General features: G+C 37.4%; 4 protein-coding genes across 8 annotated transcripts; 1 reads left to right on the top strand and 3 right to left on the bottom strand.

The window, feature by feature from the left end:
- Nucleotides 1-26,918: 26,918 nt before the first annotated feature.
- On the bottom strand, nt 26,919-159,771 carry ATP7A (ATPase copper transporting alpha). The gene is made up of 23 exons (XM_081043611.1): nt 159,559-159,771; nt 110,469-110,609; nt 95,560-96,049; nt 94,302-95,027; nt 89,755-89,961; nt 85,397-85,560; nt 80,819-80,980; nt 71,739-71,815; nt 71,320-71,545; nt 69,681-69,914; nt 61,605-61,696; nt 60,104-60,231; nt 58,766-58,920; nt 58,419-58,553; nt 56,548-56,742; nt 54,810-54,992; nt 52,895-53,111; nt 42,323-42,469; nt 35,438-35,580; nt 34,012-34,215; nt 33,376-33,493; nt 31,578-31,680; nt 26,919-31,200 (listed from the first exon to the last, which is right to left on the bottom strand). The coding sequence occupies exons 2-23, from the start codon at nt 110,586-110,588 to the stop codon at nt 30,924-30,926; spliced, it is 4,503 nt and encodes a 1,500-aa protein (XP_080899737.1). The 5' UTR covers nt 110,589-110,609; nt 159,559-159,771; the 3' UTR covers nt 26,919-30,923.
- LOC308495426 (peroxiredoxin-1-like) lies at nt 35,965-37,169 on the bottom strand. Its single transcript, XM_081043612.1, has one exon. The coding sequence runs from the start codon at nt 37,156-37,158 to the stop codon at nt 36,559-36,561; it is 600 nt and encodes a 199-aa protein (XP_080899738.1). The 5' UTR covers nt 37,159-37,169; the 3' UTR covers nt 35,965-36,558.
- Nucleotides 159,772-165,876: 6,105 nt separating the features above from the next.
- Nucleotides 165,877-170,591, bottom strand: COX7B (cytochrome c oxidase subunit 7B). Its single transcript, XM_081043412.1, has 3 exons — nt 170,449-170,591; nt 167,348-167,472; nt 165,877-166,078 (listed from the first exon to the last, which is right to left on the bottom strand). The coding sequence occupies exons 1-3, from the start codon at nt 170,489-170,491 to the stop codon at nt 166,001-166,003; spliced, it is 246 nt and encodes an 81-aa protein (XP_080899538.1). The 5' UTR covers nt 170,492-170,591; the 3' UTR covers nt 165,877-166,000.
- A 4,401-nt stretch (nt 170,592-174,992) lies between these two features.
- Nucleotides 174,993-241,616, top strand: MAGT1 (magnesium transporter 1). 5 transcript variants are annotated; one of them, XR_013992987.1, is made up of 11 exons: nt 174,993-175,196; nt 190,843-191,012; nt 193,528-193,645; nt 213,642-213,782; nt 214,401-214,541; nt 215,073-215,162; nt 215,795-215,858; nt 235,641-235,715; nt 238,055-238,145; nt 239,565-239,636; nt 241,170-241,616. XR_013992987.1 is itself a non-coding variant. In XM_081043758.1 (10 exons), the coding sequence occupies exons 1-10, from the start codon at nt 175,095-175,097 to the stop codon at nt 239,578-239,580; spliced, it is 1,008 nt and encodes a 335-aa protein (XP_080899884.1). In that variant the 5' UTR covers nt 174,993-175,094; the 3' UTR covers nt 239,581-241,616. The 5 variants fall into 5 exon arrangements, 1 of the variants encoding a protein (XP_080899884.1); XR_013992988.1 differs by having other exon boundaries at nt 175,054-175,196; nt 239,932-241,616; XR_013992989.1 differs by having other exon boundaries at nt 175,054-175,196; nt 241,045-241,616.
- The last annotated feature ends 2,177 nt before the right edge of the window (nt 241,617-243,793 follow it).

The raw sequence follows: 243,793 nt of genomic DNA on the forward strand, positions 1-243,793 counted from the left end.
AACCTTGTGGGTACAAGGGGGAAGCCTTTCTATACCCAGTGGCAAGGAAACGGCTTTCACAGTCACAGTCTTTCCCCCATAGCCATCAATGCAGATTGCTGGTCCAGGGAATAGTTCTGGGTTCCCATAAACGAGACTGCAGTCTGCGCCAGTGTCAACTAGGGCAAAAACCCTCTGCACATTAGAAGGGGACCAATGTATGGACAGTTCCACATGGGGCCTCTGGTCCCTGCTCGTCCCCTCTAACCGGGTACCTCGGCCCCGCCCCTAATCAAGCTGAATGGAGTCGTCCTCAAGCGGCAGCATAAAGTCCTGGAGGGACATGGGTCGTGCTTTCCCAGACTTCTCCTTTAGGCTTCGGAATTGCTGTTCCGGACGCAACTGTTTCCAAAATTCCAGCAGGAGTGCATTGGGTTGTTGGTCTATTTTCTCCTGATCAACCCCTGCTGCTATGAGATCATGCCACATCTGTGCGCATGTTACTCTCTGAGGCCCGCGACCTTGCCCCTTTACCTTTGGTTTGGGCTTCCAGGTCTCAACTGTGCGGACCTCCTGTCTTAACTTTCTTCTCCTCTGGCTTTCCACATCCCCTAGGGTGGCCATGGATCCGTCGCCCTACATAAGGTGTAAGAATAGCAACCAAGGATCGAAAAGCACTCTCAGGTGCAGTATCCAAAACCAGATCTCTCATGCTGGCTGTAAAAAGCTCATCAACCGGCTCCTGCATGTTAAGGTTAAAAATAGCATTTCTCATACCCATTTCATGAATAATTTGCATGAGTTCTGTATATGAATGCCATTGACTCACAGTGTCTGGCAGTTCGCTAGCCTGTCCCCATACTGTGCGTACCGCAGCAGTGAGTCACTCCATTAGAGAGTGGTTGCCCTGGTCCTGGGTCAACCTATGGCAGTTTGTTGCAGGGATGGATGCACTGTCACAAAGGCTAGCTTTTCCATCTCACCTAGGGAGCAGAGAATGTTGTCTGCTCCATCATTCCATAAACGTAGTAGCCAAGCAGAGACTGGCTCTCCAGGGCACTGTCGGCACCGCCCCCCACCCCAGCTCCTGCAACTCAGTGGGAGTGTAAGGGGTTTAGGTTGTGAACTCAATCACAGCTGGGTTGCCGGCAGCAACGCCCCCAGGGCCCAAAGGTTGCTCACATTTTATCCTTTGCTTCAAGATTGGCCAGGCTTGGGGGTTGGAGCTACATTGTCTCCACTGTGGGTCCCCTCTTCTAACAGGCAGACCGCGTCTCCCATTCCTAGTGTCGCTTCTCATGGGCCTCCCGAAGTTGGGCTCTCACACGCACAAACCGCTCCACCATGCTTTGGTAGGTTTTGGCCAGCACCGTGCGCTGCTTATGAAACTGAGCTTTTATAGGTGTAAACTGCTCCAGTACATTCCTTAGAGTTTCAGCCGACACCATATCCTGCCGACTACACCATGTGTCGTGCGGGGTATCCGGCGGGGCGGCCTGCGGGGTCTCTGTTCCCGCTCCCCACATAAGAACGCAGGACATGGTGAGGCCAAAAAGGAACACCCACAGAGCCATAAGCAGGGGACCGATAGCACTGTATTCTCACAGGCGGGATCCGCCTCTTTGCAATCCACTCTTGCTAGCCCCCATCTTTTTTTTGCTAGCATAGCCACAGCGGTTATATTAGTGGCCAATGGCTTACGGGTTACAGCTGACCGCCAACTAGCCACAGCTGATGGCCATCTGATTACAGTTGATGGCCATTTACTACCCAAGCCAGCACCTTTCTATGTGAGGCCAAGAGCCTGGAAATTGCTTTTTGGGGCTTTGTCCTTACAGGGCCACAAGCGGAGCCCTAGCAGTCCGAGTCCTTCCCTCTCCCGCAGCTGCGGTAGTTCCGGGATCCAGCTAGCTTGGAGCACTGAGCTAGGTCTGTGTCCTGCGTTCTCGTGGCTCCTTCTCCGCACTTCTCCCTTCCCTCCTCCCTTGCTCGCAAGATTCGTCCACCTTTAGGTGAACTCAGTAGTGGGCCTCTTCGTCTTGCCTGTCTGCTGTGCAGGGAATCCTTTGTGGAGTTATTGTTGTTTGATTAGTTGTAAATTCCAGGGGAGCTTTACAGAGGCTCACCTCACACCGCCATTTTGATGACGTCCTCTCATGATCTTTTTTATTAAAAGAAAACCTTCTAGATTGTTTTCCATTAATATTGCATTTAATTATTTTAATATAGTTTATTAGGGCTTCAATGTTTACTTTTTAAAAACCAAATAAAATGATATCATTATAATAAATAATAACATTTAACATCTATTTGTGAGGGGACACTTTTTAGCTACGAGTAATAGAAAACCATCCAGAAGTGGTTTTAAGGGTAGGCAAAGTGTATTATCTCACATGACAAGAAATCCTGAGAGGGGCAGTTCCAAAGTTCATTATCACTAATATCATCAAGGACAGGATAGCTATAGTGGCTCTTGGAATCACATCCTCATTTAATAACATCCAAAAATCTTGTGTCATTTTTTAAGCCCTCTTATTTTTAAAAATTTTACATTTAAAATGAACATACAATAAAATTGACTCTTTTGGTGTACATTTTTATAAGTTTTAATACATGTAAACACAGGTTGTCTTCGAGTGACTAAAGTTTGAAAAAAATCTTGCCTGGTAGGCAGGATATTGGCCTCTGGGACCCTTATTTCTTGGTATTAAGTCTGTGAATATTTTACCTTACATGGCAAAGGGGACTTTGCAGATAAAATTAGGATTTCTAATCAGCTGAATTTAAAATAGAGAGATTATCCTGCATTATCCATGTGTGTGTGGGTCCAATATAATCACATGAGCTCTTAGAAGTGTAAAACTTTCCAGGCTGCAATCATAGAGATGTGACATTAAGAGGCAGGAGAGATCTGAAGTGGGACTGGACCAACCATTTCTGGCTCTGAACATGGAGAAAGGGGAATACGGTGAAAGAGCATAATTGGCACATGAGCCAATTAATGTGGCAGGCCTGTAGAAACTAGAATGGCTGTCAGCTAATAGGCAGCAAGGAACTCGTAACCTCACTCCTACAACCACAAGGAATTGAATTTGGCCAATAATCCAAATGAGCAAGGAAATGGATTCTCCCCTATAGCCTCTAGAATGAAGTGCAGCCCTGCTGACACCTTCAATTTAGCTCAGGGAGATCTGTGTTGGACTTCTGACCTACAGAACTGTGAGATAATAAACTGTGTTGTTTAGACAATGAAATTATGGTGATGTGTTATAGTAGCTATAGAAAGCTTATAAACTTGGCATGAATACTGACCTCATCAAGGCATCTGATAAAGTCTTGCACCAAAGACAGAGAGAGATATAATGGGGTACAGGATAGTGGAGTAAGGTGCACTAACATCTTGTTAAGGTATCTGTTAATGTAGCAGTCTCAGTCTGGAAAAAGGTCTTTAGTGACTTGCTACAAATCATCAACCTCAAGGTCTTCCTTAAATGGACATTTTTTTCAGTGAGTTGTAAGATGCTAAAAGCTTGCTCATCAATTTGCTGATGACACAAGACTGCAATGATAAATACATTGAATGACAAAGTCAAGATTCAAACATAGATATGCTCAAAGTATGCAATTTAATTGAGATAAATTCAAGAGTTTGAAATTTTTCATCCCACAAACTTAATGTGCTAGTCATAGTAGAGAAAGATAGAACTCAGTGTTAGAAAACCACAGGCCCAGGCAGGCCCAGTGGCTCAGGTGGTTGGAGCACCGTGCTCCTAATGCCAAGGTCGCCAGTTCAATTCCCACATGGGCCAGTGAGCTGTGCCCTCTACAGTTAAGGTTGTGAACAATGGCTCTCCCTGGAGCTGGGCTGCTGTGAGCAGCTGGAGGTTGGTGTGAGCTGCCATGGGCTGCTGTGCGCTGCCATGGGCTACCATGTGCTGTCAGGAGCAGCCGGTGGCCAGTGTGAGTGTCCGGTGTCCGGCAAGAGCTGCCGTGATCTGCTGTGAGCAGCCCACCAACGACTGGCAACTGACTGCCTCAGCCGGAGGGGGTGGGGTGGGGAGCGCAAGGCTCATAATACCAGCATGGCTCAGGCAGCTGTTTCCTACACAAATAGACTGAGAAACAACCGCTTGAACCGGAGTGTGCGGGGCGGGGTGGGGGAGGCGGAAGAAGGGGGAGAAAAAAAGAAAATAACAGATCAATTGAATTTCATCAAAATTAAAACAAAACAACAACAACAAAAAAAAAACACTTAAAACAAAAAAGACATCACTTGTGCTAAAGCCCATGACCCAGTTGCACTTTCAAACTTCACCAGGATTGTAAAATCTTAATCAACCAGTCTGGAATTTTCTGGTCAACATCAATGAGGTAATCTTTCATGTGAGCATTTTCCATCTCCCTCCATCCCCAAAGGAAGGAGAGACAATCCACATGATAAAACCCTTTCCTTACCCTTCCCTGGAAAAAAGAATTCCTGGCCTAAAGATAATCCCTTGTCCTAATTCAGTTTTTTTTTCTTTTGCTAGTAGCTCCCTTGCCCCACCCTTCTTCCTATATGAGCCTCCCATTTAGGGCAAGCCTTCAGTGTGCCCTTCTAGTTGCTAGATGAGATGCTGCCTGATTCGTGAATCCCTTAATAAAGCCAATTTGATCTTGAAATTTTCTCAGTTGAATTTTGTTCTTTAACATTAGTCTCTGCCCTCCCATAGGTAGCAGATAATAAAATTATGATAAGTGTTTTAATGTAAGTATAAATAGTGTGTTTAGTTTAAAGGTATCAATTTCAAAAGTCCTGTATTGTAGAAAACTGGCTTAACAACAACCAACATGAAGAATACTTAGAGGCTTTAGTTAATTGGAAACTCAACAGGAGCCAGACAGTTACATAATTGTTCTCAAAAGCTACTGCAAATACTTCCAACCTGTTTGATGTTGGTAAGCCCATAATAGTTTTGGGCGCCACATTATATAATGCACTTCAACTAAATGGGCTTCACAGGAAGCTAGGCAGGATGTTAGAGATTACACCAGTAACATCGTGAGGTGCACACTTGGGAGAGCCAGAGATGCTGGTCTGTACAGGAGACCTGGGGGGGGGCAGGGAGGACACAAAAAGCAGTTTTCAAATGAGCTGACAAGTGGAAGAACTTATGTTAAGGTCTAGAATCAACCACCCCTCAATTGGACAGAGGACACACGCGATAATTCAAGTCACACAGCGAGGTTCATTTCCAGCTAACTGGGGTCCGAGTATCTGCCCGACACAGCGGGTTTCAACAAGGACCCCGAGCACTCAAAGCCAAGGGTTTATATAACATTTTTAAAGCATCCAGTAATTTTCCATAGCTTCAAAGAGTATACATATCATGGGCTTGTACCACATTCTGGGGATTTGACAAGATAAGCTAGCTTGTACCCCACCCAGTCGGCAGTTAACAAGATAAGCTCTTTTCAAACAGGACATCTGGTCCACACCCTGTTAAGGTCATCCAGAAACTGGCTTCCTTTCTTATGCTAACCTACTCTTACAGTAGGTGGTGATTGGCTCAAGGTGTGGCTTGGAGGGGGTTATGCGGAAGTGGGCTGGGGCTTAGGCTGGGGACTTCTCTCTCAACTCAGGCCACCATTTTAGCTCAGTTCCATGTGGCAGGGAACCATTTTAAGGTCAGTTTCCCCATCATTCTCACAAACAACCACCTTCCCTCCCTGACTGCCATTCCAGCTGACTTATAGCCACTGCAAACTGAACACTAGGTGTAGTGGCAACAACCTGCATAAACTGCTCCATCAGTTTCCACAATCGTGTAAGGTCTGACCCTATAGTAAAATCCTTATTCTGTATCACTCAGCAGTTCTACTTCTCTGGATGAACTCTAATTGATACAGATGGAGAAAACACATGAAAAGTTAAATGATGTACGGTGACTCAATGAGTAAAGCCCAAAACAGATGTGGCCCTGCTCAGAGTTTCTATGGGTCTAAGAAAAAACTCAGGATCTGGTGGTAGGAAATATAGCAATAAGGCTGTCGACAAAAAACAAACAAACAAACAAACAAACAAAAACAGCCAGCCTAAGAGAAAGCTTATGAGTTTATTTGAGCCAAATTGACAATTGCTGGGAAGCAAAATCTCAACAGATTGAGAAAATGCTCTGGAAAATGGCAGTTTTGCAATTTATTTTATATATTAGAATCAAAGGAGGAGGGTTATATGAAATCTATTGGTAGGTTAAGGGGGTGGGAGAAAGCAAAGCGAGGAAATCTCTGGAATTGGGTAAAAAGTAAAATGGAGAGACACACACTTCTTTTTCATTGGTGGGTACAAGATAGTTAATAGCATTTTAGGGGCTGCCTGTTGGCTCAGTGGTTAGAGCGCAGTGCTCATAACACCAAAGTCGCCTGTTTGATTCCCACATGGGCCAGTGAGCTGTGCCTTCCACAACTAGATTGAAGAAAAAAAAAAACAATGACGACTTGACCTGGAGCTGAGCTGCGCCCCCCACAAATAGACTGAAAACGACTTGATATGGAGCTGATGGGTCCTGGAAAAAAAACACTGTTCCCCAGTATTCCCCAATAAATTTTTTTTAAAAAAGTAGCATTTTACAGCACATAGAGATGGTAATCAGGGGACAAGCATAACAATGAGGGATTCTGTAGTTTCCTGCTCTAGTGGGTTGTGCGCTGAGAGGATGGGAAAAAGGGATTACTCTGACATTCCAAGGGTATGCTATTTTAGATGCAAAAAGACAACAGATAAGCTCACTTAAAGTAAAAATTGACCTTTGTCAAGGAAGCTACAGGCCAAGGATGTGACTACTGGCCATGACCTGCTTTTAGTTAGGAATTTTTATGTTCAGACCATCCTATGTAGTTAATTTTGGTCTGAGTTTGTAGAGCCTGCCATTCAGGCCTCCCTGAGCTTGTCAGGTTTAGCATGTGACCCCTTTTCGTCCACAATGCTAAAGGATGTGTTCATCTGAGGCTGCTGATTGCCCTTATTCCACAAGGCCTGAGGCCCATTGCCACCCACACGCAGCTCTAGAGCGTGCGTGTACTCATATATCTGTTAAGCACCCTGAGCTCCATAGCAAATTGGGGGCTGTAGCTTTTCAGCTGTAGATCTAGTTTGTAAAAGCTGGAGTTAAGGAAGAAGCTATCTCTTAATCTCCAAAAGAAGACAGAATCCAGGGCTCATTCTGTTAAAGAGGCCATTGGAAAATTTCAGTATTAGTATATAACATTTACACAAGAACATAGATGACTTTTTGTTGTTTTTCTTTTGTCAAATGAAGCCACCTGTAATTCACCACTTAGAGATAACCACAGTAACATGGTGAAGCAGGGCCTGATTGGCACCCCCACAGTAGAGGCCTCTCCGAGTCCACGGCCTCTCCTTTACTTGACCTACCTATAGCTTAACAATAGATCAACTCCTGTGGCTTGAGCTTGGAACGTCCCTTGTTCCACCCAGTTCCCTGTTTTAGAACCTGAAACTTGTGATTAATACCCTTAGGCTTATTGATCACAATCTCTATGGTCTAGCATTCTTTCCAGGCTAATCTCACCATTGTTCCTGGGTTGCTGACTCCACCAGAATATCACCAGGCCAGAGGGAAGGCTCCAGGCTCCACCCCTGGAACCATCACATAGCCTTTAGAGGAATGCCCAGATTTCCCCTTAAATATACCAAACCAGACTGAGAATGTTAAGGCAGTTTTTGGAGGTGCTAACCTGCTACCTTCTCAGACCATAATCATACAATCTGATAATAAATGTTTATTCTATGATCCAACTCCTGTGTCGATCTATTGGCTGAGCGTACCAGGCAGCATGAACCCAGGGTTCGTTTGGACTCCAATTTCAACGGTGCATGCTCTTTCAGTTTTTTCTATTATATATATTTATATGTAAAGCTAAACAGAGATGGTTTTTAACCTATGGCTGAGTGATGGGGGAGAAGAAAATGAGAAGTACCCAATTTTGCTTCCTTTAAATTTAAAAAAAAAATTTATTATTTTTTTGTTATTATTTTTCAAATTAGTTTCAGGTGTACAAAACAATGTAATAGACATTTATCACTTATATCCCTCACCCAATGATAACCCCCCTTTCCCCATCTATTACCCCTCTGACATCACATACAGCCATTACATTTCCACTGTCTCTACCTAATGCTGTACTCCACTTCTTTTAAATATATATATATATATATATATATATATATATACACACACACATATGTATATACATATAGTTAAAATTGTAGTTGACATTCATTATTGTTCAGCTTCAGGTGTACAATGCAGTGATCAGGCATTTACATCATCCCTGATGTGGTCTCTCTAATGGGACAAGTGTCCATTGGATACCCTACAAAATCTTTACAGCATTATTGATTACATTCCCCAAATTGACTTTCATATCTCCATGGCAATCTTGTGGTTACCAATTTTACTTTGTAATCTCCTCACCTTCCCCCTTATCCCCACCCACCCTCCCATCTAGCAACCCTCAGTTTTTCTCTATGTCTCTGAGACTGTTTCTGATTAGTTAATTCATTTATTCTTTTCTTTAGATTCCACATATAAGTAGGATCATATGGTATTTATGTTTCTCTGACTTATTTCACTTAGCACAATATTCTCTAGGTCCATCCATATTGCTGCAAATGGTAAGATTTCATTCTTCCTTATGGCTCCATAGTACTCCATTGTATAAATGTACCAGAGTTCCTTAATCCAGTTGTCTACCAAAGGGCATTTCGGTTGTTTCCATGTCTTGGCTGTTGTGCATGCTTCCTTTAATTTTTTTTAAAAATGAGAATTGTATACAGTTAAGGTATACGACATGATTTAATACACATATACATAGTGAGATAATTATTACAGTCCAGCTAATTAATATATCCTCTCCTTTCCTCATAGTGGGGAAACTGACCTTAAAATGGTTCCCTGCCACGTGGAACTGAGCTAAAATGGGGGCCTGAGCGGGGAGAGAGGTCCCCAGCCTAAGCCCCAGCCCACTTCCCCATAACCCCCTCCAAGCCACACCCCGAGCCAATAATCAGACGACACCCACCTCTTCCCCAACTCAAGGAAGTCCCCAACCCATAAAAACTTGCTCAAAACCTTGCTAGGGGCTCAGTCTTTTGGGAAGTGTCCCGCTGAGCCTGCCAGCATAATAAAGCTGACTCTCCTAACTCTCTGAGTGCCGCTTGGGTTCTTTCTGGTCTTGGATTCTGCTACGTTCACAGTTACCATTTTTGTATGTACTGAGAGCACCTGAAATCCCTCTGAGCAAATTTCCAGTATTCAATAGAATATTAAATACAGTGTGGACAAATTTGAGGTTCTACAGAAAGTAAACCTCAAGGAGTGATCTGATCATAAATTTAGACTAACTAGGCAGGTCATGGTGAGTAGTCACACCTCAGGCATATAAATTCTTTTTTTTTTTTAAACATTTACCCCAGCTCTGTGACTCAGTTATTTGGTGTTGTTTGTGTGTGTGTGTGTGTGGGGGGAGAGATATTGGGGAACAGTGTGTTTCTCCAGGGCCCATCAGCCCCAAGTTGTTGTCCTTCAGTCTAGTTGTGGAGGGCGCAGCTCAGCTCCAAATCCAGTCGCTGTTTTCAATCTTTAGTTGCAGGGGGCACAGCCCACCATCCCATGTGGGAATTGAACCAGCAATTTTGTTGAGAGCTCATGCTCTAACCAACTGAACCATCTGGCCGCCCCATAAATTCTTTAATAAAAGGTTTGTCTTTGCCTTAAGTAAATTCTTTCCATTGTTTCTGTGACAACCTTTGAAATGCCCCCTTTCAGACCCCTCCCTCTAAAGACAATTGCACTCAAGATAGCACATAACTTTGTTAATTAAACTGTAATCAGATCCTCACCTTGCTTTCTCTCTGTTGTGTCTGCTTGCTTGCTGGCCATGAAAGAATTCAGCAGTCAGATAGAAATATAGAAGATTTATTAAAGTAAGAGGAGGGTCAACTTGGCAGAGTCTGCTAGAAACTAATGCAAACTATGGTGTCTGGTCTTTGTTTGGTCTCAAGTTTTATGTTTTCTTGTAGTGAGGGGGGTGGAGGAAGGTACAGTAAAGCTGATTATTGCAACCTTTGCATATGTTATGTAGATTTAAGTTGGAGCCAGGAGAGTGGATCCCATACAGATGCAAAACCTCTCCCAAGTCACTAGGCCAGCACTGGGCCTAAGCAAATAGAAACATTGAAACTGCATAGTAAATGTATAGGAAGCAGAATCTGTAAGAGGCAAAGGAAAGCTTTCAAAAAAATCCCAAGCTAGGGCCGGCCCAGTGGCTCATGCGGTTAGAGAGCACCATGCTCCTAACTGTGAAGGCTGCCGGTTTGATTCCCACATGGGCCAGTGGACTCTGAACCACAAGGTTGCCAGTTCAATTCCTTGACTCCAGCAAGGGATGGTGGGCTGCGCCCCCTGCAACTAAGATTGAACACGACACCTTGATCTGAGCTGCCGCTGAGCTCCCGGATGGCTCAGTTGGCTGGAGCACGGGCTCTCAACCACAAGGTTGCCAGTTAGATTCCTCGACTTCCACAAGGGATGGTGGGCTGTACCCCCTGCAACTAGCAATGGCAACTGGACCTGGAGCTGAGCTGTGCCCTCCACAACTAAGATTGAAAGGACAACAGCTTGACTTGGAAAAAAAGTCCAAGTACACACTGTTCCCCAATAAAGTCCTGTTCCCCTTCCCCAATGAAAGTCCCAAGCTAAATTACACTTACTAATTTGAATTATACCAGATAGCCAAACCTCAAAAATAGAAGATTTAGTGCCACCATTACAATCCCCTGTCTTAACACTCTCACCTTCATGTAATCTTCCTTATGTTCTCTCCTTAAATGCATAAAGGAAACTACACACTGTTATTCTCTGAATAATTTTTCTCAGTCTTTTGAGATCTTGCTTCCAGGCATATCTTCCGTTTGACTCAAGAGCATTTGTATAAAAACTCTACAGGTTTGGACGTTCTTACATTGACACTGGAGAATTTCCCTAAGAAAAACTGGTTAGTATCCAAGATAGGTAGGTACAGATTAAAATTCAGTAGCTCTCTTCTGTGGCCTCGGGAACATGCAGGAGTGAGTGGTTGAAATGAACATAAATCACAGAAGCGTCTGTTAACCTCTTCTTGGGAAGAAAGGGATTTTTGCTCAAACCATGTTCTTATACCTTTCAACTCCACACTATTTGGTAGTAAATGTATCCAAGAGGATGACTTTCTAATAGGCTCTTCTGCATATATTGCTCAGGCTTCCTGCTTGGTGCTCCCATGTCACCATCCGCTGAACACTGCAGGAGCTGCCTGAGAATGACCTGAAGAAACTACGTTACTCTGGCCAGTGTAAGACCCATATGTCTGTCAACCAGGGACTGCTCCCCAACATTACACATCTACTCTTTACTTTGCTAACTCTAGAAAATAGCCCAGGAATTAGTAACTGAACTGAGCAACTGCATTTTTAAAAGAGAGGAACCCATATTAATGTTGCGGCTGCACACTCGCGAGTTGTGAAAGAATTCATGATGCACCTAGAAATACAGAAGACTTATTAAAATAAGAGAAGGGTTGGCTGGGCAGAGTCTGTTGGAAACTACTGCAAACTAATGTGTTGAGTCTTTGTTTCATCTGAAGTTTTATATTTTCTAACCAAGATCATATATATTGCTTTGGCCTGTAGTGGAATTTTCCATTGATTTTGGCTTTGTCCATCAGAGTGGGGGAAGGTGCGGTTAAACTGCTTAGTGAAATATTTATATATGTTATGGAGATTTAAGTTGGAGCCAGGAGTGGATCCCATACAGATGCAAAACCTTTCCCAAGTCACAGGGCCAGCACTGGGCCGAAGTAAATTCCGGGGGTACCAAAAACTGTATTCAAGTGGACACTTTGGTCAACATTGCTCAAGCAGTAGTTTGCTGTAATCAGCAGTGTCTGGGGGCTGATGGTAACCACTTTGAGCACCTCTTGTAGTTGCAGAAGTCAAAACGTGACTCGTATTCATCTTTTGTTATCGGTATATATTGAGTATTACAAATTTAATACAGGTTTCCTTTCTTAAAATGTGTATACTATTTTTGGCACCCTCTCTAGAAACTGGTATGCATAGTAAATGTATAGGAAGAAGAGTCTTTATCGTTTGGTGGAAAGGAGGCAAAGAAAGAAAAGAAAGGTTTCAAAAAGTCCCAAGCTAGGGGCAGCCGGATAGCTCAGTTGGTTAGAGCACGAGCTGTCAACAGGGTTGCTGGTTCGATTCCCACATAGGTCAGTAAGCTGCACCACCTACAACTAGATTCAAGACAACGAGCTGCTGCCAAGCCACCAGCAGATCGGCCAGCTCAGTGGGTTAGAGCGTGAGCTCTCAACAACAAGGTTGCTGGTTCAATTCCCGCATGGGATGGTGGGTTGTGTCCCCTGCAAGTAAAGATTGAAAAGCGGTGACGACTGGACATGGAGCTGAGCTGCGCCCTCCACAACTGGATTGAAGGACAATGACTTGGAGCTGATGGGCCCTGGAGAAACACACTGTTCTCCAATATTTCCCAATAAAACTTTTTTTTAAAAGTCTCAAGCTAAATTACACTTGTTAATTTGAATTATACCAGAGATCCAAATCTCAAAATAGAAGATTTAGGGCACCATTACAATCTCCATCTCTTATCAATTAATCTTATCCCTAAATATGGCAGAATGATGAATTATGTGTTAATTAATGGCAGAATCCTGAAATCTAGGCTCTTAACATAAGATTTATTGCCAAATGCTTAGATGATTTGGTTGATATCATGGAAAATACCAGGAGGTTTCTATTGTTATTCCAATGATTGCCACAGCTAACAAAAACAAGATTAAAACTGCTTTTATCTTTTGTGTACCTGTAACTTTGTTAAATAGAGTTTGATCTCTGAACAATAGAGTAAGTGTAAGAGTAGGTTAGCATAAGAAAGGAAGCCAGTTTCTGGATGACCTTAACAGGGTGTGGACCAGATGTCCTGTTTGAAAAGAGCTTATCTTGTTAACTGCCGACTGGGTGCGGTACAAGCTAGCTTATCTTGTCAAATCCCCAGAATGTGGTACAAGCCCATGATATGTATACTCTTTGAAGCTATGGAAAATTACTGGATGCTTTAAAAATGCTATATAAACCCTTGGCTTTGAGTGCTCGGGGTCCTTGTTGAAACCCGCTGCGTCGGGCAGATACTCGGACCCCAGCTAGCTGGAAATAAACCTCGCTGTGTGACTTGCATTATCGCGTGTGTCCTCTGTCCAATTGAGGGGTGGTCGATTCTAGACCTTAACATTTGGGTGCTCGTCCGGGATCCCCCCACTCTCAAGGGAACAGATGACTCCCGATACCGAGGTTTACATAGGAACTGCGGTAGGAGGTTTGGCCACCTCCAAGAGGAGAGGACTGAAACAGGTCCTCGACCGGAGAGACTGAAACAGGTCTCTGCCCAGTCCCAATTGAGAATTCTCACGGGAAGGAAGGAGTGGTTACGACCCTGGAGGCTCCATTACTGGAAGTTGTGGGAGACGTCCCCGACGAGAAGGTGGCCCAGCGATGTCCGCAGTGGACGCCATTTGGATGGACCCTGTGTAAGGATCCTGAGTGTGGTGTGACTGGTGTGATTGAAATGGCGCCTGTGAATGTGGTGTGGTTGACCGGCGAGTGGGTGTTGAAAAGTCCTGTGCGAAGTTGTGTATTTGCTGGCATTGTGTCTTTCGTCTTTTCTTGGTTTCTCTTTGTGATAATTATGGGACAGGCTCAGGTAACACCTAAGACCCTGCTCCTGAAGCACTTTCCTGAAATCCGCTCGAAGGCTCGTAATTATGCCGTGGAAGTGAAGAAAGGAGCGCGAGCGGATCCTCACTGAGGCCAGAAAGAATGTCCCCGGTGACAACGGGCGGCCAACAACCTTGCTGAACCTGATCGACGAGCACTTTCCCTTGAATAGACCGGATTGGGACTTTGGGAACGCAGAAGGTAGGGAGGGTCTCCGAGTCTACCGCCAGAGTCTTATGGCAGGTCTCCGAGTGGCGGCACGCCGCCCCACCAATTTGGCTAAGGTAAAAGCTGTGATGCAAGGGGAAAATGAAAGCCCGGCCGTGTTTTTAGAACGCCTCTATGATGCTTATAGACAGTACACCCCGTTGGACCCCCTAGCAGAGGAGAATCAGTCAGCCGTAATTATGTCCTTTATAAACCAGGCTGCCCTAGATATTAGGACGAATTTGTATAAGCAGGAGGGACTGGGAGAGATGACCATTCGGGATTTAATGAAAGTAGTGAAGAGAGTCTTTAACACTCGAGAGACTCCCAAAAAAAGAGAGGAAAGACAGAGAGCATCAGAGTAGGGAAAACAGGAGGCAGCAGAAGGAGATGGCCAAGATCTTGCTGGCAGGCGTGCAGGGCACAGCCAGGGTGGGACCGAGTCCAGCCGAACCAGCCTGACCTCAGAGACCGTGGCCCAGACTGGATAGGGGACAGTGTGCAAACTGCAAAGAATATGGACGTTGGAAGAGGGATTGCCCCAAGCGCCAGGGCCAGACCGGGCAGGACGCTTGGGTTCTGCTGGCAGGAATGGACAGTGACTAGGGGGGACGGGACTCGGATCCCCTCCCCGAGTCTTGGGTAACTGTGTATGTGGAGGGGAAGCCAGTAGGATTCATGGTAGACACAGGAGCCCAGTACTCAGTTTTGAACAAGTCTATGGAGCCCTTATCTCAGAAAACCACTCTGGTGCAGGGAGCGACTGGGTCCAAGGCTTATCGGTGGACCAGTAGGCGCCAGGTGGACTTAGGCCGCCACCAAGTAACCCACTCCTTCCTGGTTATCCCTGAGTGCCCTGCCGCCTTGCTGGGGCGCGATCTCCTGACTAAGATCAGGGCCCAGATCCACTTTGAGCCGGATGGCATCAAGGTAATGGATGGCCAGGGACAGCCCCTCCATGTTTTAACCCTGTCTCTTGCGGATGAACATCAACTGTTCACCCTGCAGGACAACTCCTACAACCCTCCCTCTATAGAGTGGCCTCGTGACATGGTTTGTTGGCTTAGAACGTACCCTCAGGTGTGGGCAGAGATAGCGGGTGTGGGTCGGGCGGTCCGCCAAGCACCAGTGGTGGTCGAACTCAAAGCCTCGGCTCAGCCTATCCAGGTCCACCAGTACCCCATGTCCACCGAGGCGCGGAAAGGGATTGCCCCACACATTAACCGCCTACTAGAAGCTGGGATACTGAAACCCTGCCACTCTGCCTGGAACACCCCACTTCTCCCCGTTAAGAAACCAGGGGGGAAAGATTATAGGCCAGTCCAGGACTAGAGGGAAGTGAATAAGAGGGTAGAAGACATCCACCCCACGGCCCCCAACCCTTATACCTTGCTAAGTCACTTACCCCCTTCACACGTTTGGTATACCACCTTAGACCTGAAGGATGCATTTTTTAGCATAGCCCTGGCACCCAGCAGCCAACACATTTTTGCCTTCGAATGGCATGATGGCAATACGGGAACCCCCGGGCAGTTGACCTGGACTAGACTACCGCAAGGCTTCAAAAACTCTCCTACTCTGTTTAATGAAGCCCTGAATCAGGACTTGGACTCGTTCCGCCGGAGCCATGATTCCGTTCCGCTCCTGCAGTATGTAGACGACTCGCTTCTGGCGGCCCCTCCGAAGCCGAGTGCCGACGGGCCACTGGAGACCTCCTCCAGGAGCTGGGGCGGTTGGGCTATCGGGCCAGTGCAAAGAAGGCTCAAATATGCAGGCAAACAGTCACCTACCGGGGATAGAAACTGAAAGGAGGAACCAGATGGCTGACAGAGGCCATGAAAGAGACTATTCTTAGACTTCCGGTCCCGACCTCAGCCCGAGAGGTCCGCAAGTTTTTAGGGACAGCAGGCTACTGCCGGCTGTGGATTCTGGGGTATGCTGAAATAGCAAAGCCTCTGTACGAAGCAACCAAGGATAAGGCCCCCTGGGCCTCGGGGCCAGACCAACAGAAGGCCTTTGACGAACTCAAGGCCGCTCTCTTGAGAGCCCCAGCCCTGGCATTGCCAGACCCCCTGAAGCCCTTCACTCTCTTTGTTGATGAGAGGAGGGGGACAGCACAAGGAGTGCTGATGCAGCGCCTGGGGCCATGGAAACGTCTGGTTGGCTATTTATCCAAGAGGCTAGATCCAGTTGCAGCAGGATGGCCCCCGTGCCTAAGGATCATCGCGGCAGTAGCCCTAATGGTGAAGGATGCAGTTAAACTCACCTTCGGGCAACATCTGAAGGTGGTGACCCCCCCATGCGATCGAGGGGGTCCTGAAGTATCCCCCTGGTAGGTGGATGACCAATGCCCGCCTAACCCATTACCAAGGACTCCTGCTAGATGCACCCCGGATCATCTTTGCCGAACCTACTGCTCAGATGCACCCCGGATCATCTTCGCCAAACCTACTGCTCTGAATCCAGCCACCCTGCTGCTGACCCCGGATCTGGAAGCCCCCCTGCATGACTGCCAGGAGATCATGGCAGAAGTCACCCAGGTGCGCCCCGATCTCCAGGACGCCACCCTTCCTAACAATGAGTTGGTATGGTACACTGATGGAAGCAGCTTCATTATGGATGGGGTGCGGAGGGCGGGCGCGGCGGTGGTAGACCAGAGCGGGAGCATCATTTGGAGTGCCCCGCTTCCCCCGGGGACCTCCTCCCAGAAGGCCAAACTGATTGCGCTGGCGGAGGCACTAGAACAGGCCGAGGGGAGACGAGTGACTGTCTATATCGATAGCCGCTACACTTTCGGCACTGTCCATGTGCACAGCGCTATCTACCAGGAGAGAGGTTTTTTTACAGCAGAAGGAAAAAAATCGCAATCTCCCAGAGGTACAGAGACTGCTGGCGGCCGTGCAAAAACATCGGGCAGTTGCAATTGTCCACGTCCCTGGGCACCAGTCTGCCCGGACCCCGGAGGCTAAAGGAAACCGGTGGGTGGATAAAGCTGCCAAGACAGCAGCAGTAGCTTCATGAGCTTTGGCACTCACCCTGCCCGCACCCAAGCTCCTGCGCCTGCCCCCGCGACCTGACTATACTCTGGAAGACCTGCAGTGGATTCAGAACCACCACTGCCCAGAGCCTGATCAGCATGGGTGGTGTCGGGATGCAGAGGGAAGATTGATACTGCCTAGCTAAACTAGGATTGTTTCTCCTTTCCAACCTGCACCAAGCCACCCACTTAGGAAAAAGGAAGTTGCTGATGATTCTCGAGTCTGCCCGCCTCCGGTTCCCCTGACAAACAGCTCAGATCCAGGAGATTGTGGATCAGTGCGTTGGGTGCCAGGCTATGAAACCCAGTAGGAAGGGACCCCTACCTACAGGTAAAAGGGTACGGGGGAGAGCGCCGGGACGAAGTTTGGAGGTGGATTTTACTGAGGTAAAGCCTGGGAAGTATGGGTATAAGTACTTGCTAGTAATGGTTGACACATTTTCAGGATGGGTGGAAGCCTTCCCCACGAAACAGGAGATGGCCCAGGTTGTTGCTAAGGCATTGTTAGAGGAAATTATTCCCAGATATGGGGTCCCCAAGGTTTTAGGTTCTGATAATGGCCCAGCTTTCATCAGTAAAGTCCTACAGGGACTGGCCCTAGCGACGGGGACCAATTGGAAGTTACATTGTGAATATAATACCCAGAGCTCAGGGCAGGTAGAGAGAATGAATCAGACCCTAAAGGAGACTGTCTAAATTGGCCATCGAGACTGGCGGGGACTGGGTGACACTCTTACCCTATGCCATCTTCCAGGTTCGGAACTCACCATATGTACATGGATTGACACCCTTTGAAATTCTGTATGGGGCACCACCCCCCATTATTGTTTGTACTCTACCAGATCATGACCCCAATGTGGCCCCTAATTATCTGGCCAGTTTGAGGGCCCTGCAGGAGGTCCAGCATGAGATATGGCCCCTAGTGCATTCCCTGTATGAGACCAAGGACACACCAGACCCGGAACATGGCATCGTTCCAGGGGATTGGGTATGGGTGAGGAGACACAGGTCCAGGACCCTGGAAGAAAGGTGGAAAGGTCCTTATATGGTTCTTTTGGTTACTCCCACTGCCTTAAAGGTTGACGGCATCAGGCCTTGGGTCCATCACTGTCACGTGCACCGAGCCAATCCACTGGAGCAGACACAAGCTGGGGAGTGGACCGCGCAGCGACACCCTGATAACCCTCTGAAGCTGCAGCTCTCCCGACCTCGGGGAAGCGCCTCACCCCCTGCCTCACTCAATGATGAAGTGGCTGCTAGCCCTGACTCTGCTCAACATCTGGATAAGGAGCCGCACGGGGACCATAACATTTGGGGGCTCGGAGACCAATGCCCATCGGCCTTATAAACAGACATGGATCCTGACTGATGGAGGGACTGGTGCAACTCTCAGCGAAACCCACGCCTGGCCCCACTGTCCACGTGGTGACCAGACCTATACTTCTGCTTCAGAAATATCAACCCTGAATACAGGTCCATGACACCCAATTTAGCCCATGACTTGGATTATCGCGTGTGTCCTCTGTCCAACTGAGGGATGGTCGATTCTAGACCTTAACAGTCCAAGTGGCTGTGGCTAGTTTGTCTTTCTATCCCTATGTGCTCAGACCAAGGAAATAACAGCAATCATTTAGCACTGTTTTGTGTGTGTGTGTGTGTGTGTGTGTGTGGTGTGTGCTTTGGAAACACTTTTTTCCATTATTACTAAGTCTCACAATTCTGCAAGGTAGGTATTATTACCCTCATTTTGCACTTGAAGAAACTGAGGTTCAGTTACATTAAGTAATTTACCCATGGTCACTGTGGCAAACAGAATAATGGCCCCACAAAGATCCCCAAGTCCTAATATCCAGAACCTGTGAATATGCTACTTTGCATGGCAAAAGGGACTTTGCAGATGTGATTAAGGATCTCAAGATAGCAACATTTATTCTGCGTTATCTGAGTGGACCCAGTATAATCATAGGAGTCAGAAGGGTCAGAGGTAATAGAAAATGTGATGATGGAAACAAGAGATTAAAGTGATATGAGGAATGGGACATGAGCCTAACCTCGACATTAGGAGCATGGCGCTCCAACCACCTGAGCCACTGGGCCAGCCCCATATTTCTTAAACTGCATGAGATCCTATTTATACTAGCAACTTCCCTTAAACTTTGTTCTCAAGAGCCTTGCCTTTCATCCCTCACTTGTAATTTATTTCCACTAGTGGTCACATCTATGAACAAGTACCACAGCTGTTAAGCAAGTAGGGCTGACTGGCTCTAGCCAAATCTGTGAAAGGGACAGCTTGCCTCTCTCGACTCTGAATTTCAGCTGGACCTTCAATACCTTAACCTAGCAAGTATTCCCCAACAGAAAGGTTTTCTGTTTTTTTATTTTGTTTTTGTTTAAAAGGTTTTGAACCCTCACCTGGGATGTTGCTATCACTACACAGCCTTGGCGGTTAGTCAAAACACCAATAGGAAAGGGATACTGCCTAGCTCAGTGAACACCTTGGGGATTTTATGCTATGTTTCCATTTCCAATCCTATATCGTCACCCTGAATAATCCCAAGGATTTGTGGGGAAATGAAAATCAGTTTTTCCTAACAAATAAGTTTAAAACCCCTTCCTTCACTCAAAGAAGTGTTTGCTATGGAATGTATTTTGGGTGAGTTCTTCAAATACACTGTATAGGGCTCCCAAAATGCCAAAAAGCTCCATTTAGCTCATTTGGGGTAGACAACCTATCAAGAATGTATGAGAGATCAAAGATGGTACAGTAGATATATGCTGTGCTGCTTCCTTCCATGAACACATTAAAATTACAACTAAATTATAGAACAATCAACCTGGAGAACTATCTGAAGTCTAGCTGAACAGAAGTTTTACAATTAAGGATATAAAGAAGCCACGTCGAAATGGTAAAAAGGGCAAAGACACAGAAAGGGTCCTATACCTGCATGGGTGGTTCAGAATCAGGAGGGATATCCCAGCCACCTTGGTTCACCCACAACAGTGTCCCCATCCCGGAGTACTGGCACTGGGAAGAGGAGCCCCCACAATTTATGGCTATGAAAAAACAGTAGGGATTCTGACCAACTGGGTGGGAAGAAAGGCAGTGGGAAACCCAGGCATCCTCTTAAAGGGTTCCCACACAGACTCTCACTTTCAGGCACTCACTTTGGGCTCCAGCAGAGGGACAGGACAGTAAGTCGGGGTGTGTCGGAGACATATGGGAGGCAGACTGAAGTGTGTGGCTTCATGACGAGGGCTAGAGGACAGTCAGCATTTTCCCTTTGAGGGGTCTTTTTCCTATACAGCCAGCTGGCGGTTGCCATCTTTCCTGTGTTGAGCCCGCCCCCTATAATTATGGCCAAATCTGAATCTGATTGGTCTGGTGAGCTCCACAGCTCCACCCTGATGGCTCACTGAAACCCCACAACACCCAACTCCCACAGTGTGGGAGAGACTTCCTCTGCCAGCAGCCAGCCCTGCCCACATTGCACTTTCTTTGAAAACTATCAGAGTCCAACAGACCACAGGCAGGCAGTGACTGGCCTCAGTATGCTCTGAGACTTTTGCTGAATAGCTCGAGGCTCAGCACTGGCACCAAACCTGAGCCTACATTAACCTGGTGACAACTATTCCCACTGTAGTGACTCCCTGAGACCCTGCCTCACCCTACTCACATACCACATGAGGCTTTATCAGTGGCTGAACCTTAAGGGAGCTGGCAGGTGGCAGCAGGCCTCAGAGTGTCCTCGCTTTTTGTGGAGCTACCCCAGGCCTGTTATTGGTGGCAGATGTCCTTGGTTCACAGCATGGCCTCTCCCATGTTCCTCCAGGGTTAGCACAGGCAGCAAACAAACATGCAAACAGCCATGAACCGCTTTGTAGCTCCTACCAGGTACTCTCTGGCTGGTCACAGGCAGTGGGTGACCTGGGCCTGCATCAGAGCCCCTCCCAAGAAGTCCCACAACCAACATACTTGGAGGTTGGCTTCAGACCACAGCAGAGCACCACCAAATTAGCCCCACAAGTGGCACACACAAAGGGCGGTCTCAACAGGCACCAGAGCCCGCTGGGGCAAATCCCATGCAGTGGCGTAAGCTGCTCATACAGCAGTCTATAAGCTGTGGATGTGGCCAAACCCCACAGCCAATCAGCCTGAAAATCATTCCCACGAATGTGCCAAGAGCAACCAAGGCTCAACGATAACAGGAGCACACACAATCCATACAAGGGGCTCTCCTGGAGCACACATTGCAGGTGAACTGGGAGACTCTGCCACTGGGTCCCATTGGACTCCTACTACATAAGGCCATGCGGCCAAAACTGAGACACATAGCAGATCTACCTCATACACAGAAAGAAACAGAGAGGCAGCCAAAATGAGGAAACAGAGAAATGTGTCCCAAATGAAAGAACAGGAGAAAACTTCAGAAAAAGAACTAAACAAAATGGAGGCAAGCAACCTACCAGAGACAGAGTTCAAAACAATGGTTATAAGGATGCTTAAGGAACTTAGTGAGTACTTCAACAAAGAGATAGCAAGCATTAAAAAGGACATAGAAACCACACAAAAAAACCAGTCTGAAGTGAAGAATAACTGAAGAATTCACTAGAAGGAATCACCAGCAGACTAGATGAAGCAGAGGATCTAATGAGAGATTTGGAAGACAAGGTAGCAGAAATCACCCAACTGGAACAGCAAAAAAGGAAAAAAGAATCCCCCAAAATGAGAATAGTTTAAGAGACCTCCTGGACAAAATCAAGCATAACAATATTCACATCTTAGGGGTACCAGAAGGAGAAGAGAGAAAGTAAGGGATTGAGAACCTATTTGAAGAAATAATAACTGAAAACTTTCCTAACCTGGTGAAGGAAATAGATATATAAGGCCAGGAAGCACAGAGAGTCCCAAACAAGATGAACCCAAACAGACCAATACCAAGAAAAATAATAATTAAAATGGCAAAGGTTAAAAACAAAGAGAGAATCCTAAAGGCAGCAAGAGAAAGACAGCTAGTAACTTACAAAGGAGCCCCATAAGATTATCAGCTGATTTGTCAACAGAAACTTTGCAGGCCAGAAGGGATTGGCATAAAATATCCAACATGATGAAAAGCAAGGACCTATAACCAAGATTACTCTACCCAGCAAGGCGATCATTTATAATTGAAGGACAGACAAAGAGCTTCCCAGACAAGACAAATCTAAAAAAGTTCATCATCACCAAACCAGTATTACAAGGAATGTTAGACAGAGTTCTTTAAAATGGGAAAAAGATCCCAACAAACAAAAGCCCTGGACCAGATGGCTTTACAGGTGAATTTTTCAAAACATTCAAAAAAGAATTATCGCCTATTCTCCTCAAGCTCTTCCAAAAAATCCAGAAGGAAGGAAGACTCCCAAACACTTTTTACGAAGCCACTATCACCCTGATCCCAAAAGCAGACAAAGACACCACAAAAAAAGAAAACTACAGGCCGATATCTCTAATGAACATAGATGCAAAAATTCTCAACAAAATATTAGCAAACAGAATTCAGCAATACATTAAAAAGATCATACACCATGATCAAGTGGGATTCATCCCTGGTATGCAGGGGTGGTTCAACATCCGCAAATCAATTAATGTGATACACCACATTAACAAAATGAAAAATAAAAATCACATGATCATATCAATAGATGCAGAAAAAGCATTTGATAAAATACAGCAACCTTTTATGATAAAAACCCTCAAGAAAGTGGGAATAGAGGGATCATATCTTAACATAATAAAGGCCATATATGACAAACCCACAGCTAACATCATACTCAATGGGGAAAAGCTAAAACGATTCCCCCTAAGATCAGGAACCAAGACAAGGTTGCCCACTTTCTCCACTTCTATTCAACATAGTGCTGGAAGTTCTAGCCACAGCAATCAGACAAGAGAAAGAAATAAAAGGCATCCAAATTGGTAAGGAGGAAGTAAAATTATCATTATATGCAGATGATATGATACTATATATAGAGAACCCTAAAGACTCCACCAAGAAACTATTAGAACTGATAGATGAATTTAGTAAAGTAGCAGGATATAAAATTAATATTCGGAAATCAGTTACATTTGTATATACCAATGATAAAATAGCAGAAGGAGAAATTAAAAAAAACAATTCCATTTACAATTGCTCCAAAGACTATAAAATATCTGGGAATAAATCTAACCAAAGATGTAAAAGATCTGTACTCAGAAAATTATACAACACTGAAGAAAGAAATGAAAGAAGACATAAATAGATGGAAACACATTCCATGTTCATGGATAGGAAGAATTAATATAGTTAAAATGTCCATACTGCCTAAGGCAATATACATATTCAACGCAATTCCTATCAAACTACCAACGACGTTTTTCACAGAAATAGAACATATAATCCTAAAATTTATATGGGACCATAAAAGACCCCGGATAGCCTCAGCAATCTTGAAAAATAAGAACAAAGTGGGAGGTATAACGATACCTGATTTCAAACTATACTACAAGGCTACAGTAATCAAAACAGCATGGTACTGGCATAAAAATAGACACATAGATCAATGGAACAGAATAGAGAGTCCAGTCGTAAATCCATGCCTATATGCCCATCTAATCTACGACAATGGAAGCAAGAATGTACGACGGGGTAAAGACAGTCTGTTCAATAAGTGGTGTTGGGATACCTGGACAGACACATGCAAGAAAATGAAGCTGGACCACCTCCTTACACCATATACAAAAACAAATTCAAAATGGCTTAAAGACTTAAATGTAAGATCTGAAACCATAAAATATCTAGAAGAAAATATAGGAAGAAACTTCATGGACATTACCCGGAATAAGATTTTCACTGACATATCCCCTCGCGCGAGGGAAGTAAGAGAAAAAATAAACATGTGGGATTACATCAAACTAAAAAGTTTTTTTGACAGCAAAGGAAACCATCAATAAAACAAAGAGGGATCCTACTGAATGGGAAAAGATATTTGCCAATTATATATCTGATAAGGGATTAATATCACAAATCTATAAAAAACTTAATCAACTCAACTCCAAAAAAACAAACAACCCAATTAAAAAATGGGCAGAGGACTTGAGGAGACATTTTTCTAAAAAGGACATACAGAAGGCAAGAAGACATATGAAGAAATGCTCAACCTCACTAACCATCAGAGAAATGCAAATAAAAACCACAATGAGATACTACCTCACTCCAGTCAAAATGGCTATCATCAATAAATCAACAAACAACAAATGCTGGCGCGGATGTGGAGAAAAGGGAACGCTAGTGCACTGTTGGTGGGATTGCAGATTAGTGCAGCCACTATGGAAAACAGTATGGAGGTATCTCAGGAATCTGAAAATGCAACTACCCTATGATCCAGTAATTCCACTCCTAGGCATCTACCCGGAGAAATCCAAAACTCCAATTCAAAAATCTGTATGCACTCCTATGTTTATTGCAGCACTTTACACAATAGCCAAGATATGGAAACAACCGAAATGCCCATCGGTAGATGACTGGATTAAGAAGCTGTGGTACATTTATACAATGGAGTATTACGCAGCCATAAAGAAGAAAGAAATCTTATCATTTGCAGCAACATGGATGGATCTAGAGAACATTATGTTAAGTGAAATAAGTCAGAAAGAGAAAAACAAGTACCATATGATCTCACTTATATGCAGAATCTAAAGAAAAGAATAAGTGAATGAACTAATCAGAAACAGTTTTGGGGACAAAAAGGAAAAAAACGAGAGTTATTAGATGGGCGGGGGTGGAGGTGGGGATAAGGGGAAAGGTGAAGGGATTAGGAAGCAGCTGGTAACCACAAGATGGCCTCAGGGTTTTTGAAAATTAATTTGGGGACCGTATTCAATAATGTTGTAAAGATTTTGTTGGGTATTCGATGGACATGTGTCCTATTTGGGAGACCAACTCAGGGATACTGTGGATGCCTGATCATGGCTCTGTACACCAGAAGCTAAACAATAATGAATGCCAACTATAATTTTATATATATAATGTGATGGCTCGGTACGAGGTCGGAGGGATAGTGGATGGGGGGAGGGGGGTTCACAGTGTGAGGGATATAAATGATGAACGTCTAAGTATTACCTTGTCTTGTACACCTGAAACTAATAAATAAATAAAAAATCCCTGTTGAAGCCAAAAAAATAAATAAATAAAATGGGAAACAGAAAAAAAATGTATCAAAATTATGAATAAAATGGCAATAGCTACATATCTATCAACAATTACTTTCAATGTAAGTGAATTAAATGCTCCATTCAAAAGACATAGGAGGGCTGAATTGATAAGAATGTGCTGCCTTACATATGCTGCCTAGAAGTGACTCACTTCAGGTTGAAAGACACACACAGACGGAAAGTGAAGGGCCGGAAAAAGATGTATCATGAAAATGGAAATGAGAACAAAAAAAGCTGGGGTAGCAAAACTTATACCAGGCAAAATAACTTTAAAACAAGAGACAAAAAACGACCCAGTAATCCTGCTTTTGGGTATTTATCCAAAGAAACCCCAAAATGCTACTTCAAGGGGATGTGTGCATCCATATGTTCATTACAGCATTAGCCAAGATGTGGAGGCAATTTGGGTGTCCATTGATGGAGGAATGGATAAAGAGGAGGTGGTACATATATACAATAGAATATTGTTCGGCCAGGGAAGGGAAGGGGTTCTTGCCATCTGCAGCGTCATGGATGGACCTGGAGGGTATTGTGCTGAGTAGAGTGTAAGACAGAAATAGACAGATGTGATGTGATTTTGCTTATATGTGCAATCTGAAGAACAAAATAAACAAAACAGAAACAAAGTCACAGATACAGAGAACAATTTAATGGTTGCCAGATGGGAGGAGAGCGAGGGTGAGTTAAAAAGGGGAAAGGATTAAAAAGTTCAAATTGGTTGTTACAAAGTACTCAAGGGGACGTAGGGTATAACATAGGGAATATAGTCAACATATTGTAATAACTATGTATGGTGTCAGATGGGTACTAGATTTCTTGGCGTGATAGATGGGAGGGGATTTGGGGACAGGATGAAAAAGGTGAAGAGATTAAGAAGTACATATTGGTAGTTACACAATAATCATGGGGATGTAAAATAAAGCACAGGGAATATAGTCAGTGATATGGTAATAACTATGTATAGTGCCAGGTGCGTACTAGTCAGGGTGATCACTTGTTAAATTATACAAATGTCTAACCACTATGCTGTACACCTGAAATTAATATAATATTGAATATCTACTGTAATTGAAAAATTAAAAAGGTGGGGGAAAGGTGCAGGGGAATAAGTGGTTCAAGTTTCCAGGTGTAAAACAAATAAGTCATGGGGATGTAATATACAGCATAGGGAATATAGTAAATAATATTGTGATAGCTTAGTATGGTGTTAGATGGTTGCTGGACTTATCATGGTGATCACTTCTTTAGATATATAAATGTTGAACAACTATGGTGTACACCTGAAACTAACATAACATTATATGTTAGTCATATTTTTAATAAAAATCTTTAAAAAATAATGTATGAGACTACAAAGGAAAAGAGGACAATTATATTCCTTTTGTTGTTTCTCATCCTCACTAAATGATACAGCAAGTGGAGTAAGAAGGAAAACAGAAATCTTTCCTCCCATTCTTAGTGAATGCATGGGGCTGCCTCTAATCCTCCCCCATCATTAACAATCAGAAACAAAAGAAAACAAAACACACACACACACACACACAACACCAAAACTGAAAACACAGGGTAGTTTGTAACTGCTGATAGAGGAGCTGGATGATTTAACAATAAGATACTGACAAACATTTTTTTTTATGACACTGTAATTATAAAGTTGAAGGCACATCCTTGGCAGATCAAAATATGATCAATTACATGCTTATGGAAAAACAAACTACTGAATATACTGACTATAGTATATGATTATGGCACAAAATCACCCACTGCTGTTTTGGGTAGCAAACAATCAATGCTTACCAACGTTTAAACATTTCTTTAACTGAAAACACATGGTTGAGACACCTGGTTTTGGCTACAAAAGGCATTCATTATTGATGCCATTACAGAAGCTCTTTTAATTGAAGAATAAGAGTTGTTGCTTGTATGCTTTATCTGGTTACTCATACCAGATAAACTTTCAGAGGGAGTACAGAACATTAGTGTAAAAATAGCTGATAATTCGGCATGAATCTATATTTTATATTGGTAAAATAGTATTTTTAAATATAGAAAAGTAAGAACTAAACAAACAAAAATCCAAAGGGAGTGATTCTGGGAATGTTTTTATTTTTATTAAAATAACCAGTAACCAGATGCCTCACCCAAAGAAAATAAAATAGAGTAAAATAAATATTAAGAAAAATAATTTTAAAGCAAGATCCACACGTAATGGGGAAAAAAATCTCTAAGAACATACATTCTTAATTTTAAGCTGTGTACATAAAAGATATGCACGGTTAAATTTTTGGAAATGTCTCGTCTACAGTGCTATTTTAGCATTCTGAACAAAGAATACATCTGAAAAAATAACTTTTAAAAAGTTAAAGCACAATATAAAATTATTTGTTCACAAGGCATTAAATATAACACTCTAAAATGTTGATACTAAACTAGGAAAAATAACATTTCTATTTTCACAAATGACATCCATACTTCATTAGACTACAACACTAAATACTCTAGTTGTGTTTCAACCTTTGAAATTCAGAAGGCATCTTTGGATATTTAAGATAAAAGGTGCCCCATAGTTGAGTCTGAACCTGCACTGGATATCAAAACGTCTTTGTTATCTTCAGACTGAGGGCATGGGTTCTGAGTGAATACAGAATAGTGATAAAGAAACAACAAATAAAGAACTTCAAATACTCAAATATCAAATTCAAATATACAGTAGTCCCCTACTTATCTATGGTTTTGCTTTGCCCTTTCAGTCATCCATGGTCAACCGTGGTCCGAAAATATCACATGGAAAATTCCAGAAACAGACAATTCTTAAGTTTTAAATTGTGTGCCATTCTGGGTATCATGATGTAATCTCCTGCTGTCCTGCTCTGACCCACTCAGGACATGAATCATCCCTTTGGCCAGTGTATCCATGCTATATATGCTTATTAGTCACTTAGTAGCCATCTTGGTTATCAGATTGACTATTGAGGTATCAAAGTGCTTGTTTTCAAGTAACCCTTATTTTACTTAATAATGGCCCCAAAGCACAAGAGTAATGATGCTGACAATTTGGTTATCCCAAAGAGAAACCATTAAGTGCTTCTGTTAAGTGAAAAGGTATGTATGTATAGGGAAAAAACATGGTATTTTTTGGGTTTGGTACTATACGTGGTTTCAGACATCCACTGGGGAACTTGAAATGTATCCCCTGTGGATAAGGGAGGATTACTGCAAATCTACGCTCCTTCAATATGGTAATATGTGTGTTCATAATTGTGTGTGTATTTATGTATGTATATGAATAGACATACACACATACACACACATTTATAAAATTTGTTCTCACTAGTAACTAGTTACTTAAAGCTAGTGTCTAACTGAAAGCAATGTTTTTGATCTCCTCCATATGTCTCCTGTGAATACAGGTGCTTTATGAAGCTAATGGGAGTTCAGAATTGCAAAAGACTTGTGGTAGAGAATTCAAAGATGGCTACAGATATTTAAAGCCGGATTCTTTCTAAACAACATGTTTTCTGTTATGGTAGTAAGGGCTGAAGTTATATCCATGACTTTTCCCAGACTATAGGCTGTTCTTCTCACTATCCTATGACATATGGGTCCCTTGGCATGTGGGGGCCAAAAGGACAACTCAAACACACACATGATAATAAAAGTAGTAACTGGCTACGTTCAAGTGATTCAAAGAGAGAAAGACAGAAAAAGTAAGAGAGAGAGAGAGAGAGAGAGAGGATTCTTTTTTCAAAAGTCTATTATACACCTGTCATATTAGCAGTTTCTTCTAGAAGAAACAAGTTATAGTATGATGGGCCACTGGAATTAAAATAAGAAACAAATATTAACATTCAAACTGGAAGCATGGTATAGGTATTGGTCTAAAAAAGAGCTTAGACATACAAATCATTCACATTTCATTAAAATGGGTTTGCCTTTCTGGATTAATAGCACCTTCATCAAAAGTTTCCATTCTCTCTTTAAAATAGCTGAACTTAAAAATGAGATCTTTTCCAAATCTGAAAAGACAGCATAGAATAACGTTGTAAACTTTTTGTGTGAGTGTGTATGAAAGGATAACAGAGGAAGTAGGACGGGAAGAAACCAATCCTCTACTCCCACCTGATTGTAGACTCTGCCCTATAAAAATGATTTTTAGTATTACTCAAGAAGAGAAAAGAACTAACACTTACTGAATACAAACCCTATGTGCTAGGCATTATGCTAGCAGCTTTACGTATGGCAATGGGAACAAACTATTAGAAATTTCATTTATGAGTTCTCTTCACTTACATGTTCTACATGTGAAATCCATCTTACAATTAACAAGGAAACTTAAATAGTGACACAAGTACCAGATATCTGGCCAGTGTACCTCCCAGGCACACAGAGGGAAATGTCTAAATTTATATGACAATGAGAACAAGCCCCTGAATTTGCCAACCACACTAACTAGCAAATACAAATGTTTTAAACTAGACAAAAGTATTGATTTGGCTGAAACGTATCACAACCTAGGGAAATTCTCATTTCTGTATTACAATTCATTTTATTTTTGGTAAAAGCAGCTTTGTGTAACAGCATTATTTTAAAGTCATTTTGAGAGATTACCTAAAACACTAAAAGACAATTAAAATCTATTAAATTATATATACCAGATAATATCTTATATTTGCTCCAAAAAAGGACAAATGTAGTGAATCCAAGTAATTTTATATAATTGGTATATGTTTAAGATGGTTTCCAAAAAATCTTTGATCTTTGAAAAAATCAATTGTGGAAGAGGCTCAAAATCTTCAGTTTCTGGACTGAGGCTGATAGACAACACTAAGAACAACTTAGAGCTGGACTCGGCAGGAGTGAATAGAAAGCTCATACCAAGCTACGGAGTCCCTGAAGGAAGAATCTGATATACTTTTTATAACAATGGAAACATTGGAGGCAGGTAACCCTATGGACTTTTAAGGTCTTTTGAACTACAAGATAAAGAAAGGAACAAGATATTGGAAAAACTGTCAGTTATTTTTATCAATGAAAAACCACGTATGTCACTCAAAAGAAGATACAAAAGAAAACAAAACTGCAAAGACAAAGATGCAGGGAGAATAAGGGGGGAAGAAAGCCCCTTATAAATAAGGCACTTTTTTTTTAACCATTCGTTTCTACAGTTTTCCTTCGAAAACTAGATGCTTTATACAGTGGTTTGAAAGCCACTGTTCCCCAATCTTGCAGGGATAAGGCCTCAAGAATCTCAAGATCATGCTCTCAAATCTTCAAATTTTTAAATTATCCTTCTCTTGAGTTCTTTCTTTTTTTGTCAAATAAAAAAATCATCTATCACTTTACCAGCTGTTAAGCAATCTTCAATTGTAGGGCTTGTTGGAAACCTCATTGGCCTACTTAATCTATTGCTAGTGAAAACAAAAATACTGGAAATTCATTTTAAATAAAGCTAGGTTCAGAGTTGATGCCCTGAAAAAGGTATTTTTGCCATTAGGCAAATGTAATTCAAATAGAATCCCGAACATAAGAGAGTGAGACCAACGCAAAATCCTTCTGCACTATTTTGAAAAGCTAAGGTGACATCATGAATGCTGTGTCAATGCATAACAACATGAGCTAGCAGCACTCTCCGTGGCTTGTTACAATGCAGTGTCGTCATCTTCCCTGCAGTCTCCCACCAGGAGTGAGTGCTTGTCAGGTTCACTGGTACCAACGCTGTTTAAGGATCGTTTATCAGACAGTAGTGAGTTTATGGAGGCTCTGCTGTAATTGACAATCCGGTCCAGCAAACCTAGTTTAGGAGAATTTCTTGAGGTGTCATCTATTCCAACATGAATGCTGATTTCTGAAGGACTTTTCTGTCCCATCTGGCTTCGAGCAAGTAGTTCGTAATTCTCATAAGTTGGTTTCCTATAACTGGGCACAGGCAAAAGTACACTAATGTGAAATAACCAAACATGAACTAGGTGCTTGTCACATTCAAAAATGAAAAGAGATTTGCCTGGTATGAAATGTACAAAGGTGGCCCCCTGCTAGGAAAGCAGCTCAAAAGGAACTGTTGTGGAGTCACATGATCCGAAATCCTACCTCTCTAAGCCACTGAACTCAATTTTACCCCTCAGTGCTTGTGCTTGCTATGTATAGACTGCATAATGTGATAATTACATAGCTAACACTTATTATTAAGACAGTTGGGCTTATCATTGATTGGTACAAGAATAAATCCTACAAAGACTGACTGTGGATGATAAAAGGAATATAAAATACAAACGTGAGCAAGCCATCATACTTACAGTTTAAGTAAGAGAGAAGAAAGTACTACTGAAACAGATGAAGCGGCCATTGCAGCAGATCCCATCCAGGGCTGCAAAACCAAACCAATGGGCATAAACACTCCTAGGAAACAAGTTTGGATTAGTTACAGCATATAGGATGAAACAGGCCACCAATATGTTCCTAATATGCTTATACAAATAATTTCTTTGTTGGGTATTTATTCAGCAATTTATCCTCCTGTTGGTGGAGATTTATGTGGCTGTCTATTTTCACCGAGTGCTGCTGTGACCATTCCCATGCCTATCTCCCTGGGCACATGTCAGAGAATTACTCTTGGGTACATAGCTAGAGGTGAAGCTGCTGTGTTACATCATGGGCACATCTTCAACTTTAGGTGAAGATTCCTCAGTTGCTCTTCAAAGTGGCTATACCAGATCACAATCCCATCAAGAGGGCATGAGAGTTCATGTTTTACAAACTCATGCGCACTTGGTTTTGACAGACATTTTCATATTTGCTCCTATGATAGGGATGAGACAGACTTATATTTTTAATTTTTATGTATTTATCTTTATTTTCTACTTTTTCTACAGTGATCATATACACACACACACACACACACACACACATATATTTTTTAATCACTTGCTCCGTGAATTAATCTCTCTAGTCTTTGATTAGTCTTTTACTCTTTGTCCTCTCAGCATTTGTGCATTTATCAACAACTTTGTAAATGCTCTCATATCTTTTTTATGTGTTTCTTTGGTTCTCAAACCAGAGAGAACAAGAAGAAAGTGACAACCACTTCTCTTAAGTTATTACTATCGTCTTTCCCCGAAAATAAGACTGGGTCTTATATTAAGATTTGCTCCAAAAGACTAATTAGGGCTTATGTTTAGGGGATGTCATCCTAAAATATCATGCTAGGGCGTATTTTTCCATTACGTCTTATTTTCGGGGAAATAACGGTAACTCCTACCAAGCCCCTAGGCACAGGGGATTATCAGATACTTATTAAACAACTCCAAGTTGCTTTTTTTTTGGTTATACTCCTTCATTCAATATCTTTCTCACATCTTGTCCCCAAACTTTAAAACAAAGAGTCTGTGAGCTACTATAACGTTAAGCGAAGAGCAGAAAATTCTCCATATGCTATAATTACAACTATGTAACAAGACAAAAACTGATGCAGGGTAAAAAATACCAAAAGGAAATATACTAAAACGCTAACAGCAGCTGTGTTTGGGTAGTGAGATTAAAGGTAAATTTGCCCTCTTCAGCAAAAAATAAATGAATAAGCAAATAAATATATATGTGAGTAAGAGTATATAAAGAGATAAAGCAATGTAGCAAAATATTAATTGATGAACACACAATGCAATATACAGATGATGTATTACAGAATTGTACACTTGAAACCTATATAATTTTATTAACCAATATCACCCCAATAACTTTAATAAAGTTTAAAAAATAATAATCGATTTAGTTGAAAGGTACACAGATTTTCATTGCATCCTTTTTTTCCTCGTCCATGCAGGTTTGAGATTTTTTAAAACGTAAAGTTGGAGGAAAATATAAAATAAAATAAACCTATCACAATGCTTATCCATTCTAGACTATAATGAACATTGCTGAAAATTAAAATTGTTGATTTAATATTACCTTGCAGCACACCAGCAGACTACATACAAAAATTGAGCTCAAAACTAATACATAGAAGACTAAAACTTCCAACATAATAGATCCCTAATGACTTCAGAGGAAAAAGCAATACTAGTTAACAATCACATAAAAAAAACAACAATCACATACCAGCAGCTATGGGAATTCCAACCAGATTATAAATCAGAGCGAAGACAAAATTTATCCGAATCCTCTTGACTGTCTTCCTTGATAAGTCAATACTTGCCACTACATCCAGAAGATCATTCTGAGAACAGAAATATTTGTGATATTAATGAGACTCTAACTTACCTAGTAATTTTTACATTGATACTGTGTACATTGAAGCAATGTGTGTACCTTAGGGTAATATGTGAATTAACTACAAATCTCAGATATTTGAGTCAGCCTTGGAAGATGTTTCTCAGGAATTTTTCTCAGGGTTCTGAAAATATTTTTAGAGTTTTATTCTGGTATGGGGATTAAATCCTATTAAAACAACCTCAGTAAATATTTGTTGAAGATAATTTTATTATAAGTATGTTTCCAAATCTTATTATTCACTTTAGAAGCTTGTCACTGGAAGCTTGCTTCACTGGATTGAGAAAGTCCGGAAGTAATTTAATTAGTAAGACTTCTCATTCTCCCACCTCAAATTCTCCCAGTCTCAATGGCTGGTAGCATGGGAATTCAGACAGAATCGTCAAGCTCAGTATATTTTAAGACACTACCCCTGACCATGTAGAGTAGTTTCAGAGTCCTCAGAGTTCAGGCTACAGGACTTACCTTTATCAAAACCACATCGGCCGCTTCAATAGCTACATCTGTGCCTGTGCCAATGGCAATTCCAACATTAGCCATCGCCAGAGCTGGGGAGTCATTGATTCCATCTCCAACCATTGCTACCTGTTTCCCCTCCTCTTGAAGTTGCTTCACCTTAGCAACCTTGTGGGAAGGTAGAACTTCAGCAAACACTTTAGTGATGCCAACCTATGTGAGGAAAAATAAACTCAATTCAAGAAATATTACTGAATACCTGAAATATAATGCAGCAATAATAAGCCATCACTGTCCACCCACCAGATGTCCAAATTTTAAAATACTGATACTATCCAATGATAGTAAGGATCTGGAGAGAAACAAGTTCCTTTCTACACTGTTGGTGAATGTGTAAATTGGTACTGTCTTTTTCGAGGATATTTGGTGGCATCTATCAAAGTGCACACATAATTTGGTTCCGCAACTCCATATCTAACTATATTTGGACAAACTTGTACATATGTAAGAAGAAGTATGTCCAAGGATGCACATTACTGCCCTGTTTGTAACAACAAAGTTTTCAAAACAACCTAAATGCCCATCATTAGAGGAATGGTTAAATAAATTATGATACATCCATACCATGGAATTTCATGCAGCTGTGTAGAAAGGATGAAATAATTTTTTATGTTCAGACATGAACAAAGATCCAAGGCATATATATTGTTATATTAAAAAAAGCAAACTGCTAAACAATGTGTACAAAAATGATCCAATTTATGTTGAAAATATCAAACTATACATTTGTATATGAACATACATGCATATGAAAAAGTGTGTGGGAGGGGGTAGGACTGGACAGGGAACTTGGGAAAATTGAAGGTAACAAACTTTTAAATTTATAACCTTCTGTATTTTACTTGTGTTACTTAATTGAAGAGGGGAGAAGGCATTCCAAAGTAGAAAAGACTAAGTTTTGAAGATAAAGTTTTGAGGATAAGGCAAATGCAGGGGTCAGGGCAGAAAAATGATATGTCAAGTGGTGCATTGGAAGAAGGTTCCATAGTGGTGTTCAGGATGGACTAGACAGGTTGGTGCATGGAGCTACTGCTGTATTTTAGGCCTGAGAGGATGAATCTGGCTTACCCGGCAGCACTGGTGAAAAATACAAGCAACATTTCAAAGGAAGCAGCGACAGAAACTGTTGCATGCTATCACTTAACCATTTCATAAACTAAGCAAATAGCTTTTTACCTATTACAGTAGCAAACAAAGCCCAAAGTCCTTCCTGCAAAGGATGCTAATTCTTTAAGGAACCAGATATAGCTACTCAGTGATAATGAAAATAATAGATAATACAAAGTTTTTAGCATCTGAAGGCAAGAAAGAAAATGTATATGAAGAATTAGAAATCACCACATATTCCACTCCAACACCTAAGTAAACCAATTACCTGAGAAGCAATAGATCTAGCTGTTTTGCTGTTGTCTCCAGTCATCAGAACTACTTCTAAGCCCATAGATTTCAGAATATGGACAGCCAGGTCTGCTTCAGGCTTCACTGTATCAGCAATAGCTATCAAGCTGCACAGTTCATCTAATATAGGAGCACCAGAAAAAAAGAGAGTTTGGAATGTGGTAGAAGTAGAATAACATACTGACTTAAAATTTAAAAAGAAATTCAAAAAGAAATGAATTTTGTGAAGTAAAATTGTTCAGGGCTTGGCTTAAACCAAAACATCTCCAAGCCAACAAACACTTTATGCCACAAACCCCGCAACAAACATCCATATTTAGTTATGAAAATTTTACAGACTGAGGTAGGGTTTACTAATGAAGGTAGGAATAGGAAAACGAAGAGACCTTATTGGATACTAAAAGACTCTTTCTTTACTTAGAGAAGTATTGGCCAACACTTTAGCTAATTTAAACGTAAATTAACTGAAAAACTAATACTTTTTTTTTTCTTTTTTTTAAGATGAAAGGGGTGGATGGAGATAAAACTGGCATTTTATACTGGGGGTAAAAGTCACTGCAAGTCGTTATTTCATTTTTAAAACAAATGATATTTTCTGCTTCCTACTGGACCTAAAAAGGCCATAGTAAGATACCACTTCAATACTTAGCAAGGATTATAAATGTTGACTAATTAATATCACAGCTAGACATTTACTCTAAGAAATGATTTAACAAAACACAACACATAAAAGATGTTTATTGTAGTGCTATTTACAATAATGAAATATTAGGAATAGCTTAAATTTGCAACAGGGGAATGATTAAGTTAATTACAGTGTATAAATTTGATACATTAGGCAGCAATAAAATAAAATTGGAAAATTACATATATTTTTTTCTCAGTTCCAGTTTAATAGAAACTACAAAAGATCAAAAGTGATGCCTCACTACTGTACACATCAATTGGTCTGTCTCATAGCAAAGTTCAGGCCATTTCCTCCACAGGAATAAAGGCCTGTCTATCCCATACCACATCTGGGCTAAATCTAAGGACTGTGTTTTAAGCATGACAGTAGTACAAGAGGTTTTGTCCCATGGCTATCCACTAGCCCAGCACTCATTTCTGCTTAGAGAAATATTCTTTGCTCTTCTGGACATCAGGCTTGATGGTATCACTGCCAGGCTTCCAACCAGCTGGGCACACTTCTCCATGTTTGTCAGTGAACTGGAAGGCCTGAACTAATCTCAGAGTCTCATCCACAGAGCGGCCGACAGGAAGGTCATTTACAGTGATCTGCCAAAGAATACCTTTATCATCAATGATAAAGAGGCCTCTGAACGAGATGCCTTTATCAGCCTTTAAGACCCCATAGTCTTGAGCAATGGTGCGCTTGGGGTCCAACACCAAGGGAATGTTCATGGGTCCCAGTCCTCCTTGTTTCTTGGGTGTATTGATCCATGCCAGGTGACAGAAGTGAGAATCCACAGAGGCACCAATCACTTGGCAGTTGACTTTCTTAAATTCTTCTGCCCTATCACTGAAAGCAATGAGCTCCGTGGGGCACACAAAGGTAAAGTCAAGAGGGTAAAAGAAGAACACAACATATTTTCCTTTGTACTCAGATAGACTGATATCTTTGAACTGACCATCTGGCATAACAGCTGTAGCTTTGAAGAGGGGGGCAGGGTGCCCAATTTTAGCATTTCCTGAAGACATCTTGCTATCAGCAGCTCTAAGGCACCAAAACCAGTCAGGAAGAGGACGCCCGGAAAATTATATTTTCAAAAAGCAAAATAAAACAGTATGTGTACAATTTTTATTCAATTTTAATGAGGTAAAATTTACACACAATAAAATGCTCCCATTTAAGAACAGTACATGTGGGGCCAGCCCGGTGGCTCAGGGGGTTGGAGCTCCGAGCTCCTAACACTAAGGTTGCTGGTTCAATTCCCACATGGGCCAGTGAGCTATACCCTATACAGATAAGGTTGTGACAATAGCTCTCCCTGGAGCTGGTCTGCTGTGAGCAGCTGGAGGTTGGCGGAGGTTGGTATAAGCTGCCATGGGCTGCTGAGAACTGCTGTGGGCTACCATGTGCCGCCGTCAGCATCAAGCAGCCAGTGAGAGCGGCTTACTGACGACTGGCGACTGACTGTCTCAGGCAGGGGGAGCGGAGTGCAAGGCTCATAAAACCAGCATGGGCCAGGGAGCTGTGTCCTACACAACTAGACTGAGATGGCTTGAACCAGAGTTTGGGGGGAGGGGGGCGGAAGACGGGAGAGAAAAAAAAAGGATAGTATATTATGTAAGAGACAGACAACAGTTTAGTGGTTACCAGAGGGTAAGCGAGGAGAGGGTGGTAGAAGAGGGTAAGGCGGTCAAATATATGGTGACGGAAGGAGAACTGACTTCTGGGTGGTGAGCACACAATGTGAGATATATATATATATATATATATATATATATATATATATATATATATATATATGAGGAATTATAATAATGTACAATAGAAACTCATGTAATTTTACTAACCATTGTCACCCCAATAAATTTAGTTTAAAAAAAAGAACAGGACATGTACTAATATTGTAATTCTGTGATTTGAATACACATATCTACCAGAAATGGAATATATGCAAACAGAAGGGTAACAACTCAACAAAAATCCAGAACTGAAATACATACTATAACAAAAGAAGAAACAAAGGGAAATATCATAGAATACCACAACACAGAAATAATACACAACAACAAAAAGTCACAGAAACAATGGAGACACAGTCTTACCAGAAAACTAAAGATAGAATGATAGGAAACCCTCACATATCAATAATCACCTTAAATGTAAATGGACTGAACTCACCAATAAAATGGCACAGAGTAGAAGACTAGATAAAAAACTAAATCGAGGGCCGGCCCGATGGCTCAGATGGTTAGAGCTCCATGCTCCTAACTCCGAAGGCTGCTAGTTCGATTCCAACACAGGCCAGTGGGCTCTCAACCACAAGGTTGCTAGTTCAATTCCTCGAATCCCTCAAGAGATGGTGGGCAGCGCCCCCTACAACTAAGATTGAAAACAGCACCTTGAGCTGTGCTGCCTCTGAGCTCCTGGATGGCTCAGTTGGTCGGAGCACATCCTCTCAACCACAAGGTTGCCGGTTCGACTCCCACAAGGGATGGTGGGCTGCGTTCCCCGCAACAAGCAATGGCAAACTGGACCTGGAGCTGAGTTGCGCCCTCCACAACTAAGACCAAAAGGACAACAACTTGAAGCTGAACAGCACCCTCCACAACTAAGACTGAAAGGACAACAACTTGACTTGGAAAACAGTCCTGGAAGTACACACTATTCACCAATAAAGTCCTATACCCTTAAAAAATTAAATAAATAAATAATGATGTTTCCTTATTGAATTGCACACTCACTAAACAAAAAAACAAACAAACAAGAAAACCTAAACCCAACCATATGCTGTCTCCAAGAGACACATCTCAGCTACAAGGACAAACAAAGACTCAAAGTGAAAGGGTGGAAATTGACATTCCAAGCAAATGGTATCCAGAGAAAATCAGGTGTAGCTATACTGATATCACATGAAACAGACTTCGGAGTGAAAAAGAAAACAAGAGACAAAGATGGACATTTCATAGTGGTAAAGGAGACTATACAACAAGAAGACGTAACAGTCATCAATATTTAAGCCCCCAATCAGGGAGCACCGAAATATAACAAGCAACTACTAACAGAACTAAAGGGAGAAATTGACCAAAACACAATTATACTAGGGGACCTAAATACATGATTGACAGCTATGGATAGATCATCCAAACAGAAAATAAACAAGGAAATAAAAGCCCTAAACGACACATTAGATGAAATGGACATAATTGACATTTATAGAGCATTTCATCCTAAAACATTGGACTATACATTTTTTTCTGGTGTACATGGAACATTCTCAAGGATACACCATATACTGGGACATAAAACTAACCTCAGCAAATTTAGGAAGATTGAAATCATACCAAGCACATTCTCTGATCACAAGGCTTTGAAATTGAATATCAACTGCAAAAAGAAAGCAAGAAAAAACACAAATACATGGACATTAAGCAACATATTTTAAAGAACGACTGGGTCAAAGAAGAAATTAGAGGAGAGATCAAAAGATACATAGAAACAAATGAGAATTAAAATACACCCAGCAAAATTTTTGGGATGCAGCGAAAGCAGTTTTAAGAGGGAAATTTATATCATTACAGGCCTATCTCAAGAAACAAGAAAAATCCCAAATAAATAAACTCACGTTACACCTTAAAGAACTAGAAAAAGAAGAACAAATGAAACCCAAGGTCAGAAGAAGAAAGGAAATAATAAAAGTCAGAGTAGAACTAAATAAAACAGAGAACAAAAAGACAATAGAATAAATTAATTGGAAAAAGAGCTGGTTGTTTGAAAACATTAACAGAATTAACAAACCCTTGGCTAGGATCACTAAGATAAAAAGAGAGAAGACACTAATAAACAAAATCAGAAATGAAAACAGGGAAGTTATCACGGATGCCACAGAAATACAAAGGATCATCAAAGAAAACTATGAAGGACTATATGCCACCAAATTCAGTAACCTAGAAGAAATGTACAAGTTGTTAGAAACATACAGCCTTCCTAGGCTGAACCATAAAGAACTGGAAAATGTAAACAGACCGATCACAAGTAACAAAATTTAATCAGTCATCGAAAACAAAACCAAAAGCAAAAGTCCAGGACCCGATGGCTTCACCAGTGAATTCTACCAAACATTCAAAGAGGATCTAATACTAATCCTCCTCAAACTCTTCCAAAAAACTGAAGACGAGACAGTACCCCCTAACTCATTTTATGAGGCCAACATTGCCCGGTTAACAAAACCTGGTAAGGACAACACAAAAAAAGAGAACTACAGACCAATATTTCTGATGAATACAGATGCAGAAATCCTAAACAAAATTCTTGTAAATCGAATACAACAATGCATTAAAAAGATTATTAATCACAACCAAGTGGGGTTCACCCCAGGGGCACAAGGATGGTTCAACATCCGCAAATCCATCAATGTGATACATCAAATAAACAAAATAAAGGACAAAAGCCACATGATTATATCAATTGATGCAGAAAAAACATCTGACACGATGCAACATCCATTTATGATTAAAACACTTAAGAAAATAGGTATAGAAGGAAAATACCTTAACATAATAAAGGCCATATATGACAAGCCCTAAGCTAATCATATAATTAATGGTGAAAAACTGAAGCCCTTTGATCTGCGTTCAGGAACACGACAGGGCTGTCCCCCTATGACCTCTGCTTTTCAACAGTGTTGGAAGTCCTGGCCAGAGCAATCAGACAAGAGAAGGAAATAAAACGCATGCAAATTGGGAATGAAGAAGTTGTCACTCTTTGCAGATGACATGATGCTATATATAGAAAACCCTAAAGACTCCACCAAAAAGCTATCAGAAACAATCAACAAATACAGTAAAGTTGCCGGCTACGAAAGCAACGTACAAAAGTCCATTAGATTCCTATATACTAACAATAAAAACTCAGAAAAGGAAATGCAAAAAGAAATTCCTTTTTCAATTGCAGCAAAAAGAATAAAATACCTAGGAATAAACTTAACCAAGGATGTAAAAGGCCTATATGCTGAAAACTACAAGACATTTTAAAAAGAAGTTGAAGAAGACACAAATGGAAAGACATTTTCCACGTGCTCATGGATTGGAAGAATCAACATAGTTAAAATGGCCATATTACCCAAAGCCATATACAGATTTAATGCAATCCCCATCAAAATCCCAATGGCATTTTTTTTAAAGAAGTAAAACAAAAAATCATATCTGTTTGGAACCACAAAAGACCCTGCATAGCCAAAGCAATCTTAAGAAAAAAAGAACAATACTGGAGGTATCACACGCCCTGACTTTAGTTTGTAGTACAGGGCTACAATAATCTAAACATCATGGTATTGGTAGAAAAAGCAGAGAACCGTATGATTTCACTGATATGTGGTATGTAAACCAAAAACAACGAAAGAACAAGACAAACAAATGAGAAACAAAAACTCATAGACATAGACAATAGTTTAGTGGTTACCGGAGGGTAAGGAGGGAGGGGGGTGGTAGATGAGGGTAAGGAGGATCAAATATATGGTGATGGAAGGAGAACTGACTCTGGGTGGTGAACACACCATGGGATTTATAGATGATGTAATACAGAATTGTTCACCTGAAATCTATGTAACTTTACTAACAATTGTCACCCCAATAAACTTTAATTTAAAAAAAAGTAAATGGAATATATGCAATTAAAATTGACATTGTGTTAGGATAAGATTATGGATATTATTATACTTTGTTATTATTTAACATTACGTTATTATTAGGTTTATAAAAATCCTTGATTAGCTTTTTAAAAACATAGGCTAGGAAGGAAAATAAAGCCAGGCAAATGCAAGAGAATTCTAAATTAACTGGTAACAATTATGCATTGCTAATTATGTAGAGCTTGTAGACATTCTCTTCTGATTGCTTTTATTTTCTTTCTGAAGTCAGAAACCTAGTCATCCTCTGGCATGAGAATGGGAGAAGAGATCTAGAAGGAATGGGGAATGAATGAACTAGGTAAATGTGGTAGAATTACCAGACGGCACTAAGGGCCCACTTAAAATTAGTAATGCTACGTAATTTACCAAGCTTATACACTGTAATTAACTTTGCATTCAGGCTGTGTTTAAATAACACTCATAGCTTAGAAGACTTTCAAAAATACACATAAAACAATAACTGAGATCATGACATTGAATCATAGTGTACTTATGAAAAACCTTACCATCAATTGCCACCAATACAGCAGTTCGACCTTTATTCTCGTGTTCAGTCATGGAATCATCTACATCATTATTAATGATAAGACCATTTCGAATCATCCACTCCCGGTTACCAATGAGGACTTTGTATTGCTGAGCATTCAGAACATCTGAAAGAAAGTACAGAAATAACATTTAGTGAACTCATTTAACATTTATTACAACCCCATAAGACACATTCTTCCTGTCTAACTTTGCACAGTCACTACACTGTATTTTTAGTAGAACACAACCTACAACAGTGATTTCCATGTTTTCAAAAACCATACTATGTTCTTCCATGCCTCTGGGCCTTTGAATATGTTGCTGCCTCTAACTGGAATGTCTTTAGCTCTCCTCTCAAGACACCAAACTCCATCATATTCTTCAGAAGCCAGTTTAAATGTTACTTTCTTTTTTTAACATAAATTTTATTGGGGAATATTGGGTAACAGCGTGTTTCTCCAGGGCCCATCGGCTCCAAGTCATTGCCCTTCAATCTAGTTGTGGAGGGCTCAGCTCAGCTCCATGTACAGTCGCCGTTTGCATTCTTTAGTTCCACTAGGCGCAGCCCACCATCCCATGCAGGAATTGAACCGGCAACCTTGTTGTTGAGAGCTTGAGCTCTAACCAATTGAGCCTCTGGCAGCTCAGCGGCAGATTGTTGTCTTAAATCTAGTTGTGGAGGGCGAAGCTCACTGGTTGATGTGGTAATCAAACCCGCAACTCTGTTGTTCAGAGCTTGTGCTCTAACCAACTGAGTCACCCGGCTACCCCAAAATGTTACTTTCTTGGTGAAGCTTTCCTTTTGACTTTTCCCTTTGACGTTCCATAGCAATTAAATTAAATTAAAAATTGTTATTGTATATCAGTAGCTGAATGTGATTGATTAAAAACATATAACCATCCTGATGTCTCATTTTAAATGTGTGACCACTAACTTTAAGTAGGCCCCTACTGCTGTCTGGCAAGTCTACCACATTTCCTTGGTCCATTCATTCCCCATTCCTTCTAGATCTCTTCTCCCAGTATCATGCCAGAGGATGACTCTGCTTCCTACCTCAGAAAGAAAATAAAAGCAACCAGAAGAGAACTTCTACAAGCTCTAATCAGATCTAGTCAACTATCTGTGCCTGTGTACACATTAATCTAGCTTCCCTTCTGTTATTAAAAACTGCCCTGCTCCTATTTAAGGGGAACCTCTCCACTTGTATGCCAGCTCCCCTTCCTTCGCTGATTCTAGAACATCTCTCAAACAATTCTCCTCCCATTCCTGTATAATCAAATTTTCTGTCTCTACTGGAGATAGTCCTATCTTAAAATTAAAAAAAGCTCTTGATCTCACTTACCTCTCTACCTACTATCCCATTTTTCTGCTTCTATAAATAGCAAAACTTCTTGCAAGATTTCTATCTATTGGCTCAAATATTTTTAAAATTAATTAATTAATCAATTTTTTAATTAGTTTCAGGTGCACAAGACAAACTAATACTTAGACGTTTTATCATTTATATTCCTCACACTGTGTGGACACCCCTCTGCCCATCCACTAACCCTACGACATTGCACCGAGCCATTACATTTCCACTGTTTCTATTCCTAATGCTGTACTCCACTTCTTGTAAGTATATACATGCATATATGTATATATATATATATATATATATATATATATATATATATATATATATATATATAAAATTGCAGTTGGCACTCATTGTTCAGCTTCAGGTGTACAGTGCAGTGATCAGGCATCTAAATCATCCCTGAGGTGGTCTCCCAAATGGGACACGTGTCCATCAGATACTCTACAAAATCTTTACAACATTATTGATTACGTTCCCCAAATTAATTTTCAAAACCCCACGGCCATCTTGTGGTTACTACCTGTTTTCTAATCCCCTCACCTTCCCCCTTATCCCCACCCCCCCCCCATCTAGCAACCCTCAGTTTTTCCTCTTTGTCTCCAAAACTGTTTCTGATTAGTTCATTCACTTATTCTTTTCTTTTTTTCTTTTTTTTTTAATTTATTAGTTTCAGGTGTACAAGACAAGGTAATACTTAGACGTTCATCATTTATATCCCTCACACTGTGAACCTCCCTCCCCCCATCCACTATCCCTCCGACCTCGTACCGAGCCATCACATTATATATATAAAATTATAGTTGGCATTCACTATTGTTTAGCTTCTGGTGTACAGAGCCATGATCAGGCATCCACAGTATCCCTGAGTTGGTCTCCCAAATAGGACAAATGTCCATCGGATACCCAACAAAATCTTTACATTATTGAATACGGTCCCCAAATTAATTTTCAAAAACCCTGAGGCCATCTTGTGGTTACCAGCTGCTTCCTAATCCCTTCACCTTTCCCCTTATCCCCACCTCCACCCCCGCCCATCTAATAACTCTCGGTTTTTTCCTTTTTGTCCCCAAAACTGTTTCTGATTAGTTCATTCACTTATTCTTTTCTTTAGATTCTGCATATAAGTGAGATCATATGGTACTTGTTTTTCTCTTTCTGACTTATTTCACTTAAAATAATGTTCTCTAGATCCATCCATGTTGTTGCAAATGATAAGATTTCTTTCTTCTTTATGGCTGCGTAATACTCTATTGTATAAATGTACCACACTTTCTTAATCCAGTCATCTACCGATGGGCATTTCGGTTGTTTCCATGTCTTGGCTATTGTGTATAGTGCTGCAATAAACATAGGAGTGCATAAAGATTTTTGAATTGGAGTTTTGGATTTCTCCGGATAGATAACTAGGACTGGAATTACTGGATCATATAACGTAGTTCCATTTTCAGATTTTTGAGATACCTTCATAAAGTTTTCCATAGTGGTTGCACCAATCTGCAATCCCACCAACAGTGCACAAGTGTTCCGTTTTCTCCACATCCGCACCAGCACTTGTTGTTTGTTGATTTATTGATGATAGCCATTTTGATGGGGTGAGGTGCTATCTAATTGTGGTTTTTATTTGCATTTCTCTGATGGTTAGTGAGGTTAAGCATTTCTTCAGATGTCTGTTTGTCATCTGTATGTCCTTTTTAGAAAAATGTGTCTTCATGTACTCTGCCCATTTTTTAATTGGGTTGTTTGTTTTTTGGAGTTGAGTTGAGTGAGTTTTTTATAGATTTGTGATATGAACCCCTTATCAGATATATCATTGGCAAATATCTTTTCCCATTCAGTAGGATCCCTCTTTGTTTTATTGATGGTTTCCTTTGCTGTGAAAAATATTTTTAGTTTCATGTAATCCCACATGTTTATTTTTTCTCTTACTTCCCTCGCATGAGGGGATATATCAGTAAAAATCTTACTCCGGGTAATATCTGTGAAGTTTCTTCCTATATTTTCTTCTAGGTATTTTATGGTTTCAGATCTTACATTTAAGTCTTTAACCCATTTTGAATTTATTTTTGTATATGGTGTAAGAAGGTGGTCCAGCTTCATTATTTTGCATATGTCTATCCAAGTTTCCCAGCACCATTTATTGAATAGACTGTCTTTACCCCACTGTACATTGTTGCTTCCATTGTCATAGATTAAATGGCCATATAGGCATGGATTTATTTCTGGATTCTCTATTCTGTTCCATTGATCTATGTGTCTCTTTTCATGCCAGTACCATGCTGTTTTGATTACTGTAGCCTTGTAGTAGAATTTCATGTCAGGTATCGTTATACCTACCACTTTGTTCTTATTCCTCAAGATTGCTGAGGCTATCCGGGGTCTTTTAGGATTTTAGGATCCTATATAATTTTAGGATTATATGTTCTATTTCTGTGAAAAACGTCATTGGTAGTTTGATAGGCATTACGTTGGACATGTATATTGCCTTAGGCAGTATGGACATTTTAACTATACTAATTCTTCCTATCCATGAACATGGTATGAGTTTCCATCTATTTGTATCTTCTTTCATTTCTTTCTTTAGTGTCTGATAATTTTCTGAGTACAAATCTTTTACTTCTTTGGTTAAATTTAGTCCCAGGTATTTTGGAGCAATTGTAAATGGGATTGCTTTTTAAATTTCTCCTTCTGATGTTTTATTATTGGTATATACAAATGCAACTGATTTCTGAATATTAATTTTGTATCCTCGTACTTTACTAAATTCATCTATCAGCTCTAATAGTTTCTCAGTGGAGTCTTTAGGGTTCTGTATATATAGTATCATGTCATCTGTATATAATGATAATTTTCCTTCCTCCTTACCAATTTGGACGCCTTTCAATTCTTTTTCTTGTCTGATTGCTGTGGCTAGAACTTCCAGCACTATGTTGAATGGAAGTGGAGATAGTGGGCCACCTTGCCTTGTTCCTGATCTTAGGGGGAATGGTTTTAGCTTTTCCCCATTGAGTATGATGTTAGCTGTAGGCTTATCATATATAGTCTTTCTTATGTTGAGATATGATCCCTCTATTCCTACTTTCCTAAGGGTTTTTATCATAAATGGCTGCTGGATTTTATCAAATGCTTTTTCTGCACCTATTGATATGATCATGTGATTTTTATTTTTCATTTTGTTAATGTAGTGTATCACATTAATTGATTTGCGGATGTTGAACCACCCCTGCATACCAGGGATAAATCCCACTTGATCATGGTGTATGATCTTTTTAATATATTGCTGAATTCTGTTTGCTAATATTTTGTTGAGGATTTTTGCAACTATGTTCATTGGAGATATTGGCCTGTAGTTTTCTTTTATTTGTGGTGTCTTTGTCTGATTTTGGGATCAGGCTCATAGTGGCTTCATAAAAAGTGTTTGCGAGTCTTCCCTTCTTGTGGATTTTTTGGAAGAGCTTGAGGAGAATAGGTGATAATTCTTTTTTGTACGTTTTGTAAAATTCACCTCTAAAGCCATCTGGTTCTGGGCTTTTGTTTGTTGGGAGATTGTTGATTACTGATTCAATTTCCCTGGTGGTAATCAGTCTATTCAGGTTTTCTGTTTCTTCTTGAGTTAACCTTGGAAGGTTGTATGCCTCTAGAAAACTGTCCATTTCTTCCAGATTGTCAAATTTGTATGCATTTAGTTGCTCATAGTAATTTCTTAAAATGTTTTGTATTTCTGTGGTGTCTGTTGTCACTTCTCCTCTTTCATTTCTGATTTTATTAATTTGGGTCCTTTCTCTCTCTCATTTTAGTTGCGTCTGGCTAAAGGTTTGTCAATTTTGTTTATCTTCTCTAAGAAAGAACTCTTGGATTCCTTGATCTTTTGTATTGTTTTTTCTGGTTTCTATTTCATTTATTTCTGCTCTGATCTTTATTATCTCCTTAGTTGTGCTCCCTTTGGGCTTATTTTGCTGTTCTTTTTCCAGATCCCTTAAGTATGAAGATAAACTGTTGATTAGTGATGTTTCTTGTTTCTTTCGGTAGGCCTGCAATGCTATGAATTTCCCTGTTAGAACTGCTTTCGCTGCATCCCATAGATTTTGGGTCATTGTGTTTTCATTTTTGTTTGTCTCGAGATATCTTTTGATTTCTTCCTTGATCCCAGCTTGACCCTTTTATTATTTAGTAATAAGTTATTCAGCCTCCATGAATTGGTGTGTCTTCCAGATTTTTTCCTGTAGTTCATTTCTAATTTGATAGCACTGTCATCAGAGAAGACAACTGGTGGGATTTCATTTTTTTAAAATTTATCAAGGCTTGTTTTGTGGCCTAGCATATGGTCTATCTTGAAAAATGTTCCATGTGCGCTTGAGAAAAACATGTATTTTGCTGCATTGGGGTGAAATGCTCTGAAAATATCGATCAAATCCAAGTGGTCCAAAATATCATTTAAGGCTTCCATATTGATTTTCTGTCTGGAAGACCTGTCCCTTGTTGTAAGAGGTGTGTTGAAGTTCCCTACTATGATAGTGTTACTGTTGATATCTGTCTTTATGTCAGTCAGTATCTGTTTTATATATTTAGGTGCTCTTATGTTGGGTGCATAGATGTTTACTAGGGTTATGTCCTCTTGTCAGATCGATCCCTTTATTATTATATAGTGTACATCTTTCTCTTTTAATATGTTCTTCATTTTAAAGTGTATTTTGTCAGATGTAAGTATTGCAACTTCAGCTTTTTTCTCATTTCCATTTGCATGAAATATCTTACTTCAACCCTTCACTTTAAGCCTGTGTGTGTCTTTTGGTCTGAGGTAGTCTCTTGTATACAGCATATAGAAGGGTCTTGCTTTCTTATCCACTCAGCCACCCTATGTCTCTTGATTGGAGCACTTAATCCGTTTACATTTAAAGTGATTACTGATATATATATAGTCATGGCCATCTTTAAATTTGTAGTTAGATTGTTTTCATTTTTTATTTACAAAAGTCCTTTTAGTATTTCTTGCAATGCTGGCTTGGTGGTAATAAATTCCTTTAGCTTATTCTTTTCTGGGAAGCTCTTTATCTCTCCACCAACTTTAAATGATAGTCTTGCTGGATAAAGCAATCTGGGTTGTAGGCCTTTGTTTTCCATTACTTAGAGTATCTCCTGCCACTCCCTCCTGGCCTTCAATGTTTCTGTAGAAAAGTCATTTGATAGTCTTATGGGAGTTCCCTTGTATGTAACCCTCTGTCTTTCTCTTGCTGCTTTTAGGATTCTCTCTTTGTCTTTAAGCTTTGCCATTTTAACTATAATGTGTCTTGGTGGGGACCTGTTTGGGTTTATTCTGGTTGGAACTCTTTGCACTTCCTGGGCTTGTAGGTTGGTTTCCTTCATCAGGTTAGGGAAGTTTTCGGACATTATTACTTCAAATATGTTTTCAATCCCTTGCTTCCTCTCTTCACCTTCTGGTATTCTTATGATGTGCATGTTGTTCCGCTTGATGTTATCCCAGAGGTCTCTAAAACCATCTTCAATGTTTTTTATTCTTTTTTCTTTCTTTATTCTATTTGGGTGATCTCTGCTAACTTGTCTTCTAAGTGGCTGATTCGATCTTCTGCTTCATCTAACCTGCTGGTAATTCCTTCAAGTGAGTTCTTAATTTCGCAATTGTGTTTTTTAGTTCTAACTGGTTGTTCGTTATGATTTCTACATCCTTCTTTATGTCGTCTCTAAACTCGTTAAACATTCTTATCACCAGTGTTCTGAACTCTGTCTCTGATAGGTTGGTTACCTCTGTTTCATTTGGTTCCACTTCTGGAGGTTTCTTCTGTTCTTTTATTTGGGACATGTTTCTTTGTTTCCCCATTCTGGCTGACTCTCTATGCTGTGTTTGCTTTGATATGTTAGGTAGATCCCCTAGAGTTTTTAGTTCTTGCTGGGTTATCTTATGTAATATGTATCCTTTATATTTGACTTGCACTACTTCGTTCTTCTCCTCTGCCTGTGCTCCAAAGGTGACTCTTGTGTTGTGTATATTGTCCTGTTAAAGTTGATCTTTAACTGCTTTTTGCTTGTGAGTAGGTGGGGTTAACTCCTAGGCTGAGAGTAGGTGGGGTTAACTCCTAGGCTGACTAGTTGTGAGACTTGGCTCTGCCCACTGCAGGGTGTTCTGTTGCATGAGGGTTGACCACTTAAATGTGGTTTGGCCTCTATGGGATCTTGTGCCTGTAGAGAATTCCCCTCTGGGTGTGTAACTTGTAGGTCAAACCCGGTAGTACTCTGGTTTGGTCTGGAGTTGGCCTCTGCATATGTTGAATCTTGTGCCTTTTAAGCTGGGCCTTGCAAACTAGAGCTCCTCCAATTTCCACTTACTCACTTCCTAGGGATAATGGAATTATATCCACATGCTCTGGAACTATTACCTTGGGCTCCAGCGAAGGGATGGTGACTCAGGAAGAGTCAGAGACATACGAGGGGCAGACTGAGGTGTGTGGCTTAAAGGGAGGGACTGGAATACAGTCGGCATTTTTCCTGTGTGAGTTCCTTTTCCTATTGGCTCAAATTTTTATCTTCTTGTTCTCTTGTAATTCCACTCCCAAAAAACTTTTGTCTCTACTACTTGAAAGAATTGTTCATACTGTACACCAGTTTACTTTAAAACCTAATGGCAAATTCTCAGTTTACATTTTACTTGCCCTATTAGCAACATTATACACAATTAATCACTCACTCCTTGAAATACTTTCTTTGCTTGGCTTCTAGGACACCATTCTTATGAGTTACTTCCTTGCTTACCCTTTCTTCTCAGTCTTCTTCTCTCATCCTTCCTCATCTCCTTAACCTCTTAATTTGTAGTAATGTATGGCTCGATCCTTAAATCTCCTTTTTCCTATCTACTCTCACTCATTGACAATCTTATCCAGTCTCGTGGTTTTAAATACCATCCATACCAGCACCATCCAACAAAACTTTCTGTGATGATGGAAATATTCTATATCTGCTGTTTAATAAAGTAGCCACTAACAACATGTAGCTATTGAGCACTGAAATGTGGCTAGTATGGCTGAAGGGCTGAATTTTAAATTAAATTTTACTGAATTTAAATTTAAAAAGTCACATGCAACTAGTGGCTACCATATTGAATAGCACAGATCTGTAAGTGGAGCTCCCAACTCTGTATCTCCAACCCAACCTGTTTTCTTGAACTCCAGACTTGTGTAGCCAATTGTCTACTTGATATTTCCATTTAAGTGACATCTCCACTTGAATATCTAAAAGGCACTCAAACTTTACATATCAAAAACCGAACTCCTGATCAGTTTTCTTCAATATTGTCCCACCTGTGGTCTTCCCCATCTTATTTAAATAGTAACCCCACCCTACTAAATTGCTTAGATCACAAACCTTGGCATAATTCTTAACTCTTGTTTCTCCCATACTCCATAGCCAATCAGTGAGAAAATCTGTCAGCCAGCTTCAAGACACACCCAGAATTTGACCACTTCCTGTGACCTCTACTGTTACCATGCTAGTCCAAACAACCATTGTCTTCCACCTGGATTATGGCAATAGTTTACTATCTCATCTCCCTGCTTCTGCCCTTGCCCTCCCCGCAACAGTATGTTTTTACCAGAGCAGCCAGAGTAATACATTTAAAACATTAAGTCAGATTCTGTCACTCCTCTATTCAAAACTCTCCAGAGGCTTCCCATCTCAGGGTAAAAACCAAAGTCCTTCCAACGTCCTTACCTGATCTAGTCTTGTAATACCTTCTCTGATCTCACCTCATATTCTCTTCCCACTCATTTTCTCTGCTCTCCTTGGTGCTCTTCAAACTAGTCAAGCATGCTCCTGGCTCAAATCTCTTGTACTTGACATTTCCCCTGCCTGGAATGCTCTTATCACAGATACTCACCTAACTTTCTCCCTCCCTCTCCTCTGGTGTTTGCTCAAACAGCACCTTCCCAATGAGGCCAACCCTTATCATCCTACATAAAATAAGACCGGCTACTCCCAGCATTCCTTATACCCCTTACCCTTCTTTATTTTTCTCCATAGCACTAACTCCATAAGACATACTATATTTTTAAAATTTATTTGCTCACTGTCTTATGTTCTCCCACTAGGAATTTAAGTTCAATGAGTAGTGACTTTGTCTATTCTGCTCATTGCTGACTTTTTTAGTGTCTTGAACAGTGCTTAATAAAAGATGTCAAATGAACAAAATTGCTATGTGTCAGTGTGCTTGATACTAGAAGTTCATAGAAAAATAATAAAGAAATCGCAGTTTAGTAGAATCAGGCAGGTTAATGTTTTCATGCAGTGTACCTAGTACAATAACTGAGTACCATTATGATTAAAAAAGAAGAGCAAATATATCTGCCTATGTATGCTAGTCAGTGAAGGCTTCACTGAAGAGAGATGTGTGGTGAGTCTTAGAAGATGAAAATAAGTTCATGAGGTAGATGCCATTGTGGGCAAGGACATTATCCAGAGAAAACAGTAAACAAAATAATCTAATAAGCATGAAATGACATGATGTAAGGAGGAACTCTAGGTAGTTCCATATGGATGGGATATAGAATACATGGCATAGGGAGCAGTGGGCCATGGAAAAAGACAGGACGGGTGGTAACAGACAGTCAGGAGAATATCATGGGGAACAGATCTTGAACTAAGTCCAGAGAGATTGGACTTTGTTCTGCAGGGGAGAGAGAGCCAGTTAAGTCGGGATCCTTAACAGAATTCCATGGATGGGTTTTAGGATATATGCAAACCTTCGAAAAAGAAATTTTCTGAGGGATGAGCATAGCTTTCATCACATTCCTCCAAAGGTTCATGATTCCAAATTAGGTTATAAGCCACCATAATAAGAAAGAAAGTTAGTATTAGTAAGAAAGTTACATAATGAGATTGCTTAGGGAACTAGGGGGAAGGCCACAAGATCCTGTGAAGGACATAAAAGATTTGGAGAAGCTGTGATGAGAAATAAAAAGATAGCAGAAAAAAGGTGGAAGGTCAGCTAAGGCTAGACTTATCACCCTATAGAGGAATCAAGGAGCACAGTTGGAAAATGTTCTTGAGAGGCCTATGGTAAAATTGATTTGAGAGAATGAAACCATGATGCTGATTTTTGTTTCTTATATAACAGTTCAGGGTTATAAAGTTAGACATCTGTTAATTACTGTCCCATAATTGGTACTACAAAGAAAATTAGCTTACTTGAGAGCTGAGCATCAATAATCATGGAAGACGAAGTTGATGACTGTTCATTACTTGCATCAATTTGAACCAGAGATGCATTTTTAATATTATTTTCCTCTATCTTCCAGTTATTCTTATGTAGCAAGCCTTCAATATTGGTGACTTTACAGCTAATACCACAGCCAGGCACAACCTGGAAATCTGTGCAGGTTCCCAAGGTTTCAGTGTCCAGCTCCTAACAAATAGAAACAGAAGGATTTCTTCTGCTGTTCTAATAATCCAAGGTCATCATTAGCAAAATCAAGGTTACTGATAGTTAATTATAAATGTTTAGAATAAAACTGTCACTTATCATTGCCCATTTGACAGTGGATTTTAATAAGGATAAAGGAACGGAGCATTGAGTATAGTGTTCAAAGTTACAGGAGAACCTCAGAAACCTTTTAGTCCTACTCTCTAAAATGTATACCAAGCATAGGGAACAAAAACTTGGAAAGTTTATCAATATTCTCTGCCCGTTCCAATAAAGAATTATAAGTTAAATATTTAATTCTATTGCCAAGTCATATTTTCTATTCAGTAGAGGACAAAGAGTAACAAAGAACAGGGCCTTCAGTTACCAGCGTGTCTCTATAGTATAATTCTGTGTCCTTTGTAAGCAAATTAATTCTGGTCCTTTATGTATTTATACTCTCTGATGTTCCATGTGGGTTTAAAGAAGCCAGGTCAGTAATAGTTAATAGGTAAAAAGGAAAGAACAAATAAAGAAATGGTAACATCAATGGTAGAAATTACAACATTTTAACTATAAAATTATGTGAGATAATTTACAAAGGACTTATACAAATCAATGAAAAAAAGATAAAACAATTCTATGGAATATAGGCAAAGGATACAAGCAGACAGGTTACAGGAAAAAAAAACAAACTCAAATGGCCAATACACATATGACAATTTGCTTAACCTTATTCATAATTAAGTAAATGAAAAGCAAATCATCAATCAGTAAACATTTTTCACTTATTAAATTGGAAAAAATAAAGTGGGAAGAATGTGGGGAAATGGGCAGTCATAAGTTCTGGTGAAACTATACACTGGTACAACCTTTCGTGTGGGTCAACACACGACATGTGGGCATTGGTAATAGTCATCAAAATTTAACTGCATGCATCCTTTGATCTAGCCTTTGCATTGGTAGGCTTTTAACATAGAGATAAACTTGCAAAAGCTGACAAGGATGTTAACTGTACATTGTAAGAGCTAAAAAACCATTGTACAATATGGTATAGCTATTAAAAACAATGAGGCAGATCTATATGTCCTGATATGGGGAAAAAATTAATAAAACAAACAAACAAACCAAAAAAACAAGATACCAAAGACTGGTCACTCTGTGACTTTTCTATGTAAAGTTTAAAAGACAATAAATGCATATATTTTGGTATATGCCTTAAAAATGGTTAAGGATGCACACTTGTGAATATACTAAAAATTACTGCATTATATACTTTACAAGGATAAACTATAACATGTGAATTTTATCTCAATTAAGCTATTATTTAAAAAGACAGGCTAACATTTGTTAAACTTTGGAGAGAGGAATTATGGATTAGGGCAGGGAATGAGGCTTTCCTTTTTCCTTATGTAACTCTGAACTATCTGAAATTTTCCTACTACAAATATGCATTACTTCTATCTTAGCCTTTTTCAGTCAACAGGGGTTATCTGTGTAAGATTATAATCAATTTCTGTTTTCATCCTTATACTTTTCTGTATGAAGAATCTAAGACATATAAAACAAAATGAGAAAATAGAAGTCTCTCTAGCCTCATACCAACTATAGACGTAAACCATAGTCAAACAACAGTTTGGATTTGGTCTGATTAATTCCTATAGGAGATGACTACATTAATAAACAAGGGAAAAATTGTACCTGCTTGCAGTATTTGGTTATGGCTGCTCCTAGAGGGTGTTCACTGTTACTTTCAGCAGTTCCTACAACGGCCAGGATCTTATTGCGTGATATTCTGTTACTTTCCACTAGAACCTTTACTTGATTCACTACCGGGGTTCCATGGGTAATGGTTCCAGTCTTATCAAACACCACTACCTTTACCTGTAAGAAAATTAAAATAAAGTGCACCTATATGATTTGGTAATCCTTACTATCACATTTCCAGAAATGAGAGAAAGGTTTATTTTGATAAACATTACTATTTTGTTTCTTAATAATCTGATCTTTGACTTAATTTGACTTAATAAACTGTCTTTGGGAGAACAAAAGGGGAGAATAAAGGAAGAGATACTCTTAATTATACCTAATAGTTCCCCCTTGTAAATGTTCAACTTACTGTGGATATAACAACTAGAACTAACTGTTAAGGGTTGACTGTTAATAGGTAATTAAGAGATGCCTCTAGTGCCTTCAGGGAAAGATAAAGGCTTTCAATACTGACAAATTATAGATCCACAGGGGAAATCGGGGATTAGGCAGATGATTATAAGAGAAAGGTAAGTACGTAATTAAGCTGAACACCAGGTAAGACCTTCTGGGTTGCTTTGACTTTATTGGGTCAAGATGAGAAACCTGGCTTGAGAAGAGACAGCTCGGGGAATCAATAAGGGAAATGCAGCCCAGAAAGGAAAAAGGAAGGGTTTGGAATTAGAGAACACCACCACCTCACAGTAAACTCAGAATACGAATCTTGAAAAATGAATACATAGCTTGAGGAAACAAGACGAAAAGAGACATGACAGCTAAATACAAAAAAAGGCTCTGGACAAGAGGAAAAAATAGCTTATTAAAGATGTTATGGAGACAACTAAGGAAAACGGATAATGGACTATAGATAATAGTACTATATCAATTTCTTGATTTTGGTCTTTGTACTGTGGTTATGTAAGAGAATGTCCTTCTTGGGAAAACAATCTGATATCTGCAGTAAAGGATATAAAGGAGTTCTTTATATCATTCTTGCAACTTCAAGTTTGAAATGAAATTACATCAAAAATTTTTAAAAATACTATAAAAACTAATAGCCTGTATTCATTGGCTAGATGAGGTTCCAAATCTATCCTAAACTGCACTCTGTATTTACTACATGCATCTGTATATAGTTTATATCCTCATAAGAACATACTAGAAGAAATACGATTTCAGTAAAAGTCAAGTAGACTTGATTGAGATTGTTGTGAAAATCCTAATACGAAAGACATCAGGGATGTGATTATATTCTGGAAGTCATAGTTGCAAACTGTCAGCTAGTGGCAGAAAGGCAAAGAACCTGCACTGTAACCACAGTGGTACCTCTTGGTGAATTGCACAAACATGGAATCACACACAAATAGGTTAGAAGCCTGGAAGACTTGGGCAAATACCTCTTCTGTCTGCCTGGCCTAAAGACTTCTCTAGTCCTGCTGGTGTAGGACTCCAGGTTTTCCACATCAGCGTCTGCTCTAAGAGAGTAGGTGGAGTAGCTTTAGAGATCTTAGATAACTAAGGCCAATCTGGAGCAGAACCAAAATAACACCTTTCCTACCTCTGCCCTCACGATAGTGCCAGCAGAGGCTCAGCTTACGGACCATGGGGAAATAATTTAAGACTGTTTCTCAGTAGGGGTGCTACTGCCAGTTTGGATGGAACAATTCTTAGTTCTGGGGGACTGTCTTACCTTATGAGCCATCTCCAATGGCTCACCGCCTTTGATTAGTATGCCATTTTGAGCGCCTACTCCTGTACCCACCATTACAGCAGTTGGAGTGGCCAGCCCCAGGGAACAGGGACATGCAATGCACAGAACTGTGATAGAGGCTTGGAAAGCAAAGCGTATTATTGTTTCTGTTCGGGAGATACTTCTGTTGTAGCCCTTTAGAAGAAAGGTATGAATTTCGGTTATTGATTTAGAGCTGTATAAAACAAAAGGAACAAAGCTTAACCCTGTTTAAATAAAACCTCAATTTTGAAGTCACACATAATCCTACTTAGCTCCCAACATATATGTTTTAGTTACTAGTAAGAAAACTTTTTAATGAATATAAGAAATTGTGACATAACTGGTACACAAGTCACAGTCCTAAAATCAAGATTTCAATTTTACTGATTCAGAGTTACAAACTATGGAGTGAATGTAAGGAACCAGCATTTTTTGCCCCATATTGAGACTATAAGTGTTTTAGAAATTTTTAAGAATAGCTGCAAACATGTGGCCTAATTCTCAACAAAACTGATCCTAAACAAAAAGAATCTGAAAACTGAACTCTGTTTACTGAAACCATAAATCTGATTTTCACACTATTCTATCAAGACCATGGAAAAAAAAATCACCCAACATACAAAGGGATCTTAATCACTTTTCAATAAAATTCTTTTGGATGTAACAATGTGAACTGAGTATATCTGGCAGTACTATAGCTCTTCATGACATTTAATATTTGCTTGTGTGGGTAAATATGACTATTTTATTAGGAGAGATCTCCTAAGACCCCCTGAACTCATGATACACATTCCAAAATACCTTCCAGTAATCCTCTTGTTCAATGTGCACTTAACCAACATGAATCATTTAAAAAAACTTTTTTATATTATATTAATGACCACATCATGGAATAGATACATAGTTGTTATGAGTCCACTTGTTATTTAATTGAAGGGACAAACAGCATGAAACAGTGTACAGAACAGCATTTTTTAAAAATAAAGGAACCAACAAAGTAAGACTTTCTTATTAGTAATGGCTTTACAGTGCTAGGTTCTTACTAAGTTCTCAAATACTTTAAGTGTTCATTTAGGAGTTGTGTATCTATATAGAAACAGAGTTGGAAGGGACTTTAACAGACATCTAAGTTTATGCTGTCATATGTGTATGTTTTTACCTACACTAGTACCAATCCTGCAATTTAAATATTATCACTATATTACAGATGACAAAACTGAAGCTAAAAGATGTTAAGTGACTTAAAGATTGTATCTCTAAAACAAGGTAGAGTCCAGGTCTACTTTACCACCTTATGACACCATACTTTAAAAACTATCATAGAACTAGAAAAACGTAGGCATTAATATTATAATTATAAAGCATTTAATAAATTACAAAGCATTTCTATCACATCATCTTATTTAACTTTCACAAGTTATGCAGGATGGGGTTAAAATTTCACTTTATAGATGAGGAAACTGAAGCTGAGAGAGAATTTAAGTTGACCTAAGATCACACAGATGGTATACAGCAGGGCTGAGATCATGAGGTTTTCCTCAATATATCTACAGTCCTTTGTGAAAGCAAAATCATGCTGGGAATGAGACTAGGTTTAAAATGTAAAAGTTCAGTACTTGCTTTGGGAAAATCACAAGTCATAATGAAAAAAGTCTTTCTAAAAGGAAATATTTTATATTTATAGAAATGCAAATGCTATTCTTATCATCCTCCTACTCCAGTTCCTTAAAGATTCTAGTAATTATTAAGGTTATTTTCCAATTAATTACCTATGCAAAAAATTCACAAACTATTTTACACAGGGTAAAGAATTGTTGCAAGTCACTTACAGGAAAGTAGGTTTCCACAACTTGAAAATTCAGAAATCCAATTATAATCCAAACCAAGAGGGTAACAATGGAAATAATAACAATAAAAGGAACAAAGTAGCCACTGATTTTGTCTGCAAACTGCTGGATAGGAGCCTAGAATTAAAAAAATAATAATATGTACATCAAAGTCTCCTTTTTTGATGATGAAGAGAGTATTTTGGTACTGAGCACAAACAGAACTATTTTAATAAACTCCATATTAAAGCAAATAGAATTAATCAAAGGAAAATATAAAAACTAGATCAAGATTAATACTGAGTAGGATTTAAAGAAAATACTTTGTTTCTCCTAGGGAGTTAAGTTACCTTTGATGTTTGTGCCTCCTCCACAAGTTTGACAATTTGAGAAAGGGTTGTGTCAGCTCCTACGTGGGTAGCACGGATAAGTAGTGACCCATTCTGGTTAATAGAACCAGCAATCACTGGGCTGCCCAATTTCTTAGCCACAGGCATTGCCTCCCCTGTGTAAGGAATGAAGATAGATTTAGGAGCATAAGTAAGTACTACCTTGAAACATACCATTATTTACTAATTGTCAAAAAATATCTAGAAAGGAGATTCTTCATGAAATAGAATCTGGACAAATGGCAGGTGAAAATTCTCTTCCCTCTTACCTTATGTCAGCTATGGGCCAAATACAGGCACACATATCTTAAACTGGAAAAGCCTAATATGCTAGCTCTTGTTGGCAGCTATTTTTGGAGCTCCACCCTAGTCTTAATTTATGGATTCCCAGCCTATTCCCAAGGAGCACTTAGAAATGTGGGAGGGAGTTATTGTTTATAATAACTACCGGTGGGGCACAGGGTGCTTCTACTCCAATTTAGTGGGCCAGGGTCAATGATGCTACTAAATATACTACAATGTATAAGTCCCCCAGAACTAAGAATTGTCCCATCCAAACTGGCAATAGCACCCCTACTGAAAAACAGTCTTAAATCATTTCCCCATGGTCCATAAGCTGAGCCTCTCCTGGCACTATTCTGACGGCTGAGGTAGGAGAGGTGTTATTTTGGTTCTGCTCTAGATTGGCCTTAGTTATGTAAGATCTCTAAAACTACTCCACCTACTCTCTTAGAGCAGACGCTGATGTGGAAAACCTGGAGTCTTACCCCCATCTCTGATGAGAACAGTCCTTAGGGCAGGAATACAAAATAGGTAATTTGGCAAGTAAATTTGCCAAAGTTTATTGGGCTCTACAGTACAATGAGATAATTTCCTATGGTTCTACATTCTAGTAATTAACAATCCTCAGTGAAAACAGCCTTCTCTAGCATAACTAAAACGATAAAGCATATCTGCAGAAATTTATTTAATAGTGTTAAAAAGAACTCATATTTTGGGCCGGCCCAGTGGCTCAGGCGGTTAGAGCTCCATGCTCCTAGCTCCGAAGGCTGCCGGTTCGATTCCCACATGGGCCAGTGGGCTCTCAACACACACATACACACACACACACATACATACACACACACACACACACACAAAGGCAAAAAAAATGTAAAAAAAAAAAAGAACTCATATTCTCTTTCTTCATTATTTACTCATTCCATAGTTTCTACATAAAGCCCTTCACCTTTCATGTCTATTTTTCATAAACACTGAATTCACTTCACTTTTATGTCATGATCCTCTGAAAGAACAAACCTGTGATGAGGGACTCATCTACCATAGAATGTCCTTCAATAACACGACCATCCACTGGCAATTTGCCTCCTGGAACCACTTTAATGATGTCTCCACGTTGTACAAGTTCCACGTCCACTTGTTCTTCACTGGACATGAATTAAAATAAAAATCATTATGACAATATGCTTCTCACCCTGATTTTTTCCATGCAAGCTTTTATTTTTAGTTCATATCAAGCTTATGGTTCCATAGTTGCTACCAATGGAAGCTAGAACTAACATTTAAACTAGGAACTACTGTACAATGTCAGTCCTGTTCACTGTTGGGGAACAGCTCAGTGCCGGGCACAAAGTAGGCACTCTAAATATTTATGGAACAGTCACTGAATGAATAAATGAAAGCTTTAGAAAATAATGTAATGGGTTTTACTTAACTAAACAATTTATTTATTGTGTAAATTTGCCTAAATAATTTTATGAGTATACAAATGAGAAATACAAAAGAATGAAATCTAATCAAGTTTTAACTTTAACTTCCAGTTTACAGGTAATATAGGAGTTATAGAACAAATTAAATGATACCACAAGGAAGCAAAGACAGAAATTCAGACTGTGGGATATTCTATAGGACAACTGATGGGTGTTTCTTTAACAAGTCAGTTGTATGAAGAGGGAGGAGCGGGTAGAAGTAGAGGAAGAAGGAGAGGGAGTAGCTGCTCTAGAGTAAAAGAAACATGAAAAAAAAAGAAACATGAAACGTAATGGCTGTGTGCGATGTCAGAGGGATAGTGGATGAGGGGAGGGGGGTTGTCACTGTGTGAGGGATATAAATGATAAATGTCCAACTATTACATTGCTTTGTGCACATAAAAATAATAAAAAAATAGTCATAGGTATGTAAAGTACAGCATAGAGAATAGTCAGTAATATTGTAATAACAATGCACAGTACCAGATGGGTACTAGACTCATTGGGGTGTTAACTTCATAAAATACATAAATGTATAATCACTAAATTGTACACCTGAAACTAATATAATACTGTATGTCAACTGTAATTGAAAAATACATTTAAAAAAGAGTAAAAAAAAAGAAACATACAGTCAAATGTCATGACACATGGACCTTGCTTAAATTCCATTTCAAACAATGAAACTTAAACATTTTGGAGACAATAGGAGAAATGTGAATATGGACTGTGTATGAGATGATATTAAGGAGTTATTGTTCACTCTGTTAGATGAAATATAGTGTTACATTTATATAAGAATATGTCTTTTTTTTGGAGATGTTACAGAAATATTCAACAATAAAATGATATAACTGGAATTGACTTTAAAATACTACTGCAACAACAGAAAAACAGAAGGTACAGATGAAGTCCAGCAAAATGTGAATCAATGTTAAATCTGGGAAATGGATTATGTGGGTTCATTATACTCGTCTCTCTACTTCTCCATATATTTGATATTTTCATAAGGAGTTAAAAAAGAAAAGGGGAAAGAAGGAAGATATAAATACCTCAAGAGGATATTATCAGAGTCAAGAGTCACAATAGTTGCTTCTGTAGCTTGTAGTGAAATTAGCTTGGCTAGAGCCTCTGATGTTTTGCCCTACAAATTAAAGAAAAAAATTTTTAACAATTTTAAGGGAAAAAAAATCTCAGGGATTTACCTAAGATAAAGATACAATCTTTAACATACAACCAAAAGACAGCTTTAGGAATATTAACTACTTCAAATAAGAACATGTTTCACTTTGAAAATATGAAGTACATAAAATATGAAATGCATTATTAAATATAATTTGTAAATAAATAATGAAAATTAACAAGAAAAACATTAGGAACAGAACAGGTACAAAGGCAAATGACAGGAATAGGCAATTCATTTACAAAGAAATGCACCGTCTTTTGCTGTGTGAAATATGATCCCGTGTATAATGCACACCCAAGTTTTTGGCCAAAACTTAAGGGAAAAAAATACTTGTTTTAATTTTTTAATTCAAATTGTGATTTGTTTACAGTTAGATACTTATTTTTTGTATTACAAGTGAATTTTGGAATTTATTTTTCTTTTTTTGTAAGTTTATTAAGGTGACAATTGTTAGTAAAATTATATAAATTTCAGGTCTACAATTCTGTATTACATCATCTATAAATCCCATTGTGTGTTCACCACCCAGAGTCAGTTCTCCTTCCATCACCATATATTTGATCCCCCTTACCCTCATCACCCACCCCCCACCCCCTTACCCTCCGGTAACCACGAACCTATTGTCTGTGTCTATGAGTTTTTCTTTCTCATTTGTTTGTCTGGTTCTTTTCTTGTTTTTGGTTTATATACCACATATCAGTGAAATCATAGGGTTCTCTGCTTTTTCTGTCTGACTTATTTCGCTTAGCATTATACTCTCAAGATCCATCCATGTTTTCACAATGTTCCTATTTCATCTTTTCTTACCGCCGAATAGTATTACATTATGTATATATACCACAACTTCATTATCCATTCATCTATTGAAGGACATTTTGGTTGTTTCCATGTCTTGGCCACCGTAAATAAAGCTGCAATGAACATTGGAGAACATGTGTCTTTATGTATAAATGTCTTCAGATTTTTTGGGTAGATACCCAGGAGAGGCATTGCTGGGTCATATGGTAATTCTATTCGTTATTTTTTGAGGAACCTCCACACTGCCTTCCATAACGGCTGCACCAATCTGCATTCCCACCAACAGTGTATGAGGGTTCCTTTTCTCCACAACCTCTCCAACACCGGTTACTATTTGTCTTCTTCATGGTAGCCATTCTGACTGGGGTGAGGTGATATCACATTGTGGTTTTAATTTGCATTTCTCTGATGATTAGTGATGTTGAGCATTTTTTCATATGTCTATTTGCCATTTGTATATCCTCTTTGGAGAAATGTCTCTTCAGGTCCTCTGCCCATTTTGAAATTGGGTTGTTTGTTTTTTTGTTGTTCAGTTTTATGAGTTTCTTGTATATTTTGGATATTAGACCTTTATCGGAGGCACTGATTGCAAAAATCTTCTCCCATTCAGTTGGTTGCCTCTTTATTTTGTTGATGGTTTCTTTTGCTGTGCAGAAGCTTTTAAATTTCATATAGTCCCATCCGTTTATTTCAGCTTTTGCTTCCCTTGCCTCTGGAGTCAAATGCATAAAATGCTCTTTGAACCCAAGATCCATAAGTTTAATATCTATGTTTTCTTCTATGCAGTTTATTGTGTCAGGTATTATGCTTAAGTCTTTGATCCATTTTGAATTACTTTTGGTACATGGTGACAGGTAGCAGTGCAGTTTCATTCTTTTGCACGTAGCTATCCAATTCTCCCAGCAGCATTTATTGAAGAGGCTGTGTTTTCTCCATTGTATGTTTTATTGCTACTTTGTCAAAAATTGTCTGTCCATATTTATATGGTTTTATTTCTGGGTTCTCAATTCTATTCCATTGGTCTATGTGTCTGTTTTTCTGCCAATACCATGCTGTTTTGATTACTGTAGCCCTGCAGTACACATTAAACTTAGGGAGTGTGATACCTCCAGAATTGGTGTTTTTCCTTAAGATTGCTTTGGCTATTTGGGGTCTGCTGCGGTTCCAAACAAATCTGATGATTTTTTTGTTCTACTTTAAAAAATGCCATTGGGATTTTGATGAGGATTGCATTAAATCTGTATATTGCTTTGGGTAATATGGCCATTTTAACTATGTTGATTCTTCCAATTCATGAGCACGGAATATCTTTCCATTTGTGTCTTCTTCAACTTTCTTTTTAAAATGTCTTGTAGTTTTCAGCATATAGGCTTTCACATCCTTGGTTATGTTTATTCCTAGGTATTTTATTCTTTTTGCTGCAATTGAAAAAGGAATTTCTTTTTGCATTTCCTTTTCTGAGATTTCATTGTTAGTACATAGGAATCTAATGGACTTTTGTACGTTGCTTTCGTAGCCGGCAACTTTACTGTATTTGTTGATTATTTCTAATAACTTTTTGGTGGAGTCTTTAAGGGTTTTCTATATATAGCATCATGTCATCTGCAAAGAGTGACAATTTATCTTCTTCATTCCCAATTTGGATTCCTTTTATTTCTTTCCCTTGCCTGATGGCTCTGGCAAGGACTTCCAACACTATCCTGAAAAGCAGAGGTGATAGTGGACAGCCCTGTCGTGTTCCTGAATATAGAGCAAAGGACTTCAGGTTTTCACCATTAATTGTGAGATTAGCAGAGGGTTTGTCATATATGGTCTTTAACAGGTATTTTCCTTCTATACCTATTTTATTAAGTGCTTTAATCATAAATGGATGTTGTATCTTATCAAATGCTTTATCTGCATCAATTGATATAATCATATGGTTTTTGTCCTTTATTTTGTTTATGTGATATATCATATTGATAAATTTGTGGATGTTGAACCATCCTTGTGCTCCAGGGATGAACCCCACTTGGTCGAGATGAATAATCTTTTTAATGCATTGTTGTATTCTCTTTACAAGAATTTTGTTTAGGATTTTTACATCTGTATTCAACAGAGATCTTGTCCTTAGTTTTGTTTCTTTTGTGTGTTGTCCTTACCAGGTTTTGGTATCAGGGTAATGTTGGCCTCATAAAACGAGTTAGAGACTACTGTCTCTTCCATTTTTTGGAAGAGTTTGAGCAGGACTGGTATTAGATCCTCTTTGAAGGTTTGCTACAATTCACTAGTGAATCCATCTGGTGCCAGACTTTTGCTTTTGGGAAGGTTCTGGATGACTGATTCAATTTTGTTACTGGTGATCGGTCTGTTTAGATTTTCCAGTTCTTCATGGTTCATCCTAGGAAGGCTACATATTTCTAAGAACATGTCCATTTCTTCTAGGTTATTGAATTTGGTGGCATATAGTCCTTCATAGTATTCCTGGATGATCCTTTGTATTTCTGTGGTGTCCGGGATAACTTCCCCTTTTTCATTTCTGATTTTGTTAATTAGTGTCTTCTCTCTTTTTATCTTAGTGAGTCTAGCCAAGGGATTGTCAATTTTGTAATATTTTCAAAGAACCGGGTCTTTGTCACATTAATTTTTTTCTATTGTATTTTGTTCTCTATTTCATTTAGTTCTGCTCTGATTTTTGTTATTTCCTTTCTTCTGCAGACCTTGGGTTTCATTTGTTCTTTTTAGTTATTTAAGGTATAACGTGAGGTTATTGACTTGAGATTTCTCTTGTTTTTTTAAGATAGGCCTGTAATGATATAAATTTTCCTCTTAAAACTGCTTTCGCTGCATCCCAAAAATTGTGGTAGGATGTATTTTGATTGTCATTTGTTTTAGTGTATCTTTTGATCTCTCCTCTAATTTCTTCCTTGACCCGGTCACTCTTTAAAAGTATGTTGTTTAATCTGCATGTATTTGTGTTCTTTACTGCTTTCTTTTTGTAGATGACATCCAATTTCAAAGCCTTGTGATCAGAGAATATGCTTGGTATAATGTCAATCATCTTAAATATGCTTAGGCTGATTTTATGTCCCAATATATGGTCTATCCTTGAGAATATTCTATGTGCACTACAAAAGAATGTATAATCTGACGTTTTAGGATGAAGTGCTCTATTTATGTCAATTATGTCCATTTCATCTAATGTGTCATTTAGGGCTGCTATTTCGTTATTTATTTTCTGTTTGGATGATCTATCCATAGTTGTCAATGATGTATTTAAGTCCCCTAGTATAACTGTGTTTTGGTCAATTTCTTCCTTTAGTTCTGTTAGCAGTTACTTGGTATATTTCGGTGCTCTGATTGGGGGCATAAATATTGATGACTGTCATGTCTTCTTGTTCTGTAGTCCACCTTACCATTATGAAATGTCCATCTTTGTCTCTTGTTACCTTTTTCACCCTGAAATCTGTTTCATGTGCTATCAATATGGCTACACCTGATTTTCTCCGGATACCATTTGCATGGAGTGTCAATTTCCACCCTTTCACTTTGAGTCTATGCTTGTCGTTGTAGCTGAGAGGTGTCTCTTGGAGACAGCATATGGATTGGTTTAGTTTCTTGATCCAATCTGCTACTCTGTGCCTTATTATTGGTGACTGCAGTTCATTGACATTTAGGTGATTATTGATACGTGAGAATTTCCTGTCATTCAATCTTTAGTTTTCCTGTAAGGCTGTGTCTCCACTGTTTCTTTGCCTTTTTGTTGTTGTCTATTATTTCTGTGTGATGGTATTCTATGATGTTTCCCTCCGTTGCTTCTTTTATTACAGTATACGTTTCAGTCTGGATTTCTTTGAGCGGTTACTCTTCAATTTATGTAAAAGAAAGTTTGATATTTAGAGTATTCCATTTTCTTTAGTACACTTGCTTTCTCCATTCCCATATACCGCTTCCCCTTTTTATGTTTTTGTTGCCACAAATTGTCCCTGTTGATGATGGTCAAATAGCCTCCTTCAGTATTTCTTGCAGTGCAGGTCATGTATTAGAAAATTCCCTCAGCTTCTGTATGTCTGTTTATTCCTCCTTCATATCTAAAGGAGATCTTTGCTGGATATATTATTCTTGGCTCATAATTTCTCTCTTTCAACAGTTTGAATATTCGGTTCCACTCCCTCCTGGCTTGTAGAGTCTGTGCTGAAAAATATTATGATAATCTAATAGGCTTTCCTTTGTAGGTTACCGTCTTTTTTTTCCCTGACTGCCTTGAGGATTCTTCCTTTGTCGTTGATTTTAGACAGCTTCAATACAAGGAGCCTTGGAAAAGGCCTTTTGGGATTGAGGCAATTAGGTGTTCTGTTTGCTTCTTGGATTCGAGGATCCAGTTCTGTCCACAAGTTTGGGACGTTCTCAGTGACAGTTTCTCTATTTCTTCTCCTTCTAGTATGCCCGTCGTTCTTATATTGCTCTTTCTGATGGAGTCAGAAAGTTGTTGTAGAGTTCTTTAATTTCTTTTAAGTCTCAAGTCTCTTTCTTCTTCCATCCATGTCATTTCCAGGTTTCTATCTTCAATGTCATTGATTTTTGCTCCACATGGTCAACTCTACTACCTAAGCTGGATATTTCATTCTTAATTTCTTCTATTGAGTTCTTAATCTCCAGAAATGATATTTAGTTCTTTCTTAAAATTTCAACCTCTTTTGTAAAATGCTCGTGATATTCTGCGATTGTGTTTCTGAGTTCGTTAAACTGCCTTTGTGTGTTTTCTTGCATCTCATTGAGTTTTTTCAGAACTCCAGTCTTGAATTCTCTGTCATTGAAGTCATATTTCCATATCTTTAAGTTCCTTTTCTGGAGACTTTTCACTTTCTTTCTGAGCTGTCTGTTTGCCTTGGTTATTCATGGCCATTACTGATTTATTATTTCTCTTCGTAGACATCTACAGGAGTGGCTTCTGCAACAGGTTGTGATAGGAAGAGGTCTTTCTTTTGTTTTCCGATACTTGTTGGTCGAATGTTTTATTTTCTCTCCGACTGTAGCCTTTTTTTTCTTTCTCACACAGTAGTCCTATATTTTCTCTGCACTATTCCAGCTTCTCACCCAATGGGGGAATTCCCTGGGGGATGGGCTTCTCCTCTGTTAATAGTTCGCCTAGGTCACAGGGCGCAGTGTCCGTGTGGGTATGCAGAGACCTTTTAAGTTCCACAGCTCTTCCTTCACCAGATTCTGAGCCCATATGCTTCAGCATTTCTGTTTATTTCCGCAGGGATCCGGCCAGATAGGTGGTGCCAGGGGCAGGGTGAATTGTGAGAGGTGGCCCATTGCAATGGCAGCAACCACCACCACAACCGGTCCTGCTTCCACAGCTCCCTCCCCTTTGCCGGAACTAGTTGGGCTGTGAATCTGTGTCTGCAGTCCACAGTTCTCAGAACAGCAAATATTCTGTTCTTTTGATCTGACACTGCTACTGTTCTGCTTCGAACACCGGGCAGGTGGTGGTGGGGCGAGCTCTAGGAGGGTAGGGAGGAGGCGGTTAGTTGCAGTGCCTAAGGTTTCCTTTCTCTGCACGGCACTGAGGGCTTAAACCACCGTTTTCAGCCTTCTTCCATCAGTCTTTTCTCCAAGGTCTCTGCCATGAGCAATGGGTTCAGCCGTGTTATATGTTGTACCTTCAGCCCTGTGGGCCATAAACGGAGCCCTAAAAGTCCGAGTTCTTCCCTCTCCCACACCTGCGGTAGTTCTGGGATGCAGCAAGCTCAGAGTACTGAGCTAGGTCTGCGTCTTGCGCCCCTGCGTCTCTGTCTCCACACTTCTCCCTTCCCTCCTCCCCCACTCGTGCGATTGGCCCACCTTTAGGTAAACTCAGTAGTGCGCCTCTTCGTCTTGCCTGTCTGCTGTGCAGGCAGTCCTTTGTGGAGTTATAGTTGTTTCATTTCTTGTAAATTCCAGGCGAGATTTACAGAGGCTCACCTCACGAAGCTATTTTGATCATCATTTATTTTTTAACATATTATGGTAGAAGAAATTTTATGTACCAGTAACAAATTTATGATATGTATGCATCATAGAAGACCAAGAACTCTTTGTAACTGCAAGCTCATTGTTAAGTTCAAGAAAACCAATTATCATATTCCAGGGTATTATTTTTGCATATGGGTATTATTGACTTCTAGAGTTACACTTTTAACTCATAAGCATAAATGAAAGAATAACATTTATATAGATATGGAATTAGCACTACCCATGTATATCGCACATCGTTATTTTTCCCTCACAAATTTGGGCAAAAAAGTGCACATTATATACTGCAAAATATGGTACTACCCCATATATAGAGAAATGTTTACCCTAGCTATTAATGGAAGAAATGCAAACTAATGCAATTCTATGACACCATTTCATGCTACTGACTGAGCAAGAATTTCAGTAGGACAATGCTAATGAAGTTGTAATAAAACTACTTCACTAACATATACTAGCTGGCAAAAATTGTTACAAGTTGTAGCATGAGCCACAGAAATATTTATGACTTTTAAGGATATGTTTTATCCTAAGATATTAATTCAATAGAAATGACTATTAGCCATGAATATATTTAATGCTGGGTTATCCAAAATTAAAAATTGGAAACTATTTAATTGAGAAAACCAGAATCGTTTAGTAAATTACAGCACATTGATTTGAGAGAATAGTATTCAGAAATACCAGATGATTATGTATATCTAGACTGAAAAAATGGAGTAAAAAACTTTAGAGTATGCATATCACTTGTACTCTGTAAGTGGTATGTATGCTGTGTAAAATATAAAGGTATGTAGAACAGGATCAGAAAGTGATTTCCATTATAGCATGAGATTATGGGTGAATATTTTTTCATCATTTTAAATCTTGTGGTCACATCAATTTTTCCATTAATGTGACATAAATAAGTAACTTCTCAAATGACTCACTCTGAAATATGGATATATTGTACTATCTACAGTATTAATTCCATAAACTTGGTAAATCTTCTAAAGTAATATTTAAAATATTGCCAAAAAAATAAATACTTCTTTCAGTAAATGATTAACTACATAAATCAATATATTTTTACAATAATTGGTCTAGAAAATATTACGGTCATTTATCCACCCAAGATTTTCACAAATGTCACCTTTTCTTACTTTACCTTTGCTATATGTTCCAGCCAGCGGCCTAGAGCAATAAATACAAACAGCATGGGAGGCGTGTCAAAGAAAGTAACAGGGTTCACTTTGGCTCTCTCATACATTGCAACTAGAAGAATAACCAAAGAGTAGGCAAATGCAATGGTGGTGGCCAGCACAATCAGTACATCCATATTCGCAGTTTTATGCATCAGTGCTTTGTAGGCCTGAATGTAGAAGTACCAGCCTCCGAAGAACTGTAATATAGAAATAATAATCATTGCTTTATTAAAAATGCTGAAACTTACTTTGGCTTTTATCTAATCCATAAACACTAAGGAGAGATTTTAAGTTTAACCAATAGTTAGTATTTTAGCATATATGTGTGTGCAAGGATTCAAATTGCTATATAAGCCCATGGCAGCTGTCCTCTATGATTAAATAAACAGTCCATAATATAAAATCAAGTGGTTCTTAGAGTTTTCTCTTTCATGCTAGCAAAAACAAGAAACGGAAAAAAACTATGTTATTTTGACAAGGAGTTTTTATATAAAACTCATCTTGCTAAGTGAAATAAGTCAGACTAAAACAAATACCACATAATTTCAATTATTTATGGAATCTAAAAACCAAAATAAACAAGCAAACAAAACAGAAAAACACATAGGTACAAACTGATGGTTGCTAGCTGGGAGGAGGGTTGAGGGGCTGGGTGAAAAAAGTAAAGGGATTAAGAAGTACAAAATGGCAGTTACAAAATAGTCATGGGATGTAAAGTGCTGCATAGGGAATATAGTCAATAATGTAATAACTATGTATGGTGCCAGGTGAGTTCTAAATTTACCAGATGGGGGTAACACTTCATAAGTTATAAAAATGTCCAACTGCTATGCTGTACACCTGACCTGAAACTAATATGATACTGAATGTCAAATGTAATTTAAAAAAATAAAAATTTTAAAAACCCTCATCCCCCATTTCTAAAATTCAACCTAAGTGGTATATCACAAGCTATTGGATCTGTTGCCCGTTTTAGTTGGTAAACATAACTGGAAAGATTATTTTTCATTAGTATAGAGAAACATACTAGGATTAAAAAATATTATTGCTTTTTACAAGGATCAGAAAAAGGAACAGGTTTATTAGATGGAAGTGATCCACAGTAGAAGTTTATCTCAAAAGAAGGGTTGACAATATACAGAAAGTAATGAATTTAGGTGCCAGGGAGAAATAGTAAAAAAAATATATAATGCAATAATTATAATTATTTTACTTTATATAATAAACAAAAATATATTTATAATATATTTAATATAATATAATTAATTTAAAATACTAAACGTTATATATGTATTTAATTTTATTGTTATAATAATTTAAAAAATAACATTACATACAAAGCAGATAACAATACCAAATTCATATCTAAATACAAACTGAACTCTTATTCTCTGCTTTGTCATTAGACAACATCCATAGGGGTTAAGCAGAATTTATTATCTACTATAACTAACCACTCAGTTTAAGATTATTTTTATAAAACATACAGCATAAAATGATTGGACTTCTGGCTAACAGCTACTTTGCACTGAAAATACTTTGCCTGCCACATTTTGGCTATTTTTAATTATTAAAAAATAGACTTGTTAACATTTCACTTGCCTGTACAGGTAAACATAATAAAAAGGATAGCAAATTCATGATGGACAATCCTGGCAGGATCTGGCGCTCCAGGAACATAGAAGAATGAACGTTGATCATTTCTTCTTGACTCATGTTCTGATTATGGTGAAGAGTTGCAAGATGGTGGTCCATGACCATCATATATATCATCAGCCCCATTACAGGAACACAGAAAAGCAAGCTCACAAGGAAGGACCGTTTCCATCTTATGTAGAAAAGAAAAATTATTTTAGTAAGAAACTAATGGTTAAAGAGTCTATGTACTACAGCAAAATACAAGTTGTGACCACGCCACCGTGTGGAACGATGATATTGTAAAACCTGACAAGCTAAGAGGATGTTAAATTTGTAATCAAGAGTCAAAATCTGTTTTTCACTGACACTCCAAAAGTACTTACTGTCTTATTTCTCGTTTATGGTCTAGGTGGCTTGCTGATCGATCCTTCTTGACCAAAGAAGCTTCAAAACCCAAGCTCTAAAGGAAATTCACAAGAGAACAATTATTTCACTGAATGTATAAATACTATGTAGAGACAATCTAAGCCATGGTACTGTCATTAAGAACAATTCAATTACTGAGTGCAAGTAACTCTTGGGAATATAAAGATGAAGATGTGCTTCCTAGATGCAAAAATCCTTAACCAATTATTAGCGAACCATACTCAACAATACAGTAGAAGGATTATACACTGTGATCGAGTGGGATTTATTCATGGAAAGCAAGGATGGTTCTATACCCACAAATCAATCAACATGATTCAACACATCAACAATACCAAGCATAAAAATCATATGATCATATCAATAAATGCAAAAAAAAAGCATTTGAGAAAATTCAACATCCATTTATGATAAAAACCCTCAGCAAAATGGGTATAGAGGAAACATACTTCAATATAATAAAGGCTATATACATATATGACAAACCCACAGCTACAATACTCAATAGTGAAAAGCTGAAAGCTTGTCTTCTAAGATCAGGAAAAAGACAAGGACTCCCACTCTCACCACTTTTATTCAACACAATACTGGAACACCTAGCCACAGCACTCAGACAAGAAAAAGAAATAAAAGGCACCCAAATTGGAAAGGAAGAAGTAAAACTGTCACTATTTGCAGATGACATGATACTATACAACGTATGAAAATTAAGTTCACGAACTTGTTGCAACGATGTTGCTAACCTTTTTTGATATCAGAGGGATTATTCATTATGAATTTGTACCAGCTGGACAAACAGTCCACTAAGTTTACTATGTGGAAGTGCTGAAAACGCTGCTTGAAAAAAATTAGACTACCTGAACTTTTTGCCAACAATTCATGGCTCTTGCATCATGAAAATGCATCAGCTCACACGGCACTGTCTGTAAGGGAGATTTTAGCTAGTACACAAACAACTGTAGTGGAGCACCCTCCCTACTCATCTCATCTGGCCTGCAATGACTTCTTTGTTTACCCAAAGACAAAGGAAATATTGAAAGGAGGACATTTTGATGACATTCAGAACATGAAGGGTAATACGATGACAGCTCTGATGGTCATTCCTGAAAAACAGTTCCAAAACTGCTTTGAAGGATGGATGAGCAGCTGGTATCGGTGTATAGCTTCCGAAGGGGAGTACTTTGAAGGTGACCATAGTGATACTCAGCAATAAGGTATGTAGCACTTTTTCTAGGATGAGTTTGTGAACTTAACTGTCCAACCTCATATGTAGAAATCCCTAAAGACTCCACCAAGAGCTATTAGAACTAATAAAGGAATTCAGTAAAGTTGCAGGATACAAAATTAGAATACAGAAATCTTTTGTGTTTCTACACACTAATGAACCCTCAGAAGGAAAAATTAAGAAAAAATAACACAAACAAAAATTTTCCTCAATGAAACAAACTATTAAACCCATACCCTAAGTAAGACTCATAGAATCAAAGAAAGTAACACACTATATTTTGAAATCTAAAGAAAATGCTGTCATCTAACATCTCTTGGAAGTGTACTACAGTGAAAAAGTAGGCCTGAGCTTTGGAGACTCAAAGATTAGGCTCAAATTCCAGCTATATGTACTACCTACCGTGTTTCCCCGAAAATAAAACCTAACCGGAAAAAAGCCGAAGCATGATTTTTCAGGATGCTTGTAATATAAAATAAGCCCTAATGCATCTTTTAGAGCAAAAATTAATATAAGACCTGTTCTTATTTTTGGAGAAATACGGTAGGGGTTATTTTAATATTATGACCACCCTGAAAAATCATGCTAGGGATTATTTTCCGGTTAGGTCTTATTTTCGAGGAAACACGGTATTTGACTTTGGGCAATTAACTTAACTTCTCTTAACATGAGTTTTCTCACCTCCAAACTGAATACAATACCAATGTTGTAAGAATTAAGAATTGAAGCTTTGTGGTTTTTGAGGGTCATCAAAATGGCGGCGTGAGGTGAGCCTCTGTAAAGCTCCCATGGAATTTACAACTAATCGAACAACAATAAATCCACAAAGGACTCCCTGCACAGCAGACAAGACGAAGAGGCGCACTACTGAATTCACCTAAAGGTGGAAGAATCGCGAGAGCAGGGGAGGGGGGAAGGGAGAAGTGGGGAGACGGAGCAGCGCCGGCACAGGACGCAGACCTAGCTCAGTGCTCCGAGCTCGCTGCATCCCGGAACTACCGCAACTGCGGTAAAGGGAAGAACACGGACTGCTAGGGCTCCACTTAGGGCCCACAGGGCTGAGGGGGCAGCATATAACACGTCTTAACCCAACACTCATGGCAGAGACCTCGGAGAAAAGACTGAGAGAAGAAGGCTGAAAATGGTGATTTAAGCCCTCACTGCCGAGCAGAGAACGGAAGCCTTAGGAACTCAGACTAGCAGCCCCTTCCCTACCCTCTAAAAGCTCCCCGCACCCGCACCTGCCCAGTGCTAGAAGCGGAACAGTAGCAGTGTCAGAACAAAAGAACAGAATATTTGATGTTCTGAGAACTGTGGACCGCAGACACAGATTCACAGCCCAACTAGTTCCAGCAAAGTGGAGAAAGCTGTGAAAGCAGGACCGGCTGTGGTGGTGGTTGCCGCCATTGCTCTGGGCCACCTCTCACTACTCACCCCACACCTGGCCCCACCTATCTGGGCGGATCCCTGCAGGAATAAACTGAACTGCTGAAACATACGGGCTCTGAATCTGGTGCAGAAAAAGCTTTGGAAATTAAAAAATTTCCGCATCTCCACAGGGATGTGGCGCCCTATGACCCAGGCGAACTGTTAACAGAGGAGAAGCCTATTTCCCAGGGAATACCCCCATTGTGTGAGTAGCTGGAATAGTGGCGAGCAAACATAGCACTACTGTGTGAGAGAGGAAAAAAAAGCTGCCATAGGAAAGAAAATAAAACATCCTACCAACAAGTATTGGAAAACAAAAGAAAGACCTCTTCGTATCAACCTGTTGCAGAAGCCACTCCTGAAGATGTCTAGGAAGAGAAACAATAAATCAGTAATGCCCATGAATAACCAAGGCAAAAAGACAGCTCAGAAAAAAAGTGAAAAGACTCCAGAAAATAAACTGAAAGATATGGAAATATGTGACTTAAACGACAGAGAATTCAAGATTGCAGTTCTGAAAAAACTGAACGAGATGCAAGAAAACACAGAAAGGCAGTTTAATGAACTCAGAAACACAATCAAAGAACACCATGAGCATTTTGCAAAAGAGATTGAAATTTTAAAAAAGAACCAAATGGAATTTCTGGAGATTAAGAACTCAATAGAATAAATTAAGAATGAAATAACTAGCTTAGGTAGTAGAGTTGACCAAATGGGGGAAAGAATCAGTGACATCAAAGATAGAATACTGGAAATGACACCGATGGAAGAAGACAGAGACTTGAGACTTAAAAGAAATGAAAGACCTCTACAAGAACTTTCTGACTCTATCAGAAAGAGCAACATAAGAATGACAGGCATACCAGAAGGAGAAGAAAGAGAGAAGGGAACAGAGAATATATTCAAACAAATTGTTGATGAGAACTTCCCAAACTTGTGGACAGAACTGGATCTTTGAATCCAAGAAGCAAATAGATCACCTAATTACCTCAATCCAAACAGGCTTTCTCCAAGGCACATTGTATTGAGGCTGTCTAAAATCAATGACAAAGAAAGAATCCTCAAGGCAACCAGGGAAAAGAAGACGGTAATCTACAAAGGAAAGCCCATTAGATTATCACCAGCTTTTTCAGCAGAAACTCTACAAGCCAGGAGACAGTGGAACCAGACATTCAAACTATTGAAAAAGAGAAATTATGAGCCAAGAATAATATATACAGCAAAGATATCCTTTAGATATGAATGAGGAATAAAGACCTTTCCAGACATACAGAAGATGAGGGAATTTTCTAATACACGACCTGCACTACAAGAAATACTAAAGGAGGCTATTCGTACACCATCAACAAGGACAATTTGTGGCAACATAAAAAGGGGGAGAGTAAAGGCCTGAACCGGAATTTGGGAATGGAGAGAGCAAGTGTACTAAAGAAAATGGAATGCTGTAAACATCAAACTTCCTTTTACATAAACTTAAGGGTAAGCATTCAAAAAAAATCCAGAACTGAAATATATACTGTAATAAAAGAGGAAACAGAGGGAAAAATCATAGAATACCACCACACAGAAATAAGAGACAACATCAAAAAGGCAAAGAAACAATGTACACACAACCTTACCAGAAAACTAAAGATAGAATGACAGGAAATCCTCACATATCAATGATCACCCTAAATGTAAATGGACTGAACTCACCAATAAAAAGGCAGAGAGCAGCAGACTGGATCAAAAAACTAAACCTAACCATATGCTGTCTCCAAGAGACATATCACAGCTACAAGGACAAGCATAGACTCAAAGTGAAAGGGTGGAAATTGACGCTCCAAGCAAATGGTATCCAGAGAAAAGCAGGTGTAGCCATAATGGTATGAGATGAAACAGACTTCAGGGTGGAAAAGATAACAAGAGACAAAGATCGACATTTCACAATGGTAAAGTGGAATACAGAAGAAGAAGATATAACAGTCATCAATATTTATGCCCCCAATCAGGGAGCACCAAAATATACCAAGCAAATACTTACAGAAGTAAAGGGAGAAATTGACCAAAACACAATTATACTAGGGGACTTAATACATCATTGACAGCAATGGGTAGATCACCCAAATAGAAAAAAATAAGGAAATAGCAGCCCTAAATGATACATTAGATGAAATGGACATAATTGACATATATAGAGCACTTCATCCTAAAACATTAGACTACACATTCTTTTCGAGCGTACATGGAACATTCTCAAGGATAGACCATATATAGGGACATAAAACCAGCCACAGCAAATTTAAGAAGATTGAAATCATACCAAGCATATTCTCTGATCACAACGCTTTGATATTGGATATTAACTGCAAAAGAAAGCAGGAAAAAACACAAATACATGGAGATTGAACAACATACTTTTAAAGAAGTACCGGGTCAAAGAAGAAATTAGAGGAGAGATGAAAAGATACATAGAAACAAATGACAATGAAAATACATCCTACCAAAATTTTTGGGATGCAGCAAAAGCTGTTTTAAGAGGGAAATTTATGTCATTACAGGCCTAGCTCTGGAAACAACAAAAATCCCAAATAAGCAACCTCATGTTACACGTTAAAGAACTACAAAAGAAGAACAAATGAAACCGAAGGTCAGCAGAAGAAAGGAAATAACCAAAATCAGAGCAGAACTAAATGAAATATGAACAAAGACAATAAAAAAACTAATGTGACAAAGAGCTGGTTCTTTGAAAAGATTAACAAAATTCACAAACCCCTAGCTAGACTCACTAAGAAAAGAAAAGACACTAATTAACAAAATCAGAAATGAAAACAGGGAAGTTATCACGGACATCACAGAAATACAAAGGATCATCCAAAAATACTATGAAGGACTATAAGTCACCAAATTCAATAACCTAGAAGATATGGACAAGTTCTTAGAAACATACAGCCTTCCAAGGCTGAACCATGAAGAACTGGAAAATCTAAACAGACCGATCACCAGTAACGAAATTGAATCAGTCATCCAAAACCTTCCCAAAAGCAAAAGTCCTGGACCAGATGGCTTCACAAGTGAATTCTACCAAACCTTCAAACAGGATCTAATACCAATCCTGCTCAAACTCTTCCAAAAAACTGAAGAAGAGACAGTACTCCCTGACTCATTTTATGAGGCCAAAATTACCCTCATACCAAAACCTGGTAAGGACAACACAAAAAAAGAAAACTACACACCAGTATCTCTGATGAATACACATGCAAAAATCCTAAACAAAATTCTAGAAAATCGAATACACAATGCATTAAAAAGATTATTCACCACGACCAAGTGGGGTTCATCCCCGGGGCATCATCCTCAAACCATCCCAGGGCACAAGGATGGTTCAACATCCGCAAAGCCATCAATGTGATTCATCACATAAATAATAAAATAAAGGACAAAAGTCATGTGATTGTATCAACTGATGCAGAAAAAGCATTTACAAGATACAACATCCATTTATGATTAAAACACTTAATGAAATAGGTATACAAGGCAAATGCCTTAACATAATAAAGGCCATATATGACAAAACCCTCAGCTAATCTCACAATTAATGGTGAAAAAGTTGAAGCCCTTTGTTCTACATTCAGGAACATTGACAGTGCTGTACCCTATCACCTCTGCTTTTCAACACAGTGTTGGAAGTCCTTGCCAGAGCAATAACGCAAGAGAAAGAAATAAAAGGCACCCAAACTGGGAATGAAGAAGTTAAATTATCACTCTTTGCAGATGACATGATGCTATATATAGAAAACCCTAAAGACTCCACCAAAAAGCTATTAGAAACAATCAACGAATACAGTAAAGTTGCTGGCTACAAAATCAACGTACAAAAGTCCACTGCATTCCTATATACTAACAATGAAATCTCAGAAAAAGAAATACAAAAACAATTCCTTTTGCAATTGGAGCAAAAAGAATAAAATACCTAGGAATAAACTTAACCAAGGATGTGAAGGACCTATATGCTGAAAACTATAAGACATTTTTGAAGGAAATTGAAGAAGACACAAAGAAATGGAAAGACATTCCGTGCTCATGGACAGGAAGAATCAACATAGTTACAATGGGCATATTACCCAAAGCAATACACAGATTTAATGCAATCCCCATCAAAATCCCAATGACATTTTGTAAAGAAATAGAACAAAAAGTCATCAGATTTGTTTGGAACAACTAAAGACCCCGAATAGCCATAGCAATGTTAAGAAAAAAGAACAATACTGGAAGTACCACACTCCCTGACTTTAGCTTGTACTACAGGGCTCCAATAATCAAAACAGCATGGTATTCGCAGAAAAACAGACACACAGAACAATGGAATAGAATTGAGAACCCAGAAATAAAACCCGATAAATATGGACAGATAATTTTTGACAAAGAGGCCAAAAACATACAATGGAGGAAAGACAGCCTCTTCAATAAATGCTGCTGGGAGAATTGGACAGCCACGTGCAAAACAATGAAACTGGACTGCTACCTGTCACCATGTACCAAAATTAATTCAAAATGGATCAAAGATTTAAGCATAAGACCTGACACAATAAACTGCATAGATGAAAACATAGGTACTAAACTTATGGACCTTGGGTTCAAAGAGCATTTTATAAATTTGACTCCAAAGGCAATGGAAGTAAAAGATAAAGTAAACAAATGGGACTATATGAAACTTTAAAGCTTCTGCGCAGCAAAAGAAACCATTGGCAAAATAAAGAGGCAACCAAGTGAATGGGAGAAGATTTTTGCAAACAGTGCCTCCGATAGGGGGCTAATATCCAAAATATACAAGGAACTCATGAAACTCAACAACGAAAAAACACACAACCCAATTGAAAAATGAGCAGAGGACCTGAAGAGACATTTCTCCAAAGAGGACAGACAAATGGCAAATAGACATATGAAAAAATGCTCAACATCACTAATTATCAGAGAAATGCAAATAAAAACCACAATGAGGTATCACCTCACCCCAGTCAGAATGGCTATCATCAACAAGACAAAGAGTAACAAGTGTTGGAGAGGCAGTGGAGAAAAAGAACCCCTCATACACTGTTGGTGGGAATGCAGACTGGTGTAGCCGCTATGGAAGGCAGTCTGGAGGTTCCTCAAAAAATTAAGAATAGAATTACCATATGACCCAGCAATCCCTCTCCTGGGTATCTACCCAAAAAATCTGAAAACATTTATCCATAAAAACACATGTGCTCCAATGTTCATTGCAGCTTTGTTTACGGTGGCCAAGACATGGAAACAACCAAAATGTCCTTCGATAGATGAATGGATAAAGAAGTTGTGGTATATATACACGATGGAATACTATTCTGCAGTAAGAAAAGATGATATAGGAACATTTGTGACAGCGTGGATGGATCTTGAGAGTATAATGCTAAGTGAAATAAGTCAGACAGAAAAAGCAGAGCACCCTATGATTTCACTGATATGCGGTATATAAACCAAGAACAACAAAAGAACAAGACAAACAAATGTGAAACAAAAACTCATAGACACAGACAATAGTTTAGTGGTTACCAGAGTGTAAGGGGGTAGTGGGAGTGGAAGATGAGGGTAAGGCGGATCAAATATATGGTGATGGAAGGAGAACTGACTCTCGGTGGTGAACACACAATGGGATTTATAGATGATGTAACACAGAATTGTACACCTGAAATCTAAGTAATTTTACTAACAAATGTCACTCCAATAAATTAAAAAAAAATAGTTACAGCTTTGTAATCTTGATAACTGATACATGGAAGGTACTCCATAATGCTGGCTTCACAAAAATGTTAATGGTATTATTATCCATATTAATAGGATGTTATCTGAACTATTAATACGCTTTATATCATTAAAACACAAATGCTATAGCACATTGAAACTTTTAATGCACTTCCGCATGTACTACCACTTCAGATTTACTAAAGAATACAGGATGAATTTATCACAAAGAAAGGAGTTTAGTCTTTAAATTTCTTACTTTATCGTAAAAATTCATCATTTGCTTTGACCAAACAAACAATAAAGCATCTCACCGGATGCTTCACTTTCTTAGGGATTGACATGAATCTTACGCATAACAAATTGTATTTTACACCCATTTTCTAAATACTGTGGTTCTACTTTAAGTCTGATCCTGATTAATAATGTAATACTTGTATGTCTTTGCCTAACTCTTCCTGACAAATACTCCCTAAAAGGGCAGACACATTACATTAAATTTTGAGACAGACATTGTCTAGAGTAAACAAAGGGGTCTGATTTTTTTCATTGTCTCTGTCTGTCTGATATAAACCAGAAGCAATTCAAAGGAGTGCTGATTGAATAGGCAAGAACACAGAAATGCAAAGTGTTGGCACTTACTTCAATTATATGGATAATATCTCTGGGGCCAATAATTTCTGGTTCATATTTAATATGTGCTTTGTTGGTTGCCAGGGCCACAGAGCAGTAGAAGATCCCTCTGTGTTTTGTGAGGGTAGATTCTATTTTATGTACACAGGAAGCACACGTCATTCCTCTCACCTGTTAAAGACAAAGGCTTTGTTATTCAGAAATATACCTTTTCCTCCATTAAACATGGGTCATTAAATTAAAACTACACTTCTCTGTGCGATGTCAGAGGGATAGTGGATGGGGGGAGAGGAGTTCACACAGAGTGAGGGATATAAATGATAAACGTCTAAGTATTACTTTGTCTTGTGCACCTGAAACTAATAAAAAAAAAAAACTCTTGTAACATGGGATTAACACACAAGATCTTATTTGCACTATTAATATGCTTTGGATATGACCACTAGAATGCCTTTTTTATATCACATTGAACAAAGATGGGTCAGCTGCAACAGGTTAAACAAAAGAGGATCTCATTAAAAGTATCCCTCTTCCTGTCACTACTCATTGAGAGAGGACTTGACAAATCATTATTTCTTGTATTCAATGCCTTACTTCCCTCTAGACGTTTTTTCATCCTGCTAAAGTACATACAGCCTTTAGTATTACATTTAGTGAAAGTTAGTGGGTGATAAACGTGTTCTATCTTTGTTTAGAAATGTATTTTGCCCTATGTGTTGAGTGAGGTTATAGTTTGGTTGGTATTCAATTCCAAAGTGGAGAGGCAGGACTTCTGGAATGACTGTATGAGAAGTTCATCAAATCCTTTCCCAAAAAAACAATGATAAAACTGGGCAAAAATGTCAATTATCAACCACTGAAAGACTCTGGGAAGTGACCAAAGAGTATACAAATGATGAAACATTTATTCAAGAGTATCTACTATAGAAATGTCAGTTATGGTAGAGTAAGGACCTCTGAAAATTCTCTCCTCCATAAAAGCAATGAGAAAAACAGGCAAAAAATTTTCAGAACCAACTTTTTCAGAAATTTGGAACTTAAAAGCTTGCAGCAATCCAGGAAGTATTTATTCAAGAAAATCAGATGAATCCCAATAAAAGCAGTAAGCTATGTGACATTATAATTTGCCTATTTCCATCCGCTCCCCTCCAGCTCTGTGGTAGCCATGAAGATCAACAGCCCACAATCATGGAAACAGCTTCAGAGAAGCCACCAGAAGGAGCAGAAAAAGGTTGCAGCTCCTTCAAAGCCTCATTCTCAGAGAACTGTTATTATTTGACCTGTCTGAGGGTTATCTGAAATATTCCACTTGCAAAGATGTCTTGCCCTGACTAGAGCTCAGTGAGTGCAAAAAGCTTTTTCTTCCTGGGAGAATTTGTCAATTAGAGGCAATTATTTAACCTATGGCTCTCTGAGCCAATAGATAACAGTTGGGGTAAACAATAAGCTAATCAAAAAGCCTAAAAGAAAAAGCTAGTAAGCAAGCTGTCCATAAAAGCTCCAACATATACCTAGGAATCTAGAAGGCCATGCATATTTATAGCGTTGTGCCCATGTTCAGGGCTGTGTGCATGCTCAGAAGATACCAGAAAAGGCCCTAACCTCTCACCTCAGGCTGACTTTCAGGCTCTGTAGATGCAGGAAGTGAAGGCTAAGGCAAAATTGTCAACTGCTGAGTATTGAAGGCATACTCCAATATACACACAAAGTTCCTCAGCAAAGACTGGGAGACTTATTGGTTTCAGGTATGTGAGAAAATATGTCCAACCATTAGCTGACCACTGAGCTAATGAAGCAGAGACTTCAGTGACCAAACACAACAAAGAATACAGACTTTATGGTATTAATTCAGAAAAATCACTAAACAAACAATAACAATGACAAACGGCAACAACAGCAAACCCTGAGGAGAGGGGACACATCTTATTTCCAGAGTTCCCACATAATAGTTTCAAAAACTTGTGAGACCATGCAATGAAACAAGTATGGTCCATACACAGGAAAAAAGCAATCAACAGAAACTGTCCCTGAGGAAGCCCAGACACTGAACTTACTAGACAAAGATATTATGTCAACTATTTTAAATATATTCAATGAACTAAAAGAAACCATGTCTAAAAAATTAAAAGAAAGCATAAGAACAATGTCTCACCAAATAAAAGATATCAATAAAGAGATAGATATCATTAAAAAGGCCCAGTGGAAAGTCTGGAGTTGAAAAGTAGAAAAAGTGAAATGAAAGCAGTACCTTAGAGGGAAATTCATAGTTATAAATGCCAATATTAAAAAATAATAAAGATCTCAAATAAGTAATCTAACCTTCCACATTAAGACACTAGAAAAAGAACAAACTAAACCTAAAGCAAGTATGAAACAAGTATGGTCCAACAAGTAGAATGAAGGAAATAATAAAGATTAGTGTAAAAAGCAACAAAAGGGAGAACAGAGAAAATCAACAAAACCAAAAGTTGGTTCTTTGAAATGATCAACAAAATTGACAAACTTTTTGTAGATGTCTGACCACTGCGCTGTTCACCTAAAGCTAAATAATACTGAATGTCAACTATAATTAAATGTCTGTGTGTGTGTGTGTGTGTAGTCACAGGATGTGGAGTACAGCATAGGGAATTGTAAATGGAATTGTAATAGCTATATACGATATTAGAGGGGTAGTAGATTGGAGGAGGGGGTTTTTTGTGAGGGGTGTAATGTTTAACTATTACATTGTTTTGTACACCTGAAACTAATAAAAACAATAAATAATAAAAATAATTTACAAATAGAGAAAAAAAAAATCAACAAACTTTTGTCTAGACTAACCAAGGAAAAAAGTAGGAAGACTCAAATGATTAACATCAAGAATGAGGCGTGACTGCTAGCTAATAGGTATGGGGTTTATTTTGGGGGTGATGAAAATGTTTTGAAATTAAATAGTGGTGATAGTTGCAAAACTCTATAGTAAAAACCACTGAATTGTACACTTTAAAAGAGGTAGTTTTATGATGTGTGAATTATATTTCAATAAAGCTATTAATTTTTAAAAGTCTTTAAAAAATAAAAATCTATCCATTCTTTGTAATAGCTGCCACAGTATGGATGCATCATAATTCACCAAGTCCTTAATGACTGACATTTAGTTTTTTTCCCTATCTTTTGCTATTATAAGCAATAATATAATGAACATCTTTGAACGTGCAATTTCATACATATGCAAATATGTCTGTTGGATAAGCTCCTACTTCTGAGGCAAAGGCTATGCACAATTTTACTTTTGATAGATATTCCCAAATTCCCCTGCTGAGATCTTGTATCAATTGACACTGCAAGAGCAATATTTAAGCGATCACAAACACAGTGTTAACAAAATTCTTTTTTTATCTTTACCAATCTGGTAGGTGAAAAATGGCATTTTAGTGGAGTTTAAATTTGCTTTACTCTTATTACAAAATGAGGTTGAACATCTTCTCATATGTTTAAAGTGGTACTGTTTTGGCTTTTCTGAAAACTGTGGGTTCATATACTTTACCATCTTTCCTTTGGGTAGCTGGCTCTTTTCTTATTGATTTATAACAGTTCTTCATATATTAAGAAAATTAACTTTCATCTATGATATAAATTACAATTATTTTACTAGCCTTTTGACTTTATGGTGCTTTTCTCCCAAGAAGAAATTTTATGTACATGAATTTATCAATCTTTTCCTTTTCTGGGTTTTATATGATATTTAGAAAAACCATTCCTACTCTAATATTATTTTTTAAATAATGGATTAGATGCTATCATTGGGGAAAGCTGGGTAGAGGCTACATGGAAATTCTCTGTACTGTTTTTGCAACTTATTTGTGAGTCTAAAATTATTTACACAATGGACTGATAAGACTCATGTACAATAAAACAAATACAGTAAAATGTTAATTGTAGAATCTAGGTGGTGTCTACAAGGGTGTCCACTGTATAATTCTTTTGACTTTTCTGATGTCTGAAATTTTTATAATAAAATATTTTTTTTTAATTATAAATATTTCTTCTAGTAAATTCACGGTTTCATTTTTCACATTAAAATTTTTCAGCTGGAATTTACTTTGTTGCAGGGTTAAATTTTTCATTTTAATTGTTTAAGTTATACAAATAAAATTTGATTTGCTGGGTTGGAGAAAATGATCATTTTAAACCAATATGCTGCATCATTTCTTGGCCTTTTGGCTAAGATCAAGTATAAACCAATATGCTTTACATCTGTTTTCATGACTTCATTTATAAAACTTAAATCTTTAATGCATCTGGAATTTATTCTTTTACATGCTACTAGGTAGGAATCGTATTAAATTTTTAAAAGTTGATTTTTCATTTATTCATTCAAACCTAATTCTTCTTTTTTGATTCTTAATAGAGATATGATGATTATCTTTTACATTCCATGCTTGAAGGCCACCATTAAGTCATATCTTATCCTTCCATTTTCCATTTTCCTTAATTTTCCCTTTATGCCTTATTTTCTCAACCTTTAATTATATTTGGAATTCTTTTCTGAATCCTCATTAAGTTTTCCCTGAAAATTTTATTAATTACACAAAAATTCTTACTTACAACAAGTTCCAAAACACCATCCCCTTCATCAGCATTTTCTATCATAGTGGTTCCAAATCCAAGCTCTCGGATGAATTCAGCTATCATCGGGGGTTGTATAACAGCAGGATTATATCTTACTTCTGCCTTGCCAGCCATCAGAGCCACAAGTACAGAATATATTCCTAGGATAATTAATGAGAAAAACAATTGAGATAATACTCATTATAAAAAGAGTGATGTTATAATAGTTTTGCTATTTTTTCATTTAACTGGGAAAGGATTACAGTGAATCTAGAGAAATTTATTACTTAATTTTTCTATAGTCTGAACACAAACCAAACAAAACTATTTGAAAACGGGCCATTATGTTCTTAAACTTTTTATTATGGAAATTTTCAATTATATATATACAAAAGAGAGAAGAACATAATAAACTTGATGTACTGATCACCCAGTTTAAACAATTATCAATAATACCGGGCTAATCTTGTTTCATTGATATTCCTACCCACTTACTCCCGGCCCTCTACCGTGATTATTACTATTAAAAAAACATTTTTATTGGGGAACACTGTGTTTCTCCAGGGCCCACTAGCTCCAAGTCATTGTCCTTCAATCTAGTTGTGGAGCGCACAGCTCAGCTCCAAGTTCAGTCACCGTTTTCAATCTTTAGTTGCAGGGAGCGCAGCCCACCATCCCATGCGGGAATTGAACCGGCAACCTTATTGTTGAGAGCTCACACTCTAACCAACTGAGTCATCTGGCTGCCCCTCCGGAAACTCAGCAGCAGCTCATTGTCTTCAATCTAGTTGTGGAGGGAGCAGCTCACTGGCCATGTGGGAATTGAACCGACAACCCTGTTGTTCGCGCTCTAACCAACTGAGCCATCTGACCGCCCTACCCTGATTCTTGTGAAGCAAATCCCAGACACATCATTTCATTACGCAAATATTAAAATATGTATGTCTAAAAGATAATGACTCTTGTCTTTTAAAAAAAACATAATATCGTGTTTCCCCGAAAATAAGACCTAGCCGGACCATCAGCTCTAATGAGTCTTTTGGAGCAAAAATTAATAAAAGACCCAGTCTTATATTATATGATAGAAGACCCAGTCTGGGTCTTATATTAATTTTTGCTCCAAAAGACGCATTAGAGCTGATGGTCCGGCTAGGTCTTATTTTTGGGGAAACACGGTACCTAAAATAATTCTTCAATATCATCAACTATCCAGGCAATATTCACATTCCGCAATTGTCTTATAACTGTTTATTACTTTAACAGTTTGTTTGAATTGGAATCCAAATAAGGCCCATGAATTGCAATCAGTTGAGGCCGTATCATGTAAATATAAAGCAGTTTAAAAAACTAATAAGATGTGAGTCCTAGAGAAAGGTACTCATGCACTTAGGAAATCACTGCAGTTGTAGCAAAGAATCCAAGAATGTAACCAACATACACATTATAATATTATCAAATAATAGTAATTTCTTAAAACTCAAGTTTTACTGTCAGGTACACACTAATCTAAAATGCTCTTATTCCTAGAATAAAAAACTGCCAAACAACTTGTTAACAGAACAAAGGAGTTCATTTTATGGCAGTCACACTGTTCTCTGGTGCAAGCTTTTTGTTAATAATCATCCCACTTCTCTAGCTAGCTATTGCTGTTATCGCCAGGAAGAAAATGAATTCCACATAGCAGAAGTAGCATCTCGTTCTAGGAAACTGTGGCATTTGGTAGCTACCTGATAGGGAACAGGGGTCAATAATCCATAGGTCAGCTCTGGGATTTGATAAAAAGAAAAAAAATCAAATATTAATTTACTAATAGTTTTTAATAAGAAATCAAAGAATCTGATGTAATCTAAGTTTTCTACATAAAATGCTTCTCGGGGCTTTGTGGGTACCAAATAATTCAGAGGATTGGTTCAGAGAAAAGTATCAGTAATAAGAGAAACTTTATAAAGAAGGAAAAAAAGTCATTTTGCTTCAGTTGAACATAGTCTACAATCAAACAAAAATAGAAGGAAAACACTGATTTTTTTAAGTTTCAAAAACAGGTTTCACACGAGCTGTGATCAACAAACACGGTGAATGTTCAAATTAAAAATTATTACAGTAAAGGACACATTGCCATGAATTCCTCTCAAAATACCGCCCCTTGCTTCGAATATACTTATCCCATCGTTCCTGCCACTTTCTGAAGCAGTTCTGGAAGTCCTCTTTTGTGAGTGTCTTTAGTTGCGCTCTTGTGGCTGCCTCAATGTCCTGAATCGATTCAAAACGTTTACCTTTCATGGTCATTTTGACTTTGGGGAATAACCAGAAGTCACACAGTATCAGTTCCAGTGCATAAGGTGGATGAGGAAATACCGTAATGTTTCTGTTTGACAGAAATTGCCGTACCAGAAGTGATGTGTGACATGGAGCCTTTCCATTGTGATAAAAAACAAACAAACATGGTGAATGCTGCTACCAAGTGCTATCCAACAGAAAGTCACGGATCTCCAATAAAGGTCGTGGTGTATCAAACCTTAGTAACAGTGTGTGACAAGTTTCAACTTCTTTGGTCCAGTCATTCGGGTGTGAGCTACAGTTGAGAGAAGGTGTGTTTTAAAGTGTGCCGTAAATCATCCTCCATCGTCACAACACTCTGTGTCACACATCGCTTCTGGTAGGGTAATTTCTGTCAAATAAAAACATTATGGTGTGTCCTCATCCACTTTATTCACGGGATCTGGCACCATGCAACTTCTGGCTATTCTCCAAAGTAAAAATGATTCAGGACATCGAGGCAGCCCCAAGTGTCTTTAGTGCAACTAAAGACACTCACAAAAGAGGACTTCCAGAACTGCTTCAGAAAGTGGCAAGAATGATGGGATAAATGTGTTTGAAGGGTTTTAGGGGGATTAATGGCAATGTGCCTTTTACTGTAATATTTTTATTTATTTATACATCTCCGTATCTTTTGATCACAACTCATACTTTTATAAATTATGGATAATTTTTAAAATTCTTACTTCAAACTATAATTAGAACTCTTTCTATTCATTTTAAGAAATATATTGCAGTCTTAACTGTGAGGGGACAAGTGTTATTTAGTTAAAAAAAAAGTGAATGCAGTAGCCTAGCTGGGACAGAATATAGACAAGATAATATTGAACTGGAGATGGCTCTTCACAACACACATTTTGTTATAATAATGTTCTGGCCTTTATATATAAGGCAATTCTACTGGTCACAGGTCTGCATTATTACTACATATTATTTGAGTTGTTTCCCTAATAGTGGGAATAAGCTTATACGAATCTTACACATTTGGCCCTTGTGACTAAGAGCATGTGAACACACAATGCAATATATAGATGATGTATTATAGAACTGTACACTGGAAACCTATATAATTTTAGTAACCAATGTCACTCCAATAAATCTAATTTAAAAATATCAATGTGATGAAAGCCAAACAAACACAAAAACAAGGGGCAGCCGGTTAGCTCAGTTGGTTAGAGTGCAATGTTCATAACACCAATGTTGCGGGTTCGATCCCCACATGGGCCACTATGAACTGTGCCCTCCACAACTAGAATGAAACAACTACTTGAATTAGAGCTGATGGGTCCTGGACAAACAAACTTAAAAAACAAAACAAAAACAGACAAAGAAAACATCTGGGACTTGGGCTACCTAAGTACCAAACCTATGACTTCAGTCTCATTAAACATAATTACATATCTCTATGGTTAATAAATCTGCTATGCCATACTGTGAAGTCTAGTAACATGACTGGAAATTTATAAGCTAAAACATCAGAGTGTGACTGAATAAAAAAATATGCTGTAGAATATCTAAGATTTTATAACCTGAAATTAAAACTTACACACAAAATTAAGTAACTTTCGAACATTTTTACTACAAGCAAAGATCAGTGATCAAACTGTTTGAAGCAAACAATGTAATTCTAAACAAACTTTTTGGTCTCATGCTTTGCCTGGGTATAGTAATTCCGAAACTTACGGATTCTAATAGTTTTTCATATAATTTTATCAGGAAATGTATGTTTCTTAAAATCCAATGCAGCCACAGTCAATAAAGAATGGTAATCTTATGCATTTCCTTCTGCTATTTTCCTACAAATTTCATTGATATTAAAATGTGATCATAAAGCAAACATGATAGGAACTATATCTAAGGGAACAAAACACTACCAAAACCTGGCTGTCAGAAAATCAAGGTTGTCCTGCACATCACTGATAGTCTTTATGAGGCCTTGGTAAGGATCATAAATGTGGTAACAAAGCACATAGGAGAACAAAAAAAGGATAGGGTCGTTAAACTAGAACCTAAAACAACAGGCTTTAAGATCGTCTCACCTTCTTCTCGTCTTAAATTCCGTTCAATGTTTGCTACGCAGGAAGCACAAGTCATACCAGTGACCTGTATGTAACACTTAGATGAAGCCCTTGCCTCCTCCTTCTCGTCAATTGGTGTCATAATTTTAGTATGAAATTCATTAGTTGAGGTCAAAAGTGGCATTTCCGATGAGGGCTGAGCTATTACTACCATTGGTTCATTTGTATCTGGTGGAAAGGAAAAGATTTTTATCATTTGAGGTATTCTCCAGCTGTATCCTTGTCATTTATCACAATCCACTCCTTCAGGCACTGACAATCCATTCCTTTAAACCCAGCATGGACCTAGAGCCCTCAGCAATATTATCTTTACACTTTCTAGGAAGTGACTTCCAATCTCAATGCTGCCTATCCCAGTTCTGAGGAAAATCTGAACTAACTGAATAAACAAAAGCTCTTCCAACCATTATTTCCACCTCAAAACCTAGGCAGAGAGTAGTTTCTTAATGGATAGCTCTTATTTTTATAACAAATTTTTATCATCATGTTAACAATTTACATACTGGCATTAAAACAATTCATGATACAGTAAGTGAAACAAAAAGCAATTTACAAAACAGCATTGCCGTATGATGGTATTTTTTTTTTAATTTGAGTGTATGTCTATATGAAAACATGCATAAGAAAGCCTGAGAGGCTACAAGCCAAAGTGTGAATGGTGGCTACTTCCAGGGAATGCAGTTAGAGCAGGAACAGAATGACAAATGAACAAATTTCCTCTAAAGACACTTCTGTATATTATATTTGAATTTTTAACACTAATATATAGTACTTTTAAAATTGAAATTTTTTGTGGACAGTGGAAGAAGAGGCAAGGAGGAGTAAGTCAGCAGTAATCATTTTGCACAAAGGCGTATTCGGAGAATCTATCCATAGAATGTTTAGGGACTGTGGAACAGTGGGAAAGACCTATCGTCCCAATAGCTCCCTTGCAGTCTCAGAAAATCTGCCATTCTGTTTTAGTTTATCCAGTATTTATTTTACTGCAGTATTAGTCACCTCCCAGGAAGGAACAAATTATTCTCTCTAGCATATCCATACACCTGCAAAAAAAGCTAAAGATTTTCTACTCTTCTGTAGAGACAAGGAGGAAAAGAAGTGATGCGGGAATTTCCACTAACCTATCTAACTTGTTCTTTCTTCCCCTTCAGAAAAAAAAAAAAAAAAAGGAAGAAGATTCAGGTCTATTTGGACAGCCCACAGAAGAAGCCCTACACAGCCAGGTTGGTTTTCAGGATGTTGAAGAAAGGCATTTTTTAATAAACTTTAACAACAGCCTGGCATTTCACTAATTAATAATGATATACACTTCTCTAATCATTATAATAACAGCTCTAAAATTTTAATACACATGCAGTCATCTGGGGGATCTTATTAAAATGCAGATACTGATTCAGTACATGTAGGGTAAGGCCTGAGATTCTACTTTTCCACTGAGCTCCCAGGTAATGGTAGTACTGCCTGTCTGAGTATAGCAAAGGGCACTGAATAGCAAAGAACTAGATTCGCCCAATTCTGAAATTAGTCTCTGCTCTTGAGTGAATCACTTTAGAAACCTATACTTATTCACCCAGATTATGAGAGCATTATTTAAAACATAAAGGTCAAAATTTACCAAAGAGTACCATTATGTTAAAGAACTCAAAAAGCAGGCTCATTTGCCCAAAGGAAATAGCTCTGGCTTTGAAAAACAAAACCACTATTTTAATCTAGCCAAGATCATACTACATTCTTTCATAATTACTATCAAGACTTAATTTTGAACTTGGACAATGAAGAAAAATGTTTACACTGCAAATTACTTTAGGTCTTCTTCCAGAATAAGCTATTTCAGAGGTAACCCAGGATACCATCTGTAATTTTCACATTCTAGAAGTACAGTATTAAATGAAGCCACAGAAGTAGTCCCTTTTGGTTACCTCGACATGATGTCTCAACAAACATCCATAAAAATGTGACCTTTACCCCAGTGAGTATGGCAAGCAAAAGAGCAAAAGTTGCCATCTTCCACAGAGGCAGTGCAGGTGTTAAAATGCCACAATAAATTAAACAGATATAGTTTCTTTAAATGAGTGTTTCTATAGGCTGTAGCAACACTACTTATATCTAAATGAATTCAAAAAGAAGGTAAACTTTCCTGGACTTGAGGCACCAATCAGAAAAGATTTCAAAAATTTCAAGAAAAGAGTTCCAATCTGATCCTCTAAACTGATAGATTCAGTGTCTGAAGTAATGTGAAAAATACATAATTAGAAAATGGCTTAAAGAGATACAATGAGCTAGAGAAAGATGAGGGAGAGGGCAAAGATACAAAGCACTGGCCTATGCTCCCTGAGGGCATGTCCTAGGCCTCTAGGTCTGTGTCAAACTTAAAGCCCACTCTTCAGGCTGAAGCTCAAGGTCAAGCAAACAGGCCTTTTTCCTAGAAGGACTGGGGGGGTGTCAGTCCACTGTTTGAGCAGTGTCCTGGGGGTGGCAGCCTACCAAGAACTACCTCTTGATCCTGTCAAACCCAGGAATGTAAGCCCGCCAGACCACCAGGGCCAGGCCATCAAGGGGCATCCCCTGGGCAGCAACCTGAAAAATTCGGGAACCAGATGCCTGTAAAAGCTCCTTTCTAGACATACAGGCACTCTGGAGTGTAGCAGAGGGAGAATGTGAGAGGGAGAGTGCAAAGATGGTGCCCACCAGCTGAAGCAAGGCAGAGGGGTAGCAATACTTAACAAATAGACTTTACAACAAAGGCTATAACAAGAGACAAACAAGGAAACAATAATACCACTTCTGGGTATTTATCTGAAAAAACCCAAAACGCTACTTCAAGGGGACATATGCATCCATATGGTCACTGTGCCATTATTTACAATAGCCAAGAAGTGGAGGCAGCCTGGGTGACCGTCAATGGGTGAATAGATAAAGAGGAGGTGATACATATATACAATGGAATATTGCTTGGCCGTGGACATGAATAGATTCTTGCCACCTGCAGCAGCATGGATGAACCTGGAGGGTATTGTGCTGAGTGGAGTATGTCAGACAGAGAGAGACAGATGAATGTGATTTTGCTTAAATGTGGGATCTAAAGCACAAAATAAACAACCAAACAAAAGAGAAACAAATTCATAGATACAGAGAACATTTTGATGGTTGCCAGATGGGAGAGGGTTGAGGGGATGGGTGAAAAGGGTAAAGGGATTAAAAAGTACAAATTGGTTGTTATAAAGGAGTCAAGGGGATATAAGGTATAGCATAAGAATTACAGTCAATAATACTGTAATAACTATGTATGGTGTCAGATGCATACTAGACTTGTTCGGGTAATAAATGGGAGGGGTTGGTGAGCAGGGTGAAAAGGGGAAAGGGATTACGAAATACAAATTCGTCGTTTCAGAACATTCATGGGGATGTAAAGCATAGAAAACATAGTCAAAGTTATGGCAATAACTATAGACTAGTCAGGGGAATCACTTCTTAAATTATATAAATGTCTCACCACTATGCTGTGCACCTAAAATTAATGTAAAATAATACTGAATGTCTACCATAATCATTTCAGCATGTGTTTATATAAGTTTTTATGCTTTTCAGTTTTAGTGAGTTTGATAAGAGTATATTGTTATTTGATATCCTTCATTATAATCAGAAGAACAAAGGTTAATGATGACATTGTCTGGAAATTAGTTATTTACAGCAAGAAATTTCATTAAGGCATTCCCAGTTTAATTCAAGACTTTGTTCAATTCCAGTTCAAAACAGCAAGTTTACATAGGCAAATTCTATTGGTTTCAGTTCAAGTTAAGAGCTTTCAGGAAATAGGAAGACTTTGGGCCAGTTCTAGAGTCAGTTTAACTTTGAATGCCTAAATTTAAAATTGCAGTTAAAATTCTATGGCTTATTTCTTTTTAAAATAACATTTGCTTCTCCCCTTATATATACATAACTATATACATACATACATCCTTGTCACAAAATAACTTAAAATACATAGGAAAGCACAATGGAAACAAATATCACCATTATCCTACCACTTGCATGTAACCACTTTTAAATTTTAGTTCATGTGCTACCAAAAATGTTATCCATTCATATATATATATATATATATATATATATATATATATATATATATATGTAAGTAACATACACATGATAGAAATCTTTATACATGTGTTAATAAAATTTTGATGATAATGAATTTACAGCTTTTTATCTTATTTTTTTAATTTAATAAAATATTTCAGACACTCTCCTGTGGCATTAAGTATCTTTAATACCTTAATTTTTATGGCTTTATAACAATTTCATCACATGATGTATCGTGATTTAATGTTTCCAAATTATTATGCAAACATCCCTATACATCTTTGTATATATCACTACCTCCTTAGGACATATTTCCAGAAAGAATTACAGTGCCTATTCTCATTTCCCATGGATAAAAGCCAAAAGAATCAGCAAAATGGAGATAAAAGAACATTACGGGAATCAAAGAAAAAAGTGGTGATTACCTGACAAGGTAGCATCAAATCCCATGTCTTCTATTGCTTCTCTCAAAGTTTCTGGAGAAGTTAGTAGAGGATCATACTCAACAGTTCCATTACTATTTGCAAGGGATACTCGTATGGATTTTACACCTGCCTTTTTTGATATGACACCCTCAATAGACTGCACACAAGAATTACAAGTCATGCCATCGATGTTTATTACGGCTTCTTGAGTCAAAGGCTGGCTAACTATGTTCAAAGGAATCTTTTGAAGAGATGGGCTAGAAGGAGAGTTTGAGGTACTCTCAACTTCATTTGTAATACTAACTCTATATTGCCCTAGTGATATGGCTTCTATTGCTTTTCTCAGGGTTTCTGGAGAGACTGAGCTTGAATTGTACTTTACTATAGCAGATTTATTCTCTAAAGAAACTACCGTGCTGCTTACATATTGGAGTGTAGATAAAGCACTTTCAATATTTGACACACATGATTTACAATGCATGCCATCTATGATAAAAGTGACTGTGGAATCATTGGTATATGATGGACTCCTTTGCTGTGACCCTTCTGAGGATGTGACTGGTGTGTTCTTTAGACGTTCTATATCAATCACTCCCAATTTGAGATACTTAGGCTGTTTTTTGATGAATGCTGGGAAGCCCACAGCTTCAATCTGCTTTTTTATTTCCTCTACTGTGATAAGATGAGGCTGATAAACAATAGTAGCTTCTTGGTTGTCCAGAGAGACTAATTAATAAAAAGAAAAATAATTATTTAATTCAGTTATTCCTGGGCCACTTTAGAAAACATCCTGTACAGTAAATCAATACTACACACAACTGTTTCTCTCTCATCATCGTCATTATCATTTCTGAAAATATTTCTGTTCTTTTCAGAACATCTTAGTGACATAGACTAGAAAAAAGAAAAAGGTGTGTCCACTATATCTACGGTCTCCAGGCTTCTGCATGCCTCAACAGAAAGATAGTAGAGGTAAAGAAGACACCAGGCATGTTGCATTAAAGATCCTGAACTCCATGAATTGTCACCCCAGCTGCCGTCTCTGCTAGTTCAAGACTCATGTGACTTTTAATTATAATCATTAATTGTATTGACATTAATCCTGGGAATACACTGTACCTCAGACTTCATTAAGCAATAAGCATTCTACTACCACACGTTCAAAACCTATGCTTAAGAAGAAAGCAAAAAGTTAAAAGACCCAAACAGAAAACTAAGCCTTACCAAACAATCAAACAAATAACAGCAGATATACTACCTTTAATTCGCTGAACACCTTGCAGTTTCCCAATTTTTCCTTCAATGGTGCTAGTGCATGAATGGCAGCTCATCCCTTCCACTTTCATCTTCAGCATGACTTCACCTGCTTGAGCCATACTGTAATCTTCGCAAGTTCCTGACTTTTTCTCCAGAGCTCTAGTATCTAAACTGAGATCCGGAACCAGTTCTATTATCTGATTGGCATTCACTAAAGAAGGGATTATTGTCACCACCACAGTTCTTTGCTGAGGGGAAATTTTAATGTCTGTCACACCCTTGGTCTTGAGCAATGTGCTTTGGATATGGTCCCATGGCGGAGCCAGTGAAGCAATAACAGTCAGAAACACGGTGTCGGTTAAAACAAGGAGAGGGTTAGGATTGTGGAGAATAGCATCAAAGCCCATGTCATCAATAGCTTCCTGTAGGGTCTTTGGAGTCTGTAGCTTAGGATCATAAATAATAGTTGCATTTTTTTCTTCCAGTGAAACCTTTTGGAAGGAAATTTCAGAAGTCAGTTTAATTAAATTACATGACATAGAACCTGAAGACAGCAATCATCATACCACATTCAAGAAGGATGAGGCAGGTCAAGCAGGCTAGGCAACGTTTGCAAGTGAGGAGGTGGCCCAGGTGAAGGTGCGAGGAAGGAGGTGGGTAAAAAAAAAAATGAAACAAATACTTCAGTCTAATGAAGTTTCTCTATTAGTTCTCATCCCTACTATTCTCCTTGGAAAGAACACAAAATGTCTTGTATACCTACAGGAATGGTAAAGCTATATGTAGGTATACGTGACTCAGGTACTGTTCAGACATTTGAAACATGCTCATAGACAAACACACCCTAGAAGTATTACCATGACTGCGTGCATCTCTCTTCGGCTGACATCTTACAAGAATTTATGACGTAGTCACACACACACACACACACACACACACACACACACACACACACACTGGGGAGTCAGAAGATTTGAGTTACAGTGTCAATTCTCCAATTATTGGCCAACTACACTCATTAGTTCTGCCATATGAAAAATGAGGAAATATGCCCTATTATCTTCCAGGGTTGTGATAAGGATCAGATGAGTAAACAGATAGGAAAGCACTTCTTTGCAGTAGCAAGTTATATAAAAGTAAACACTGAACAACTAATATTTATTAAGCACTTATTATATGTGCCAGGAACTGGGATTCTCAACATACCAAGCTAAGCATGACACAGTCACAGGAAGCAACACTAGAAGAGAGAACAGAGAAAATGGACACCAATTTGTTCCTGAGAACATGGGTCAGAAAAGGCTTCTTAGTGGAAATACACCTGAATGTTAAAGGACAAACAGAAACCAGCAAGGATATATAAGATGGAATTCCAGACAAACAGAAGCACAAGAGTAGAGAAAGATGACAGGCTGAAGAATGAGGGCAACTGCTTTATGATGAGACCTTTCGTATGCCAATAAGGGTTTATAATTTATCCTATAGGTGACAGTGAGCCATGGAAAGTTAAGAAGGGTGATTAATCCTTCATGATTATATTTGCATTTTAGAGAAGAATCATTTTGGAGGCACTGTGGAAGATGATGCTGGGGTGGAGTGAAGTGACATGGGAGAAAGGGAGATCAGCTACTGTGATTGCAGCAGTGGTACAATAGAAGGTCTGAATTAGGCATGGACACTGGGGGTAGAGAAAAGGGGCAATTCCAAGATACATTTAGGAGGGCAAGACCTAGTAAGGAGGGTAAAGGAGATGACTAGGATGACTTACAGGTTTCTGGCTTCGGCTAATGGATAGATGGTGGTGCCATTAACTGATATCACAAAGAGGAAGTTAAGAGATTGTAGTGGAGAGAAAAAAAAAGATGAGGAATTAGTTTTAGACTGGTTGATTTTGAGAAGCAGTAGGGTATTAACGTTCTAAAAGCAGTTAAAGTAGGGGTGTTGTCGTTGTTATTATTACTATTGATTATTACTGATTCCTGGTGAAAAGCTTTGTTCCTTAAAATAAAAACAACTTCAAAATAATTAAAAGTAATTCATAGTAGAAAATCACACTTTAAATCATCTACAACAGTTAGTTAAATCTTTCACTTATTTTAATATATATCATATTTTTATTTCTTCTTTTAGCTTGGTAAACAACAGCTATATATTTGACGAAATCATGACATGTGCCCATGGCATGGAAAGTTTGTAAGACTGATAATTCTAGTTGGTCAGGTTGTTCCTAGTTATGGAAGAGATCACTAGCATAAATGATCTAAACCAGAAGTAGGAAAATAATTCATGTTTTGTTTTAGAATACACTGTACAACATTTTCCATGAAAAAGCCACTGAATAGCCAAACCACATAAAGTTCGGACATATACTTTTGAAAGAGATGCAATATAAACATAGCCACTATAAAATGAAAACTTTTTTGTCTCTGTATCTTTAAAAAGAGAGATTCTTTTTTTAAGTTTTAATTGTGCTAATCTCAGGGATGAGGTCAAATGATTTTGTGATTAAGAAAATTACTTTAATCAAATATATAGTGATGGAAGGAGAACTGACTCTGGGTGGTGAACACACAATGGGATTTATAGACGATGTAATACAGAATTGTACACCTGAAATCTATGTAAATTTACTAACAATTGTCACCCCAATAAATTTAATTTAAAAAAAAATAAAGAAAATTACTTTAAAAAACTTAAACGTTCAAACTAAAGGAGGAGATGCAGAACAGATGAGGAGTAGGGAAGAAGTGACTATAAAGTGGCAGAACAAGGGTGATGGGACTGTGCCGTCTTGGTTGTGGTGGTAGTTAAATGAATCTATACTTGCGTTAAAATTCACCAAAGTGAAAAAGAAAACAAAAAACAATAAACAAAAAACAGAACTGAACACCAAAATATAGTCCATTTTACTGAATAATTTTTAAAACAAAAAATCAAATAATATTAAAAATTCAGTTCCTCAGTTGCATTAGCCAGCCACATTTCAAGTGTTAAATGGCCAACATGGCTAGTGGCTGCCATACAGGACAGGGTACACATAAAATAATGTCATCGTTGCAGAAAGTCCCACTGGACAGTACTGCTCCAGTATTATTATACTTTTCCTGATAAAGTACCAAACTTTTAAAAAAAGGAAGGGCGATTCTTTTCCCTTTCGGTTTAAATACATTGTATCTGGTATCTCTTAAATAAGACCTATTTTTAGGCTAATTTTTTAAATTTTTTATTTAGTTTTAAACTAAATTTATTAGGGTAACGTTGGTTAATAACATTATACACGTTTCAGGTATACAACTTTATAATACATCATCTGTATGTTCCACTGTGTGCTCACTACCCAAAGTCTAGTCTCTCTCTCACTATATACGTGACCTCTTTTACCCTCTTCATCATCTCTCCACCCCTTGAGCTAATTTTCCCCCAAAAAAATTTACCAACATACCCAATGAGAAATTATTCTTAAAACTGATTTTAAAAGCAAAAACCACTTTGTCAGTACATGGTTAGCTATACTTTGTACTACTTTAGCCTATCTTCTATTTATAAAAGACATAAGGAAATAAGGAAACTATGTACATAAAATACTATACAAAAATGTTGTATTACCCCCATGTTGTTTTCATGCTGCAGACTGGAAAACATTTCCTTATTTAGTAACTTCTATTTGTGTGTTTTAAAATTGGGCAAACACAGAGCACACACAAAAATGTTCCCCTTGTTTCCTTTTAAGGTAACAGCACTCAGACTTTCCGCTTAATGTTAGGTATCAAAGAGACTTTTCAAGCCTAAGGTCTCAAAAGAAACAAAAACAAGCAGCTCCTTTGTTTATTTCAAGAGGAAATTCACATAGTGATTATCACAATACTGTTCTGGATGCCAAATCCTTGGGCAGGAAGCTAAAATAGCATTTATTTATTCAACAAATATTTACTAAGCACCTATTACGTGCCTGGCACTGTGCTAGCTGCTAGGGATGCCACGGTGAGCAAAAACAGGCACAGACGCCCCAGAGCCGGAAACTGCTTGCAGCTGTCTGAGTCTGGGCCTGTGCAGCTACCGTTTCACAAGAACCCCACCAAGGAAAACCACCTTTGCCTATTCCCTACAACTGTTCCAAAGTCTCAACGGCTTGCCTTTTTCTCAGAGCCTTTCATTACAAACCGAAGCTGATATTTTTATTTTCAGAGGAACTATTTTTCCATTATATCATTAGTTCTTCTGAAAATAAACCAACAATCTACAAATTGTGAATGTGGTTCATAGGAAGGACTCAAGGTGGAGGACTACTCACTATATTTAGATGAAGGCAGGAGTGGGAGAGAAGAAATCAAACATACTCTGCGGCCCCAACAGCACTAATAGTGGTGCAGAGGGTGCTAACTGTCCACAAGGATTGTAAAGATCCATTATTTTAATGTGTAGGGTGTTATCTACCTAAATGTCTAAAATGTGAAATTCAGGCATAGGATACTTTATCTGTATGTGATTTCTGTATAATTTGCATAAATATACAAAGCTGCATCAGCTATTCTAAAGCAAGATAAAAGCTAGAACCTTGGAGAAATCACCCTAACTTGAAGGGCTTCAGTTTCTTGAGAGACTGGACTAGATAATTCTTTTTAACTCTTAACTTTCTATAAAAGCTAAAAACTTGTTACCACTTTTGGGGTAGTCATTAGTAGATTTTTGTCATTTGTATTCCTTCTCATTTGAATAAAAGGTGATCCAGTTTCCTTCATGAAGCCTAGGAGATTGAATATATTGCCAAAGAAACCCAGCAAGAAAATGAAAACTCCAAAGTCCATGTTCTTTCCATCCATAAATTATGAGGCAAAGTGATCTTCAATTTCCTTGAATAACTAAAATTCTATGTGTGGGATTTGAGCAATGTGTGGCTTATAAAAGAAAAAAAAAGAAAAACGCCTGAAAAGTGTTTGAACCAAATTTTAGTTCTGTTTGTCTCCCCCCACCTCCCTTATATTTCCTATCTTCTTCCCTACTGGTTTAAATTAAAAATGATTTAGAGAATTATTTCATTGGGCTTTTAGCAGGATTGACAATCAGTACATTTTAACTTATCCCCATTTTAAAAAGTCACTTTGGACAAAGTTCCTGGCTAAAGTTTTAGCACATTGAAATTCCTTTTTATCTTATCCCTCCAGGAATTAATTTCTATAAGTTATCGAAATAAATTCAGTTTAGTATGCTACTAAGTCAGTGTGTGAGTCTTCAGATGGCTTAAAGCCCACTTGTTTCCTGTTTTTTTTAAAAAAAAAATAGTTTCAGGTGTATAAAACAACATAGTGATTAGACATTTATATACCTCACAAAGTGATAACCCCAATAAGTTCATAGTTATTACAATATTATTGACTATATTCCCTATGCTGTACTTTATATCCTCATGACTATTTTTTTAATTATAGTTGACATTCAATATTATTTTATATTAGTTTCAGGCATACAGCATAGTGGTTAGACATGCAGATAGTTTATGAAGTAATTTCCCTGATAAGTCTAGTACCCACCTGACACTATACATAGTTTTTACAATATTATTGACTATAGTCCCCATACTGTACTTTACATCCCTGTGACTATTTTGCAACTACCAATTTGTATGTCTTAATCCCTACACCTTTCTCACCCAGCCACTCAAACCCCCCACCCATCTAGTAACCATCAGTCTGTTCTCTGTAGCTGTGAGTCCTTTCTCTTTTGTTTGTTCATTTATTTTGTTCTTTAAGATTCCACATATAAGTGAGATCATATGATATTTGTCTTTCTCAATCTGATTTACCATGTTTCCCCAAAAATAAGGCCTAGCCAGACCATCAGCACTAATGCATCTTTCGGAGCCAAAATTAATATAAGACCAGGTCTTATATTGTATCGTACTATATAAGACCTGGGCTTATATTACATTAAAATAAGACCAGGTCTTATGTTAATTTTGGCTTCAAAAGACGCATTAGAGCTGATGGTCCGGCTAGATCTTACTTTCGGGTAAACATGGCATTTCACTTAGCATAATATCCTCTAGGTCCATCCAGGTTGTCACAAATGGTTAAGATTTCATTCTTTTTGCTGGCTGAGTAATAATATTCCATTGTATATATGTACCACCTCTTCTTTATTCAATTGTCTATTTATGGGCAGTTAGGTTGCTTCCGTGTGCTGGCTACTGTAAATAATGCTGTAATGAGCATAGGAGTGCATGCATCTTTTGGAATTAGTGTTTTGCATTTCTTTGGATAAACACCCAGGAGTAGAACTGCTGGATCATTAGGTCACTAATCATCAGAGTAATGCAAATTAAAACCACAATGAGATACCACTTCACACCTGTCAAAATGGCCATCATCAATAAATCAACAAACAAGTGTTGGTGAGGATGTGGAGAAAAGGGGACCCTCTTGCACTGTTGCTAGGAATGCAGACTGGTGCAGCCACTATGGAAAACAGTGTGGAGATTCCTCAAAAAATTAAAAACAGAACTACCTTATGACCCAGCAATTCCATTTCTGAGTATTACATAAATTGACCTAGAGGATATTATGCTAAGTGAAATAAGTCAGACTGAGAAAGGCAAATATGATCTCACTTATATGTGGAATCTAAAGAACAGAATAAATGAGCAAACTAAATAGACACAGACTCAGAGATACAGAGAACAGATGGTTACTAGATGGAAGAAGCATTGTAGGGTTTGGTGAGAAAAGTGTAGGGATTATGAAGTACAAATTGGTGGTTACAAAATAGTCACGGGGATGTGAAATACAGTATGAGGAATATAGTGAATAATATTATAAAAATTATGTATAGTGTCAGACGGATACTAGACTTATCAGGGAGGTCACTTCATATACATATATATAAAGCCCATTTTCTTACATTTTCGTAACAACTCAACATAAAGGTAATCAGAGGTTTTTGAGAGTTTGAAAAGATTCTGTCATTTTACAGAAACTGAAGTCAGAGAAGTGAAATGATTCATCAATTATCTTGAATTTCTAATATGTTTGATTCACCACCTACAATATATTTTTGGCTCAACGAAAAACTATTTTAACACAAAATTCTACTGTTTGTTGAAAAAATAATGTGTGTATTAATCAATTAACACTCTACTTTGGTGCTTCAAGGTAGGGTACTGAAAATTAAAATATAAAAAGAGGAACATCAAGCTCTGAGATTAACACACCCTTTTTGACTAACCTAAGTAAAAGCTACTACTTAAAACTATTAAATCAATTTATTAACGAGCAAAAGACAATTCTTAGAGACTACAACAATAGCCCAAAACCAATCTAAAAATTCAAAACCCAAATATTTTAAAATTTAAAAGATGTAGAGATTGTGTCAGTTTTTTAAGTTGTAGCATTGGTTTTCATTAACTAAAACTATCTGTAAGCTTAGTGCTTTGTCAGAATTTTCATTGCTAATATGTCTTCATTTTACTTCAAAATTATACAACTAATGTATGATTATTCATTAAAAATTTTAAATACAAAGTTATAAAAAATAGCGAAAGTCTCTCTTCACTCCATTCCTCCACTGTAGATTTTTACCTTGGATTTGACCTTTCTTTCATTCTTGGGATAAAGATCAACTAAATCAGAAACCTAAGCCTCTTTGAATAACTGATTCTGTATCTTCATGGATGGATGACTATTACCTAGAAATTTATATTAAGCAAAATGCCTATATTACTCTAATAAAGTGTTTGAAAAAAGGAATGTTCAGTACACTATTACTTGCCATAGCAAAAGTCAGGAAACTAAAAAAGTTCCAAATAGGAATAAAAAGATTGATCTCTATATGTTGACATGGAACAACACCTAACATATCTTTGCTAAGTGAAAAAACCAAGGTGCACAACAATATGTATTTATATAAAAAAGGAGATTTTATACACACACATATACACACAAATAAATCATTTTATATTCATAGTCTACTTGAAGAATATATACATACATAGCAAACTGATAACTGGTTTCTTTTGGGAGAGGGATTTTACTCTGCACATGTGTTACTTTTTCAAGAATTAAAAAAATAGTCAATTTTAAGGGGAGCAAATAATGTATTGGCCCACAGGATGAATTTAGTTACTGCTAGCATATAGGTGGTCATTTTTTAAAAAGAACAGTCTATATAAGGAGAATGGACTGCAGTCTTTATCTGAACAAAGGGAAAAAGCACTCAAAAAGTTAGCAGTTTAAGTTTCAAGGACAAAGTAAGTAACTTGCTAATAAGGCATTAACCTTTGAAGTCATTGAGTACTTACATCTAATTAAATTTGTTTTTACATTTCCACTTTCAAAAAGGTCAAACAATCCCAGAGAAAGACCTTCACATTGTATGCCCATTTCATTTTCCCCAAGAACAGACCACTGGAGTAATTAAATTAAACTTCAGGTTAATCCCTTTAAAGTCTGCAGTCTTGACATTGGCAGGACAAACAAAGCACATTACACTCATTTATAAGCTTCACAATTTAAGACAAAATTCCCAAAATGTATTTAAATGATGAAGCTGCAAAGAGAAATAATCATCCATTCTACTTATTCTAAAATTAGAGACTTTTTGATTCTCCTTGAATTTTGTTAATTAAAGCTCTAATCTGTTCTACTGTAGCATTTTTTCAATAAAGCAAGCTCACTCAATTTAACATCACAATTACATACTTCATATCAGAGTTTTATTCCAATACTACCAGAGCTCCTTGACTTAGTTAAAACAATGCCCTCTCTAAATTTCTAAATGGACTGCACTTTAGCCTTAATAAGTACAATCTCAGAAACTATGATCTAGAAATTTTAAACCTTGACATTCTTTTAAAAGTGACCAATATTTATGTATTAATATATTGAGCTAAATTCAGATTATAAATTGTTTGGACATGGACAATTTTCTATATGATGCGTAGAAAGAGGTGAATCCCACCTTTTGTGGTCTCTAACACTGAATCATTATGGAGGGCCTTCTTTAAGAAAAATAATACAAGACTTTATATAAACAACAAAATTCTGTACAAAAGTTAGTATTCTGAATGAGTAACAAAATTATAAGTTACAAATTTTTAAAAGCTACTAAATACCATAAAAATCCATAAAATAACATATTTACTTCTAATACCTGATACACCTCTATAATATTTTATTTTCCTACATTTTTGGTTATACACTCTGCTGCTTCACTGGACAATGATTTTGTAAAAATATTTTTCAACAGAGAAAAGAAAGGTAATTGTCTTTTCCGTAGATCAAAATATTAATGAAAGTTTACAAAAGTTCCTTTCAACGTCACAACTAGACACTGATAAATTTTCAGAGCTGCTGTCAAATTTGGGGAAACTATTGAGTTTCTTTCATACGTGAGCTATACAATTTCAGGGCACTTCAGCAAAGTTTACTTATGCAGAGACTGGTCTTAAATAATACTCTTTGAATCGGTAACACTCATTTACTATTTTTATACTGGGCCCTATACCTTTATGTTATGACACTGTGTGAGTCGGTGGGTGGTAGGGGTATTGCTGTCCCTACACCAGAATTTTTAGCAAAAACGTCACTGTACACAGAAGTGACTAAGAACCACATATAGCCAAATATCCTACCAACCCCAAACTAAACATATCCCCAATTCAATCTCCCCTTGGTCAGATCCTCAAAATGCCCACGGCACATCCAATACCACCCAACACAAAGGGGAAGTCTAACAGAGGGGGAGTCAAAGTGGAAATAGACAATAAGCGTAAAGGATTGCGTTCAAAATATTTTACTTTTGCAAAAACACATAACCAGGTGAACACATTGCTAAGACTCCTTCCAGGGTCTCAAAGAAGTCAATGCAAATGAGGAGCTCTGAAACTTAAGCTTCATTAATTTCACAATAAATCTGTCTCAGAGCCTACAATACTTAACACTTAGTAAAATATTTTTAATTAAATGTATTAGGGTAACATTGGTTAACAACATTATTATATAAATTACAGGTATACAACTTTGTAAAATGACATCTGTATACTCTATTCTGTGCTCACTACCCAAAGTCTATCTAGTCTCCTTTGTCACCTTATATTTGAACCCCTTTACCCTCTTCATCATCCCAACCCCACACACAGTAAAATATTTTTTAAAAGAAGAAAGGTCAATAATATACTTTATAGCATATAGGCTTTCCACCAAAGGAAGAGAGGCAGAGGTCGTGTGTGGACAGAGCCCCAGAGAAACAGTTTCCAGGCTCTTGGCCTCGCATGGAAAGGTGCTGGCTCGGATAGTAGATGGCCGTCAGCTGTGGCTAGTTGGCCGTCAGCTGTAACCATTGAGCCATTGGCCAGTAATATAACGGCTGTGGCTACGCTAGCAGAAAAATGGGGGCTAGCAAGAGGATGGTGGCTGGCAAGCACCGAATGCAGTTAGTTCGGTGGATTGCATTTAGCAAGGGGTTAGTTGGTTGGCAGGGAAGCGGAAGGCAGGTTGCAGATCCTGTGGCTCCTCCTTCCTGTGTCTCCAACCCAGCCACCAGCAAGACTATAGTGGCATGACTCCCCTATCTATGGCTCCATGGGTGTTCCTTTTTGGCCTCATCATGTCCTTCGTTCTTATGTGGGGAGTGGGACCAGAGACCTCACAGGCCTCCCCACGCGACACTGGGGGAAAAAAAGTGTGTTCCCTTTTACTTTTAGCAATCAAATTGTGAATATGCCCTGCAAAGTGTAGCCTGAAATATCCGTCACTGGGATGCGTATAAATCAGTTGATAACACAAAGGGCTTTCACATTATATCGCTGCTACTTTTCTTTTACAACTTAATCGAATTCAAATGCATTTTTTCTGATCTTAAACCAGCTTTATTAAATAGAAGTGAATTCTGGGAAGATGCAGTAGAAATAGCAGCCTTACATAAGAGTAGGGTGCAATAGGCGTTTTTTTGAAAATCTATACAGGAATGTACTTGCAAATGCCAAAGCAGAATCTACTCCTACACATGGATATGTAGGCAAAAACAAATATTAATCTAAAATAATTTGCCGGTACCTAAGTCACCTTATATTCTGGCCCCCAGTACCAGCCTCATTAGATCAAATGGAGGAGGTTTAATTGGTTTCATTTGAGGATAAATCAAATGTAGGTGTCATACTTATTACTCACTGAAATTAAATGACTCATTTTTAAAGCTTTGAGACTGAAGGCTGTAGAGTTACTTTTGCCATCCTTTTTTCTAACCAACAAACTGCAAAATATACATCTAATTCTTAGATAGTTACAAATTAATGAAAAAAATTACAAAATGTGTTTATAAATTTGAATATTTTGAGGTTAACACATTTGAGAAAACCTACAGTATAGTAAATACTGTCACTTCTAAGCTTTTCCAACTTAGCTCTCTTCCCAAAACAAATTAAAGACAGCAGCATCCTTGGGGTGGGGAAGAGGCAAATGGGGAGCCTCTAAGACTAGAGTTATGTGAAGTTAGATGGTGAATACAAAAGAAAATCCTACTTTTGGAGCATGTGAAAGTAGAAAATTCATACCGTGTTTCGCCGAAAATAAGACCTAGCCGGACCATCAGCTCTAATACAACTTTTGGAGCAAAAATTAATATAAGACCCAGTCTTATATTATATTATGTTATGTAAGACCGGGTCTTACTTATATAACATAATATAATATAATATAATATAATATAATATAATATAATATAATATAATAAATATAATATAATATAATGTAATGTAATGTAATGTAATATAAGCCGGGTATAATATAATATAGACCAGGTCTAATAATGTAATAAATATATAATATAACATAACAATATGATATAATATAATATAATACTGGGTCTTATATTAATTTTTGCTCCATAAGACCCATTAGAGCTCATGGTCTGGCTAGGTTTTATTTTCAGGGAAACATGGTATCGACAGGACAGAAAACTTAGCAGAAGGCGTATTATACCAGGTATGAGCGTTCCTAGCCACAATCATTAACGCAGTCTTAGCTGACCAGACTGTGTAGCATAGACAACAAATCAGAGAAATAGTGTTTTCCCACCATACAAATAGTAAAATGGATCCAAAGCTTACTTTTCCATCTCTGACCAAGGTGATTATGAAATTCAAGAAATGGAAAATAATCACCTACAGTTTCACACATGGAAAAGAATTATCCACATACTGGCACCACACTTCACATGACTCTTAAATTAAGGATATTTTGTAAACTTCATAAAGAACCATATGTGCCATTAGCCAACTTTTGATAATAAAAACAAGGTAAACTGAAGCCAATTTGCTCAAGACCTTATGAGAAGTCTGAATCACAGATAAGAATATTGTAGAGACAAGTATGAATCCTATACTTCATTGAAAAGGCACACCCATTTTGAAATCTCTGAAGAACAAATGGGTAAAAATTAATGCTTAGATCAAGAATAATTAAAAGGCAGAGCTCCCATAAATATCTGATGTGAAGATACACGAAATATACTAGTTCCAATTTAGTGATTCATGCACTTAAAAATAAAATGAGCTTCTGATACTAGAAAGAATAAAAAACTCATAGACACAGACAACAGTTTAGTGGTTATCAGAGGGTAAGAGGTAAGTGGGGGTGGTAGAAGAGGGAAAAGGGGACCAAATATATGGTGATGGAAGGAGAACTGACTCTGGGTGGTGAACACACAATGCAATACATAGATGATGTATTACAGAAATGTACACTTGAAACGTATATAATTTTACTAACCAATGTCACCCCAATATATTTAATAAAAATTAAAAATAAATAAGTAAAATATTTTTTAAAAAGAAAGAATCCATTGGATCCCTAACTTTAAATCTTGTGCTAAATCAGATGCCTAGTTGGCCAAAGCTCTCTTTAGAATATTAATATCTACTGTGGGCAGTATGTCTAAAAATTTATCTTTTGCATGTGGATCTGAACTTGTCACAGGAAAATCATTTTAGGATTGATATAAGCTGATCAAATTCCAAAGTTATATTAATTTTGTTTTTATTTTATTTTATTTATTATTATGATTTTTTAAATTAAAGTTTATTGGGGTGACAATTGTTAGTAAAGTTAGATAGGTTTCAGGTGTTTCCACCATCACTGTAACAATAGTGTATAAAAGAAAATTACAGAACATTTCCAATAAATAGAACCACCACCAATATAAAGTTGTTTTAATAATGCCGAAAATTTAAATAATACTATATTACTACACAAATAAGGACACAACTCAATTAAAATGAGGACACAACTCAATTAAAACGACACATCTGGGGATTAACCCATTAAGCTTTGACACTGAAAATAAACATGCTCAAAAGTCAGCAATTCACAGTATAGTATTTAAGAAAAAGCATGCATATATTACCATTACTACAGTAGGAACCCCCAAACTTTTGGCCAAAAGGCAATATTGTTAATTTCTTTACCCCTTATATACAAGTTGAATAGAAATAGGGGAGAACATGTGGGGAACCAAACTGAATGGAGCATGGGAAAGAGTGGTGAAATCAGCTCCACTTCAAGCAATGCTGAGAATCCTTCAGAGTGACAAGGAAGGGGGTCGGGGGACAGCAAAAAGTCTTGGAAATGGCATGGAAATACACTAGGAAATTCGAATCTACTAGTCAGGGACCTTAACATTAAGTACAACAGGCAGGAAGACCAAGATCAACTCTTAGAAACATCAGCAAAACACATTATCAAATTCAAATGATGAGATGCAAGGATTCTCTTGAGTGATAGGTACAGGGAGGTTCCTTGTAATAGGCTCTCCACTTTGGGTATCTTTGAAATTTTTCATTAAAAGTAAGCACTCTTTGATCAAGTGGGGCTTATCCTGGGAATGAATGAGGAGTACAACATTTGAAAATCAATCAATGTAATTCACACATATTGACAACCTAAAGAAAAGAAAAATATATGACCATATCTAGATACAGAAAAGGGATTTGAAAAATTCAACATCCATTCATGATTAAAAATAAAAACCCTCAGAAAACTAGGAATAAAAAGAAATGTCCTTAACCTGATAGGGCATCTACAAAAACCCTACAACTAACACAATACTTAATAGTGAATGACTGAATGTTTTCCAACTACCGTAAGTCATATCTAAGACCCCTTTCATCTTTAAGCACAGGAAACATTCAAAAAAATTTTTTTACAGGACATGAGGTGGAATGGTATAATTTTATCTCCTTTGGGGTAGTCTTGTGTTGACTTTAGTATTTTGGGTTCTTGTCTTTAGAAGGTGCTAAAGAAAACTATTTAGCTTTTTAAATGTATTTGTAATAATTATATTAATAATTCATGTTCATTACAGAGAAATTAGACTACACAGATAAACCTTTGTTTTTCACTAAGATTCTCAGACAGTTTATAGCAGGAAGGTGTTAAGATGGTCTAACAGAAGTCAATTATATTTTTGAAATTAAAAATTGAAGGAAAATGTTTAGAAAATTAGTTATAATTTGTATGCACATGCTTAAGACTACATTATTATTTAACATAATAATTGTTATGCTATAAGAGAATGAAACCTCATAACCATCTCTCTGAGAACATACTTTTTAGTTCAGTATAAGAGTAATAAAAAGTATATCAGCATTTATATACTTATGAAATATAAATCTATAAATGTACAACCGTTATAATGTCAAGATTCCATCTTCAGATGTTGAAATTGGAAAAATAATAGAATTTCTTATTTTTATAAGAAGAGAAGTTAATGGGCCAAAGAAAACTAATTTAGCTTTAGGGTTAGAAGTATGATAGAAGTCAAGTGTGTCAGTGTGCCTTCCTCTATCTCAGTTTTCGAAGTAATTTCCTAGAAGAATTCCAGTCAACAGTATTTGACTTCACTAATTTCCAAAGAGTAACTTACTTTAATGTGATGTACACCATTCAGTTTTCCAATCTGCTGCTCAATGGTCCAAACACAGGAACTACACGTCATCCCCTCAACAGAGATGGTGACAGAATTCACACCCATACTTGGATCCATTTTGATTTCTTCTTTACATTCCTATTAGAAACAATGAACTCAATTTCAGCCATGGAAATAATCCTTCCTCAACTTTCCTCCCACCTCTTCAATTGAAAATATACTACTAATAAAATATAGTCAGCATTCTTCTCTCACCTCTTTTTACTCCCATTTCAGGGCCTCTGCTTTAGGTATTCCCTTGGTTTGGGACTTTCTTCTTACAGATATCTGCTTCACTAACTTCCTTGTTGTCTCTTTCAAGTCTTCCTTCAAATCTCACCTTCTTAAGGAGTCTTACACTGACCACCGTTTAAAATTGCAACCCATTGCTTTGTTTACGGTGCCCAAGACATGGAAACAACCAAAATGTCCTTCGATAGATGAATGGATAAAGAAGTTGTGGTATATATACACAATGGAATACTATTCGGCGTTAAGGAAAGATGATATAGGAGCATTTGTGACAACATGGATGGATCTTGAGAGAATAACGCTAAGTGAAATAAGTCAGACAGAAAAAGCAGAGAACCCTATGATTTCACTGATATGTGGTATATAAACCAAAAACAACAAAAGAACAAGACAAACAAATGAGAAACAAAAACTCATAGACACAGACAGTAAGTTAGTGGTTACCAGAGGGTAAGGGGGTAGGGGGTGGGTGATGAGGGTAAGGGGGATCAAATATATGGTGATGGAAGGAGAACTGACTCTGGGTGGTGAACACACAATGGGATTTATAGATGATGTAATACAGAATTGTACACCTGAAATCTATGTAAATTTACTAACAATTGTCACTGCAATAAATCTAATTTAAAAAAAAAATTGCAACCCACATCCCTTCCACATGCACATACTCTGATTCCCCTTACCTCTGCTCTATTTTTCTTTTTTTCATAGAACTTATCACCTTCTAATGTACTCCATAATTTACTTATGTTTACTGCTTATTATCTGTCTTCCTGTGGTGGTTTTAAACTATGTTCATAAATTCTTTGTTATTGTTTCCTTCAATAGATGGGAATTTAACTCGTTTCCCCTTGAGTGTGGCCTAGACACGGTGACTTGCTTCCAACAAATTGAATATGGTGGAAGCAAGGAGATGTGACTTCCAAGACTAGGTGATAAAAGGCACTGCAGGAGGGGGAACACATCATTGTGGTTTCCTCCTAACCCTCTCTCTTCAATCACTAGATCTGGGGGAAGTCACCTGCCATGTCATGAGGACATTCAAGTAACCTTATGGAGAGTGCATCTACCGAGAAACGGAGGCTTCCTGACAACAACAAGCAAAGACCTGAGGCCTCCTGCCAACAGCCAGTTGAGTGAACTGTCTTGGAAGCTAGCTGATCCTTCAGACTCAGTTAAGCCTTTAGACGCCTGCAGCCCCAAGCCAACATGTTGACTACAACCTCATCAGAGACCCTGAGTCAGAATCACCCAGCTAAACCACTCCCAAATTAATGATCCACAGAAACTGGGATAATAAACGTTTGTTGTTTTAAGCCACTAAATTTGGAGTAATTTGTTATACTGCAATAATTAAACAATATACTTCCCACTAAAATGAAAATTCCACAAAGGCAGGTGTCTTTTTTCACTGATGTTAGTTTGAACTACATGAAATTGCCATTACTGTGTATCAAAATAGTCAAATATTGGCAATTTCATGTAGATCAACTTAATATATGAAAGGGAAACAGTAGTTTCCTCTGGTGAGGGGAACTGAATGAGTGGTTAGGGGACCAGAGTGGGGAAAAAAATTTTTCACAGTATGAACGTTTTAAAAAAAAAAAAACTGAGATATAACTGACATGTAACATTGTATAATTAAAGGTATACAATGTGTTGGTTTGATACATTTTTATTACAATATGACTGCCATCATCGCTAACACCCCTATCACATCATTTAATTCTTTCTTTTTTGTGGTGAGAACAATTAAGATCTAGTCTCTTTTGTACCTTTTGAATTTTGTAACATGAGAATGTATTATCTCCTCAAGCAGACACACACACATATGCACACATGAAAGAACGTGGACCTGAAATACTAGAAAATAATAATATGGGTGTTTGTAATTAAGGAATTGTAAGATCCTTTGTCTTGTTTGGAATGCATCGAGAGAAAGAGAGAAACTCTAGATTTGTTAAGAATACATGTTAAAAACTTAAGCACAACTGGTAGAAGACTAGAAAATAGAATAGTTTCCAAAACAGTAGAGAGAAAAAGGGAATAAATTTAAACCAATAGATGGCAAGGAAGATCAATGAAAATCGCAAGAAAAGAACAACTAAGAATATACTTCTATAAACTCTTTGGTTTAGAGGATAGTGTGAAATGATTATGATAAAAGCAGTACCAAATACAGCTTAAGAGATTATTCAGGAAAAAATAGAGACTTCCCAATGCATATCTGAGTGCCTCTCTCAGAGCACCATAGATTATTCATGTGTAGGTAAATTAAAGGGAGTTAATTAGAATTTTTTAATTCTGTAAGAAAAAATTATATTTGGAAGAATACATTAGCAATGCAAATAACTTGCACTAATCAACAATTATATTTGGAAGAATACATTAGCTCAATGCAAAGAACTTGCACTAATCTTGCAAAGATTGCAAATTATATAGAAAATACCAAATTTTGTGTAAGAAGAAGAGGAATACTGAGGTAAAAATAAAACTGTCACCCAAAGCAGTGATGATGGCTGATGAAGAAAGAGAAACAGAAGACAACCTATTATTATGAATACACTATTACCTAGAATTGAAGTAGAAATAAAAATACAAGTCTTAGGTCCAGTAATACATATCCAGTGTTCATTAGGGGGTTTCTCTGCCCTTGGATAAAGATCCTGTTGTGCGACCATAATCAAAAATTAAGGACAATGAAATCTTTTTTAAAGACTCATTTTTCAAAATTAACAATGGTCAACTACAGAGCTCAAAAGTGGTTTTACAAATACCAGGAACTACACTGACTCTATTTTCCTCCAAAAGTCATTTCTCAAAAAATTGGTAACATCAGTTATCTCATAGGAGAGACAGAGAGCGGGTGAGTGGGTATTGGGGAGAGCTTTTGCCTTTTGAATTATGTGAATATAAGACTAATTCAAAATAAATACAATTTATAAAAAACTATGCAAACTAAAACATTTCTTTGCAATTAATTTATTCCAAATGACATAAAAATTACTGCATCATCTTAGCTCTGCTAAGCTCAGAGAAACAAACAGAAACTGCTACTGAATCACACCCTCTATTCCTAAAAGCAAGGTAATTAGTGGACTCGTTTCACTTCTTCAACTGGTTTCTGTGGAACTCTGAACAATTAATTTCCAAATTTCCACCGATATAATTTCCAAATATCTAAAAAAATAGAAGTCCCTTGGGGATAATTTATTTTCAAATGGTCATTTGGTTTCCAGCATATTTTCTTCATTATATATTCTTTTTTTTAGATATAATTCACATACTGCAAAATTCACCCTTTTAAGGTGTACAAGTCAGTGGTTTTTCGTAATATTCACAAGGATGTACAACCATAACAACTGTAATTGCAGAACATTTTTTTTCATGTGCTTATTGGCTATTTGTTGATATTTTTTGGAGAAATGTCTATGTAAGTCCTTTACTCATTTTTGAACAGGGCTTTTGGTTTTGTTGTTGTTGAGTTATAGGATTTCTTTACATATTGTGCAATATTAATCTCTTATCAGATATATGATTTCCAAATATTTTCTCCCATCTGTGGATTATCTTTCTATTCTCTTGATAGAGTCCTTTGATGCCCAAGTTCTTAATTTTGATGAAGTCCATTGTATCTATTTTTTTCTTTTGATGCCTCTATTCACTTTTTAAATTGAGATATAATTGACATATAACATTGTATTAATTTTAGGTGTACAACACAATGATTTGATATATGTATATATTGCAAGATGGTTACCAGCATAAGTTTAGTTAACATCCATAACTGTGCACAGTTACAATTTTTTTCCTTGTGATTAAACTGAGATCTACTATCACAGCAACTTTCAAATATACAATACAGTCTTGTTACCTATAGTCACCATGCTGTACATTACATCCCCAGGACTTATTTATCTTATAACTAGAACTTTATACCTTTTGATCACCTTCATCCGTTTTGCCCACCCCAACCCCGCTGCCTCTGGCAACTCACCAATCTGTTCTCTGTGTCTATGAGTTAAATTTTGTTCGATTCCACACATAGGTGAACTCATATAGTATTTGTCTTTCTCTGACTTATCTCACTCAGCTTAATGCCTTCAAGGTCCATTCATGTTGTTGCAAGCAGCAGAATTTCCTTTTTTTTTTATGGCCATTCATCCATCCTTGGACTCTTAGGCTATTTCTATGTCTCGACTATTGTAAATAATGCTGCAAAGAATATGGGGGCTCCGATGTCTTAGAGATATTGATTTCATTTCCTTTGAATAAATACCCAGAAGTGGAATTGCTAAATCACATGGTAGTTCCAGTTTTAATTTTTTTGAGGAACCTCCATACTGTTTTCCATATCTATTCATTGTTAGTGTAAAAATCTTAGAAAAGCTGAAAGAAAAAATCACCCCTAGGCCCACCGTTCTCAGTCTTAATTTCAACTGGCAATAATTATGGAATAATTGTAATTTATAGTGTGACATGATCTAAAATAGATTCATAATTATTAATCTATTTGTGTTATTTACTTTTAAAGTTATAGCTAAAGCTTTTCCAAATGCAACAGTTAACAATTCAGTTATGTCCACTGATTCTTCTTGTGAAATTACTGTTAAACTATTAACTATTTTTATATAAAGACTTAAAATATCTATTCAATACCATGTTACCCTAAAGATACGACCCAGCCGGACAATCAGCTCTAATGCATCTTTTGGAGCAAAAATTAATATAAGACCTGGTATATTATATTATATTATAATATTATATTATATTATATTATATTATATATTATATTATATAAGATCCAGTCTTATAGTAAAATAAGACCAGGTCTTACATTAATTTTTGCTCCAAAAGACGCATTAGAGCTGATTGTCCGGCCAGGTCTTATTTTCGCGGAAACACGATATATAAGAATAAATTTTGTCAAATTTTGTTTTTAATAACTTCAAGCAGAGCAGCCTTTTTATTCAATAAGTTTTTAAAAAATCATGATCTCTGATGAACCACACTGCCAAAGATTTTCACATTGTAGTAGTATATGACTTAAAATCTGTAAGTAAAAATAAGCTGTCACTGCCCTGAGAAACTCCATCTTCCTTCCTCTAACCAAGAGCATCAGTTACCAGTAGGACAAAATCTGAATCTTTGAATGAATAAGTGAAATAAGGTAAGAATCATAGAACTGAATTCGTTTAGAGGAGCTAGAACTACTTACTCTAGCTCAAAAGAAATTCTCCATACTGGCTGAATTTTCCAATGCATGAAATTTGATGATTTAGAGATTATCATATTAGTGCATATCTTCCCTTTTTTCAAATTTTTATTATGACAAATTTCAACCACATAAAAGCTAAAATAGTACAATGAACATCTATCTGTATATATTCAGCTTGAATTCAACAATTATTAACATTTTGCTATATTTGCTCTATTTTTTCTAAACTATTTGAATAAGTTTTAGAAATGTTAATACTTCAGCATGCATTTCCAAACAATAAGGACTCTTGCATAACCACAATACTACTATCACAGCTAAGAAAATTAATGATTGTACATCATCTAATACACATTCTCTATTTAAATTATCCCAAATGCCTCAATAACATCTTTTACAGCTTTTATTTTTCCCAAATCAAGATCCAGACAAGGTTCACACATACCATTTGGCTGTGTCTCTTTTGTCTCATTTAATCTAGAACAGCCCCTTCCCATATCCCTTTTCCCCAATGAAGTGACGTTTTGAATAATCCAGGTCAGTTGTCTTAACAGACACTGCACCCTCTTTTTAAAATGCAAATTCCTCTTTGACAGTTTAAGGGGCTGATATTTGGAATTATACCTCCTAATACCTATGCAAGATTCAGATGGGACAGGAAAGGCAGGTAATTGTGAGCAAAAGATACTTGGGCTGAAGGGAACTCAGGGACCCAGGTGAAGAGTCCAAGGTGGGGTACTTCAGGAAGCATGAAGCATTAGGGGCTAGAGGAGGGTCACTAGGAAGCTGTAATAGGTATGAAAAAAGAAGTAGAATGATGTCTAAACAAACAAATCATATCAAAAATTTGCCTACAGTTAGTCCTGTGCCTAAGAAAGGAGACTCTTCCTCTTTCTTCCTCCAGGACAGAACACTCAGACTTAGTACTACATAGCTCAGATACATTAGGGTCAAATGGGGCTTTTGATGGCTGATCTAGGTACATTACCAAAACTGACTCAATTGTTTTATGGGAAAATATCAAGTTCAAACAGCAGAATTGGTAACAAACTTTTGGAATACAATACACTCAGCAGATGAAGGCTAGTTTATCTGGTTAAAAATGTAAAATTGTAAAACAGTTTTATTATACGGTATGCCCCAGACCAAAGTACTGGAGAATTTCTCAGGCTTACTGAGGAACTGAGAGAGACTAGTAAAGCAGAAAGCCATTTTTAAAGTAACTGGATAATTCAACCTGGAAATATGTATTGGGAAGGAAAGAATTTCTGAGCACATATGAAAATTACATTAATACAGCCACATTTCCCACTACATCCTAATTAAGCATGTCAAATCATCTATGAATAATATGTATTTCCTTCTGCCTTCATAATTCATCTGTGCTTTTTTCTTCCAAACTCTACTTAAATTGGGCTTTACATGCAAAACCTCAGAGAAATTCCATCTCCCTTATATTATTCTATTATATATATGTGTATATATACATATACACACACACACACACACACATCTCGAATTGATTTTGTAATATATGTTATGTCCATCTTTTGAATTTTAAATATCTCAAAGATAGGTACAGTGAGGAACATTTTTTTAACCTCCCATTGCATTTAGTAAAATGACTCAGAAAACAGAGTCAGCATAAACAATTTGACTCAGTATAGGAAAAAATATAGGCTTCTGGGAGATGACAATGTCAAAGGAACAAATCTAGCGTGCAGCTATTTTAATGAGGAGACTCTGGGAACAAGAGCATCCAACAACACTGAGGGAAACAATTTCTAGTTATTAAAGTATTTTGAGTCACTCCCTAAACACAGACGGTAATCACCATCGGTAGTAGTATTTCCTAAGAGGAAGAATAGTATTATGACTAGATCATCATCTCTGGTTTGAAAACAAAACTGCAGAAGTTGAGTACAAACATGACATGTATGAAGGCTGACTGCTCAAATCCACTTCATAAAGTTGATCACAGAAGTTCAAACATTATTTTAAAATCTCCCCAAAATAAGTAGTTCTCATAATTTAGGAAAGGTTTCTGGATTCTTAATAAATTATACAGTAAAATTTAATTTTTGTTACAATTCTACCTGGATAATTTTTATCACTATGATGATCAAGAAAATGCAAATGAAAACCACAATGAATATCATAAAGTAGACAAAAATTTCAAAATCTGACAATACCACGTGTTGGTAAGGATGTGGAGCAACAGGATTTCTCCTATTCAGTTAGTGAGAGTATAAATTGGTACAATCATTAAGGAACCTGCTTGACAATATCTGATAGAGTTGAAGACATGCATACACTAGAACTCAACATTTTTACTCCTAAGCATATTTATTACTCTAGGAAAGGTCTCACACATGTGTATAGGGAAACATGAACAAGAATGCTCATTACAACAGTGTTTCTAATAGTTAAAACTTTGGAAATCAGAACACAGAAGAATATAGGTGGTAGTGTATATATATATATATATATATATATATATATATATATATATATATATATATATATATATAGCGGAGCACGATACAGTAGTTAAAATGAACTAAAATAGTGGTTCTCACTGGGAGAAAGGGAGATTTCATCACCAAAGGGACTTACGACAATCCTTCAGGACATTTCTGCTTATCACAACTGGGGAGGAGGCGGAAGTGCTACTGGCCTCTAGTGGGTAGAAGTTAGGGATACCTACCACTAAACATCCTATAATGGACAAGAAAGCTCCTCACAAAAAATAATTATTGGTCCTAAAGGTCAATAGAACAGAGGTTTAGAAACTCCGAACTAGAGCTACAAGTAGCAACGTGGATACATTTCATAAACACAGTTGAGAAAATAAAAAAGTTTCAGAAGGATACAAACATCTAAAAAAATACCATAATTTTCTGTATACATACATATATAGTAGTATTAGTCAAAATATAAAAACATGCATGGGAATGGTAAACCCCAAATTCAGGAGTTTGGGGAGGGTGGGATGCAACTGGAGCATAAAAGGGAACTTCAACTATATATGTAATGTTTACCTTCTTAAGCCGGGTAGTGGATAAACACGTATGTTATAGGGTGCCCTATACTCTTTATTGGCCTAAACTATTTCATTGTAAAAATTTTAAAAGGAAAATAAATGAATGAACTTGAAGGACATTATGCTAAATGAAATAGTCCAGACACAAAAAGATGAAACTGCATGATCTCACTTATATGCAGAATCTAAAAAAGTCGAACTCTTACAAAAAGAAGCTAGAATGGTAGTTACCAGGGGTTGGACGGTGGGGAAATGGGGAGATGTTGGTGAAAGGGTACCAAGTTTCAGTTATGCAGGATGAACAAACTTTGGAGATCTAATGTACAGCATGCTTGACTACAATCAATAATACTGTATTACATACTTGAAATTTGCTAAGAGAGATCTTAATAGTTCTCAAACAAAAAAAAAGAAAAGGTAACTATGAGGTGCTTGATGTTAATTAGTTTAACTGTGGTAATCATTTCACAATGTATACATATATCAAAATGTCACGTTGTATGCCTTAACTATACACAATTTGTCAATTATACCTCAGTAAAGATGGGAAAAAAGATTTTTAGAAACCAGCCCATTATAGGGGGAAATGATGAAAAAATACAGAAAATGTGCTGAAATTAAGAGAAAAGTTACCAAAACTGAAACAATTCAATAAGTGAAACCAAGGATAAATTCCAACATATAAGCATTCAAAACCACCCAGTCTATTTTACCAGGGCTATTAAAAAAACAAACAAACCCTGTTTATTAAGCGAATTGATGATTTCAAGCTATGCAAACAACATTGAACTAGTATCTATATAGTATTTTCAAATCAATTTAATTTTTCCTAACTGTTGCTTTTATTTAAAACCACTACCACCTCTAAATTGAAAACAAAAGGGGAAAGCATTAGCTTCTCTATTATTCTATATTATGCATCTCTTTCGTTTAATTTGTATTTTAAAATGAAAATTGATCTTATTCCAGTACCTGTTTTCAAAATACTGAGTATGTAATCTCTTTCATCAGACAACTGTCATTATATAAACAGAAGACTAAGATTCTAGATGAAATAGCTGGAGTAGACAGTGTATGTTTTAAAACATAATTGTTCTTTTCATTTGATCATTCCTAAAAGATTAGGAGCCAATACTTAAGACATATTAGTAAGGTCAAAAAGAACATAACGTTAAAATTAAGAAAAGATAATGTGTTTTGCTGGCCATTTTTGTGACTTTTGGGCTAAGTATCACCTTTCTAAAAGAGTTGTCCTTGTGATAACAATATAGGTATTTTAGATTCTGATAGCATTGCATTGTTGACAAAATTTCCACATACATGAATTTCATGACAATCCTGAAATGTAAATAGGATAGTAGCCTCCTCTTAAAATTAAGAAAGCTAACACTCAGACTTACCCACGCTCACACAGCCAATTCAGGCTAGAGTCCTGAGCTAACAATAGCATCAAAGGGATTAACTTAATAAGGCAATGTTTGCAAAAGACATAAAATAAAACTAACAAAAGGTGGGTGTAGGATAGGGAAAATGCTTGAAAACTATTGGTACCCTGTAATAAACATAGGTAAGGGTCAAGTTCCCCAGAAACTGAGAAATAGTCCTCAAGTTACTAGGTGCCTTTCCACCAGAAGCTGAGCACCTGCTGCCACATCAATAATAGACTAGAGAAAAAAACATGATTTTTAGTATGGATGAAACTTTTTTTGCCTCAGACAAGGCAGTTCTTATCTCTCGAAATTAGAGGGAAGTAGGATTCAACTATTTGTCATTAAAACATTTCAGCTATTTTTCATATTACGGGTTAAATATGGTTTTGGTACAATTGTCTATCTTAGATTCTAAGAAGACTATCTGGTAGTTGGAACGTGTTTTTTCCCCCATCAAAACAGTCACCTGATTCAAGCTTGTCAGATACTTGTACAATCCGTAGGTAAATCATGGACTGCTTGTAATGCTATAGCTTTCTTCATAAAGAAAAATCCGTCTTACAATTTTAGTTTTAAGACAAAATAATGCCCCAAACCACTGATGAAAAGAAACATTAAATACCTATGAAAACTAAAAACAACTATCAGTATTTAACCATTACATAGAGTAAGCTCAAAAAGCACTTCTTTTATATTTACTATAACTGATTAAGAACAAGTAAACTATAAAACAAATGACAAAAGTTTGGTGAGGCTAAAAATGACAACTCAGGGGGGCCGGCCCGGTGGCTCAGGCGGTTAGAGCTCCATGCTCCTAACTCCGAAGGCTGCCGGTTCGATTCCTACATGGGCCAGTGGGCTCTCAACCACAAGGCTGCCAGTTCAATTCCTCGAGTCCCACAAGGGATGGTGGGCAGCGCCCCCTGCAACTAAGATTGAACACAGCACCTTGAGCTGAGCTGCCCTGAGCTCCCAGATGGCTCAGTTGGTTGGAGAGAGTCTTCTCAACCACAAGGTTGCTGGTTTGATTCCTGCAAGGGATGGTGGGCTGCGCCCCCTGCAACTAGCAATGGCAACTGGACCTGGAGCTGAGCTGCGCCCTCCACAACTAAGACTGAAAGGACAACAACGTGAAGCTGAATGGCACCCTCCAAAACTAAAAAACTAAGATTAAAGAACAACAACTTGACTTGGGAAAAAGAAAAAGTCCTGGAAGTACACACTATTCCCCAATAAAGTCCTGTTCCCCTTCCCCAATAAAATCTTTAAAAATAAATAAATAAATAAATAAACAAACAAACAAAAATAAAAATGACAACTCAGGGGGCGGACAGGTGGCTCAGTTGGTTAGAGAGCGAGCTCTGGGCAATGGGGCTGCCGGTTCGATTCCTACCTGGGCCAGCGATCTGTACGCTCCGCAACTATTATGAAGTCAATGAGCTGCTGCTCAGCTCCCGGGTGGCCAGATGGCTCAGTTGGTTGGAACGCGGGCTCTCAACCACAAGGTTGGCGGTTGGACTCCCACAAGGGCTGGTGGGCTGCGCCCACTGCAACTAACAATGGCAACTGGACCTGGAGCTGAGCTGCACCCTCCACAAAACTAAGATTGAAAGGACAATAACTTGACTTGGAAAAAAAAGTCCCAGAAGTACACACTGTTCCCAATAAAGTCTTGTTCCCTTTGCCAAATAAAATCTTTAAAAAATAAAAAACAAGAATAACTCAGTTTGACTAAACTTTTCAAGTATGTCATTAATTTCATTTTTAAAATTTTTAAAAGGATATTAATGCTAATTATTCTATCACACATTAAAATGTCTTTAAACGTGTTAATTATTAAAGTCTTGTACTGATGTTAGAATAGACAGATACTTACAACAGAACAGAAAGTGCCAGAAACAGACATGGATGTGTATATGTAAGAATTTAGTATGTAATATGGGCAGCATTTCCAATCCAGGGGGAAATCAATAAGTAGTGTTGACATAATGTGCTAACTACTCGAGGTGAGCACTTTTAGATCCCATCTTCACCAAAATTAATTCCAACTGAGTTAAAGACTGAAATGTAAAAAGAAAATAGAAAATTCTACAATGACATAAAAGTGAATATTAACAACAGCAACAACAATACTTGGGGTGGGGAAGGCCCTTCTAAGCATAGGCCAAAAGCAGAAACCATAAAGGAAACTATTTTAAAATTTAATTATATAAAAATTTAAAATTTCATGCGGCAAAATACAATATATAAACAAACTACAAAAACATATACTCATGGAGTTTCTTTTGGGAATGATGAAATGTTCTGGAATTAGTTGCAATGGTTGCACAAATCTGTGAATATACTAAAAACCACTAGATTATATGTTTCAATAGGGCAAATCTTACGATATGTAAATTATATCTCAAAAACCCATACAGCAATATACCAGAGGTACCAAAAAATGTATACACACGACTTCTATTCATCTTTTGTTATTGGTATATATTGAGTATTACAATTTTTTAAACCATTTTTTATTTATTTTAAGTGTGTTTTTCCAAGACCCATCAGCTCCAAGTCAAGTACTAGTTGTTTCAATCTAGTTGTGGAGGGCGCAGCTCATAGTGGCCCATGTAGGGATCAAACCCACAACCTTGTTGTTAGTAAGAGCACCGCATTCTAACCAACTGAGCTAACCAGCTGCCCTGAGTATTACAATTTTTATACAGGTTTTTTCCTTTCTTAAAATGTGTATACATTTTTTGGTATCCTCTGTATATGTCAGGCAGTTGACAAAATAAGAAATTCAAAATACCAGTAAAAACATGAAAATTCACATGTAAAATTATAAATTAAAACAACTAAGATAAAACACTTTCCCCCTACTACATTAATAAAATGTGTCTATTACCATGAAGCTTAAAACAGAGCAAAATAAAAAATAACCTTAATGTCTACAGTAGGGTATTAGTTAAATAAACTTTAGTATGTTCACACTATTACAGATAGTGGTCGTATTTTTGGCTACCCAGCATCCAAACACACATCCTAAGTTAAGGAAACCCCCTCCTGTGAGTTTGTTGGTAATCGGCAGTAGTGGGAGTGAAACCAAAGTGGTTTCACTGAAACCAAAGTGGGAGTGGGGAATATTCCCTTACCCTTCATCCTTGAAGCTGAGATGCTATGTCATTCTAGACCTGACTGGGTTGATGCTTCTGCCCAGACCAGGGTTTTGAATCCTGAGCGAGTGACACAAATACACAAGGATAGTTACAGAGAATTCACAGCAGTTGCAGCAGCAGAGTTAAAATGCCAAAAGTGGTGGTGGCAAAAGAAAGCCTGAGAAAGCCAGTGCCATTGGAGAGGTCCTCGCCAGACTGTTCCTATGGTGTGACCTTGACCTGTTTTAGCTGCACTGGGTTCCTGCCTATTTTCCAAGCCTGGCTGACCATCTTCCCTGTTGACTCTACAAGCAATCTTACTAGCCTACCAATAAAATCCTTGTCTGGTTAAGTGAGTCAGAACTGCTTTATAAAATTGTTTGCAAGCAAGAACTCGGCCTAATACATGGATAACAAATACCATGTGGCCATTGAAAACAATGATGTAGATCTTCATTTACAGACAGGAAAAATGTTTGGCACGCATTAAGAAAAAGCAAATTTTCACTCCAATGGATTAACTGATAGTTTTTCCAATTCTATCACTACAATATTCAGATGCCCACAGCAAGCTTATATGTACTCCTTGTCCTACCAACAGTATGTTGGCATACTTAGTTCAGCTGTGTTTGCTCCCAAGCCTGTTTATGCCCACTAAACTTCCTATAATCATGTGATTTAGTTAAATATTATGTAAACTGATGAATGTGAGTATAAAAGACAGTTATTCTTTCTATGAAAACAAAGGTGAATGTTTTACAAACAGTAAAGGTGAATGGTAAACTGCTGAAATAGCTGTATATAAAACAACTTTAAGAGACTGGGGGGAAAGCATTAAAATCTAAAAGAATTCTGTTCTCTACATACATGAAACCAAACTGAAAACTGGTAATGTGGATGGACGGCCGGATGGCTCAGTTGGTTAGAGCGTGAGCTCTGAACTGGGCTGCTGGTTCCATTTCCACATGGGCCAGTGAGCTGCGCCCTCCACAACTAGACTGAAGACAACGAGCTGCTGCTGAGCTTCCGGAGGGGCGGCCAGATGGCTCAGTTGTTTGGAGCATGAGCTCTCAACAACAAGGTCACCAGATCAATTCCCAAATGGGATGATGGGCTGTGGCCCCTGCAACTAAAGATTGAAAATAGCTACTGGACTTGGAGCTGAGCTGCGCCCTCCACAACTAGGCTGAAGGACAATGACTTGACTGGGAGCTGATGTGTCCTGGAAAAACACACTGTTTCCCAATATTCCCCAATAAAAAACGAAACAAAACAAAAACTGGAAATGTGGAATGAAGCAATATGAATGTGATTTATTCAAGAAAGAAAAGAAGTCCAGAGTACCCAAATGCAAAGCAAAATGCAAAGCAAGAGCCCTGGCCCTACATATAAATATTATAAAATGAATGAAAATATGTTCTAGGTTTTTTAAAAAATGAATAAGCTATATATGCATAGTTTTTATGCTTCCTTACTTCAATTAGTTAACCACTAGATGGTTAGGAAGGTTTCTACCATGTTTCCATCTTCTGTGAGGGAAGACTCTGGAATATACCATACAAGAAAGAGGGAAAAAAAATCTGATTCTATTTTGTTTTAAAAGGGCCCAAGTAATTTACATTTTCAGCCTTCATTAAAACCTGTCATCAGATTGAGGTTAAAAGACTGTAACTCATCACCAAAAAAATTAGAGATGATAAATGCTGGCAAGGATGTGGAGGAAAAGGAACCGTTGTGCACTGCTGGTGGGAATGTAAACTGGTGCAGCCACTATGTGACAGTTTGGAGGGTTCCCAAAAAGTTAAAAATAAAACTACCATATGATCTAGCAATTCCACTGTTGGGTATACGTATATACAAAGGAAATGAAATAACTATGTCAAAGAGATATCTGCACCACCATGTTCACTGCAGCATTAGTTACAATAGCCAAGACAAGACAAATGGATGAAGAAAATATAATACACACACAAACACACAAACACAAACACACACACACACACACACACACACACACACACACACACACACACACACACGAGGTCTGACAATTAAGTTCGCGAACTTGTTACAATGATGTTGCTAACCTTTTTTGATACCAGAGGGATTATTCGTTATGAATTTGTACCAACTGGACAAACAGTTAACCAAGTTTACTATCTGGAAGTACTGAAAATCTCCGTGAAAAAGATGGCCTGAACTTTTCGCCAACAATTCATGGCTCTTACATCACAACAATGCACCAGCTCACAGAGCACTGTCTGTGAGCGAGTTTTTAGCCAGTAAACAAATAACTGTATTGGAGTACCCTCCCTACTCACCTGATTTGGCCCCCAAGACATTCTTTACCCGAAGATAAAGGAAATATTGAAAGAAGACATTTTAATGACATTCAGGACATTAAGGGTAATATGATGACAGCTCTGATGGCCATTCCAATAAAAGAGTTCAAAAATTGCTTTGAAGGGTGAACTAGGTGTTGGCATCAGTGCATAACTTCCCAAGAGGAGTACTTCGAAGGTGCCCATAGTGATATTCAGCAATGAGCTATGTAGCACTTTTTTTAGGATGAGTTCTCATACACACACACACATATATATATATATATATATATATACACACATACACACACACACATATATATATATATATATATATAAAATAGCCAACCTAACATATATATTAATAATACACATATATTATACACACACAATGAAATACTATTCAGCCATGAAAAGGAAGGAAATCCTGCCATTTGCAACAACACTGGATGAACCCTGAGGATACTATGCTAACTGAAATAAGTTAGACAGAGAAAGACAAACACTGTATGTGGAGTCTTAAAAAAAACCTCATAAAAAAAGAGATCAGGGTTGTGGTTGCCAGAGGTAGGAGGTTGAGGGGTGGAGGAATTGGATGAAGATGGTCAAAAAGTACAAACTTCCAGTTATAAGACAAATAAGTACTGGAGATGTATAATACATGACGACTATAATTAACACTGATCTACAGTATATTTGAAGTTGCTAAGATAGTAAATCCTTCAAGTTCTTATCACAGGGGAAAAAAACTTGGTGTTTATATATGAGGTGATGTATGTTAACTAAACCTGTGGTTTTCATTTCACAATATATGTAAGTCAAGTCACTATACTGTATACCTTAAACTTACACAGTGCTATGTGTCAATTATATCTCATAAAACTGAAAGGAAGGCAGCCAGTTAGCTCAGTTGGTTAGAGCGCGATGCTTATAACACCAAGGTTGCCGGTTTGATCACCACATGGGCCAGTGTGAGCTGCACCCTCCACAACTAAACTGAAACAACTACTTGATTTGGAACGAATGGGTCCTGGAAAAACACACTTAATATAAATAAAAGTTAAAAAAAACTGAAAGAAAAAATCCCTGTAATTCCAGTCAATTTTACTATATCTGTAAATTTATTTTAAATCACACCTTTTGATGCTTGTTTTTTCATTTAAAGTCAGAATGAAATCTTTACCTGTACTTTTGAAAAAATATAATTGGTAGCCTTAGAAATATAATAATATAGAATCTTAATACAGGTTTTAATAAAGGTCAGGAAATAAAATCTCTCACATGAAGGCAATGTTGTATCATAATCACTGGAGAGAGAAGAATCTGCCCAGATTTTGAAGTTTCACTGAAGATAACAAATCCTAGTGACTCATAACTTAGCATTTCAGTATTGACCTACTGAAATAATTTGGCAAATAACACTTCTGCTACCATTTAGCTCTGTGATTTTATTTTGTAATTCTGGTCAATTTAGTGCATATGCCTACGGGGACTCTGGCCTATAAACACAAAATAAAGAGTTCTCATGGCAAATTGATGTTATACAGTAGTGAGTTAAATCAGTTCTCTAAAATACAGGTTAAGTAAGATTTAAAAACTAAAACATAATTAGCCCAGTAACAGGAATGACATAATTGTCCACAAAGCTAAGTTACTCTCACTGGAGCACTGGAGCGGTGGCCTGTTTAGGCAGGTAACAGGTGAGAGAGCAATCTAGGAAAGAAACACTTGGCTTATCAGCCCAATACATGCTGAAGTCTACCAGCTGGGACTTCTTTATATGCACCTGAAAAGATGAGCAACTCATACATTATGGTACTTTATTCCAAGTATAGGAAAGAAAAGAAGGGAAAAAACGATTGCACACTTTCTTCTAAGGTGCACATTTTTTTCTTGCTGAAGGCTTATACTCTATGCTTACAAATCTTTTTAACATACAAATTAGTTGTTAAATGCTAAGATGCTTAAATCTTTAAGTGAGTTAGAGACACAAATTGGGAAATACAAATTAGATGTAAACTAAAACAACGAAATCTTGTTTTTTGTTTATCATGTTGGTAAAAATTTAAGACTAATGTATCTATTCAATACGTCAAAGGTGCAGACAAATATTTCACCATGCTGTCAATGACTATAAATCATTATGACCTTTTTTGGAGGGCAATTTTGTGATACCTGTCAAGACATGACATGTACATAACCCTTGACCAAGCAATTTTACTTAAAAGAATCTAACCTACAAAAATATTTACAAAGATGCACAAGGCTATAGATTAAACATACTTACAATAGTTAAAACTTGGACACTCTCTAAACATCTATCAATAAGGAAATAAATTCTGATGCATTCATACTATAGAAGACTACACAGCAGTTAAAGAGAATGAGCTAAATCTGTACAGACTGACATAGAAGCATATCCATGAATAGAAAAAGGTCTAGAAAGATACAAACTATTAAAAGTGATTACCCGTTGAGGGGGTGACTTTGTCTTTTTACTATAAATACTTCTGTACCATTATAATTTCATTAAAATAAGCATGTATTTCTTCAGTATTTAGGAAAAAAATAATAAAGAAAAAGCTGAAATTGGCCAAACATATTTTCTTTGCTTGAATTAGATACATTAATTTTTTGGGGGGGGTATTGGGGAACAGTGTGTTTCTCCAGGGCCCATCAGCTCCAAGTAGTTGTCCTTCAATCTAGTTGTGGAGGGTGTAGCTCAGCTCTAAGTCCAGTCGCCGTTTTTTTTTTTCTCGCCCTCACCCCAGTCGCCGTTTTCAATCTTTAGTTGCAGGGGGCACAGCCCACCATCCCATGTGGGAATTGAGCCGGCAACTTTGTTGTTGAGAGCTCCGCTCTAGCCAACTGGGCCATCTGGCTGCCCCTCCAGAAGCTCAGTAGCTCATTGTCTTCAATCTACTAGTTGTAGAGGGCGCAGCTCACTGGCCCATGTGGGAATGGAACCAGTAACCCTGTTGTTCAGAGCTTGTGCTCTAACCAACTGAGCGATAAGGCTGCCCCTAGATACATTAATTTTTTTCAAGACATTTAGACATTTGCAGATTGCTTTTTACCAAACACAAGGGGAAGCAGTCACAGACAGTTTCTATATTTAAAGACAAGCAAAGGTTAAGGGTGACAGTCATTACAACTGCCTAAAAAATGATAAAACTGATAAATTACTTTCCTGACCATTCTTTCTACTCAAAAGACTGAAAGACCTGAATCTCTATCCTGTTAACATCATTTCCATCCGGATACTTATAGGTCGACATCCCAGAGAAACAAAATCCCTTAGTGCAATATACTTGATTAATAAGCAAAGGAATATAGTAATTTATTCACATAACCTTTAAGGCATCTAATATGAATATATTTTCTATTTAGATTATATAGCATGTGATATTAGTTCTCATACCCACTCAACAGGAAAAAGTGAAGAATTTATTCCCGAATTATATTCTAAGGATACAAACGGAAATTTTGTTATTTTAGGAACCATACGGAGAGAGACAGAAACAGACAGATATGTGGTGAGTACTAACCTGGGGTCAGCAAACCTAGGGTTAAAAATAAATTACCTATGTAAATTTGGGGAAGTCACTTACCATGTTTCCCTGAAAATAAGACCTAGCCAGATCATCAGCTCTAATGAGTCTTTTGTAGCAAAAATTATATAATAATTTATATATAAATTATATATATAATATAATAAAATAATATTATATAATATTATATAATATATATATATTAAATAATAATATATATAATAAATATGTATTATAATTTATTTATTATATTATAATATATATAATATATATAATATATATTATAATTTATTAATTATAATTATAATAAAAGTCTTATATAATAAAATAATATAATATAAAATAATGTAACAATATAATATAATATAATACTGGGTCTTATAATGTATGACCAGGTACAATGTAATATAATACAATATAATATAATATACTTTTTAAAATTAGTTTCAGGTGTACAAAACAATGTAATAGACATTTATCATTTACATCCCTCACCCAGTGGTAACCCCCCTCCCCACATCCACTACCCCTCTGACATCGCATACAGCCATTACATTTCCACTGTCTCTATTCCTAATGCTGTACTCCACTTCTTGTAACTACACGTGTGTGTATGCGTGTGTATGTGTGTGTATATATATATATATATATATATATATATATATATATATATATATATATATATATAATTGTAGTTGACATTCATTATTGTTCAGCTTCAGCTTCAGGTGTACAGTGTGGTGATCAGGCATCTACATCATCCCTGAGGTGGTCTCCCTAATGGGACAAGTGTCCATCAGATACCCTACACAATCTTTACAACATTATTGATTTCATTCCCCAAATTGACTTTCGTATCCCCGTGGCAATCTTGTGGTTACCGATTGTGCTTTCTAATCCATAATATAATATAATATAACATAATACTGGGTCTTATATTAATCTTTGCTCCAAAAGATGCATTAGAGCTGATGGTCCAGCTAGGTCTTATTTTTGGGGAAACACTGTAATTGTTTTCAGAGCCTCAGTTTTCATTCCAATGATTCCCAAATGTCAATGTACTTAAGAATTATCTAGGGAAGAATTTTATAATTCCAGACTTCCCGGCCCTACACCCAAAGATCTTAATTCATTAGGAGAGAAGTGATGTCCAGGAATCTGCATTTTTAACAAACACCTCTGAGGATTCTAACTCAGGAAAGACAGCAACTATAATTTGACACAGTCCTAAATAACATGGGAATGAATAGCTACTTTACCTATATCATAGGGTTGTTATATGGATCTAATGAAAAAAGCAAGTAAAATGAACAGATACAAATTTTTACTAATTTATACATTTTATAGAAAATTTATGTGTATTAAATGATATGCTTGCTTTCCTTAAATGTCCACTCTAATTACAGAGTTTACTGAGGTTGAATTAATATAAAGGTATTAGAGAGTTTAATAAGGTTGGCAGTTAAATTTATCAAAATCAATTGCTTATACACTAACAATAATCATCTAAAATATAGTGGTAAAAGATTCCTCCACATCTCCCTGAAAAAATTATTTTAAATACTCAGTAATAATCTTAATTAGAAATGTGTAGGAAGATATTGTAAAATAAAAGGGTATTCAAATCAGCATATAAATTTAAGAGAGTCGGAGGGATTTAGAAGTAGGGAGAACCTGACAAATGATTCTAAGGTTCACATGAAACAATAAACATTTGAGAAGAACACAGGCAAATTTTGAAAGAGTGATAAGGAGGATATCTCTCTATGTATGACTCTCTCTATATAACTACGTACATATAAAAAATAGTGACAATCAAGTAGTTGAGGAAACTGTGGCTCCCTTAACAAATGGCATTGGGACAACCGGTTAATCATTTTGAACAAAATAATAAAATTAGTTCCGTATGCTATATACTTAAACTAAATTCTAGATGAATTAAGGATTTAAATGTAAAATACATAAGGTACCAGAAGAAAGTACAAGCAAAAATTAGTATAATGTTGGGGTAGGTAAGGCCTTTCTAAGCATGACACCAAAGGCACGGTATATGAAAATTAAAAGCTTCTGCATAGGAAAATAATACAAACAGATAAATGATGAACAACAAACTGTAAAAAAGGACTAGCAATATATATGACAGGCAAACAATGAACATCTTTAATATACAAAGATATCTATATCAAAAAGATGAACACCCCAAAAAAATGCACAATGGAAATAAACAGGCAACTCACAATGAAGAAATACAAACAGTCAAAAACCCTCGGGGCAACTGGTTAGCTCAGTTGGTTAGAGTGTCGTTTGATCCCCACAAGGGCCACTGTGAGCTGCGCCCTCCACAACTAGATTGAAACAATTATTTGACTTGGAGCTGATGGGTCCTGAAAAAACACAAATCAATAAAAAAGTTAAACAAAAAAAGTCTCACTAGTCATTGGAAATAAAAGTAAACAATTATTTTTCACGTAACAGACTGACAGGGTTTAAAAAGAATTTTATTAACATCTGGTGAAAATGTGGTTAGATAGATACTCTCCTACACTGCCAATGGAAGTATAAAATGATGTCTCTCTGGAGGACAATTTGGCAGTATGCATTCAAAAATCTTAAAAAGTACGAAACCATTTTTATATGCTGTTAGTGGGAAAATAAATTTGTATAATTTTTCTGGAGGGCAGTTTGGCACTATTTACCAAAATTTAGAATGTACATGCCCTTTGACCTAGCAATTCCACTTCTAGGAATTTTATCTAAAAGACATTCTCATATACATAAAAAATGATATTCCTGGAAACGTTTGTTACAGCACAGAACTGAAAACAACATAAATATTAATAAAAAAGGAACTAATAAAATACAGCATATCCACACAGTGAAAATATCACACAGCCATTTTATAAAACGAAGTAGATCTATATTTCTTGATATAAGATGTACAAGATATGTTAAATGAAAAATGCAACGTACCAAAAAATGCAACGTACAAAATTATATATATGTATGTATGTGTACATATATGTGTGTGTGTGTGTGTGTGTGTGTGTGTGTATTATGATCCCATGCGTGTAAAGAGAAAAAAAGAGGGGAGATAGGTATTACACAGGCTTGAAAAGGCACTGAAATTTTCTGGAAGAATACATAAGAAACTGCTAACAGCTTCTATGAGAGGGAGGCTAGGAAGTCAGAGCATTTTACTTTTTACCTTATACGCATTTTTGTACCTTGTGACTTTTTATTACTAAGTGACTTTTAATACTATTATATTACTAAGAACATACGTATTACTTCTGATGTTAAAAATATAAAAAATAAGCTTAGAAAACTACAACTCTCTGACCTGGCAGTATTGCTTTCAGAATATATTCTAAAGATATTAATGGAGAGACACTCAAAGATATAAATATAAAAATATTCATCACAAGAAAAGTAGATACAAGTTAAATACCTAAAAAAGGGGGACTGGCAAAATAAATGATAGCCCATATATTCAATTATATAGCTATTAAATTTAAGTTATCAGACATTTAACGCCAGTCAATAATATATTGAATAAGTCCTTTTGCTTTTAAAAGGAGACACAGACAGACATAAATGTGTATGTTTGCATAGGGAAAAGTCTGGAAAACTAAAGAAACAGTTATCTTAGAAACTCTGGTAATACTGTTATGATTTTTTTGCTGTACTTTATGAAGTTTTCTACAGTGAACATATACATTGTTTAGTGAAATACAGTGACTGACAACACATGTGGGGTTAAACCCATAAATCCAAGGAATTAAGACAATTCAGCCTGCTGCCCATGTATGTTCCTCAAACAAGTTCAAATCCCACTTTGGTTAACCCAATCTTGTAAGAATCCTGGGATATGTCTAGTTCTAGCAGGATGATGGACAAGAGTCGAATGATACCTGATGTTTATGAGATTTAAATTTACTAGAAATTAGGCACTAAATCTGAATGAGCCTTTTGAAAATTTATGTTAAAATCTTGTTCTCTGTATTTAAAATTTCAGGATACTTGTAAAAGGAAAGCATTTGAATTGTGTTAGCACTTTCCATCCTGGGCTGCCAGGACTGCAAGATAAATGCTTTTCTGTAACAGAGTCCGAGGAGCTGAGGTAGGTACTACATTCACAAAATTTATCATTAACTTACACAAATGGTCTACTGAACACTCAAGCAGTGCTAAAAGTTTATCTGGTATAACCAGCAAATTCCAGCGGAACGAGAAGAGTTTTTTTTTTCTTTAATATGAATCCCCATTTTTTAAGTGAAAAATGCATTTCTATAATTTCCATTATAACATATGGGTTAATCAAGTTGCATTTACACTCATTAATTAAATTGCACTTTATATGCTATCAAGGAAATAATACAGATTTTGGGAGGATAATTGTCTTTACTTCTACCTGTGAGAGCTAAATGACCTAAATACATACCTATTAATTTAGAAAGAATTGCCAAGAGAGGTTGGAGAGAGAGGGTGAGGGGCAGAGAACCATCCTATCACTTCCAAAATCCCCCTTTTATAACCAACACTTCTTTATACCCCCAAACTCTGACATCCCTGAACTGTTTTCCTCCCTATAGTTTTACTCTTCCAGATTGTCATATAAATGAAATCCTACATTAATAATGTAGCCTTTTAAGTCTGGCTTCTTCCACTTAGCTAAATAAATTTTCGATTCACCTATGTTATTGCATGAATCACCGGATAGTTCCTTTTTTACTACCATAGAGTAATAACTATTCCATGGCATAAATATACAATAATCTGTTTATCTATTCATCAGTTGAAATAACTGAGTTGTTTTCGGGTTTTGGTAATTTATGCTGAATAATGCTGTGATAAGTATTCACATACAAGTTTTTATGTGAAAATGTTTTTATTTGTCTTGGATAGATACCTAGAAGGACTGCTGAGTCACACGGTAGATGCATATTTAATTTCATAAGAAACTAACAAATTATATCCCAACGTGGCTGTACCATTTTTCATTACCACCATCAACGTATGAAATTTCCAGTTGCTTTGCCTTGCTAACACTTGTTATTGCCAGTTTTGTTCTGTTTTGACATTACTTCTTTTTTAATTTATTGGGGTGACAATTGTTAGTGAAATAACATAGATTTCAGGTGTACAATTCTGTATTACATCATCTATAAATCCCATTGTGTGTTCACCACCCAGAGTCAGTTCTCCTTCCATCACCATATATTTGATCCCCCTTACCCTCATCTCCCTTCCCCCAACCCCGCTTACACCCTGGTAACCACTAAACTATTGTCTCTGTCTATGAGTTTTTTGTTTCTCATTTGTTTGTCTCGTCCTTTTGTTGTTTTTGATTTATATACCACATATCATTGAAATCAAAGGGTGCTATGCTTTTTCTGTCCGACTTATTTCGCTTACCATTATAATCTCAACATACATCCATGTTGTCACAAATGGTCCTATTTCACCTTTTCTTACCGCCAAATAGTATTCCATTGTGTATATATACCACAACTTCTTTATCCATTCATCTATCAAAGGACATTTTGGTTGTTTCCATGTCTTGGCCGCCATAAACAAAGCTGCAATGAACATTGGAGCACACGTGTCTTTATGGATAAATCTTTTCATATCTTTTGGGTAGATACCAAGGAGAGGGATTGCTGGGTCATATGGTAATTCTATTTCTAATTTTTTGAGGAACCTCCATACTGTATTCCAAAGCGGCTACACCAGTCTGCATTCCCACGAACAGTGTATGAGGATTCTTTTTTCTCCACAGCCTCTCCAACACTTGTTACTACTTGTCTTGTTGATGATAGCCATTGTGACTGGGGTGAGGTGATATCTCATTGTGGTTTTTATTTGCATTTCTCTGATGATTAGTGATGTTGGGCATTTTTTCACATGTTTATTTGCCATTTCTATGTCCTCTTTCAAAAACTGCCTCTTCAGTTCCTCTGACTATTTTTCAATTGGGTTGTTTATTTTTTTGTTGTTGAGCTTCATGAGTTCCTTGTACATTTTGGATATTAGCCCCCTATCGGAGGAACTGTTTGCAAAAATCTTCTCCCATTCAGTTGGCTGACTTTTTATTTTGTCGATGGTTTCTTATGCTGTGCAGAAGCTTTAAAGTTTCATATAGTCCCATTCGTTTATTTTAGCTTTTACTTCCATTGCCTTTGGTCTAATTCATAAAATGCTCTTTGAACCCAAGGTCCGTAAGTTTAGTACCGATGTTTTCTTCTATACAGTTTATTGTGTCAGGTTTTATGCTTAAGTCTTGATCCATTTTGAATTAATTTTGGTACGTGGTGACAGATAGCAGTCCAGTTTCATTCTTTTGCACATAGCTATCCAATTCTGCCAGCACCATTTATTGAAGAGGCTGTCTTTCCTCCATGATATGTTTTTAGCTTCTTTGTCAAAAATTATCTGTCCATATTTATGTGGTTTTATTTCTGGGTTCTCAATTCTATTCCATTGGTCTGTGTGTCTGTTTTTCTGCCAATACCATGCTGTTTTGATTATGGTAGCCCTGTAGTAAAAGCTAAAGGCAGGGAGTGCGATATCTCCAGTATTGTTCTTTTTTCTTAAGATTGCTTTGGCTATTCGGGGTCTTTTGTGGTTCCAAACAAATCTGATGATTTTTTGTTCTATTTCTGTAAAAAATGCCATTGGGATTTTGAGGGGATTGCATTAAATCTGTGTATTGCTTTGGGTAATACGGCCATTTTAACTATGTTGACTCTTGCAATCCCTGAGCACGAAATGTCTTTCCATTTCTTTGTGTCTTCTTCAATTTCTTTCAAAAATGTCTTATAGTTTTCAGCATAAAAATCCTTCACATCCTTGGTTAAGTTTATTCCTAGGTATTTTATTCTTTTCGCTGCAATTGCAATTGGAATTGTTTTTTTGTATGTCTTTATCTGAGATTTCATTGTTAGTATATAGGAATGCAGTGGACTTTTGTACGTTGATTTTGTAGCCAGCAAATTTACTGAATTCGTTCATTGTTTCTAACAGCTTTTTGGTGGAGTCTTTAGGGTTTTCTATATATAGCATCATGTCATCCGCAAAGAGTGACAATTTAATTTCTTCATTCCCAATTTGGATGCCTTTTATTTCTTTCTCTTGCCTGATGGCTCTGGCAAGGACTTCCAACACTATGTTGAAGAGCAGAGGTGATAGGGGACAACCTTGTCGTGTTCCTGAACGTACAGCAAAGGGCTTCAGTTTTTCACCATTAATTATGAGATTAGCTGAGAGCTTGTCATATATGGCCTTTATTATGTTAAGGTATTTTCCTTCTACACCTATTTTATTAAGTGTTTTAATCATAAATGGATGTTGCATCTTGTCAAATGCATTTTCTGCATCAACTGATATAATCATACGAATTTTCTCCTTTGTTTTGTTTATGTGATGTCTCACATTGGTGGAATTGCGGATGTTGAACAATCCTTGAGGCACGCAAATGAACCCTACTTGGTCGTGATGAATACTCTTTTTAATGCATTGTTGTATTCGATTTGCTAGAATTTTGTTTAGGATTTTGCATGTGTATTCATTAGAGATATTGGTGTCTCTGGTTTTCTTTTTTTCTGTTGTCCTTACCAGGTTTTGGTATCAGGTTAACGTTGGCCTCATAAAATGAATTAGGGAGTACTGTCTCTTCTTCTATTTTTTGGAAGAGATTGAGGAGAATTGGTATTAGAGCCTCTTTGAAGGTTTTAGATGACTGATTCAATTTCGTTACTGGTGATCGGTCTGTTTAGATTTTCCAGTTCTTCATGGTTCAGCCTTGGAAGGCTATATTTTTCTAAGAACTTCTCCATTTCTTCTAGGTTATTTAATTTGGTGGCATATAGTCCTTCATAGTATTCTTGCATGATCCTTTGTATTTCTGTGCTGTTGTGATAACTTCCCCTTTTTCATTTCTGATTTTGTTAATTAGTGTCTCCTCTCTTTTTATCTTAGTGAGTCTAGCCAAGGGTTTGTCGATTTTGTTAACCTTTTCAAAGAACCAGCTCTTTGTCACATTAGTTTTTTCCATTGTCTTTTTGTTCTCTATTTCATTTAGTTCTGCTCTGATTTTTGTTATTTCCTTTCTTCTGCTGACCTTGGGTTTCACTTGTTCTTCTTTTTCTAGTTCTTTAAGGTGTAACATGAGGTTATTTATTTGGGATTTTTCTTGTTTCTAGAGATAGGCTTCTAATGATATAAATTTCCCTCTTAAAACTGCTTTCACTGCATCCCAAAAATTTTGGTAGGATGTATTTTCATTGTCATTTGTTTCTATGTATCTTTTGATCTCTCTTCTAATTTCTTCTTTGACCCAGTCATTCTTTAAAAGTATGTTGTTAATATCAATGTACTTGTGTTTTTTCATCCTTTCTTTTTGCAGTTGATATCCAATTTCAAAGCCTTGTGTTCAGAGAATATGCTTGGTATGATTACAATCTTCTTAAATTTGCGGAGGCTGATTTTATGTCCCTATATATGGTCTATTCTTGAGAATGTTCCATGCACACTTGAAAAGAATGTATAATCTGATGTTTTAGGATGCAGTGCTCTATATATGTCAATTATGTCCATTTCATCTAATGTATCATTTAGAGCTGCTATTTCGTTATTCATTTTCTGTTTGGATGATCTATCCATAGCTGTCAATGATGTATTTAAGTCCCCTAGTATAACTGTGTTTTGGTCAATTTCTCCCTTTACTTCTGTTAGTAGTTGCTTGGTATATTTGGGTGCTCCCTGATTGGGAGCATAAATATTGATGACTGTTATGTCTTCTTGTTGTATAGTCCGCTTTACCATTATGAAATGTCCTTGTTGTCTCTTGTTATCTTTTTCACCCTGAAGTCTGTTTCATCTGATATCATTATGGCTACAGCAGATTTTCCCTGGGTACCATTTGCTTGGAATGTCAATTTCCACCCTTTCACTTGAGAATATGCTTGTCCTTGTAGCTGAGATGTTTCTTTTGGAGACAGCATATGGTTGGGTTTAGTTTTTTGATCCAATCTGCTACTCTGTGCCTTTTTATTGGTGCTTTCAGTCCATTTACATTTAGCGTGATGATTGATATGTTGGATTTCCTGTCATTATATCTTTAGTTTTCTGGCAAGGCTGTGTCTCCATTGTTTTTTTGCCTTTTTGTTGTTGTCTATTATTTCCGTGTGGTGGTATTCTACGTTTCCCTCTGTTTCTTCTTTTATTACAGTACATATTTCAGTTCTGGATTTTTTTTGAGTGGTTACTCTTAAGTTTATATAAAGGAAAGTTTGATATTTAGAGTATTCCATTTTCTTCAGTACACTTATTTTCTCCATTCCCATATTCCGGTTCAGGCCTTTACTCTCCCCATTTTGATGTTCCCACAAAATGTCCCTGTTGATGGTGGTCGAAAAGCCTCCTTTGGTATTTCTTGTAGTGCAGGTCGTGTATTAGAAAATTCCCTCAGCTTCTGTATGTCTGGAAATGTCTTTATTCCTCCTTCATATCTAAAGGATATCTTTGCTGGGTATATTATTCTTGGCTCATAATTTCTCTCTTTCAATACTTTGAATATTTGGTTCCACTCCCTCCTGGCTTGTAGAGTTTCTGCTGAGAAATCTGATGACAATCTAATGGGGTTTCCTTTGTAGGTTACTCTTATTTTCCCTGGCTGCCTTGAGGATTCTTTCTTTGTCATTGATTTTAGACAGCTTCAATACAATGTACCTTGTTGGAATTGAAGTAATTAGGTTGAATTGAATATATTTGTTTGAATATATTCTCTGTTCCCTTCTCTTTCTTCTCCTTCTGGTATGCCCATTATTCTTATATTATTCTTTCTGATGGAGTCAGAAAGTTCTTGTAGAGTTCTTTCATTTGTTTTAAGTCTCAAGTCTCTTTCTTCTTCCATCTGCGTAATTTCCAGGTTTCTATCTTCGATGTCACTGATTCTTTCCTCCATCTGGTCAACTCTACTACCTAAGCTGGTTATTTCATTCTTGATTTCTTCTATTGAGTTATTAATCTCCAGAAATTCCATTCGCTTCTTTTTTAAAATTTCAATCTCTTTCATAAAACGCTCATGTTGTTCTTTGATTGCGTTTCTGAGTACATTAAATTGCTTTTCTGTGTTTTCTTGCATCTCGTTGAGTTTTTTCAGTACTGCAATCTTGAATTCTCTGTCATTTAAGTCACATATTTCCATATCTTTAAGTTCCTTTTCTGGAGACTTTTCACTTTCTTTCTGAGCTGTCTTGTTGTCTTGGTTATTCATGGCAATTACTGATTTATTATTTCTCTTCCTAGACATCTACAGGAGTGGCTTCTGCAACAGGTTGATAGAAAGAAGTCTTTCTTTTGTTTTCCAATACTTGTTGGTAGAATGTTTTATTTTCTCTCCGACTGCAGCCTTTTTTTCCTCTCTCACACAGTAGTGCTATGTTTTCTCTCCACTATTCCAGCTTCTCACACAATGGGGGGATTCCCTGGGAAACGGGCTTCTCCTCTGTTAACAGTTCACCTGGGTCATAAGGCGCCACGTCCCTGTGGGGATGCGGAGAGCTTTTGAAGTTCCAAAGCTTTTTCTGCACCAGATTCAGAGCCCGTATGTTTCAGCAGTTCTGTTTACTCCTGTAGTGGTCCGCCCAGATAGGTGGGGCCAGGGGTGGGGTGAGTTGTGAGAGGGGGCCCAGAACAATGGCGGCGACCACCACCACAGCCGATCCCGCTTCCACAGCTCCCTCCCCTTTGCTGGAACTAGTTGGGCTGCAAATCTGTGTCTGCGGTCCACAGTTCTCAGAACAGCAAATATTCTGTTCTTTTGTTCTGACACTGCTATTGTTCCGCTTCTAGCACCGGGAAGGTAGGGGCAGTGCGAGTTCTGGGAGGGTAGGGAGGGGGCGGCTAGTCTCAGTGCCTAAGGCTTCCATTCTCTACTCGGCAGTGAGGGCTTAAACCACGGTTTTCAGCCTTCTTCCTTCAGTCTTTTCTCCGAGGTCTCTGCCGTGAGCGTTGGGTTCAGCCGTGTTATATGCTGCCCCCTCAGCTCTGTGGGCCATAAGCGGAGCCCTAGCAGTCCGAGTTCTTCCCTCTCCCGCAGCTGCGGTAGTTCCGGGATGCAGCGAGCTCGGAGCACTGAGCTAGGTATGCGACCTGCGCCCGCACGGCTCTGTCTCCCCACTTCTCCCTTCCCTCTTGTCCCGCTTTCGCGATTCTCCCACCTTTACGTTTATTCAGTATTGGGCCTCTTCGTCTTGCTTGTCTGCTGTGCAGGTAGTCCTTTGTGGAGTTACTGTTGTTCAATTAGTTGTAAATTCTAGGGGAGCTTTACAGAGACTCACCTCATGCCGCCATTTTGATGACGTCTCAGTTTTGACATTCTAGTATGTGTATAGTGGAATCTCATTGTGATTTTTTTGTTTTTTAGGTCATTTTTAGGACCACAGCAAATCTGAACAAAAAGGACACAGATTTCCCATGTACCCCTTGCCCTCAACACACACAACCTACCCACTACCAACATCCTCAATCAGATTGGTACATTCCTTAAGATCATCATTTTGGGGGCCGGCCCGGTGGCTCAGGCAGTTAGAGCTCCATGCTCCTAACTCTGAAGGCTGCCGGATCGATTCCCACATGGGCCACTGGGCTGTCAACCACAAGGTTACCAGTTCGATTCCTCAAGTCCCGCAAGGGATGGTGGGCAGCGCCCCCTACAACTAAGATTGAACACAGCACCTTGAGCTGAGGTGCCACTGAGCTCCCGGATAGCTCAGTTGGTTGGAGTGCGTCCTCTCAACCACAAGGTTGCCGGTTCGACTCCCACAAGGGATGGTGAGCTGCGCCCCTGCAAGTAGCAACGGCAACTGGACCTGGAACTGAGCTGCACCCTCCACAACTAAGACTGAAAGGACAACTGGAAGCAAAATGGCACCCTCCACAACTAAGACTGAAAGGACAACAACATGACTTGGAAAATAGTCCTGGAAGTACACACTGTTCCGCAATAAAGTCCTGTTCCCCTTCCCCAATATAATCTTTAAAAAAAAGGTATCATTTTGATTTTAATTTGCATTTCTTTAATGGCTTTTAATTTGCATCTGCCTAATCTGTGTTTCCTTTATTTGCTATTTGTTTATCTTCTAGGTGAAGTGTCTGTTCAGAGCTTTTGCCCATTTTGTTATTTGGTTTATTTTCTCGTTGTTGGAATACTGAGGTTTTTTAAATTTTATTCTGGATACAAGTTTTTGCCAGAATGTGATTTGAAAAACTTTTTTCCCAGTCTGTTACTTGTCTTTTCATTTTCTCTTAAAGAATCAGTTTTTAATGTTAATAAAGTCCATTGTAGGCATTTTTAATTTACGGGTTGTGCTTCTGGGATAATACATATCTCAAATCACATTTTTTTTTGTTCATGTCTATCTTCATAGAGAGTAACATTTCTCCTCACTGGCAGCCTCAGTCACAAAGCTGAGAACAACTAAACAAAAACTGCCACCAATACTGTTTAATGGGTACAGAGTTTCAGTTTGGGAAGATGAAAAAAGTTCTGGAGATGGATGGTGATGATTGCACAACAATATCAATGTATTTAATGCCACTGAACTGTACACTCAAAAATGGTTAAAATGATAATTTTGTTATATAATTTTACCATAAAAAGAAAAAAATTCCACCAAGCAACAATATGTCAGGGAAATCTCTCTTATAAAACTCATGCACACTACTTGTTAGAACACTTCAGGCAGTGGTGAAAGCAAGGCAACGGAACCAAAGCTTCACTTTGGATTCATAGATGATGAATGAGGGTCCATTTCCAAGACGACAGGTAGCCAGCCCAAAGGGGCCATGCCTAGCACTTTGTAGAAAGGTTGTCTCATTTAGTCCTCATACCCTTCTTATGAGGAAGATCCTATACTACGCTTCTTTCACAATTAAGGGAACTGAGACTCAGTGGGAAATGTTGCCTGTTCAAGTCACGCTTCAGTCAGTAAATCAAGCAGTGAAGATGAGAAGAAGGCACCAGACAACCTGATCTCAGAGCTCTTACTCTAGACCATTCCCCTGCACTGTCTCCAAATCTGTGAAAAAAAACTCTTCATTCAGCTTTTATTTTGAGAAATTTAAAAGTTTTAGGAAACTACCAATAATTTAACAAACATTCCTTGGAGATTGTTATATGCAGTTTCATTAGATTGGTTTCCCAAAGTGTACTGAACAGAGATAAGCTATATGTTATCTTTTACTTTGCAGTCGAATGGTAACAGCTCTATACCTGAAGTCAAATGGCGTGGTGTCACATCCTGGCTCTGGCTTTGTGCTGAAATAACTTACACATTTTATTTCATGTGAATACAATTTCCAATTTGGGTGATAAAATCCTATAGCACAAGAAATTTGTTCACTCAAAATGTGTTGCTTATCCTATCTTGAAGCTCCAAAACATAGGTAAGCTTCCTTGACATTGTGAAGATCCAGTAATGCTTAGAATATTTCGAGTCTATATAAAAGTTAGCAATTATTGTTTATAAAAAAAGTTACCTTGGACAAACCACTTCATCTGTAAAATGATAAGTATTTAAGAACAATGTCTCTGGAATCAGGCTATCTTAGTTTGAATCCTGGGGGCTCTGCCACTGGCTGAATTTAAAGCCCTGGCTGGGACTGTCACTTGAACCCTTTAAGCTTCAGTTTTCCATGGGTAAAAAATAATAATTACAGCAATGTTGTGAGAATAAAATGGGAATCTATACAAATTGCTTAGTACAGTCCTTCATACTCAGTAAGCCATCGATGCCCATAAATTGCTGTTGTTTTTTGTTAGGAATATTAAAATGTGTGGGTAGCTTTAGGAATCAAATCATAGATAGGGCATTTTGCAAAGCTGTAGAGACAGCAATACTTTAAGTAATCAAATCTTAAAGAACTGTAACTTACATCCTCTGGTCCTTATAAACACTGACCACTCCATCAAAAGATACCCTATGCCAGTCCCTTTGTATCACAATCTTCTTGTTTCATATTTTATCATACCACTTTACCACTACTTGATATCTATTTTCTTTGTTTACTTATTTGCTGTCTGTCTTTCCCTTCCATAACATAGGCTCCATGAGAATAAGGAGGCATTATGGTTAAAAACACAGACTCAAGAGCCAGACTGAGTGGGTTTGATTTCCATCTCTGCTGCTTGCTAGCTGTGGGAACTTGGGCATGTTACTTAAGCTCTGTTCCTCCATTTCCTTGTCTGTAAAACAGGGGTAATAACAGCTTGTTTCATAGGGTTGTTATGAGAGTTCAATGACTATATATCTATATCTATATATATATATATATACATATATATATACATATACACACACATGTGTATATATACACACACACATATACACACATATATGTATGTGTGTATGACGTCTGACAATTAAGTTGAAGAACTCATCCTACAAAAAGTGCTACATACCTCATTACTGAATATCACTACGGTCACCTTTGAAGTACTCTCCTTGGGAAGCTATGCACCAATGCCAGTACCTAGTCCACCCTTCAAAGCAATTTTGGAACTCTTTTTCTGGAATGGCCATCAGAGCTGTCATCGTATTACCCTTGATGTCCTCAAGGTCATCAGAATGTCTTCCTTTCAATATTTCCTTTCTCTTCGGGTAAAGAAAGAAGTCATTGGGGGCCAGATCAGGTGAGTAGGGAGGGTGCTCCAATACAGTTATTTGTTTACTGGCTAAAAACTCCCTCACAGACAGTACCATGTAGCTGGTGCATTGTTATGATGCAAGAGCCATGAATTGTTGGCAAAAAGTTCAGGTCGTCTAATTTCTCCATGCAGCCTTTTCAGCACTTCCAAATAGTAAACGTGGTGAACGGTTTGTCTAATAGGTACAAATTCATAATGAATAATCCCTCTGATATCAAAAAAGGTTAGCAACATCATTGCAACAAGTTCGCGAACTTAAATGTCTGATCTCGTGTGTGTATACATATAGATACATACATACATATATACATACCAGAGGTGCCAAAAATACGTATACAAGTGGACACTTTGGTCAACGTTGCTCAAGCAGTAGTTCGCCGTCATCAGAAGTGTCTGGACACTGATGGTAACCACTTTGAGCTCCTCTTGTAATTGCAGAAGTCAAATGTGACTTGCATTCATCTTTTGTTATCAGTGTATATTATTACAAATTTAATAGAGTTTTCCTTTCTTAAAATGTGTATACACTTTTTGGCACTATATATACTATATGTATATGTATATACATGTATATACATATGGCACTGAGCAAAACCTAGTACACAGTAAGCACTCAATAAATGCTAGCACAATATTATTATTGACCTAGTTCACTGCTGTCATTCCAGCAGCTTGAACAGTTTTTAGTACAGAGCAGGCACCCAATAAACATTTATTGAATAAAGGAATAGTAAGAGCTCAGTGCTCTAGCTCTGTCCTACAGCTCAAGAATGTTCCTAGAAAAACAGAGTTGGGAAAGAGGGAGAGGAACTGGGGAAAGGAACCATTTTTGAGGTCAAAGCCTCTGTTCAGACCCCATCTTCCACCCTAAGTGAAAAAGGCTCCTGATCACTGTAGGGCATGATCTAAATCCTAGAGCTGTCTTTGTCAGCTGCAGAAGTCCCAGGACACCACCTCCCTCCTTCCTCAGCTAACATTTATTGAGAAGTTACTGTGAGCAGTACTTTACATGTATTAACTCAGTTAACCCTTACAACAACTTTGAGATAAATACTACAGTCCCCATCTTACAGATGGGAATGCTGAGGCATAAACAGGTTAAGTAACTTACCCAAGGACACACAGCCAGTAAGTACCTAAGTCTGAACTCAAACGTAAAAAGTCTGGTTCTAGAGTCCATGCTGTTAACCACTATGCATTTCAACACAGGGTAAATAGCAGCTGTTTTTTTTCACTGTGGAATCCTGATATCTTAGTATCCAGAACTCTTTTCTCTCAGTCATTTGTTTTTTCAAGAGAAGAATTCTCCAATCTCATGCCTGGAGAGCATATACCAGGCTATGATATTTGGAGCAAGGTGAGGGGAAGGGGCTGACCATTTAGTCTGTGGACTCCCACTGAATCTTTGTTTTCAGCCCTGTGTTTCAGTGTCTTCCACTATGCCCATCATCAGAGAGCTCTAAGCCTTTCAGGTTCACTTAGACCAGAGACTCTCCTCCTGGTCTCCTGCCCCCCAGGGTGGTGGGGGGTTGGAGGATAGGTGGGAGGATGCCCTTACTGCAGCAGGAAAGGAAAGAGACCTGAGAGGACCAACCCCATTCTGACAGTTTTTAAAACATTTTCCTTACTTTCAGCTCTGGGTCTCGAGACTTCTCGCCTTTCAGGAAAAACCACTTACCTTCAAGTTCTGAGTCTCTCATGGGTAATGTAAGACAAAAGAACCCCATTCTCATTGATATCCCCCTCTGCAGGAAGGTTCCCGCTATTCCTCTGCTTCCTATCTTCCAATGATGTGTTCAGACAGCTTCTCTGCTGATGTCCTTCTCATGTTCTTTTTGTCCTTGCAGGCTTAAGCCTTTTAAAATTTATTTACTGTTGTATCAATAGAGTTTGAGAAGAACAAGAGAGACACATGTGTGGTCAGGTGGCCATGTTTAGCCCCATATACTACTTTTACATTTTTTTTCAAATGAAGATTTGAAAAACAGATGATGCTGGTAGTGGGTGGAAATATGGAGTGTAGGGGAGGAAAATAAAAGGGAAAAGTAATCAAGAGCTATTGAGTTCCTATCATATGCCAAGCATTTTAAAACACTTTAATCCTAACAACCATGTGAAACTATCCTCCTTTAGAGAAGATGAAATTCAAGTTCAGAGACGTAATCAGAGCTTCTTTGCCTAATGCCCAGAAGCTAATGAACGGTATAGTCTGACTCCAACTGACACCTCGTAGACTCCAAAAAGTATGATCTTTCCTCTATTTTGTGTTGCCTGGAAAGAACAGTTCAGGCAAAAGATGAGGGCATGAACTAAGATAACAGTCATTAAATTTGGAATAGTGGGTGGGTTCAAGAGATTCTTTAGACATACTGTAACAGCAGTGTGGCACTGTTCTCAAGAACAGAACACTGGTGATAAGCTTTGTACAGGTACATGCAAATATTAATATTCATACACATGGCTCTTTGGTGACAGACAATTCAACCTGAATGTCCATTCTCACTCATTCTGAGAAGATATGCAAACAGTACCCTCTTCTCCCTTTAATCTGAAACAAACACATTAAATTTTCCAAATCTCACACTTCCTTACCATTTCCTAGATACCTTTTTCTTTTAGCTCTTCTGGGCAGCTATTCCTTCTATCATAGCCCCCAAAGTTCTACAGAATCCCCTCCCCCTGGTCTCCTGCCTAGTATAAACAGACATACTCCAGTAATGTTTTCTCCAGAGTTACAATTGCAACTAGTTGTCCTGCCCTGACCAAAACAAGTGGTGACTGGGGTGGCCTTAATTAACACTGCATTATCAAGAAAAGAAATATCCACTGAGTGCCTAGCGTATTTCTCTGCACACATATGATAGGCCCTCAACTAACATTTATTGAATGAGTATCTTCAATTTAAAAATAGGTTCCTTGAACAGCTCTTTCTCAGTCGATTTTGAAGATGAAACATGTTTTCTCATAGAAAAAACATTATACATGATGGCTAGGTTCACAACTTGGCCTTCAGAAGTTTATTTAGACAATAATGCAGCTAGACTACATATTAATAGTACTTTAGCACTGTTCCTTATGGGGAAATGAAATTCCCCTAATGCTGCCATGTTTCTGACATCACCCAAGAGAAAAATACTTTTGGAAGAATTTGTACCATAACCTTAACAGTGGCTATTCCACAGATGGTGAAATTAAGGATAAGTTTTACAAATATTTATTAAAGTCCTGCTGTGTTTCCAGTACTATTCCAGGTGCTGATGATACAACAATGAAGAATGCAGACATAATCCCTACCCTCGTGGGGATTATATTCTCATGAGGGAGACAGAGAATAAGCAAGCAAAGAAATACACAAAATCAAGTAGTAATAAATATTATAAAGATAAATCAAAGCTCAGTGAAGAGAAATATCTAAATATTGCCTGGATTTTGTTTTTACATTGACCATTTACTAATTTTCTAATAAGAGAAAAAAAGTATTTTTATTTTAGAAAAAGTAAAGGTATTTCAAAGATAATTTCGGAGGGTGCATGCATCAGGTAAGAGATTGGTCCAGGTTACCTTTAAGATCTCTGAAAGACTAAAACTGAAAGGGTAAACTTAGTCATCTGCAAAATTCACTTCTGCAAAATATCTCATTCTTTAAAGATGCTCAAAAAAGTTACTGTAGACTACAAAAGACCATGGGCCACATTGAAGGCTCAATTTCATGGGATTCCCAGGGGCTCACCTAAAACTTCTCTACTCAATATAGAAGAGCCTATTGAACCTAAAAGTAGTTTAGTTTCAACTGCAAAACTATAGATCTGTAACTCTGGAGACATTTGTTGAGATCAATTTATAGAGATGGAAAAAAAAGCCCCATTCCTTTCCACAAATGTTTAGAGTGAGCCAAGGCTTTTCCATGGTTCTCTGAGACCATAAAGTTTTGGGACTAGAGTCTGGAGATAAAGGCAAAAGGAATCTAGAGTTGAAACCACAGAGACACTTTCTGAGCAGAATATTCCAGACGTTCAAAGGAATAAGTTTCTAAGTGTAGCCTCCACTGATGAGTGACATAATGAAAACATGTCTGTGTTTGAAAGCCTGGATATCACACACCCTCCCAATCATGAAGACAAAGGTATGGGTATTGATGGAGGTTCGCTGAGCTCTTTTCTGGACTAGCCTCTTTCTTAATTAACAAATTGAATTCTGAAAATCGTGCAGCAGAGTTACAAGCATAGTAGCTAATGACTCCAAAGGACAAGTCCCTCCCACAGAGATAAAGCCTGTAACTATGGCTTCAGTGACACTATTTATAATCAGCCAAACCAAAAGGTACCAGGTAGATTTATACCATCAACCCGATACACACTAGCATTTGACTTGTGTTGGATAATACTCAGCATACATAGTATGCTTTGGTGACCCATCTTGCTGATGACGCAAAGGTTTCTCCCCTATCAGGTAAGAATACAACCAATCTTGCCAGTACTTTAAAAAAGCAGTTAACATATTGCTAAAAAAAAACTATTTTGTCTTACTTTTTAAAGTTGAAATATCCATGCGGTATGACTGAAACCTAAAAGTTAACTTAATATACCTATCTGTTTTTTCAGAATATTTTGACTTTTCCCAACACCAGTATTGCTCATAAATTTTCTCTTTTTATTAAACCAAGGTCCAAAGAGCAATTTTCAGCATGAAGCACATTCCATAAATATAGTCCAGATCTATACTCCCACCTACACCCAACCCCTCAGTTCCTTTGATGTCCTATTTTATAGACTGGTTAATAAAGGTGAAAATCTGATTAACATTCTGTCCTGTTCAAAGTTGAATCACTATCAGAACAGATAAGGATGAATAATTGCATACTGGAAAGGTGTGGGAGCTCAATTTTTAAAAAAGGAACTAGCAATTCAAAATTGTGAAGGACAACTGTTTAGCCTGGTATTTTTACACACGTAAACGAGAATGAATTCAGAGAAGGCCTACATCATTCCGTTCCTATAAGGGTTTTTAAACTGGCAAGTTTCAAGTGCTTTGTTATCACAAACAAGCAGAAGCCCGAATACTAATGGTTATATCAAATCCACTGAATTGCTGGGAAAAAATATGAATTTAAATCAGTGCACATTTGTTGAACAAAAATCAAGACAAAGAGCCATCAATATTTACTATATTTGGAATTCAAAATGCAAAATCATTATAATTTGCAGGAAGGGTGTGTGTTTTTTTGTTTTTTGTTTTTTCCCCCAGAATTCATTCCTCAGTTCTATGGCCATGTAATCTTAAAAATCATCTTAGAAAGCAGTAAGATGAACTTTGTCATCTCACAAAACTAAGACTCTAAAATAGCCTGAAATCTTTGAAAGTTGGTTCTGGTAGAGTAAAATAATATGCTTTACCTACAAGGGAGCTACTTTTCCCCCATTTTAGACATGCAGTTTTCAAAAAGTGGATGCTTCCCTTCAGTTAGTCTGTTTTAAAGGGGGTTTGCCTTTCTATTAATAATTCTGAAAATCTGTGGAGAGTCAAGCTATAACTAAATTCTTAATTTTGGTTTAGTATATTCTAAAATAAATTATTTTAAATAATTTACTTCAGAGAATATACTAAATATAGTAGTATATTCTCTGAAATAAATTAAGTGCCTCTTCTCTTGCATTATCTGCCTTTTTCCCCTCTATTTTTGATGAAGGGTTCATGCACACGAACATATGAACACACACACACACACACACACACAAATAAGACTGAACTTACTAACATCTTCTAGCTAAAAATTAATTCTGACAGCACCTCTTTTTGAAAAAGATATGACTGTGAATGTAGGAAATTAAAGTAGGACATAGCACAGAGATAGACAACCAGATCAAATTAGGAAAAGTGTATCTATATTCAAAGATGATAATGCCATACTTTTGCATGAAACAAATTATATCTGGCCACATAATTGCAAATCAGTCTCCTCAACATGCACACACAATAGTGAATTTGCTGGAAATGGCTAGCTTAGTCTGAAAAGCTTCATTATCATAATCAAGAGCCAAGTTTCTATAGAGTGGTTAGAACCTGGGCAATATAAAAAGATATATGAAAAACTAAATTGCCAGTTGAATAGAAAGTGGAAATATCGTGCATGGGAGCAGGAAAGCAGGTTTGCCTAGTCAGAATCAAGGGTGTGGTTGGGAACATAGCAGGAAAGAAATGACAATAACACATCCTTACATTCATAGAGCACATTTCTATTTACAATGGAGTCTTTCATAAATTATTTCATTGGAGACAACAAGTATATTCATTAGGCAATTCATTAATTTGATAACATTAAAGAGAACATTTTTGGCATCAGGCAAACTTAGACTTGAATCTAAATTCTGCCACTTATTTGCTGTGTGACTTTCAGCAAATTGTTTGATTTCTTCGATGCTCAGTTTCCTCATCTGAAAAATACAGGTAACTTTTACTCATGGGACTGCTAGAGGAATATATCAGATAACATACGTAAAGTACTTGGCACATAATTCCATCTCCTTTTCACCTTACTAATATTGTTAAGTGCCTAGTATCTTTTAAGTTCTGTGCTAGGCCCTGCTGGGGATACAAAGGTGAATGAATACGACAAAGGCTCTGCCTTCAAGGAGCTCAGGGCTGAATGGTATGCTACAGTGACCTAAAGGATGAAGGAAATTCAGCAAAGAAGTCACAGAAGAGATGCTTTGTGTCTTTTTTTTCCCTTTAAAATGTAAGAAAAAAATGGCAGCTGGAGAAAAATATACTGATAAGCAAATACAAAAATAAACAACAAATCAGTCCACCACTGAGAGATAACTAAAGTTAAAATCTTGAGGTAGGGGTATATATGTTTGTGTGTGTGTACGTGTGTGTGTGTGTGTGTGTGTGTGTGTGAGTTTAGGAGGTTATCTTATGTACGTGTGCATATAAGGAGGGGGGACGTCTGAGAACTATCAAAAACTAAACAATTTGGTGATTAATTGAATGTGAGGTGTGAAAAAAATAACTCAGGTTTCTGGGTAGAGAGAAGTGGCATTATTAGTTTCCTTTTATAGATAAAGAAACAAAGGCTCAAAACACAAAGTAATTTGTCCAAAATCACAGTTTGTTAACAGCAGAATTGGAACTTAAACACCAGACTCCTGATTGAAATTCAGTCCTCCTTCTACTACAACACATCAAGAAAGAATATTGCCTTATATTTACATAGCACTTTATAATTTACAAAATGCTTTTACATAGATTATTTCACTCGATACTCACCACAATCTATGAGTTAGAGCAGTTATCATCATTTTACCGGCAAGTACACTTAAAGAAAACAGATGCAACTCTTTAATATCCTCAAAGATCTAAATTTCTTCTGTTAGATTACAGGAGAGCCTTAAGGTGGGAAGTGAAATCCAAGTGATGAATTTGGGACTACCATGCTGGTACATGTAGGTATTGAGGGGAAAATTGGAGCTAAAAACAGAAGTGATTTGGATAGATTTCAGGCTGCCATACTGCATAACTCCATGTCATAATTTTTACAGACTAATAATGTGACTATTGCCCCCTGGAGTTGTGTAAGACAACAGCCCTGGATGAAATAAAGTGGGAGTCTCCAACCTGCAAATCAGGATGTACTGGTAGATCTAGAAATCTCACCTCATGGAGCTTGAAGCTAGTTCCCAGTGATGTCTTCCCCTCTCTGCTACAGCCCTTTCTGCCAAGAGTCCCTACTAACATTCCAGGGCAAAGGAGAGAACAGCACTGCCAGCAACTACTCAGGAACTAAAATGTCTGTATCTGCCCTAATCTCAAAACTCAGATTAAAAGAAGCTCCTCCATATAAGATTGGAGATCACCACAATAAAGGATTGGGAGGAGACAAAAATGGTTTTGTATGATCATTTTAACTTGTCTGGTGGGGAAAAAAATCTAGAAAGTGCCGGGATAATACTGTTAAACCTTCTTAGAACATGTACTTATATTAAATCCAAATGTAACAAGAGAGAATAAGGCAGGTCATAACAGGCATTCATTTGGCAATCCACTCATGCCTTAAGCCAAATTGAGAGACTACTAACACAGATTACAAACAAAACTTACCATGTTTCCCTAAAAATAAGACCTAGCCAGACCATCAGCTCTGTGTCTTTTGGAGCAAAAAATTAATATAAGACCTGGTCTTACATTATGTTATATATTATACCTGGTATTATATTTTATATTAAATTATATTATACCCAGTCATATTATTTTACGTAAGACCCGGTCTTATATAAGACCCGGTCTAAAAAAAATTAAAAAATAAATAAATAAAATAAAATAAAATAAAATAATAAAAAAATTAAATTAAATTAAATTAAATTAAAAAAAAAAGACCCGGTCTTATTTTACTATAATTTTTTTGCTCCAAAAGATGCATTAGAGCTAATGGTCTGGCTAGGTCTTATTTTTGGGGAAACACAGTACTACATAAGCCTCTGACCAAGCTGTGTTTAGGTACTACATAAAACTAGGACACAAATGGTCTAGCCAGATGCTTCAAATATAGAAGATAATCTAAAACTGACCAGATGCTTCAAACACAGAACAGAACCTAAACTGACGACCACTGGTAGTCCTCAAATGGCCAAGTCAAATAACTGCAGTTAAGTTTGTCCTCCTCATCTTTGGACAAAAGAACAACATTATTCTTACAGAAACACAACTGGAAATAAGGGTAAATGTATTGTTTTGCTTGAAGACATTTCTGATGGCATTCTACCAACCATTACAGAATGTATTTCTTTCCTTGCCTAACACCTCCTACTTCGCCTGACTTCTCTCCTTGGACTTCCCACTAGCACTTCATGTGTACATTGCTCTCCAATGTTACCTGGTGCTACTAGGGTTACTGACCCCAGCTGCTCTGTATAAATGTCATTTTATTGCCTACAGAGTTGTGTCACTAAGAAAACTTAATACAAAATTCTAAACTCAGGAAACAAATTAAAGTGGAGATGGAATGAAATTGAGGAAGTATGACTCCAAAATATGACTCCAAGGAAGGTCCATGCTCCTAACCCTCTCCAAAAAAGGGTACCCAAAGGAATTCCACACAGATTAAATATTAGGTTGGTACAAAAGTAATTGCAGTTTTGCAAGTATTTTTAACCTTTTAAACTACAATTTCTTTTGTATCAACCTAATAGCTGTTGGAAGCATTCAAAAGATGACAGTATTGGGAAAACCCTATTGTCCCTCCCGTACTTCCCCTTTACTCTCATACTACTACCACACTTACAACCCTTCTGACACCAGATGCATGGGGGTTTCTCCCACCAAGCAATTCTCTGTGACACCAGCTGAGTGTCCTACAACTTAATTCTGGCACTATCTACCTCTCCAGGTCACATCTCATGGGTTAAGGGCTCAGTCCCACAAGACTGTTCCACCCCACTTCTCATAGACTTAAATAGCTGCTCAAAGCACTCCAAAGATGGCCCACAACTATTACTTTCAATACTCCTCCCCAACAAAAAAATCTCTACTACAATCAGGCAAGTGCCCTCACTGCCACACAGATGGACTGCTTGCCATTTCTTTGTATGACTTTATTTAGACTGGTCCCCTCACCTAGAATGTTTTCTTCCACATATTTAAATCCTATCACATCACTCTTATCTGTAAACTCCAAAACAGCAGGAGCATATCTGTTGTGTTCACAATGATATCCAAAGAGCCTTGCATATGGTAGCTACTCTCAAATAACTATTGCATGAGTAAATAAACCCAAGTCCCACTCCTCCATGAAACATGTCAAATACTCGTACTCACTTTCTCTTTTAATTTTGAATACCCTTAGAATATACATCGTAGTTTAGTACCTAATTTCTCTGTAGTTGTCTGGTATTAGACATCTTTCTCTGGCTGGACATTGGAGCATATGTCTTATGCTTCTTTGCATATCACACAGGGCCTACGTAAACACTAGATATACAATAAACACACAATAAACATTTATTAATTGGAGTGCTGATGTAATTTATTATAAAAATTCAATTTACATAACTTTGTAAGAATGCAACTATTTTACAGAGTAGGTAAGACATGAATAAAGCCTTTTCCATTGCCTACATTTTATATTTCAGAAATCATTCAGTACAAGTATGGTTCAGCATTTGGCAATTAGTGAAATAATCTAGAAAATCTCAATGGCCCAGAATCTGTGGCTTACTAATTATACAAGCAGATTGGCAGAGATGTAGAATGAGTACATCAGGGTGATATGAGTTGCTAGCTGTCATAATGAGTTTTGAGATGCCATGTCTGCATACTGTAGGTGTACTATAGGCTAATGTACCCTCCCAGTCTTAGTTTTCCATTTTCTGTGGTGTAATGTAAAAATTAAATTTTGCTTGCAGGTACTGATTGATTGGTATATTGCTCCTGTAGTCTACTAAATCTATAGTACAGCAAAACTATAATTAAAATTTTTATTATACAAGTTGTTAAAACTACATTTACAATAAGGATTAAAAGCATAACTAACTAAACTTTGTGTGTTTACTACCTGCCAGGCACTGCTCTTAGGGCTTCACATGTATTAACTCACTGACAATCCTATGAGGTAGGTACTGTTATTGCTACCATTTTAGAAACAGGAAGGAACTGAGGCACAAAAGGTAAGAAATCTGCCTAGAGTCATGCAAGTAGTAAACAAAGGAGCTGGGTGGGATTACAACCCAGGCAGTCTGGTGCCACAGACCCCACTCTTAATCCTATGTTAATAGTATTGCCTACCCAAAACAGCACATCACAATACAATGGTGAAGTTAATTAAGATGCCTTAAAGTTATCAAGAGAATAATATCCATTAGTACAGAAAATGTAACCAGCAATGTTCCAATTTATGCTTATCAACTTTTACTGCATATTCTTTTTGTACAATTTAAATTCTAAACATATTATAAATATCAAAGTCTGGCAAGTACAAAGATGTGCTTACTGTAAAGATGATAAAACACACATGAATCATTTCCTTTCTCTTCCCAGGAGACTCTGAGAATACAAATAAGACTAATACCATTTTAAACATTAGGTCTTTTAGCATGTATTTAAAACAATGTAATTAACTAAAAGCAAAACAATGTGTTCTTACTTTTGAATTTAGTTTGAAACTACCACGGAAATTTTGAGCTACCAAAACTTTAATTTTTAATCATCAAATCAATTTGCTCATTCGTACTTTCAAAGCAGAGAAATGAGCCTTTCTCACTTTAGGACAAACAAGGAACTTAATTCCAATAGATCTAATTTTGCTCAAATGTCTATATTCTTCAAATATAGTTACTTTTTGTTAGGTAAGAACATAGGTTCTGAAGTCAGACTGACTCTCTTTAAATCTCAGTTTAGCCACTTGCCAGGTCTAGGAATAAAATTTGGTCCTATGAAAGAATATGTCAACTCTTACCCAACTGCAAATAATAGACAAAGTACCAGATTTATTTTTTCATGCCAGACAGAGGAACAGTTCTGATCTCTTTCACTTCTATACAACAACGACAACAAAAAAAATAGTAAAAGATTCAGGATCCCATGACTTACCACTTGCCCTAAAGTTAAGAAACAGGAATTTGTGGGTTATTTCTGTAAGAATACAGTAGACAAACTCTTAGGCAATCCTAATCATACCCTGACACTTAAGGTCAAATAATATACTGTACTAAATAAATTATTCCTTTATCCAACATCATACAATGAATTTAAGGCTTTAAAACTATCTGAAGACTACAAATGTTTACATGACTAAAATTAATCCTAGTATCACCTAGCTACAAAAAGATGAGCAACATAAAACACCGCTTTAGATGGACAATACCTGAAGACATATAACACCAATCTGATTGCTAATAAAAAAATGCACTTACAGTTATAATTAGAAATTAATACCAAGATATTGTGGCTAAAAATCTGAACTTAAAATTAACAGTGAAAATGGTACAGTAAAATAAGAGAAAGCATTTATTGGACAAAATGAAACTAGTTGTATACAAATAATTTAATATTAATATTAGTGTTTTAATAATATAATTGATATATTAGTAATCAATGTTTGATACTTTATATTATTAATGCAGTACTATTAAGTTAATACTAATTAATTTAATAATTAAATTCTTAGAGCAAATAATTTTATCATCACCAAAAAAATTAGAAAACTTTTTTCCTACCATTATAAGCGTAAGTCAACAAAGGAGATTATACTTGGAACTATTTAACAACTAAGGTCTCTGTAAGCTTTTCTGTTAGCTCAAGGATCAGCTCTTTAGTATCCTCACGACAGTAGAGGTCAGATACAAATTTATCCTAAATAGTCCTGAGAATTTTTTTAGAGGGCCCTCCACTGTGGAATTCTTTCGCTCTATTCTTATATCTCTGTTGACAGTTTTTCAGATCTTAACAGAAGCACTCTTAATGTTCCCCTATCCTGAGTGGCAGGTAGTGTGCTTCAGGTGAACATTCACGAAGCACAAACCATTTTCTTCATAATTCCGAAAAATATACAGTGCTCTGCAAACTCTCAGGTGGGAGTAGGGGAGGGAACTTATCCCAGTATTATTGCCTCCCTATCTATTTTGGTTGGGACATCAAATGCACAACCCGGATCAGCATCAGTTAGAACAGCATAAAACAAAACTTTAATTTTCACAAATCAACTAAGGTAAATGGCCAGGTTAAAACAATTTCCCTAAGATGTGAAATAACCCACGTATTTCAATTAGTAAATTGTTAACATGCACTTCTGATTATAGGTCTGGAAAGATGGACTTCTACACTAGAGAATTATAAAGTAAAAACAGGTTTAAAAAATTAAATACTTGAGCTGTATAATTATAAATATGGACAGAAAACATGGGACAAAGTGAAACTAATTGGTTCAATATGGGGATATTTTATAGTCGTTTCCTTCAAGAAAAGAAGTATCTGTGAAAACTGATGTAATCTGCCAATATAGTACACATTTGAGCCCACAAAGATGAGTAAATCACTTAAATTTTCTAACAGTGCTGGAGAAACTAGAAATATTTATGAAACCAGAAATATCCTACCCTTTCACTTTAACGAAACACATTCTAAAAGTTTTGTGATAACTTTTCCTGCCATACTAGCTCAGCAAGTAAGCAAGTTATTATCACATTAAATCAACCTGAAGACAGATTTGTAAGTGAAAAAACATGATTGCTGGCATGGTAAATTGAACTGAATAGGTCTGACTGTTGCCTGTCTCTCCTGTCTGCCTCCCCGCTCCCTGTCCCCATCTCGATTTATGTCCTAAGAAAATCACTGTTTAAAAACAAAACTCTGTGAAACATTTAAATGCTGTACTGCCCTTTAACAAAGACGAATAGAGGAAATTTTGAGACAAAACTCCCAGATATTATTCTCATCTATGCCACTGCCTGTATCACCTCAGACTACTCCCTCCTCACAATTTATTTTACCAACCATCAAATGAAGATTATTTTCACCCATTGGGATGTCAAAACTCTTGATTAAAGTTTGCCAAGTAATTTTAAATACATATACATAAAATCAGTTATAACAAGGATTTATAAAAAAGGAACGTATTGCCTCAGAACCCTCATAGAAATAAAGGCTGTAGTGTGGTAGTTGAGGGTTATTTTTGCGTCTCTCTGTTTCTCTCATTTTCAAACAAATTTTACTGTTTCTGTATGCATTTTTCAAAGAAAAACAACCTTCTGCATTAGAGAGCAGAGATGTTAACCTATCTTCTGGAGGGATTAGTGTTTAACACTACCTAGAGGCCACAAATCACGAGCTTTCTAAGACTATGATGGGAACAGAATAGTTTCAACCAGGTTAAGCAGACCAACAGAAAAATCAATTTGGAGGAGAAAAAGAAATGCAAAAATTCCTTGGGGAAAAACTTCTGGCTTTAAACAATGCTGTTCTTCATTCCCAGCAATTTAAAAAATGATTCCAAATTATATTTTGACACAACACTCAATCAGAATTAAAGTATATACATCAAGCTTTACATTTTTTCTCTTTTAGATAGGAGCTTACATTTAGAATTCAATATCGTACATTAATAGAAGTTTTTGTCATTTCATGACTTTTTCTCTATATAAGTTTTTTTATTGGCTGGAGGGTAGTTGGATATTGTTGTAAGCTTATCAGTTTTGTATTCTATATATATTTTTTCTTTTAACCAGTAAAATCTTGGAAGATGTGGCTGTGTTAGAATGTGACACACAATGTGTTGTTCAATGTCCTGCATCTTTCTAGTCCCCAGGCCTTTGCTCACATTATTTCTTCTACCTGGACTGCCCTACTCTACAAAACTAAATCCTATCCATTTTTCAAGGTCCAGTTCATATGCTCCCTTCCCTGCAAGTCATAACACTTTCTGTTTCTAATACACAATATTAGTGAGATTAAAAGGGTGCATCAGTCTTTCCTAATACATTGAGACCCTCCTGTACAAGAAAACCCTCTCGTCTCATGACTGTAGACACAAGAAAGTTTGAACGATAAAAAAAATAGTATCTCAGTTCAAAATATCCTTTAAAAAGGATGAGATAAGCAGCCTAGTTATTTGATCAGTGGGGCTGCTAGAACCCACTGTATTCATAACTGAATTCAACTAACTGGAATGCACACTCTTTTGATGCCAAATACTCTAGTCTATTCCTTGTGGGTGCCCTCTACCACTTCCCACACCTCAGTATCCCCTAATTCAATGTTCTGCACACATTAAGTCTCAATACAAAACCATAGTACTGTAGATGAAGAGGCTGTAATTAAAACAAAGATGAGATGCTGAAAAATATTGACCCGTGAAACGGTAAGAGTTGTCAGTGCTTAATATAACCTCACCGTCTACAACAAAAAGTGACAAAGATGTCACAGGGTGCAACAAGGATGGCGAGTAACTTTACTAGGAAAGAGGCAGAATGAACAAAACGAAATAGAAACAAGAGCATTCTCTCGGTTTAGCTTATGCTTCCAGACCGAGGGAAGCAGCAAAATAATTTGTTGTATTATTTCATTAATAATGGTGATCAGTCTACGTGACTTCCAATACCGGGCACAGACCTGTACCTTCAATTAATTAGGCAATAACATAGGCCACGGATGATCAAGACACTTCCCCAGGAGGGTCCAAGAAAGTGACACAGGTCCGGACCTAATCTCCCCATCTCTAACCCCTGTAAGGGGAGATAAAACAGGAGTGTTGTAAATACTGGAGTTGTGAAGAAGTGAGTTTGGAGACTGCCCCAGATTAGAATGACCTTCTCGCCACACTCGGTAGTATAGACTGACAGTACAGAACACCCCTCCAGTAGAAGGGGACGACGGGAAGCCTATACAGGACTTACCTGGTTTTTCTGTCCTACGGTTAAACCTTCGGAGCTACGCAGCCCGTGGCAGCGACAAATCCACACGCGCGGACTCCAATCTTACAAACCGAAAGAGGTCATAGAAGTGGCGGCGGCTGTAGCTGCGCTGGTGGTGGTGATGGTGGCGGCGGCGGTGGCGGAGGCGGCGGCGGCAACTCCTCCCTCCGCTGCTTCTCTTCCTTCACACCCCCCACCCCCCTCCCCCGCCGCCGCCGGGCAGGCTGCCTTTACCCCTCCCTCCCTCACTCCCCCCACTTCCGGGTGATGCCAGGCCGGAAGTAGGGCTGGCGAGGCGGAGAGAGGGACAAGTCACGTGAATGAGAATGCGAGAACTGCAGTCAAGCTTCTCCCATCCTCTGGTGTCCCCTGGCTGACACGCAGTCTTGGGAGGAAGTCTTTCTTTTTGGTGCTGCAGAGCCCCTTTCCCTCAACTCACCAAAACCGAAACAAAACAAAATCCCTTGGTGCTGCAGAGCCGCCTTCCCCCAGCTCACCAAAACCGAAACAAAACAAAAACCCCACCCAAACCTGCGTCATCTGTAGTTTCCTAATCTCCAGCCAAGAAGTACCCTCCTTGTAAATCATCTTCGCCATAGCTCAGTCTTTCCCAGCGTGAAATTAATGTACTTCTGTTAGACTATAGCTTTTAACTCCAGATGTAAATGCCAGAACTGCGAGCTTGCCTTCATCCCTCCATTGAAAAATGATCTCAAAAAAATTTTAATTAAATGATACATGTATTAATTAATACTTTTAAATTCATAATCTTTATGTGAGTGTGTGGGAGTTAGGGCAGGGATCTCACCTCACACTACCTTCACATCACCATTCCAAGCTCTGAATCGTTTCCACATTTATTCTTTCATTTATCCATCATGTAAAAACCTAGAGGATCCCAAGGATGCAAAAAATATTGACGAATCTATCACTATGAGTTTTAGATAGAAATAAGATGCATAAAATACAGCAACACAATGCAATAAATAAGTGGTACATAAATCATTTGAGAAAAATGTATTATTTTATTCCTTTTTCCCAATTTGACTTTTTAAAAACCAGCAAAATCCTAGGATTTTTAAAACTATGAACATTAACAGAGGGAGAGGCTTCATCTCACTAATTTCTAATAGACACATGGTCTTTTCATATTTCCTTTCATTAAACATCTATAAGATGTAGGAGAAAGGGCAGCCGATTAGCCTAGTTGGTTAGAGCTAGGTTAGAGAGCTCTTAACAGGGTTGCGGGTTCAATCTCCACATGAGCCACTATGACATACACCCTCCACTAGACTGAAACAACTACTTGCCTTGGAGCTGATGGGTCCTGGAAGAACACACTTAAAAAAAGAAAAAGATGTAGGAGAAAATAACAGGATTCTTTATATTTTTAAGTGGAACCATTTGAACCCAGTTTCCACAAAAAGAGTATCAAGTCTAATGTTGTGAAACTCAAAATAGTACACAAATGCAAATATTAAACAAATTAATATTTGTAAAAAGGCTTAGAAAAGTGTCTGGCACACAATAAGCATATATGTGTTAAATAAAATAATTTCCATCTTATCTGTTGTCAAATTCCTATTAAGCCTCGACAGGCAACACTTAAAATTGTACACAGATCTAAATTGTAGGTCTACAATTAAGTATTTCAGAAGGAATTATTCCTTCTCCCCCCCTACACCCATCCACATAAATACAAAATTAGCTTCAGGACTCCTTACTTTCCAGGACAGTATGTTGCACGAGTTGTCAATGTGCACATATTATTCTGCACAATATTATTTCAAATGAGCTTTCAAATAGAAGGGAATGTCTTCAAGAAGTAATCAGGTTTTCTGGGAATGAATAGTTATAGGTGCCCCAAAAATGCTTAAAAGTGGTATTAATATCTCCAATAAAATTAATAGTCATGGGGGAGAACTCAACATCAATGCCTCTACCATGGTACCTAGTTCTAGATAAGTTTAATGAATTTAAAAGAACAGAATATAACCGCTAAAATAATTGTTTTAGAGTCAAATTAAGAGTGGAATTTATGACATTCACTGTAATTTAGAAAAATACTTTATAACCCTACAATAAATAACATTTAAAGGACTGGCAATGCTTCTAACACAAATCACCCAAATTCTTCACACATACAGATTTTTGATGGGGAGACTAATTTGACAACCTTTCTACTCTAGATATTATTAAAACTCTCTAAGCAATGTGTTACAGGATAAGTTGAGTGCATTTGTGAGAGGCTAAAACTTTGAGTACTCTAGGAAAACTGCAAGGTCAGAATATTGTGATGGCAAAAAATAATTTGGACTTAAACTACTGCTTCAATTCTGGTAGTGGCCATGGTAGTTTTAGGACAAAATTAACTACCCAGTTAAGTTTTAAATTTGTTCAATGATGCCCACCAGGTTTTATCACACAAAACAACATATATGCTGGCAGGGGCAGCCAGATGGCTCAGTTGGTTAGAGCACGAGCTCTGAACAGCAGGGTTGCCGGTTCGATTCCCACATGGACCAGTGAGCTGCGCCCTCCATAGCTAGATTGAAGACAACAAGCTGCCACTGAGCTCCCAGAGGGGCGGCCGGATGGCTCAGTTGGTTAAAGTGCGAGCTCTCAACAAGGTTGCCGGTTCAATTCCCACATGGGATGGTGGGCTGTGCCCCCTGTGACTAAAGATTGAAAACGGCAACTGGACTTGGAGCTGAGCTGCGCCCTCCACAACTAGATTGAAGGACAACAACTTGGAGCTGATGGGCCCTGGAAAAACACACTGTTCCCCAATATTCCCCAATACAAATTTATAAAACAAACAAACAAAACATATATGCTGGCAATGGTTTTAAATGTCATATGTATTTCTTTTTGCTTATCAGAATAGCTGACAATTATCACTTACCTGACAGAAGTGGTACAAATCACTGAAAATTACCACCAGTCCTTGAAAATTCTTAGTGCCAATTCGGTAATGAAAAGGTAAATAATCTAATGGAAGGTTGAAACTTCCTTAAAGACAAGTTTATTTTGCTTATGTCTCAGGCATTTGAACACTTCAGTCTTTTTCAACATTCATGCTAGATATACAGTGTTCATTCAAATTTTATCAAATAGTGGCACTATATAGTTACCAATCTTGCAACCTATTTGTTTTACAGCGACATTCACATTCTTTTTTTTACTCAAACTATGAAATTACTGGCTTTGGTGCATTTAATAAGGAAACAGGACCCATTGCCATGAGACCACTCTTCTAGTTCAGACATACCTAGTTTTATTGTGTTTTGTTTTCCAGACATTGTGCTGTTTACAAATTGAAGGTTTGTGAAAACCTGGCGTCAAACAAATCTATCAGTGCCATATTCCAACAGCATTTGCTTACTTCTTGAATGTATGCCATATTTTGGTAATTCTCGCAATGCTTCAAACTTATTCATTGTTATTGTATCTGTTACAGTGATTTGTGATCAGTGATCTTTGATATTACTATTGTAATTGTCTCGGGGATCCACAAGCCATGCCCAGATAAGACAGTGAACTTAATAAATGTGTGTTCTGACTGCTCCATCCACCAGTCATTCCCATCTCTCTCCCTCTATTCAGGACTCCCTATTCCCCGAGACATGACAATATTGAAACTAGGTCAATTAATAACTCTACACAGGCCTCTGGATGTTCAAGTGAAATAAAATCACACGTCTCTCACTTTAAATCAAAAGCTAGAAATGATTATGCTTAGTGAGGAAGGCATGTTGAAAGGTGAGATAGACCACAAGCTAGGCTTCTTGTGCCCAATAGTTAGCCAAGATGTAAATACAAAGGAAAAGTTCTTGAAGGAAATTAAAAGTGCTACTCCAATGAACACACAAATAAGTGGAACAGCCTTATTGCTGATATAGGGACACAGTTGTGGTCTAGATAGATCAAACCAGTCACGTTTTTTCTTAAGCCAAAGTCTATTCCAGACAAAAGCCCTAACTCTCTTCAGTTCTTGGAAGGCTGAGAGAGGTGGGGAAACCACAGAAAAGTTTGAAGCTAGCAGAGGTTGGTTCATGTTTAAGGAAAGCTGTCTCCATACATAAAGTGCAAGGTGAAGCAGCAAGTGCTGATGTAGAATTTACAGTAAGTTATCCAAAAGATCTAGCTAATTAATGAAGGTGGCTACACTAAATAAGATTTTCAATGTAGACAAACCACCGCTTTTCCCTGAAAATAAGACCTAACCGGAAAATAAGCCCTAGCATGATTTTTCAGGATGACATCCCCTGAACATAAGCCCTAATGCGTCTTTTGGAGCAAAACTTAATATAAGACCCAGCCTTATTTTCAGGGAAACACATTATATTGGAAGATGTCATCTAGGACATTCATAGCTAGAGAAGTCAATGTTTGCCTTTAAAGGAGTGGATGACTCTCTTGTTAGATGCTAATGCAGCTGGTGACTTTAACTTGAAACCAATGCTCATTTACCATTTGAAAATCCTAGGACCTTTAAGAATTATGCAAAATCCACTAGGCCTGTGCACTCTCTGAATGGAACAAAGCCTGGAAGACAGCATACCTGTATACAACATGGCTTACTGAATATTTTAAGCCCATGTCGCTGCTCAGATCAAAAAGATTTTCAAAATATTACTGCTTAGTAATGGAGATGCACAAGGTTAATAGTTTTCATGCCTGCTGTAGCCCATGGATGAAGGAGTGATTTCGACTTTGAAGTCTTATTATTTAAGAAACAAATTTTGTAAGGCTCTGTCATAGATAGTGATTCCTTTGATGGATCTGGGCAGCCAATTGAAAACCTTCTGGAAAGGATTCACCATTCTAGATGCCATTAAGAACATTCGTCATTCGTAGAAGAGGTAAAAATATCAACATTAACAGTTTGGAAAGTTTATTCCATCCCTCATGGATGATTTTGAGAAGATCCAAGATTTCAGTGGAGGAAGTATGTGCACATTTGGTGGAAATAGCAAGAGAACTAGAATTAAAAGTGGAACCTGAAGATATGCCTGAATTGCTCCAATCCCATAAAATTTTAGTGGATGAGGAATTGTTTCTTACAGATGAGCAAAGAAAGGGGTTTCTTGAAATCTTTGTTGTGATGTTCACTTTATTGTGGTGTAGAACTCAGTACCTCCAAGGTATGCCTATATTTCACGTAATAAGTAAAAAAATTTCTAATGTTTAAGAATAAATCCTTATCTACATCAGGTAAATTTGGAGATCCCTAAGAGCCACTTAACCGATAATAGTATCACATAAATGAATTTTAGAAATCTCTAATTTAGCTAATAGAGATAGAATACTCGACTAAAATTCCATTTTCTGCTTCCTTGAGCTCCATCAACAAACTACTACATGAGGCTTACTTTATAGCCTTTGGCCAAGGAAGTAATAAAGCATATGGCGTAGATATCATGTTTTCTTCGGTTAAAATCTTACATATAAAATCCAATGTCAGTTATACTGAAATCAGAATAATCCACAAATCCAAAAGTTGGTATAATTACAGAAAGTCAACAGCAGAAGTCACTGATTATAGATACGTGAAAAACTGTATTTGACAGATCCTTTCATTAATATCATCATAAATATCACAAATAAATATGCTGAAAAATCTAAAGGTCTAATTAAGATAAATGTGCCAAGGGAACCAAGGAGCTAGCTAGTTTTCAGACATCCTAGGAGTATATTTGATAGGACCACTCTTACCATAGGTCTGGTGGCACCCTTAGTTCTCTTGGCAGGGGTGAAAATGACTTAATAATGTCAATTCCAAACACAAAAATAAATGGGAGGTAGAAAGTAGTAGGCATGACCAAGATCTGAATTTTAGCTCAAAGATGACCAAAAATAACTGTGATGAATTATTCTTGAACTATAATTTCAGCCTACTAAAGTCGACTTCCAGGTGAGAGCCAAATTCTCTTTTCACACTACCTCATACAGAAAAGCTATTTAGGGCAGCCGGATGACTCAGTTGGTTAGGGTGTGAGCTCTTAACAGAGTTGCTGGTCCAATTCTCACATGGGCCAGTGAGCTGCGCCCTCTACAACTACACTGAAAAGGATTTAACTTGGAGCTGAGCTGCACCCTCTACTAGATTGAAAAGGACAACTTGACTTGGAGCTGATGGGTCCTGGAAAAACACACTGTTCCCCAATATTCCCCAGTTTAAAACAAAAAAGCTTTTTAAAAAGTTGTATGGTGTTTAGATTTTAGTATCAACACAAAGGTGAAATAAATGAAAAGTGATCAAGCTTGGTTTCATTCACAAAAGAAACAAACCTACAATGAAGGTTTCAAATGCACTTTATTTCTTCAATCATGCCATATTTTAATGGCTACACGGTGCTTTCACTTGGCATCAATTAGGAGTTGGTTTTGAAACAATTCAGTATTATGCCAATTGGGATGATTACTGATCTCGCCATTCCTTTGGGGTGACTCTGCCAACAGGGGACAGGTTCCATTCTATTCCAATTTGTGTTGCTGTCTGTAAGAATTAAAATGCTGTCAGTTATGTATGTTTAAACCAGAGTCCGATCTCCCTTAAAGACTATTTCTTAAAAGTGACAAAGTTATTCTGCTCTATAGGTTAAAAACACACAGAAACTCACCTGGCATATAGAGCCCTCCATGTCAGCAAACCTAATTACTATCCTAATTCTCAGAGCAATGCTGTTCAATAGAATTTCCTGAGATGAAGGTAATGTTCTATCGGCACTGGGCAATACAGTAGCCACTAGCCACATAAGGTTATTGGGCAACAGAAATGTAGCTAGTACGACCGAAGAACTGAATTTCTCATTTTATTTAATTAACTCAAGTTTACATTTCACATTTTTATACTATCTCCTCAAAATGTTGCTTCACTCAACCACAACTACCTAAATACTGCCAAAGAGCACTTTTGTAATACCCCTTTATGAATGAGCACTTCACCTCCAAAAGTGCCCAGATTACACATTTGTTCAACATCTGTTTACTCTTCTAATTAAGTCACACACTTATTTTAATAGTATATCTGATTTCAGGAACCAAGAATCAAGTGTCTTTGTTTATTAAGGCAAGGGTTAATTCATATCTTTTAAAATCAATTTATGTATTTATTGTAACATCAAAACTCTTACTTTTAACCAGCAAGTAGTGACAAGTAAATTATTAAATGCAAGATGCAAAGAAAAACCCACTAAATTATTGAAAGGAAGCTACTTTGTAGCTCATCCTTCAGAATTGTTGTATTCAGCTCTGAGAGCAGAATTTAGAAAAAAAAACTAATTAAATGAAGGAAAGTGACCCAAAATGGAGAAAACCCTGGAAACGATGTAACACAAATGACTGACAGAACTAAGGATGCTTATTTAATCTGAAAGAGAAGATCCAGGATACATAGCAATTTTCTAACATCTAATGGTTGATACATGGAAATGAGATCAGAATTTCTGTGTTGCAATGGAATGATGGGTAGAATAGGGAGGCAGATTTTAACACAACATATGATCCTTTTAAACAGCTATACAACATGGAAAGGGCTACCTTGTGATCTAGTACACAACTTGTTATTGGAAATGTTATGAACAGATGATGGATGAATGCTAAATGTTGAAAGAAATTCCTGCACTGGGTGGATGATTGTATTACAAAATCTCTCAAGTCCCTCCCAACTAGAAATGTACACTGCCATGTAAAAACATTTTAAATACATGAGCTAAATGGGAATAAAAAACATCTAAACCAGAAATTATCAATCAATAGTACTTACATATGTCCATGTAGCAACACAGAAAGTGACTCCACTAGCTAAAACAGCATTACCATATTTGTCATGGAAATCAGGTGTCCGTTTCTGGTGAATCTGCCTTGCCATTGTTTGCTGAATACTTCGAGCTTAAAGAAAAAAATATATATATGGAAGCATATTCAAGAATTATCAGAAAAGATAACATATGTAATTGATATTGCCAATCTGGAAAACCAACGAAGTTAACTTTTACAGTACTATGCAGTTCAATAAAATGTTAAAAAAAAAACCATATTGTAGCTAAAAGTATCATACTTTGAAAGGCAACAAAAATTAGATGAATCGACAGATGGTTAGATGCATAATAAAACAAATATAGCAAAATGTTAATTGTAGAATCTATGTGGTGGATATGTAGATTTTCATACAATTATTCCAACTTTTCTGTATGTCTCAAAGTTTTCGTAATAAAATGTTGAGGGGGAGGTAAAGAACAGGTGATGTCAGTAACATTCTCTACAAATTGGTATTTGTATAACCTCCTATTCATTAATTTCAGTATTTATGACCTAAATTTTCACTAGTTTACTTAGCAGTGATCAACAACTTACAATATAAAGGGAAAATAAACTCAAAATAAACTTCAAATTAAAGCACAGTAAATGTTTATGGCCTTAAAATTACAAAAAAAAAAAACCCTCCAAATACTAATCTTGACTTTTAAAAAATTACTAATCACCACGCTAAAAGAAATGGAGTATGTGAAAAGGTGTAAGACACAGACCCTGTCGTCAGGTACCTTCCAGTCTAGAGGACATCAGACATGTAGGCAAATCACTATACTACGAGGAAGTAGAATGCTAGCTAAGCACTTTGAATAGCACGTAGGATTTGGCTCTGTAGATGTGGGAAAGAGGAATCTGAAAAAATGCAGAGAGAAAAATCCCAGTGTACTAGAAAACCAATTTCATTTGGTTCAAGGACAGGTTGTATAGATAAGTAATAGGGGGTAAAACCAGAAAGGATCATGAAGGGCCACTTTTTTTGGTAGAGGTAAAGGTTTGAGCAGAATGACATTAAAACTGCTTTTACTATTATTTTAGTAAGAGTTTTCAAACTGCCTCTGGAGGCACTTAGGAGGGCTTGGGAAAGAGCAAAGACTGGAAAATGCGTATTTCCAGCTGTTTTTTCTTTTATAGTTTCCATTTTTATTATTTTTATCTTTTATTTTTCAATTACAGTTGACATTCAATATTGTATTATTTTCAGGTATAAAGCTTAGTGGTTAGACATTTATATAACTTACAAAGTATTCTCCTCCAGAAGTCTAGAACCCACCTGACACCATACATAGTTATTATATTATTGACTATATTCCCTATGCAGCACTTTACATCCCCATGGCTATTCTGTAACAGCCAATTTGAATTTCTTAATCCCTTCACCTATCCCCCCCAATACTCCTCCCATCTGGCAACTATCAGTTTGTTCTCCGTATCTGAGTATTTCTGTTTCGTTTGTTCATTCCAGCTGTTTTTTAATTTCCCTCCAATCTAGGTAACAGGTCCTTATTGTTTTAGGGCCTCAAAAAGGTACTTAAGTATGTACTAATGGAAAGCATATTAAAAGTTGTTATGACACAGTTGTTGTCCTTTCAGTCTTAGTTGTGGAGGGCACAGCTCAGCTCCAGGTCCAGTTGCCTTTGCTAGTTGCAGGGGGCACAGCCCACTATCCCTTGTGGGAGTCGAGGAATTGAAGTGGCAACCTTGTGGTCGAGAGCCCACTGGCCCATGTGGGAATCGAACCGGCAGCCTTCGGAGTTAGGAGCATGGAGCTCTAATCGCCTGAGCCACCGGGCCGGCCCAATGGTTTCTTCTCTTAACTGCCTTAAATTTTTTTCACCTTTAGTCACACTTGGGCTGAGCAAATTTACAAACATTTCATAATATATTCTGCTCTAGAGCAGTTAAAATTTGTTAATTCCCCATTGAAAAACAAAATAAAAAAACAGGAGAAAAAAAACCCTTTCCTGAGTTACAACAAGGCCCTACCTGCTCAAAGGACAAAGAAATTAAGATTACCAAACAATTCTGAAACATCTCAACACTTGGGTCACTCAAGTAGACTTTTTCAGACCTCTCCTCTGTGACAAGAAATGGTTTAGTTACTACCTATTGTAATCTCATATAATCCTCAAGAAATCTACGAGGTAGGTTTTATTTACTAACCTCCTATTTTAAAAAGGAGGAAAATGAGGTTCAAAGAGGTTAAATAAGTTCCTCCTATGTTAAAGAGTTAAAAGAGGAGGCTTTGGGATTACAAGAAAACAGTCAAAAAACAGTCGCACAACTATTTTTTTGTTTTTTGTCAAAGCTGCTTTGAGTGTTCAGAACACAATCTAGTAATACCACCAATTACTCTATAAACTAAAAATAAGATAGCTAAAGAAGCTAAACGATAATTGCTTATGGTCACTTTCATTGTCAAAAAAAAAACTGTTCACTTTACTCAAGGTCACCTAGAGTGCAAACCAATCATGGAAACAATTTTTTTCTTTCCAGTCTAGTGCATTCTCAATACATAACGCTGGTCTCAAAATGTCCCTGTACCTGCCTAACTTAGATAAGAAAAAAAAAATGACCACAATTGCTTTCGGGGCAACTAATAACCAACAAATAGCATAAAAGCTGCAGGGGTACCATTTAGGTTGTCTCCCAGCGATGAAACCAGATGAAGAGCTAGATTTAGTTTCCTTCCGTTACGATTACAGGAATTGGAGAGGAGACTTCTATTTTGGGTAAATGTATCCCCAAAGCTGAATTTAACGAAATTACTTAACAAGAGGTGTCCACCAAGCGTGTTCTTCCCCGAAATCGTTAGGTTAATGAATTTAAAAAGGAGTAGCTTATGACTCCGGTAACAGAGAGCTGTGAGCCGCAACAGAAACACTGGATAACTAAGCTAACGCTAAGGACATTTTCCCAATTGCTTGGGGCAAGATGGGAGACTAAGCATTTAGAATTAGAAAATAGGGATACAAGTGGAGAGACGGGTCATGAGCGACCACGAGGACAAATGTATAAAAGGCAGTTGGAAATTATTTGCGCACAATTTTTGCTCACCTGGGAGACGACTTAATGCATTTTTGGCCAAGGGAAACATCATGAAGCCGTAGCCTGAAGACAGAACTGCGGTAGATGCAGCTGCTGGTTTGTTGAACTTCACGTCAAATACCCTTGCAAACAGCCTTGAAAAACAAAATGGCTTTGGGCAGGGCTCTTTAATGAGATTAATGAAATCTCGCGAGTCCTGAACAACCAATAGAAATCGTAACCTTCTTTACAGCACGGAAGGCTAAGGCTTTTTGGGAAATGTAGTTTCAAGCTTTATACATGATGTATAATGATATTTTACTGAAGAATCACACACACACACATACACACACACACACTTTGAACATAGATTTAGGGCTCCTAGAGGAGCTCGATTGTGTATGCTTGATGTTTCCTGGTAATTAGATTCAGTTTATGTACTTCTGACAGGAATACTATGTAATTGATGTGTTCTTAGGACACCTTATCAGGAAGCATATAATACTAGATTGCCCCCCCAAAAAATGTTAGATTGACCTATTACTGGTAATTCCAATTTTAATCATTCGATAAGAGTGACTTCCAAGTTCCTTTACTATAAAGTTACTGTTTTTCCCCTTGTAATTAATAAGTAATGTGAAGAATACATTGAGACTATGTAAATATCCTTCATCAAATTTGCACCCACTAGTTTTCGTATCCATTGATGATTTTTGCCTAAATAAATTACTAGTTTGAAAATTGCAAAATAGTGATTTTCTAACTATCATTTCTGCTATTTTTTTTTTTTTTTTTTTTTTTTTTTTTTGTTGAGAGCCCGCTGGCCCATGTGGGAATCCAACCGGCAGCCTTTGGACTTAGGAGCACGGAGCTCCAACCGCCTGAGCCACCGGGCCGGCCCCCATTTCTGCTATATTTAATAGATGTTCTACCGTGTGGAGTAATTTTATCTTCCCCCTATTTATTTCTTCGTTATCAGTGTGGATTCAATGTTATAATCCATTACCATCAGGATTCATTTTAATGAACAACATTGCAAGATGTAGTCAGTAGGAGTCACTTTTCCAGCTGTCTTTTTTTGACATGTCTCCATTATTTTTTTAGCATGTTTTTACTTTTGACACAATATGTTCAAGGCTCATTTTGTCCTTTTCCTGCCTCAGCACTGGAATCAGCCATTTCTTTAAGGAGGCCTAAGTTCTTTTAGGGATGGGATTTAGCAAGCTAGATTTGGCACTAGGTGTGTTCATTGATATTGAAGTGCCATTGCTTCTAGTCCTACTGAATAGAGCTAGGAATATATGTTATGAAAGTTTATACTCATACCTCCAATTCCAGTCCAACCCCCAAAAATTCTTCTTTACTTTCTCTCATTTCATATTTGTAGCTCCCTTTTTTCAGTGAGAATCCTGGTTCTCAGCAACATCAATGTTTTGTTTTTTTAAATATAAATTTTATTGGGGAAATGTTGGGGGACAGTGTGTTTCTCCAGGGCCCAGCAGCTCCAAGTAGTTGTCCTTCAATCTAGTTGTGGATGGCGCAGCTCAGCTCCAAGTCCAGTTGCCGTTTTCAATCTTTAGTCGCAGGGGGCACAGCCCACCATCCCATGCAGGAATTGAACCGGCAACCTTGTTGTTGAGAGCTCGGCTCTAACCAACTGTGCCATCTGGCCACTCAACATCAATGTTTTTACATATTGTATTACACACAATGTTATTTTCAGAATTGCTGTAGTCATATGAGTATGAAAAATTAACATACTTAGAGTTCAAGATTTGCTTGTAGTTATTTTTTTTCTCTAGAATCATGGTATATAATCAAAATAGTGTGTTCACATGTTATTCAGATTAGTTTTTTGTTGTTGTTTAGCGTGGCTGTTTCTCATTTGAAATAGAGTTGGGCTCCTTTTTATCTGTTTGTGTATGATTTAAGTTATTTTCCCTTTCTTATTGATTTATAAAGTTTAAAATTTATTTTTTAAATTGTGGTAAAATATACTTAACATTAAATTTACCATTTTAGCCATTTTAAAGTGTATAGTTCAGTGACATTAAATACATTCACATTGTTGTGCAACCATCACCACCATCCTTTTCCGGAACTTTTTTTCATCTTACAAAACTAAATGATTTGCTTTTATATTTTGATTACTTAAAAATATTAATGTTGGGGTGGCCAGTTAGCTCAGTTGGTTAGAGCCTGGTACTAAAAACACCGAGGTTGCCAGTTCGATCCCCACGTGGGCAACTGTGAGCTGTGCTCTCCTAAAAAAAAATAATAATAACACTGTCATCCCAATAAACTTTAATTTTAAAAGTATTAATATAATTCCAAAACTCAAAACTATGCAAACTGGTATAGAGAAGTGTCATTCCCTCCCTTAATTCTTCTACTTCATTTCCTCCACCTCCTCTAGGTAACCAATATCATTAGTTTCTCATTTAAACTTTGTTTCCCTTTGCAAAAAAAAATGGTCAGATATGTATATATTTTCTCTTGTATTATACCCAAATGTAGCATAATATGTATATTCCTTTGCTTTTTTTTTTTTTTTACTTAACAGGTCTTGAAAATCTATATCATTTACACAACTCTTCCTCACTCCTTTTTTTTTACAGCTTTGAAATACTCTATGGTGTTTATGTACCATAGTATACTCAATCAGTCTGCTATATTTGAATATTTAGGTAGTTCTGAGAATATTTCAAATACAAATAGTGCTGAAATGAATAACTTCGTGCACATATATTTTCTCACTGGAGTATATTGCTAGAAGTGGGCTTGCTGGATCAAAAGGTAAATGTGTATGTAGTTTTTTAGATATTGTCAGATTACCCTCAATAGTTGTTGTACCACTTTGCATTTCCACCAGCAATGTATAAGTGTGCCTGTTTACCCACAGCCTTGATGGCAGCATTTATTGAATTTTTGCCAACATGAAACGTCAGATTTCTCTGTGTACTTTTAAAATTTAGCTGAATTTTTATTTGTTAAATTTACAGGCAGTAAAATTCACTTTTTAGTTATACAGTTCTGTTAGTTTTGACAAATGCATATAGTGTGTAACCACCCCAGCGATTAAGGACAGAACGGTCCATCACCACAGAAATCTTCTGTGGCCCCTTTGTAATCAACATCTCTTTCCACCTTCAGCCCCTAATAACCACTGATCTATTTTGTCCCTTTGAGTTTGCCTTTTCCAGAATGTCATATAAATGGAATCATACAGCATGTCTCATTGTACTTTTATTTTGTACTTTTCTTATTATGAGTGTTTGGAAATGTTTTTAATTTTTTCATATCTCTAGATCACATCTCTTCAATTCAGAACAAGCTATTTTCACTTTTATACATTTCCTTCTCTCTCCAACATAATGATTTTTCTCTGTGTGCATGTGTTTCCCAGCAGGGCCTGAAAGAGTAGTTATGATATTCCACATCATCAAAATAAGTATAAATTATGGGCAATTTTTTTTATTTTGTTTTTTCCTCTTGAATATATTATTATCTCCGTTAAAATCATCCCAGTTTTCTTTCTCAACTTTTATTTATTTAAGTGTGTTTTTCCAGGACCCATCAGCTCCAAGTCAAGTAGTTGTTCCAATCTAGTTTTGGAGGGCGCAGCTCACAGTGGCCCATGTGGGGATCAAACCAGCAACCTTGTTAAGCGCACCGCACTCTAATCAAGTGAGCTAACCTGCCTGCCACTGTCCCAGTTTTAAAACCCACTATGATAAAGGGAACTGGACCAAATACATGGAAACTTCTTCAGCTTTATAGGATTTTTATTATATTTTTTAGATAGGGCAATTGGATGTTTAATGAAAACTGACTACGACACAAAATCTTTAAAAAGACAGTAGTGCTTCCTTACAACCTTAGTTTTGCACCCATTCCCCCCAAACAAAATAATGCAAATGAAAAAGACGTTTGATGTGTATAACCTGAAATTTAAGTCCTTATTGGTAACTTAATAAATCAAGAAGCTTAACTTTAAAAATATCATGAAATAAAAACTTTAAAAAAATAAGTTTGATGTCCGCTCTGTTCAGCTTACATGGCAGTTCCTGGAACACAGAAAGTATTCAACAAGCTCTTGTTTATTTACTTTTTAAAATCTCCCTCAGGGATATTAAATATATTTTTTGCTTTCCCAGTTTTAAAAATTGTTTTGATTTGAAACACTTTAGCGGCAACATGAGAAAATAAGATACTTCCTATCAATCACGTGGCTAAGTCCAATTTTTCTAGAATATTACAGGAGGGACGTGGATTTCAAAGACGTCTGAGACTCCGGTAAAAAATATTCAGTTCTATCTACCTTAAGCCATCTTGGATTTCGAAAAGCCCCAAAGCTTCACAACTGCGCACGCGCGCGTTTGAAAAGCCGCGAAGCGCAACATCTTTACGTAAATGAAAGAGGAGAGCCATCGTCCTTAGCGGACCAATGAAAAACCTCCAGATTATCCTTTTTCTATTGGCTAACGGAGACCAATTAGAAGTTAACCGTCTTTTAGCGGGCGTCTCTCAGTAGAGCGCCGTGACGTAATGTGAGGGGTAGGCCGGGCTGAGCTAGACCAATGAGGAGGGAATAGGGGCTGGTTTGCTTGTTCTCACGCCCTATCCTGAGACCCAGCCCCAGGAAAGTTTCGTTTCTGGGAGGGAGAGGAGAGAACATGGCAGCGCGTTGGTGGTTTTTGTGTGCTTCTGCAACTATGGCGGTGGTGCTGCTGCTCATTTATGGGGTTCCCTCCGCCTCTGCTCAAAGAAAGAAGGAGGTGAGGACGCTGTTTCCAGCAACATGGGCTTTTCCCAATGAGTGGGGCTTGAGAGGGTCTAGTCTCTCCTTCCCGACCCCCTTTCCCGTCCGGTTCTGTGTCTTTGGTGGCTCCAATTCCGCCGTTTTTGGAGTTGTAGGATTTACGAGAAAAGGGACTAACTTCTCGGGATGTAGAGTATGAGAGAGTGGGCTCGGGTAGGGGACAACCTGGCTTCTATAGGCCTGTGCGTATACGAGTTTCGACACTTTTAGTGTGGGCCCCATCAGGTGGTGGGGGAAGTTCGACCTTAGGTCTAGCGGGTAGAATATCTGAGTCTTTCCACTGTCAGTAGATGTAACTCCCTTATAGACGTATAAAAGCATTTTAATGCATTTTCACTTAAGAAATGTGAGAAGTAAACTGAAGAGTGAAACTATGCCGGGTTTATTACATTCTCCAAATAATTGATTCAAGGCAATTTACCACAATGGAAGCTCTTAAACCATTTTCAATCATTTACCAAATATGCGTGCCAAGCATTGTTGTAGGAGCTTAGTAGTCAAAAGTGAACAAAACTAAAATCCTTCCTTGTGGAATTTACTGGCTTTGGCAAGTGGAAGAGATACAGTATTCTTTATTCACCGTTAATAATCCATAGAGAGGAATTTTAACATTGTGTTTTGAAACACTTGTGCCTTCGAGCCATACCGCTCTTAGAGCTTTAAAGATTACTGGCAATGATTTATGCTCTCTAGTTTTGTAGATGAGGAAAACTGAGTCCTAAGCTTACACAGTGAACTGTTGCAGAACAAGGACTAAAGCCTTAGGTCAGTCAGTCTTACGCTATTTCTTGTACATTTCTGTGCTTCCTCTAGTACTCAGTACCTGAACACACTCTTTTTTTTTTAAATTAAATTTATTGGGGTGACAATTGTTAGTAAATTTACATAGGTTTCAAGTGTACAATTCTGTATTACACCATCTATAAATCCCATTGTGTGTTCACCACCCAGAGTCAGTTCTCCTTCCATCACCATATATTTGATCTCCCTTACCCTCATCACCCACCTCCACCCCCTTACCCTCTGGTAACCACTAAGTTATTGTCTGTGTCTATGAGTTTTTCTTTCTCATTTGTTTGTCTTGAACACACTCTTTTAAAATACCGTTTAAGCATCTCAGATACTTGTCAACTTGAGTTGAATTTTTTTAAAAAACCCATCTTTTTTCTGTTTCTGAATATTTGAACTATGCCATAAGAAGAAAAACAAGCTATCAAATTAAAACTAATTACTTTTTAGATTGGCAAAAAGTAAAATAAAAATTATACAATTTTTAAAGGTATAGTGAAGTGAGCAGGCTCATATACTGGAACTAGAAATTGATGTGCTTTTTTAGGAGGCTTCTAAGGCATTTTTTTGTGGAAAACAAGATGTAGAGCAATACGTAATTTTATATTCCAGATGCCTTTTATGTTTTTAAAAAATGCTATGTATATGTATGTATAGTAAAACCTTTGTAAGGATACACAAAAATCTTTGGGTACTTAGGATTGTTCATTAGAGAAACACTTTCACTTTTTACCTGATATACTGGTATTGTCTGAATTTCTACAGTGACTGCTTTTTTTTTAATAAAGTGAAGATTTAAAAAAACAGTATTTCTACTAGTTAAGTTATATTTATTCATTTAATATCTCTCTGAACTAGAAGCAGAATAGCAGGGGATATATTATTTTAAAAAGGAATCAGCAATGAATTATATACTTTAAAATAGTTAACATGGTGGATTTCGTATTATGTGAATTTTATCTCAAAAAAAATTTTTAAAAGGAATCAGATTCTAACTCCCTTTCCATCATGCCCACTGTTCACACCCTTACCACTCTCACAAATCTATAGCAATAATTGCCTAACTGGTCCTCCTTGAACACATCCTTCATAGTGTTGCCAGAGATGAAAATGAAAATCTGAAACGAAAATCTGAAAACCATTCACCTATTTTGCAAAGTGCAAAAGGGCTTCTATAACCTGTCCATGGTTTGCTTCTTCCAATCTCATTTCAGTCCCAGCTCCTCCCTGTACTAGTCATACTAAATTACCTGCCTTCCTTGATCTTCTATATTCTTGCTTCTGTACTTGCTGGAATTCTGCTGGAGTGTCTCCCTTCTCTCTCACCCCACCCCTCATTCACCTGAGTGAGATTTCCTACTCTTCAGGTCTTAAATCAAACATTACCTTTTTCCTCAACTGAAGTTTTCTGGTTCCCTCAGATGACTTGAATTGAATTCAGCACATTGTATTGTTATTGTTTATATGCCACTCTTTGCTATTAGACTTTAAACATGAATACAGACCCTTTTTAAGTTAATTTTTCTTTCCCTTGCACACAGCAATGTCTGTCAAAAAGGTCCTCAGTAAACATAGAATTAATTAGTTAACTGTGTGTATGTAGAATCATGAATCTGTTCTTTCACTTGAAGGTTTGTTTAGGTTTCACAACCTAAAATTGGATTTCTAAAATTGGATCAGTAAACAAGGAATTAATATAGTCTGGTAAAGATATTTTAATTTTTACCTCTTTCCCCTCTGGGGATGTTTTAGGCTGTTTAAAAAAAAGATTAACGTGATACTACTTAGAGACAGTTTTAAAATATAGGTATTCTTTTGCAGAAAACTTAATTTTTTTTGTCAGTTTTTGAAAATATTATTTAAAAAAAAATCCCAGGTCTATTCACCATAGTCGATTTGGCTTTAAATAGAGGGTAATGTCTGATCGTATAATCTAAGTATTTTTAAAAAGACACCTTTCCTAAATAAACATAATTTAAAATCACTCAAGTTACTCATATGTAGTTATCAGTTGTTACGTGGAATGCTATCCTACTTATCTGATTATTTACACTTGCATCAGTGTTTTCACTGGAACTTTGACTTATACTATAATATTTATTTAATGCCTCTTACATGTCAAGCATTGTGGTTTACGTGCATTATCTATAATCCTCCCAGTAACCCTGCAAAGTAAGTATTAGCCCCTTTGAAAGATCAGGGAACTGACGCTGAGCAAGAGAGATGCTGGGGGCTTGTCCAAAGCACAGCTCTAGAGGCTGAGCTGGGATTCCATTGCTGGTCTGACTCCAAAGCCTTTGCTTTCTGCGAGGCACAAAGACTTGTTTTATTTTATGGTAAATTATTTCCTCCCTGGGGTAGAGGGGAAGTTGCTTGTCCTTGCATCTGGTGTTGTTTTAGGGAGGCAACATGATAAAAATGAAAAAGCGTGGTCCTTGATAAAATTATCCATATTTCCTTTTTTGTATTAAACTTTATTGGGGTGACAATGATTATTAAAATTATATAGGTTTCTAGTGTACAGTTCTGTAATACGTCATCTATATATCAATTATATGTATATAATCTATCCATATTTCTTGATCTACTTCTTGGACTCTAATAGAGAAATAATATGAAATATGGAAAAGAGTTGACGTCACAAAGCTTACTGAAGCATAATAAAAATGTTCATAATAAGGGTAGGATAGTGTTTTTCACCCCTTTTCTCAGTTTTCAAAAAAATTTTATAAAATTTTAAAGAACACTTATGTTAATGCAGCTCAAGTGATCTTTAGCAAGTTACTCTGAGTCTCATTTCCCTTATCAGTAGAATTGGAAAATGCCTATTTATTTGAATATTATGAAAATTAAATGAGATGCAGGTTATAAAGTGCCTAATGCAGTACCTAGCATGTAGAAGACATTAGATGAAGATTAAAAAGTAAAATGTGTTTCTCTGCAGTAGTAAAATGTTTTATCAATTGATCTTTTTATAGTGGTTTTATGAGGATTATTTAGAAAATAGAATTACCTGCACATTTTGATAAGGCAGGTTATTGGAAAGTTCTACATTCTCTGATATTATTTTGAGAACTGACACACGAAAGTGTCACACATGCAAAACCCCTGCAATTCTTTAGAAAATATCTTGTTATTAAAAAACAAAGGCTTAGCAGCTGAAAAACAAAGACATTGAGACACCATCCCCAAAATAAAACATCAAGAAGGAACAATGGTATATTTGAGTCCTGTCCAGCAAGTAGGTGAACTGAGAATGGAGCAGATGGCATTTAAGAATTAAAAATGCTCTTTTCTCTGCTCACTGTCTGTCTTCTTCGGTCATTATTTGTCAATTATATTTTCAGATCTTTTCAGTCTCACTCGTAATTTAAGGGTGGAGTTGGAAATTTATTGCTTAACCAGGAAATTTATTTTTCTAACATCTAAAGGCTAGTGGATGATTTGGAAAGCTAAAAATATCAAGAATTTTTATGAATTAAACACTGATGGTCTAGAACACAACTATAATCAAATAATTTTTGGGGGAAAGGGAGGTGCATTTTAGAGGAATTCAGACTGGTGATGCTTAGCTTTATTCTAAAATTCGAGAGAAATCTTAATGGCTGGATTATATTTTAGTTTTAAATGATAATGGATTCCTATATGCTAGTTTGATGAGTGATATTCAGTGCCAGTAGGAGAATTTGTTAAGGTTTAATCTACCGTGTTTCCCTGAAAATAAGACCTAGCCGGACCATCTGCTCTAATGCATCTTTTGGAGCAAAAATTAATACAAGACCTGGTCTTATTTTACTATAATATAAAACCCGGATGAATATAATATAATATAATACCAGGCCTTATATTAATTTTTGCTCCAAAAGATGCATTAGAGCTGATGGTCTGGCTAGGTCTTATTTTCGGGGAAACATGGTACTTTGCTAAAGCTAATTGAGATAAATATTATGGAAGCAGATAGAATGAAAATGAACTGTTATCTCCCTGCCCTTTTTTGGCCCTCAATCCCTTGCAGTCCCAAAATTTTCATCATACTTGATTATTACTAACAGGATTAGAGATATTAATTGACTTCCTGTTAGTGGGATTATTGTGTGGCCATATTAATTAAAATGTTTCAGGAGAATAGAAGGACTTTAGGCTTCATTAACTTTCTGTCTTGATAACCATTACATATATGTATATTAAAGATTTTATTAAAATATAGTTAACATACAATATTATATTAATTTTCGGTACACACCATAGTTATTCAACATTTATATACCTAAAGAAGTGATCACCATGTTAAGTCTGGCAACCATCTGACACCATACCATGCTATCACAACATTATTGACTATATTCCCTACGATACACATTTCATCCCCATGACTTATTTATTTTATACCTGGATATTTGAACCTCTTATTTCTTTTCACCCTCTTCTCCCCATTTTAAATTTTTCAATTAGTTGGTATTCAGAATTACCAACTAATTCAGTGTTAATTTCAGGTATACAGCATAGTGGTTAGTCATTTGTTTAATTTCAGAAGTGATACTCCTGACTAGTCTAGTACCCACCTGGCACTATACATAGTTATTACTATATCATTGATTATATTCCCTGTGCTTTACTTTATAGCCCCATGACGAATTTGTAGCTATATAACATATATAGTTACAATTCAATTTGTACTTCTGAATCCCTTCACATTTTTCACCCTACCCCCTATTCCCTCCCATCTACCACCCCAGCAAAGCTGGTACCTATCTGACACCATACATAGTTATTACAGTAGTATTGACTATATTCCTTATGCTGTACCCTACATCCCCTTGACTACTTTGTAACAACCAATTTGTACTTCTGAATTCCTTCCCTTTTTTGACCCATCCCCCAACAACCCTCCCATATGGCAACCATCAAAATGTTCTCTGTATGAGTTTTTTGTTTTGTTTTGTTTGTTTGTTTTGTTCTTTGGATTCCACATATAAGCGGAATCACATTGCGTCTTTCTCTGGCTGACACATTCCTCTCAGCACAAGACCCTCCAGGTCCATCCATGCCACTGCAGATGGCAAGAACCCATTCTCTTCCATGACTCAGCAATACTCCATTGTATATACCAGTATGTACCACATCGTCTTTATCCATTCACCCATCGGTTGACACCCAGGCTGCCTCCACATCTTGGTTATTGTAAACAATGCTGCAATGAACATATGGATACACACATCCCCTTGAAGTAGCAGTTTGGGTTTCTTTGGATAAATACCCAGAAGTGGGATTACTGAGTCCTTTGTCTCTTGTTATAGCCTTTGTTTTAAAGTCTATTTTGTCTGATGTAAGTATTGCTACGCCAGATTATTTTGTTTGTTTCAATTTTCATGAAATATCTTTTTCCATTCCTTTATTTTCAGTCTGTGTGTGTCCTTTGATCTGAAGTGAGTCTCCTGTAGGCAGCATATGTAAGGGTCTTGTTTTCATATACATTCAGCCACACTATCTTTTGATTGGAACATTTAATCCATTTACATTTAAAGTAATTGTTGATAGATATGTACTGGTAATCCCCGTATAACACGGGTATTAGGTTCCTTAAAAAAATGCTGTGTTACGTGAATCCATGTTACATGAAACAAAGAACTAATACAAAAAAGGGGGTTAGGTTCCAAAAATTTAAAAAAAATAGTACTATTATATTTTCATAATTAAGAGAAATATCTTTATTAAAGCAATTTTCACCAAAAGTATTAAGTAATACTTTTGTATTAAGTATGTATTAAATAATGTTTTCTTTGTCATCACTATTAAGCACCATTAACCGAGGGCATTTTCTTTTTGACGAGATATCTTCATCCTCTGAACTTAATATTCCACAAAAAAATTGGATTTAAAATTCTAATAAATTTTAAAATTCTGTAGTCAAATCTGATACAACATCCATGCTCGAATGAAAAATTTCAAATGAGAAGTCTTTTGCTCTTAAAAACTCTTCCTGTGCTCTGTGTTGTTCAGGGATTTCCCTAATTTTGAATGAGATATTTTTTGCTCTTAAAAGCTCTTTTTACACTCTGTATTGTTTGGGGATTTCTCTTAATTTTCAAACTGTGTTAGAGTGAAAACCGTGTTCTAGGGTGCTGTGTTGTACGAGGGTTTTCCTCAATTCTTGAACCATGTTAGAGCGAAACCGTGTTATAGAAGTGCCGTGTTATATGGGGGATACTTGTAGTTATTGTCATGTTATTATTCATATTTTTTGAAAATTGACTATGTGATGATACAGAGATATTTTTATCAAAGTTGTTAGTGTGATCAACACAAATGTTTCTTTTCTTTAATTGTTTTGAATTTAAATTTATTGGGGTGACAATGGTTAGTAAAATTACATAGGTTTCAAGTGTCCAATTTTATAAACCACACAAGTTATTCATATTTTTGATCTTTTGGTTTTTTGTCTTGAAGTCCCTCTGAGATACCTTGTAATACTTGTTTGGTGATGATGAACTTTTTCTTGTCTGGGAAGCTCTTTATCTGTACTTTGATTTTAAATGATAGCTTTGCTGGGTAGAGTAATCTTGGTTGTTGGTCCTTGCTTTTTATCACTATTCCACGCCAATCCCTTCTGGCTTACAAAGTTTCTGTTCAGAAATCAGCTAACAGTCTTATGGGAACTCTTTTGTAGGTAACTAACTGCTTTTCTCTTGTGGCTTTTAAGATTCTCTCTTTGTCTTTAATGTTTTGGTATTTTAATTATGATGTGTCTTGGTATGTGCCTCTTTGAGTTGTCTTCTTTGGGACTCTGTGCTTCATGGGCTTATATATCTATTTCCTTCACCAGGTTAGGGAAGTTTTCCATGGTTATTTCTTCAAATAGGTTTTCAATTCCTTGCACTCTTCTTCTTCTGGTACCCTTATGATGTGAATGTTAGTATGGTTGATAGTGTCCCAGAGGCCCCTTAAACTCTCCTCATTTTTTTGGATTTATTTTGCTCTTCTGATAGGGTGTTTTCTGCTATCTCCTAAATTGCTGATTCGATTCTCGGCTTCATCTACTGCTTTTTTTTTTTAAAGATTTTATTGGGGAAGAGGAATAGGAATTTATTGGGGAACAGTGTGTACTTCCAGGACTTTTTGCCAAGTCAAGTTGTTGTCCTTTCAATCTTAGTTGTGGAGGGTGCCATTCAGCTTCAAGTTGTTCTCCTTTCAGTCTTAGTTGTGGAGGGCACAGCTCAGCTCCAGGTCCAGCTGCCATTGCTAGTTGCAGGGGGCACAGCCCACCATCCCTTGCGGGACTCGAGGAATCGAACTGGCAACCTTGTGGTTGAGAGGACACGCTCCAACCAACTGAGCCTTCTGGGAGCTCAGCGGCAGCTCAGCTCAAGGTGCCGTGTTCAATCTTAGTTGCAGGGGGTGCTGCCCACCATTTCTTGAGGGACTTGAGGAATCGAACTGGCAACCTTGTGGTTGAGAGCCCACTGGCCCATGTATTTATCGAACCGGCAGCCTTCAGAGTTAGGAGCATGGAGCTCTAACTGCCTGAGCCAGCGGGCCGGCCCATGTTTCATCTACTATTGATTCCTTCTAATGTAGTCTTCATTTCAGTTATTGTATTCTTCATTTCTGATTGGTTCTTTTTTATGTTTTCTATCTCCATTTTAATGTTTCCTGTATCTTTGCTGAAGTTCTCCGAGATGATTGAACATTCCTGAGATCACTGAACACTCGTTCAAAACAACCAGTGTTTTGAAATCTGCTTCTGATAGATTGCTTGTTTCCATTTTGTTTAATTCTTTTTCTGGAGCTTTGTTCTTTTATTTGGGACATATTTCTTTGTCTCCTCATTTTGGCCCTGTGTTTGTTTCTATATATTAGGTAGTACTGCTATGCTTCCCAGTCTTAGTAGAGTAGCCATATGTAGTATGGATCCTGTGGGGCCCAGTGGCACAGTCTCCCTGGTCACCAGAGCCAGTTGCTCCAGGTGTGTCCCTTGTGTGGGTTGTGTATATCCTCCTGGTGTAGTTGAGCCTTGTTTGCTGTTTACATGTGAATGGGAGGGATTGACTCTCAGGCTGTTTGGTTGTGTGGACTGGCTGTGACTACAGTGGAAGAACTACTGTGCAGAGGCTGACCCTACAGAGCCAAGTTCACTTTAGCAGGTCTCTGGTGCCTGCCTAGTCTGCCCTTTGTGTTTGTTGTTTTTGGAGGTGGGTGGGTGAAGGTCCGGCTGGGTTCAAAGCTGCGCACTGGGAGTGCCAGATCTGGGGCTTCCTGGGAGGAACCCCACTGCAGGTGAAGTTTAGCCCCAGCCTGTGCCCTGCTTAGTACCGCCTTGCATAAGCCATGAAGCAGTCTGCAGAAGGCCACCAACCAGGTTGTGCTTGGAGGTACCTCGAGAGGCCAAGCTGCAAGCAAGGTTGGCTGTAGCCTATGGCTGGGCTTAGGGCTGCTCCGCCAGAGGTACAAGACATGCCAAGACCAGGTGTTGCTTACTTGGGTTTTGTGAACCTTTGAGAGGTTTTAGGAAAGTCCACAGTATGAGCCAAGACAGGCCGTTTGTATGGAAAAGCCACTGGAAGCGGCTTGGATGGGTCCAAAAGTTGGGTGGGACGTGGTCTCAGTGAATCACCAGGTGAGGCAATCCATGTTAGCCAGGCTGAGGGAGACTCAGCTGCACGCCGAGTCTGCGTCACGGGAAAGTTGAGGGCTCAATAAAGAAACAGTAGTTTCCATCAACTTCTTGGTCCAGGAGAAAGCTGCCCCCTGCAGCCCTGGCCCTGAAGCCAAAAAACTCAGTTTCTCCCCGTGTGTTTGTGTGGTGCCTTTTGAGCTGCTACCCCAGCACTAGAGCTCAGAGTGAGTGAGTCCGTCAGCAGGTCAGTGAGTAAGTCCATGCATGGGCCCTTTAAGAGGAGTCCCTAGGATTCTAGCCACCTTCCATCTCACTCAGCCACAATCTCAGCTGGTTTAAACAGCCAGAAATAATGATGGCTGCTCTCACCAGCATTGGAACCCTGGGCTTGGGAGCCTGGTGTGGGTCTGGGACCCCTTCCATCTCTGGAGGGGACCTCCACAGCCGAGATATACCTCCCAATTTTTAATGGTCCCATGTGGGTGTGGGACCAGCCCATTCTGTGTCTCTGACCCTCCTACCAGTCTCGAGGTGGTTTCTTCTCTATGTCCTTAGTTGTAGGGCTTCAGTTGAGCTTGACTTCATGCAATTCTCAGTGATGGTTGTTCTGTAGTTTAGTGGTAATTTTCATGTGGCTGTGAGAGGGGGTAAGCACAGCATTTACCTACTGAACCATCATGTCTAGAAATCTGGTATTTTATTCTTTTTTCTTTTAACGGGAATATTGGGGAACAGTGTGTTTTTCCAGGACCCATCAGCTCCATGTCAAGTCACTGTTTTCAATCTAGTTGTGGAGGGCGCAGATCAGCTCCAGGTCAATTCATTATCTTCAGTCTAGCTGTGGAGGGAGCAGCTCACTGGCCCATGTGGGAATCAAACTGGTGACCTCGGCTTTAGGAGCTCGGCGCTCCAATCTCCTGAGCCACCAGGCCAGCCCTGGTATTATATTTTAATTGTGAATGTTATTGTTATTTTTTATTTGAATAGTTGAAAATGTACTTCAAGTAATAAACTACAAGAAGGTGGCAAATCAGTTGATTGTGAAAGTCATTGCTTATAAATTTAATTTTGTGGGGCCAGCTTGGTGGCTCAGGTGGTTGGAGCTCCGTGCTCCTAACACCTACGGCTGCCGGTTAGATTCCCACATGGGCTAGTGGGTTCTCAACCACAAGGTTGCTGTTTCGACTCCTCGAGTCCCACAAAGGATGGTGGGCTCCGCCTCAGCAACTAAGAATGAACACAGCACCTTGAGTTGAGCTGCCGCTGACCTCCTGGATGGCTCAGTTGGTTGGAGTGCATCCTCTCAACCACAAGGTTGCCAATTCGACTCCCGCAAGGGATGGTGGGCTGGGCCCCCTTCAACTAACAATGGCAACTGGACCTGGAGCTGAGCTGCACCCTCCACAACTAGGATTGAAAGGACAACAACTTGACTTGGAAAAGTCCTGGAAGTACACACTGTTTCTCAATAAAGTCCTGTTCCCCTTCCCCAATAAAATCTTTATAAAAAAATAAAATAAAGAAAATGAACTCAGAAAGTAACCTAATTGCCTCTGTATTAAGTAGTCTTTTGAGGTAATATTTACATTTTACAAGAGCTTTAAAAAGAATTTGTAATTCCTTTGAAATAATTTTTTCTACTCAATAAATTATTTGGGGATTCAATAGCCTGAAATCTCTTCTTTCCAGTTAGTAATAAACAGGAAGCGGAATATTGTAAATGATTTACATAGACCTGGTTGAAAGTTTATTCAAGATTTTTTGTTCAAGAAGACTCCGTATATTTATAGCTAATTCAAAGCAAATGTACTTGTTTTGTTGGAATGATCATATAGCTATGTGATTGGATAGAGTTAGACTATATAAAACTCAGTACCTGTTCCTGTTTTACACTTTTTAGTAAAATAGCCCCAAGTATTATAGAATCTGCAGCCATGGTGAATGAAATAGCTACATCTGTTTGAATTTGCCGGTTACTGTCAAATTTAATTTGAAAATATAACAAAATTAATGGCTGCTTTAAAATAGAGAATGCATATTTTAAAACTACCATGTTTCCCCAAAAATAAGACCTAGCCAGACAATCAGCTCTAATGTGTCTTTTGGATCAAAAATTAATATAAGACCCGATCTAATTTTACTATAATATTAGACTAGGTCTTATAACATAATATAATATAATATAATATAATATAATATAATATAATACAATATAATACAATATAATACAATATAATATAATATACTGGTTTTACATTAATTTTTGCTCCAAAAGACATATTAGAGCTGATTGTCTGCCTAGGTCTTATTTGGGAGGAAAAACGGTATGAACCAGTATTGTTCTGTTAGCTGCGAGACTCATTAAGGCTGTATCAAATAATAGGGACCCATTTTACTGGAAAAACTGAACAGATTTAATCTATTCAGGCTTAATTTAAATAAAATATTCCCTACTCTTGAAAATTGTTGGTAATTGATTCTATTAAAAGATGAACTAGCATCCACTCCTTGTCCCTTATTCTCTGTACCTTCTATTCTAGTTCACTCTCTTCTCTGCCTTTAGCCATGACCTGTTTCCTTAGTATCATTTATTGTTCCACAAGTCTTGTTGATTATTTGTTATATCAGTCTTTTGAGAGTATATATTTCTCTATGGACTTAGAGTCTACATTCAGTTTTCCATGTGTGGTATATTCACTTTGTGGTTCTTACCAGAATTATTTTGTATCTGCTACAAAACTAATTTTCATGCCATCTTTCTCTTATTCATAGAGATATACTCAGGAAATATATATTTTTTCAGTAGTGGCTGAATTCAGACATGCTATAAAGTTAAATCATGCATTTTTAGGATCCATGTTACTATTCCCTTCCCAGTATTAAAAATGTTCCGTTTCTATGTAAGTGTTTATGTGTGCAATCATCTTTTGTTCCATATATATATATATTTTATGATTGTGGAAGGGTAACAGGATTTTATTGGGAAACAGTGTGTATTTCCAGGACTTTTTAAAATTGGGGAACAGTGGTGTGTTTTTCCCAGGACTCATCAGCTCCATTCAAGTCAAGTTATTGTCCTTTCAATCTTAGTTGTGGAGGGTGCAGCTCAGCCCCAGGTCCAGCTGTTGTTAGTTGGCAGGGGGCGCAGACCACCATCCCTTGCGGGAGTCGAACCAGCAACCTTGTGGTTGAGAACCTGTGCTCCAACCCACTGAACCATCTAGGAGCTTGGTGGCAGCTCAGCTCAAGGTGCTGTGTTCAATCTTAGTTGCAGGGGACTCAGCTAACCATCCCTCGCAGGAGTCGAACTGGCAACCTTGTGGTTGAGAGCACGCTCTCCAACCAACTGAGGCATCTGGCCACCCGGGAGCTCAGCAGCAGCTCATGATTTCATTCTAGTTGTGGAGGGCGCAGCTCGCTGGCCCATGTGGGAATCGAACCGGCAGTCCTGTTGCCCAGAGCTCGCGCTCTAACCAAGTGGGCCATCCGACCACCCCACCAGCAGCTCAGCGGAAGCTTGTTGTCTTCAATCTAGTTGTGGAGGGCTCAGCTCACTGGCCTATGTGGTAATCGAACCAGCAGTCCTGTTGCCCAGAGCTCGCATTCTATCCAACTGAGCCACCTGTCTGCCCTCTTCCTTGTGTGTTAACGTAATATGCAAGTGAAACCATTCCCAGCTGGGTTCCGTTAAATAGAAATTCAGTACACACTTATGAGGGCCAACTATGTGGTAAAGTACTGTGTGTGTCTGTTCTCTAGTAGCTAATAGTCTAGAGAAGGAAGCAGATGTCAGAAGTTTCTTAGAATAAGTGCTAGAATACAGTTAAAAAGTGTTGTGAAACATCTAGCGGGGATGGGGGGATTAATATGTTTGTGTCCTTAGTCCTTGACCACTTAGGAAAATCATTCAAGGTCACTCAGTTACAACCCGCTAGACATGCATTCTTTTAGAATTGTGTTGAGGTGACTAAAGCTACAGAAGCTATTCTTACTGGTTCTAGGGATTATTTTTCTTACCCTAAGTCTGAGGCAACTCATCTGCATTATTGACACCTATCTTTCAAAGAGTGTTATTTTGCTAGTATGTTCATGTTCCATTTCCAAAGTAAAAAGGTACATCCTAATGTCTGTTCTCTAATGACTGAATTTCATGGGAGAGAACTATTTTTAAAGTTTGAACCCCACTGCCCTGGCCAAATTTCATTGTCAGCAATGGGAAATGTAATGTAACTGGTCAAATGCTTCTGAATAATGAACCACTCCATGATTTCCCAGCTTTTTATAAATATATCCCTTTGAAGAAGAACAAAACCATAAATTAGCATTAATTCTGCATTGAAATTCTTCTGCATTTTTTTTCCTTTTCCTTTTCCTGTGTTACTACTCTTGCAAAGTTTGAATATAAGGGTGAAGATGAGGGGCAGTATAAATAAATATGATTGCATGAATGTCAACTGAAAGTCTTGTTTACTAACTATGCTTCTCTTCCATTGCCTTTTGGTGACTGGCTGTTAAAAAGAAACAAACAAAATTTAGCTCTTTCTTTGTGTAGACATAAATTTTCATTTACTTGGGATAAATATTTGGGAATGCAGCTGCTGGATTGTATAGTCAATATATAGTTAGTTGTTTAATTTTTTAAGAAATTGCCAAACTGTTTTCCAGAGAGGCTGTGCCATAGTACATTCCCACCGGAAATGTATGAGAGATCCATTTTCTCTACATCCTCACCAACATTTGGTATTGTCACTGTGTTTTACTTTAGTGACAGGTGTGTAGTGATACTTCATTGTGATTTTCACCCCCCAGATTTTTATTGGGGAAGGGGAACAGGACTTTATTGGGGAACAGTGTGTGCTTCCACGGCTTTTTCCAAGTCAAGTTGTTGTCCTTTCAATCTTAGTTATGGAGGGCGCAGCTCAGCTCCAGGTCCAGTTGCCATTGTTAGTTGCAGGCGGCGCAGTGCACCATCCCTTGCGGGAGTCAAACCGGCAACCTTGTGGTAGAGAGGATGCGCTCCAACCAACTGAGCCGTCCGGGAGCTCAGTGGCCGCTCAGCTCAAGGTGCCGTGTTCAATCTTAGTTGCAGGGGGCGCAGCCCACCATACCATGCAGGAATTAAACTGGCAACCTTGCTGTCAAGAGCTCCTGCTCTAACCACCTGAGCCATCCGGCTGCCCACCAGGAACTCAGCTGCAGTTCATTGTCTTCAATCTGGTTGTGGAGGGCACAGCCCATTGGCCCATGTGGGACTTGAACCGGCAACCCTGTTAAGAGCTCACACTCTAACCAACTGGGCCATCTGGCTGCCCCAAGCAAAAGTTTTTAATTTTGATGAGGTCCAATTTATCTTTTTTTTTTTTTTTTTATGAATCGTGCTTTTGGTGTCAGGTGTAAGAACTCTGCCTACCCCATGATCCTGAACATTTTGTCCTATATTTTTTTTTTCCTGAAATTTGTATAGTTTTCATTTCTACATTTAAGTATGTGATACATTTTGAGTTAATTTTTGTATAAGTATACAGTTTAGTTGGAGTTTCATATTTTTGGCTGTGGATGTCCAGTTGCTCTGGCGCTACTTGTTGAAAATGCGCTCCCTCTATTGAGTTCCTTTCGCACCTTTGTGAAAAATCAGATGGCTATACTTGTGTAGGTCTATTTCTGGGTTCTTGGTTCTGTTCCATTGATCTCTGTGTCTATCCCTACATCATTACTACCCTGCCTTGCTTACTATAGCTATATATAGTAAACCTTAAAATCAGCTGCAAGGATCGTTCCCACTTTATAATTTGTTTTCAAGATTGTTTGAACTATCCTAGTTTCTCTGTAAGTGTGTGTAGGGTGTTTCTTTTTTTTTTTGAAGAAACAAGGTCTTATGTAAAACTAGCCAGTTGTTTTAACTCAACATTGTGTGGAATCTTTGGCAAGTGAAAGGGTTTATGATTTTATATTATTTTATTTATTAGGAAATAATAAGCAATTCATATCAAAAACATAGTGTTTGATTAAATCCCATCATGAAATAATTAATTTTAAGAGTAAGTATCATCATTAGGCCAAACTGCCAAATTTTATTTTGAGGTCTCTCACATTTTCTATGTGCCTTCTTGTTAGTCTTGTTGTTAAGTAAGTTGCCTAGTTAAAAGGAACTTTAAATGCCTTGAGAGTATTAATAGCATGCTCCTTTTGTCTTCTTTAGATGGTGTTATCTGAAAAGGTTAGTCAACTGATGGAATGGACCAATAAAAGACCTGTAATAAGAATGAATGGAGACAAGTTCCGTCGCCTTGTTAAAGCCCCACCAAGAAACTACTCCGTTATTGTCATGTTCACTGCTCTTCAGCTTCATAGACAATGTGTCGTGTGCAAGTATGAACTTTCTACTATACTTTAAAATTAAATAACTCTTAAGATTTTAACCATTTTTCAATCCTAGAAGAACCAAATGAGTTTATTTGGTACATAAACGATGTGTATACCTTACTTAGGATATTTATGGTAACACATAATACTATTGCTCTTTTATAATCATTTCCTGGTTGTCCATATTAGTGGGGAGAACATCAGAGGAATAACTTAAAAATCTAACACTCATCTTATAAATTGATGTCAACTTATACATATAAATATATGCCAATAGAATTAATATAGCACTTTCAACTTCATACTCTTGTTTTATCAGAACAACCCCAGAAGGTAATAAAGCAAATATTCTGTCATTTTTGGAAGAAGCAAGTTCTAAAATTTTAACTGGTCTACCCAAAGCTAGAGATATTTATTAATGCAGTAATAGGGGGCTACATTCAAGATTGGAATTACCAGAGAATTTTTTTTAAGAAAACAAATATGCATGGTTTAGAGATGTTTCTTTTTTTTCCAGATTATTTTGTAGTGGTTGTAAACCTTGGGAATGGAGACTAATCTCACTTAAACTTTTATCAAATAATGCTTTACTGATTTTATTTTACTGTTTCTGAATCCTTTTAGGAATAAAGATTGGTATTTCTTTAAACAAAAGCACTACAGATAATTAAAAATAGTGGATACTAAAAAATAAAATAGCTTTTGCCTTTTGGTGTTTTTTTACTTGTATTTTTAGATCAGTATGTGTGATCTGGGAATTTAATTTAAATGAAATGTCAAAGCTGTTCTGTAAAGCGCTAATTTAGTAAAATCTTCAAGGCTTTCCAAATTCTGACAGCATGGGCCCTTGTGAAGGAAATAGATACCCTTGTTTCACAATAGTGTACTATGCTACCCCAAGCTTTGCTAGCTCTTCGTAAAGGATTTTTTCCTTAGAGATATGAGACAATCAAGATATTTGGTCCTACAGTGCTTATTTCATGCAGTGTGTGCTGAATATAAATTAAAAGTAAATAGAAGACGGAAAAAGAATAGTGGGTATTAACTGACTAAACTTAAAATCTAGACTTACTCAAAATTCAGTCAGTTCAATAACTAGCAATTAAGAGTACACACAAATGTCAGGGAATAAATATAAACGCCTTCATAATTCTGTATTAAATGCAAATTAGTGCAATTCTTGTTAACCTAAGTGTTCATTAGTTAACTTACTTTCTACAAGACCAAATTTACTCACATTATCCTAAGCTCATTCAAAAAATAAAATTTAAGCAATAGCAATATGTATAATAATATATATTTGGTGCTATCAGGATGACAAGTATAAGCAAGATGCCCTACCCTAACATCTGGCTAGGGAAATTAGTTCCACACCTGAAAATTTTACTGGCAATGTAAGGCAATTTAAGATTAAGTACCAAATGAATTGTGTATATAATAAATATGTACTATACAATTTCAGGAAGGACATGTAACAGGAGAGGTTAGGGTTGACCTGATAGAGAAGATACCACTTGTACTAAGGCTAGACGGATGGATCAGTTTTACTTGTAGAGGTAGGATGATTTGGTTAGAAGCAATGATGTGTACAAGGGCACAGAGAAGAATAAATAAAAGGCTGGAATTAAGAGATCCTGTTTGAAATTGATTAGTACTAAGGCTACATAAAAGCTAGATGCATTATTTGGAACTAGATTATAAAGAACCTTGACTAACCAGTGAAAGAACTTGGAGACTGTTCTGAAGGTACAAGACTGTTTTCCACTAAGAGCTTAACCCTTTTCCTGTGCCCTGGATCCCATAAGTTCCTGAAAGGAGTTTCTTGGAGGAGGAGAAACTAGAGCCAGTATTTTGATATTCTAATGTCAGATATTAAGGGTCTGAGTTTAGATAATAGCAATGAAAATAAGTGGGAAGGGATAGAGTTAGAAGACAGTCACAAATGAAGAACTGTCAGTTCTTAGAAATTGAAAGCATATGGGCAATAAGGGAAAAGTCAAATATGACTTGAGGTTTAAATTAATTTCAGTTCCCTAGATTCTTCTCATTTTTTACCCTAATCATCTGACTATATTTTATTGACCAAGTAGCATTTTGTACTTTCAATTTTTAAAATGAATTAATATCACAGTCTATACTTCAACCTTGTCTTTGAACTCTTAGAAGTAATTTAGAGTATTAAAAATTGTTGTAGAGGCAGTTAGCTGGATTTTTCCAATGACTACCGAAAGAGCTTTGAGATAAGAAATAGGCACCAAGTAGGAAGTGTAGTCAGGTAATGACTACTTTCTGTTAAAATCCCCAACACTTGGGGTAAAGCGTCTCTTATGTCAAAACAATGGCAGACTTTCCCAAGGTATGTCCTAACCCTGTCAGTAGAGCCTGACTTACTTGTCTCTCCACCCCTCACCCCCCACTGGAAAACTGCTGTTGCATCTTTGAATCTGTTTTACTGCTGATAAAACTGGATTGTTTTTGAAAGTGTTTTATATGCTGTCTTCACCAATCTAATTGCATCCAGGCAAGCTGATGAAGAATTCCAGATCCTGGCAAACTCCTGGCGATACTCCAGTGCATTTACCAACAGGATATTTTTTGCTATGGTGGATTTTGATGAAGGCTCTGATGTATTTCAGATGGTAAGACCTTTGGTTTATTCCATTAAGTAGGAGTAGGCAACTGTGGATAAAGTGGAATATGTCTTCAGTGGCTACAGGAAGTTAAATAGGACTTGTCTTATGTAAGATCAAGAGTAGTTAGTGAAATAAAAGCTAAACAGGAGCTAACCAGGAAATATATAATGATCAATGCTTAACCTATTAGAATTTGGAAATTGGGTAGTAATCAAGTAACACACACACACGTTAAAATATAAAACTATCATTTTAACCATTTTAGTGTACAATTTATCAAGTAACTTTTCAAATTACAGCATGAATCCATCATTATGCCACCATTGTAATATTAAAATTATTAGTAGAGCTAGGTACCTGTCTTTACTCCTTGCTTCTTGTCTTAGTGGAAAATCTTTTTGGTTTTCCACTAAGAGCTTAACCCTTTTCCTGTGCCCTGGATCCGATACCCACCCTCTCAACCCTTTCATCTGTATTGTTTTTAATTATGACAAATTTTTTAGAGCAGCTTAGATTCCCGGCAGAATTGAGGGGTACATACAGAGATTTCCCATATACCCCCGCCCCCACACATGGATAGCTTCCTCCATTATCAGTACCCCCAACCATAGGGAACATTTTTTACAGTTGATGAACCTACATTAACACATCATAATCACCCAAAATGCATAGTTTCGTTATGGTTCACTCTTGGTCTTGTACATTCTACTAATTTGGACAAATGTATAACATGTATGAGTCAATATAGTATCATAAATAGGATGAATTGGCAGAGTATGGAGGACATTTAGGGCAGTTTTCACTGTTCTGCCAATTCATCCCATCTCCCTAACTTTTGGTAACCACTGATCTTTTTGTTGTCTCCATAGTTTCACCTTTTCCAGAATGTCGTATAGTTAGAATCATATAGTATGTGGACTTTTCAGATTGCCTTCTTTCACTTAGTAATATTCATTTAAAGTTCCTCCATGTGTTTTCATGGCTTGATAGCTCATTTCTTTTTAATGTTGAATAACATTCCATTGTCTGAATGTACCAGAATTTATCGATTCACATACTAAAGGACATTTTGGTTTCCAAGTTTTGGCAATTATGAATAAACTATACCCATTTGTGTGTGGGTTTTTTGCAGATATAAGTTTTCAACTCCTTTGGGTAAGTACCAAGGAGTATGGTTTCTGGATCATATGGTACGAGTATGTTTAGTTTTGTGAGAAACTGCCAAGCTGTCTTCCACTGTGGCGGTACCATTTTGCATTCCCAGCAACAATGAATGAGAGTTCCCGCTGCTCCACATTCTCACCAGCATTGGTGCTGCCATGTTCTGCATTTTCGCCATGCTAGTAGGTGTGTAGAAAGTGCTGGCTCACTGTTGTTTTCATTTGCATTTCGCTGATGACATATGTGGAGCATCTTTTCACATGCTTATTTACCATCTGTATAACTTCTTTGGTGAGGTGTCTCTTAAGGTCTTGTGCCCATTATTTTAAATAAAATTTATTGAGATGACAATGGTTACTAAAGTTACGTAGGTTTCAAGTATACAATTTTATAATACATCATCTATATATCACATTGTGTGTTCACCACCCAGAGTCAGTTCTCCTTCCATCACCATATATTTGATCCCCCTTACCCTCTTCTACCATCCCCCCTCACTCCTTACCCTCTAATAACCACTAAACTATTGTCTGTGTCTATGAGTTTTTGTTTCTTCACTTGTCTTGTTCCTTTGTTGTTTTCAGTTTTATATACCCCATGTCAGTGAAATCATGGTTCTTGACTTTTTCTGTCTGGCTTATTTCACTTAGCATAATAATCTCAAGATCCATTCATGTTGTTGCAAATGGCACCATTTCATCTTTCCTTTGGCAGGTTCCATTGTGTATATAGAAGTGTATACCACATCATTATCCAATCATCTGTTGAGGACACTTTGCTTGTTTCTATGTCTTGGCCACCGTAAAGCTGCTATTAACATAAGAGCACATACATCTTTTACGGATAAATGTTTTCAGATTTTCTGGGTATACATCCAGGAGAGGGATTACTGAGTCATATGGTAATTCTATTCGTAATTTTTTGAGGAACCTCCACACTGCCTTCCATAACGGCTGCACAGTCTGCATTCCCACCAACAGTGTATGAGGGTTCCTTTTTCTCCACAGCCTCTCCAACACTTATTATTAGTCTTGTTGATGATAGTCATTCCAACAAGTGTGAGGTGGTATTTCATTGTGGTTTTTATTTGCATATGTGCCCATTTTTTAATAGTTTTGTTTGTTCTCTTACTGTTGAGTTTTAATAGTCCTTTGCATATTTTAGATAACAGTTGTTTATCAGATGTGTCTTTTGCAAAATTTTTCTCCCAGTCTCTGGCTTGTTGTCTCACTCTCTTAACTTTGTCTTTCGCAGATCAGAAATTTTTAATTTTAATGAAGTACAACTTACCAATTATTTCTATCATGGATTGTGTTTGTGGTGTTGTGTCATGCAGGGTGTCATGTGGGGTCTCAGCTCCTGCTCTACGCATAAGAACACAGGATATGGTGAGGCCCAAAAGGAACACCAAAAGGAGCCATAGATAGGGGAGTCATACCACTATATTCTCGCTGACGGCCAGGCGAGACACACGAAGTAGGATCTACACGATCCGCAGTCTGCCGTCCGCTTTTCTGCCTGCCAACCAGCCAACCAACTAGCGCAGTCATGGCAGTTAAATCAGCAGCCAGTTGGCCAACCGGCTACAGCCAGTTGGCCAACCGGCTACAGCCAATGGCCAACCACCACCCAAACCAGCACCCCACCCACGCAAGGCCGACAGCCTGGAAAGTGCTCTCTGGGACTCTGTCCCCACACTCCACCCCTCCAGGGTCTCACCTCACAATCTACGCAACAAGCGTCTTCCACGAGGGGCCCTGTGTAAGGAACCCAGCTCACGGAAAAAAAAAAGAAGGTCCCAGTCCAGTTCAGATAATGTCTCAGTGGGTGTCCCTTGATGTCTATCTACTTTCTAGGCACAGCCAGACTTCCTGGGCACAGCCAGGTCTCTTAGGGTACCACCAGTCTTTCTGGGCACAGCCAGACTTCTGGGCACAGCCAGCGTTTCTCATGAACAAGACTGCAGTCTGCGCCAGTGTCAACTAGGACCAAACCCTTTGTACATTAGAAGGTGACCAATGTATGGACAGTTCCACGTGGGGCTTCCAGTCCCCACTTGTCCCCTCTGACTGGGTACCTTAGCCCCACCCCTAATGGAGTTGTTCCGGACACAACTGTTTCCAGAGTTCCAACAAGAGTGCATTGGGTTGTCAGTCTACTTTTTCCTGATTAAGTCCTGCTGCCACAAGATCAAACCACGTCTGTGTGCGTGTTACTCTCTGAGGCTCGCGACCTCGCCCCCTTGCTTTTGGCTTGGACTTCCAGGTCTTAACTTCTCGGACCTCCTATCTTAACTTCCTTTGCCACCAGCTTTCAACATCCCCTAGGGTGGCCATGGCAATGGTAATTTCATGGATCCACTGCCCCACATAGGATGTAAGAATGGCAACCAAGGATCCAAAAGCACTTGCAGGGGCAATATCCAAAACCAGATGTCTCATGCTGGTTGTAAAACGCTCGTCATCCTGCCCCCCCATGTTAGGGTTGAACATAGCATGTCTCATACCCATTTCACGGATGATTTGAGTAAGTTCAGTATACGATTGCCATTTACGCACAGTGTCTGGCAGCTTGCCAGCCTGTCCCCATACTGTGTATACTGCAGCAGTGAGCCATTCCATTAGAGTGTGGTTGCCCTAGTCTTGGGCCGACCTATGGCAATTCTGTAACCTTTGTCGCAGGGACGGATGCCCCATCACAGAGGCTAGCTTTTCCATTTCGCCTGGGGAGCAGAGAATGCTGTCTGCCCCCTTATCCCATAAATGCAGTAGCCAAGCCGAGACTGGCTCTCCAGGGCACTGTCAGCACCGCCTCCCCAGCTCCTGCAACTCAGTGGGAGTGTAAGGGGTGTAGGTTGTGAACTCAGTCACAGCTGGGTTGCCGGCAGCAACGCCCCCAGGGCCCAAAGTTTGCTCATGCTTTACCTTTTGCTTCATAATGGGTCGGGCCTGGGGGTCGCGAGCTACATTGTCTCCACTTGCATCACCCGCCTCTGCCTCAGAGTCTCCACTGTGGAGCTCCTCGTCTAACAGGTGAACCCGGCTTCCAGCGTCTCCCACCGGGACACCTGGTCCCGCACCTAGGCTAGTCCAACAAGTACTTCTTTCTCCGAGTTATGATGCACTGTGGTTAAAACCTCCTCCAACCGACGATCCCGAGCTTCTAGTGCCTTCCAGTGCCTCCCACTGGGCTGCTGGTCCTGTACCTGAGCTATTTCATTAAGCGCGTCCCCCATGTTACAACGTAATGTGGTGGGGAACATCCATCCCACACGGCCGGCTGTACCCTTCGCCTCCTCCTCCTCTGGCAACTGCTCAGTTAGAACCTGCAGGGCCCTTTCCACGCTGGCTGGAGAGCCATCCATTCTGTAGATGAAGTTGGGAAGAACTGACTTCCGCCCCTCCTCAGGGGTCCAACTATTGAGAACAGTGGCTACTGGGTACCACACACTGTATGGGGGCCATATGTCCTCCTGCCCAGAGTCAGACACCATTTCTACCTGGCCAGAATCCTGTTCGCTGTGCCAGGCATCCGACTGGGTGGAGGCCTCAGTGCTAGATGTCCACAACCCTCGGAGCCTACAGCTGCAGCAGATAGCCAAAAGGAAGGCGACGCCTTCTATGGCCAAGAGAGTGGTGTGCCATCTGGAGGCTCGAGTCTCCCACGCCAACCTTGCCTGCTGTTTCCTGGCGCAGCTCCTCACAGGCCTTCTGAAACTGAGCTTTCATATGCATAAACTGCTCCCTTACCTTATGGAGAGTTTTCGGTCGACACCAAACCCTGCTTACTGCACCATGTGTCATGCACAGTTTCAGCTCCCGCTCCACACATAAGAATGCAGGATATGCTGAGGCCAAAAAGGAACGCCTACGGAACCATAGATAGGGGAGTCATACCACTATATTCTTGCTGGTGGCTGGGCGTGACACACGAAGTAGGATCTACATGATCCACAATCCGTCGTACGCTTTTCTGCCTGCCAACCAGCCAGCCAAGCAGCATTAGTCATATCAGCAGCCAATTGGCAGTTATATCAGCAGCCAATTGGCCAACTAGCTACAGCCAACAGCCAACCACCACCCGAGTGACACCCTCCCCCACGTGAGGCCAAGAGCCTGGAAACTGCTCTCTGGGACTCTGTCCCCACATGTTTTATCTAAAAAGTCATCACTATACCCAAGTGATGTCATCTTGGTTTTCTCCTATGTTATCTTCTAGGAGTTTTACAGTTTTGCCTTTTACATTTAAGTCTGTGATTCATTTTGAGTTGAGTTAATTTTCCTGAAAGGTGTAAGGTCTGTAGATTAGTCACGTGGGGTGTTTTTGTTTTCTTGCCCATGGATATTCAGTTGTTTTAACACCACTTATTGAAAAGATTGTCCTTTCTCCATTTAATTGCCTTTTCTCTTTTGTCAAAGATCAGTTGTCTGTATTTATGTGGATCTGTTTCTGGACTTTCTGTTATGTTCCATTGATCTCATTTTCTACTCTTTCAATAGTACCACACTGTCTTGATTACTATAACTTGAAGTTGGGTAGCGTCGATCCTCTAACTTTGTTCTTCAGTATTGTGTTGGCTATTCTGGGTCTTTTGATTCTCGATTTAAAATTTAGAATCAGTTTGTCGCTATCCACAAAATTACTTTCTGGGATTTTGATTGTGATTGCATTGAACCTGTAGATGAAGTTGGGAACAACTGACTTCTTGACAATATTGAATCTCCCTATATGTGAATATGGAATATCTCTCCATTTTTTTAGTTCTTTGATTTCATTAATCATAGTTCTGTAGTTTTCCTCATTTAGATCTTGTATATATTTTGTTATATTTATACCTAAGTATTTCATTTTGAGGGATGCTAATGTAAATGGTATTGTGTTTTTAATTTCAGATTCCTCTTATTCATTGCTGGTATATAGGAAAGCAATGGAATTTTGTATTTTAACATTGTATCCTGCAACCTTTCTACATACCTTTTCTCCTTGCAATTCTATTAGTTTTTGCCTCACATAGTTTCACACTCTTGTTAGGGACATAAACATTAAGGGTTGTTATGTATTCTTGGAGAATTGACCCCTATATCATCACGTAATGCCCTTTTTATCTCTGATAACTTTACTTGTTTTAAAGTGTGCTGTGTCTGAAATTAATACAGCTACTCCTGCTTTACTTTGATTAGTATTAGCATAGTATATTTTCCTCTATCTATTTTCTTTTGCTCTATATGTGTCTTTATATTTAAAGTGGATTTCTTGTAGATAACATATACTTGGGTCTTGTTTTGGAACCACTCTGACAATTTGTCTTTTAATTGGTACATTTAGACCATTGACTATACCGTGTTTCTCCGAAAATAAGACCTAGTAGGACAATCAACTCTAATGCGTCTATTGGAGCACAAATTAATAGAAGACCTGGTATGATGTTACGTTATGTTACGTTATGTTATATGATATTATATAAAACTTGGTATTATATTATTATATTATATTACACCCGGTATTATATTACAGCCGGTCTTATATTATAGTACAATAAGACCGGGTCTTATATTAATTTTTGCTCCAAAAGATGCATTAGAGCTGATTGTCCAGCTAGATCTTATTTTCGGGGAAACATGGTATTAGGTTGGTGCAAAAGTAGTTGGAGTTTAAAATGTTAAAAATAATTGCAAAAACAACAGTTACTTTTGCACCACTCTAATATATAAGCATGCAGACACACACAATTGAATCCATTGTTGGTATTATTTTGAATAAACTGTATAATCTATTAGATTAAGTAAGAATAAGAAAAATAAAAGTTTTTACTTCACTTATTCCTTCTTCAGTACTCTCTCCCTTTATGTGGATCTGAGTTTCTGACCTATCTTATTGCAAGAAATTCCCTCAATTTTTGTTTGCCTGAGAAAGTCTTTATTTCTCCTTCATTTTTGAAGAATAATTTCACAGGGAACAGTATTCTAAGTTTGTGGTGATATTTTTTCTCTCAATACTTTAAATCTTTCACTCCATTCACTTCTTGCTTGCATGCTTTCTGAAGAGAAGTTGGATGTAATTCTTATCTCTCTTCTTGAATAGGTAAGGTGTTTTATTTGTCTGGCTTTTTTCAGAGTTTTTTCTTTATCTTTGACTTTCCATAGCTTAAAAATCATATTCCTGGATATAGTGTTATTGGCGTTTATCCTGCTTGATGTTCTCAGAGCTTTCTAAGTCTGTGATTTGGAGTCTTATGTTAATTTGGGGAGATTCTCAGTCATAACTGTTTTAAATATTTCTTCTGTTTTTTGGGGGGTTTTTTTTTGTTTTTTTTGTGTTGTTTTTTTTTTATCTCTTCTGGTATTCCCAACCTTTTGTAGTTGACTCACAGTCCTTGGATATTCTGTTCTTTTTTTTGGTCTTTGCTTTTCGGTGTCTGAAGATTCTGTTGATATGTCCTCTAGCCCAGAGATTCTTTCCTTAGCTGTGTCCAATGTACTAATAAGCCCATCAAATGTATTATTCATTTACTTTCACAGTGTTTACAATCTCTAGCATTTCTTTTTGGTTCTTTTTGAGGAGTACCATCTCTGATTACCTTGCTCATCTGTTTTTGCATGTTGTCTGTTTTATCCATTAGCACCATTAGCATGTTAATCATAGTTTTTTAAATTCCCAGTCTGATAATTCCAACATTGCATCCCTGCCTTATGTAGTTCTGATACTTGCTCTGTGTCTTCATATTATGTTTTATTGACTTTTGATATGCCTAATGTACTGGGTAAAAGGAACTGCTGTGTGGGGACAAAGCCAGGAGAGTAGTTTCCAGGCTCTCGACCTCACATGGAAAGATGCTGGCTCGGGTTCAGATGGCCATCAGCTGTAACTAGTTGGCCATCAGCTGTAACCAGTTAGCCATTGGCCACTGGTATAACTGCTGCGACTAAGCTAGTAAGCATGGATTGCATCTAGCAAGTGGGTGGTTGGTTGGTTGGCAGAGAAGCAGATGGCAGATTGTGGCTATCTGCTTCCTGTGTCTCCAAACCAGCCGCCAGTGAGAAAATAGTGGTATGGCTCCCCTATCTATTGCTCTGTTGGTGTTCCTTTATGGCCTTACCATATCCTGCGTTCTTGTGTGGGGAGCGGGAGCTGAGTCCCTGTATTACACATGGTGCAGCGAGCAGGGAATGGTGCTGGCCAAAACTCTCCGAAGGATGGTGGAACAGTTTGTGCGTATGAAAACTCAGTCTCGGGAAGCCTGTGAGGAGCAGCGCCGGGAGCAGGAGAGGACATGGATGGCTCCGGACCAGTGTAGAAAGAGCCGTGCAGCTGCCGGAGAGTTGAACCGCCATTGAGGGGTAGGAAGACGTGGATGGTTCTCCAACCAGCATAGGACAGAGAAAGTGAAGGTCTTTGCAGCTGTGTGGGCTGGTAAGTGCTTGCTGTAGTGGCCCAGATGCGGGACTTGTAGTCCCAGGAGGAAACGCTTGCTGAGTCCTCGATGGAAGATATGGGTGAGGTCGAGGTCGTCCCTCACCCCCATCTTGGGGAGGACTTGGAGCCCTCACCCTGCAGAGAGGGCACACATTGTGCGGCCAATGCACAGCCCTGGCAAATGACTGTGGACTACGGGGAATTGCCTTCCATCCCCGATTTGGTGGACTGCTTGACAGTTTGCTTGGGAACGTATCACCAAGTAGTGAAACTGACGGATGTTTACTTCCTGTGTCTCACCCGGCCGCCAGCGAGACTGTGGTGCTGAAAGACCCCTTGTTGGGGTACAGGCAGATGTTTGCTTCCTGTGTCTCGACCAGCCGCCATGGAGAATATGTAATCACCTTTGTTGTGAGCCACTGTTGTTCCTGCACGGTACACTGAGAACCCTGGCTGTGCCCAGGATATTTCATCCACCTCTAGATTCCTCACATACGGCCTCTCTTGAAAGATGCTTATTGCGTAGATTGTGAGGCGAAACCCTGGAGGGGTGGAGTGTGGGGACAGAGCCAAGAGAGTAGTTTCTAGGCTCTCGACCTCACGTAGAAAGGTGCTGGCTTGGGTAATAGATGGCCATCACTTGTAACTAGTTGGCCATCAGCTGTAACCAGTTAGCCACTGGCCACTGATATAACTGCCCTGGCTAAGCTAGCAAGCGCAGATTGCAGCTAGCAAGTGGGGTGTTGGTTGGTTGGCAGAGAAGCGGACGGCAGATTGCAGCTCCTGCTTCCTGTATCTCCAACCCAGCCGCCAGAGAGAATATAGTGGTTTGACACCCCTATCTGTGGCTCCATTGGTATTCCTTTTTGGCCTCACCATATCCTGCGTTCTTGTGTGGGGAGCGGGAGCTGAGGCCCTGCATTGACCTTTGGTAATGTGGTGGTGAGGTGAGAGGGGAAAGTTCTGTAGGTTCTATGATTAGGTCTCAGGCATTTATTGAACCTATGCCTCTCTGGACTATGAACTTCTCAAGAGTTTCTCAGTTTTTTCCCTACCCCCTTAGGAGACGGGATGGCTGGAGTGAGCTAGAGTTTGGTATTTCCCTTCTTCCAGGTCAGTTAGGCTCTGATGATGCCCCAACAGGTTAGGCTTTGGTTAACTAGTTTCCACTGAGGCAGCTCTTATTAAGAAAAACAGAGTGCTCTAGGGTATTTCAGAATGGTTTGTTTTAGCCTCCTCCTGCTGGAAGCACGAGGAGATTTTTTCCCACTATTTATTGTGGGAACCTAGTTGAGGTCCTGAGGTAAATCTCACAATATTGTAGCCCATCCCCTACCACTGCCATCACTGTGTGCCCCTGGGCTTTTTAACTCTCAGAGTTGTCCACACTGAGCCTCTAGCAATTAGTTAGAGGTCAGGTTTTGCTCCTCTGGGTATGGTTTCTTCCCCCCCCCCCCATTTCTTCCGCCTCCCCCCATACTCTGGTTCAAGCCGTTGTTTCTCAGTCTAGTTCTGTAGGACACAGCTTCCTGGCACATGCTGGTATTATGAGCCTTACACTCCCCTCAGCTGAGGCAGTCGGTTGCCAGTCGTCAGTGCACCTCATAGCACCTCACGGCAGCTCTTGCTGGCTCTCGGCGGCTCACGATGGCTGCCAGCCACTCACACTGGCCACTGGCCACTCATGGCAGCACACAGCAGCCCACGGTAGGTCAAGATGATTGCCAGCCACTCATGCTGGCTGCTGGCCACTCATGCTGGCTGCCTGCCACTCACAATGGCTACCGACAGTTCATGGTGGCACATGGTAGCCCAAGCACACAGCAGCCCATGGCAGCTCACGCCAACCTCCAGCTGCTCACGGCAGCCCAGCTCCAGGGTGAGCTGTTGTTCACGATCTTAGCTGTAGAGGGCGCAGCTCACTGGCCCGTGGGGAATCGAACTGGCGACCTTGTCCTTAAGGAGCATGGCGTTCCAACCACCTGAGCCACTGGGCCAACCCTGGCAATAGTTTCACTTCTGTTTTTGCCTGTCTGTTTCTCTAATCAGGGTGGCAGTATATGCACTGTGTCTTCCATCTCTTACGGATCCAAGAAGAGTTGTTGAGTTTTTAGTTTATTCAACTTTTTACATGTTGTTATGATGAAGTACCAACTTCTGAGCTCTTTGCATGCACAAACAGAAATTGTAACTTTGAACTGTATTTTTTTTGCATATTATTTGGCTTTTATTTATTTATTTTTTTAATTTAAATTTATTTATGAAGGTGACAATTGTTAATGAAATTACATAATTTCAGGTGTACAATTCTGTATTACATCAACTATAAATCCCATTGTGTGTTCACCACCCAGAGTCAGTTCTCCTTCCATCACCATATATTTGATCCCCCTTACCCTCATCTCCCTCCCCCCACCCCCCTTACTCTCTGGTAACCACTAAACTATTGTCTGTGTCTATGAGTTTTTGTTTCTCATTTGTTTGTCTTGTTTTTGGTTTATATACCACATATCAGTGAACTCATAGGGTTCTCTGCTTTTTCTGTCTGACTTCTTTCACTTAGCATTATACTCTTAAGATCCATCCATGTTGTCACAAATGTTCCTATATCATCTTTCCTTAACGCCGAATAGTATTCCATTGTGTATATATACCACAACTTCTTTATCCATTCGTCTATCGAAGGACATTTTGGTTGTTTCCATGTCTTGGCCACCGTAAACAAAGCTGCAATGAACATTGGATGAACTGTATTTTTAATTTCAGCCTCTGTAGTAGTTCGTTCTCCTTTGCATATAAGGAGACCTAGATTCAATCAGTAGAATCAAAGACATAGATTCAATTTTGTCTGTTTATAAAAGTGCCTAACTCATATATTTGAACATGTTTTACTTAATAATAATTGTATAAAATATGAAAGGAAAGATTTCAGTATAACTTCTTGCTATACATTTTTACGTGAATAACTTACCAATCCAAAAATTCGTTATGTCCCAGATGAAACTTCTGTCTTTCCCACTTCCACCCAAACCTGTCCTCTGTGTTCTATATCATTAGTGATATTTCTTTGTCATCTTCATCTTCTGCGACATCCTTCATAGTCACACCCCCTTTACATTCCAAGGCCCTCGTCTTCTCTCATTTGAATTAATACAGTAGCCTTTTAACTGTTTCATTACCATCCATATAGTACTCTTTCTATATTACCTGCTATAATACAGTTCCCAGAGTTTTTTTCTAGAGGTTATTAGTAAGAATACTTGGGGGGAAAGGAACTTTGGTAAACCTTAGTTTAAACAAAATTAAGTTTTATTTTTTTACTTTAGGGTATCAAGAACTATGAAGGATCTGAGGTTTCACTCTACCTACAAGCTAACAATTTACTCTGCAGCATTATCAGAAATGCTGGCAAAAGACATGACACTCCTGGGTTAGAGTTAAAGGACTTTATTACTCACAGCAACAGCAATATCCAAAGTATCAGCACTTTCTTGCACCAGTTTCCCAACCCACCCTTCCCATAGTACAATTCAAAGAGTACCAATGGGTTGCGTTATGGGAGAGGAACTCCAAGCTTTCGAAATCCTAATCTCTATAAAGTGTAGTAACCACACGTACTCTTTTCTTTGGAGAGAGATTTAATATCTTCTAAGGCTGTATACAAATATCCTTGAGAAGATCACCTAGAACAAAGGCATTCAGTCCCTCTGCTCTCAAGACATGCAGAAACACCAGAAACCCATGGAGAATCATCTTGCAACCCAGGACCTCTCATAGACTTTAACATGCTGATGTATGAGGTACAATAAAAACATACGGTGAATGTTTAAATAAAAAAATGTAGTAAAAGACACATTGCCACTAATTCCCCTCATTTCGAACACACTTATCCCATCGTTCTTGTCACTTTCTGAAGCAGTTCTGGAAGTCCTCCTTCGTGAGTGTCTTAGTTGCGCTGTCGTGGCTGCCTTGATGTCTGGAGTTGATTCAAAACATTTACCTTTCATGATCATTTTGATTTTGGGGAAGAGCCAGAAGTTGCACGGTGCCAGATCCAATGAATAATGTGCCTGAGGACACACCATAATGTTTTTATTTGACAGAAATTCCCGTATATCAAAAGTGATGTGTGACACAGAGCCTTTCTGTTGTGATCTCAAAATACAGTGCATGATGCTGCTGAGTGCCATCCAATGGAGAGGCAGGGATCTTCAGTGTAGGAAATGGTGCATCGAATCTTAGTAACAGTGTGTGACAAGTTTCAGCTTGTTCAGTGCATTCAGTCAGGTGTGAGCTACAGTTGAGAGAAGGTGTGTTTTAAAGTGTGCCATAAATCACCCTCCATCATGACAACGCTCTATGTCACAGAGAGCTTCTGGTATACCGCAGTTTCAGTCAAATAAAAACATTACAGTGGATATTAGACCCTTATCGGAGGAACTGTTTGCAAAAATCTTCTCCCGTTCAGTCAGTTGCCTCTTTATTTTGTTGATGGTTTCTTTTGCTGTGCAGAAACTTTTAAGTTTCATATAGTCCCATTTGTTTATTTTAGCTTTTACTTCCATTGCCTTTGGAGTCAAATTCATAAAATGCTCTTTGAACCCAAGGTCCATAAGTTTAGTACCTATGTTTCCTTCTATGCAGTTTATTGTGTCAAGTAGGAACTCATGAAACTCAACAACCAAAAAAACAAACAAGCCAATTGAAAAATGGGCAGAGGACCTGAAGAGACATTTCTCCAAAGAGGACTTACAAATGGCAAATAGACATATGAAAAAATGCTCAACATCACTAATCATCAGAGAAATGCAAATAAAAACCACAATGAGATATCACCTCACCTCAGTCAGAATGGCTATCATCAACAAGACAAATAGCAACAAGTGTTGGAGAGGCTGTGGAGAAAAAGGAACCCTGATACACTGTTGGTGGGAATGCAGACTGGTGTAGCCGCTATGGAAGGCAGTGTGGAGGTTCCTCAAAAAATTACGAATAGAATTACCATATGACCCAGCAATCCCTCTCCTGGGTATCTACCCAAAGAATTTGAAATCATTTATACATAAAGACACGTGTGCTCCAATGTTCATTGCAGCTTTGTTTACAGTGGCCAAGACATGGAAACAACCAAAATGTCCTTCGATAGATGAATGCATAAAGAAGTTGTGGTATATATACAAAATGGAATACTATTAGGCGTTAAGAAAAGATGATATAGGAACATTTGTGACAACATGGATGGATCTTGAGAGTATAATGCTAAGTGAAAGAAGTCAGACAGAAAAAGCAGAGAACCCTATGATTTCACTGATATGTGGTATATTAACCAAAAACAAGACAAACAAATGAGAAACAAAAACTCATAGACACAGACAATAGTTTAGTGGTTACCAGAGGGTAAGGGGGGTGGGGGGAGAAAGATGAGGGTAAGGGGGATCAAATATATGGTGATGGAAGGAGAACTGACTCTGGGTGGTTAACACACAATGGGATTTATAGATGATGTAATACAGAATTGTACACCTGAAATTATGTAATTTCGTTAACAATTGTCACCCCAATAAATAAATTTAAAAAAAAAAACAAACATTACAGTGTATCCTCATCCACCTAATTTACCGGATCTGGTGCCATGCGACTTCTGGCTCTTCCCCAAAGTCAAAATGATTTCAGGACATGTTAAACATTTTGAATCGCTTCAGGACATTGAGGCAGCCACAACTACACAACTAAACACACAAAAGAGGACTTCCAGAACTGCTTCAGAAAGTGGCAAAAACGATGGGATAAGTGTTTGAAGTGGGGGCGGGAGTATTTTGAGGGAGCTTAATGGCAATGTGTCTTTTACTGTACTTTTTAAAAAAATTAATCACCATATTGTTTGATCACACCTCGTATGTTACACCATCTATCCCAACATTGGACTATAATATAGAGAATTTCCCAAATTATTGGGCCATGTAATGGAGCATTTTGTCTGTGGAATGCACTTTTGTACTAGTTACTTTTCACGCACTCTACTCCAAGCACATAACTACCTTTTTCATAATTATGTTATATCATGCACTGTCTTATTTCAGCATTGTTGATTGTTTCCAATAACATGAAATATCCCTTCTCCCTTGCTCCCTTTCTCTCCCCTTTCAAAATTCTGCTTACCCTGTAAGCCTCATTTCAGATATTCCCTTCAAGTCTTTTCAAATTCTCCAGGTGAACAGTGAGTCACACCTTTTCTTGTGTTATCGCGCTATTTTCCTTATATTTCTGTTATATATGTATGTATTCACATTCTGTCTTATAGTAGAATCAGCCCTATAGTTGTTTGACACTCCCTCTAGGAATATAGTTACTTACTCAAGGGCAGAGCCAACATTCTGTGGCTATCATATATGATGGATGTTCAGTAAATGTTGAACAAATGGCTTAATGTTCCCATTTTACAGTACGTCATTGTGCAAGTCATGTTTCAGTCTCACACAGCTCCAGAAATCAAAATCATTACATTTATAAAGCATGATACAACCTTAAAGGTTAGTGCATTTAGACTTTATTATACCAAAGGAAATAGTTTTTTGAGTTTAAGAAATTGCTTTCTCATTTTCTATTACTCAAGCTGGGATTGTTTTGGAAACTTAAAATTCCATGTATTTTAACAAGATTCATATAAAGAATTTCGGTTACTAATTTGTACAAATACAAAACCAATTTTCTTCTATATCAAATAGCTTTTAATATCAGTGCCCGTTTTAGACCTATAATTAGTGTTAATGGTATAAGGATGGTAGTGTGTCCATCTGTGGAAGAAATTCAAATCTTTCTCCAAATAACAGTGTCATATGCTGCAACATACAAAAGCTAAGTATGGATGAAAAGTGATACCTACCAAAAATAGTACATCTTATTTTGGCATCCAAGGGTTTTTAAAACCTACAAGAGTGTTATTTTTTAATTGTGGGAAAATATACGTAGCATAAAATGTGCTATCTTAACATTCTTAAATGTGCAGTATAGTAATGTTATGTATATTCACATTGTTGTGTAACCAATCTCCAGAACTCTTTTTATCTTGTAAAACTGAAACTCTGTACACATTGAATAATTCTCCATTCCTTCTTCTTCTAGCCCCTGGCAATTACCATTATCCTTCTGTCTATGAATTTGACTACTGTAGGTACTTCATATAAATGGAATCATACAGTGTTTATATTTTTGTGATTGACTTATTTCACTTAGCATAATGTGCTCAGAGTTCATCCATGTTGTAGCATGTGTCAGAATTTTCTTCTCTTTTGAGGCTCAATAATGTTGCATTGTGTGTATGTACCACATTTTATTTATCCATTCATCTGTTGATGGACACTTGGGTTGCTTTCATCTTTTGGCTATCGTGAATAATGCTGCTATGAACATAGGTGTAGAAATATATCTTCAAGTTCCTGCTTTCAGTTCTTTTACATATATACCCAGAAGTGGAATTTCTAGATCATATGGTGGTTCAATATTTTGGTTTTTTTAGGAACCTCCATGCTGTTTAATAAAGTGGCTGCATCATTTTACATTCCCACCAACAGTGCACAGGGGTTCCAGATACTCTACATCCTTACCAACACTTATCTTCTGGTTTGTTTGTTTTTTGTGATAGTAGCCATCCTAATGGGTGTGAGGTGATATCTCATTTTGTTTTGATTTGTATTTTCCTAATGGTTAGTAATGTAGAGCATCTTTTCATGTGCTTATTGGCCATTTCTATATCTGTTTTTGGAGAAACGTCTATTCATATCCTTTACCCAGTTTTAAATCTGTTTGGGATTTTTTGTTGTTCAGTTATAGGATTTCTTTTTTTTTTTAAAAAAGATCTTACTGGGGAAGGGGAATAGGATTTTATTGGGGAACAATGTGTACTTCCGGGACTTTGCCGAGTCAAGTTGTTGTCCTTTCAATCTTAGTTGTGGAGGGCGCAGCTCAGCTCCAGGTCCAGTTGCCGTTGTTAGTTGCAGGGGGTGCAGCCCACCATCCCTTGTGAGAGTCGAGGAGTCGAACCAGCAATCGTGTGGTTCAGCCTGCACTCCAGCCAACTGAGCCATCTGGCTGCCCGGGAGCTGAGCGGCAGTTCATTGACTTCATTCTAGTTGCGGAGGGCACAGTTTGCTGGCCCATGTGGGAATTGAACCGTCAGCCCCGTTCCCCAGAGTTCGCGCTCTAATGAACTGAACCACCCGTCTGCCCTCAGGATATTTTAATATATAGTGGATAATAACCCCTTATGAGATATATGATTTGCAGATATATTTTCCTATTTTATAGATGCCTTTTCACTCTGTTTTTTGTGTGTTTAGCCTACAAGATATTTTTAAAGAACTTATCTAGAAGCTGCTGGTTAGCTCAGTTGGTTAGAGCACAGTGCTCTTAACAACAAGGTTGACAGTTCGATCCCCCACATGGGCCACTGTGAGCTGCACCCTCCACAGCTTGATTGAAACAACTATGTGACTTGGAGTTGATGGGTCCTGGAAAAACACATTTAAATAAATAAAAATTTAAAAAAAGAACTTGTTTAGTATAAAGATGTTAGACTAGTAATCATGGAAATACAAATTGCAATACAGTATTTGCTCATTAGATCAACTTTTGGCAAGAATGTTGGGGAAACATAATTTCCTGCACTGATAAGTAGAAGTATAAATTGGTACAGCCACTTTGGAAGGCAAGTTGGGTCTATCCATTTTAATTTTGAATGTTTCTGCCCTGTGATCTAACAATTCAATTTCTATAGAAACCCCCTCATAGGTATACAGGGAGATATGTATATGGCTGTTCATTGTAGCATTATTTTTAATTGGAAAAAACCCTTGAAGTCCAATAATAGCATAATCACTTAATAAAATATGAGTGAGGTTGATATACATGTACTATCATGGATAGATATCTTACATGTTTGAGTAAAAAAAGCAAATTGCAGAATGATACAGTTACCATGTTACCATTTGTGTTAAAGCAGACACAAAGCAATACTATGTTTTCTGTTGGTACACATGTATATATGAATAAATTTAGAAAGGTCTAGAAATGGTAACAGTGGCTGCAAGAACAGACTGGGTTTGGTCCTTAAAACTAATGTTTTTTTGTGTGTTTTTTTAATTTCATAGGGAAAATGAATTCATATATTACCTGGTGTTCTCAGACATGTTTTTAAAGAAATGCAAAGGTGGTATTGAAGAGTTTGGCCTAAGATTTGGGCACCTCTTTGGTGGAGTGAACACTGTGTTCTTAGCTTTGTAGACTCAGAAATTGAATTTTAACAGTGTACCCAGAATTTAATTAGCTCTAGAGACTTTGTGCACACTCACCAAACCATAAAAATCCATGGACATTGGTAACCAAGGGGCTAATCTATTTATTGATTCACCATATTATACTGTCAGGCTGACCAAAATAATCACATCCACTAATCAGTATACCCTCTCCATTATGGGAAAGTACAAAAAATTACTGTTAGAAGGGTTTTATTGTGAGTAGAGAATCAAAGCAAGGGAGTTGGATTATAATAATGGAGATTGGCTTGTACAAAATGATTATAATTTAAAGACAAACTTATTTCACTTAGTATAATACCCTCTAAGTCCATCTGTGTTGTCGCAAATGGTAAGATTTCATTTTTTTATGGCCAAGTAGTATTCCGGTGTATGTATACGTACTACATCATTTTTATCCAATCATCCATTGATGGGCACTTGGGTTGCTTCTGTATCTTGGCTATTGTAAACAATACTAGTTCCATGTTCACTTGAAAAGAGTGTATATTCTACTGCTTGGGATGAAATGCTCTAAAAATATCAGGTAAACCATATGTTCTGCCATGTTTCCCTGAAAATAAGACCTAGCCGGACCATCAGCCCTAATGCGTCTTTTGGAGCAAAAATCAATATAAGACCTGGTCTTATTTTAATATAAACAATGGGTATAATATAATACCCAGTCTTATTTTAATATAATGTAGACCAGGTTTAATATGGTATGGTATGATATGATATGATATGATATGATATGATATGATATGATACCTGGTCTTATATTAATTTTTGTTCCAAAAGACGTATTAGAGCTAATCTAGCTAGCTCTTATTTTCGGGGAAACACGGTAATGTGTCATTTAAGGCTGCCGTTTCCTTGTTCATTTTCTGTCTGGAATATCTATCCATTGATGACAATGGGGTGTTAAAGGCTGCTACTATGACTGTACTACTATCGATCTCTCCCTTTATGTTGGTCAATATTTGTTTTATATATTTAGGTGCTCCTTTGTTGGGTGCATAGATGTTTACAAGGGCTTTATCCTTTTGTTGGATTGATCTTTTATCATTATGAAATGTCCTTCTTTATCTCTTATTATAGCCTGTTTTCAAGTCTATTTTATCTGATACAAGTATTGCTACCCCAGCTATTTCTTTCATTTCTATTTACATGAAATATCTTTTTTCCACCCCTTTACTTTCAGTCTGTGTGTGTCTCTCAATCTGAAATGGGTCTCTTGTAAACAGCATATGTAGGGGTCTTGTTTTCTTATCCATTCTGCTATCCTGTGTCTTTTGATTGGAGCTTTGAATCCATTTACATTTAAAATGACTATTGATACCGTGTTTCCCCGAATGTAAGACCTAGCCGGACCATCATCTCTAATGCGTCTTTTGAAGCAAAAATTAATATAAGACCCGGTGTTATGTTATGTTATACTATATTATATTATATTATGCCCAGTCTTATAGTAAAATAAGACCAGGTCATATTAATTTTTGCTCCAAAAGACGCATTAGAGCTGATGGTCCGGTTAGGTCTTATTTTCGGGGAAACACAGTAGGTACATGGTTATTGCCATTTTACTATTCATATTTGTGTTCCTTTTTTCCCCTTCTTCTTAAAGACGTCCGTTTAACATTTCTTGTAGTACTGGTTTTGTGGTGATGAACTCTTTTAGCGTTTTCTTGTCTCGGATTCTATTGGCTTTGATTGCAATTTTAGAGCACTATCTTATCCTGCCTGATCTTACTGCCTCCAAATTGAGAATGTACCTTATTTGGAGCTTGCTTCAGCTACATAAGACAATTTTAATTCTCATAAATGTATTCTTTTTGGCATAATCTCTGAACAGATTAAAATGTTGGTAGTATGTGATATTATCCATTCTAAAAGAGTAAAATGTAGGTTTCTTAGCTAGGAAACTATATTTGGTTAGTAATGTATAATAATTAAAGTCACAGTCAGCCTTGGGTTTGAATTCTGGCCCACCTTATTCCACTTTCCTTAGGCAAGTCACTTAATGTACCTAAACCTGGGCTTCCTTATCTTTACAAAATGCCTAATTTTTAAGGTAATATTTGATATTAAGATTATTTTTTGATAACTTACATTTTCATGGACTACTTTTTATTCAGCTAAACATGAATTCAGCTCCAACTTTCATCAACTTTCCTGCAAAAGGGAAACCCAAACGGGGTGATACATACGAGTTGCAGGTGCGTGGTTTTTCAGCTGAGCAAATTGCCCGGTGGATTGCTGACAGAACTGATGTCAATGTAAGTTTCTCGACTTTGTAGAGAGTTACTTTGCCATTATTCACTTTGAATCTTACTGGGCAGTCCTAAGTGGTCTTGTCGTCATATCACGGAGGTGGTAATAGTTGGGCAGTCTCTTCATAAGTAACCTTTAACAGAATCATGTGCTGAAAGTGTGAAATTACAGAACCATCCTCTATTTACTGAATTCAGCATGGCATCCACTCTTTTGACTTTATTAAGTCCATGGTCTACCTAGTTGTACTTGGCAAATATTTCTTTTTTTTTTTTTTTTTTTTTGTTGAGAGCCCACTGGCCCATGTGGGAATCGAACCGGCAGCCTTCGGAGTTAAGAGCATGGAGCTCTAACCGCCTGAGCCACCAGGCCGGCCCGGCAAATATTTCTTAATCTAAAAGATGTTATGTTGTGGTTAAACAGAATATTGTACCTATTCCACATCATGTTAGGATTCACTGTAGACCCTTTTGGTTAGGATGAAAAAAGAAATGTGTATTTTTTCCTGAAAGAAACCACACTATTTTGATAGCTTTCATTTCAAATTATTTTGACCTATGTAATTAATTCAAAATTAATGAATAAATTTCATGCCTTAAAAGTTTTTCTTTTCTTTCCATTAGATTAGAGTAATCAGACCTCCAAATTATGCTGGTCCACTTATGTTGGGATTGCTTTTGGCTGTTATTGGTGGACTTGTATATCTTCGAAGAAGCAATATGGAATTTCTCTTTAATAAAACTGGATGGGCTTTTGCAGCTTTGGTGAGTAAATTTTAGAAGAAAATTATTTGAATAAAACTCCCAATATTGTTAGGTAGCATTTTGTTTATTTCTTACCTGTGGAAAAGGATATATCTATATCTATATCTATCTATCTACATATAGATAGATAGATATAGATATGTTAAAATCAGTTTGCTTCCTCCATTATTAGGCCAGAGCTTGGAGGAACTGATTGTACCCAGTTTTTGTTCAAACTAAATGATAGACTGTCACTCCTATGAAAATCTGCAGTTCTTTTAAAAATATTGTGAAAGGCTTTTCTGTATTCAATTTTGAAACTTCTGTCAGCTTATTTATTATTTAAAAATGGTGTTTTCCTTTCATAGTAAATGTTATTGATTCTTGTGATCCTTGTGAAATGTAAGCCTTAATCAGCAAGTCATGTATCTGAAAAAATTGTTCATCATGTATTACTTGTGCAGATGCACTTTTCATATACCTATCAAGTTAATCAGGGTGGGGATAACTTCACCATGTTATATGAATATTTCATTATTTTTTGTTTCCTAGTGTTTTGTGCTTGCTATGACATCGGGTCAAATGTGGAATCATATAAGAGGACCACCATATGCTCATAAGAATCCTCACACAGGACATGTGGTAAGGAAAGTCCAGGATTTCTTTCCATTGTATGCCAAAGTTAAGCTTAATAATTATTATCCTGTGAGACCATTGCCAGCATATGAAGGAATTAGATTTAGTTTTGAATTTTCAATCTTGCTGTTAATGAGCTTCAATTAATGAGAAGAAGGTGCAGAGCTCTTAAAAATGGGAAGTTGTTTATCCCATTTGGTGAGTCCTTTTCACTAACCTGGCTGAGAATGAAAGTTAGCTTTCAGCTAAATAAAATAATTGATCAAGTACTTAAGCATCTACTATTTCTAGGTACTGTGCTAGGTGTTATTACATATAGTAATAAACAAGAAAAACATATTTCCTGTCTTCCTAGAGCTTACATTATTTTACCTTATGGTCTTGTACACTGAAATACTAGTTTTCTCACATATTCTGTTGTTGAAAACATAGTATAAGTAGAACGATAAGACAAATAATAACACCGAGATAGCTTTTATTTTAGTCAAATTTATGTACTGGTGAATACTACAGACCCAGTGCATACGTGCATAAGGTGAATGAATAATTTCATAGGGTTTTAAATACCCATTTTAGGATTAGGATACCAAAATTTAACGTAAATTTAAAGATTTGCTTTTGTCTTTCTTTCCCTCCAGAACTATATTCATGGAAGCAGCCAAGCCCAGTTTGTAGCTGAAACACACATTGTTCTTCTGTTTAGTATCCTCTTTATAATAAGTCCTTGGTGCTGTTTGTATTTTTTAAAATTTTTATTTATTTAAGTGTGGTTTTCCAGGACTCATCATAGTTGTTTCAATCTATGTGGAGGGCGCAGCTTACAGTGGCCCATGTGAGGATCGAAACGGCAACCTTGTTATTAAGAAGCATTGTGCTCTAACCAACTGAGATCACCACCCACCCCGATGCTGTGTTTTAATTTGCCTTTTTTTCCTCACATTCTAGTATTTTTTCTACACAGTTGAAGTTACTCTCTTATTCATTTATACTCTTATCTTTGGAATCATATTACTGTGTCATTTGTCTTAGCCTAATCAGCTAAAGACCAGCAGGGACAAACCTGCAGTCCCATAAATCCAGGTTTATAGGATCGTGCTACAAGGGAGATTTCATATCAGAGAAACCAAGGAACATCTTACCTAAGGAAAAAGACTTGTTCTAGGATTGGGGGGAGAGTTGCAGCTTAGGTGAAATGTAAGTGAAGCAATGTTTTGATAAGCTCAGAGCAAAACCAGGCTAAGTATAAAGGGGTGAACATTGGTTCCGGACTGTGAAGTGGACAGGATTCTTTTTCGTGGAAATAGCAAACTTTAGATAAATGTGGGATTTTGACTTCAGCAAACTCCTCATTTAAGGCTGTGTACTTTGGTTGTAAATTGAGAAATTGTACATGTAATTTGATTGTCTTAGATCCTCCAGGCAAAAATGGGATGTGTAATTTGAATCAGTCTATGATTTTAGAGAGTGTTCTTCATTGAGTAAGAAAATGGTAGTTTTTCTGTTTTTAATTTTTTATTGGGGAATATTGGGGAACAGTGTGTTTCTCCAGGACCCATCAGTTCCAAGTTGTTATCCTTCAATGCAGTTGTGGAGGGCCAGCTCAGCTACAAGTCTAGTCACCATTTTCAATCTTTAGTTGCAGGGGGCGCAATTCCATGCAGGAATTGAACCGGCAACCCTGCTGTTGAGAGCTCGTGCTCTAATCAACTGAGCCATCCTGCTGTCCCAGAAAATGGTAGTTCTAAGTAAAAAGAAAAAAAATCAAAATCCCTGGAAATATGACCTTTAGTAAATGTTTGTGCATATCTTTCCCCATTTTATTTTAGTTATATCAGTGTTTTAATAGGGATAGTTTAAGGGAAACATTCTGAAAAAAATAAGCTTTTGGTTTAAATTGAAGGACATTTGGGAAAATTGTAATTTTTCTAAACAATATTCTTATATACTGTATAAAATAAATTTACTGCTTAAAATTCAGCTTGAAGTTAGGAGACTTAATCTGTTTAGCCGTGGAATGGTGAGCTGAAAAGATTAATAATAATTACCTAGTCCCTATGATGAGAAAAAATATAGCAAGAAAAATTTTACCAAAACCGTGTTTTTTTAAAATTCTAAAATTTATTTTTATTCAATTTATTTAAACTGAAAAACAAACATAAAACAGTTCATGCTTTTCTCCCACTTCCCACCTCTTGCCTTGGGCAAGCACCAATGTGTCTGTTATCTATGAGCTTCGTTCTTTTTTAAGTGTGTGTATAGTGACCAAACGATATGGTGAATGTTTAAATAAAAAATATTACAGTAAAAGATCCATTGCCATTTATCCCCTTCAAAATATTCCCCATCGCTTCAAAAACACTTATCCGATCATTTTTGTCACTTTCTGAAGCAGTTCTGGAAGTCCTCTTTCCTGAGTGTCTTTAGTTACGCTGTTTTGGCTGCCTTGATGTCCTGAATCATTTAGACTTTGGGAAGAGCCAGAAGTCTCCTGGTGCCAGATCTGGTAAATAAGGTGGATGAGGACATACTGTGATGTTTTTATTTCGCAGAAATTGCCGTTTACCATAACTGATATGTGACATGGAGCATTGTCATGATGGAGGGTTATTTACAGCACACTTTAAAACACACCTTCTCTCAACTGTAGCTCACACCGGACTGCATCAAACAAGTTGAAACTTGTCAAATGCTGTTAGTAAGTTTGGACGTGCCGCTTCCTGTATTGAAGATCCCTGCCTTTCCATTGGATGGCGCTAACCGTATTTAGCATTCACCGTATTTTTCTATCAAACCTCCTGTGTATGTGTGTGTCACAATTCTTTTTTTTAATTTATTGGGGTGACAATTGTTAGTAAAATTACATAGATTTCTGGTATACAATTCTGTATTACATCATCTATAAATCCCATTGTATATTCACCACCCAGACTCAGTTTTCCTTCCGTCACCATATATTTCATCTTCTTTACCCTCATCTCCCACCCCCACCCCCCTTACCCTCTGGTAACCACTAAACTCTTGTCTCTGTCTATGAATTTTTGTTTCTCATTTGTTTGTCTTGTTCTTTTGCTGTATTTGGTTTATATACCACATATCAGTTAAATCATATGGTTCTCTGCTTTTTCTCTCTGACTTATTTCACTTAGCATTCTACTCTCAAGATCCATACATGTTGTCACAAATGGTCCTATTTCATCTTTTCTTATGGCGGAATAGCATTCCATTGTGTATATATACCACAACTTCTTTATGCATTCATCTATCGAAGGACATTTTGGATGTTTCCATGTCTTGGCCACCATAAACAAAGCTACAATGAACATTGGGGTACACGTGTTTTTATGTATAAATGTTTTCAGATTTTTTGGATAGATACTCAGGAGAGGTATTGCTGCGTCATATGGTAATTCTATTCGGAGTTTTCTGAGGAACATTCACAATGCCTTCAATAACAGCTTACCAGTCTGCATTCCCGCCAACAGTGTATGAGGGTCCCTTTTTCTCCACAGCCTCTCCAACAGTTATTACTATTTGTCTTGTTGATGATAGCCATTCTGACTGGGGTGAGGTGATATCTTATTGTGGTTTTTATTTGCATTTCTCTGATGATTAGTGATGTTGAGCATTTTTTTCATATGTCTATTTGCCAGTTGTATGTCCTCTTGGGGAAAATGTCACTTCAGGTCCTCTGTCCATTTTTCAATTGGGTTGTTTGTGTTTTTGATTTCAGTTTCATGAGTTCCTTGTATATTTTGGATATTAGCCCCTTATCGGAGGCACTGTTTGAAAAAATCTTGTCCCATTCAGTTGGTTGCCTCTTTATTTTGTTGATGGTTTCTTTTGCTGTTCAGAGACTTCTAAGTTTCACATACTCCCAATAGTTTATTTTAGCTTTTACTTCCCTGGCCTTTGGAGTCAAATTCATAAAATGCTCTTTGAACCCAAGGTCCATAAGTTTAGTACCAATGTTTTCTTCTATGCAGTTTATTGTTTCAGGTCTTATGCTTAAGTCTTTGATCCATTTTGAATTAATTTTGGTACATGGTGACAGATACCAGTCCAGTTTCATTCTTTTGCCTGTGGCTACCCAATTCTCCCAGCACCATTTATTGAAGAGGCTGTCTTTTCTCCATTGTACGTTTTTGATTCTTTGTAAAAAACTATCTGTCCATATTTATGGGGTTTTATTTCTCGGTTCTCAGTTCTATTCCATTGGTCTCCGTGTCTGTTTTTCTTTTCTTTTATTTTTTTTTCTCTGCTGCCATATTTTTTAATTACTAAGATCTTTGTCTTTTTTTTTGGGGGGGAGCAGTGTGTACTTCCAGGACTTTTTTCCAAGTCAAGTTGTCCTTTCAATCTTAGTTGTGGAGGGTGCGGTTCAGCTTCAAGTTGTTGTCCTTTCAGTCTTAGTTGCAGGGGGCGGAGCCCACCATCCCTTGCGGGACTCGAGGAATTGAACTGGCTACCTTGTGGTTGAGAGCCCACTGGCCCATGTGGGAATCGAACCGGCAGCCTTTGGAGTTAGGAGCATGGAGCTCCAACCGCCTGAGCCACCGGGCCGGCCCCTCCGTGTCTCTTTTTTTGCCAATACCATGCTGTTTTGATTATTGTAGCCTTGTGGTGCAAGCTAAAGTCAGGGAGTGTGATACCTTCAGTATTATTCTTTTTTCTTAAGATTGCTTTGGCTATTCGGGTTGCTTTGTCTATTGTTTTGTGATTCCAAACAAAACTGATGATTTTTTTTGTGTGTTTCTTTAAAAAAATGCCATTGGGATTTTGATAGGGATTGCATTAAATCTGAATACACCTTTGGGTAATATGGCCATTTTAACTATGTTGATTCTTCCAATGCATGAGCATGGAATGTCTTTCGATTTATGTGTGTTTTCTTCAATTTCTTTCAAAAATGTCTTCTAGAGTGATGTCATAAAAATGGCAGAGTGAGGAGAGCCTCTGTAAAGCTCTCCTGGAATTTACAACTAATCGAACAACAGTAACTCCACAAAGGACTCCCTGAACAGCAGACAGGCAAGACGAAGTGGCCTACTACTGAATTCACCTAAAGGTGGGTGAATCGCGCGAGAGGGGGCGGAGGGAAGGGATAAATGCGGAGACGGAGACGAGCGGAAGCAGGACGGAGACCTAGCTGACTGCTTTGAGCTCGCTGCATCCCGGAACTACTGCAGCTGCGGGAGAGGGAAGAACTCAGACTACTAGGGCTCCGCTCATGTCCCACAGGGCTGAGGGGCATCATATAACACGGCTGAAGCCAAGGCTCACAGCAGCGACCTTGTAGAAAAGACTGAGGGAAGAAGGCTGAAAGCGGTGGTTTAAGCCCTAACTGCCCAGCAGAGAACGGAAGTCTTAGGCACTGAGACTAACTGCCCCCTCCCTACCTTCCCAGAGCTCGACCCGCCCCCACCTTCTCTGTGCTAGAAGCACAACAGTAGCAGTCTCAGGTAAAAAGAACAGAGTATTTGCTGTTCTGAGAACTGTGCACTGCAGACACAGATTTGCAGCCCACTAGTTCCGGCAAAGGGGAAATAGTTGTGGAAGCAGGACTGGCTGTGGTGGTGGTAGCGACCATTGCTCTGGGCCACCTCTCAAAATTCACCCCACCCCTGGCCCCACCTATCTGGACGGATCCCTGCAGAAGTAAACAGAACTGCTGAAAAATATGGGCTCTGAATCTGGTGCAGGAAGAGCTTTGGAACTTCAAACCTCTCCACATACCCACATGGACACTGCACCCTGTGACCCAGGCGAAGTATTAACAGAGGAGAAGCCCATCTCCCAGGGAATCCACCCATTGTGTGAGAAGCTGGAATAGTGCAGAGGAAACATAGGACTACCATGTGAGAGAGAAAAAAAAGGCTGCAGTCGGAGAGAAAATAAAACATTCTACCTTCAAGTACTGGAAAACAAAAAAAGACCTCTTCCTATCAACCTGTGGCAGAAGACACTCCTGTTGAAGTCTAGGAAGAGAAATAATAAATCAGTACTTGCCATGAATAACCAAGGCAACAAGACAGCTCAGAAAGAAAGTGAAAAGTCTCCAGAAAACAAACTTAAAGATGTTGAAACATGTGACTTAAATGACAGAGAATTTAAGATTGCAGTTCTGAAAATCCTCAACGAGATGCAAGAAAACACAGAAGGCAGTTAAATGAACTCAGAAACACAATCAAAGAACAACATGAGAATGTTAGGAAAGAGATTGAAATTATATAAAAAAGAACCAAATATAATTTCTGTAGAGTAAGAACTCAGTAGAAGACATTAAGCAAGAAATAAGCAGTTTAGATAGCAGAGTTGACCAGATGGAGGAAAGAATAATGACATCGAAATTAGAAACCTGGAAATGACACGAAGGAAGAACAGACTTGAGACTGGAAAGAAATGAAAGAACTCTACAAGAACTTTCTGACTCCATCAGAAAGAGAAATGTAAGAATAATGGGAATACCAGCAGGACAAGAAAGAGAGAAGGGAACAGAAAATATATTCAAACACATTGTCGATGAGAACTGCCCAAGCATGTGGACAGAACTGGATCCTCGAATCCAAGAAGCAAACAGAACACCTAATTGCCTTAATCAAAACAGGCCTTCTCCAAAGCACATAGTATTGAAGCTGTCTAAAATCAATGACAAAGAAAGAATCCTCAAGGCAGCCAGGGAAAAGAAGACGGTAACCTACAAAGGAAAGCCTATTAGATTATCATCAGATTTCTCAGCAGAAACTCTACAAGCCAGGACGGAGTGGAACCAAATATGCAAACTTTTGAAAGAGAGAAATTATGAGCCAAGAATAATATGTCCAGCAAAGATATCCTTTAGATATGAAGGAGGAATAAAGACCTTTCCAGACATATGGAAGCTGAAGGAATTTTTAATACACGACCTGCACTACAAGAAATATTATAGGAGGCTATTCGACCACCATCAACAGGAACAAATTGTGGCAACCAAAACATAAAAAAGGGGAGAGTAAAGGCCTGAATCAGAATATATGAATGGAGAAAGTTAGCGTGCTGAAGAAAATGGAATACTCTATCAAATTTTCTTTTACGTAAACTTAAAGGTAACCACTCAAAAAAAATCCAGAACTCAAGTATATACTGTAATAAAAGAAGAAACAATGGGAAACATCATAGAATACCACCATACAGAAATTATAGACAACAACAAAAAGGCAAAGAAACAATGGAGACACAGCCTTACCAGAAAATAAAGATAGAATGACAGGAAATCCTCACATATCAATAATCACCCTAAATGTAAATGTAATGAACTCACCAATAAAAAGGCACAGATAGCAGATTGGATCAAAAAACTAAACCCAACCATGTGCTGGCTCCAAAAGACACATCTCAGCTACAAGGACAAGCATAGACTCAAAGTGAAAGGGTGGAAATTGACACTCCAATCAAATGGTATCCAGAGAAAATCAGGTGTAGCGATACTGATATCAGATGAAACAGACTTCAGGTGAAAAAAGTAACAAGAGACAAAGATGGACATTTCATAATGGTAAAGGGGACTATACAACAACAAGACATAACAGTCATCAATATTTATGCCCTCAATCAGGGAGCAACAAAATATACCAAACAACTACTAACAGAACAAAAGGGAGACCAAAACACAATTATACTACGGACTTAAATTCCTCGACAGCTATGGATAGGTCATACAAACAGAAAATAAATCACGAAATAGCAGCCCTAAATGACACATTAGATGAAATGGACACAATAGACTTATATAGAGCACTTCATCCTAAAACATCAGACTATACAGTTTATTCTAGAGTACGTCGTACATTCTCAAGGATAGACCATATATTGGAACATAAACTCAGCCTCAGCAAATTTAAGAAGATTGAAATCATACCGAGCATATTCTCTGATCACAAGGCTTTGAAATTGGATATCAACTGCAAAAAGAAAGCACGAAGATACACAAATATATGGACATTAAACAACATACTTATAAATAACGACTGGGTCAAAGGAGAAATTAGAGGAGAGATTAAAACATACACAGAAACAAATGACAATGAAAATACATCCTACAAAAATTTGGGGGATGCCGCAAAAGCAGTTTTAAGAGGGAAATTTATATCATTACAGGCCTATCTCAAGAAAAAAAAAATCCCAAATAAATAACCTCGTGTTACATCTTAAAGAACTAGAAAAACAAGAGCAAATGAAACCCAAGTTCAGAAGAAGAAAGGAAATAACAAAAATCTGTGCAGAACTAAATGATAGAGACAACAAAAAGACAACATAAAAAATTAATCTGACCTAGAGCTGCTCCTTTGAAAAGATTAACAAAATTGACAAACCCTTGGTTAGACTCACTAAGATAAAAAGAGAGAAGACACTAACTAAGAAAATCAGGAATGAAAAAGGGGAAGTTATCACGGACACCACAGAAATACAAAGAATCATCCAAAATACTTTGAAAGAGTATATGCCACCAAATTCAATAACCTAGAAGAAATGGACAAATTCTTAGAAACATATACACTTCCAAGGCTGAACCATGAAGAACTGGAAAGTCTAAACAGACTGATCACCAGTAACGAAATTGAATCAGTTATCCAAAACCTTCCCAAAAGCAAAAGTCCGGGATCGGATGGCTTCAGTAGTGAATTCTACCAAACCTTCAAGAGGATCTAATAGCAATCCTGCTCAAAATCTCCAAAAAATTAAAGAGACAGGATTCCCTAACTCATTTTATAAGGCCAACATTACCCTTATACCAAAACCTGGTAAGGACAACACAAAAAAAGAAAACTACAGACCTATATCTCTGATGAATACAGATGCAAAAATCCAAAACAAAATTGTAGCAAATCGAATACAACAATGCATTAAAAAGATTATTCATCACAGTGAAGTGGGGTTCATCTCTCGGGCACAAGGATGGTTCAACATCCACAAATCCATGCATGTGATACATCACATAAAAAAAGTAAAGGCCAAAATCATACGATTTTATCAATGGATGCAGAAAAAGCATTTGACAAGATACAACATCGATCTATGATTAAAACACTTCATGAAATAGGTAATGAAGGAAATTACCTTAACATAATGAAGGCCATATATACAAGCCCTCAGCTAATCTCATAATTAATGGTGAAAAACTGAAGCCCTTTACTCTTCATTGAGGAACACCACCGGGCTGTCCCCTATAACCTCTGCTTTTCAACATTGTGTTGGAAATCCTTGCCAGAGCAATCAGACAAGAGAAATAAAAGGCATCCAAATTGTGAATGAAGAAGTTAAATTATCAGTCTTTACAGATGACAAGATGCTCTATATAAAAAACCCTAGAGACTCCACCAAAAATCTATTAAACAATCAACGAATACAGTCAAGTTGCCAGCTACAAAGTGAACGTACAAAAGTCCATTGCATTCCTATCTACTAAAAATGAAATCTCAGAAAAAGAAATACAAGAAAGAATTCCTTTTGCAAAAGCAGCAAAAAGTATAAAATACCTAGGAATAAACTTAACCAAGGATGTGAAAGACCGATATGCTGAAAACTACAAGACATTTTTTATAATTTATTGGGGTGACAATTGTTAGTAAAATTACATAGATTTCAGGTGTACAATTCCGTATTACATCATCTATAAATCCCATTGGGTTATCACCACCCATACTCTGCTTTCCTTCCATCACCAGTATTTGATCCCCCTTACCCTCATCCCCTACCCCCCAACCCCCTTACCCTCTGGTAACCACTCAACTATTGTCTGTGGCTAAGAGTTTTTGTTTCTCATTTCTTTTTTTTCTTTTGTTGTTTTTGGTTTATATACCACATATCCGTGAAATCATATGGTTCCCTGCTTTTTCTGTCTGATTTATTTCCCTTAGCATTATACTCTCAAGATCCACCAATGTTGTCACAAATGTTCCTATATCATCTTTTCTTACCTCTGAATAGTATTCCACTGTGTATATGTACTACAACTTCTTTTTCCATCATGTGTCGAAGGACATTTTGGTTGTTTCCATGTTGGAGCACACATATTTTTAGGTATAAATGTTTTCAGATTTTTTGAGTAGATACCGAGGAGAAGGATTGCTGGGTAATATGCTAATTCTATTTGTAATTTTTTGAGGAACTTCCACACTGCCTTCCATAACTGCTTCAGCAGTCTGCATTCCCACCAACTGTGTATGAGGGTTCCTTTTTCTCCACAGCTTCTACAACACTTGTTACTATTTGTCTTCTTCATGATAGCCATTCTGACTGGGGTGAAGTGATATCTCATTCTGGTTTTTATATGCATTTCTCTGATGATTAGTGATATTGAGCATTTTTTCATATGTCTATTTTCCATTTGTATGTCCTTTTTGGAGAAATGTCTCTTCAGGTCGTCTGCCCATTTTTCAATTGGGTTGTTTTTTTTTTTCGTTCTTGAGTTGCCATGTGTTCCTTGTATATTTTGGATATTAGCACCTTATCAAAGGCACTATTTGCAAAAATCTCCCATTCAGCTGGTTGCCTCTTTATTTTGTTGATGGTTTCTTGTGATGTGCAGAAACTTTTAAGTTTCATATAGTCCCATTAGTTTATTTCAGCTTTTACTTACCCTGCCTTTGGAGTCAAATTCATAAAATGCTCTTTGAAACCCAGGTCCGTAAGTTTAATACCTATGTTTTCTGCTATGCAGTTTATCGTATCAGGTCTTATGCTTAAGTCTTTGATCCATTTTGAATTAATTTTGGTACATGGTGACAGTTGGCAGTCCAGTTTCATTCTTTTGCAAGTGGCTATCCAATTTTCCCAGCACCGATTATTGAAGAGGCTCTTTTTCCTCCATTGTATGTTTTTAACTTCTTTGTCAAAAATTGTCTGTCCATATTTATATGGTTTTATTTCTGGGTTCTCAATTCTATTCCATTGTTCTATGTGTCTGTTTTTATGCCAATACCTTGCTGTTTTGATTATTGTAGTCCTGTACTACAAGCTAAAGTCAGAAAGTGTGATACTTCCACTATTGTTCTTTTTTCTTAAGATATCTTTGACTATTCGGGGACTTTTGTGGTTCCAAACAAATCTGATGATTTTTTGTTCTATTTCTTTAAAGAATGCCATTGGGATTTTGATAGGGATTGCATTAAATCTCTATATTGCTTTGGGAAATATGGCCATTTTAACTACGTTGATTCTTCCGATCCATGAGCACGGGATGTCATTCCATTTCTCTGTGTCTTGTTCAGTTTCTTTCAAAAATGTCTTATAGTTTTCAGCATATAGATCCTTCACATCCTTGGTTAAGTTTATTCCTAGGAATTTTATTCTTTTTGCTGAAATTGCAAAGGGAATTGTTTTTTGTATTTCTATTTCTGAGATTTCATTGTTAGTATATAGGAATGCAATGGACTTTTGTACGTTGATTTTGTAGCCTGCAACTTTACTGTATTCGTCGATTGTTTCTAATAGGTTTATGGTGGGGTTTTTAGGGTTTCTCTATATATAGCATCATATCATCTGGAAAAAGTGACAACTTAACTTTTCAATTCCCTATTTGGATGCGTGTTATTTCTTTCTCTAGCCTGATTGGTAAGGCAAGGACTTCCAACACTATGTTGAAAAGCAGAGGTTATAGGGTACAGCACTGTCGTGTTCCTGAACGTAGAGCAAAGGACTTCAGTGTTTTACCATTAATTATGAGGTTAGCTGAGGGCTTGTCATATATGGCCTTTATTATGTTAAAGTAATTTCTTTCAATACCTATTTTATTGTTTTAATCATAAATGGATGTTGTATCTTGTCAAATGCTTTTTCTGCATTAATTGTTAGAATCATATGATTTTTATCCTTTATTTTGTTTATGTGATGTATCACACTGATGGATTTCCGGATGTTGAACCATCCTTGTACCCCTGGGTTGAATCCCACTTGGTCGTGATGAATAATCTTTTTAGTGCATTATTGTATTCGACTTGCTGGAATTTTGTTTAGGATTTTTGCATCTGTATTCATCAGAGATATTAGTCTGTAGTTTTCTTTTTTGTGTGTTGTCCTTACCAGGTTTTGGTATCAGGGTAATGTTGGCCTTATAAAATGAGTTAGGGAGTACTGTCTCTTCTTCAATTTTTTAGCAGAGTTTGTGCAGGATTGGTTTTAGATCCTCTTTGAAGGGTTGTTAGAATTCACTACTGACACCATGTGGTCCCAGACTTTTGCTTTGAGAAGGTTTTGGATGGCTGATTCAATTTCTTTACTGGTGATTGGTCTGTTTAGATCTTCCAGTTCTTCATGGTTCAGCCTTGGAAGGCTATATATTTCTAAGAACTTGTCCATTTCTTCTAGGTTATTGAATGTGGTGGCATATGTCCTTCATAATATTCTTGAAAGATCCTTTGTATTTCTGTGCTGTCTGTGATAAATTCCCATTTCTCATTTCTGAGTTTGTTAACTAGTGTCTTGTTTCTTTTTATCTTAGTGAGTCTAGCCAAGGTGTTCTCAAGTTTGTTCATCTTTTCAAAGAACCAGCTCTTTGTCACATTAACTGTTGTCTTTTTGTTCTCTATTTCATTTAGTTCTGCTCTGATTTTTGTTATTTCCTTTCTTCTGCTGACCTTGGGTTTTGCTTGTTCTTCTTTTTCTAGTTTTTTTAAGCTGTAACATGAGGTTATTTAATTGGGATTTTTCTTGTTTCTTGAGATAGGCCTGTAATGATATAAATTTCCCTCTTAAAACTGCTTTCGCGGCATCCCAAAAATTTTGGTAGGATGTATTTTCATTGTCATTTGTTTCTATGTATCTTTTGAGCTCTCCTCTAATTTCTTCTTTGACCCAGTCGTTCTTTAAAAGTATGTTGTTTAATCTCCATGTATTTGTGTTTTTTCCTGCTTTCTTTTTGCAGTTGATATCCAATTTCAAAGCCTTGTGATCAGAGAATATGCTTGGTATGATTTCAATCTTCTTAAATTTGCTGAGGCTGATTTTGTGTCCCAATATATGGTCTATCCTTGAGAATGTTCCATGTACACTAGAAAAGAATGTATAGTCTGATGTTTTAGGATGAAGTGCTCTATATATGTCAATTATGTGCATTTCATCTAATGTGTCATTTAGGAATGCTGTTTCGTAATTAATTTTCTATTTGTATGACCTATCCACAGCTGTTGAGGAATTTAAGTCCCGTAGTATAATTGTGTTTTGGTCTCCCTTTTGTTCTGTTAGTAGTTGTTTGGTATATTTTGTTGCTCCCTGATTGAGGGCATAAATATTGATGACTGTTATGTCTTGTTGTTGTATAGTCCCCTTTACCATTATGAAATGTCCATCTTTGTCTCTTGTTACTTTTTTCACCTGAAGTCTGTTTCATCTGATATCAGTATCGCTACACCTGATTTTCTCTGGATACCATTTGATTGGAGTGTCAATTTCCACCCTTTCACTTTGAGTCTATGCTTGTCCTTGTAGCTGAGATGTGTCTTTTCGAGACAGCATATGGTTGGGTTTAGTTTTTTGATGAAATCTGCTACTCTGTCCCTTTTTATTGGTGAGTTCTGTCCATTTACATTTAAGGTGATTATTGATATGTGAGGATTTCCTGTCAATCTATCTTTAGTTTCTGGTAAGGTTGTGTCTGCATTATTTCTTTGCCTTTTTGTTGTTGTCTGTTATTTCTGTGTGTTGGTATTCTATGATGTTTCCCTCTTTTTCTTCTTTTATTACAGTATATATTTGAGTTCTGGATTTTTTTTGAGTGGTTACACTTAAGTTTATGAAAAAGAAAGTTTGGTGTTTACAGTATTCCATTTTCTTCAGTACGCTTATTTTTTCTATTCCCATATTCTGGTTGAGGCCTTTATTCTCCCCTTTTTTGTGTTTTGGTTGCCAAAAATTGTCCCTGTTGATGGTGGTTGAATAACCTCCTTTAGTATTTCTTGTAGTGCAGGTCGTGTATTAGAAAATTCCCTTAGCTTCTGAATGTCTGGAAAGGTCTTTATTCCTCCTCCATATATAAAGGATATCTTTGCTGGATATATTATTCTTGGCTCATAATTTCTCTCTTTCAATAGTTTCCATATTTGGTTCCACTCCGTCCTGGCTTGTAGAGTTTCTGCTGAGAAATATGATGATAATCTAATGGGCTTTCTTTTGTGGGTTGCCGTCTTTTCCCTGGCTGCTTTGAGGATTCTTTCTTTGTCGTTGATTTTAGACAGCTTCAATACAATGTGCCTTGGAGAAGGCCCGGTTGGATTGAGGTAATTAGGTATTCTCTGTGCTTCTTGGATTCGAGGATCCAATTCTGTCTGCAGATTTGGGAAGTTCTCATCAACAATTTGTTTGAATATATTCTCTGTGCCATTCTCTCTTTCTTTTCCTTCTGGTACGCCCATTTTTCTTATATTGCTCTTTCTGATGGAGTCAGAAAGTTCTTATAGAGTTCTTTCATTTCTTTCAAGTCTCAAGTCTGTTTCTTCTTCCATTTGTGTAATTTCCAGATTTCTATCTTCGATGTCACTGATTTTTTCTTCCATCTGATCAACTCTAATAACTGAGCTGGTTATTCCATTTTTAATTTCTTCTATTGAGTTCTTAATCTCCAGAAATTCTGTTTGGTTCTTCTTTAGGACTTCAGTCTCTTTCGTAAAATTCTCATGTTGTTCTTTGATTGTGTTTCTGAGTTCATTAAAGTGCCTTTCTGTGTTTTCTTGCATCTTGTTGAGGTTTTTCAGAACTGCAATCTTCAATTCTCTGTCATTTATATCACATATTTCCATATCTTTATATTCCTTTTTTGGAGACTTTTTACTTTCTTTCTGAACTGTCTCCTTGCCTTGGTTATTGATGGAATTACTGATTTATTATTTCTCTTCCTAGACATCTATAGGAGTGCGTTTTGCAACAGGTTGAGAGGAAGAGGTCTTTCTTTTGTTTTCCAGTACTTGTTGGTAGAATGTTTTATTTTGTCTCCAACTGCAGCCTTCATTTCTCTCTCTCACGGTATTGCTATGTTTTCTTTGCACTACTCCAGCTTCTCACACAATGGGGGAATTCTTTGGGAGACGGGCTTCTCCTCTGTTAGTAGTCTGCCTGGGCCACAGGGTGCAGTGTTCGTGTGGTTCCGCGGAAAGATTTTGAAGTCCCAAAGCTCTTCCTGTACCAGATTCAGAGCCCGTATGTTTCAGCAGTTCTATTTACTCCTCAGTGTTCCGCCCAGATAGGTGGGGCCAGGGTCCTGGTGAGTTTTGAGAGGTGGCCCAGAGCAATGGCTGTGACCAGCACTACAGCCGGTCTTGGTTCCACATCTCTCTCCCCTTTGCTGGAACTACTTGGGCTGCGAATCTGTGTCTGCTGTCCACAGTTCTCAGAAGAGCAAATATTCTGTTCTTTTTATCTGACACTGCTACTGTTCCACATCTACCACCGGGCAGATGGGGGTGGAACAAGCTATGGGTGGGCGGGGACGGGCTAGCTAGTCTCAGTGCCTACGATTTTCGTTCTCTGCTCAGCAGTGAGAGTTTAAACCACCGTTTTCAGCCTTCTTTTCTCAGTCTTTGCTCCGAGGTCTCTGCTGTGAGCGTTGGGTTCAGCCGTATTATATGCTGCCCCCTCAGCCCTGTGGGCCGTAATCGGAACCCTAGCAGTCCGAGTTCTTCCCTCTCTCGCATCTGCAGTAGTTCCGGGATGCAGCGAGTTCAGAGCACTGAGCTCTGGCTGTGTCCTGTGTCCGTGCAGCTCCATCTCTGCACTTCTCCGTTCCCTCCTCCCCTACTTGCGCGATTCACCCACCTTTAGGTGAATTAAGTAGTGGGCCTCTTCATCTTGCCTGTCTGCTGTGCAGGGAGTTATTTGTGGAGTTATAGTTGTTCGATTAGTTGTAAATTTCACGGGAAATTTACAGAGGCTCACCTTACACCGCCATTTTGATGACGTCTCTTTTTTTTTTTTTTTTAGATTCCACATATAAGAGAGCTCATATGTTATTTGTCTTTCTCTATCCGACTTATTTCAAAATTTACCTTGAAAATGTTCGTTTATGGATTGGTGGAATAACAAATTATTGTACCTTGGAAAATTTTTAGTTTCTAGAAATGGTCTCAGTTATTTCCACTTTAATATTGAGCAGTAAGGGGCCGGCCCACTTTCTCAGGCGGTTGGAATTCTGTGCTTCTAACACTGTAAGGTTGCCCATTCGATTCCCACATGGGCCAGTGGACTCTCAACCACAAGTTTGCCTGTTCGATTCCTCAACTCCCTCAAGGGATGGTGGGCTGCGCCTCCTGCAACTAAGATCATACATGACACCTTGAGCTGAGCTGCCGCTGAGCTCCTTGGCAGCTCAGTTGGTAGGAGCGCGTCCTCTCATCCTCAAGGTTGCTTGTTTCGACCTTGCGCACCACCGCAAGGGATGGTGGGCCTTGGCCCTTGCAATCAACAATGGCAACTGGACCTGGAGCTGAGCTGCACCCTCCACAACTAAGATTGAAAGGACAACAACTTTACTTGGAGAAAAGTCCTGGAAGTACACACTGTTCCCCAGTAAAGTTCTGTTCCCCTTCATCAATAAAATCTTAAAAATAAACACACCAGTGATTAAAAGAAAAATTGAACAGTCCTGCAAAAGGGCAGTTAAAATTGTAGCATGTTAATCAACTGATTTGTAGTTTGTCGGTGTTTTTAGCTTTGTTCTAAATTTTTAAATATAATTATATAATTTTTAAAAAATTGCAATTTTTGTTTTTCCTTCTGCCTAAAGGTTAAACATTATCTTAAGGTTTCACATACATTTGGAACATATTGTTAGCTTTTCGGAATATAGAATTTCTTGTAAATTTGGTTAATGGAATGCAAAACAGGAATTTTTTTTCCAGGGTGTTATCTTTTCCCCTATTTTGTTTTTGTTTTTTTGGTGGTGGTTGGGAAGGTAATATTGTCTTAGGAATTATCTTGTTAAATGCTCTGGATGCATGATTTATCGAAGGAGCTTATAGTACTGAGACAAACAGACGTGTACAGATTTCAAGATGGCACCTGAAGTAGTGTGTACTAGTTAGGATGGGGAGATAATTAATAAAGCTATTTAACATTGTTAGAGGTAGGGAACTTCTCAGAAGACTTAAAACTCCCTTTTTTTAGTAAATGCAAAGCCCACAGACTAAAAACTCAAAATTTGATAAGAATTTTGATTAAAATGTTGGTAAGAATTAATATAATGAGACTGCTAAGTCATAGCTATGATTTTGGAAAGTATCCACATATTGATCATTTTTTAATATTCTTCAGTTTATTGCAGGACTAATAAAGCAAACTATATGAGGAGTTGCCTGATCCAAGCAACTTTTAAAATTATGTTTTAAACTTTGTTATTTGAAGTATTGTATTTATGCATAAAAGTTCACAATTCATTAGTGTACAATTTGATGAATTTTCACAAAGTGAACACAACTGTGTAACTAGCACCCATATGAAGAAATGAAACTACTCACAGCCCAGAGCATCCCCCAACTCATCACCCCTCTTCATTGTTAGCTTCCTGCGCAAAGGTAATTACTCTCCTGACTGCTAACACCATACATTAGTTTTACCTATTTTTTAACTTTGCATAAATGGAATCATACATTAAGTATATTTAAATTTAAAAAATAAAGTAGCCCCTATCCCAAGGCATCATATCAGCAAGGCCTGTCTATGTAACTACAGATTGATGTTGAACTCAAACTTTTTTTTATTGTCTTTAGCTGTCTGCTAGTGATGTTAGTCATAATAATAGTTATACTTGAAAAAATAATAAAATAATAAAACATAAAGTAGCAATATGGAAAAATTTTACTGATAATCTAAAACCCTAATATTAAAATCTGTATTTATTTTTGCATGTTTTCTTTTAGTCTTTGCTCATATGTATCTTTTGGGGAGAAGAGTTCCCTTTTTTTTAATTATACATGTAACTTTGCATGTAGTTTGGTTTCTTAATGTGTTAAAAGCATCTTCTATATCATTGTATGGTCTTTATAGTTATAAACATGCGTGAGAATAACAAAGAAATAAGAAAATACAAGCAAGAAAAGGAAAAATAGTTATTCTTAATGTTTATATAATGGATATTTCGTAATTCAATTCTATTGTTGAACATGCAAAGAATGTTTTCTTAGAGATAAAAATAATTTGGCATATGTCCAAATTCCCAGAAGTAAGATTTGAAACAAAGTGTATAAATCTTTGCTCGTGATGTTTTGTCCAAATTGTTTTCCAGAATGGTTTTGCTGAAAAAAAAAAAAAAAGAGGAGGAAGGTTTGCTTCCAAAACACGTAGGTACTCAGATATCCCTGACAAGTCCTAACCATCATTATGTAGTCTTACTTTTGTAAACTTCTTATTTAATATGCAATGAAATTGTAGGTCATTGTTTAAATCTGCCTTGGACATTAATAATCAAGGTAATTGAAACATTTTCCCACAATATTGTAATTATGCTTCATTTTATGCAAATAACTTTACCTTCATTGTATATTAATGTACTTTAATTCTACTGGCTCTTTGAATAGACTAGTTCTTGTGGGTTATAGAATACCACCTCCTCTATTTTCTATTCACTTCTCCCAGAGTGACATTTAATCATGATTATGAGTATGTAATTATTATTTATTTCATTGTTTGTATACCCCACTAGAGAGCAAACTTGTACAAAGGAAGGGTCTATATTTCGTTTAACTTTGTAACTCCAACAACTAATAGTGCCTGCCATATAGTAGGCAGTGTTAGTAAAAGTTTAAAGAATCCATAAATGAAATGAAACAACATATATGGAAGTGCATCATAGCTGTTGATAGCTGAGAACAGCAGACAGAAACCTTGGTGATATGTTGAAACATGGAAAGCTCATTCAAAGAAAAAGCATATAGGCCATGATACAAAAATAAACTGTTGCAAAAACAAAAGTCTCAATTAATCAGAGTACCCTGTAACCAAAGACTATAGAAATGATCAGTCTTTACATGTTCTTAGATATAAAGAACTTCAGTAAGAAAAAAATAATCTCTGGAGAAGAGACGTGGCTAAGCAACTAAAAACATGATGAATGGGCATCATCCCTAACAAGAGGCTAATTGAAGAGAGGGTGCAAGATTGTAATGAAGGGATGAATAGACAACTTATAAAGCCAATTATAATTTTGGGCTTTATGTGAACACTTGTGTTTCCCATTTTCTTTAATTACACCCACATGTAGCATATAATGTGCATGTGTGTATGAATAATTAGGGAATTTTTACCTGTTGTTTGTATTCACCAAATTGCATGGTGAATCTGTTTTTGTTGTTGTTAATTTTATTGGGGAATATTGGGGAACAGTGTGTTTCTCCAGGGCCCATCAGCTCCAAGTCATTGTCCCTCAATCTAGTTGTAGAGGGTGCAGCTTACTGGCTCATGGGAATCGAACCGGCAACCCTGTTCTTCAGAGCTCACGCTCTGACCAACTGAGCTATCTAGACGCCTGAATCTGTCTTTTTAAAAAAAGAAAATCTCTTCATTGTTGATTTCTTAAAAGCAATGTTTATAGCGCACTCCAAGAATGCCACACAGCAGTGATTTGCTGCTCTTAGTCAGAGTATGTCAGGAAGCAAAACAAAAAACTTTTAGATGGTTAATGGTTTTTTGGTTAATGGTTAATTTCTCTGAAATTTCTGTAAAGGCAATCATCACCATTTAAATCTTTGTTTCAGAGCAGTAAACATTTCAGAAATGTATTAAGTACCTACCCAAGAATCTCTCTTTTCTACTAGAATGCATTCTGGTTACTTTAAAATTTGATTTTGCTTATTTTATCATTCAGCCATGCCACGTATTACCTATTTGCTTGAGTAGGTCTATTTTGTATTTATGCAGCTTTTATATTAAGCTGAATAAAAATGAGGTCATGGCATGTGGGATTTTCTTTTTTTTAAAATTAGAATAGGACAAAAATAGTTTAATAGTAATTTGTAGTTTAAAGTTTAATTGTTGAAATTCTGGAAATATTTTTAGAAGATTTTTCACATTAAAATTAGTTGCTATTAAAAAAGTTGCTATTCTCTAGAAGATGTATATTTCAAGTATATTTTTGGGGGGAGGGTGTTTGAAATAATCAAAATACCTTTTTAATATTTTAAGATGTGTATGAGATTGGAGCAAAAGTTGGAAGACTGTCCAGGAAGGTTATTTCAAAGTACAATTTCAGGAAAAACTCTTCATCTATAATTTATAGTGGGACATTTGTTTAAAATACTAATTTTTATTTGTACAAATGAAATCATTTTCCAACCTTATTTTTATTATATCTTTATAGTAAATAATTGTCATGCTAAATAGACACAAGATTACTTATTTACAATATTTTGTAATTAAAAGTTGTAGGTTTATATATGTATACTAATTTTCTTTATGAAAGACTAAGAATATTAAAGTGGTGTATGTCTTTTGTGTCTGTGTGAATTTTCCTTAAACAATTCTTCTAAGATGGTGGGGTTACCTTAGGGATGGTGCTTTTATGTGAAGCTGCTACATCTGACATGGATATTGGAAAGCGAAAGAGTAAGTCATATCATATACCAAAATGTAACAATTCTGCCCTTAATACAGAAAAAAGAATGTCCTCTTTATCACTTTCCCCTTGGTTTAAGTATGTTATTTTAGCTTTTTACTATTATAAAAGGAATATTTGTTTATTACAGAAAATGTGGGGGGAAATGGAAGTATGAAACATTTGGAGGGAGGGTTACCCATTTTTCCACCATTAAAAAACTTTTAATTTTAACATTGTAATATAGTTCTTTCCATTGATAAAACACATCTTAAAACTGTAGTATAATATTTTGAATCTTGTACTCCCCCTTTTTAACTGGAGTTAAATAATTCCCTAGTAAATGTTTTCCTCTACATAATTTTAAATTTATATTCTATATTGTAATTTACTTAACCACTCTGATTATAAGCACTTAGTCGTTTTCATTATAATACATTCAGTGACCATCGTGGTATATTAACCTTTATCCACATCTTATATTAATTTCTTAGGGTACATGCTTAGAAGTATTAATAGAATGACTGTATGATCCTGTATATGAGTACTTTCAATTCTCTTGATGTTTTAAACTGATGATGCCAGATTCTTTCCCCAAATGTCATAATAATTTAGATTTCTACTAGTGATATTTATAAATGCTTGTTTCACTGTAACTTTATCAGCATTAGATAACGTCATTAAAGTGTGTGTGTTTGTTGTCTAATCAGATAAGGTGGAAATGTTATATTATTTTGTATTTCTTTGGTTATCAGTGAAGTTGAATATTTTTCCTAAATGTTTATTAGCTGTTTGTACTTTTCCTTCTGTAAATGTCTTTTTGTCTTTTGCCATGTACCCATTAGTTTTAGTCCTTTTCCTGTTAGTTTGCATGGACATTTTATATATTAGAATATTCAAACATTAGAATTTGTTTCAAACAAATGCTAACAATGTAATTTTATATTACTTTCATGAAATCTGTCAGTTTTCCTTTTATGATTAAAAAGTTAAATGTCATCAAAATTAACCTAGCTAAATAAAGTCCGTTTACTTTTTCTTCTAGAAAAAAGATGATGACATTGGATTTCAGATTTGAGAGATACTTATTTTCCTGACTTAAAGTGAATTTTTACATATTAGAAAAACATAACGCATCAATTTTTATTCAGTCAATATACATCCTTTAATTGCCTGACTTTTGAAAAATTGCCTATTTCAGTGTTCATTATTAGGAAAAGGCTATCTGGGTACCACACTGCTGGCATGAATTTAAATTGTAAAACGTTTTGGGAACATTAAAATAATCACAATTTGATCTAAGATTCTAACCAAATGAAATTAATAATAATAATAATAAACATTTATTTAACACTATATATCAAGAACTGCCCTAAGTACTTTAGATACGTGAAAAAAAGAATACAAACATACACAGAGTAATATTGTTTATATACATGTATATATGCATTTAATTAGAAAAAGAGACTTTTCTACAATGAGCATGCATTAATACTCAGAAAAAAAATATGTTTAAAGGTTACATTTTAGCCCCTAATGCATGAAAATTGAAAAGGGGAAAAGAATTGCTCCCTTAACATAACAAAATTCAAATTTGTTTTTAGTATTTACCAATAAGTATATTTCCCTAGAGCTTCCACTGTGGTAGCACACACGCTTTCCCACATCCTTACCTTTATGCTTCTTAGCCAGTCTTAGTCCAGGGACTCAGAGTCTCAGGTTATGGGAATCATACTTGAGCATTGTAGGGTCAGTATCTAGAGTTAAGGTCATTAACTGCTATGCTAAACCACAACATATGAGATTAATGGAGAGAGCTATGAATTTAGGGGTAGGAATCAGGTTTTTTCCTTCTCATTCAAATGAGGAATCCCATGTTGAATGAATTCCTCATATAGGCACTGAAGTTACCTGTGCATGAATAAAGTATTTTCAAGTGAGGCTGTCACAATGATGTTATCAGATGTCTTTAAGTTAATATTTATCAATAATACAATAAGGCTACTTTTAAGGGTTTAAAGGAAGTTTAATGAGTGATTTTCTTGTCAGTAGTAAAACTTTGTAACTAAATTCTTGACTGTCATGGCTTTAAAGGAATTCATTATTTCGTACAATTAAATTGCACAGCTATGGTATATAAACGAAGCTACTCTATTATATTGTAATGGAACAAATTAAAGGTGAAGGCAGACTCCTTAGGATATAAGAATGGGGATGAAAATTGTTGGAAAGTTGAGATTTACCAGTAAGTTATAGCCCTTGTTTTTCTTGGAAGTGTAGACTAAATTTATGCCCTGGTCATTTATTATGCATAACATGCTCATTTTACTTTCCTTTTGTTCTTCTGCAGTAATGTGTGTGGCTGGTATTGGACTCGTTGTATTATTCTTCAGTTGGATGCTCTCTATTTTCAGATCTAAATATCATGGATATCCATATAGGTATGATTATTTTTCATTTATATGGTGGTTACCTATATTTATAATGAGTAGAGTTGATGTTGCTTTATAATATTTTCTGTTTTTGCTTTACCTCTGGACTATCCCAGTTTCTAAAGCAAAGAGATAGGCTTTAATTTAATTTAGGCATGTTTTATATAAAAATTAATTTAAGATAATTATGAGATAATGGACAATAGTATGTGATTTCTCAGGAACATCATTCAGTGTTACTCTGACATCACTTAATCTAGAAATCTCTAAAACACATAATAATTAGAACATTTTATATCATATCTACTCACACAGTTCCCTGTCTGCAGACTCTACTTCCTCGAGGAGGAAATTATTCTTTAAATGTTTTTTAAAGCTTCTCACCTCTACTTTTCAATGATCTTTAGATGGCATAAACAGAACATTTGATTAAAACCCAGTTTGTAGAAAACATAGCAAAGAATGTTTAAGGTGTCTAATTGGCTTGAAATGTTCATAGAGATTTCTAAGGCTCAAAGAGGAAATTACTCTCCTGCTTATAAGTTCTTGATTTTACTCTATTAATAGCCATGAGAAATGTATCTACATAATGGGGGGGTGTTGTGAGTTCGTTTTATAATCTGAGTACCAGTTACTATAATTTCTATTCTTTTAATACAACATTGTCCTGTTGTATAAAGAATTATAAACACTACAGGTAAAGTATATTAAGTGATATTTTTGAGACACAAATTCATTCTACATATTTTTAACACAAGTTTTAGTAGATAATTTTGAACTCCCTGGTTAATCCATTATATTGTTACATTCCTAGATGCCTTTTGATCAATGAACAACATACATTACGCTTCTTTCGCATATTTTCCTGCAAATTTAATTTAAGATCAAAACCTTCTAGAACTTTAATTCTTGACTTTCTAATCTTCCAACTTTATACTTTTATTCTGTGTAAGTGTATTTTAAAATATTTTCTCCTGTAGAGTACTAACTGGGATGCAAGGGTAGTTTTGCTGGGACTTTTTTTTTTAATTTATTGGGGTGACAATTGTTAGTAAAATTACATAGATGTCAGGTGTACAATTCTGTATTACATCAGCTATAAATCCCATAGTGTGTTTACCACCCAGAGTCAGTTCTCCTTCCATCACCTATTATTTGATGTTGGGACTTCTATTACTTGATCACCATGGTTAATTCAATTTTTAATTGGTGTTCACAGGAGATATTTTAACTTGAAGTTATGTCTATTTCCTTTTCTCCTAAGCCTACCTTAGTCACTCGGGGTTTCTCATTTTTTGTTATTAATACTCAAAGTTTATTATACATGCACCCAAACATTCTTTGATCTGTTAAAATCAAGATGTTTATTGGAAATAAAGCCTGCTTTTCTTTCAGAGACTAATAGATGGGTATATATTTTTGTTGCAGCTTTCTGATGAGCTAAAAAGGATCCCAGAGATATGTAGACACTGGAGTAATAGAAATTGAAAAATGAAAAAGGTGTGTGTGTGTGAAAAGAAGAATGCAATTTGTGTATTTTGTATTACCTCTTTTTTTCAAGTGATTTAAATAGTTAATCATTTAACCAAAGAAGATGTGTAGTGCCTTAACAGCAATTTCCTGTCAAAATCATGAAGTATTTGAGTACAATTCTCCTCTTTACTTTCCCTTCCTAGTGAATTTTATGGAACATTTAATTTAGTAGTATTAAATATAAAAATTTTAAAACTACTACTTCATTTTAATTAGGACAAGATTCAAAACTGCTTTATTAGTTCATTATCTTTTTCCAAAGGTGGGGGTCAGAAAGTCCTGACCGCGTGTTCCTGTGTATGCCTGTTACAGAAAACTTCATCAGGAATCCATTCTTAGCTTTTCCTTTTTGGCATGGATGTGTATTCTTTACACATCTTTCCTTTGGGACAGAGAAATCGTATTATGTGGTCTTATGAAAATGGAACATCATTTTTCGGGGTATATGTCTATCTTTTAGAAAAGAAAACTAGCCAATCCTCTTCCAACGTCTTTCCTACTGAAATACAGTGCTAGCTATGCTGCTTGGTGGCTGTAGATATTAAAAAGTGACTCTAAATACAGGATTATGATTTCTGGATGAGTATGGTGGTAACTACCTTGTATTTGGAAAGATTTCAGGTTCATTCTGTCTCCCTAGTTTTATTTAAGGCAGGTCACTCTATAATGAAAATGTAACTTAGTGCTAAAATCATTGTAACTTAGAAATAGTCTAAAATGTTTCTGCAAATTAGAGATTGTCACTTACTTCATTTGTACCTAAAGAAAAAAAAATAGGCGCATCTGGTTAAGTTGATTTCTTTATTACAGTTACAACATATTTCAATAACCCTTGTGATTAGGAGAAGGATTTCCTTAGATTGGGGGAAAAAATATGAAATACTGAGTTGTTGCCTGTGAATAGAAAGCAAATGTTTCTTGAAAGCTGTTCTGTTTTTGCTATTATTTTAGCTTTCATTCTCCTCTCACTTCAAGTGGAGAAACAATGTAAACATTTGAATAGGCTTTGAGTCTTGTCTTTCTGTCAGTGGAAATAACCATATGTGCTAACCAAATTTCTGTGAAGAATGAAAGTTGATGGTTAACATTAGATCTAGCTGATCTAGCTATAACCTCCCCCATAGTTATGAAGAGTATTCTGAAATGCCACTATTATAGAAATATAAGAATTATGATTGTGAAAAAATTAAGTCTTCGAATTATTGAATTAAAATAATACTGTGACTGCCTTGCTACTATTTGCCACCTAATAACTCTTCCATGTGATCTAAGAAGTCTTATATAATAGAGGTTTGCAGAAAGAGATGGATATAATTGTCTAAGAAGAAATGTTTTATGTGTGTGTTTTTTTTGGTTTGTTTTTTTTTTTTGTTAGTAGGTTGCCGGGTGACAAGATGGATGACCTTTTTAACTCTTTAATGAAGCCACTTTTTGTTAATTACTCCCTTGTAAATTGTGTGATTCTGGATTCCTAATCTGCTGTTCTTGTACTTGTCTCAGGCCAAATAAATTCATGCTGTGATTCTTATGAGACTTGTACGAAGATACCCTGATTTGTATACTGATAAGAGGAATACTACTGCCATGTAATCTGTATAGCTCCAGATAATTTGCCATGAGCATTGAAAGAATGACAGTTGTTTGCATTTATTTTGTCTCCCTTAAGAGCACATTTTTCTGTAAGAACAAAAGTTGCATTCTGGCTAAAATCCGTAGAAAGAAGATTTACTGCACTTAGAATAAATAATGTTACCTTTGTGGAAAATCTGAAATTAACTTTCATCTGAAGTACCTTAAGTAGATTCTTAATTTACTTTTCCAGTAATGGTTTAAATATTTTTGTTACACATTTTAAAAATACTATTCAAAATGATGCATTGTAATGGTAAAGATTACCAAATGTCTGGCTTTTTGCTTTTTGACCATATCAATAAACTTTTACAATCTAAATTCTGAGTTTTCGATTAACATCTAAAGAGGGGTGGATTTAAAACACTAAACTAGAATTGTAATATTAGGATATTCCATTTTGAAATTATAGTTAAATTTCTTATTGTCCTCATGACAGTGAATTCGATAAGCCAATTCTTTACGTCATCCTTCAATGATGCTGTCACACACGAGGTTAGTCAAAACAGCCAAGATAAGTAGGGTAATACCCTTTTGGTACTATATAATTAATTTGAAACAGTTATCCAAACAGATTACCAAGTTACATGAGACTGGAAAGGAAGTAAAGAGTATGGCTTTTAAATAGCTTTTAGTCCTTACTCTGTTTCTGTCTAGGTATGTAAGCATAGGAAGTCACTTGAAATATCTCTGGACCTATTTCTTTATTCTAATGAAAGTGCAGTGGACTAAATCATCTTAGTGTTCCTTCCAGCACTACTGTTCTTTGATGCAAAATATTAAAGATGTATTTAAATTTTGAATAGATATAATTTGTGATATTCAGGTTTGGTGTTAAATTAAATCAATTGAAATGTAGGATTTTTTGTAGTCAGATTTCTGAGGAAGTTGTGAGATGCTTGTGGAGGACATTATAGTTGCAAATTATTTAAAAATATGCTTTAAAATAAACCTTTTAGAAATGATACCTTTGGAACCAATATGTTAATATCAGATGTTGATTTAAATGGCTTCTGCCAAAATGTAAGCAAGGATTAGATCAACAACTGTAATAGTATGTTAATATAGAAAGTTAAAGCCAAGGGGACCTTCATATCATTTAATCAGCCCCTTCATTTTGACTGCTAAAGAAAACCTGCCCTAGAGAGGTGAAGCAATTTGCTGAAAGTTATTTCAAGAACATGCCTACAGGTGTCCCATTTTACTGCAAAGTCCCTATGGATTAGGTTTCACTTGGAGATACAAATTATTCCCTGGAGGTGTAGAAACTATAGTTAATCTACCTTTATTGCTTCCTGACATCTAGATTGCTGTGAAAAGGGTCCTAATGAGAGAGGTTTGACCCGGGAGGGACTGATGCAGACTTCAGAAGAAGTGAGAAGTTTCTGGAAGACTCCCTTTAATCTGCAGAAATGAAATTTAGGTAGGGAGACAGAAAGGTTTTTATTCATAAAGGAGGCGGGAACAATAGCGTAGAGATTACTCTTCAGAATTTTGTGTCTATAAATTCCTTTCACTCTGTTCTCAACTTTTTCTGGGTGTAATTAGGGGAAAAAATACCAATGACAGGCAGTCATAAGAGAAATGCAAATCAAAACACAATGAGATACCACCTCATACCCATTAGGATGGCTACTATAAAAAAAAAAAAAAGCAGGAAATAAGTGTTGGCAAGGATGCAGAGAAATTGGAACCTTTGTGTACTGTTGCGTGGTGGGAATGCAAAATGGTATAGCTGCTATGGAAGATAGTGTGGCAATTTCTCAAAAAATTAAAAATAGAATTACTGTATGATCCCGCAATTCCACTTCTGGATACATATCTAAAAGAATTAGAAGCCGAATCTTAAAGAGATATTTGGACACCTTCGTTCATAGCAACATTATTCACAATAGCCGAAAACTAGAACCAACCAAGTGTTCATTGATGGGTAAAATAGAATAAATGTGGTATATGCATACGATAGGATATTATTCAGCCTTAAAAAGGAAGGAAATTCTGACATGCTATAACATGGATGAACCTTGTTAGGACATTATGCTAAGTGAAATAAGCCAACCACAAAAAGACAAACATTATGATTCTACTTATATGAGGTACCTACAACAGTCAAATTCATAGAGACAAAAAAGAATGGTGTTTGCTAGGGACTGTTGGAAGGAGTAATAGAGAGTAATTGTTCAGTGGATATAGAGTTCCAGGTTTGCAAGACAGAAAGAATTCTGGAGGTTGGTTGAAAAACTGAACTTAACACTACTGAACTGTACATTTAAAATTGTAAAGATGGTAAATTTTATGTATATTTTAACCACAATTCAAAATTAAATGCTAATGCCTCAGCCTCAACCCCACATTGGCATATCCTCACTAACACCAGTTTGTATTTGATCATTGTCCTGAAAATCTGAGTACAGCTAAGTAGAGGATGACTCTTAGAAATGTTGAAGCATGGTCTTCAGGCTCTTTTGGGTGACAATTTAAGGACATTCAGATAA

This window comes from Rhinolophus hipposideros, assembly GCF_964194185.1.
Source record: "Rhinolophus hipposideros genome assembly, chromosome: X".
Classification (NCBI taxonomy): Eukaryota; Metazoa; Chordata; class Mammalia; order Chiroptera; family Rhinolophidae; genus Rhinolophus; species Rhinolophus hipposideros.

Bases quoted from the DNA above. Each gene is read 5' to 3' on its own strand.
- MAGT1 (XM_081043758.1), top strand. From the start codon at position 175,095: ATGGCAGCGCGTTGGTGGTTTTTGTGTGCTTCTGCAACTATGGCGGTG. The intron at 193,646-213,641 runs GTAAGACCTTTG...CTTTTTATTCAG, and splicing joins GCTCTGATGTATTTCAGATG to CTAAACATGAATTCAGCTCC. The intron at 213,783-214,400 runs GTAAGTTTCTCG...TCTTTCCATTAG, and splicing joins CTGACAGAACTGATGTCAAT to ATTAGAGTAATCAGACCTCC.
- COX7B (XM_081043412.1), bottom strand. From the start codon at position 170,491: ATGATGTTTCCCTTGGCCAAAAATGCATTAAGTCGTCTCCCAG. The intron at 167,473-170,448 runs GTGAGCAAAAAT...TTTTTCTTTAAG, and splicing joins TGCATTAAGTCGTCTCCCAG to CTCGAAGTATTCAGCAAACA. The intron at 166,079-167,347 runs GTAAGTACTATT...TAATTCTTACAG, and splicing joins GTGTTGCTACATGGACATAT to ACAGCAACACAAATTGGAAT.
- LOC308495426 (XM_081043612.1), bottom strand. From the start codon at position 37,158: ATGTCTTCAGGAAATGCTAAAATTGGGCACCCTGCCCCCCTCTTCAAA.
- ATP7A (XM_081043611.1), bottom strand. From the start codon at position 110,588: ATGGATCCAAGTATGGGTGTGAATTCTGTCACCATCTCTGTTGAGGGG. The intron at 96,050-110,468 runs GTAAGTTACTCT...TCCTTCCAAAAG, and splicing joins ATGGTGTACATCACATTAAA to GTTTCACTGGAAGAAAAAAA. The intron at 33,494-34,011 runs GTAAGTCCTGTA...TTCTGTTCTCAG, and splicing joins CCGATGTGGTTTTGATAAAG to AATGATCTTCTGGATGTAGT.